Source organism: Microcaecilia unicolor, chromosome 3 (genome assembly GCF_901765095.1).
Source record: "Microcaecilia unicolor chromosome 3, aMicUni1.1, whole genome shotgun sequence".
NCBI classification, from domain to species: domain Eukaryota; kingdom Metazoa; phylum Chordata; class Amphibia; order Gymnophiona; family Siphonopidae; genus Microcaecilia; species Microcaecilia unicolor.
The window spans coordinates 165067505-165355862 of NC_044033.1; the positions used below are offsets into that span (position 1 = coordinate 165067505).

General features: G+C 42.3%; 1 protein-coding gene across 1 annotated transcript; it reads left to right on the plus strand.

The window, feature by feature from the left end:
* Positions 1-32826: 32826 nt before the first annotated feature.
* Positions 32827-199638, plus strand: TMEM200A (transmembrane protein 200A). Its single transcript, XM_030196532.1, has 2 exons — positions 32827-33749; positions 197399-199638. Exon 2 carries the CDS (start codon positions 197415-197417, stop codon positions 198882-198884), a length of 1470 nt encoding a protein of 489 aa, XP_030052392.1. The 5' UTR covers positions 32827-33749; positions 197399-197414; the 3' UTR covers positions 198885-199638.
* The last annotated feature ends 88720 nt before the right edge of the window (positions 199639-288358 follow it).

Sequence of the window (288358 nt, forward strand, 5' to 3'; positions counted from 1 at the left end):
TGTGTTTTACCTTTTCAGCTTTCCCTACCCCTTCTAGCCCCCAAACCGAGACACCACTACTCCTTCCTCTATCTCCCTTGCCATTCACTATCCCCAAGTTCATATTTCATTCCCTTACCTGTTTGTTGTCTCTGTCTCTTTGTCCTGTGTGCTGCTGCAGCATGTTTGTGAAGACTGTCGTTTGCTGCTTAGCGTGTGAGTGGCTAGAGGGTGTGGCAGGAGTGTTTGTAGTGGGTCAGATAGTGCTTGCAGTGTGGCTCTGCTGTGTGTGACCGCATTGTTTGGTGGTGGTGGGAGAGTGAGTGTCATCTTCTGTTTGTTGCTGCTGTGTTTCACCAGGTTGGTAGGGAAAGGTGAGTACTGCTGGCACTGCATTGCACCTGTAGTGTGGGGAAATGGAGGCACTAAATGCACAGGTGGCTTACATGTTGGAGGAAGAGGGGAGGTACCACAGGAGGTACTCATGCCCCAGAGTTTTCAGGCCCCATAGCAGTTTCCTAGACCTCACTGACCTGCAGTGTCTCACTAGGTACCGGTTTGATAGGGCTGCCATTCAGCACCTTTGTGAGCAGCTCCAACCCCTGCTGCAGCCCAGGACCCATAGGAACAACCCCATCCCTGTACACCTAAAGATCACTACTTCTCTATCTTTTCTGGCCACTGGGAGTTTCCAGTCTGTCCTATCTGTGAACACAGGTCTCACCCAGGCTTCCATTTCTTTTTTATTTTTAACAAAGGGCTTTATTGAAAGAATCCACATAATACAGTAGAAATCATTCACAACTTATAAAGATCCATATCCTTCAATTAGCTAGCTTACACAAAAAACAAATTCCCTGAAGGGACTATCATACTATAGCAATAATATCCCTTGTATTTTGTAATTTATATACCTAGGTTTTTATCCCCCAACACATAGAACACCCCCTCCCTCACCCCTCAACTCTCCCTCTCCCCTTCCCACCCTCTCTCCCTGTACATACAGGGAAGTCTTCATCCAAACATTTATGCCATGGACCTTAGTACAGGAGCCCAAATCTGTTCCCATTTGGCCAAAGTTTTCTGTTCTTTAGCTATTAACCTTCCAGGCTTCCATTTCTAACTGCCTCACCCAGTTCCTTGATGCCTTCCTTATTCACACCTCTGAGTACATCACCTTCCCCCCCCCCCCCCCCACCCCCCCAGGCCCTGCAGAACAACATGGCTGACTTCTATGCTGTAGCTCGCTTCCTCTCGGTCATAGGCCCCCGGGCACGAGAGGCCACTTATAGGAACAGGAAAGCATTCCACTCACTCAATATGCAAGTTGTGTGTGACGCCCAGGGGGAGATTCTAGACGTATGTGCCCGATACCGAGGTTCCACCCATGACGCCTATATATTGCAGCACTCAGGAATCTTCTGCAGGTTTGACCGAGGGGAGATCACTGGCGGATGACTCCTAGGTAAGTGCAGCATGGATCTGCCCAAACTATACCTCCTCCACCAGGCAACCCTCAGCACTGTCTCCCTCCAGCTCACTCCACAACCCACTATTCCCCCCCCCACACCTCCAAAAAGTACCCACTCCAAACAATACACACTCATCTTTCTCATCCTCTTTCTCCCCAAAGGTGACAGAGGCTACCCACAGCGGAGTTGGCTCATGACCCCCATAGTGCACCCACAAACAGGGTCAGAGGAGAACTACAACAGTAGACATCAGACCACACGTGACATCATCGAGCGCACCTTTGGACAACTTAAGAACAGGTTCCGATGTCTGGATGGTTGTGGAGGGGAGCTCCTGTACAGTCCTCAAAATGTGGCAAAGATATTCCTGGCCTGCTACATGCTACATAATTTGGCAATGCGCAGAGGACAGGCCCTGCCAGAAGAGCCAGAGCAACCACAGCAACAGGCCCCAGATGAAGAGGATAAGGAGAACCCTCCACCTCCAGCCCACAGAGCAGAGCAGAGTGCACACCAGCTGGGGGTCAGAGCCAGGCAAAGACTCATCGAGAAGTTTTGTGTGAGAGTAAGTTGACATTTATTGTTATCACATACTACTTACACACCACCACCCCCCTCCCACCACCATCACCCGCTTTCTGCATATTCCCCTCCCTCCAAACCTCACACTCCTTCCTCCCACATCCCAACACCCCCCCACCCCCCAGCATGTCCCATCACTTTCCATGCCCCCTCCCCTGGCCCCATCCCTTCCTACCCCTCCCACCATGTTCCTTTGCAGCTGGTGTTGCAGGGGAACGCTGTTGAGAATCCTCCTCTGATGAGCTCCCACTGTCCTCCTCTGTGTCCACAAGGCAGCCTGCTGCCTCAGCTGCCCTGTGGAAGTCTGGCCACCTTGCGGTCTGTGGCTTGCCCTGCAACCTGGGTACAGGACCCAGAAGGGGAGCTGGTGTGGTGGCTGATGGACCAGTGGCTGGGGGGCTGAGGATCTTAAGCTCCTCTTCTTTGCAGGTAGTTGCTGTGTAGTGGTGGAAGTAGACGCCATTTGTTGCTGCATCAGGGCTGTACTATGTGCTTTCAGGTCACGGCGTAGGCCCTCGCTGTGCTCCAGCTGTTGGAGCTGCTGTACTGCTTCCTGTTGCACCTGTAGTGCTTCCCTTTGCAGCTCCAATTTCTGGTGCCGGTAATCTTCCAGGTGCACATTGTGGCCAAGCAATTGTGTGGCGAGGCGCAGTAGCTGCCTCCTATGGCTGGATGGCCTCTGCTGAGGATGGCATCTTCTTCCTCTGTGCCACCATCGGCAAAGGCTGCGGGTGGTGGAGGGAGAGCCTCTGCTGTGGGTGGTGGAGGGAGAGCCTCTGCTGCGGGTGGGGGAGAGCCGGCGCTGCTACTGCTGTGTCCTGTGGTTCTACCCCATGTGACTGGTCCTGCATGCTTTCTTGTGCAGGCACACCTCCAGGCCCACTGGTTTGTTGCTGTGTGCTGTTCAGTGTCCATTAAATCAGGGATCAACTGTGTTTATCATAAGTACATAAGTAATCCCACACTGGGAAAAGACCAAGGATCCATCGAGCCCAGCATCCTGTCCACGACAGCAGCCAATCCAGGCCAAGGGCACCTGGCAAGCTTCCCAAACGTACAAACATTCTATACAAGTTATTTCCGGGTACCAGTCCTGGGTATCAGTCCGAATATCACTGATACCTAGATATACCAGTGGCTACTTTATACCCAGATATTCATCGCCAGTAACTGGGTACAACCCAAAGCTAATATCCAGGCATAAAAAAAACGTCCAAAGACAGGCCTGGTATTCACGTAGCCAAATATGGCCGCCAAACTTGCGCTGAAAATCGGCGGATAGCAGTTATATCATGCAATATAACCATCTATTTGCTAACCACTAACTGCGAATTTTCATCGGGTCATGGCCAGCCATGTCCTGCTGAAAATTTGCAGATAGCCGGTTATGGTGCATTTAACCAGCTGGTCAGTTAAATGATTTTGAATATTGGGGGGACTTGTTTTAACACAGGATTTAGGACTTCTCACATGCTAAATCCAAATTTAAAGTGACACTTTTTTAGAGCTTTTTTTTTTTAATTTGCAGATCATGTGCTAATGTTCTCATTAGCATGCACGCATCTGTAATCCGGAATCAACTCTGTGTAAGCCAGTTAAAGTAGGCTATTCATAACCCGCTAGCTGGTTAATACTTCCATGCCCACTTTCTACCCTTCATACACCCCTTCCCCAAAACATTTTTGTAATCTGTAATGGCTGGGTTAGTGTGCACAAACAAGCAAAATACCGGAATATGCTTTCATGTATTTCTGAAGTAGCTTGTTTGCATGCACTGATCACATGTTAAGGGCTGAATGCCCTTTAGTGAAAGGGCCCCTAAAAGCTGCTAAAAATGAAAGTCTCAAAAAGGAGAAAATCTTAAAAAAAAACAAAACATATGTGTGAATGTTATACCCTTAGTAGTGTGTCTCTCTTTGATTCTAGTCCAATGTTTATGGAATAAAATGTCAGTCAGTAAGAACCCATCCCTGGCTATAATTAGGTGCCAGATTGAAATGGATTGTGTGCTAATTTGGCTTCAAAAAGCTCACTTCTACTATTGGTAACATCAGCTTTATGCTTGAAGCAATGAAGTAATGATCAGTCCATGTGAGAGAAAATGAAGCCCTGGTACATCATATTAATTGAGACTCCATCCCCTTAAAATTAATCCAGTTGAATTTAATACCCAGTGGACACAATTATGTTAACAATGACGCAGGCCTTAACATTGGCAAAAACTGTTTTCGCACCACCACCCCAGTTATAGATCTTCAGTCATATTTTTTTTGTTACATTTGTACCCCGCACTTTCCCACTCATAGCAGGTTCAATGCGGCTTACATATTATATACAGGTACTTATTTGTACCTGGGGCAATGGAGGGTTAAGTGACTTGCCCAGTCACAGGGAGCTAGCTGCCTGTGCCTGCAGTGGGAATTGAACCCAGTTCCCCAGGACCAAAGTCCACCATACTAACCACCCTGTTTCTTTTGGTAATATATTAGTTATCAGCATGTTCAGTTTGCTCAGCTGCCGCGAATCATCCATTGACATTTTGGATTATGACACTGGTGGGACAGTAGTGATTGTTCTCCTTTCAACCCACCAATGTGGTAAAATACAGGTAAGGCGACAAGGCATCCAGGGATTGGTGTGATTCCTTTTCTAAACAAAATAAAAAATAGCATAACAGTTTATTCATTTTTCCTTCAGTTATTTTACAAAATGAAACACAATGAAGTAGCAAATGTTAACAACACTTCCTACTTCATTACAACAAAGGTGCATCCTTAATAACTGCATCCCAGTCCCGTGCTTATTTTTCTCATGTATTAAAGCATAACCCAAGCCAGTTTCCCATTTTCAAAAATGTGATCTTCAGAAACTTTATGAACATCTGTTATGTTTTTATAAAGTACAAAATCAACCTGCTGTCTTCACCCCCCACCTAAACTTCATTTCTTCAGTAACATGGACAGACTGAGTGGTCCTTATCTACTGCCAACTTCTATATTTAAATGTAACATGAGCGTGGCCAAGACTTTGTTTCAGGGAATAGAAGATTTTGAGGTCTGTCATAATGCATGAACCGAGCTGGGCAGGAGGCCTTCATAAACATACAACCAGACCAAGGGGAAATGACACAAACTCTTTTACTAAACCATTACCGAAGCCTGTTATCCCACAGGTACAGTGAACAACAAGTATCGGCTTTTACTCCAGAGTCAATTGTGCAGGTTGTAAACTACTGGCTTTAACTCCACAGTATGTACACATATACATCTTTCCTTGCCAGGTTCTACCACATGGGTCTGCCTCCCACCAGACCTCAGCAGTATCCTTATGTAGCTTAAAAGTCAAGGTTGGCCTACCTTGCATCACTTTCTGGTAGTTTACTTACCAAGCAGTGGAGATCCTCACTCCAGGTCAGCTTCTCTCCTCCCAGGGCCTCCCTGGTGGAATCTCTATATTGAGGCCTCCATGAACTGTTCTGGCTCAGGGAATTTAATGCCCTGCTGGCCTGAACCCAACTCCTCTGACTCAGGCTGCGCCTCAGCAGACCAATGAAACCTACTGTAAGGCGGCCGAACTGCATCAACAGTGAGGGAATGCTCTTCCCCATACCATCCACTCCCTCACAAGTTCCTTTTACTAAGCTGCGGTAAAATGTGGCCTTAGTGCACTTTTGCGTGGGTTTTTCCTGTAAACTATGACCTGTTTTATCAAAGCTGTAAAACTGGCATTTTTCTACCTTTTGTATTAATGGCCATGCACTAATGTTGCTATTAGTGCTTGGCCATTGGAAAAAAAATAGTACATGTGCACTTATCGCCACCCATTTTGTAGGTGGTAAGAGATCATGTGCTATTACTGCCCTAACCAGTTACTGCGTGGTAATGTAGCTGCACCCTTTCAAAAAAAAAGTTAAAAATATTTTTATCACATGGTTGGTTAGCATGCACACATTTGGCACATCTTACAGTACGTCTCTTTAAGCTGCATTAGGTGTGCACACTGGTTCTTAAACCTGTCCTGGGGGACCACCAGCCAGAAGGATATTCGGGATATCCCTAATGAATATGTATCTACCACCAATTTTGTTGACTTTCCTCTATGCTAATTTTTATAGAAATAATATTTATTTATTTATTTGCTGCATTTGTACCCCACATTTTCCCACCTATTTGCAGGCTCAATGTGGCTTACATTATGTTGCAAAGACATCAAAGTTAACAGAGTAAGAAGTTCGGCATAATGTTACAGATTAATGTATAAGAATTCAGGTAAATAGGGTCAGTAGAATGATAATACAGAACATATAATTGAGAGCAGGTTAAGATATAATGATCAATGATGATAATATGATTAAAATAATCGAATTAGAGGGATCAATCTTAGTTGGTTCTGGTATAGATTGGAATCAAGTCATTAAGGAGGATTCTTTTTGTAAGTCTCTTCGAACAGGTGCGTCTTCAGTAACTTCCAGAAGGTTGTCAAGTCGTGTGCTGTTTTTAATAGCATTCGGTAGTTTATTCCATGATTGTGTACAGAGGTATGTGACGGTAGATGCGTGTATTGTTTTGTATTTAAGTCTTCTGCAATTGGGGACGTGGAGGTTTAGGAAGGTACGTGATGAACTTTTGGTATTTCATGCTGGTAAGTCAATTAGATCTGACATGTATGATGGGGCCTCTTTACTCTATTTACTTTACTCTATTTCTTATTAGTCGCCAATATTCCCATGAACAGTTCAATGCGACTTACATCAAGAAATGAAGTACATAATTATACATGTATTTAAAATTATATGTAAATGGTGCTCAGTACATACCCTTATTACTACTCAGGGACAATCAAGGTTCAAAATATATAGAAAATATGCACTTATCTTGATCAGATGCTCTGCTGGTGTATCTTGAATTTCAATGTTGTCCCGGATAAAACATCTTCACTCTTATGTTATATTGAAACACCCTTATGTTATATTGAAATCTTCCAGTATTGAGTTGAGAATGCTGTAATCCACAAAAAGGTCTCAAACTAAAACAAGTAATAAATCATTGTAGTTCATCCTGGGATACAAAAAACTCCAACACATGGTATGAATTCTTTTTCAAAACCTTCCAGGATATCCCTTGTTGTTTTTTTCAACTGAAAAAATTGTACATCTCATAAATGCACTGGAATGGATCTCCACAAATCAGCTCCAACTCGTACAGAATCTGAATCATTAGTAAAAACACTTGATTACTGTAACACTTCTCCTCCTTTTCCTTGGTCTCTAAATGGGCCATGTATCATGGGTCACTTCATCAGGAGACCAAATTGCAAAAATCAAAAATACATCAAGTCCTCATCCTTCCCAACCGTTTCAAAAAGCTACAATTTATAAAACACATATGAACTGCTAAATCCAGATGGGAGTTGGGATCTCTCAGAACATGGTGCCTTCCTTCAGAAAGATGCTAACACATGCGCGGTAGAGAAATCCCCTTTGATCACAATTCTCATGGGCGGAGATTTACATCACCCGTCAACAGGACACTCCAATCCATCTCTTTGTTTAATTCATTACGGGTCACTGTATCCCATGAATATATAAATCTCTGCTCTTTAAAGAAATCATCTTTTCTGAATATCTCCTCCCTTTTTAGACTCTACTTATGTTAAAACCCAAAACGGAGATCATCCAGCTGATGACCCTTCTACAGCCAATTTTCAACTAGCGATGTATCCATGCATGTCATGTATTCAAGGATAGTGAGCCCTTGGACCATGTGTGTCTCTAGTGTTAGCACATACTAATTTTTAGTGTGTGCTAAAAAGATAGTGTGCCTAAAGCGTGGCTTAGTAAATAGGGCCCTAGATTCCTTCCACCAAAGAAAGTTACAACAAGGTAAATAAATAAAAATTCTAGCTCCTAACTCTTATAGATGTCATTCTAAATAAACAGCAATGTTTTTAATGCTCTTCTAAAAGCATAGTATAGTGATAATCTCCTAATAGTTAAAGGTAAATTATTCTACAGTTTTACACCCTGATACAAAAAAGAAGATTCCAGTATTGATTTTGTTAAAACACCCTTAAAAGTAGGATAGTTCAGATTCAAATTGTGCTCTGACCTTGCCAATGCAAAGGAAGAAGGAAAGTCTAAATAATCAATCAACTTATCCGAGCGCTCGCCATACAATAATTTATACACCATTCCAATAATTTGAAACTGTATTCTTAAATTGACTGGAAGTCAGTGCAATTCCTTTAGTAGATATGACACCCTATCAAATTTTCTCAAACCATATATCAGCCTTGTGGCCATGTTCTACAAAAACTGTAGCCTATATAAAAACTTTTTATTACAACCCCCAAACAGTGAGTTGCAGTAATCAAGATACGGAAGCAAAATTGCAGCTCTAAAGCTGTTAGAATGGAACTTAGAGCGAATAGCTGCCTCAGTACAAGACAATTCTTGGTGTAGTCCTTGTGCTGCATAAGGTGTATTATTATTCATTGTTTGGTTTGGAGAGCTAGCGAATTAAGAAACATCCAGAGCGAAGACTCCTTCTCCACCACCACCACCGCCAACTCCAGGCTCCGCTCATTCTGCCTCGCCTCACCCTATGCTTGGAACAACCTTCCTGAGCCCTTACGCCAAGCCCCCTCCCTGCCCGTCTTCAAGTCTTTGCTTAAAGTCCACCTCTTCAATGCTGCATTCGGCACCTAACCCTTGATCTAGACTGCCCCAATTTGACTGCCCCTATCGGACCGACCGTTCACTTATCTATTAGATTGTAAGCTCTTTAAGCAGGGACTGTCTGTCTTTGTTAAATTGTACAGCGCTGCGTAACCCTAGTAGCGCTCTAGAAATGTTAAGTAGTAGTAGTAGGCAGGCCTTTGTGGCCGAAACACGGCTCGTGTCAAATCATTGGATGTTTTAATAAGAGCCACTGGATGCTTTAATAAACTTTTTATACTTTGGACATAATCTAGCTTCCATTTTCTTGTCATCTTCGCTGTGTTTGGTGTATCTGTGTGAGTGTGAGGGTTTCTGTTCTGTTTTTTGTCGACTTCAAAGTGCAGGTAGAACACGCACGTACAAGCATAGATTATATGTGGATATTCGATAGATACTGGCATGAAAAATTTCATTAGATCTAGGGCTGATATAAATGTCTGTACCTGCCATTTATGTTAGTATTTTATAAAGACAAGTAGACTCCTACTTTTTTTTTTTTTTTTAAATCAAACAGGCTTCAGATAGGCACCTTATATCACTTACAAAATTACCCTCACTGTAGACAGTCGAGTGCAATAATAGACACATTTAGAAATGCCAGATATTTTCCATGATAATATATTTGCTACATTTCTTGAGTTTTCTTGCTAATAATTCATAGAATTGAACTGTGTGACTTACATAAGCATTGCAAATAACTGTGCTGAACAGAGTGTCCACACATATTTTGCACTCGCCAGTATTTACTGGATAAGCTAAAAACAGAAGTTCACTAATGGAAAGATGTCATGGAAACATGCAACTGCTTCACTGCCCATGAAGTTAAAAATCCTGCTGCTTCTTCAGTCTGATCTAGAGCACTGAAAAACAGGAGACACAAATCTTAATTGCAGAATGCAAGCTGTAATCGGTACAGTCATAAGCCAGACAAACATCAGTTTTATGTACTTTAATACAGTACCATGAATATTTTTACAAAAATTACGTTTACATCAGAAATTGGTGATTTTCAACCCTTTTCATCTTGTGGCACACTTACAAGGTGCAAAAATTATCAAGGCACACCACTGGAATCTAACCCATACCCGCCCAGCCCTGTTAAAATCCATTCCATTCCCACCCGTCCCAAAAAATAATCTCCTCCATCCCCACTCATATCTGCAACCTTCAAAAGTAGTTCTTTCATTTAATTAAGCTACTGAAATATATTAGAGCACCTGGGAAACTGGAACATGATGGACTATAACAGATTCTCTTATTTGATTATACTGACCCAGTTTCATTCTGCATTACCTCTCTAAGTGTGTTCAGATGAAGGATCTACCCGGTTTACTTCTCGTGGCATGGTTCTTAATCCCAAGAAGATGGTGGAAAGCTAGATCACTGGCTAACACTATAGTCCAACCTCAGATCTCTTGCTTTTCGGAACTATCAAACCGTTGAATTCCTTCCACTATTTAGGTGTTCTAACCCTGCTTTTTCACTTAGAGAGCTTTGTTCTGTTCATAAGTATTTCACTCACAATTCTTTTCATACTCTTATTCTTTCACTTCTCACGTCAAAGCTCGACTATTGTAACATCATCCTCACTGGTGCAATGCAGGCGGTTACAAAGAAACAGAAATCTCAGCAGAATACAGCCATCAGAGTCCTTTGCCATGCAAGTATGATCAGGTCTCTCCCCTCCTTCAATACCACCTTTGGTTCCCGGTTGCTTTTCGGGTTCAGTACAAGGTTCTTCTGCTTGCCTTTAAAGCCTTCCGCATTGGGCTTCCACCCTATCTTGTCTACCTTACCATACTCTACTCCCCCACCCACACTCTGCGCTCTCATAACGATCATCGCATGGTTTTGCCAGGTCCTTGCTTGGCAATTCATGAAAGAACTAGAACTTTCTCGACCCTATGTTATAGAATAATCTCCCTGCTGACATTTGCATCAAGCTCTCCCTTCCCAGGTTTAAAACAGTTACTAAGACTTGACTTTTTCGGCAGACCTTCAGTGATTATCAACCCACCGAGTCCCTTCACTATTCTTCTCTCTCTCTTCCTTCTTGCAATCTACCTCCTCTTAGGTTTTTATCTCCTCACCCCCTCCACTAAGTGTAACATGCTCACAGTCTGTTGTTGCTCTTTTGCTTTCCTGTCCCAATATTGTAGTTTCTTTCTGGCTCTTTTATTTAGTCTGTGAATTGCTTAGATCTGAGTTCAGTCATAACAATATAGCAAATATAAATAAATAAAGGCACAGACACCACATGCTAGTATAATCCTTCACCTCAGTTGCAGATGCAGAACATGACTCTCACCTGATACAAAACAGAAAAGCACAAAAAAACATGCAAACAAAAACTGAAAGCAGAGATACTAGACTCTCCAGCTTATTTTCGAAAGAGAAAAACGCCTATAGTGCGACCTAAATCGGGAGATAGACGTTTGTCTCGCAAAGGCGCCCAAAATCGGTATAATCGAAAGCTGATTTTGGGCGTTTCCAACTGCACTCCGTCGCGGAAACAAATAAAGTTGACGGGGGCGTGTCGGAGGTGTGGTGGAGGCAGAACTGGGGCGTGGTTATCAGCCGAGGAAAGATGGGCATCTTTAGCTGATAATCGGAAAAAAAAGGCGTTTTTGCCGCGATTTTGGGTCACTTTTTTGGGACCCTATTTTTTCACGAACAAGTCCCCAAAAAGTGCTCCAACTGCCCAGATGACCACTGGAGGGAATCGGGGATGACCTCCCCGGACTCCCCCAGTGGTCACTAACCCCCTCCCACCAAAAAAACCCCACTTTAAAAACTTTTTTTCCAGCCTGTATGCCAGCCTCAAATGCCGTACCCACCTCCATGACAGTAGAATGTGTTCGATCCTGTCACAGCCTTTCCCTGGGTCAGACGTGGCTCTCGGGTGCAGTACAGGGTCACATCAGCATTGCATTGTGGTGGGTGTAGGGTATTGGGCTCCGTGATTTCATTAGCTTGTGTTACAGTCTCACGATGTTGGTAGTTGGTAGGCTCTTCTCCCATGGTGCTTTTCCCCCTGCCTACTGGGTCAGAGTGTGCCCTGTTGTGTTCCTGTTGTAGTCCATGCGGTAGTGGCCATTTTTGTAAGCCAGTTTTAGTTCCCTTTCCTGTGTTAGCCACGTTACAGAACTTAGTTCTTACCTTGAATGTGGCTGAAAGAGGGCATTGTACAGCATTCTGCCAGCTCTGACCTACTGCTCATCTCAGTACCAGGGAGACTCGTTGACAGTGGGGCACAACCTCTGATCTGCAGTTAACTGTGAGTAAACGCGGTTATTCCAATAAAGGACGTTTTCGGAGAGATTAGTCTACAGGTGTCAACTGGTGTGCCAATGTTATATAGCAGCAACCAGTCCTAGAGGCCTGCGTGTATGCAGGTCCCTGGAGCACTTTTAGTGGGTACCGCAGTGCACTTCAGCCAGGTGGCCCAAGGCCCATCCCCCCCACCTGTAACACTTGTACTGGTAAATGGGAGGCCTCCAAAACCCACTGTACCCACATGTAGGTGCCCCCTTCACCCCTAAGAGCTATGGTAGTGTTGTACATTTGTGGGTAGTGGGTTTTGGGGGAGAGGGGTTGGGAGCTTAGCACCCGTGGTAAGGGAACTATGCATGTGGGAGCTTTTTCTGAAGTCCACCGCACTGACCTAGGGTGCCCAGTTGGTGTCCTGGCATATCAGGGGGGCCAGTGTACTACCAATCTTGGCCCCTCCCACGACCAAATGGCTCGGATTAGGACGTTTTTGAGCTGGGCGTTTTTAGTTTCCATTATCGCTAAAAAAAACCGCCCAGCTCAAAAACGTCCATTTTTTCGAAAATACGGTTCGGCCCGCCCCTTCACGGACCCATTCTCGGAGATAAACGCCCATGGAGATAGGCGTTTCCGTTCGATTATGCCCCTCTCTGTATGTCATGCAGCACCAGAGAAATAGAAAGAAATGCATGTCCTCCTGTATAGGACAAAATTAAGTTGACAGATGTAAATTCTCAAAACCAACATAATTCATAAGTACATAAGTACATAAGTAATGCCATACTGGGAAAAGACCAAGGGTCCATCGAGCCCAGCATCCTGTCCACGACAGCAGCCAATCCAGGCCAAGGGCACCTGGCAAGCTTCCCAAACGTACAAACATTCTATACATGTTATTCCTGGAATTTTGGATTTTTCCAAGTCCGTTTAGTAGCGGTTTATGGACTTGTCCTTTAGGAAACCGTCCAACCCCTTTTTAAACTCTGCTAAGCTAACCGCCTTCACCACTTTCTCCGGCAACGAATTCCAGAGTTTAATTACACGTTGGGTGAAGAAAAATTTTCTCCGATTTGTTTTAAATTTACTACACTGTAGTTTCATCGCATGCGCCCTAGTCCTAGTATTTTTGGAAAGCGTGAACAGACGCTTCACATCCACCTGTTCCACTCCACTCATTATTTTATATACCTCTATCATGTCTCCCCTCAGCCGTCTCTTCTCCAAGCTGTATAGCCCTAGCCTCCTTAGTCTTTCTTCATAGGGAAGTCGTCCCATCCCTGCTATCATTTTAGTCGCCCTTCGCTGCACCTTTTCCAATTCTACTATATCTTTCTTGAGATGCGGCGACCAGAATTGAACACAATACTCAAGGTGCGGTCGCACAATGGAGCGATACAACTGCATTATAACATCCTCACACCTGTTTTCCATACCTTTCCTAATAATACCCAACATTCTATTTGCTTTCTTAGCCGCAGCAGCACACTGAGCAGAAGGTTTCAGTGTGTTATCGACGACGACACCCAGATCCCTTTCTTGGTCCGTAACTCCTAACGTGGAACCTTGCATGACGTAGCTATAATTCGGGTTCTTTTTTCCCACATGCATCACCTTGCACTTGCTCACATTAAACATCATCTGCCATTTAGCCGCCCAGTCTCCCAGTCTCGTAAGGTCCTCTTGTAATTTTTCACAATCCTGTCGCGATTTAACGAATTTGAATAACTTTGTGTCATCAGCAAATTTAATTACCTCGCTAGTTACTCCCATCTCTAAATCATTTATAAATATATTAAAAAGCAGCGGTCCTAGCACAGACCCCTGAGGAACCCCACTAACTACCCTTCTCCATTGTGAATACTGCCCATTTAACCCCACTCTCTGTTTCCTATCCTTCAACCAGTTTTTAATCCACAATAGGACATTTCCTCCTATCCCATGACCCTCCAATTTCCTCTGTAGCCTTTCATGAGGTACCTTGTCAAACTAAACTGAAAATAAAGTCATTTTCCTACCTTTGTAGTCTGGTGATTTTATTATTGCAATCATCTCCTTTCCATTTTCTATTTCTTCTCTCACCTCCTGCGCTATGTCTGTTTGGCACTGATCTTTCACATTCAGCTTTCTTCAATTTCTCTGCCTCCTTCACAAATCTATCTTGTTTTCCCTCTCTCTTCCCTTCATGTGCAGCCTGTCTCCCCTCTTCTCTTCCCTATATGTGCAACATTTTTATTTCCTCATCCTCTTCACCCTCCTTCCCTTCAGGTGTAGCATGTCTTCCCTCTTCCCTTCCCTTCATGTGCAGCCTGTGATTCCCCTCTTCCCTTCCCTTTCCTTTATATGCAGCCCATCATCCCTTCCCTTCATGTGCAGCATGTCTCCCTTCTTCCCTTCCCTATATGTGCAACATTTTTATTCCCTTATCCTCTTCACCCTCGTTCCTTCCTGCAGGTCCAATATCTTTTCCTACCTTCCTCCTCCTACCCCTCAGGCTTCTCTCTCCTCTCTGCCACAATTCTACAAACTTTGTGGTTGCTGACAGCTATTAGAACAGGCTCTCCTCTGGCCATCCGGAAGCTTTCCCTCTGCTGCGTCTCTCCCACATGGCAAAAGAAAGTTGCATCAGAAGGAAGAACCCCAGGGCTGACTAGAGGAAGGCCTGTTTAAATAGCTGCTGGCAACCACAACGTTTGCAGAATTGCAGCAGAGAGGACAGAGACCCAAGTGCTGAGAGGAGGAAGATAGTGAAGTGTGCTGATTCTGTTGCCGATCCCAAGAGGGGAGCAGCTGTGGCATACCAATGTACTGTGGCACACTGGTTAAAAAACACTGTCATACATGTTTATATGAAGTTGCCATAACCTTGTTAGTGCACTTGCAGTCTTGTTATCAACTTTCATTTTGCCATGCCTAGGTTGCTCTCTTCTGCTGCTCTAGTTTTCTATGTGCTGTTTCATAGCAGTGTACTATAGTTTTGAATCTTCACCCAATAAAATATGGTAATTGTCTACAACTTGTACCAGAATCTTCTGGTTCTCCGGTTGCCTATAAGTTTTGCATAATTAATGCTCAATTAATCCACTATAAATGAAAGACATCAAAGTGGAGTATACAAAAAATGAGAATTAAAATCCATTAATATACTGGAGTTAAAAACAACATCTGACCGATATTCAAAGGCATTTAATAACTGGATAAGTGCTGGCCAGTGGAATATTCAGTGGCACTCACCACTTCAGCTCTATCTGGACAATGCTGGGGCGGTCCATGGATGGAGCTTGGGTGAAGCCAGAGGTTATCCAATTAGTGGCAATGTTCAGAACATTAACCAAATAGCCATGGGCGTAGTTTGACTGTTTCATTTGGGAGAGCAAAGGATGGGGCGGGGCATATTAGCATATTCATTTGTATATATATATGCAAATGAATATGCTAATATGGAGGAGGGAAGGGAGAAAGAGCTGGCTTTTGGGGGAATAACCATAATGAATATGTATGAGGTATCTCATACATATTCATTATGGTTATTCCAAAAAAAAGCCAGCTCTTTCTCCCTTCCTTCCTCCTTACTCAGCACTCCCTCTTCCTCTCTAGTAGTATTTCCCCACCCCCTTTCCCATCCCATACCATGCCAGTGTTGACCTTAGAAATGCATAGGCTCTATATGTAGATCCTTCAAGGGGTAGTGTGTCATGATTTAGGTTCCACCTCATGTGGAACCTCATGTTTTGGTGCCACCTCAGTAAGGCCAACACACAATCTCTCCACTGCAAAACGCTATACACAAACTTGCGCAAAAACACACTCATCACCATACCAAATCATAAGAGCACTAATTCCAAGAACAGGACGAGCTACAACCTTATGCGTGGAAAGGCTGCACTGTAATTACACCAGGCTCTAAAACACCAATACAGGTCTGGAAATGAGAAGAGATAAAATAAGACTGTGAAAGGAATCATGACTAAAATATGGTCTGATAGCACAAAGTTGTCTAAGGATAATGAATTGATTCCACCAGTGTAATAGAGGAGCCTAAAAATGCAAGAGGCTGGGCTGGAGTAGTGGGACGTTCTGTGATCCAACTAGCTACACATGCAGTGGGAGCAGCCATTTTACAAATATACGCATTGAAATATTGATCAGCAGAAACATGGCAACTTGCATGCATGGTGCTCATTATCAACAGAGCAGGCTACAATCCTTTTTTCCATTTGGATGGGGAAATAGGTAATGGGGAGAAAGGGGGAGAACTCTCTTAATCCCTCCTATAAATGGCTGGTCCTAAGAAGCATTTTATATAAACCTACAAATGGGAGGGAGAAGCTGTAAATCTCAATGTTGAAATACTGGATCATACACGTGTATATTTTTTCACCCGTACAAACCGCACCAAAACCGTGCCCCCAGCATGTCCCCTTCTCATTCATTTTAAATTCAGCTTTTACAATGCCAGTATTTACATGTGAAAATCACAAATGGGGCTTCTAAGATAAAAGCCTAAATAGCTAGCCTTGAAAGCACTAAAACAGAAAAAACGGTGCTGTAGTATTTTGAGCACTGTGGAGATGACACCATGGTGCATTTTGTGGCATTTTTAGGAACATTCTGTTCTTCTAAAGCTATCTATTCCAACCTCTTCAGCACAAAACATTTTTCCACAGTTGCCTAACATCTGCTGGTGAGGTCAGAGCTAATGTTACATGACTCACTGCTGAGCTCGGCCAGAGCCAGCTTGGACTAGCACCTGTGAATCTGAACGTTCCTGCGTAAAGTTGTCTCATCTGTGCCCTCTGCAAGTACTTCAAAAGCACACACAGCAGGCATCATAACTATTTGGAATGCTCTATCACAAGTTAACTGCTCAACCGTTATTGTTGCTTTGCAGCCATTCCCCTGAATTTGGCGAACGAAACTGTGCCAGAACAGACAAAGAGTGCACATGAATGAGGTCTGTAAGATCCCAGAAGTATGGATAATGCCATATGTTACTTCATAACCAATACAGATCAATCAGATTCAATACGCATGGGTTAATTTGTACCTGTCTGACAAATATGTCTTTTCTCTGTACTACAATGGACCTAAGGACAAGATGAAAAAAGAATTTGAAAATAAGTGACTTGAAAGCAAATTTCTGTTCATGCCCACAAGCTAAGTTTCTGTGCTCATAATCTGTATGCTTGAAAAACAGCCCAGTATACAGAGATGCAGCAGACATTTGACAGTGCAGTCATTGTCAAGGAGTTTTTCTTTGTGATTCAAACCCTAACCAACAAGTGATCTAAAGAATCTGGTAAAATTCAGCTTGACCACCTTCCAAAGTCTGTCATTAAAGAAAGATAATCTTCTCTGTATGTCACCGATAATTCTCACTGAAATTAAAAACAGATGGAAGGAACAGATGTGCAAAGCCAGGCAATCAACAGATTCCATAGATGAAGATCCACACTGGATATATTTTTATTTGGGATTAGGCTTGTAAAATATAAGTCAAAATGAATTATGGATATATTTCCTACCGAGTCACAAGATGTGCAATTGTTGGGGGGGAGGGGAACGGAGTGGAATCTCTCTTTGATTGTTAGTTATTTCTCAATAAAGTACATACTGACAGGTTGCCTTAGTGCATTTATTTTCTTAGAAGTCCTTTTACTAAGCTGTGCTGAAAAGTGGCCTGCTCTATCGGTAGCGTGGGGCTTTCCCGCGAGCTGAGGCCACTTTTAGCATGACTGTAAAATACTGCAATTTCTATTTCCCCATTGATGGCCATGTGCTAATTTCCAAATTAGTGCATGCCCAGTAGCACTTGAGCCCACTACCACCGGTTTACTAGGCGGTAAGGGCTCACGTGCTAACCCCAGGCTAATCAGGCAGCATGCGATGATTTACCTCTGCTACCTGATTAGTGCAGGGCATGCCTGCTCTTCACCTCCAAACATGCCTCCCCATGCTAAAAAGTAAAACCTATTGTTTATTTATTTATTTTATTTATTAGGATTTATTTACCGCCTTTTTGAAGGAATTCACTCAAGGTGGTGTACAGTAAGAATAGATCAAACATGAACAATAGGCAGTTACAGCAGTAAAAATGTTCAACTAACAAAACAAAGTATGGCATGGTATACTACTTACAATGTCAACACAATACGTAATAGAACATTATAATTGGTAGTGAAGGGTAAAGCAAAGATGTAACATATAGATAGGTAAGAAAGTAGGAAGAGTTAGAAAGTAAGGTGACTGATATGAAGAAAGTTGCATATCAGTTCAGAGAGATGGTTAAATATTATCTCAGCTAGGGTAGGAGTGGATAAACATGTCCTGCTGCAGTATGTGCAGCGTGTGTGTGTGTGTGTGTGTGTGTGGCTAACAACTTAATTACTTCTTCCATTAAAGGCCTGGTTGAAGAGCCAAGCCTTCATCTGCTTCCTGAAGTAGAGATAGTCTTGTGTTAAAGTGGAGCCTATCAGGCAATGCATTCCAGAGTGTGGGGGCTACTCCGGAGAAGGCTCACTTGCGGGTATCACATCATGTAATGTCTTTTGGAGAGGTTGTGGTTAGTGAAAATCCTTGGGAGGACCTAAGTGTCCTTGGCGGTGTGTGGAGGATCATCCTATTTAGTACATGAGTAGTGAGTGCCGATCCCAGAGTTACTGCGGGACACCTGATTACGTCCCATAGTACTGCCTTTTAGCGCATGGTAAGTACGTATTGGTGCTTACCGCTGCTTAGTAAAAGGGCCCTTTAATCATATTGGGGGCAAGTCAATAAAGGCTGCTAAAAGTTAGGCACTCATAATCTAAATGCTAACCCCTGGATTCTATATAACGTGACCTAAGTTGCGCATGCAAATCCAGTCATATTCTGCATTTGTGCACGCAACTTAATTACTTAACACGTCAATCAGTGCCGATAATTGACACTTAACAAGCAATTATTGACACTAATTGGCTTTAATTAGAATTTAGGCACAGAAAAGTCTAAGCATATTCTGTAACACGATGCACGTAAATTTTAAGTCACACAGTTGAAAAGGGGGTGTGGCCACAGGCGTGGAATGGGCGGGCCATGGGCATTTCTAAAATCTATGCACATTGCCCGCATGTAATTTAAGCACTGGCATTTACACCAAGTTTTACTTGGCATAATTGCCCACGACTAAATTTAGATATGTGGATGGCTGCTGGGTGTATTCCAGTGGTTCCCAAACCTAGTCCTGGAGGCACCCCTGCCAGTCAGGTTTTCAGGATATCCACAATGAATATTCATGAGAGAGATTTAAATGCAGTGAAGACAGGGCATGCAAATCTCTCATGAATATTCATTGTGGATATCCTGAAAACCTGACTGGCAGGGGTGCCTCCAGGACCAGGTTTGGGAACCACTGGTGTATTCTATAAATGCACAGAAATTTAGGCATACTTTATAGCAAACAGCTAGGCGTATTTTGTTTTGGCACTAATTTTTTTTAGGTGTGATATGCAGAATCTAGTACTAAGCAAATTTGTGCAACTAATGCATTATAGAATGCTAGCGTGAGGGCAACATGACATTTCCCATGCTCTTCCAAATGAATGCACATCCCTAGTGTGAGCCCTGTATTCACATTCTTATTTTTGTTTCTCACTTCCACATTCTCTTCAGCTTTCCCATGAACCTAATACTTTGTTTGACTCTTGCATAAAACTGTTTCATATCATGTTAGAAAGACAAAAGCTAAATCAGACTTAAACTAACATTCATTTCTCATAAGGCACATTCTGCACTATAAATTTATGCACTATAAATTCTGAAGTATAATCTTTTTTTTCAATTTGTCTGGAAGTCTTTAAACAATTGGATGATATACTCAAGCTGTAAAATATTTTTCTACAACATATGTAGGAGAATGTTGGCAGTTTTGTGCTTAGTTCTGTGCCTATTTTTAAGTAAAGAGCTTGAGTACATAGACACTGCACTTTCCAAAAGAAAATTGAAGGCAGTATTGATTGGGATTTATAAAATATTATAAAAAGCACTAAGGAAATTATTTTGCAGTTATAATCATATATCTACAAGTTCATTCTCTCCAATTGGAAGCTTCTTCTTTTTTTTTTTATTTGACTGGAACACTTCTCCAATTACTGAACAGCCTGTGAGACCAAGCGGCTCATTTTCGAAAGAGAAAACGTCCAAAAAGTATCGTAAAGCACAAGTTGGATGGATTTCTTCTCAAAACATTTAAATCGGTATTTTCGAAATCTGTTTTGCAGATGTCTATCTATGCATTTTATCTGCAGTGTGTCCAAATTACAAGGGGGTGTGTCAGGGGCGTCTTGAAAGCGGGATTAAGGCATTGTGGATTAAAAACTGGTTAAAAGACATAAAACAGAGAGTAGGGTTAAATGGTCAGTTTTCTCAATGGAGAAGGGTAGATAGTAGGGTTCCACGTGGCTCTGTGCTGGGACCACTGCTTTTGAACATATTTATAAATGATCTAGAGATGGGAGGTAATTAAATTTGCTGATGACACAAAGTTATTCAAAGCTGTTTAAATTGCAAAAGGATTGTGAAAAATTACAAGAGGACCTTACAGGACTAGGAGACTGGACGTCCAAATGGCAAATGACGTTTAATGTGAGCAAGTGCAAAGTGATGCATGTGGGAAAGAGGAACCTGAACTACAGCTACATGATGCAAGGTTCCATAGGAGTCACCAACCAGGAAAGGGATCTAGGTGTCATCATTGATGATACGTTGAAATCCTATGCTTAGTGTGCAGCGTTGGCTAGAACAGAAAATAGAATGTTAGGTATTATTAGGAAAGGAAAACAAAAATGAGGATGTTATAATGCATTTGTATCACTCCATGGTGCGACCGCACCTCAAATACTGTGTGCAATTCTGGTCACCGCATCTCAAAAAAGATATAGTGGAATTAGAAAAGTTACAGAGAAGGGCGATGAAAATGATAAAGGGGATGTGATGACTTCCCTATGAGGAAAGGCTACTTTTCAGCTTTGAGAAAAGACAGCTGAGGAGAGATAAAAGCTAAAAGCCCACCTTTTTGATGCTGCTTTTAACTCCTAACCCTTATTCACTTGTTCAGAACCCTTATTTTATCATCCTCACTTTAATATTCCCTTACCTCTTGTTTGTCTTGTTTGTCTGTCCTAACTAGATTATAAGCTCTGTGGAGCAGGGACTGTCTCTTCGTGTTTAAGTGTACAGTGCTGCGTACATCTAGTAGCGCTATAAAAATGATAAGTAGTAGTATAAAATAATGAGTGGAGTGGAATGGGTAGACGTGAATCACTTGCTTTCTCTTTCCAAAAATACTAGGACTAGGGAGCATGCAATAAAGCTGCAACATAGTAAATTTAGGAAAGGGAATGGGACTTGATATACTACCTTTCTGTTGTTATAATCAAAGCAGTTTACATATTATACGCAGTTACTTAGGATCAAAGTCTGCTGCACCAACCACTAGGCTCTACTCTTCCACAACAAACAAATAGGAGAAAATATTTCTACACTCAGTGTATAATTTAAGTCTGGACTTCGTTGCTGCGGCATTGCCCAATTACCACTGGGTAAACACCGGCGCTACAAAAATAAAAATATTTTTGTAGTGCTGGAAATGGTGTGCACTGGGGGTGGGAACTGCACTTCCTGTTTAGCGAGCAGGGAAGCCCACGTTGGGCTTACCACCACTTAGTAAAAGACCCCCCCCCCCCCCCCCCAGCGAGTGGAGGAGTGGCCTAGTGGTTAGGGTGGTGGACTTTGGTCCTGAGGAACTGAGTTCGATTCCCACTTCAGGCAAAGGCAGCTCCTTGTGACTCTGGGCAAGTCACTTAACTCTCCATTGCCCCATGTAAGCCACATTGAGCCTGCCATGAGTGGGAAAGCGTGGGGTACAAATGTAACAAAAATAAATAAACAAAAAAAAAAACCAAGAAAAAGGAATATAAAAAATATATAATTAAAAGAAATAAACAAGTGAATGGAGCATAGCCATAACATAATAGAACCCAGTTTAACTATCTTCACCTGAAGAAATTAGGCAAAAATCATACTTTCTATTTACCTTTAAGAAACAAATCTAAGTAGCTAGGATCCAAAGAAATATATCTGTTATCCTTATATAAGACTAGGCATTTAATAAAATTTTTGAAAATGATTGTCAATCATGTGAGTGTGTTTGTGAGTCATTAATTCAGCAGAGCTAAAAAGGTTTTCAACAACTACACTAACAGAAATGGATTATTCACTCTGATAAAAAGTTCCTTCAAATTAGGCCAGGTTTATTTATTTATTTAAAAATGTTATATACCGTGCAATCCAAATGTTTTCAGCGGTTTACAGATTTACATACATAAAATCCAAATACATTTATCACACCACCATAATATTAAAACTAACAAAAACATAATTACAAATAAACAACATAAAATCTACATAAAACCTTGGCTTCAATCACATTACTCAGCCTGATCTCTTCTTCCTTTTCAAATCATGTTTTCATCCAACCCATATGCTTGTATAAAGAGATAGGTCTTCAGCTCTCTTTTGAACAGTTTGATGGACATGAGGATTGCCTGGTGACTTGCCTGCCTGGTGCGAAGGTGGTGGACCTCATGTGCCACCTAGATAGGATTTTAGATAGTGCTGGGGAGGAACCGGATGTCTTAATACATGTGGGTACCAATGACATAGGTAAATGTGGGAGGGAGGTTCTGTAAGCCAAATTTAGGCTCCTAGGTAGAAAGCTGAAATCCAGTTCCTCCAGGGTAGCATTTTCAGGAATGCTCCCCATTCCACACACAGGGCCCAAGAGACAGTCAGAGTTCCGGAGTCTAAATGCATGGATGAGATTATGGTGCAGGGAGGAAGGTTTTAGATTTGTTAGGAACTGGGCAACATTCTGGGGAAGGGGGAGCCTTAATCTAAGTGTGAGGTGATGAGAGTGTGGATAAGGGTTTTGGTAGTGAGCTCAGAAAGAAATGACAGGTTTTAGCAGTCTATTGGATATGTGCAGAGAAAGAGAGAGAGAGGAGTCAAAGATGACCCCAAAGTTACGAGCTGATGAGACAAGGAGGATGAGAGTGTTATCCACAGAGACAGAGAAAGAGGGACGAGGAGAGGTAGGTTTAGGGGGAAAGATAAGAAGCTCAGTCATGGTCATGTTTAGGTTCAGATGGCAGTGAGACATCCAGGCAGCAATGTCACACAGGCAGGCTGAGACTTGGACCTGGATTCCTGCTGAAAATTCTGGTGCAGAGAGGTAAATCTGGGAGTCATCAGAGGAGGAGTGGCCTAGTGGTTAGGGTGGTGGACTTTGGTCCTGGGGAACTGAGAAACTGAGTTCGATTCCCACTTCAGGCACAGGCAGCTCCTTGTGACTCTGGGCAAGTCAATTAACCCTCCATTGCCTCATGTAAGCCGCATTGAGCCTGCCATGAGTGGGAAAGCGCGGGGTACAAATGTAACAAAAATAAATAAAAAATAAAATAAAGATGACACCGAAAACCATAGAGGGAGATCAGAGCACCAAGGGAAAAAGTACAGATGTACGATAAGAAATAAAAAATAGAGGGAACCCCCCCCCCCCCCAAAAGGTACTGAATTAAATCTGGGTTTATTGTGTGGCACAATCCACACGTTAAGTCTGCATTCTAGTGCACTTAGGTAAAAGGACACCTTAGGGTGCAGCTCTAAAGGAGGGGCATACATATGGGCATGTCACAGACGTGTCACTGAACTGTGCATGTACCTTATAGAATGCTGTCAGCTGAGTGCATTAAATGGTGCACTTAGATGCATCCACTTATTTCAGCTAGTGGGCTCTTCTGATTTTTGACGCAACAGTGTGGCTTTCTGCTACTATTCTAAAGCAGATTAGATGTTCCCTTAAGCCATTATAGAGTTGCGCTAAGCATTCTTCATTGAGGTGTCAATTTATTGAAGTGCCAGCATTCAGAATACATTAGGCCCACAAGGTTTTCTTCTCTTGCAAAATCTAAAACATGCACTTTCCAGCAAACCAATACTAACAAGGTCTGTTCACTCACCAGCAAATGCAACTTCAGCTATCAACACTTCCTCAGCTGCAAAAGAAAAAGCCCATTTATTTACTTATCTATTTATTTATTCATATCTCAAACATCATAATGCATGTTTTTGAAAGGAGCCCAAAGCATGGTGTATGTAAAATAAGCAATACAGAGATCAACGAGGGCAACTTAGCTCCTCTCAAGCTCAGTTATGTATGGCAAAAACACAGGAACGTGTCACAATGTTAGCAATTATCTGAAATGATTATTGAAACAATTACTCTTTTTTCTTCACGATAGCAAGTAGTAGCCACTGGTCATCAATCTGGAAGAAGGTAAGGTCACAGGTAATGCTTACAGTTATTCATTTCTAGCAATAACGATACTCTTTTTAATGGATTAGTTTTTGACAGTAAATATGTTGGATTAATTCACCATTTAGAGTTTTCTTTAAGCGTATGTGGTTTGCTTGAACGTATTGTGAAGCACAGGTTGATAAATCTGATCCCTTTATTATAGTGCACTTCAAATAATGGTAAATAATTACACTAAACTGCTTCAGAAATCTCTCCATGGCATCAGTCTAGTCTGATCATTTCCATCGCCAGTCTTCAGTCTCATAGCAACAGAATCTTTTTCAGGGAGCACACTTTGTCACTACAACCTGCTTTCTTATATTAATCCTTAAATCATGTGATGGGATGTTAAAAAGTAATGTGTTTTTTTAATGAATTGACATTCTTATGGAATTACTGCTTATCCTAGAAATAAGCAGTGGATTTTCCCCAAGTCATTCTAATAATGGCTTATGTACTTTTCTTTTATGAAGCTATCCAAACCTTTTTTAAACCCCGCTAAGATAACTGTTTTTACCACATTGTCTGGCAACAAATTCCAGAGTTTAACTACATGTTGAGTGAAGAAATATTTTCTCCGATTCATTTTAAATGTACTACTTTGTAGCTTCATTGCATGCTCTCTAGTCCTAGTAGTTTTGGAAAGAGTAAACAAGCGATTTACATCTACCCATTTATTTATTTATTTATTTATTGCATTTCTATCCCACATTTTCCCACCTCTTTGCAGGTTCAATGTGGCTTACAATACATCATGGAGAGTGGAAATGAGAAGAGGGTAAACATTTAGTATTACAAAAAGATTTTGGGTTGAATGGTAAAGGAATAGATGATTTTGCTGAAACAGAAGGCATTATTAACATTTCTAGATATATATTCCATTCCACTCATTATTTTATAGACCTCTATCATATCTCCCCTCATTCGTCTCTTCTCTAAGGTGAAGAGTCCTAGCTGCTTTAGCCTTTCCTTTATCATTTTCGTCGCCCTTCTCTGTACCTTTTCTAATTAAACTATATCATTTTTGAGATGCGATGACCAGAATTGCACACAATATTCGAAGTGCGGTCGCACCATGGAGCGATACAAAGGCATTATAACATCCTCATTTTTGTTTTCCATTCCTTTCCCAATAATACCTAATATTCTATTTGCTTTCTTAGCCGCTGCAGCACACTGAGCAGAGGGTTTCAACCTATCATCAATGAAAACACCTTTCCTGGGTGGTGACTCCTAATGTGGAACCCTGCATTACATAGCTACAGTGGGGGAAATAAGTATTTGATCCCTTGCTGATTTTGTAAGTTTGCCCACTGACAAAGACATGAGCAGCCCATAATTGAAGGGTAGGTTATTGGTAACAGTGAGAGATAGCACATCACAAATTAAATCCGGAAAATCACATTGTGGAAAGTATATGAATTTATTTGCATTCTGCAGAGGGAAATAAGTATTTAATCCCTCTGGCAAACAAGACCTAATACTTGGTGGCAAAACCCTTGTTGGCAAGCACAGCGGTCAGACGTCTTCTGTAGTTGATGATGAGGTTTGCACACATGTCAGGAGGAATTTTGGTCCACTCCTCTTTGCAGATCATCTCTAAATCATTAAGAGTTCTGGGCTGTCGCTTGGCAACTCGCAGCTTCAGCTCCCTCCATAAGTTTTCAATGGGATTAAGGTCTGGTGACTGGCTAGGCCACTCCATGACCCTAATGTGCTTCTTCCTGAGCCACTCCTTTGTTGCCTTGGCTGTATGTTTTGGGTCATTGTCGTGCTGGAAGACCCAGCCACGACCCATTTTTAAGGCCCTGGCGGAGGGAAGGAGGTTGTCACTCAGAATTGTACGGTACATGGCCCCATCCATTCTCCCATTGATGCGGTGAAGTAGTCCTGTGCCCTTAGCAGAGAAACACCCCCAAAACATAACATTTCCACCTCCATGCTTGACAGTGGGGACGGTGTTCTTTGGGTCATAGGCAGCATTTCTCTTCCTCCAAACACGGCGAGTTGAGTTCATGCCAAAGAGCTCAATTTTTGTCTCATCTGACCACAGCACCTTCTCCCAATCACTCTCGGCATCATCCAGGTGTTCACTGGCAAACTTCAGACGGGCCGTCACATGTGCCTTCCGGAGCAGGGGGACCTTGCGGGCACTGCAGAATTGCAATCCGTTATGTCGTAATGTGTTACCAATGGTTTTCGTGGTGACAGTGGTCCCAGCTGCCTTGAGATCATTGACAAGTTCCCCCCTTGTAGTTGTAGGCTGATTTCTAACCTTCCTCATGATCAAGGATACCCCACGAGGTGAGATTTTGCGTGGAGCCCCAGATCTTTGTCGATTGACAGTCATTTTGTACTTCTTCCATTTTCTTACTATGGCACCAACAGTTGTCTCCTTCTCGCCCAGCGTCTTACTGATGGTTTTGTAGCCCATTCCAGCCTTGTGCAGGTGTATGATCTTGTCCCTGACATCCTTAGACAGCTCCTTGCTCTTGGCCATTTTGTAGAGGTTAGAGTCTGACTGATTCACTGAGTCTGTGGACAGGTGTCTTTCATACAGGTGACCATTGCCGACAGCTGTCTGTCATGCAGGTAACGAGTTGATTTGGAGCATCTACCTGGTCTGTAGGGGCCAGATCTCTTACTGGTTGGTGGGGGATCAAATACTTATTTCCCTCTGCAGAATGCAAATAAATTCATATACTTTCCACAATGTGATTTTCCGGATTTAATTTGTGATGTGCTATCTCTCACTGTTACCAATAACCTACCCTTCAATTATGGGCTGCTCATGTCTTTGTCAGTGGGCAAACTTACAAAATCAGCAAGGGATCAAATACTTATTTCCCCCACTGTATAGTTCAGGTTCCTCTTTCTCACATGCATCACTTTGCAGTTGCTCACATTAAACGTAATCTGTCACTTGGATGCCCAGTCTCCCAGTCTTGTAAGGCCCTCTTGTAATTTTTCACAATCCTCTTGCGATTTAACAACTTTGAATAACTTTGTGTAGTCAGCAAATTTAATTACCTCACTAGTTACTCCCGTCTCTAGTTCATATATAAATATGTTAAAAAGCAGTGGTCCAGGCACAGGCCCTTGGGGAACCCCACTATCAAACCTTCTCCATTGAGAATAATGACCATTTAACCCTACCCTCTGTTTTCTATCTTTTAACCAGTTTTTAATCCACAATAGGACAGTACCTCCTAATCCACGACTCTCCCCTCTGGAGTCTTTCATGAGGCACTTTGTCAAATGCCTTTTGAAAATCCAGAGCCCTGATGAAGTTATCCAGGTAACTTTAAGCAGTGATTTTTTTTACTTAACCAATTAACTTTAACCAGATAATGGTTAATATCAGCTTGTCTTCTTTGTGCGGAGTGTGGACTCTTGCTTGTTTTTCCTAATATCAACATGATGCAAATCTCCCTCATGAATATTCATTGTGGGTATCCTGAAAATCTGACTGACTGGGGTGCCTCCAGGACCAGGTTTGGGAGCCACTGCTCTAGTCCATTAGTGGATCAGATTCAAAAACCTTGTATATATTGGGATTTTATTTATTTATTCAGATTTATTAATCACCTTTACGAAGAGATTCACCAAAGGCAGTGTACTTCAGTGCTGATGATGTCCATTTTTTTTCCATTCCTACGCAGAATTCATTTCAGGAATTGTTGAATCACTTAAATGAATGTCTGCAGGTCTTGGGGAAATGGTCAACACTAATAAATTAAAATTAAGCACTGAACCCCCCCCCCCCCCGATTTCCCTGTGAATTTTATAAAAGTCACTAAAAAGTGTGTGCACAAATTTTGATGCGTGCCCAATTTTTCGTGTGATGTAATTGAATAACGAGCTAAATAGTGCCACATAAGCAATTATTGGCACTAATTAGATTTTATTAAAATATACGCATGTAAATTTAGGCATGGGATCCATGCCTAAATTTTACGCATGCGTTCAAAAAGGTGGAGCAGAAATGGGAGTGTCCTGGGTGTGTAGATGTAAAATAAGGGGGATATACACCTAGTTTAGCCGCAAAGATTTACGCCACATTTCATTTGTTGCAAATGGACTTTAGTCGTGAATCCCAGGCATCAGTGCAATTCTATAAACTGTGCCTAATTTTGGGGCCCTTTTACTAAGCTGCACTAAAAGAGGGCCTGCGCTAGCATCAGTGCATGCTTTTGACGCAACAAGTAAAAGATTGTTGTTTTTTTTCTAAGGAAATTACCATGTGGTAAGTGAACCACTTGCCACACAGCCATTTTGGGGGGAAGCACTTACCACCACCCATTGAGGTAAGGGCTCCTGTACTAACCCAGTGCTGTCTGATTACCCCCGGATAAGCCCCAGCACTACAAAGATAGAAAATATTTTTGTAGCACCGGAAATGGCGCCTGCTTGGAGAACTACCACCAGGCTCCTGCAATAGCAGTTCCGGATTGGCATGCGGTAAACCCATTTCCACGTGCCAACCCTTTAGTAAAAGGGACCCTTTAAGTATGGTTTACAGAATAACACGTTTTTGTCACTAATTTTTTGGTGTCACACAGTGGCGTTCCTAGCCTGGATGGCACCCGGGGTGGATCGCCGATGCGGGGCCCCTGCGAAATGACACCTCCCCCCCAGCGAAATGACACCCCCCCGGGTGCAAGCCGCTGAGGGGGTGGCGCGGCGAGCGCCTATCGGCTCCGAGTTCGCTAACTTCGCTCGTTCGCTGCAGCTCCCTCTGCCCCGGAACAGGAAGTAACCTGTTCCGGGGCAGAGGGAGCTGCAGCGAACGAGCGAAGTTAGCGAACTCAGAGCCGACAGGCGCGCGCCGCAGCACCCCCCAGCGCCGTGCACCCGGGGCTGACCGCCCCCACCGCCCCCCCCTTGGTACGCCACTGGTGCCACAACATTTAGTCCTTTGTGGGTAGGAAGCTCACCCTTTCCTAAGTTAATAGATATCTTGGGCCATGAGTTTTGCTTGTGTCAGGAAGTTCATAGTCTTGGGGTAATTTTAGAGTCGTAAATTGATGCTTGAGGCTCAAGTAGGAAATGTTCAAAAAAAGGGCATGGCACAGACTATGACTGGTCAGGCAGTTAAGTTTTTTTTACTGACAGTGTTAAGCCATCTGGATTGCTCTAGTGCAATTTATCTAGGGATCCCAATGAAGTTGTTAAATAGACTTCAAGATGATCACCTATGGCACTACAGGGACAGGGTGATTGCAGGCTTTACACATGGAGAAAACTTTATAAAATTAATTCCCTATATGATGCCTGCAACTTAATTGACTAAAGAGCCAATCAGTGCCAATAATTGGGTGATAAGTAATTATTGGCACTAATTAGAACTTACATGTGCATCTTGTTATGTGTAGTCTATAAAGAGGCGCGTGTAAATTCCAACATGTGGATCCTAAAAGGGGGCACAGCCATGGGAGGAGCATGGGTGGGTTGAGGGTGTGCCTAAATTTTATGCGCATGGTTATAGAATAACAGGGATACACACGTCTAAATAAATACTTTAGGCATGGGCATTTACACCAGGTTTTTATTGGTGTAAATGGCCACGCCTAAATGGAGTCATGGTGCATGCATATAAGGTGCATGCACTACCAAGGCCTGAAGCTCACTGACTCTATGAACTGAAGTAACAGCCACCAAGAAAACGACCTTCCAGGTCAAGTAGTGTGCGCACCTTATATCAAGTTCCATCACAACAGAGTAGTCCTCCGCACGCACCCTAAGTTCCTGCCAAAGGTGGTGTCGGAGTTCCATCTGAACCAGTCAATTGTCTTGCCAGCTTTCTTTCCCCGTCCTCATACCCGCCCTAGCGAAAGCAGTTTGCATACCTTGGACTGCAAGAGAGCGTTGGCCTTTTACGTACTTCAGATGGCAGTAATTCAGTAGCTCAAAAGGAGCTTTCATCAGCTGGGTGAGAATGACGTTGAGATCCCATGACACTGGTGGAGGTTTGACAGGGGGCTTTGACAAAAGCAAACCTCTAATGAAGCGAACAACTAAAGGCTGTCCAGAAATGGGCTTACCCTCTACACGGTGATGATAAGCACTAATCGCACTAAGGTGAACTCTTACGGAGTTGATCTTGAGACCAGACTCTGACAAGTGTAGAAGGTATTCAAGCAGAGTCTATGTAGGACAAGAAAGAGGATCTAAGGCCTTGCTGTCACACCAGACGGCAAACCTCCTCCATTTGAAAGAGTAACACCTTTTCGTGGAATCTTTCCGGGAAGCAAGCAAGACTCGGGAGACACATCAGAAGAAAAGTACCTGGGATCCTCCTCTTCCTCCCACAAACGCACATCTTCAGTATCAGACAAGACATCCTTCAGAGCAGTCCAAAACTGAGCCTGCCTCGACACCGAGGAACGACGTCCTCGATGGTGGTGCCGAGAAGTTGACGTCTGCCTGGACTCCGGTGAAGCTTCCTCCACCTGCAGCAGACGGTATGGAAGGCGCAAGCACCCCCGACACCGAAGCAGACTGGTGCAGCAATCCTTCCAGAAGTTTTGGATGCAGGGCCCCGATGAGCTTGTCGAGAGCCGCCGTCGGACAAGGCTGCGGGGTCGGTAAAGGAGCCGGTTGCAGAATCTGTCAAGGCTCGGGAGTAGGTACCGAGCTGCCAGGAGACCGACGCATCGGCACCTCCTGAATAGAGGGGGAGTGATCCTCTTGGAGCCGATGCTTCTCAGTTGCCGAATCCCTCGACGCCCTGGAGCTCCCGGCACTGTGTGTTGAAGGAGAATGATGACGGTACTTCTTTGCCGTCGCTCAACGACTGTCATCGAGACTCCTCGGTACTGATGAGGAGGACGTGGAATCCTCACGCCTCCTCAGGGCCAGGTCAGACGAAGGTCGGTCCCGGGGTCCTGCATAACTGGAGGCCTCGAGGCAGGTGGAGACCCACTCGATGCCTCGCTGCTCCCAGCGCGAGTTGGTCTCTCAGCAGCCATTACCTCTCTCCCCGACGTTGATGCTCCTTTCGATGTTGGCGCTGACGCCGCTGACCTCGGTACCGATGTCGATGCCGAAGGACCGGACCGAGCCCCAAAAAGCTTCTCTCGTTGGGCTTCTTAAGACGCTTGGGTCCGTTTCTTCATACGAAGACACAGACTAAAAGCGGCTGGGCTATGGTCGGGCCCAAGGCACTGGATACACTAGGCGTGGGTATCGGTACCTGATATGGTTTGGTTGCACTGAGTACAATGTTTGAAGTCGCTGGGTGTCTTCGATGACATGGACGATTGTGTCTGTTAAAAGAAAAAAGGGCACAAAAAGAAGTGAACAAGCCGGCCGCGTCGAAAACAAAGGAAACTTTAAAAGGGTAAAAATAAAGAAAACTACGGGAAGTTTTTTTTTTAACTGTAAAATTTCTAAGAAACAGAAAAGAAAATAAAATAAGGCAAAATCCACAAAACGAATAAGACTCTTTCCCAGGCCTGAGAGGAGTGGAGCAAAAAACTCGACCGCACCTCAACACGGAGAAAAAATAACTGAGGAATGCGTTCACGCGACGGGCGGGAAATTGGTCCGCGTATGTGCGGTGCACGCATGCCAGAAGACTCTAGCAAGACTTTTTTTTATATTTTGCTTGCAAAATGCCGATTTGCAGACATCGACCCACAGGTGAGAACAAGCAGCCTGCTTGTCCTCAGAGAATTAAATGTATGGGAAGCCCGCCACAGGGCGGAGAACTCCGCCCTCCAAAACCGATTAGCCAATCACTTTCCACGACCTCCTATGACATCACCCCTGATGTGTTCAGTGCGCCAACCTTTTGCAGATTTATCCAATCTGGGCTATGGAGGGCGGAGCCCCGTTCAGAACATTGAGCATGGCAGCTGCTAGGCGCCATGTATGTCTGTTCTCCTGGACCTTAATAGTATCTCCTAGGAATAAGAAATGGCTTGGAGTTGGGGGGTGACAAGTTACAGATGGAACACGGACAGGATAACAGCAGCTAATCATCCTGTATTCGCTTTCCAGCTTCCTCTGCTTTTGACTGCTTTCTGTTCATTCACACAGTAATAACGGGAAGAGATTAATTCACAACTAGCTGTCACCGCTCAGACACAAAGCAGAAGCTCTAGCTTTCTGCTTTTCATGAGGTAGTTTAGGGAAAGAAATACAAATACTATTGCAGATGAAGAAAAGTAGCTGAAAACTGTGACATTTGTATTCCCAGTGAGAATAAGCAATACTATAAAGAGGATTTTCCCTGTCACTTCCTCCCCAGCTTTATCTCTGTCTTTCTTTCCCATTCCCTGTCGGCGAGCTGCCTGCTGTGCGAGTCTCCTTCTCGCACTATCCCCCCCCCCTTCCCGTGGCTCCTCCCCTCGCCTGGTGCTCTGCTCGAGCTTCTCTCCGGCTGCACCGATCTGTAAATCAGAGGAACAGAGGGAGTGAGGGAAGCAGTGCTAGCAATCAGCGATCGAACAAGGACAACAGCCCGCCTGCATCATCCCAGTCACAGAGGCAAGGTGATTCCTTCGAGATAGCTGGCTGCTTGAGAAATGTACAATTGCTCCGAGTTGCAGAGGTCTTGGAAACATGGGATGTCTCTGCGCTCTAACTCGAGGAAACTTTCCAGGAGCAAAGCCTAGACAGTAAAAAGTTGCTGTTTACTTTTTCTGGAACCTCTTGTTCTTCTCCCTGTACCCGGAGATCAACGGACAGCTTTTATTCCTTCTCTTAGCTTTGCTGTCTGATCCAGAGCTCCTGAAAGCGGGGAGGCTGGTAGCTATTCTCTGGGCTCACATGGGTCTCGTCGATGTTCCCAAAGCCTGGGGCGACTCAGCTCAGCTCAGTTAGCTCGCAGGGACCGGCTAGCAGCCTGCAACGAGGAGCTTCGGACTCTGCCTGGGCAAAAGGTACAAAACGGATAGTGGGATCCTCCCGGATTCGATTTAAAAACGTTTACATGTGGACATTTTTACATATATCTTCCAAAATAAATGTTTTAGAAGAAGACAGCTGATGCAGTTAAACGCTGAGGATTATTCTCCCGGGATCCTCCTATTTCCTTACCAATCTTGTCCTCCTTAAAAGTTGCGATCATCCGGCGACGGTAACATTACTGCCTGGTGCTGGGGCTTCCCCTAGCCCCCCAAAGCTGCCTGTCGAGCTGCGGAAGTTCAGAGCCGGGGGAGGGAGCCCAGCGCTCCAGCCTGCCGAGCACTTGCTGAATGCAGTCCGGGAAGAAAGCAGAAGTGCCGGACCCCCGCAATCCCACCCAGGGGAGCCTAGATCCGAGACTCCGAGCCGAGAGGAGACGGAGATGACCGCAACCCGAGAGGGCCTCTGCTGTCACCCTGCATAGGTGAGACTAGCCCATTTCTAGTTTCTCCTGGCCTTTGAAACTTCACACTTTGCTCAGATGTTAACACGTATTTACCTATTTGCTTTCAATTGTGTTAGATGAGAAGCCCACCTTTTTTTGTTTTTAGTAACGAGGGTGTAGCCCAACTCCTGTGTCCAGAACTGGAAACTAAATCATATTTATTACGGGGTGAAATGTACATGACAAAGTCAGTGAAGGAGGTTATTAGATACTTTTAAAAGGTGTTTCCTCGGTTTGGGAAATGTAATTTAAAAAATAATTGGGTTGCCACGGGATTTTATAAAAATCTTCTCCATTTTGCTAGGCGACTTTGGGAATGAGATGTTTGGGGGTGACAAGTGACGGGTGGACCATGGACAGGGGCAGCATCATCTGATCATCCTGTATTCGCTTTCCTGCTTCCTTTGTTTTGACTGCTTTCTGTTCATTCACACAGTAATAACAGGAAGAGATTAATTCACAACCAGCTGTCACCGATCAGACACAAAGCGGAGGCTCTATCTTTCTGCTTTTCATGAGCTAGTTAGAGAGAGAAATACAGATACCCATCTTAAAAAAAAAAAAAAAAAGCAAAATAACAAAAGAATGGGAAAAAGATGAGCATGTGAAATAGCAGAACACTGATTTAGACACAGTTATCTCTGATTGACTAGAAGCTTAAGAGTATTTTTAAAAATTTTTATTTTACTTGCAGTGACTGAAACCCTGTGTATTGGTAGGAAGAGGAAAACAGTTGAAATACTTGTATGTTAATTTGTTCTTTTGGAGATTGGCTGCTATCGCAAATATAAAGATTGAATTAAAATTTCACACAATAGTTTATACTGTCAGTTTCAGCTGTATGCAAATAGTAAGGGATGAGATTACTGAAAATAGCAATAGCTATTTTCACTAAATTAGATTATACAGTCTCATATATATATCACCATTTTTTTCTTCTCACAAGAGGAAAAACACTTGGAAAACTTACAGACGGTTCTCTGTTTTGTCCTTAATGCTGTTAAGCCCGTGAAAATGTGATTATGTTTTGTGATTTCTATGAGTTATTTGCTGTGTATTAGATTCCACAGCATGGGACTTTAAAATACCTTTTTCTTTTTTGTATACTTTGCTTAAATGGTCTAGGTAGGAGAAAAAGAGACACTGCATGAACCTGTCCGAGTAAAATTAATACGAGACAGCAGGGTGATTAAAGATTACAGTCAACATAATGCTGTGATCCCAAGATGCTGTTTCCCTGAGCTTCTTGTCACTATGACATCCGTCAAGTGGTTAGATTTATTTCTGAAATGCTAGATTTGTCTTTGCCAATGAAATAAACGTCGAGCCCTTTGAATAACTTGTCAAAGTGGTTGTGCTACAGCCTGATATTGGGGGTCAGCTGTAACAGCCCGGAGTGTTGTATGTTAAGGAGCTTAATCCAAAACAGAGGGCAATTTTCCAGGAGGACTTCTTCTGACCTTTTTTCACATTGGTAGTGGATTTCTGGGATGCTTGCTTTGCCTGTTGTTTTTCTTATTGATTTCCTATAGCATCTGCCTCAGTGAGTTTTCTTTCATGTCCGTTCTGATAGCCCAAAGATGATTCACTGTCGGCTTTCTGAAGAACCTGATTTGTATGGATTTTTTTTTTTTTGTTGTTGTTAGGAAAATGCTACTGAAGTCCTGCCACAGATCAGAGCTTAAATCTACTTTGTGGAAGTTGGAGAAAGGAAATAACACAGGCAAGAAGGTCTGTTGTTTAAAGAAACTGCGTAGCTATGTGGTAGATTGCACTTGTTGCGTAACTGATAACTGGGAACCAAATACATTTATTTCAGGATTCATTCAGCTTGTCACATCCTGAAAAGGGAAGGCAAATGAATAATCAGCTGCTGGAATCAGTTGAAACACTATTACAAGAGAGAAAATAGAATCTGCCATTACCTTAAAGTATTACGTCCAAATAGCTGATGGTGAATTTTGCATTCTTTTTGCTACTTCTTTGTTTGTAGGATTTGGGTAATAGGTTTGTGTGGTGGAGCTTGCAGTCACGGAGGCCCATTTTAGATCCGTCATGGAGAGGGGAAATGAGATGTCCAGGTTGGGACAGGCTCAGTTCCTCCTGTATTTTCGAAAAGGCTCTGCCAAAGGTAGAGCCTTTTGTAAAATAGGAATAATGCAGGGTTTCTCAACCCAGTTCTGGGACACACATATTCAGGTCATGAATATGAATGAGATAAATTTGCATGTGCTACCTCCATTGTATGCAAATGTGTCTTATCAGTGTGTGTGTCTTTGAAAACTTGACTGGCTAGGTGTGTCCTGAAGACTGGGTTGAGAATCGCCGGTGTAAGAACATGCAGGAGTGTGTGTGTGTGTTTCTCAGCACATCCACCATGAGCTCTGATTTTATTAAAAGCTCCTGAAAACAAGAACATCCCAAGCTCCTCTTTGGATATTGATGCAGCCAGGAACACTATTATCACACTGACAGGACAATACTGAAACTTTCTCAGTTTTTTTTTTTAAATTTGTATTTTGTGCTATCCACTTTGAACCTATTGATGGGAGTTGGCGGGTTGCAAGTACAATTGCCATTTCTCTATCATGCAGGGAGAGTGTTGCAATCAAAAATTGAGCATATGCACCTTTAGGACACTGATAAGTACATAAGCAATGCCACACTGGGAAAAGACCAAGGGTCCATCGAGCCCAGCATCCTGTCCACGACAGCGGCCAATCCAGGCCAAGGGCACCTGGCGAGCTTCCCAAACGTACAACCATTCTATACATGTTATTCCTGGAATTGTGGATTTTTCCCAAGTCCATTTAGTAGTGGTTTATGGACTTGTTCTTTAGGAAACCGTCTAACCCCTTTTTAAACTCTGCTAAGCTAACTGCCTTCACCACGCTCTCTGGCAACGAATTTCAGAGTTTAATTATGCGTTGGGTGAAGAAACATTTTCTCCGATTTGTTTTAAATTTACTACACTGTAGTTTCATCGCATGCCCCCTACCTAGTCCTAGTATTTTTGGAAAGCATGAACAGACGCTTCACATCCACCTGTTCCACTCCACTCATTATTTTATATACCTCTATCATGTCTCCCCTCAGCCGTCTCTTCTCCAAGCTGAAAAGTCCTAGCTTCCTTAGTCTTTCTTCATAGGGAAGTCGTCCCATCCCCGCTATCATTTTAGTCGCCCTTTGCTGCACCTTTTCCAATTCTACTATATCTTTCTTGAGATGCGACGACCAGAATTGAACACAATACTCAAGGTGCACTCGCTTTTCAGACTGATATAGATGTGTATAAAACTCATAAAAGCGGTTCAAAATATGAGCTTGTTGGGTTGAAATGTGTCCAGTAGCATCCTTAATAGGTTGAATTCATTCTCTACACTTCCTCCCTTTTAGGTATCTGGCAAGCACTTTTCCTGCCTTATTGTTATACACGTAGTAGGAGGTTTGTTGAACATGACGTTACTTTCCTGCAATTGCACTTGTATCACCATTATATTGAAATTTGAGCCACATTAGCTTTTGAAGGGTATTAGGACTCCAGTTCTGTTGGAGGGCCCTCTTTAAGGATCGAATTTCAAGCTCCATAACTCTCATTTCCTTTTGTCTCTGCTTGTTTCTATGAACACTATACACTATCATGTCACCACGGATGGCCACCTTAAATCATCCCAATGAACCATCTTAGATACAGGTGCCATTTGGTTCAGAGAAAAGTATACCCTACGTTTCGTTTGAACATAAGCTGAAAATGCAGGGTCCTATTGCAGACCGTTGTTGAACTGCCATGGAGGGCAGGGCCCAATCTGCGCTACCTCTGTCATATTAAGAGATGCCCCACCATGATCTGATATTTTAGAGGTCAGGAAAAAAAATCGATTGTAGTAAAAGATTGATGGACAGGAGATTGAAATGTAAAGTCCTGACCCTTGGGATTCAGTATTCTCCACGGGTCAACGAGCCCTAATGGCTCCAGGAAGGTATGGATATTCTGAGGTTAGGAAGAGGCCTGATATTTGGGTATGTGGTATAACAACTGGTCCAGAACTTGGTTAAAATCTCCTGCTATGATCGGAGAGTTATGGGATACCTCCGACACAATGGTAGCTAACGACAGAAAAAATACGGACGCATTGCTATTAGCATATATATTGATTATTGTGAAATCTGTACCATTCAGTATAAAAGTAATTGCTCTACCATTCAGTGTAAAAGTAATCAAAAACTATCTCCCATGTGTATCACAACGAGAGTGAAAAATCTGGATATTAGCTGTTTTTTATTAATTAGGACTTTTCTTATGGTCTGCCAAAGCAAAAAAAAAAAAAAAAAGCATTGAGTAGCCCAGCCAGTTTGCAACTTAGAGTAGAGGTGTGGGCCCACCCAGCAGCGGTGCAACCTTGACAGTGCCAAAACGAAGGCTCCTGTAGTCCTGCATATCGCTCCCTCCTTTGACAAGCGTCTCTCTCTCTCTCTCTCTCTCTCTCTTGAAAGAGTCGCAGCAATTCCCGCATGCTGCCTGTGGCTGACTGAGAGCCTTTCCTCTGCCACATCCTACCCCCTCTGATGCAACATCCTGTTTCTGCTTGGGTGAAACGTGACTGAGGAGAGGCTCCAGGTCAGTGGCAGATAACATGTGGGAATTATTGCCACTGCCAGCAACCCTTTCAAGGAAGAGATGCTTGTCAAGGTAGGCTGGGGAAAGATCCAGAGAAGTGCTGGACCACAGGAGGGAGGAAGGGAAGAGAGAGGGACAATTGTTGGACTTGGGGTGGGGGACAGAAGGAGAGATTCTGTACAGGGCAGGCAGTGGGGCGAGCGAGGGAGAATTGTTGGACATGGGGGTAGAGGGGAGGAAGAGAGAGATGCGGCACAGGGGTGGAGAGGGGCAAGAAAGAGAGAAATGTTGCATAAGGGGGTGGAGGGGAGGGATGGAGAGATGCTGCATGGAGGAGGGGAGAGGAGCAAGAGAGGGAAAATGTTGGACATAGGAGTGGAGAGGAGGGAGAAAGAAAGATGCTGCATACAGGGGGAAGAAAGGAAGAAATGTTAGACATGGGCAACACGATCTGTAAATTGCATTGGTTTCCATTACAGGCACAAATTACTTTTAAGTTAACTTGTTTGATATTCAAACCATTTGATGGTACTTGTCCAGAATATTTAATAGGTTTGTTCTCATTCCCTTTTCACCCTAATACTTCAAGAGCAGGGTCATCTGAGTTAATTTTCTTTCCTTCTTTCTCTGGAATACAGTATAAGAGATTTTTGGAGAAATTCTTTATCAGACAATTCAGATTCGGTGTGCTGTTCTGCCTTCAATGAAAAAGTTATCTTCTTATTTGAACTTTTGAAAGGAGTTAACAACATATTTATTTAGGAAACATCTATTAGGATAAATCTCTGGTTTCTTTCTGTTGTATTATATTGTTGTATTTTGCAATTCACTTTAAACCTTGTTTTGGAGTTGGCGGAATATAAATACCATACCATCAAGGCCACTGAGAGGAGGAGTGTTGGATTATTTGTAGTAAATAATTAGCAGATTTTAGTACACACAGCTTCAGCTTTAGAAATGTTAATTTCTTTCTTCATCTCTCTCTCATTCACCCCAGAATAATTCACTGCTGAGTCACTTTAAAGTTGAAGTAACAAAACATCTGTTTACTCACAGTTTGTAGTTAGATTATAATCAGACAGGCTTATATATACATATTACTATACATTTGTATTATCAGCTCCTTCCATGTGCTTAGATGGTAATGGATGCTCACACCACCATAGATCCTCTCAGGTTAGGAGAGATCATGAGCTCCATGTGCTCCATGTGCTGCATCTACCCCCCACAGGAAGTTGCATAGCTGTGTGACCTCTCTAAGTAATTCACATCAGAGGTCACAGAGTAATCACAGAGAAATAATAGGTGACAGGCAATGCATGTAAAATACAATTACATTCCAACAAACCCCTTCTCATGCATAACTGTCATGCAATTATTTATTCATACAAAGTCCAAGCTTTATACGCAGATTCACAAAATGTTCTCTGGGTAACGGTTTGGTCATGATGTCAGCTGTCATCTCACTGGTGTGACAATAGTGTAGACTGATGACCCCTTCTTTCGCCAACTCTCGCACGTTGTGGTATTTCGTTGCGATGTGCTTGGTGCGTGACTGAACCTTGTCATTCTGTGACAGTCGGATGCAGCTCTGATTATTTTCCGTTATCTGGATTGGTCTCTGTTCAGCTATTCCAAAATCCAGCATAAGTTTTTCAATCCACATCAGTTCTCTGCACGCTTCCGATACGGCCACATATTCAGCTTCTGTAGAAGACAAACTCACAATACTTTGTTTATGACTGGCCCATGAAATTTGTACATTTCCATACATAAACACATATCCACTTGTGGATTTATAATCAGAATGATCCCCTGCCCAATCTGAATCACAGTAACATATTAGTTTTGGATTACTATTGGCTGAAATCTTTAATTTACAATCAATGGTACCCTTTAAATACCTTACCATCCTTTTAACTGCAGTCCAATCTGATTTGGTAGGTGAGCTGACCCTTCTGCTCAAAATTCCTACTGCATTTGCTATATCAGCCCTGTATGTGGTAGCTAGATATAAAAGCTTACCTATGGCTGATCTATATTGGATGTTATCTGGTAAAGGTTCTCTTACTGTTTCATCCTTCAGAAAATCAGTGATCATGGGAGTGCTTACAACTTGGGCATCTTGCATACCTAAACTTTCAATAAGCTCATTTATTTTCTGCTTCTGGCTTAGAAGATAAGAACCATCATTTTGTTTCTCAATTTCTATACCAAGATAGTATGACACATTACCAAGTTCTTTTATCTCAACATTGAGGTTTAAATATTTTACAATGTCCTTGTACTCTTGCTCACTTTCGCTTGCAATGAGCAGATCATCAACAAAAGCTAAAATGTATGCATATTGTCCATTTGTGCACCTAGTGTACAAGCATTTATCTGCTTCACCTTGCTTAAATCCTAAATTTGTCAATATTTCATGCAATTTTTCATTCCAACATTTTGCACTTTGCTTTAATCCATAAAGACCTTTGTTTAATTTACACACTAGCTGTCTTTGTTTTGTATTTATGAAACCTGTTGGCTGTTCCATGTACAAGTCTTCAGTTATATCTCCGTGAAGAAACGCTGTTTTCACATCAATGTGGTTTACTTGCATGCCTTTTGAGACTGCAATGCTCAGAAGTGTTCTGATTGTCGTGTGTTTCACTACAGGTGCAAACACTTCATCAAAATCTTCTCCATATTTTTGAAGATATCCCTTTGCCACTAATCTGGCTTTATACCTTTCCACTTTTCCTTGTGCATTCCTTTTTAACTTGAATACCCATTTGCATCCTATAGCTTTCTTGCCAGGAGGTAATTTTGTAAGAATCCAAGTATTATTTTTATCCAATGCATCAATTTCTTCTTGTGCAGCTTTATGCCATTCAGCAGCTTCTTCTGCTGGCATTTTCTCAATCTCATCCCATGTTAAGGGCTCTTGAGCTTCTGCTGACTTTGTTAGGTAAGACAGTCTTGGGGGTGGAACACCTTTGTTTTCCCTGGATGAGCGTCTGACAACAGGTTGGTCTGACCTTTCTGCATCCTCTAAATCTGAGAGTTCTTCTCCAATTGATTCCCCTTCTCCAACTGTACTGTCTTCTTCAATGATCCTTTCTGTGTCTGCTTCCTCTGCCTGTTCCTCGTTAGATACAGGTGAGTTGCTTTCAGACATCTGCCTTGGTATGGCATTTATATACACTGGCATGTCTATTATGGTTCTAGTTTCATATTCTGGATGATAAGGCTCATCTGGGATAATCCAGCCTTTATCAACCCTTTTGTTTTCATCAAAATATGTAACATGTCTTATGCCAACAATGCCAGTTTTCAGATTCAAAATTCTATATCCTTTGTGTCCTGGAGCATAGCCAACTAAAATGCCCCTTTCTGTTGTGGAATCCAGCTTATGCCTTCTTTGCTTTGGTATATGAGCATATGCTGTACTTCCAAATGTTCTTATGTGTGACAGGTTTGGCTTCCTACCATGCCATGTCTCATGTGGTGTGCGCTCAGCGCCTTTAGTTGGCATTCTGTTTTGTAGGTACACTGCTGTGAGAATGGCTTCCCCCCATAGTCTTTTAGGGAGATTGCTATCTGACAGCATACATCTGGTCATTTCCACAAGTGACCTAAATTTTCTCTCTGCAACAGAATTTTGCTCTGGTGTATAAGCTACTGTTGTGATATGCTGAATGCCTTCTTGTTCTAGAAATGTGCGCATGCTTTGTGAAGTGAACTCACCACCATTGTCGGTCTGAAGAACCTTTGGTTTTCTTTCAAATTTATTGCTCACCATGGCTACGTATTTCTTCAGCATGTCTGTGACTTGACTTTTTTCTTTCAGCAAATAGGCCACACAATATCTAGAGAAATCATCCAAGAATATTAGCACAAATCTGTTATTTCCCAATGATGGGATATTAAACGGTCCACATAAGTCACTGTGTATTAAGTCCAGTACTTTATTACTCCTATTTCCTGTGTATGCAGGAAATGAGGGTCTCACACCTTTTGAGTAACACAGTCTATGCATTTCTCCATTTTACCAGCATCTGCACTTATCTGAATGCCGGTGGCCAGTTGCTTACTGCAAAGATCCTGGATCACCTTAGAATCACGATGTCCAGGCGGCGGTGCCAGATTTCCAGACTACATTTACCATCATTCTTCCTTACTTGCGCCATATGTGAGGCTTCACCTGAAATGCTCAGTTTATAAACATCATTATGCATAAAAGCTTCAGCATACACTTCATCATTTTTAGAGATTGTGCACTTACTGTTTTCAAAATGAATCACAAATCCCTTCTTATCTAATGTAGATACACTAAGCATATTGCAAACTGCTTGGGGAATATACAAGACATCACTTACAGGAATTTCTTTAACTTCATTAGACACTTTGCATTTTAAGAATCCAATACCTTTTGCTTGGATCTTAGCAGTCCCTGCGTTTGCAGTTTTAAGAATACCTTCCTCTGGACACATTTCCTGAAAGAAATCCTTACAATTGGTTAAATGGCATGTGCTCCCCGAATCCAAAATCCAAGTACTTTCATTTGAATTATTATTTACCATAGTCAAAGATTTTTCTGCCATTAGAAAGCCCTTGTGTTTATCTTTGTCCTTCATACATTTCCTGGTTTGAAAATTCTTTAGTTCCATTGGCTTAGGTGAGCTAGAGGGAGTGTTTTGTGTTTCCTTACACCATTTAGATACATGTCCCTCCTTTCCACATGAGTAGCAAATCAGCTTGCCCTTGGGTGGAGTTTTCCCATAGCTCCGCCTTCCTCTGTTCTTTGCCAAGAAATTTGTTTCATTTCTCTCTGACTGACTTTGAGAACACATCTCCTCAGAATCATTTATTATGCATTCCTGCCTTAGTTTTGATGTTGCCTGTTCAAAAGATTGCCCTTCAATGGCCTCATTTACAGACCTAAAAACATCAAACTTCTTTGATAGTGAGGTAAAAAGAAATGCTCTTTTCAATGCATCACACATGGGAATTCCAGAAAGTTCTAACTTTTGAAATGAAGACATAAGATGCATAATGTGATCATTACATTTACTTTTATCCCTTAATTTGGTTTCATTCAACTCTGCCAGCCAAATTGGTTGCTGCTTTGCATATGTAGTTGCATACATAGTTCTCAGTTTATGTAAAATGTCCTTTGGTGTATCTTTTCCCTCCACTAATATGGCTTGTTTCTCTGAGAGAGCTTCCAAAAGCATGCACTTCACATAATAGTTTGCATTGTCCCATTCAGCCATATTTTCAGCTGTTCTGTCTTGGTCTAAGCATATATTTAATCTTTTTGCTCGAAGGAGACATATGAATCTTAGTTCCCACTGCCGATAATTAAACTCAGTTAATTTAGGCACCTTGAGAGAATAGAAAAATGGTGAATTTCTTCCCTCAGCCATTTTCTTAGCCTTCTGTCTGCTGTGTGGGGGGAGAGAGAGACAGACTGAATCTTTCCTTTAAAACTTAAGAGAAAAATGTGGCCTTTTTTTCTGCCTGGTAATATTTCTCTTCTTTTTCAATTCCTGAGCCCTGGGCCCGTAACCCTTTTTGTTGGATTATTTGTAGTAAATAATTAGCAGATTTTAGTACACACAGCTTCAGCTTTAGAAATGTTAATTTCTTTCTTCATCTCTCTCTCATTCACCCCAGAATAATTCACTGCTGAGTCACTTTAAAGTTGAAGTAACAAAACATCTGTTTACTCACAGTTTGTAGTTAGATTATAATCAGACAGGCTTATATATACATATTACTATACATTTGTATTATCAGCTCCTTCCATGTGCTTAGATGGTAATGGATGCTCACACCACCATAGATCCTCTCAGGTTAGGAGAGATCATGAGCTCCATGTGCTCCATGTGCTGCATCTACCCCCCACAGGAAGTTGCATAGCTGTGTGACCTCTCTAAGTAATTCACATCAGAGGTCACAGAGTAATCACAGAGAAATAATAGGTGACAGGCAATGCATGTAAAATACAATTACATTCCAACAAGGAGGAGGAGGGAGGGGGGGGGGGCAAAATTCCCCGGGCTTGGGCCTCCAAAGGGGGCCCAATGCCGGGGTCTCTCTCTTCCTCCTGCTCCTGACGGGACCCGGGTGATCGCATCCTGACAGGTAGAGGAGAGAGAAAACTCCGGCGCCGGGCCCCCTTTGGAGGCTGGGGAGGCCCCGGAAGAGCAGATACTGCAGGTCTTCCTCCAGCACTGCTCTTCACTCTGCCCATTGCTTGCTAAGCGGCTGCTTTTCCTCTCAGGCGCGCATGCCCTGAGAGAAAATCGGTCTCGGAAGCAGGCAATCTGCAGAGTGAAGAGCAGCACTGGAGGAAGACCTCTTCTGCTGGCGGGACCTCGGGATCCCTGCAAGCCAAGGTATTTCAATTGCAGTTGTGACAGCGATCCAGGGAGGGTGCGTCAGAGGCGACGATCGTGGTGGTGGGGGGGGGGGGGGGTGGCAGCAGATGACAATTTTGGGGGAGGGGGAGGTGGTCCTGCCCCAGGCCGGTTCAGTCTCTCAGTGGTCCTGCATACCATATCATATATCATGGGAGTGGGGGGAAGAGGGATATGAGATGGCGAAATATTGGACATGGCGGTGGAAGAGAGGGAAAGAGAGATGCTGCATGGGGGGGGGGGGGGGGGGGGGAAGAGATGTTGAGCCCAGGGCACAAGGGAGGGAGAGAGAGATGTGGTGGAAAATGGGAGAGAGGATGAAATGTTGGACATGGGGGTGAAGAAGAGGGAGAGAGAGCGAGAGAGAGATTCACAGGAGGGTAGGTAAAGGAGAAAGAGGGAGATGAGTTCAGGGGCAGAAGGGAGTGACGGAAGAGAGAGGGAGACATGCTGGACAATGGGAGTGAGGGAAGAGAGAATGAGAAATGTTGGACCACGGGGGAGGGAACAGGAGGGAAGAGAGAAGGGGCAGGGAGATGTCATGCTACAAGGGTGGGAAGGGGAGAAAGAGGTATCAGACAGTGTGAATGGTGGAACTATGTTGAAGATGCCAGGAGGGGGAGGTAAGGAAATGACTGAGAGGAGGATAATGATTACAGGGGTTAGAAATATAGTAATGGGGAGTAGATTAAAGATGAAGGAGAATGGAAGGCTGAGGAAGGAGTGAAATGGGGAATGGGAGAGCTAGTAGGTGAGAGAAGGAGATGGAAATTTGATAGCTGAAAAGTAAAAAAGAGGAGAAGGGTGAGAAAGATGGTGAAATTTGAATGGACAGAGAGGCAGAAAAGAAAAAAAGAGCTGAAAAGGAACAATCAGTATCTTAGAAGCAGGTGTAGTGAGGTTATGGAACAAGACAGGAGAAAAAACAAATGAATAGCAGCCACTTGAAGGAGAATTAGCAGAAGACAGATCAGAAAACAGAAAAAAGAAACTGGAACCAACATAATGGAAAAAATAAAATGTCAACACAAAAGATAGAAAAAAAGCATTTTATTTTGAATGTTTTAAATGGACTATGTTAGCTTTGGGAAATATGCATAACAGATGTCTTTGTATTGTGTTTAATTGAAAAGGAAATGCATTTTGTTTTTTATTTCTCTAGTGTTGTAGTACATGCCAAGTTTAACTTCTTTGGGGTTCCCAGTTCAATTTTCTCTACATATTTGTATTTCTAGTAATATACATAGAGACATATTTTCAAAGCACTTAGACTTACAACGTTTTATAGTAGCCCATGGAACTTTTAAGTCTAAGTGTTTTGAAAATGAGCCCCATAGTAATATAGTAGATGATGGCAGATGAAGACCTGTATGGTCCATCCAGTCTGCCCAACAAGATAAACTCTTAGCATAGGATATGGTGTGATACTACATATGTATATTTGATCTTGATTTGTCTTTACCATTTTCAGGGCACGGACTGTAGAAGTCTGCCCAGCACTGGCCTTGTTCTCCAACTTCTGAAGTTGTCTTCAAAGCCCCACTTCAGTCCATCCAAATCTGTCTAGCTAGCTTGTTCTGTGTTTGATGAAGGTCTGTCAGTGTGGTAGTAGAAGCAAGTGGGGAGATCAGAGGAGAGGGGATCCAGGGAGGGGGGGGGGCTCCTTTATTTTCTGATCTGAGCCTCAGCATGTCTAACACTAGCCCTGACCCTTGTTGTAGCTGCTGGGGATCCCCAAGCATCACCAGCTGAGGACCTCCTCCAAAGATGGGCAGAACTCCCTTCTACCAAGCTCTGCAGTCTATGAGCCACTGACAACTAAGCATGTGTGGTGTGCCATCATCAGTGGCTCTGGGATGTTGCTGCTGCCTTCCAAACTTGGTAAAAGAGAGTTCTGGCTGCCTTCGGAGGAAGTCTTCAGTGAACAGAGCTTGAGGTTCCTCAGCTAAAGTATTTATATTTTGAGGTGGGGTTAGGGCAGGACCAGGCAAAACTTTGGGCTCAGGCCCACAAAATTGTCTGTCTTGCTGTGCCAGTGCTTGAGAGAATCTGAGATAGATGGGTATCTTGTAGTTTACAAATTTTTGCCTTTGATTTGTTTCAAAAAGTTCAACACCACCTTTCGTTTGATAGGGTGGTTAAGACCATTAACATTCCACGAGTATAAATTTGCTCATTTTAGATAAAATTTGAATTTGCAAGTAGACAGATACCACAGTGGAACTGGTGCCAAACAGAAAACAGCAATCTGTATTGCTTGAGAGTTCCCACGTCTGTGTCCCCACCCCACCCCAACCCAACCGTACCCTATGTATAATGACTGCAAGCAAAAAAAATAATAAAAATCAGCTAAACTGTGCCCACTAATTCTAGGGCACCTATCTACAAAGGGGGCATTAATGTGGGAGGGGTATAGACAGGTCAAGTGTGTGCCCAGGATTACCACCCACAGTTTATAGAATCCATTCATTTACACATGTATCTGCCACATTTAGGTGCCCACATATGTAGCAACCCACATATGTAGCTGGAGTAAGTGTGATCCCTCAAATGTGCACGTATAACTGTGGACTTAGTCACTATTCTATAATGGCAATTCCCTGTGTAATTATCAATATAGAATTAGCACTGAGCACTCAGTTTCTGGGTGTCTACATTTGGGTACCCTGTACAGAATCTACCCTGTGTTGGGCAGTAGGAGTGGAGACCCTGAATGGATCGGGGTGGACCTGGGATTTATCCCCAGAGAATGCTGGGAGCAATATGCAGATGGGCTGCAAGACTCTTTAGCACCTGGTAGGTAGTAACTTCTGCTGTTTCCTTATATTTTCCATTTTCTGGAAGGTATTGCCCTCAGGAATCAACTTCATTCTATATTATGGTAATCTGAGCTCTGCTTCCCTTCGTTCAACTGAATACAAGCACAGCTGATGTCATAGGCTATCTGAGCAGAACATTAATGAGGTTAGTGATTACACAGAAGTAAATGCTCCGAGTTCTATCAACAGAAAGAAAAGCTGCATTGATAATCAAGCCTAGGCATATCTGTATCCAGGATATGCACGGCTGGCAAGCAAATGAAAACAAACCAGATGGATATCTGAGGGTGGAAAATTTTAAGTATACAGTTATAAGATTTTTTTTTTCTTAAAATGATTCAGAGGACTAGAATTAGCAGAACTGCTGGATGTCGCTTCATTATTTTAAGCTTAACATGATATTTGATTGAATTCAGTAAATGAGAAATGCAGCATTCATCCTGCTCTCAGACAGTGACATTTGGGTGGTGTGAAAACTGGTGACTAAAACCAAATCCAGTTTGGGATGGCACCATGATTTTGTTTTATATTTTCATCACCTTTAGTAAAACTCAAATAGTGAACCAATGTCTCAGCTAGGAAACATTGGGACAATATGGAGATCATTTTAGAAACATCTGAACTTGTAAATGGCAACATTGGCACATCTGACTGTTTAAATGTACAAATAATTTTAGAAAGTTGCGATTTGTACATGTATATCCCTTGGGGCACAGAGATTTACAGGGATGGGGCTTCGGCTCGGTAAGGGTGTGCCTCAAAAATACATGTGCACTTGAATGGGAAACCATATCTATTAAAAAAGAATCCCTATTGGCCCCTTCCCCAGCTCCCATCTGGCATTTAAATGAAGGGGCAGATGCAAAAACTGATGGCATCTCTCTATTCCCAACTCTCCAAATCCCTCCTCTGACATCAGCATCCAACCCCCATTCCCTTGACAAGCGCCGTAACCCCACCCCCCAAACACACACACACCACCACCACCCCCTCCCAGCTCTTACCTTGGATTTCTTTGGTTTCTGTGAGGGGCAGAAACAATCCCCCAAATGCTTTTGCCCCATCAGCACCTTGGTTCAAAATTATACCTATAGCCCCCTAGTATTAGTCGTGTGGTACTAGTTCTAGGGGTCAAGCTTCCAGCCTTTATTTTGAACCCAGGTGCTGATGGAGCAGAGGCATCTGGGGATCACTGATTTTGGAAAGCTTCTGTAGGAGAAAGGTTACATGAACTTTAGAACTGAAATCGCAGAGACTTAAATATTCACCATCCTCAGTTTTCTACTTTACTAGTTGGGTGTACAAATGTAGTGAAAACATTCAAGCACGCCATTCTGTGTGTGGTGTGGAGGGGGGGTGTTACAGTGGTCATATCATGGAGCCCTACTGCCTATCATGTGGAACAGATTTAACAGCTTTTCAAAATGTATTATTTTGCACGTTGAATGGGGACACCATCACTGTGATTATTCTGCTTAGAGTTCCTCGTTTATAAACAACCCTTGCATTGTTCAGCAAATAGCTAGTCTGTTGCATTCAGGTAGTTTGAACCACACTGGAAAAGATATCCAACATCTTCAAGGCTCAGTAAATGGGCCTCATTCAAAAGTGCATAACCTAGGCACTCAACATGTATATACATTTGGAACCATTGCTCCCCTCCCCCTCACCACTTGCAGATCAGCCTATCCCTCCCTGTTTTCCAAAGAAAGTCACACATTACAGACAGCTTAATTTGAAAGGAAATGTCTATTTATATGAGCATGGATGTCTACACATGAATTGGTTTTGAATGTGGCAAAAACAGAAGTTATGATTGTGGGTAAGGAGGAATTGTTTGACTGACTCATTACTGTATGCTTGGGAGATATATGTGTACCATTACAGAAGGAGATGAAATTGTTAGGGATAACTCTTTATTTTATTTATAGAGTTCAACAATTAAATCCAAGCAATTTCACTTGTACAGAAAAGTGTTACAAAAAGAAATCATTACTTCTTATAAAGAACATTCTTAAAGGAAATAAAATGAACACTCAAGTCCACAATATAAGGATCCAAGACTTAATGAGAGGAAAGATAAGAAAACTTTAAAGGCAATAATATACCCCAGCTACATGAGCTAGATACTAATTATTTGAAGAGCTCAAGTCAGTCTCCTGAAACTCTTAGTTGCTAAAAAGACTGACAGGTGAGAAGGTTCAAAGAAAACGTATTTAACAGCATTATCTCTCTATATAAAACGCACCTCCAACGTTCTGTGAGGCAAAGTTACCCAGCATTCCAAGTAAAGTTGTCATGGTCCAGATCAGTTTTCCACCATGAGTGCTTGCTCTGCCTTCGCGTCACAACGTGATAACGTTCAGGGCGCGGCAAAGACACTCAACGAATCCCCAGTTCCACCGCCCTCCGACGCTCCACCCCCCGCCAGACGCACACCGACAAACAGCGACCTACACAGACCCTCCACCCCACCCCCACGCAGGGGGAGGAGTGCCGTCCGAACAGCTGATCCGCCGCGATAACCACGGAGAGTAAGTCCAGCAACAAGGGGAGGGGGATGGTAAGGAAAGTGCCTTGCTAGCGCCCATTTCATTGGCCTCAGAAACGGGCCTTTCTTACTATTATCTAATAATACATTTACATGGATACCTTAAAAAGAAAGTTCCACCTATTTGAAGAACACCAGGTTTGAATAATAGAAACTGCTTACGCCTACGTTGAGTGTCTCTTGGTACATATTAGGAATAACTCTTGATAGTAAACCGACAATGAGAGCAAAGGTTGCGAATGTAACACAAGTGGCATTTAAACATTTGCACATGTTGTAGCGATTGAAACCTATGATTTCTCTACACAATTTTTTTTGTCTTGTTCAAAGTTTGGTCTTGGCGCATTTTGACTACTGTAATGCTTTGTACATCGGTATGTCGTCTTTGAGTATTAGGGCATTCATTGCAAGTGGTCCAAAATGCAGCAGTAAGAACAATAATGGGTGTGGCAAAGTTTTCCCATGTAACGCCAGTGCTTAAAAAATTACACTGGCTGCCTTTCCTCAAAGGATTCAATTCAAAGTACTGACAGTTATACATCAGGTACTGTTTACTGCTGCTCCACTATATTTGAAAGATATGTTGACTGTTTACCATCCAAGACGCGAATTGTTCTCAGAGCCTGCTATCAGACGTTCAACAAACATAGTAATTCATCTTCGGTATGCAGAAACATGAGCTACGGCTTTTGTTCCCGCAGGGATAACACTATGGAGTGCGTTGCCAGGTCGGCTTCAGAACTGTAGTAGTGTACTGTAGTTTAAGAAATTGTTGAAGACGAAATTGTTTGTCTCGGCTTTTTTTTTTTTTTTTTAAATTATGAAGTTTGAACTGTTATTATGGTTTGATTTGTTTGTAGTCTTTGTGATACGAATAGTGTGTATGTTTGTTTCTAGTTATAGGTGGTATAGAAATGTTTAAAATAAATAAATGTTCAAGTCAAACTAATATGATATCATAAGAACCAAATCAAATGATAAGAAGCATTCCGCAACAATGTGAACATTGTTATTAAAGATATTTGAATTCAAGATTATAGACCTAACTTTCTGGATGGCTGTCCACACTCCGGGCCCATAACTTTTCTGAGGATCTGATACCACGAATGGGTTCTACCTGTTAAAGTGGTACCTCTATCCCAACACCCAAGCCCATTGGGGCCTGTCCTTCACTATAGAAAATGTATACTTAGGTAGTTTACACCTTCAAAATCATCAGGCATCCTGTGGAGTCACCACGTTGATATAGTGGGAACAGGGCCAGCCTTAAGCTTCTCACTGATGTCTGTTTTACAAAAGGTCTGCTCTCTCTGACTTCAAAACCTGGCTACACTTCTGGGAGGGCCTGCCAAACTTGTCTACACTACAAGCTATAAGAATGGCCCTGGCCGGGAATCCTTCCCTCTTGGCTCAGCTGTTGAAGCAGTGCCACCTGGATCTACACAGACAAAAGAATAGAAACAGAGAAAAATGAAGGCAGATAAAGACCACATGACCTATCCAGTATGCCCATCCATGCCCTCTACAATCCCTTTCTCTCTTAGAGATCCTATATATTTGACCCAAGATTGCTTGAATTCAGATAGTCTTTGTCTACGCCACGTCCACTAGGAGGCCATTCCACGAATTCACTACCCTGTCTGTGAAGAAGTATTTCCTTAGGTTACTCCTATTTCTATCCCCTTCCACCTTCAACCTATGACCTTCATTCTAGAGCTTCTTTTCAATTGAAAGAGACTCACCTCCTGTGCATTTTTGCCTTGAAGTTATTTACATATTGAGATACGTAAGTATTGCCATACTGGGACAGACCAAAGGTCCATCAAGCCCAGTATCCGGTTTCCAACAGTGGCCAAGCCAGGTCACAAATACCTGGCAAGATCCCAAAAAAGGTACAAAACATTTTATCCTGCTTATCCCAGAAATAGTGGACTTTCCCCAAGTCCAATTTAATAATGGTCTATAGACTTTTCCTTTAGGAAGCCATCCAAACCTTTTTAAAACTCTGCTAAGCTAATCGCCTTCACCACATTTTCTGGCAACGAATTCCAGAGTTGAAGTACACTTTGAGTGAAGAAAACTTGTTTTAAATTTACTACTTTGTAGCTTCATCACATGTCCCCTAGTTCTAGTATTTTTGGAAAGTGTAAACAGATGCTTCACATCTACCCGTTCAACTCCACTCATTATTTTATAGACCTCTATCGTATCTCCCCTCAGCTGTCTTTTCTCTAAGCTGAAGAGCCCCAGCCGCTTTAGCTTTTCCTCATAGTGAAGCCGTCCCATCCCCTTTATCATTTTTGTTGCCCTTCTCTGCACTTTTCTAATTCCACTATATCTTTTTTGAGATGCGGCAACCAAAATTGAACACAATATTTGAGGTGCGGTTGCACCATGGAGATGTTTAAGTCTGTCCCCATATGCTGTATGATAAAGAGTACTAACCATTATTGTAGCTGCCCTCTGTACTGATTTCAATCTCTTTATATCTTTTTGAAGGTGCGGTCACTAAATTAGGTCTTACAAGAGATTTATACAAAGGCATTATCACCTCCTTTTTCCTGCTGGCCATTCCTCATACTGTGCACTCAAGCATCCTTCAAGCTTTCATCATCGCTTTTTCTATTTGTTTGGACACCTTTTAAAGCATCAGATGTGATCACACCCAAGTCTCGCGCCTCTTTTTTGCACAAAAGTACTTCACCCCCTAAACTGTACTATTTCCTCGGGTTTTTGCAGCCCAAATTCATGACCCTACATCTTTTTGCATTAAATCTTAGCTGCCAATTTCTTACCATTCTGGTCCCTCTTCATGTTATCCACACCATCAGAGGTATCTACCCTGTTGCAGATTTTGGTATCATTCACAAAGAGACAAACCTTACTAAACAGCCCTTCAGCAATATCATTTACAAAAATGTTAAGAAGAACCGTCCCAAGAATCCTGAGAGTGAGCTCATTTACCACCACCCTCTGCCATCTTCCACTCAACTAGTTTCTAACCCAGTCAGTCACATGTAAATTACAAGCATATGCATAGGCGCCCGGTATAAGAGGCTTGGGGAGGCTAAGCCTCCCCAGCCACAAGCCCCAAGCGTCTCTCTCATTCCCCCAGCCCCGCCCCCCCCCCCGATACACCGTTTACCCCTCGCACTCCCTCCAATGTGATTTAGATCGCCCATCCGGTAGCGGCACTCCAACCTTATTACAGCTTGCTTCGGGGCTTCGTTCTCGGCCTGACGCCATGACGTGCCCTGCCTCCTCTGACCAGCCTTCCTGCTTCCGCGAGGGCTGGACGTATCATAAGGAAGGCACATCAGAGGAGGAGGGGCACGTCATGGCGTCAGGCCGAGAAGCCCTGAAGTAAGCTGTAATAAGATTGGCGAGTCGCTACTGGCTACCTGCCGTCTGAGAAACAAGAGTGGTGTTTTTTTCTATCATGTAAGTTTCCTAGCTTGGAGACAGTTTTTCTATTCGTGCTGGGACAAACTGTAGTGCTACTTCTCCGCTCTCGTGGTTGCTTACTGAGGGGTGGTGGTGGTAGGGAGCTTTGGTTCGCACGCCACGGTGGAAAATAAACTTGTGCCGGGCTTTGACGTTCTCCTGCTAGCTGTCCATCTGTGTTCTTCCCGCATGTGCGTGCTCCTCAAGCATCCGCTGCTGACAGAGGAATGGCAGCATGAATTTTATAGTGATCAGACGAGTTCTGTTGCTGTTAGTTATTTGTTGCTTTGGATTAAAATCCTTTTTTTTTTTTTTTTACTTGACCTGTGTCCTCCCGAAAGCTTACTAATTAATTTTATCAGGACATTTTTCAGCTCTGTTCTCTTTTATGGAGTCTTTTGAAGAAGACTACAAAGTCCTGATTTGTTAAAGCTTCCCATAGATTTTCTTTGTCTAAAAATGTTCTAGAAAGAATCAGGAGTTTGCATACAACAAGGGGATCATAATACTACAATTCTCATGTAGAGCCACAAAACACCCTTTTAGGGTGGATAGTATGCCTCTATGTTACTATCCACCCTAAAAGGGTGTTTTGTGGCTCTACATGAGAATTGTGGTATTATGATCCCTTGTTTCATATTGTTGACGGTCTGCATTTTCCGTATGGTGGTATATTGGTGTATTAGGTCTGCCCAGTGTAATATTTATGGTACAGTAAGGTTCTGAGTGTGTTTGTTGCACAAAGTTGTGCATAGTGTTTTGCAGTGGAGCGATTGTGGTTAGTATATGCTTTGAGCAACCACTTTATTCTTTGACATATGATACATATCTAATATCTAAATTTAATAAAAGCTATTGTGATTATTTTATTTTTACTTATTTTATTTTCTGTGTGTTGTCAGACAATTATGGATGTAAACCCCACCCCTGGCCCCACCCCTAACCCCACCCCCTTTAGCCTCCCCAAACAGTCGGGCCACCGACCGCCTATGAGCATATGGCAATGTTTTGACATCTGCTGCTGGTATGTTAACAAAAAACAAGGAATACTGTTTGCCATTTTGTCCATCCATCCCAACAGCTGCAACCACTAAGTAATAGACTAGTGGGCAGGGAGGAAGGGACGCGTCATATGCCACCAAGAAACATTGTTCTCTTCTAGGTTTCTTTTCCCTTGGCTCTGCCTCGTCCGCATGATTTGCCCAATGTCCTCTCTGATCCCACCCCTCCTTATTCTTTTGTTGTTCCCTCCTTCCGTCTATACCTCCTCACTGGTCTTGACTGGGTTGTGCTTACCAGGGCTCAGTCAGTTAACTATATTTTTAACAAACTACTTTTTACAGTTTGGCATTAATCTCTGGCCCTGTGGAGGCTGCTATTCTAGCCTGTTTGTGTGATTGTGGACATTATGTTCATGGAGTTTGATTGTTTCACCATGACTGAAAATGGAAAGCCACTATTGTTACAAGCAGTCAGGATCAGTGGAATACCTTTTTGCTTGTGACGGGGTGGGGGGCCAAACAAAGCAATTTCTGGCTCACTAATTGCTGATGTTGAGTTGGGCAAAATGTTGTTCGGGTCATAGAACTAGCTTCTGATCTATAAATAGTGAAAATGGAAGATGCATTGCATGTGTTTGGAAACGTGTAGCTGTGCTTTTCTGGCAGCCTGCAAAGTTCATTGTAGTGTGGAAGCCTGTTAAATATTTCAGGGAGTTTTCTTAGTCTGTGCAGACTAATGACATGGAATAGAGCCAAAACAGTTGGAACCATATTTGACATTTATTTTAAAAATATTTCCCTAAAAGGTGTTAACATAACAGCAACTCTTAATTCCATGTAATGAACCGCAGAAGAAATTGATGGCGTGCGAATTGTATCCCACTGATTTATATTCATCTTAAGTAATACAGCAACAGAGCAATTTTCATTTAATATACATGCTTGGAAGAGCTCTAAGTAAATTGTGAAGTTTTCCCAGTTGTTGATAGCCCCTTTACTATGAAAGTGGTTCTTGTAACTGAAGCACCATTTGGAGTCTTGTTGTACCATGACACATTTTCGAGTAGCTGATCATACTAGTGATATTCCTGGATTCTTTCTCCACAGATGGATAGGAGCCAGCTGGTAAAAGTGCCAGTGTGCGATGAGAATGAGCACATGTGCTCTGCTATTAATACTTGCATGTAAACAGTGTTACTAAGCCTGCCTTTCCATATTAATGCCAGTGCATATAACTGCAGTGAAGGGCTCCCCAGAGGGCAGATGTGAGAGGCAGGGTTTCATAGTGAAGAAAACACCCTTCTCAATATTGCTCAGGCATCTTCAAGCACATAATATGTTCAGCACACTATCTGTAAAATCACTCTTGCATCATATTATGGTCTCGGAGTGCAATTCCTGAGGGTTCAGGGAAAGAGATCTTGGATGCTTCAGTAGCTGGCTTTCTGTTTGATCCAAACTAGATTGGCAAGCATCTCTGCTCCTGTGTTTGATGCTTAAAAGAAGACTACAGAGATCTAAATAATAAAAACTTTATTTTTAACCCGCTATATCTAATACAATATATGCGGGGAACAAAAAACATACATAATAAAATCTGAATCAACAAACAATAAGTAATAGCAAAGCAAAATCATATTTGATTACTGATTAATACAAAGTTATCCAAAATATAAAACAGAGCAGAGCTGTAATGATCCATATAGCTTTCTTATGGAAGCATGCTTGGGTATAAGAGAGCTTGTTATTACAATAATTCTCTCTGGCAATGGGTGTTCCCTATATATATTGCACACACAACTTTTGCAAGTGAGTAGGGATTCCTCATCTCTCTCCCATCCCATGCTGTTTGAAAATCCCACAACCATGAGCTGTTTCTACCATAATGAAGACATAGCTTGAGTGGAGGAGTAATCTAATGGTTAGAGCAAGAGGCTAAGCACAAGGGGAGCCTGGGCTCAAAACAGGGCTGCCGAGAGACAGAGCTGGGGCAGGGCCGCCCCGCCCTGCTCCCCCGCACTCGGGCCTCTGCTCCTGCCCCTTTACCTTCCCATATTTTCTCTTCTCGTCTCTCGCTCTGTCACCCTCAAGGCTCCTGTGTGCCAGAACCTGGGATATCACGTTAACACAGTCACCTAGGTCCCAACACACAGGAACAAGAGAGAGACAGACCCTGGTGTGGAGCCCGGGGAATCTTACCCCCCCCCCCTTTCTCTCGGCTGCCCTGGTTCAAATCCCACTGTTGCTACTTCTGATATTGAGCAAGTAAGTTAACCCTCCATTGCCTTAGATACAAACTTATGGCTCAATATTCAGCCCATGGCAGTAAACAGCTGGCAAGCCAAATGCACCGTGGGCTGTACTAATCCCAGATAATCAATTCTGGGGCACAAGTGGCATTGAATATTCAGGTATGACTGTTTACCCGGAAGTAAATGGGCACCAGCTGATATTCAGACCAGCATCCATTTAACTTGCTGCATAATGTTAGGACAGCAGTGTTACCCTACCTCTGCCTCCAGGTCTTCCACAAACTAGCTGGTTTTGGCATAGGTGGTGAGAGGATATTCGGTGGCACTATGTGGTGAAGTGCCACTGAATAGCTCTGGATAGCCCTGCACATGCAATTTAAGTGCTTTGAATATTTACTTCATAGATTATAAGCCTTCTGGGGATAGAGAAATATCTAAATGTAACTCACCTTGATGCTATTGAAAAGTTGTGAGCTAACATCCAAGTGTTGCTATCAGGGTTCTTAACTCCATCTTTTTTGTCCCAGTGTCTCTCTCTTCCTTTCATTGCCACTCTTCTGTAGCTTTTCTCACATCTTTTCTGTCCCCCAACTATCCGTCTACTCCCTCACATCTTTTCTCTCCCCCCAACTATCCGTCTACTCCATTTTCATTTCTTATACCCCCACATCATTTCTTTGTTGTCATTTCTTCTATCTCCTCCTAGTCCTCCATCTCTATCTCATCCTTGAAATACCCACTTTCTCATCCATCTACATTTCTACCCACTGTCTCCACCAGTTCTCTATTTCTGCCTTCCCCAAGCATTTTCCCACTCCATTCCCCCCCTTCTTCCAAGTATGTGTCTCTTTCTCTTTCAGGTTCAGTTTATTTGGCGTTTCCTGTACCACCTTTCACAACAAATTCGCATCAGAATGGTTTATAGTCATGTATTATAAAGTGGGGGAAAGATAGACTTAAAATACAGACCAAAAAAAAAAAATCACACAGCAGGCAAAAACAGACGTTTTTTTTTAGTTGGTGGTCCCATACAGAGGGAAACCAACAAGGTGGAGGGGAGTGGGAAACGGAGAGGTTGCTGCTCTGCCGTATTCCCAGCCCTTCATATGTGAGTAGGAAGATTCTGTTTGCAGGTATACTGACATTTCATAGGGTAGGGCCTACAAAAGACGAAAGCTTGACTGTCGGGTTGTTTCCAGATATGCACAAGCAACTGGTGGGAGGAGCCAAAGATTTTCATGCTGGGAGTATGTAGGGTGTATTGACATGAAATAATGCAAGTGTTTGCTAGATATAAGGACACCTTTAATAAAATGCTTTCTGGGGTAAGTAGCAGGATTTTGAAGTGAATTTGAAGGTTGACAGGCAGCCTTTGGTCATCAGTAGCATTATATGGACACATTTTTTTGGCACAATGAAGCAATTTTACTGTTGTATTCTGGACATTTTGGAGGTATTTGAGGATAGAAAATTTGGGTGCACAGTATATACTATTACAGTAGTCTGGTTAGCTGTGAATGAATGAATAAATTAGTATGCTTAATGCCTGTTGATCCAGCATGGACCAAATAGAACAAAGTTATCACAAAGCAAGGAAGCATGATTGAGCTATAGTAGACGTGTTTTTCAAAAAATAGCTCTCTATTCTTGAATTTGTCTCCTTCCTTTCTTCACTCCTATCTCATCAGTTCTTCCATGCTTCCTTCAGTTTAGATGAATGGCAGGGGCCCATTGCACTGCTACTGACTGCTGTGTAGCCCCTGGGTTGGTATCGCAAGCAAATTCAGCTCATAGGTTGGCATTTCCTGCCTGCTGATCTCATGATGTGGGATGGGCACCACTCTGAGATAGGCACCCTCCACTCCCCTTCTGCGTTCTGCACATCAAGGTGTGCAGCAGGCACTTACTTTAGAAGTCAAGACCATTGCTTATGCTAGGTAGGAGCCTTGTTCATACCACCGTAGTTATGGCTTCGTTTTAACCAATAAGATTAGCTGTGACTCATAGAAATGAAGGTCAGCTCAATACTCCTTAGCAAAAACTCCATCACAGTTTACCTATTTGCTAATAGATAGATAAGTCGGTCTATCTATCTATCTATCATTTGCAGTGTTAGCATAATTTGCCACCAATTTCATACAACCCCAGTCTCCTTGATATTTGGGGAAATCCCAGGGTGTTTCCCCCTGCCTCCCACCTCCCAGTTCCTTTCCTGGATGGCAGAAGGGCTTCCATCTCACAGCAACAAAATAGCTGATGAAAGAGAGTGTCTGAGAGCTCTAATGACTGTATGCTAGCAATGACCCCATCCTATCATCTCCCTTTCCTGCACAGCGTCCCCTATAATCTGAAGCTTGTGGGGAGAAGAAGCTGTGCTTCCTTATTCTATCACCCCTGTTGCAATTAAACGGTTGCCTGATGCCTGCCAGCCCCTCAGTTTCAATCTTCTCCTCAATAGCTGTTCTTACCTCCTGCAGGAGTACTAGCCCACAGTTTTCTACCTGCTCACAGTGCCAACACAGACTGAGGCAGACAGCCCTCAGATGGAATGAATTTCTGGTGCTTATCTTCTGGGTCTTGGGTGTGTGGCCAGTGGAGGAAAACTAGTGGAGGAGTCGAGGAGTGGCCTAGTGGTTTAGAGCACCAGTCTTGCAATCCAGAAGGGCTGGTCAAATCCCACTGCTGCTCCTTGTGATCTTGGGCAAGTCACTTAATCCTCCATTGCCTCAGGTACAAACTTAGATTGTGAGCCCTCCTGGGACAGAGAAATATCCAGTGTACCTGAATGTAACTCATCTTGAGCTACTACTGAAAAAGTGTGAGCAAAATCTAAATACATAAAATAAATATGTGGTCATGCATGTCTTCACCTTTGGGAGAATGGTGCTGGCAATGTCTGGAATACACTCTTTATATGGAGTGGTAATGTGTAACATCTGTGGGTTTTTTTGTTATCGTGGTCACTGGGATTTGAGTTTTTTAAGGAATATCCCGCTTCATTAGGAACTATGGGTATAAACTATTTGCAGACTAAAGCATTAGCATTAGCATCTATTTCAGAACAAGTATAGCTTGTTTCAGAATGTTTTATTGTGCATATGCTTTTTTTCAAGGGAGATGTAGGCAGTGGGTCACAGACAGCCATGACTCAGTCTACCACCTACTCTCTATTCCTGTGAGTAACCTTTGAATCACAAGCAATGTTTGAACATTTTCTTCTGGATTTACTCACCAAGGGCAAAATGCACTGGCCACAGATTCCTACTGCCCCTCTCAGATAATGTTTTGGTGACCCGGCTTTGCTAGATGACCTTTGCAATGCTTCTCTAGAGTCAGGAGTGGTCCCAGAGGACTAGACAAGAGCAGATATTGTACCACTCTACAAAAGGAGAAGTAAGGAAGGGGGGGGGGGGGACCGACACACTCGAGCTCTAGTCTTGGATGAACTTGTGGAAGTGAGCTTCATGGGGATCCCCAATATCTGTCATTTTATTCCATATTCCATGCACTTGTTTTTTTTCTAAATTCACACTTTGTTGGTGTCATCCCATCGACAGAACAAATTGGAGGCTGCATTTGCAGTGAGTTCAGCTAGTAAAAGACCTAAATCTGATCCAACAACATCTCTCTGTAAACAAGGAGAAGATAAAGATGGTGATGGCTCCTCCTCTGAAATAGTGGCGAGGCTTCAGGAAATCCTTGTGCTACTCAGTGATAACATATCACCTATTAAAGAATTAAAAAGAGAGATGTTACAATTCAACTCTAAATTTGCTCACTTTGAAAACTGCATCTCTGAAGCAGAGTCAAGAATCAGCTTAATCAAAGATAACATAGCTGCGAATCGTAAGTTACAAAAGTCTGTGTCTGCCTTACAATCAGCGTTTGAAAACTCTAGTAATAGAAGGAGATGCAACAATTGGAGACTTGTAGGCATACTGGAAGGGTCCAAAAACAAGAACATTCTGGGGTTCATGGAGAAATTTATACCACCCCTGTATTTCATTTGAGAGGCCTTTTGAACTAAAGAGGGCCCACTGGGATCCCTCAAATCGCTCAGCATCGTGAAAGTTCCTGCAACCTATCGCATGCAAAGTATTTTGATTCCCCCAAGTTGCTAAGAAAATGGAGGTGGTGAAATCTAAAAAAACAATTAATTTGAAATGGGAATAAGATCGCCGTAACTGGAGACTTTGCAAAACCTACTATTGATAAGTTCAAATTCTTTTTGGTCTTGCGGCCCATACTCGGATTTCTTAATGCTAAATTTGGCTTTTTTTCATCAGCCACGATAAAGTTGCATACAGTAATTCTACCAAATCATTCACTGACCCTGCACACTTGGAAAAATCCTTAGATGAACAAGAATCCGTGGGGATGACATCGGGCTAATCTTATTTTTCTTATGTTGCCTAGATTGATGATATTGAATGTTTAAAGGGCCTTGCCTTACTTTCCTGCTATCCTTGCCCTCGACCCACATTCTTTTTGCTCAGCTTAGGGTAGGAGGTGGCATTTGTTTATAGCTCACCTCAATGTTCATGTTTTGTTTTTGTATTATGTTCTGTTATTATGGCAGGAACTTACAATCTGTTCTATCTATGCTTACAACAGTTGCAGGTTTATCTTTGGTGCCATTGTCTCTTTGAGTTTCCTAATGCACTCTGTTCCTATTACTTCTATTTTACTGTGAATTCATATGGGTAAAAATATAACTGTCTTATCGCTGAACGTTAAGGGAGTATCTCATCCAATTAAAAGAAAAAAAAAACCTTCTTCTGTACTTTAAGAAGTTTCACCCTGATGTAGTCTCCATGCAAGAAACACACCTATCATCTGTGGGGGAGCTAAGAAATTAAAACAAGATTGGGTATCTGTTTTTTCTCACCTGCTTTGGGGAAAAGAAATGGTGTAGCAATTCTGTTCACTAAATCCCTTCAGTGCTCTGTAATTTCACATATTTTTGATACTGAGGACCGTTGGGTCCTGGTCAATGTACAAATTGCATAGAAAAGATTTGCCATACTTAATGTTTATCCATCCAATTTAGATGACCTTACTTTCCTTTCATCTTTATCATCCCAGCTAGCTGTAATATCTGCAGATTATATAATCTGTGGCGGAGATATGAACATGCCCTTGGATATAATTATGGACAGGAAATCTACTGTGAAAGCCAAACCACTTAAAGCCAATGCAGAATTATGTCATTTACTCCAAACATGGAATCTTATTGATGGTGTGGCGGATCACTCATCCAACAGATGTGGACTTCATATTTCATTCATTACCTAATGACTCGTTCTCCAGGCTGGCCTGTCTCTTTTTATTTAAATCTTTATTCCCTAATATTATAAACGCCTCCGTAGAACCTATTCACATACATACCTCCTTAGACGTAGATCTTCCCAATCCTGTATACAAAGGATGGAGATTCAATCCTTCCACTTATTGGATGAGGATTTTTGCAAATATGTTCTTAACTGGTCTAAAGAGTGTTTTGCCAATAATGAATCTTCTGATGTCTCCTTTGATGTTGTTTGGGATGATTATAAGGCATACTTGAGAGGTGAAATACTCAAGTTTAATGCATACAAAAATAAAGTGAGAAGAGAGGAACTTGAAAAATTGGAAAGTAAGATTAAAAAACTTGAACTTGAGTATCTCGCCAAACCCAACTCCTCATTACTTCAATTCAGAAATTAAAATTTCAGTTTAATCAGATGTTCAGCAAAGCTGCTAGTGTTGTCATGTTTTTACAACAATCTATTTACTATGCTGGCTCTAACAAGGCTGGAAAAATCCTTGCCAATTCTTTAAGGCTAAGAGGAAGCAACATACATATCAGCTATACAAAAGGAGAAAGATACTACTATTCCCCAAAAAGAGGAAATTCTTAAATATTTTGTGGAATTTTACTCTGATATATAGATCTCAGAAAGCTCCTTCAGACCTACAGATCACTGAATTTTTCAACATGCTACCTAAACCACATTTGGAGCAACATGACATGACCAAACTGAATGCTCCATCTCTATTTTGGAAATTTCATCATGTGATTTCATCTCTAAAATCTGGTAAAGCACCCAGTGGTGATGGCTTTACGACAGAATTCTATAAACATTTTTCATCATTTATGTCTCTTAAACTTAAATTATATGTAACGTCCCTGATCTGGGCATTTCTGGGTTCGGGATCTGACCCAGTTGGAGCCTGTTTAAGGTAGTTTCCATCAGACCCTTACTGTCTTGACGTTCGGTGCCTCCATCTGGGTAAAGAAGCATTAGCAGGTGGGATCACCCTCTTCTCCTCCAGGAAATCCAAAGAACAAGTCGAGCTGACTCTGGGGGGATTGAACTGGCTCTTAATTTGGCAGGTGTGAAAGATAATTATACTCTCTCAAGTCCAATAATCACTCTGGAGTTAATAGTTTATGCAAACTCAAATTGTTTATTCTTCAACTCTGAAAAATCAGAAATATGAAGCAGGATCAACTCTCCAACATTGAAGGCAAGTCTCTTAAAACAACATTCCTTCTGGTATTCCCCCAAGGAAACTCCTGTACTCTCCTTCCTTGTATTTATATACAGAGGTTTTCAGCAGGACTATTTACACTTTTTACAGACTCCTGTCCATACCTATCCCAGACAATAGCGTCCCAAAGGCTGTGCTCCTCTCACTTTTACAGGTCTAGACCCTCCGTGGCCTGACCTCCCTCCAGGATGACCTTTACGTTGGCTCACCCTGGTCCTGGGATGGGCACTCTCTGGCTCCGATCCCACACTCCTGGGCTGGGTCTCTCCTGTGCTCACCTGTAGCTCTCCTCTGTCACAGTTGTTGCTTTGCCTTGCCGCAACTCCTCTTTACAGCCAATGGTTTACTTCTCTCAAATGGGGTTCCCCTTAATCCTCCAGGTCAGTGACAGGGGACCATCATGCAACCAAAGACACCTCCCCCTTAAAAGGCAAGCACTCCTCTTTCTCTCTTTCCAACCTCCTCCCCCTGTCACTCTTCAGTCTCAGGGCACTATCTCTCTGCATTTTATTTCATAACTACTCCCCTTGGGCTGGGCTTCCTCCCACCCAGGGACCTCCTAGTCACTCCCCCCAGTGACTCTTAACAGGGATTTACTCTCCTTGTAATCCCAATCTAACATGGGATTACATATATAATCATTTATTCTGCTTCCCACTTGCAGAAGCTAATATAATTCTAGAAAAAATGGGTAGGGATCCATTAGTGGCAAAAAAACTACAGACCAATCTCATTATTCAAATATGATTGTAAAATCTATGCTAAAGTATTAGCAGAATGTCTACTTGAGATCATTGGTTCAGTTGTACATCCCTCCCAATCAGGGTTCATTAAAGGTCGATTAGCTTCAGATAATACCAGAATTTGTTCACATTATAAATAATGCACAAATTATGAATGATCATGCATGTGTTACTTCATTAGACACTGAGAAGGCGTTTGACTTCATTGAATGGAAATGTTTATTTTCTGAGCTTGAACGGCTTACTTTTGGTGATTCTTTTAGATTTTATACTCTCATCCCACAGCGTGCTTGTTTATTAATGACACCCTAACTCAGCACTTTTCATTATCTCGTGGTATGAGAGAAGGTTGTCCCCCTTCCCACTTCCATTTGTAGTGGCCCTTGAACTTTTGTTAATTGCTATTCGCTCCTCCCCCACTGTACAAGGCAACATTATTGCCAATACACAAGTAAAACTATCTGCATATGTAGATGATGTACTATTGCACTTAACTTTTCCTACAATTTCTGTACCCCATGTGTTCTAAATCATTGAACATTTTGGCTCATTATCTGGCTATACCATAAATTGGACAAAAACAGAAATTTTCCCTTTAAATGTTCACTGTACGCAAGAAAATTGTTTCTTTTCCATTATGCTGGTGTAAACAGGGTATCAAATAGTTAGGTCTCATTTTTAAATGTACATTGCAAGAAAACAAGCAGGAAAATATGTCTAGGGCAGTGGTTCCAAACCTGGTCCTGGAGGCACCTCAGCCAGTCAGGTTTTCAGGATACCCACAATTAATATTCACGTGAGATCTGCATGCACTACCTCCACTGCATGCAAATCTCTCATGAATATCATTGTGGGTATCCTGAAAACCTGACTGGCTGGGGTGCCTCCAGGATCAGGTTGGGAACCACTGGTCTAGGGTGTTTGTTCTTCTTAAATCTTCCTATCAAAATGGAATCCTGTCCATCTCTCCTGGTGGGGTAAGGTGGATTCCAATAAAAATGATGTTATCCCACTGGTATTATATTTGCTAAGTATGTCTCTCTAGAATTTCCTAAAGGAGTCTTTTACAAAGCCGAGCTAGCGTTTTTAGCTCATGGGAAAAATCAGCTGGCAGGTAAACGCTGAGATGGCCATAGGCGTATCTCAGCGTTTACCCCAAGCTAAAAACCGCTAGTGCGACTTTGTAAAATACCCCTAAATCTTATTTTTTCTGACAATTGAGAATCTATCCACCAATTTCTTCAGGAATAATAAACCTTCACGCATCACCCTTAAAAAAAAAAAAAAAACTGAAAGCAAGTAAATTCAAGGGAGCTGTTTTAAATTCCTTGATTTTGAATTTTACAATCAAGCATTTCTATTGAGAGCTGCCTCATGGTAGATGATTGATATTCCAAATAATAACTCCCCTGTTTGGCTATCATTTGAACAACAGCTATCTCATTCACTTCTTTTACGTTTTAGAATGGGTACCTCCTCATTCTAGAGTTGTGGAGATTCTGATATTATATGTGATACACTTTTGACCATTAGATGCCTAGATATATTACAAAAACATCCATTTTACACACCCATATGAAATATCCCATTCATCAAGATAAACAATACTCCAATTGTATGATGTACTTGGATCAATATGGGTATACGTAACTTGTCTGATAGAATGGAAGGTAGTCATTTTTCAACACACATTGTAAGTAGTATACTATGCTATACTTTCAGGCTCATTTTCGAAAGAGAAGGACGCTGATCTTTTGACAGAAATCGGAAGATGGGCGTCCTTCTCCCAGGGTCATCCAAATCGGTATAATCGAAAGCCGATTTTGGACGGCCCCAACTGCTTTCCTTTGCAGGGACGACCAAAGTTCAAGGGGGCGTATCGGAGGCGTAGCGAAGGCGGGACTTGGGCGTGCTTAAAACATGGATGTCCTCGACCCATAATGGAAAAAAAGGGCGTCCCTGATGAACACGTGGACAACTTTACCTGGTCCTGTTTTTCTTACGACCTAAGGCACGAAATGGTGGCTGAAATGACTAGATGACACTACAGAGAATCGGGGATGACCTCCCCTTACTCCCCCAGTAGTCACCCCCTCCCACTCTCAAAAAATATCTTTAAAAATATTTTTTGCCGAAGATCCAAGATGGCTGTGCCCTGCTAGGACGCCTTAGACCTCGCTCCTTACGATGCCTAAACGCCAAGGAAAACCATGGGCAGAGCTTCCCCACACTTATCCCCGTTACCTGGTCCTTTGGATCGTTTCATGAGGCCATGGGCACTTATACAAGAAGGCAGAATGCCTCCGATTTGGGAACGCCGACGAACGGGAGATATTGGCTTCCCCCGGACTGGAAACAACTTTAAGCCCCGCTGCACGCACGCCTCCTCCTCAACCGCTTGGCGCTAGTTCCTTCCTCTTTGACCCGATGGGGGTCTCCCTCGGAAGGAGTAGGGGACTCGGAAGAACTTCGGGGAGAAGCGTCTCTACCATCGGGGGAAGGAATGGAGGGCAGTTTGCCCATATCGCCGCCACGTATTGAGGAGAAAGAAACTGAGGCTCGAAGTGCAGCAGATCTACAGTCTTCAGCAAGGTTTGAACTTCCTAAAGAGTTAGTGGCCAAGCCAAAGAATGTGACTTTAGATACTTTGTGGGATTTAATGTCTAATATGGGACAATGTTTTCTTAAGCAAACTGAAGAGTTTCTACCAAGAGTAAAGAGTATTGAAATTGACTTGAAAAAAAAGGAGGAAGACTTTAAAGTTTTAAATGAAAAAATGGAAAAAAATTGATCAAAGGGTTATGAAGATGGAAAAGCTACAAACTACGATGGTAAAGATCTAACTAATCTCAGGCGGAAAACAGAGGTTTTTGACAATTATACTAAAAATCATAACCTGAGATTTGTTAACTTTCCTAGGATTCAAAATGTTCTTCCTCTTGAGATGTTGAAGCGCTACTTCCGTGAAAATTTGAATGTTCAGGAAAAGGATTTTCCACCCTTTTCCCAAGTCTATTATGTCCCAGAAAAGAACTTGAATCAAGAGACTGAAAAACCTATTGATGTTTCTCTTTTGTTTGAGACTTCTGACTCTGAACTGGCGACGGCTGCTACTTTGGTAGCGACCGTCACCTTACTACCTGATAAGAATTGGATTTTCCGTCTTTTTTTTCCGTAATAAGGAGAACCCTTTTTTGGGTCTCAAAATATTGTTATTTCCTGATGTCTCCAAGGAGACACATCGACGGAGGAAACAATTTTTACTCCTTAAGCCAGAAATTCTGCACTTGGGGGGGTACCTTCTTTTTAAGGTACCCCTGCAAGTGCATAGTAAGGCTGGGGGGAGAAGAAATATGTATTTGCTGAACCTGAACATCTATCAGCACTAGTAGCCTCAGAATGGAGAAGCTTTAAAGAATAATGTATAATTTCTTAGCAGAGAAGGATTTACCTAAAAACTTTTTTTCCTTTAGTATATTCTCCCCTAGATTACCTGAAATCTTGGATCTCCAATTATGGACTTGAGTGTCTTATCATTTTGAAAGTGTATAGACTCATGTGCTCTTTTGAGTATATTTTCCTTTTGTATTAGTTCCTAGTTATATGGCACTTTCCTATGCAAGATGTTTCTTGTAAATATTGTTAAATGAATAAATAATAAATTTAAAAAAATATTTTTTGCCAGCCTCAGATGTCATACTCAGCTCCATCACATCAATATGCAGATCCCTGGAGCAGTTTTAGTGGATGCCGTGCATTTCAGGCAGGCGGACCCAGGCCCATCCCCCTCCCTACCTGTTACGTTTGTGGAGGAAACAGTGAGCCCTCCAAAACCCACCACAAACCCACTGTACCCACATCTAGGTGCCCCCCTTCACCCATAAGGGCTATGGTAGTGGTGTACAGTAGTGGGTTTTAGGGGGGGGGGTTGGGGAGCTCAGCAGACAAGGTAAGGGAGCTATGTTCCTGGGAGCAATTTATGAAGTCCACTGCAGTGCCCCCTAGGGTGCCAGGTTGGTGTTCTGGCATGTCAGGGTGACCAGTGCACTACAAATGTTGGTTCCTCCCATGACCAAAGGGCTTGCATTTGGTCATTTCTGAGATGGGCGTCCTTGGTTTCCATTATCACCGAAAATCAGAAACGGCCAAGTCTAGGGATGACCATCTCTAAGGACGACCTAAATTTCAAGATTTGGGCGTCCCTGTCCATATTTCGAAACGAAAGATGGACGTCCATCTTGTTTTGATAATACGGGTTTCCCCGCCCCTCCATCAGGATGTTTTGCGAGGGCGTCGTCAACAAAACTTGGGCGTCCCTTTCGATTATGCCCCTCTTCGTATTGTTATTTGAATATTTTTACTGCTGTAATTGTCTATGCTTATGTTTTGATTTATTCTTACTGTACACTGCCTTGAGTGAATTCCGTCAAAAACATGGTTAATGAATCCTAATAAATAAATAATAAACACATTTCAAACTAAATTTTCACTCCCAAACTCTGGGTTGGGATCTTATTCTAAGGAAAGGGATGTTACCAGTGGTGTGCTGCAAGGTTTAGTTCTTGGCCGGTTCTTTTAACATTTTTGTAAGCGATATTGCTAAAGGGCTATTGGGTAGGTTTGCCTCTTTGCAGATGATACCAAAATCTGCAATGGGGTAGACACCCATGATGGTGTGGATGACATGAGGAAAAACTTAGCGAAGCTAGAGAAATGGTCTGGAATTTGGCAGCTAAGATTTAGTTCAACAAAATGCAGGGTCATGCATTTGGCTACAAAAAGCTGAGGGAACAGTACAGTTTAGGGAGTGAAGAACTTTTTGAGCATGAAAGAGGAGCAGGACTTGGGTATAATCATATGTGATAATCTTAAGGTAGCCAAACAGGTAGAAAAGGTAATGACAAAAGCTAGAAGGATGCTTCAGTTTGTAGAAACAGGAATGGCCTGTAGGGAAAAGGAGGTGATGATTGCCTTCTATAAGACTCTGGTGAGACCTCATTTAGAATATTGTGTAGAATTCTGGAGACCGCACCTTCAAAAAGATATAAACGGATGGAATTGGTCCAGAGGGCAGCTACTAAAATGGTCAGTGGTCTTCGTCATAAAGTGTATGGGGACAGACTTAAAGATCTCAATAAGTATATGTGATCCCCCCCCCCCCCCCCCAAAAAAAAAAAAAATTCCCATGGCCTGAAGGGTGGGAGGAAGGATTATCAGGGTGGTCAGTAAAGAGGACAGATCTGGTATTGACAGCCTAGTGAGAGAATCAGAGAAAAGCCCAGCCCATGGGGGCAGGACAAAGGAATTAATAAAAGGGATTATGTGGAGAAAATTCTGGTGTTTGGTATCCCACCCTCGCTAAGACCTGTAGCACTGAGGGGGAAGTCCTGGGCACTAAGGCAGGAGAAGTTTGCAAGTGTGATGTGTGGAGGCCTCTGCGCAAGGCAGAAGATGCCTGCAGTAGATTTCCTGACCTGGGAACATAGGAGAAGTGTTTGAGGATAACCACCTCAGGTAGGAGAAGTGGGAGTGAGAGTGCCTCGCTTCTGGCAGGACTTACATTGTATGAGTGAATGGACCCTGTTCCGGGATGGAACAGAGAGTAACTGAGATAATGAAGTGAAAATGATTAAGGATAGAAGGGAGCCAGTGAGGAGATTACCATGTGCTGATAACTGGCAGCAAATAGAGGAGATTGATAAGCGCCTTGTTGTGGTTGCAAATAGAAGATATGTAAAATAGAACTGAACTGTGATTTGAATTCCCTGACATCATTGGAGAACTTGTTTTGCACTGTGCTGACCACCTAAAAGACCCTGACCTGTAACAGACCAAGTTGATAAGTTTATGAACTGTTTTTTCAAGTTGCTGTTAGTAAAACAAGGTGAAGTTTCCTGCAACTGGGACTGCTGACTTGTCTTGGTGTGCGTGAGAGCGACAGGGTGCTCAGGGAAAGAGTATCTTTAGCCTACCAGATTAAGTCCGGCCCTGCCTGCACCTAGCTCAAGTGATCCTGCCAATGGGAGCTGTGTTGTGTGGCAGAGAAGGATTGATTCATACGTGTGCCCCCGGGACCCTGGGTGAAGGTGGAGTGGAACCCTGGGGTGGAGCTGAGTTGGAGGTGTGTGTGCCCCAAGGGGTTACATGTACTTTGGAAGAAAGGTGGAAGGGGGGGATATGATACAGACATTTAAATACCTATGTGGCATAATGCACAGGAGGCGAGTCTCAATGAAAGAAGTTCTGGAACGAAGAGGCATAGGATGAAAGTGAAAGGGGATAGACTCAGAAGTAACCTGAGGAATTACTTCTTCTCGGAAAGGGTGGTGAAGTGGTGGAGATGAAAATAGTATCAGAATTCAAGAAAGCTTGGGACAAGTACATAGGATCTCTAAGGGAGTGATAGGGAGAGTAAATGGCATGGATGAGCAGACTGGGTAGGCCATATGGTCTTTATCTGCCTACATTTTACTATGTTTCTATGAGCTTTACAGCAGCTACAGAGATAATGTAAATGCTCGCATTTAGATGTACATATGTTCTCTGTAACGTGTGCTAGTATTCTGTATAGAAAAGTGGGTGCTTCCTTTTCTTTATAGAATAGGCTTGAAATGGGTCCCATAACCAGCATGTATAGTAGGTGCTCTGTTAAAGAATTAGCTCTATAAGTCTGCCAGTTGTAAGGGGTTGGAGAAGAGCCTGCCTAAAGGGGGGCTGAGGCAGAGGCCTGAGGGAGATGTGTTCTTAAGGAAGAGAAAGTTTCACTCACAGATTCATGATAAACATAAGATTCACCCCCTAGTGGCCAAGAGGCCGGTCAGACTACTGACTAAGGGTAGGAACTACCATCCCCAGAAGCCATCAGTTCCTATGTAAGACTCTCAGGAATTGGAGGGCGGGGAATATGATCGGGAAATGGTCTCTGATCAGGGAGAGGAGAAGCAGCTGGGGGAACCCGTGGGGAGGAGGCTATGGAATGGGATAAAATGGAGGCAGTTGAGGAGCTGGGGGAGTAGGGTTACCATATGGCTCCAGAAAAGGAGGACGGATTGAGCCAGTTGGGTTTTACTTCCATTGCTTTCAATGGAAGTAATTGAGCCAGCCGGGTTTTACTTCCATTGCTTGGAAAGCAATGGAAGTAAAACCCGGCTGGCTCAATCCGTCCTCCTTTTTCTGGAGCCATATGGTAACCCTATGGGGGAGGAGAGTATGGAGGTTTCAGCATTAGCATGGGCTCAAGGGGTAAGGTGAAAGGTTTCCTCGCTGCTACATTACCTCAACTATTTAGGATTGGGGAGGAGAAGCTGGTGCAGTTTGGAAGGAGCCTGTGGAGGAGGCTAGCCCAGCAAACTACTCAGGGGCAGAAGTTAGTGCTATGAAAAGGTGAACTATGATGATGAAATGTAATGAAGCTATGTTGATGAAGTGAACTGAAACCATGTTGATGAAATGAAATGATTGTGAAGAGCTGAAGGAGCTGACAAACTATTGGAGCGTATAAATTAGTGTCAGCAGAAGCTGAACAGTAGTTAAGTCTTCCTGAGGAAAGGAGCTTGAGCTGTGTTGGTAAAATGGAACAATTGTGAGAAGTAAAAATGATGAACTATGTGATCAAAGATTATGTAAATAAAAGCTCCTAACTTATAAGAGTATTGGAGTTGCTGCACATTTTTGTGAACGCTACCATTAAGACATCTTTAGTACCTACTTGAGAGGAGCGGCGGAAAGGGAGTGTGCTGAACGAGGACAAGGCTGTGGTTTGAGTATCCTGACCTAGAGTGAAAATGTGGAAGCTAAACCGGATCAGCCCTGGCCGGTTGGTGGAAGAGGGACCAGCCAACACAGTACATACATTTTCAGTAGCATATATGGAGAATACTGCAAAAATTCCCTCTTAAGTGCTCTGACACTAGCACAATAGCATCACAGTGGAGCATAAGCATTTCAAATAGCTATTTGCATAGCAGTTATATTGAACCACTATCCAGATAGCTAAGAAGTTTAGTTTAGGGCTGAAAGCAAGCTGTCCTTACTGAAACCACCCAGATTGTGGCTGAATATTGCTGCTATATTTATAGCTGCTGGCTGTCAGCCGTCTGTACACTTATTCAGTACTGGTGCTTAATATATGTAGTTTTGTAAATGTCCCATCCACTTTTTTAAAAGATCCGCTGGCTGCCACGGCTCAGCAAAAGTTATTAGTGGATTGCACATACATATCCACAGAGAGGGTGATCTCACAAGCCCTCTTTCTTTCATCTTCAAATTTCTTTATTAGTCACAATAGAGCAGATCACAAACCATTACAACGTCGGCTATACAGATTCCCATCTTTGCTGATATTATTCTTAAAATTCTGTTATTCTTCTCTTACGCTTTTATATTTACAATATAACCACATTGATTCCACCACTGATTTCATTGTTAGAGGAGCAGTATTTTTATTTTACTTTTTTTTTACAATTCATTTTAGGGTAGACATTTCCCTTTGACAGTACTGTAACTAGTGCATTTTTTTTTCTAGCAAAAAAGGTGCAGATACTCAAATGCTAGGCCACCCTTCAGGGGTGTGGTGATCATTGAGGGAACTACTCCACAATAGCCAGGACCCTGCAACCAGTCACAGAATCTATGACTAGGCAGAATTTTAAGTTTAATGTGCCCCAAACCCATCTCCTGTTAGGGTTGGCACTTTGAGATAAGTGTCTGGGTAAGTCACTTTTTTAGAAATATGGCCACTCCTTTTTTTTTTTTTATTGCCAGAGGATGTGGTAACAGTGGCTAGAGTATCTGGGTTTAAAAAAGGTTTGGACAAGTTCCTGGAGGAAAAGTCCATAGTCAGACATGAGGATGCCACTGCTTGCCCTGGGATTGGTATCATGGAATGTTGCTACTAATTTGGGTTTCTGCCAGGTACTTGTGACCTGGATTGAACACTGTTGGAAGCTGGATACTGGGCTAGATGGGCCATTGGTCTGACCCAGTATGGTTATTCTTATGTTCTTATTCACAGTTACAGTTATTTATTTCATTTATAGCCCGCTAAACCAGCAAGCAGTTCTTAGCAGATAAATTCAAGATACTAGATTAAAGATCTAGGATATAACACAAAAATTATATACTTCATCAACACTACAAATGTTTTAGCTAACCCAGAATATGTACGGAACAGAGTTGTTTTCAAGGCTTTAAAATAAAAATATTAATACTAGAGGCCGATTTTAGTTTGGTTGGAAGAATAGACCACCAGCTAGCTGCTCATTATGAAAATAAAGATGTAAACATTTTTTTTTTAGATATGACTCCTCTAGGACTTGGAAACAATATCGCCATTCAGTTCCTAGCATTATAAAATTGGCCAACTGCCGAAGCATAAACTATTGTGTAGCATTTATCCGTTAGCTTAACAGAATCTCTGTGGCTGAGACATGTGTCTTGGAAGAATTCTACCTCTGCTTGTTCTTTTTTGAGATATGTTAACATTTTCTCTTTTTTTTTTTTTTTTAATGGAGTTGTTCAGCCCTTTCACACTGAAAAACATAAATTATGTGGGACGGTCATTTGTGCAGGTTTTAAGTACAGGCATAGAACCAGGATATTGTGTTGAACCAAACAGCTTGCATGTATGCTGTTCTGCAAGCCAGCATTCACAAATGCATATTGTATGTCTGTGTCAGCTAAATAATTACAGTACTAAGACTATCGCATGATACTGCTGCTAGGGGTCATGGCAGCCATTTTGAGGCCATACCCCTGACAGGTAGGAGTGAATGGACATTGCTTCTGCCTGTATGCCCCCTAGACTGCCAGAGAGCTTCAAGGTAGGCCTGAGGGGGAACTATAAGTGTGTGTGAGGAGGTGGGGGCTTGGCATAGAATTTACTTTGCGGATAAGAGGGGGGAATTGGACCAGGAAGGAAGGGGATCAGAAGGGCTGATGCACCTCTTTCCAGTTATGTGGGTCCCACATAACTGTCTTATGCAGGTCCCATCTGAATATTGCTGGGACATACATAAGCTCCTGTGGCCAGCCCAGTAGGAAGTAGCCTTGGATATTTGGTGCTAGGCCTGGACATGGCATTGAATATCTGGGATTAATTCTGCTTGTGGCAGTAAGCGTTTAAAAAAAATGCTGACTGCCATGAGCTGAATATTGACCTGTAGATATACATTTACCACAGAACATTTATACCCAGGGCTAAATTTAAAGGTAGACCAAAGATGGCAGTGCTTTTTCTACAAGTTTTGCATTTACACAGTTTTTATACATAATTTTCCCGCACAAAAAATGGTAGGAAATAAAAGCGTTCTTCAAAACACTGTGTACCCTTTGCAATTTACAATTCTTTGCAACCCAATAAGCAAATATTAGAGTAAAGGATCTGATTCTATACTGTTGAATCTGTAGCTTTTGCTCTCTTAATTTGCTTTTGTATTTTAGGCTATTGACATCAATAATGAAGCTGCACAACTCAATTGCATGTAAAAACATTCAGGGCCAGATGCACAAAGACAGCTGTTAAATATGGCTTGGCTGCTGTGGGAGGGCTTACGAGTCGCAAACAGCGATCGATGTACAAAGGGGATGGCATGCAAATGAGGTGCACGGATCCCCCTGTGTGCATTAGTCATTGTTTGCGACTCAAAACTGTCATATGCATTTGACACTAGACCACCATATTGTTTTTTTTTTAGTTGCATGGGGGGCCTCTAGAGGTGGTCCACTGGACTTCCTCTTGAGTCCCCCTCCACCATGCAACTCAAAAACTCTGTGGTGGTCTACTGACCTCCTCCCTTCCCCTTCCAGAAAATCCTTGGTGGTCTAGTGGATCCCGCCAACCCCTCCTCCCTTGGTCCCAAAAATTCCTGGTGGTCCAGTGGGCCCCCCTCTCAAGCTCCCCCCATGCTAAACAACTCCATGGAGGTCTAGTGACCCCACTTCTCTCCCCACTCTACCCCATACCATACCTTAAAGCATTGGAGGCAGGAGGACAGGAGCAATACCTACTTCCTCCTGCCCTTCTCAAAATGGCACCGCCCAGCCCCCTGACCAGTGCATCCTGGGCTAAGCACCAGTGTTATCCCAGCATGAATCAGTTAGATTCTGCACAGAAATGTTGAATTCTGCATGACTGGGGGATTTGCGCAAATTCTGTGCTCCGCAGTCGTGCAGAATTCTGGCAAGAGTATCATTTATAAGCACTATAGCAACTTAAAAACTTACAGTTTCTTCTGTCAAATAGGACACCATTTGTGAGGTTAATTGCATTATTTGCATTAACTCAATTTGCGGTTGAATCATAATAGGCTTACAAGCAACATATTATAACATGTATTTATGCACATAGGTACCCGGTATAAGAGGCTTGCGGAGGCTTACAAGCCCCTGACTCTCACTGGGCCATTCCAAGTTCATGCAGGCTGTTTAGCTGTCCCTTAGTCCAGTACCTCTTTCTCCCTCCATCCTGGTTCTAGCATCTACCCTTCTCCCTCCCTCCCCATGGTCCCTCTCACTTTTCCCCCTCGCACCAGTAGCAGCCCAAATTCTTTACTATGGTGGGACCCCTAAAATATTTTTTCATACACTGAAGAACCCTCAATTTAGGTAAACATATATATATGTTCATGCAAACAGATTCTACAATCTAATTTCTTGAGGAACCCCTGCAGAGAGTTTGGGAATCCCTAGGGTTCCATGCATATTCCTTTCCTCAACTGATCCGTGTATTATCTGCAAGTATTTTCTGACCTTTCTTTTCTGCATGTCAGACAGTTCATGCACAAACAGAAATATTGGTAATTCCAATACTTTTTCTTCAAGAAAAGTTACAACTCCCAGTTCAATTCCTTTTGTAACAACAGGAAACAATACTTATAAACAGATATACCCTGATTTCTAATCATTTACATATTATTGACTTTTCTAAGGATTTTATTTTTCTTACTGAATTATCTTTTTACATCACAAGCTGCTGTATGTACTATTGATGTTAATTGCTTATACAATGTTCACCATGCTATGGAAAACTTTCATAGTATCTAGTTTGACCACATTGATAATCGTTATTGCTGTATTTGTACTTCTTGGCCGTTGTGTAATACCTTGCATTAGGAGTTTAGTGCAACAATTAATTGAAATTGCTTTAAGTAACAAAGAACCTATAGGACATGAATGTGTTCTATATGAAAGACTACTAACGCAGAAATTTAAAATGTTGAAGATAATGCTTAAATTTTTTGTGATCTCTTTTTCCGCATTATTGTCCTCCTCTATGATTATTTAGATGGGGAGGCATTGTAAGTAACATAAGGCCCGGGGAAAGTTAAAGAGGGGCAATGCATATATATAGTTCACTATAACAAACCTCCTTGTCCTGTTACCCATAGCCCAATACCTGCAAAAAAAAAAAAGAGTTTTGACATTGTGACTCACACCTACAATCTCCCTAAGCTCAACATGTATTTGAAAAGGAACTCATTGCTCCCCTCTGAAATAGATGGGACTATAGGAGGGGTTCAACACAAGTGAAGCCCTTACTCTTGAAGGCCTTCAAGGGGGGAGATGTAGACTTATGAGCACAGTCATGCACAATGGAAAGGGTCAAAAGGCCAGAGATTGATAAGCCTACATGACTCTGGAATTTATGATCTATTATGATACCCTTACGGGCAAACAGACTTGGGAAAGAAACTAGTATAAACAATAGGAGGAATGTGGTTTCAAATGTTAAGGAAAGCAGATGGTGAGAACCAGATAATAATCTATGAGAAGGATAATTTGCAGAAAAAGTCATGTAAATCATTGTCTGAAACAAACGATATAAGCAGCCAGATCAGAACAGTATTTTAGAGACACAGTCACAGTGAACATCTTTTTATGTAACTGTACTGATCTCATGAGAACTAGTAATTGTATACCAGCCATCCCCCAAATTGTGGATGGCTGGTACATGCTAATTTGGGAAGGGGTAGTAAATAAATTACTTTTCTCATAAGCGGTAGCCTCGGTCTTTTATCTCTACAAATTGTGGGTAACTGGTATATGTAGATTTGGAGAGGTGATAAAAAGACCTAAACATTTACACTGAATTAATTCAAACATTGCACAGAGCAGAGCAGGGCTTTTTTTTGAGGGGGTACTTAGGGGTACTGAGTACCAGCACCTTTTCCATTGTCTGCTAAAATTGACCCACGGACCCCAAGTTTTAATGAAAGAGCACAGGCTCTACACACCAATTCTGCCTTGTCATAGATTCTGTGACTGGTTGCAGGGGGCCTGGCTATTGTGGGGTGGGGTCCCTCAGTGATCATCCCACCCCTGAAGAGTGACCTAGCGTATGAGTACTGGCACCTTTTTTGCTAGAAACAACGCACTGGAGCAGAACAAACAGACTTCCATCTGGCTTCTCTTGCAGGATCAACTGACTGTCTGGATATTCTCAGTTTGCAGTGTTTCAAGTCTTAAAGAGACCAACCCAGTTTGTGGTCCTGCATAATCATAGAGCCCCTTATTAAGGTGGGTTACAACTGCACCACGTCAAAACTGTTCAAACTGACATAGATTTATTTTGCCTTAAATTTAACACAGTCCCCAATTGAGGCCTTTTATGGAGTTGCCCAAGGCAACAGAAATGCCTTCACATTCTGTCAAGACAGACAGCAAATGGACATAACAGAGAATCGTATTTTATTCATTTTCAGAATATTCACTCCTTCAGCCTCTCCAGTTCTCACTATTTGTCCTGCCAAGTTTCGATTATATAACACCAACAACTTTGGAAAAGCAGAACAGAGAAAGGGGAAAATGTGAGTTTTCAAGTGGCTTGAATCCCTGACCTGAGGCTATAATCTCTTGCATGAAATCCAAATCTACTTTTCTTTTAAAATGTACCAGAAGAATTCCCAAACTCTCCAGTCAACTCTTGTGACCCATAATTCAATAGCTGGAATGTAAATTCAAACTTTCAAGGACAATTTGTCAGTGCTATGTTTATAGGTATCTCTTTATGCATGTACTACTGTACAGCACACGGTGACGGAATTCTCAAGGGTACGGTTAAGTCGAGGACGGTAACCATGCAGAATATTGATTTTTCAAAACTAGGCATGTTTTGCCTGGAAAGAATATCCTCAGAAAAAGCAGATATTAATCTCTGCAAGTATTTTTCCCAGAGCTATAATCAAAGCAAACCCCACTGCTGAAAGCAAAGAGGCTGTTTGTGCCAGTGCGGAGACTTTCATTTTTGCCATCTTGGAGACCACAGTTTCCGTGCAGTAGACTTCTCAGCTGGCTCCTCTTAAGTGGATCAGGCTGTGATGTTGGATCGTAGATACTGGTTTCACACATGCCTCTAATGTGTTGCTAAGTGAACATTCACTCTGGGTTTACTGCTGCTTGCATTTATCCTCAGAGACATTGACATGTACAGTAAATTCACGTTAATCCCTCAATAACTGACTCCAGCAGTGGAGGAGGCTACACTCTTTCAGCAGTTATTTTTAGAATGGATAATAATGCACTAAACCTTAATATACAAAGCCACTGGGGGGGGGGGGGGGGTAATTTTATAACTAGATGCAGGCATAAATAATATACACATACATTTCTATGGGCAGATTTGGCCAGATTTTTAAAGCAACAGTATAATGTAGGAACATGTGGGATTTTCCATAAACAATGTGCTTAGAAAAACCTTTCAGGCAGCACCAATGTTGTTATTCTTTCGGAAGTGTGATGACATCACTACGAGAGCTCTGGTGTCTCAAATACTGGCTCTTCCATAGGAGGGTAAGTTAGTGGCACATTTGATGTATTATGTAGTATACTTTGTATTGTTATTTGAATATTTTTACTGCTGAAGTTGTCTATTGCGCATGTTTAATTTATTCTTACCGTACACTGCCTTGAGTGAATTCCTTCAAAAAGGCAGTAAGTAAATCCTAATAAATAATAAAATGCTAGGTCCTAATAAGAGGAAATATTGGTCCTATTGGTAGAAATACTAAAAATAGGAGAATAAGATCTGGAGGGAACCTTTTACAAATCTGTACTACCTATTAGCGGCATGCTGAATGCAAAGAAGCCCATTCTATTCCCATGAGCTTCTTGTCATTCAGTGTGCGGCTTTGCAAAAGGAGCCCGTAACTTGGAGAGCTCAGGTTTAAACGTTGTCTGTTGGGTCTAGCTTCCCACTGTGTAAGGGAGCGCCCTTCAGCTATATGCTCTGAAGGTATAGAAACAGCCATCATGAAAACTGTACTTGCTAAACCAGCAAACAGAATAAAACTACAGAGTCTCTGAGCTATACTGTGTGAAGAAGCATCACCCAGAGCCTCTGCCCAGTAAATAGTACTGTGGAACTGGGAACCCACATCACCCTGCTTTAAGATTCAAGGAGGAAGGGGGAAGCTGTGTCCTTTATTTATCTGTTACATCAGGGCATTCCGAGAATGTTTCTGCATTAATGGAATCCTCAGTACCACCATAAGGCTAGGGGAGAATAAGTCACATCTGGCAGCAAACTAGAGAGGAGATATGACAGGGGTCTATAAAAATACTTAGTAGTGGTGTAGAATGAGAAAACGTAAATCGATTTTTTTTTACTCTTTCAAAAAGTATAAAGATTAGGGGGATACTCAGTTAAGTTTCATGGTAAGTCAGTACAGTTTTGATTATCCAACCTTTGCTAATCTGACCGTCCGGCATATCCGACAGACCACTCCGGTGATGTTATCATCAGCTCCAAGTTGTTTGTCTAAAGAAAACCTTTTTGGTAAGAGAATTTTTGAAAATCAGGAACTCTGTGCCTTTGTTTATGCATTATTTGAGGGGTTGCCGTTGTTTTCCATAATATCCGACTTTTCACTTATCCGACAATGGGTTGGTCCCATTTAGGTCGGATAATCAAGACTATACTGTAATACTGTACTTTTAAAATGAACATTAGGAATTTTTTTTTTATTCAATGAATAGTTAAGCTCTTGAACTCATTGACAGAGGATGTATTAACAGCAGTTAGTGTATCTGGGCTTAAAAAGGTTTGAACAAGTTGATGGAGGAAAAGTCCATAGTCTACTATTGAGTTAGACATAGAGAAAACAATAGCTTGTCCCTGGGATCAGTAGCATGAATCTTGCTACTATTTGGGATTCTGTAAGGTACTTGTGACCTAGATTGGCCACCGCTGGAAGCAGAATACTGGACTAGATGGACCATTGGTCTGACCCAGTATGGCTATTCGTATGTTCTTTGTACAAGATGTCAGCTTTGAATAGATACCTAATCTGCTATCTCCTAAGGAATATCAGGGACCAAACAGTTCTCTGCCGTATGTTTATTGAGACCACTGTGTTATAAATAGCCACCAGATAACCTGAGAACCTATACAAAAAGAACTTACAAAATCAAATTGATGAAACAAGTCTTAATTAATTTATTGTTTAAAAAAATACATTCTTGCAAGAATGGGTGTCTCTGAAAGCAAGCAGGCACACCCCTCCTTAATGTTTACAGGCTATATATTCTTTCTTTTTGGTTACATTAGATATCTGCCCCTAAGTTTCTCATTGGATATTGATCACATTTACCCCTCCCAATACATCAGTGCTGATTATCATATGACAATCCCTTCTGAAAATTTTCCATCGACCGAGCCTGAGCCTCTATCCATTGTTAGTCCTTCTGCTCGGTTTGCATTTTCTTATCTTTAAACCTTTATGTGAGAGCTCTGCATTAGCAGTTTCACACATGGCATGCTTCACCTTCCCCCCAACTCCCCCTTTCTTCTATTCCCTTGTCTCATGCCTGACTAAATTTTTATTTCAGCTCTAAAGCCTGGCCTTGAAACTTTCATACATCTCTTTCAGCAGTTTGGGCTTAATTCTCCCTCCTTCTCTCTCCTCCTGTCTCAGTAGTTCTTATCAATTTGTACACGTCTCTTTAAAATAACACAGTTTCTTTTGTTAGTAATTTAGAAAGCCATAATGTGGTGATCTCTGTTAGAAAGGGCCTACACGAATTTAGTTATACTTTTATCCCCAAAGAGTTTGTTTCTACGAGGGCATAAGCTATATATTCTATCTTTGCAATTATGTTAAGTGAAAAAGCAATATATTTTCACATTTCTCACACACAGCAACTGTAAGGTTGTTCTATGTCAGGTATGTCAAATTCGTGACTAATGATGGGCCGCTACAGCAGCCGTGCATTCATCTATGAGCCACACTAACATATTCATATTCTCCCTGTTCTCCCCATTACAGTTACTTAGGAGGCAAATTTACCTTTTAACCCCTTTGAATATTGACCCCATAATATTGCAGCTTGATATTAATATGTGTATTGTATTCTAGGCCTGCTTTTGTGTTTGGCCCTGTATTTATTTTATTCCCTTCTCTCTATTATATTATTGTAAACACTTGGATATCCTGGTATATCAATTCAAGTTGAAAGTTGAAGTTGAGTTCAAAGCTTATTAGCGTTCCTTAAAAAAATGTAGGTCACGCAAAATCAATTTAATCTCTTAGGGGCCCTTTTATAAGCTGCCGTAGGGTTAATGGATGGGTAGCATGTGCCAAATCAATTCCACTGCCAGACTCGCGCGGGCGCCTGGCGATAATTTCAAAAGTGGCACTCTCTGTGTACCGCAGTAGAAAATAGAACCTGTGGTAGAAAATATTTTACTGTGGGGGCATTCCCAGTGGTAATCAGCTGCGTGGCCACATTAGCTCTTACTGCTAAGTCAATGGGTGGTGGTAAGTGCTCAGACAGAAATAGCTGCATGCTACTTTTAATTTTAGTGACAGCCATTTTCTATCTGTCCTACCCTTATCCTTATTGGTCCTGTCTGTCTGTCCTGATTTAGATTGTAAGGCTCTTTGAGTAGGGACTGTCTTTTCTTCATGGTCAATTGTGAAGCGCTGCGTATGACTGGTAGCGCTATAGAAATGATTTATAGTAGTAGTAGCCATTAAAAAAAAGCCCTTTTTCCCAGTCATGTTTAAAAAATGACCCAGTGCACGCCAAATTCACGCGGTCCAGACTACCACAGGCCACTTTTTACCACAGGTTAATAAAAAGTCCCCTTAGTTAATACATTACAACTGATTAAAGTTCTAGTGCATGTTCAAAATTTTATTTAAAAATTGCCTGCTTTACAGAACCGTTCCAATTAATCACAGGTCAGCAACTCTGCTGCAAACCATATGGATCACCTACTGGGATTTCACAATGTATCCAATATCAGGGTTACTAGTTGGACCTAGAGGAGCTGCTATTGCATTAGGGAGGAAGGGTGGGGACTTCAGCTGGGGCCTGGAGGGATTTCTTATTGTGCAGAGAAATGGGAGGCGTCCCCTTATACCACCCAACCGTAGCACTTTGGTCTGATGACTATAAGAGATTGTGATCTGCCCAGTGGGCACATTGTACAAGGCCCAGGACCAATACTCCCTTTTGCTGTGTGCATGCTATGTAATGCATTAGCTAGATAAATCAGCTACAAGTTCTAATTTGAGTGTCACAATAACAAATGATTGGACATGCTGTTTAGTGACGTCTTTGTCACTGAAAGTTGTTATAGATTCTTTTATATATTAATCTGTCTAGTTTGTGAGTGTTTTTAATAGAGACTAACAGGCCTCAGCAAGCACTACCAATGAGTAACTGTGTTTTTCCCACATGGCCCGCTTTCAGTCTTTACTAACTTATGCCAATGAGGCCCCACATCCTTCCACAGACTGCCTTTGGTAGGTGTTAGTCTAATTTAAAAGGGAAACTGGCAATAACACAGCCTCCAAAAATCAGATGACTGTTTCTATGCCTTCGGACTGTAAACATAGTAACATAGTAGATGATGGCAGATAAAGACTTGTACTGTCCATCCAGTCTGCCCAACAAGATAAACTCATTACATATGGTATGTGATACTTCACATGTATACCTGATCTTAATTTGTCTTTGCTCTTTTCAGGGCATAGACCGTAGAAGTCTGCCCAGCACTGTCCTTGTTCTAAAGTTACCGTCAAAGCCCCTGAAAATGTCCTTGTAGTTTCTTCAACAGGAACGAAAAGTCTGTCGTTGAATAATTTGTGTAGCAGAATAGCAGGTATATGTGGAGGGGGTATTTTCTGATATGATGTGTGCACCTTTGGACGTTTTGCTAAAAATGTCCACAATTCAAATGGGGAAAATAGCCATTTTCAAAACAGAAAAATGTCTTATCTTTTTTTTTTTTTTTTTCAAAAGTGGCTATTTACTAGATGTTTTTGTGCTCTGTGCATTTATCTTTTTGGTCCATTTTTGGAAAAAAAAATGTTCAAGTGAAAAAATGCACAAAATCAAGCCATTGGGATGTAGGAGGAGCCAGCATTCTTAGTAGACTAGCCACACAGACATCCAGGAGAGCAATGGGACATCCTAGGGGGCACTGCTGTGGACTTCAAACGAATGCTTCCATGTACACACTTCACTGTTGCTGCCTTATCTTGTCTGCTGAGCTTTGGAGGGCTCACAGTTTCCATCACAAGATATGAATTGATTTTTTAAGATCCAAGGTTTGAGCTATTTCGTGCTCTATCAATAATGTTTCAAGCCCATTCAGCAGTTCCTGGGTTTGGAGAATCTGCATTCCTCCACTTGCAACCATTACTGGAAGAGTGAAACATTATGCAGAGCTCTGGAAACATTCAGAAAGATGGCAGATAAGTTTTTCAAAGTTCTATTTACCTTCAAGACACAAATCAATGCTGTTCTTAAAGCCTCCATTTTCGCTGTTCACAGAATTTGCTGTGTTCGCCCTTTCTTTTTCCTTCCTTCTCTTCGCTCAGTGCTGCTCAGTCTAGTTATCACAAACAAAAAATCCCAGAGTCACTGGTCTGTGCCAGAGCCGGTGGTGGGAGGCAGGGATAGTGCTGGGCAGACTTATACGGTCTGTGCCAGAGCCGGTGGTGGGAGCTGGGGCTGGTGGTTGGGAGGCAGGGATAGTGCTGAGCAGACTTATACGGTCTGTGCCAGAGCCGGTGGTGGGAGGCAGGGATAGTGCTGGGCAGACTTATACGGTCTGTGTCCTGAAGAGCACAGGTACAAATCAAAGTAGGGTATACACAAAAAGTAGCACATATGAGTTGTCTTGTTGGGCAGACTGGATGGACCGTGCAGGTCTTTTTCTGCCGTCATCTACTATGTTACTACGTTACTGGTAAGAATGCCAACTATACTTTCAAAAATCAGGACAATTGCTACTCTTCTTTTAACACCGTGTTAAGTGCTATTAGTGACACTATTAGCACTTAACACGGTGTTTAAAAGAAGAGTAGCCTTATGAATGAAGTGCTATACCACCGGGCAACAGTCATTACTAATTGCCAAAGATAGTGGATATTTCTGAGGGTACTCTTCCAAAAAAATACCTTTGAAAGTAAAAAAAGAAACAAGACTTGGTAGCAGTTGTCCTGGTTTTTGAAAGTACAGTCTAGTTATCACACATATTTTTTTTTGTTACATTTGTACCCCGCGCTTTCTCACTCATGGCAGGCTCAATGCGGCTTACATGAGGCAATAGAGGGTTAAATGACTTGCCCAGAGTCACAAGGAGCTGCCTGTGCCTGAAGTGGGAATCGAACTCAGTTCCTCAGTTCCCCAGGACCAAAGTCCACCACCCTAACCACTAGGCCACTCCTGCACATATTGGTTATTGTAATTGTCTTTATGCAGGTCTTCCTCTCTCCTCCCTTAAGAGTCTCCAATTAGTGCAATCCATTGTAGTCTGTTTACGTCACCACTCTAAACCTTTTGGTCATGTTACCCCTCTCCGCACAAATTCAGTATTCACTTTGCATCCTCGTTGTTAAAGCTTGCCTCCCCTCAGCACCTATATATCTCGCCTTTTTATCCCCCATGCTCCCTTCCTGTACTTCTGGGTCACTCTGGTTACCGCCTCCATCTGTCATTTGCCTCGACATCACCTGTTCCACGGCTATATCTATACCAGACTTTGACTCTGGAACTCACTCCCTGTACACCTCCAACAAGAAACCTTCCTATGCAAAGTTCAAAGCTCTGAAAACCCACCTTTTTGAAATTTCATATCCTGCTGATCATTAATCATGGTTTTTTTTCTTTTCCTCTTTCTCTCCTCTCCGCAGCTTAATTGTATTGTAAACCGTATAGAAGCCAGCTTTGGCCTTTTGCGGTATATCAAGAATTTGTAATTAAAATAATGCATGACTAAAAATTGTCTGCAGCTCATCAAACGAGTCAGTTGCATCAACATCACGTATTCATCATTGGAAAGCACTTTCAGTACTTCACACTTTTGTTGAAGGCTTTCAGGTGCATTCTCTTGGAGTTTTAGATTGTTGTACACCAGGAGCATAGCCAGACAACAGATTTTGGGTGGGCTTAGCAAGAAGTGGGTGGGCACCAAGTGTTCTCCCCCCCCAACCCCCCCCCCCCCCCCCGCACCACTACCAAAAAAAAAAATCTCAGCTGGCGAGAAACGCTTCTTTCCACCTTGACAGTCTGCAGCAGGCAGTATCAAGGAGAGTAGCGTTTATCATTACCATCAGGGGGCGGTCTTCAGCTGGGTGGAGCTGGGGATCCCCACCAGCTACCACTAAATGTGTGCTACTGTTGGGTGGGCCCAGGCCCACCTGTGGCTACGCCACTATTGTACACTTTATCAAACATGCTGCAATGCTATCTGAGCTCCAAGAATCTTTCACTGATTCATCAAGAATTAAGAAAACAAACTGTGTAGTGTTGTTTAGGCTATTTAATAAGGACCTCCCATGCCTCTTAATCATGTGTGTCTTTTTACAGTGAGAACTTGGCTCAGCTGGTAAATTGGCAGCAATATGGAGTTCCTTTCCCAGCTTCTGTGCAGTTTCTTGAACATTTTCAAATTTGTCATCAAATTGGTAATTTTTGAGGCGTGTGTGCGCAGCCTGCAGTTTTATTACTACTACATAAATGTCAATCTCAGTCCTCTGGAGTGTCTTGCTTGTTAGATTTGTTTCCAATAGTCTATCATGCCACAACACTAAACCACTCATAGATTCAAAATTGCAGGTGATCGTGATTCCTATTCCTTCTGAAGTTGTTTTGACCTGAGTGGTTATTGTCACAGCATCATCTTCCATAACTGCAATCATGGAAATCTTCCACTTTCCCAATTAGAGCAAGGATCTGAGTGTGAGTGCTGTTAACGGGTGTGCTTGGCCTTTTTAGAGCATTTCTTCAGTGCAGAGGCTCAGAATCGGCCTTCTGTTAATTGCTTTCATTTATGATTCCATTTAATCTCTAGTTTGTTCAGCTCTAGAATGCTCTGTAATGACGTGGAGTCTTATCATGGTTTGCCACTGTTCTAGACAGGTTCCTCCAGTCTTTTAGTGCAAAAGAACTTAATGCACTATGATGGTTTCAGCTTGGAAAGGTTTGCAGCAAAAGCAGTATGCAGCATCTTGACTGACTACATGAGCCATTGTCTTTCCACTTTCTCACCATTCAGTTTTTCATACCAATAAGAGTTGGTATTCAAAGCAATTTAACTGGCCAGAAACAGCTCCTGGCTGGTTAAATCACCTTTGGGGCTAACTGCTAATTTTCAGTGGCACATAACCAGTTAATGCAGCTTGAAATAACCGGTTAGTGCTGAACTCAAAACCGGCTATTTTGGAAGCGTTCCAGGGGCGGAGTCGGCACTTGGCTGGTTAACTGCCGATATTCAGCACTTAACTGTCCTGGTTAACCGCATAAATAGGACTTCATAAAAGTCAGTCCTATCTTTATGTTGTAGCCCATAGCTGGTTAAGTGCTGAATATCACGCTTAACCGGCTATGCATTAGCTGACTCTGCAAATCCGGAAATTCAATGCTGAAGCCTGAACGTGGCCAGGCATTGAATTTCCGGGCATAACACCAGTGGCAGTCAACAAAACGCGGATCAGGCTAAATATCGGGCCTGTAATGAATACAATGTAAGCTGCTGCAGCATACAGAATGTTTTGGCAACTTCCTTCAATGATTTTCAACTGTTTCTGGCCGATTAAATCGTTTTGAATATCAGCCAGATTATTGTCAGCAACATGTGTCCTAGTATTCACAGAGATTTCTATATACATGAGCCTTCTATCCATTGATTTTCAGCAAGTCAAAAGCTGTTGCAGCCACAGTGTGCTGCAGAGTCTGAGTATTGACCTGATGGTGTTTTGCAGAATCTGGAGAGTATCGGGATGTTTTATAATAAGGGATCTAGAAGATCTGTACCTCTTATTTAAGGTGCAATTAGTGAAATCCAGAGGATTTGAATGATCTGGTTTTTATCTATTTCCCATAATGGGCTTGATGACTTCACCATGCCACCTTCTGCCAACCACAGAAGGACTCAATGACTCCTCCTTACCACCTTCTAGTCCCCACAAAAGCACAATGTATCCTTTACCTCTCCCCCCTGAATCCTTTTCACATCAGCTTCCCCAATCTTTATTGCTCAATCCCCCTGTCCTGCTATTTTATTTTTAATGTATTTTCTTATATACTGCCTGCAAGCCCAAAAGTTACTTTAATGGTGTACAGTCAGATACAGTAGGTGTTTTTTCTCTTCCTGGAGGACTCGCAATCTAAGTTTGTATGTGAGGTAATGGAGAGTTAAGTGGCTTGCCTAAGATCACAAGGAGCCACAGTGGGGTTTGAGCAAGGTTCCCCTGGTTCTTAGCCCACAGCTCTAACCATTAGACTGCTCTTTGCACTCTCCTCTCTCTGCACCAACCTGTCTGAGCATGGGAAGCAAACAGCACAGGGCAAGGCAAGGGTTGAGAAGAGAGGGAGGGGAGTGTTGGGTGAAGGGAGAACCAACACACACATATATCTATCTATATCTATATATCAAAATTTTCTTTCTCTCTCTCTCTCTCTGGTGCTTGAAGGAATAAAAGAAAATTAACGAGAGAGGCAGTACTCATTGTTCCAGAAGGGTCTGGTACTTGGAGACTCTAGAAAACTGGGTAGTGGGGAAATGAAATCTGTGCTCTGTAGCCCGGTAATCTTTTTATTGTTAACACTGTCATGTTCATGCTGAAGGAGCTACAACAGTCCTGGAGATGTGAGGAAAGTAAAGAGAGAAAGATGCCTGGGTCAGGGCAGAGGGGGAAGATGCTGGACCTTAGGGGAAGAGGGGAGACTTAGAGATCTTGGACCACAGGGAGAGTGGAGAAAGGTGGAAATGCTGGACCAAGGGTAGGGAGGAAGAGGATAAGGAGATGCTGAACCACAAAAAGGGGGTGGGAAAGGGGAGAGAGGCGAAGATGCTGAAACATGGGGAGGGAAGGGGAGAATGAGGGAGGTAATGGACCTTAGGAAGAGGGAAGGGGAGATGCTGGACAAGGGGGGATTGAATATAGACATGGGGAATGAATAAGGAAATAGGGATGATGCTGGGCATGGGAAATAAATAAGGAGATGGGGTGATGTTGGACATAGATGAGGGAATAATGAGACACCAGAGAGATGCTAGACAAAGGAGGATAGGGAACTAATGGAATGCTGGACATGACAGCAAAACAGGAAGAGAAGGGGATGATAGACATGAGAGAAATATGCTGGGCACAGATGCTGAATATAGGTGAGGGAATAGAGAGGCAGAGGGGGATGATGGACATGGTGGAGGGAATAGGAAAACAGAGAAGGGATTCAGGACATAAAATAGAAAGACAAGGGAGATGCTGAACGTGAGGGGGGATAGGGAAACAAGGGATGCTGGATAGGGGGTGGAGAGAGAGAGGGTAGATAATGGATAGGGAGGAGGGAGAATGAGGTTAGATTTAGTGAAAGACTAGGGAATGTGGATGGGGAAGGAAAGGGTGATAGGGAATGGGAGAGCTGGGTTGAGAGAGAAAACTGTAGGTAGATGTAAAAAAAGAGGGAAATTAAGAAATTGTTGATGAGGATAGCATCTGGATAGCAAAGCAGAAAAATAAGTGTAAGAATGCTGAAAGGAAAAGATAAATGTTTAAGATGGATGCAGGGGAGAAAGTGAAGAGAGGAGGTGAGAGAAGTGTTAAATGGACAGGAGACCCTAGAAATAGAGTTCAGAGAAGATGGACAGAAGAAAGCAATAAGGGCCTGGGACCAACACAACTAGAAAAATAGGCAGACTACAAAAGTAAAAAAAGTAATTTTGTTTTCAAATTTTTTTAATTCGAATGTCGGTTTTTGCAGTGTACATTTATCTTTAAATTTTGCACTGTACAGGGGGAAAATATTTCTATTTTTATGATGTCATACAGTATGTAGAGCCTGGCTTTGAGGGGTTTCAATTTAATTTTAATTTTTAATTTAGTGTAACAGTTTATGTGGTGAGGGTCTGTCTTGTGTTCTGCATGTGTGTCTGAAGCTGGGAATTGTGTTAACATGGAGCCTCTGTGTAGGGATCTATAGTAATTTGGCTTTTTCAGTTTTCCCAATAGGTGTACTGATGTTCTGGCTCACAGCAATATTTAAGGTGCTGTCTTTTTCCTGTGTAGGGTCCTTATTATGTAAGTTTTGGAAGTGTAGAGTCCTTGTTATGTGAGTTTTTGAAATTAGTACTAGAGTGGTAGATTTGCTTTCAGTTTTGAGTGACTTTTTTGTAAAGAGTTTTGTATTACTTCACAATATGCCTGGTACTGAGAGGGTTTATGCTGCTGTTACTGAGATGACACTAGAACCAGACCTTTTTTCTTTGTATGGTAAGTTTTTTTTCATGGGGAAATGCCCTACCTCAGCTGTAGACACATTGTTGGGGGAGAGGCTAGGGGGTTATGTGGATGCAGAATATGTGTTTGGACTTAATACTGTATGACAGAGCTGTGGTATGCAGACCTGACTCAACTGCTGGACAGGGGTCCTCTCTGCCTTCTACAGGTATACGGCCTACTAAAGCAAGGTCTGGTGCTCATGGAGGATCCGTGCTCTTTTGGTTTTACGGCTTGACCTTTGAAAGGGCTCGGTTGAGACAAAAAGGTTATTCTGATTTGGTCATTGCTTCCTTGCTTGAGGCTTGGAAATGCTCTACATCCATGGCGAATGCAAGAGTGTGGAGGAATTTGAGGGCTGGTGTTCTGAGTGCGGACTTTCTCCCTTCTCTGCTGAGATTGCACACATCCCAGCGTTTTTCCAGGCAGATCTTCAGAAAGGATTGGCGTTGGGTTCTCTAAATGTTCAGGTTGTGGCATTGGCCTGTTTCAGGGGCTGACTACAGAAGACATCCTTTGTGGACTCACCTGGATATCGTTCGATTCTTGCAGGAAGCGGGATGCTTGCAGCCTCCCTTTCATACACTTTGTCCAGAGTAGAACCTTAATTTAGTCCTTCAGGCTCTTCAGAAGCTTCCTTTTGAGCCACTCTGGAAGGTCTTCTTGAAAGATCTTATGCTAAAGACAGCGTTTTTGATGGCTGTTGCAACAAAATGTAGGATTTTGTAGCTTCAGGCTCTCTCTAGTCAGGATCCCTTTCTTCACTTTTTTGGATGTGGGAGTCTCAACTCAGTTTTCAGTTCTCTATCTCCACATGATGGTTGATGGACCCAGCTATCCCCACAGGTTCTGGAATAGTGGGAAGGACTAATGGAAATAAAATTATCAGGTAAGGCCTAATTTCTCCATATGCATGTAACATTGTAGAGGAGATAGTTTATAATTGCCTATGTGTGGTGAATGGTATGCCAGTACTTTTCAGGTATGAAGGCTTTACCAGAATTTCAAAGCACTTAAATCATTTTGAAAATTAACCCAGGAATGCCACCTGTGCACATTGACACCTACTAACTTGTGTAGACCTTGTTACGAAGTAAAATATGGGTGTGCAAGCACTATGTATGTAAGTTTATCTGTGCATAGGCTGGGCAGTTTTGTAAAAGGCCATTTCCATGGGTAAAGAACTGTTCTACTTGCAGAAGTGATTTGAAAGTGATCTTTTTGGAAGTATATTCTAGAGACTTGCTGTTATCCTGTCTGAATTATACTGTTTAATTAACAAGTAAAACTATATAAACCACCAGATGATTCACCAGAGATTCGCTCTGTGTGCCTCGGTAAATAAAGAACACACACATAATTTAATTAATTAGAAAGAGAAATTCCTTCTTTGGATTGTAGATAGTTTACCTCAAACCAGATTGCTCCTTCTTAGCTTGTAAGATATTCAAGGCAAATTTACAAATACTTAGGGGCCCATGAAAAAAAAAAAAAAACAGTTTAGCAAAGCTTTGCAAACCAGTATAGGAGGCTGACAGTAAAAAATAAAAAAAATGCTAGAATAGCATTGTTACATTGGTTCTCATGCACAGAAGCCTGAAAATGTATTGGTTAAGTAAGAGGAGCCTGGGTCTGACAAATAAACCATGTTATTTGATCAATCTTTCACATGCTAATGTTCCCTCTAGGCCACTTTGGTCTTCTCTCCAGGCATTACTAGCTTTACCTACCCAGTGTAACCAGCAAAGGGCTTTTGCCTTTTTGGGCCCAAAGTTGTAGAATTTGCTGCCTTTTGTTGCTTGATAAAATCAGAGTTATCAGAATGTTTAGAAAAAAATGTTTTGTGTATCAATTTGAACTCAGTCACAAAGCAAACTATACTGCACATTCATAATGTCAAAGTATATGGGAAAGATCATAAAGAATAGTTTACAAATAAAGGGGGAGGGGAAAGGAAGGCCTCCAAAAGTATGAGATGCTATATAACAATTATCAAATTACATGAAATATAGGCAGGCTATTCCTCTCCTAACTAATAAAGCCCGGTTCAAGTAAATGTGAGTTTCAGGTCTAACTCGTAGTATCAGAAAAAAATATGCAGCTGATTTGGCTCAAAGAAATGATAAGGTACATTATTCAAATTAATAACACATTTACACAGTTATCGGAACTGAAATCTAGCACCGAGGGCAACAACCTCCTGTCACATAATCAAAAACTTTTTTCCTTGGTCCCTGTGTCCATTGAGAGACATCTGGAAAACTTTGAATTCCAGCCCCCCTAAAGGAAATCCCAGAGGATTTAAAATACAGTTGAAGTAAAGCTTCTTTATTTTCCAAGAATACAAATGAAATAACTGAAGTTGATCTGTGAGAAACCTCATCTTGTGAGGTCTCTAACATTCCTGTTAAGTCAAATTAGAAGAATCTTCTTGGGAAACTTGTGATGGACAGAACTGACTAAGACAAATGCAGAGGTACCAAAGGTGGCCCATCTGGAGATTTACCACTGTATAAGTTAAAGAGCCTGCTGGATCGTGCTCTTTGAAGATTTTTTATGCCATTTACTTCTCCCTTCATCTCAGTGCTTGAGCGGGGACTGGTTCACACACTGACAAGAACAGAGACATTTAGTTTAAAAGCCCAGGCTCCCTAACCTGCGCCTCCACCCCACCCCACCATAGTCCGTGGTGGCCCAGTGAGCCCTGTATATTCATCATCAAATGCTAGACTCCTGATGCAGGCCATACAACTGAAACATGACCTGTGTCGAGTCTATTTGAAGATATCATCTAGTTTGGAATAATTTAATAAAGATCTGATGGTCACCACTGGTTGTTGTGGTGTTTTTTAGTCTCCACTGTTTTTCATAACTTGCACTGCTGTGTGGTTCATTGTTTTTCTGTTTCTATCTTCTCTCAATTCGTGAGGGATTTCAGACTATAAGCCTAATTTTACATAGAACATTGAGATGGGACTTGAGACATGCAGGGGTCAGGATGTCTACAATTCCTTGAATATTTTACAAAAGGCTCTGCCAAATGCAGAGCTTTTTATAAAATACCACAATGATATGGAGGAGTGTCCAGCAGAAGCAACAGTTTAAAAAAGCTGCACGTGGAGAGAGTGTCCTGTTTTTTCAAATATCCATGTTTGCAGCCCTTTAAAATTGATGCTTCTCACATCATTGAGCTTCCCCCATCCCCAAACCCACCTAATTACATCAGTAACATTCCCCTGAACCCTCCTCCCACACTCCCTGACAAGGGAAGGTTCCCCCTCCTAAATGATGAGGACCTCAACTCAACCCTTCCCCAGCTCTTACTGAACACTTCCTAGTGTCTAGAGTTGGGGGAACACAGAAGGGATTTCCGGTCTCTTCTGGCCTCTTAGCATCATAGTAATATAGTAAATGTCAGGTGAGAGAGACCCACACTGTCCATCCATTCTGCCCAACAAGGTGGCTAGAGTTGAATCTCTGTCTCTCTCTGCCAATACTGGGGCACAAACTGTACAAGTCTGCCTGGCACTAGTCCCACTTCCAAACTACTGGAGTTGTTGTTGAAGCCCACTGCAGCCTTGATCCTGATCTGTTTTTGCCATTTACATGACCAGATCGTATGTTCTGCTATGGATTTACAGCCTGTTTCACTAACACAGACTACTCAGTAATTACTGTGGATTCTTTTGGATTCGTATTAGGTAAATGAGACTTTTATTAGACGTGCTAAAATTACAATGATTAAGATATATATATATATATATATATATATATATATATATATATATATACACACACACAATGATTAGCTATATAACTGAAAATAAACAATAGCTATAATCATTCTATCTATAATTAAAGAAAGCCTATCTATAAACAATCATTATATTATTGGTCCCTACATCTAAGCAATGCTAGGAGTTCCTAGACCAGGAAAAGAAGCAATAAAACAGTCATCACTGGTCCTTACATCATCCAGGCTCTTATCATCAGCTGGGGGGGCCCTGTTCACAGCGAAAGCCAGGAACTTCTTTGACCAGGAGTCTGGTTCTACGCAGTGCGTCCACCTATAGATGGACTTCCCACTTCACTGCCAGAGGCCCCCCTTTTTTATTAGGTTTAGAACTCATGTTCAGAGTTAAGGAAAATTACAGAATGCTTGAGAGTTTCTCTGTTTAGGTAAACAAGCCATACTACGGGAATGTAGTCACATGTTTCCTAGTCCAGGTGGCCAGTCTGAAGTCGAAAACAGGCCCCATCTTTCCCTTCACATAACAAATTAATTAGAGTTGTGTCTTATCTTCTACATTCCAACTTATTTTCATACAATCAAAGTTAAACAATCATTTTTAAACAGAATTACTTCTAATCACAAATACAGACCCCAAGTGCACTGGTCGGTCAAGACAGAGTTGAAAAACAATCTTTAAAATTCACTTCCACTACACCATAGAAGTCTGTCCAGCATTGGTCTTATTTACCAACCTCTGAAGCTTCTGTCAAAAGTCACTCCAGTTATGAGGTCATTTATGTTTTGCTGTAATTGGATTCCATCCTTTTTCTATGCAGTGTTCCTCTGTTCTATCTCATGCATTCTTGAATTTCAGCACTGTTTTTGTTGTCACACCATTCCAGGCATCCACCACCCTTTCTGTTAAAAAATATATTTCATATCATTACTCCTAACAGGCTTATTTTCGAAAGAGAAGGGCGCCCATTTTTTGACACAAATTGGGAGATGGGCGCCCTTCTCCCAGGGTCGCCCAAATCGGCATTATCGTAAGCAGATTTTGGGCGTCTCCAACTGCTTTCCATCACGGGGATGACCAAAGTTCCCGGGGGCGTGTCGGAAGCATAGCAAAGGCGGGACTGGGGCGTGCTTAACACATTGGGGTCTTTGGCCGATAATGGAAAAAAGAAGGGGTCCCTGACAAGCACTTGGCCGACTTTATTTGGTCCATTGTTTCTTGCGATGAAGCCTCAAAATGTTGCCCGAACTGACCAGATGACCACCGGAGGGAATCGGGGATGACCTCCCCTTACTCTCCCAGTGGTCACTAACCCCCTCTCACCCTCAGAAAAAGAACTTTAAAAATATTTTGTGCCAGCCTCAAATGTCATACTCAGCTCCCTGACAGCAGTATACAGGTCCCTGGACCTCCTCAGGAAAACTTGAGCGCCCTGTTCGATTATGCCCCTCTATGTCTCCCACCCTGCAACCTCAACTCATGATGTCTAGTTCTACTGGTTACTCGTCTCTGAAAAAGATGTTTGCATATTAATAACTTTTAGATATTTAAACATCTATATTATACCCCTCGCCCCCAAACCCTTTAGGGCATACATATTGAGGTCTTCAATTCTCTTCTCATTATGTCTTTTGGCACAAGCCCCACATCATTTTTGTTGCCATCCTCTGAACCACCTCAACTATTTTGATGTCCTTAGTGATATACAGCCTCCAAAACTGAACACAGTACTCCAAATGGGGTCTCACCAATGACTTAAGTACCAAAGCATTAACACTTCCTTTCTTCTACTGGTTGTGCCTCTCTCTGTGCAGCCTAGCATCCTTCTGGCTACAGCCACTGCCTTGTCACATTGTTTTGCTGCCTTTAGATCCTCTGACACTATCACCCCCAAGATCCCTCTCCTGGTCTTTTCTTATCAGCTGCTCACCCCTTAGCACAGTGGTTCCCAAACCTGGTCCTGGAGGCACCCCTGCCGGTCAGGTTTTCAGTATATCCACAATGAATACTCATGAGTTAGATTTGCATGCAGTGGAGGCAGTGCATGCAAATCTCTCTCATGAATATTCATTGTGGGTATCCTGAAAACCTGACTGGCTGGGGTGCCTTGAGGACCATGGGAACCACTGCCCTAGCAAATACACTCTTTTGGGTTTCTACTCCCCATGTGCAGTACTCTACACTTCTTTGCATTCAGTTTTAACTGCCAAACTTTAGACCATTCTAATCTTTTTAGATCACTTCTCATTCTGTCCATTTCCTTTGGTGTGTCCACTCTGTTGCAAATCCTGTCATCCGTGAACACAAATCAGAAGTATTTTAATATGTCCGTCTTTTCCGCCTCACCCTCCACATATCAGTTCTTAGCAGCTTTCAGTCTCACAATTCCATTTCTAGCCTCCTTCTTTCCCCATTATACCTGAATAAAGTCTTGTCAACTTTCTTTGTCTCTAGCCATGTGTTTTCTGCCTTCACTTTTGCCAGCCATATTTCTCTCTTCACTTCTTTGAGTTTTATACGGTATTCTTTCTAAGTTCTTCTGTGTTCTTCTATACTTCATAAATGCCATCTGTTTTGTCTTCATTTCTTCAGACACTCTGTTTGGTGAACCATGTAGGTTTCTTTTTCTTCTTGCTTTTGTTTACTTTCCTTATATAAAGATCCGTTGCCATTTTATTGCTCCGTTCAGCTTGGACCACTGATTTTCCACTTCTCTTATATCCTCTCATCCTGCTAGCTCTTTTCTCAGGTAATCCCTCATTTTACTAAAGTCAGCCTGGCCAATATCGAAAGCAATTTAAGTGGGTACATAAGTAATGCCACACTGGGAAAAGACCAAGGGTCCATCGAGCCCAGCATCCTGTCCATGACAGTGGCCAATCCAGGCCAAGGGCACCTGGCAAGCAAGAGGTAGGAGCCTCTTCTGCCTGCTTAAATCACTTACCACTACCTAACCCCTGATATTCAACGGTACTAAAGCAGGGATGGCGGTAGGAAGGAGCTGGTGTTATGCAGGTGCCAGAAATATTCAGTGACAGAGCCCACATAGCTAAGTGGGTTAATTTAGGACAGGTCAAAAGCTATGCATAAACGTCAGCCTTATCTTTATGTAGTGCCCCATAGTTGGTTAAGTGCTGAATACCATATTTAACCAGCTATAATGTAGCTTCTCCAGAAACCCTGAAATTCAATTCCGTCGCCCAGACATGGCCGCTGGCTGAATATCGGGCCCTATGCAAATTTAATGTTCTTAAATGCTGCCTATTATGGTATCATTCATATTCTGATTACATTTATCATACATATATGATATGATTGTTATATAGTGCTGTTAAATGTTTTCATTTCTGATACTATTTCATGTTAGTCCTATCTCTAGTTTGCCATCTCCAAGTTTAGTTCATTGATTGAGTTCATGCTAGTTTATACTGTTAACAAAAATTGTAAGTTTTAAGTCAAGTTGTACCTGTATACAGCCTTGGGTGAATCTCTTCATAAAGGTGGTTAATAAATCCTAATAAATACATGAATAGATAAATAAATAGCCTCTCTTTGACTAAGCTGCATTAAACGTTTGCAATTGCCATACATTAATGGCCAAAAAGAATACACAGTAACCTCAGAGCCTCTGCATTATTTTTTGGGGCCATGCCCAGCATCTTCCCATAGAGTTGACTAGAAATGATGGGGTAAATTCAAGAAAGTGCACCAAAAATTAAGCACAAAAAATATAGAACTGTTAATTCTACAACAGCAATTGTCAGTGAAATTTTAGATTCTATTCTCACGTTTGAAAAACCAGGTTGGTGCCCTGATTAAAAAATTTCTTTAAAACTAAGACAATTACATGCAATTAGGTCTTCTTTACGGAAGGAAGATTTTAGAATTTTAGCACAAGCCACTCTTCTTCCCCAGTTAGATTACTGTAACTCCTTGTATTCTAGATTACTGTAACTAGCTCATGTACAACTAATGCAGAACATGGCAGCCAGATTGATTTCTGGTTTGGGTTTGTATTATCAGCATCTCACCTATATTGAAAGATTTACATTGGTTACCTATTGCACATTTAAAATGATATGTTTAATTTTTAAAGTGCTTTTTGGATTAAATGCAGAAGGGTTGGTGGATTTGTTAGAGATTCCGTCCTCTGAGAGAAATCTAGAGAAATCTTTGTTATCATCGGACTTGAACATTAGGTTACCCTTCCATGAAAAAGATCAGATTCAAATCTATTCTTGAAAAATTGTTCTCTTTTCAAGGGGCTCATCAATGGAATACGTTACCTATGTTCTTGAAAACACACACACACACACATATATATATATATATATATATATATATATATATATATTTTAGGAAGATGCTGAAGACCTTTCTGTTTGAAGGTTAATTATGCTTTTGGTTTTGTAAAAAATGTTTTTCTTTGTAATACTTTTGAGATTTCTCTTATGTAAATCGCTGTGAATCCAGTTTAGGAAAACGGTCGGTATATAAAAATCAGATAGACTAGAATAAAATAGAGAGTAAGTTCATATGTGTATGCCTAATTGTAGGTGTGAGCACTTACGCCATGTCCAAGGTTGGTGTAAATAGTCACACCTCAAGCTGGTAGTTGCACGCATAAGTGATAGTATTCTATAACTTACACACACAACTGCAAGACGTGCCTCGACCCACCCATGTGCCAGCCCCCTTTGTAGTTGTGCACAATAGCATTTAGGCGCTATCCCTGGATCCTATATAACATGCCTAGAGATCTGTGCAGAAATCCATGTGGATTCTATAATAATGCATGTAACTTATTTGGCTTAACAAGCTAATCAGCGTTGCTAACTGCACTTAAGCTATAATGAGCACTAATTGGCAATAGTTAGAATTTATGCATACAACTCACTAAGCGTATTCTGTATTGAACTGCGCCTAAATTTTCATGCACGCAGTTCAAAAGGGACGTGGTTATTGGGAGGGAAATGGGCATTTCGTGGGCATTCCAAAATTTACACACATTCTTATAGAATATGACCATCTGCGTCTAGATCTACACACTAGGATTTACGCCATATTTTCATGGGTGTAAATGGACTCGCGCAGTGGCGTACCAAGGGGGGCGGTGGGAGCGGTCCGCCCTGGGTGCACGCCGCTGGGGGGGGGGGGGGGCCACGTGCCTGCCGGCTTCGCTCGTTCTGTGCTCCCTCTGCCCCGGAACAGGTTACTTCTGTTCCGGGGCAGAGGGAGCATGGAACGAACGAAGCCAACAGGCGCGCGGCACCCCCCCCCCCCCAGCAGGTACAAATGCACACGGGGGGGGGGGTGTCCTTTCACCGGGGGATCGCCCTGCAACCCGTGGGGGGTGTCCTTTCGCTGGGGGGGGGGGATCGCGCTGCACCCCTTTTGCCACCCTAGGAACGGCACTGGACTCACGTAGTTTCAGGTGCTGGGATATCGACTAAGCGTATTCTATATACTGTGCCTAAATCTAGGGGCCACTTATAGAATAGTCTTAGTTGAAAATGTTTTCCATGTGGATTTTTTAGGCACCATATATTGAATCCCCCCCTATGTTTATAGAATAGCGTCTAAGTGCAAATATACATGTAGCTAAAAATTAGTGCCAATTACACTAACTTCTACATTAAGGTGGCAGATGTATAACTTGGCGCCTCCAGTAAGGTGTGCCAATTCTATATTGGCATAAACCCCCAAATGAGCATGCCAAAATATAGGCACAACCATTACACCAGCTCTATGGCAGGTGTGAATAGGTGCATCGAAGTGCGCCATGCACAAAGCGGAATTTATAGCATTCTATAAGTGCAACAAACAGGAGAACCCAGTATAATAGAACACAACATTCGCTCTAAATTTTATCTTAAAAACATGAGGAAAAGACCTCAAATACCCAAGCGCTCGCTAATTTTCAGCATCTTTCACTGGGGTGTTGTGTTTTTTATCATCGGTCAGGAAAACCTCATGTATGTGTTTATCTTTATTTTATTTAAACATCTGGTATTAATTTTAAGTATTTTTATATTTGGAGAAAAGTTTTCATTACTTTTTTCTTTATGTACCATTTTTCAAACAAATACTTTTCAGCGTATATTCTTTTTTTTTTTTTAACTTTAAATGAAAAAGTTGAGCATTTAACTGACACCTGACGGTGGCCCTTCCCATTTCACTTTTTAAGGCTTCTTCAGGGGTTGTGCTTCAATTGCAAAATACCAACCAGCGGTTGTATTTTTCTCATGCAAAAACTTGTAACGCGTGAGTGTTATGGACTTCACATTCATATAGGAAAATCATTTACTTTATAGAAAATTCCCTTATTGGAGTGCTAGAAAACCAGCTTATATGATTAATCATTGTTGAAAATTACTCATGATTATGCTTAAGATCAGACTGCTTTCACGATTTTAATATGAAATCAAAGATGGCTCCTGCATTTTCACAAAAACACCAATGATACTCTGTCATTAATCTTTAAAACAATTGGTTTCCAGGTCAAAGAATGAAACATACCCCCATAACTTTCTCTCTCTGTTGATCTTTAAATTTAAACAAATCTTCCACATTTTATCTTTAAAAAATGCTTTCTATTCAATGTTGTTAATTCACAAACCTAATCCACACCACTAACACTACCCTTGACTCATTCCCTCCCCCCACATCTCTTCCTCTTGTCTTAATCTACACAATTGTGTTATTTCTGTGATACTTTGTACCATACATTGTAAACTGCACTGAACCTGCTATCGAGCGGGAAAGAGCGGGGTATAAATGCTACAAATAAATAAATAAATAAATATAAACCTCTGAGTTCTTCTGATTTAAGGCAGTGTATCCATCTTGTTCACAGTGTAACAACTTCTTGGCTCTGTGTCCTCCTGGAATACAAACTTTCACCAATTCAGTAATAAAAAGCGCAACTGATTGAAATCCATGTTTAAATTGTTGACAGTGATTGACCAAAAGCACTTCCACTCGTTTCCTCTTCAAACTGCTCCGGTGTTCATTCAGTCTGACCCTAAACCTTCTAGTCATCTTACCTATATATAATTTATTGCATGGACACTTTATACAATAGACGGCATACTCACTATTACAAATGCTGAATTCTCACAAATGATAAATCTTGCCATCCATTGGCTTCTCAAAAGAGTTCAACTGTAGAGTTATATCACAGTTCTTACATCTACTTTGTAATGTCTTTTGATTTATTTCCATCAGTCTGCCTTACAGGTGGTAAATAAGATGGACTCTAACCAGCTTATAATCGAAAGTGATCGCCGGCCATCTTCCGACACAAATCAGGAGATGGCCGGCGATTTTTTAAAAGCGGCGAAATCGGTATAATCGAAAGCGGCATTTTTGACTGCATCGCCGCTTTCCCGTCGCTTCGCCGGTGAAAGTTCAAGGGGGCGTATCGGTAGATTAGCGAAGGCGGGCATGAGCGTGGCTACCAGATGGCCGGCTTTCGCCGATAATGGAAAAAAAAGAAGCAGCGTTAAGCAGTATTTCGCCGGCTTTACTTGGTCCTTTTATTTTCACGACCAAGCCTCAAAAAGGTGCCCCAACTGACCAGATGACCACTGGAGGGAATGGGGGATGACCTCCCCATACTCCCCCAGTGGTCACCAATCCCCTTCCAAACTAAAAAAATAAAACTAAAAACCTTTTTTGCCAGCCTGTATGCCAGCCTCAAATGCCGTACCCACCTCCATGACAGCAGAATGTGTTGTATCCTCTGACAGGCTTTCCCTAGTTGCGATGTGGCTCTCTGGTGAGTGTGACACCTTTTCTGTTAGGTGCCCTGCAGAGTCACATTAGCAATGCATTGTGGTGGGTGTAGGGTACTGGGCTCTACTCCCATGGTGCTTTTCCCCTCCTGCTAACTGGGTCAGAGTGTGCCCTGTTTTGTTTCCTGTTGTAGTCCATGCGGTAGTGGCCATTTTTGTAAGCCACATTTAGATCCCTTTCCTGTGTTACCCACGTTAGAGAACGTAGTTCTTACCTTGCATAGTGCTGTAAGAGGGCCTTGTACACCATTGTGCCAGCTCTGACCTACTGCTAATCTTAGTACCAGGGGACTCTTTGCCAGTGGGGCACAACCTCTGATCTGCAGTTAACTGTGAGTAAACGTGCTTATTTCAAGTAAGGACTTTTTCAGAGAGATTAGTCTTCAGGTGTGAACTGGTATGCCAAAGTTATACAGCAGCAATAAGTCCTAGAGGCTGTATGCAGGTCCTGGAACAATTTTAGTGGGTGCAGTATATTGTGGGTAGTGGGTTTGGGGGGGGGGGGGTTGGGGGGCTCAGCTCCCAAAGTAAGGGAGCTTTGCACGTGGGAGCTTTTCTGAAGTCCAGCGCAGTGACCCCTAGGGTGGCTGGTTGGTGTCCTGGCATGTCAGGGGGGCCAGTTCACTAAAAATGCTGGGTCTTCCCACGGCCAAATGCCTTGAATTTGGCAGGGGTTTGAGATGGCCGACATAACTTTCCATTATTGCTGAAAAACAAACCCGGCCATCTCAAGCCCGGCGAACTCCACGGCATTTGGCCGGGCTAAACCGTATTATCGACGGGCTAAACCGTATTATCGAAAAAAAGAGGTGACCAGCCATCTTTTTCGATAATACGGTTCCGACCAGCTGTAGCGCCGCCGCCAACATAGATCACCGGCGATCTATTTGGCCGGCGATGTTCGATTATGCCCCTCCACTACTCTTAAAAAAAAATTTTTTTTAAATATTTTGCTCACACCTTTTTCAGTAGTAGCTCAAGGTGACTTACATTCAGGCACACTGGATATTCCTCTGTCCTAGGAGGGCTCACAATCTAAGTTTGTACCTGAGGCAATGGAGGGTTAAGTGACTTGCCCAAGATCACAAGGAGCAGTGGTGGGATTTGAACTGGCCACCTCTGGATTGCAAGACCGGTGCTCTAACCACTAGACCACTCCTTTTCCTGCAAAAAGGCCATATGTATTTTTGCTTCTGAGAAAACTTCGTGTGACTGTATGATGTTTTCAGTGGGTTGTTTTTTTTTACTATATTGGTGACTGCTGAACTCAAAGTAGTGTATTTAGTCACAAATGTAAATATTTCTTCTTCTGTTTTCATTTCTGCAGATCGCGTCAATAACCAGTCTCTGTAATTGTATTTTGCCCTATGATATTCTTTTTTCAATGTTCTTTTTTTTTTTATATCTCCATTCAAGTAATTTCTGAAACATCTCTTTTAACTATAAGTTATAATCTTTAGGATCACTACATATCCTTCAATATGCCAATTTTGGGCTGATGATGCATGTAAGTGGCTTATAAGCATTGGAGCCAAGTTATAAAATTGCCTCCTAACTGCTTAACACACCTTAGTAAAAGGGGACCTAAATATCAGCTGCTGAGTTGTGTTTGTAAAGTATTAAATAATATCAGTCCTTTATATCTTACAGTGAAGTGAAGTTGTTAGATGTCTGCTGGACATCATTTTTGTCTCAAGAGAATTAGCTAGTAATACTCTCTATAAAAATAGTTTGGACAGATCTTTTGAAGTGTAGATTGTTCTCAGGACTTTGGAACAGCTCTCCTGGGGCACAGAGACAGTCTATGGATTACATGCTATTTAGAAATGTAAAATGTAGGATTTTTACAGGGGTTGAAGTATTGTGAATGTATATGATGAGGATGAGAATGATGATGCTTAACTGGAATTGGAATTTTATGAGTAGTGGTTAGTTATTTTATGCTTTTATTTGTTTTATTTTCTTATGTTATGTTTTGTTGCCTTAATGCCATACATTTCGGATGATATTGTGTTCAACATTGTTTTCTCTAAGGCCCCTTCCTCAGAGTGAAGCTTTCTCTAAGGGGCCCTTTTACTAAGCGGCGGTAAGCCCAACGCGGGCTTACCGCTTGGCAATCCAGAACTACCGCTGGCCTAATGCATGTTTGTGACGCAAATGAAACAGGCGGTAGCAACTTTTCCCTTGGAGTGTGTATGTTTGAGAGAGATAGAGTGTGTGTGTGTGTGAGTGAAAGGTTCTGTAGTATGAAGTCATGTTGCCGAGTGGAGCTCTTCCTTTGAGTTGTCTGTGGCTCAAAGTTTTGACCAGTGGAGCTGAAGGACCTTAGCATTTGCTTCTTTTTATCCAAGTAGGAGCAGGCAGCAGAGAAATCTTCCAAGTGCAGTCAGATACTCGGGAGTGATGTCCAGGGCACAGAGCACAATAGGAATATTTGGCTTTGGTTGTGCTCCGGGTCATAAGGGTCTGGCAACTGTGGTACCACAGTACGATCCGGAATTGTTTCAGTGGTTGGAGGCAGGAGCTTTGGAAGGGGTTAGCAATCTGGATCTTTGCCGCCATGCTCCGGTTCTCGAACAGATGGCACCCTGAACTCACCGGTGCGTCGGCTTTGTTGTCGACACCACTGTCGCTGCTCCGGTCGTCCTGGCACGATGTGGCGCTGGGCGAGCCTTCGGCAACTCCGTTCAGCCTGTCCTCGAGCACGGTCGCGTTTTTCTACTGTCCTCCGTCCGAGGCGAGCACGTAGGATCCGGGCCCTCGCTGTCCATCATCCCTCTGGATCGATGGATGAGTTGCGAAGTGGCAGAGCTGGCGTACGCCTGGGGACACTCGTCCGTAGGTCCCGGGAAGGGGGAGGCATGGCCGGCGGCCGTTAATCTGGGTGTGGGCCATGCTGCCTCTTCTCTTGTGCCTGTGTCATCATCGTCGTCCCTGCCCACTGCTGCCTGTTCTCTTGCGTCTGTGTCATCATCGTCGTCCCCGCCCACCGTGGTCGTGATGGTCTCCACCGGGGTAGTTTGCACCTCGATCTCGTGGAATCTGTGTCCCTCCCTTCCAGAGAGTGTGCGGCAGGGCCCCCCGTCTCCTTCCGTTGTTCGTTCGCGTTGTGGTTTACGTCACTTTTTGGTGGGCGATGCGATTTGTTCAGTGTATTTGCTCCACCCTCAGCGTCATCACGTTTGACGCAAGGGCGGGGCAGACACACTGCGATCTAGAAACCACAACTTTGGAAAGAAATTTCTGAGACTTCATTTAGAACGTTGGGGTTGCGAATTATGTCCAGATAGGGCATGGCTGAGGGCGGGTCTATGAGTGAGAGTGAGTGGTGCATCAGTGACAGTGAGTGGTGCTGCTGTGTTTCCCTGGCACAGACTGAGCTTCAGAATCTTGGAGGTGAGAATTATTTATATAGATGTGGGATTGCGGATAATGGATCAGCATGAGGGGGGAGGGGGCACATTTTGTAAAAGAGAAAGGGGAGGGGGGTTGGAGAGCTAGTTTGGGTACATAACTGGCCCATTGCAATTGTTTCCAGAGAACAACCACTTTTGAAGGGTTGTTACCTTTCCGTGAATAATGAAGCTTGTCAAGTGTAATACAAGCTGTTATTCATTTTGCAAAATAACAAGCTACTTTGCATGCTTTTGTATACTAACAGCTCATTACAATTTAACGTGCATTGCTATAAAAAATTGTATTAAATTGCATTATTGCCAGTGGCAAATAAAGCAAGTTATTGTCATAACACAATAATAAATAGTCCCCTTAGATTGTAAGCCCTCTGGGACAGAGAAATCCATATTGTACCTGCAGTGTGAATTGCGAGTTTTAGTTCGGAAAGACAAGTAATCGCATCCAAAAATTAAAAAATGGAACTGTGAAGAAGCCTAACATCCTAAATAAAGAGGATTGATTTGGGACCTTTGAGTAGCATGGGGGCCTCTCTGCATTCTTTCCAAGCAAAGAATATAGACACTTCTATTCACTCAGGGACCTTTTTACTAAAGGGTTGCTTCGCGGCAACCCGGAACTACCACCGGCCCAACATGGCTGCTGTTGGTAGTTCCGTCGCCAGCGTGCGCCATTTCTGGTATTGCTGGATTTTAAATATATATATCCTGCAGGGGGTTACCTGGCGGTAATCGCTGCCCAGTTACCACCGGTGTAGCACTGGAGCCCTTACCGCCACCTCAGTGGGTGGTGGTAAGTACCTCTCTCTGCCCCCGCATAGCCAGGCAGTAAGTGCAAGCTTACTGTATGGCTGTGTGTTTTTTTTGGGCTTTTTATCTGCTGCGGTAAAAAGGGCCCTGTTGTGTGGCAAAAACGGCTGCTGCCGCTACCGCAGGGCCCTTTTACCGCAGCTTGGTAACAGGACTCTCAATGCTGTGAATAGCTTTTGGCTACACAGTTTTCTTATTTCTGATTAGGAATGAGTTGATCCCTTATTCTTTCAATAAAAAAAAAAAAGGTCAAGTTGGTAATACTAAGCAGCTAAGAACATAGTCTGCCTGGCTGAATATTTCAGCACCATTTAAAACTGTATACGAGTCCTTGTAGATAGATCAGCTCATCTGTGGATGGCAATAAAATGTGCTAGGTATTGCTCAAATTTCTCTCAAGGGCGCTTTATAATTTCTAAACAGGCATCCACAGCAGTCCCTGAAATAAATGAAAAACAATTACACATTGTTTTAATTTTCTGCTGTCTTCTAGCAGAGAGATAAAGAGGTTCATTGTCAAAGCACATAGACTTACAAAGTTACATAGGTTACTTAGGGGTCCTTTTACTAAGCTGTGGGGGAAAAAAAGCCCTGCAGGAGTGGCAGGGGCCCTTGATTCTGCCCCCCCAAGGCCCTTTTTACCGCAGTGGGTAAAATGTCCCCCGTCAAAAATGGCTATGTGGTAAGATAACTCTTACCATGTGGCCATGCGGCGGGTAGCACTTACCGCCATGCTACAAAAAACCCCCATTTTCCTTTCGAACTACAACTACTGCTGGCGGCCGCGTTGGGCTAGTGGTAGTTCCAGGATAGCCTGCGGTAAGCCCGTGTTGGGCTAACGACCGCTTTGTAAGTCTGTGTGCTTTGAAAATGAGCACCAAAGAGTCTAATGAATGAGTAAATGCGTGGCAGAACAGTGTATTAGTTCTCATTTGCTAGAACATTCCGATGTGGGAATTTTAATTATTTCAAACACCTGTTTTGTTGTTGTTGTTGTTTTTTTTTTTTTAACTCTGTTCTCATTTAAACTCAGGGGTAACATAAGCTTTTGGGAGCAATCCACAAATATGAACAGTACCCTGTCTTTATGATCTCCCATGCATCTGAAGAGAAATTGCCTCATTACACATTTCTGAAAAGAGATGTGGGCAAAGTTATCAAACTCACAGCTGTGTATGAAAATTACTTCTGCACCTTGGAGGTGAAAATGGGATAAAAGAATGGAATGGAAGTGGTGAAAGATAGGATACATGGTATTAAGTAGTGCTTTGAAATAAATGGAAACCATAACGTTGTAACATACATTTTATTTACTTTTTAAGATGCATGGACTCTTTGTAGAGAACAAAGAAATAATCAGTGACAGGGTTGTCTTGGGCTTTTGCTGATGAACAGTGGGAACTGATGGGATGCTGGTTTGTGCCTCAAGAGACTGTCCGTGCCAAGAGAGATATATGGCTTATATTGATCCTTCTGTTATACATTTTCTGTTTTGTATTTCTAAATGTCTAGGGCACTACCTTGAAATTGCAACCTGATACAGACTCTGACTAGTTGGAGATCTGCACATTTCTCAATAAATTCTAAGCATGTGGAGGTAAATTTGTAAAGGGATCCAACCAGCCGACAATGCAGCGAGGCAGCTAGATCAAAAGGTTTGAAAACTGGCCCATGTAGAACTGCAGACTATAGCCATCTAATTGTACTAGATGAATATATAGAGCTACTATACATGAAGGCGTTTGCAGAGGTTTAACTTGGGGGAGAACAGTGTGTGAGTGCATTGAATATATAAATATACGTGCCTAGTCTCCTTACCTACCCCCATTCAGAGATATTTTCATTATTAATTCATGCATGGCACATCACAGCCACTGCTTATTCCATTGTTTTTATTAAAGAATTTACTATACTACCTGGCTTTTCAGGTCACAGCGGTTTATTTGTTACATTTGTATCCCACATTTTCCCACCTTTTTGCAGGTTCAATGTGGCTTACATTATGCCGTAATGGCGATCACCATTTCTGGAATGAGAAATACAAACTAGTATTACAGGTTTACAATTTAAGGGCCCTGTTTACAAAGATGCATTAGTGTTTTTAGCGCACCTACACTTAACATGCCCACTAACTATGTAGGCGCTTATAGGGATATTGTAGGAACGTATATGGTTAACACGCATACATAGTTAATGCATGTTAAAAATTTTAACGTGCCTATAATGCTGCTTAGTAAACAGGGCCCTAAATTACCCCAAACCCCCCCCCCCCCCCCAAAAAAACACAATAAACTGAACTACAATAAAATAGGAAGAATTCAAGCTCAACAGTCACAAAAACAAACAAAATTTAAATACAAAATACCAAAAAGAAATGCAGATAAATGCAGCCCCAGCATCTTCAACCCCCCCCCCCCCCACTCCCTCAAAAGCTTTGATTTAAAAAAAAATATAGGATCGATATTCAAAGCAATTTAAGCAGCCAGGAGAGGCTCCCAGCTGCTTAAAGTGCTTGTCTGGGGCTAACCGGGGATATTGAGTGGCACTGAATATCCCCTCTGACCGCCCATGCTGAAACTGGCTAGTTTGTGGGTGGTGTGAAGGCGGAGCCTGAGTGGGGATATTCAGCGGCACTGAACCAGAGAGTGCCACTGAATATCCCTACAGACCATTTAAACAAAAAGTAGGCAGGTCAGGGGCAGCTCAAACGCTGTCCTAAATAAAGCCATTTAGCTATGCAGGTGCTGGCACTGAATATTGCTAGCACTCGCATAACTTACAAAAGTAAATCCCAGAACCCCCCCCTGCCTTCCCTCCTGTCTCCTTCTCTCCCCTTCCCCCAGCCCTCACCAATAAGAAGCACCCTGCCCCTCCCAGATTTCCAGGTAGCCCCTCCACCCGCAACCCAGCAGGACCTACCTGTATTCCTGGTTATCCAGCAGTGGTCATTGGGGTTATGAGTGCAGCTCCCTCGCTCCTGCCCCTTGGGTTGCCATTCCAAAATGGCTGCTGTGACCTCTCGCATGAAGTACCATGAGCTGCCCCGAGAGGCTGTGGTAGCCATTTTGGATTTGCTCCAAAAGGGGCAGGGGCAAGGGGGCTGTGCTTCTGCTCCTAATGACCACTGCTGGGCCACCAGGGATACAGGTTGGCCATGGGAGAGGGGCTCCAGGGAACTTAAAAAAAAAATGATGTAGCCAGTTCGATATTCAGCTAGGCTGCATAACTCTTATGCGGGCCCTGGCTGAATATTGGCCAGACCCGCATAATTTCCGGCATCCAGCCCACCCAAAATTATCCCCCGATATTCAGTGCTGGTGGCCGGATATGGCCCAGCACTGAATATCGGAGAATAGTTTAGCTGGCCGCAATCAGTGTTCAAAAAAACATTGACTGCCCTGCTGGCTGAATATCGAGGAGTGTCTCTTTTTCATGGGTGGCAGTCTTTTCTATTTCATCAAGTTTGCCATGACCTTTGTAATCTTTCCTTTTAATCGACTTGCAAGTGAGCTGCATCACCATTTTGTCCATTGTTCTCAGTCATCACATCTTCATTGTTTTCCATATCAACTGGTAATAAAACAATGTTTACATCTTCTGCATCCTTAGGTGAATTCCACTGAGGTCTGTCTTTGGGAGTAACAAATGTGCCTTTCCATTCTTTAAAGTTCTACAGCAATGAAGAAATTGGTACTTGAGATAAATTGTTGTTGATTCATCAGCCATCGTTCACTGATTTCTGAGTTCGGAAATTTGTTTTTCCAGATTTCATAAATTCACTTTTGAAAACTTTTGGTGTTAGGGTATGATTCAAAGTAACATTTCATAATTGTACGATTTTCTTTGTCCATTTTTGTCAGTTCTTCCAGTCGTTTTGCAGCTGGCTGCCCTGGTTGCCTATCACACACAGCTGAGACCAATAACCCATTTGTCAAATGATGCCTAGGAACCATAGCATCAGATGCAGCCCTTGTTGCCCCGAGTGACGACCAATCCAGTATGGATTTCTTTTGCTTTGCATTCACCACTGAGAATCAGTTGTGTTTGGACCACTGTTAGTCTGGCTTGGAAGACCCTCCTGGTAACCACAGTATCACCAGTATAGTTCTTGGTGTCATTGAGGTACACAAACCCCCTCATTGTGTCAAGTCAGTGAGGCTGTAAAATTAAAAATAATAATAACGCCTTACCTATTGTAGAGCTTCTAAGGCCCCTGTTTACTAAGCCGCGCTGTAGGTGTGCCAGCATTTTTAGCGTGCGCTAAAAATTAGTGCACACTAACACTAGAGACACCCATATATTCCTATGGGTGTCTCTAGCATTAGCGCATGCTAAAAATGCTAGCACATCTAAGTAAACAGGGCCCTAAGTGAGTTACAATAAAAACAGTCATAAAATACAAAACGAGGCATATACCCCCAGATTCTATATAGCAAAACCGAAATTGTGTGCGCAAATCCAGTCGTATTATGGATTTACATGCACAATTTAATTACTTAAGCCAATCAGTGCTGATAATTGCCACTTAACAAGCAATTATTGATACTAATTGGAATTAATTAGAATTTATGTGCACAACTCACTAGGCATATTCTGTAAAGTGATGCGCGTAAATTGTAATGCGTGCTGCAGAAAAGGTGGCATGGAATGGGCAGACCCTGGACATTGTGAAAAATTACACACACAATTATAGAATATACCTGCTCCGTGCCTAACGTAGGTGCCGGTATTTACACCAAGTTTTACTTGACTTAAATAGATGCGCCTAGAGTTAGGCGCAAGCATGGCTTATAGGCATATTCTATAAAGGGTGTATTGTATAAATGGTGCCTAAATCTAGGTGTGGTTTAAAGAATACACCTAAACAGAAATATTTTTGGCTACAATTTTTCAGGTGCCATATATAGAATCTAGTCCATAATAAAGACAAAACCTTATAAACCCATTGGAAAACCACATATTCTAAGAGCCCGATATTCAGCCAGCAGTGATCAGTTTTTTTGCTGATTGCCACCGGTATTATATCTGGAAATGCAATGCTGGGTCATGTCTGAGCTCAGACGTTGAATTTCTGATATTGCATAGCCGGCTCACACATAGCCAGTTAAAGTGAATTAAAGTGAGTTAAAACTAAAGATTGTAGTAGTAGTTTGAAGATATTAGATGAGAAAAGGATCTGATTCATTTCAATTTCCATAGGGATTTGAAGGATTTATTGACCACTTAGGATACCTGAAGGGGCTTAATCGAAAGGAAACGTCTATCTCCATGGGCGTTTATCTCCGAGAACGGGTCCGTGAAGGGGCGGACCGAACCGTATCTTCGAAAAACATGGACGTTTATCTTTTTTTGAGCTGGGTGTTTTTGTTTTTCAGTGATAATGGAAACCAAAAGCGCCCAGCTCAAAAACTAATAACTCCAAGACATTTATTCATGGGAGGGGCCAGGAGTCGTAGTGCACTGGTCCCCCTCACATGCCAGGACACCAACCGGGCACCCTAGGGGGCACTTTTACAAAAAAAAAAAGGTAAAACAGCTCCCAGGTGCATAGCACCCTTCCCTTGGGTGTTGAGCCCCCCAAATCCCCCTCAAAACCCACTGCCCACAAGTCTACACCATTACTATAGCCCTAAGGGGTGAAGGGGGGCACCTACATGTGGGTACAGTGGGTTTGGGGGGCGGTTTGGAGGGCTCCCATTTACCAGCACAAGTGTAACAGGTGGGGGGGGGGGGATAGACCTGGGTCCACCTGCCTGAAGTCCACTGCACCCCCCTAATAACTGCTCCAGTGACCTGCATACTGCTGCCAGGGAGGTGGGTATGACATTTGAGGGTGAAAATAAAAAGTTGTGAAACGGCATATTTTGTGGTGGGAGGGGGTTTGTGACCACTGGGGGAGTCAGGGGAGGTCATCCCCGATTCCCTCCAGTGGTCATCTGGTCATTTAGGGCACTTTTTGGGGCCTTATTCGTGGAAAAACAGGGTCCAGGAAAAGTGCCCTAAATTCTCGCAAAAAACGCATATTTTTTTTCCATTATCGGCGAAAGGCACCCATCTCTGATTGGCCGATAACCACGCCCCAGTTCCGCCTTCACCACGCCTTCGACACGCCCCCATTAACTTTGTCCGCATCCGCGACGGAGTGTAGTTGAAAACGTCCAAATTCGGCTTTCGATTATACCGCTTTATTCGTTTTTGTGAGATAAACGTCTATCTCCCGATTTGGGTCACAATATAGGCGTTTTTCTATTTCGATTATAAGCAGGCTGGTGTTCCAATGTAAGATACCTATCTATGATTACACCCAATTTTTTTTAGAGTATTTTCTAGAGGGTAGAAAGTATTGCCTATAGTAAAACTATTGTACGTTATGATCAAAAAGGGTTAGTTATTGTTTAAATTCAGAAGACCTAGTTTGATCTTACTGAGAATTTCCTGAAAACCATTTTTGAAGGGGATGCAGACTGTGACATAATTTGCATAAATGAAAGAGTGAAACCCTGCATTTTCTAATCTGCCACCCAAAGGTGCCATCATTACCTTGAATAAGATAGGAGATACAGGCAAACCCTGTGGCACACCGCACTCGGGGACCATGAGGTTGAAAGGGAGCCTGACATTCACACCTGATATGATCTTAACTTTAAGAAACCCTGGAGCCATGCTAGACTACCAGGTTTAATAGTAGATCATAATCTACTATGTCAAAGGTGATGGACATGTCGAATAGCATCATTAATATTTTACAGCCTAGAATGATTTCTTTCCTAAAATTGGATATTAAGGTTAAGGCCGTTTCAGTACTATAACAAGGTCTGAAAGCTGATTGGGATTTGTGCAGAAGGGAGGAGGAGGAGAGATAATCCAATAGAAGCAACTGGTCTATAATTTGTAACATCACTTATTGAAGCTGATGTGCTCTTTGGTATGGGAGTTAATATTATGGAACCTTTCTATTTTGGGAAAAGACCATGAGTTAACAAACGATATATGTGTCTGAATTAGTCTTATTGCTTCTGCTTTATATATTACTAGTAAAAAAGGCCCGTTTCTGTTTTAAAGGAAACGGGCGCTAGCAAGGTTTTCCTCGGAGTGTGTATGTTTGAGAGAGTGTGTGTGAGTGACTGTGTGAGAGAGAGTGAATGTGCGAGTGTGTGTGACAGAGAGAGAGTGAGACTGGGTGCGAGTGTGTGTGTGAGAATGAGAGTATGTGCCAGGGTCCCCCCTCTCTCCCAGTTCCAGGGTCGTCCCCCCCGGTCTGTCTCCTATTTGCAGGGGTGTCCCCCCCTCCCTCCCAGTTGCAGGGTCCCCCCTCCCTCCTTCCCTCCCAGTTGCAGGGTCTGTGTGTCTCCCCCCTCCTTTTGTCCTCCACGTTTTAAGGCACTGTCTATCCAGTGGAAACAGCTTTAAAAATGACAATGAGAAGCAGCAGCTGCTAGGTTTCCTTTTTTTTTTTTTTTGAGTGTATACGAATGACAGCTGCGTAGGGGAGTGGAATCAGAGATTAACCAATGGGCTTCCTTGCTTACCATAGACTTGCATTGTTCACTTCCACTGCTGTCTATTGAACGTTCTGCAGCATGTCATAGGTTTGCTTGCTTTGCTTAGAGTGAACGGGGATGACGTCCGCGCTGTATTCGGACCCGCTGCTCTTTCCCTCCCCCTCCTCCGACTCGCCACTACTAGACCCCGACCCCCACCCTGAGCCCTCACCTGCCTCCTCCACATTGGACAGTCACCGGAGGCGCTCGCTCCCCGTCTCAGCGCCCTCCCTCTTCGTCCTCTCCGACAGTCCGAATCCGGACTTTGAGAGGAGAGGGAGGTGGCAGCGTTTTTTTGGGGCGTTTCGTCCTCTCCGACAGTCCAAATCCGGACTTGGAGAGGGAGGGCGGCGGTGGTTTTTTGAGGGCGGTTACTGTGCACGGGTGGTTCTGGAGGTTGGCAGCCAGTCTCTAGTGATTCCTAGGCACGGGTCGCTGTTTGCTGCTGGCTGGGTCGCGGTGCGTTGCTTGGCGTCGGGCTGGTGACGTCAGTTTTATCTACTCCATGAAGCAGACCACCTTCAGCGGAAGCCATGGTTCCAGGCAGCCTCAGAACGTTGGAGGTGAGAATTATTATATAGGATTGGGTCTCAGAATTGTTTATTTTATGCTCCTTTTTGTAAAAGAAAAGATAGGTTTCAATTATACCAGAGCATCATAGAAAGAATTTGTAATTCTTCACAACTTTTTCTCAATATTGTATATTGGGAACAATTTTCACTAAACCATCGAACTGAAAAGTGTGCAGTTACATTTGAACTTGTGTATCTAATATCTTTTCAAAGAAAATTCAGTAATACGCACAGGTACAAAAGTTTGTTGTCCCTGCTATATCAGTTGTCAGTTCTTTGCAGCTGGTACAGAATTCAGCAATAAGATTAATTACTGGCTGGCCTGTTAGGAAACACATTACTGCATTATTAATTGGACTGCATTGGCGACCGGTGGCCTAACGTGTACAATTTAAATTGTTTTGCCCGATATTCAAAAGTGCTTATCTAGGTAGCAGCACCTGCTGCCTGGACAAGCGTTGCTGACTGGGGATATCCACTGATTTTCAGCAGACTGGCCCAGCAGTATCTGGATAATGCTGGGCTGGTCCGGGAATGGAGCAAGACATTATCTAGATAACGACAGAAATTCAGTGCTATTATCCAGATAATTATTCAGATAGCAGCCGGCACTGGATATCTGGGACTATAGTTAAACACCGTGGCTGAGGTTTAATAGAAACACTAACTGTGGAGTTTAAATATTAACTTGATTAGATTTAGGGGTCCTTTTACTAAGCCCCGCTCCTCTTTCATGCACAAATATGCTTCACTCTCTAAACTGTATTGCTCCCTCAGGTTTTGGTAGCACAAATGCACGACCCTGCATTTTTTAACATTAGATCTTAGCTGCCAAATTCTTCAAGCTTCGCTACGTCCCTCCTCATTGTTTCCACACCATCAGGGGTATCTACCCTATTGCAAATTTTGGTATCATCCAGAAAGAGGCAAACCTTAAGAGACAGCCCTTCGGCAATAATCACTTTAAAAAAAATGTTTAAAAGAATTGGACTGTGAATCAAATCTTGTGGCACACCACTGATAACTCCCATTTCCTCAGATTGAGCTCCATGTACCACTACCCTAAAAGGCCAGCCATCATAGTTGAGTGGCTCTGGATATATCCAGAAATACAAACAACCTAGCACACAAAACACCATTTCTTCCTTTTTAAAGTAATGGTGTAATAGTGAAATGTTGTCCTCATCCTGAAAACACAAGAAGCATTACTCTGGTAGAAATATTACCTTGTAAGTCTGCTAAAATATCAGTAAGACAACAAAGCCAGAGCATCAATGTCCTGTTGTCCCCTACTAGTCCTGTTTTATGAGATGGAATAGAATAGCAATTAGAAAGAATAGACTCAGGAGCTGGTACAGACAAAAATCTCATTTAAATACTTCCCAAACAGAAACTCTAGTGCCAGTAAATGAGCTGAAGAAACATTTAAGAAGCACAAGTTTCTAACTCTATGATGATTCTACATCATCTCCAGCTTATAGTGAATGTTACCGAATCCTTCAAGGTAGACTGATGGTGATCTGGGCCCCCAGGCAAATAAGGGTCATGGGCCCCTAACCACCTATCAAAAGTAGATAGAGGTTAGAGCACAGTGGGCCCCCTACAGTTGTGGGCCCTTGGACACTGCCCTATTATTCCAAAGGTCAGCCCGCCCTTGGAATCCTTAATAGCCAACACTGAGTTTGCCTGTATTGAGGAAATCTGTGTTTCTAAAGTTGATAGCATTTTAACAGTAATTGAAATGTTCTTTTCAGTGTTAGTAAATTTACACATAGTCTCAGAGGTAAATAAAGCCATCTGGGAAACTGATGTCTTAAGCATCCCTTCCATACAATTAATAACCAACCACAAATATTTCAAATTTATATCCTGAGAAGGATCGTTTACAGCAGGCTGTTGTATTTCCCCAGTTGGTGATGCTACTTTAGGAAGAGGAGCAAAAGTCACTGAGATATTGACCAACTTCAGGCCTCCTCCTTCTCTTCTGTCGGAGGTAGATGTAACTAACAACCCCTTCATTAGAACTTCTTGCCATTGAACCCAAGGAAGGGTGAGGGAGGAGTCCATTTTAAGGAGCTTAAGGAAGTTCCACTCAGAGGCATACTCTGCACCTTCACAGGTTGTATAGGGCCACCAGATGTTATATGCCTGTATCTAGGGCCACTAATAGTGACACTAATAGATTCTACTTTGCATTTACATTTACCTGTCTGAAAAGGTCACCAAAGGTTACTTCAGGTTTCAGCATACTCTGTTCATAGTCTGGTGGTGCTCCAAGAAGCTCCTAAGGGGCAGGGTGTGTGGAGGAGTAGCCTAGTGGTTAGTGCAGCAGGCTTTGATCCTGGGGAACTGGATTCAATTCTCACTGCAGCTCCTTGTGACTGTGGGCAAGTCACTTAACCCTCCATTGCCCCAGGTTCAAAATAAGTACCTTTATATATGTAAACCGCTTTGAATGTAGTTGCAAAATACCACAGAAAGGCAGTATATCAAGTCCCATTTCCCTTTCCCTTTGGGCACATGCCTGTAGCTGTGCATCAGGAGCTGTGCAGTGCAAAGCAGCCGATCTTTTGTAGGAAGAAAGGTTTCCAGATGATGTCAGGGCCAGCTCTGGGTGTTCACCTCTTTCCTGCTGGTCGGAGCCATTTCTGGGAACACCAAACTCTCATGGTAACTCCATTCTTCTACAGGCCTCACAAAGCAGCTGATTTTGTTGTTGTTGTTGTTAAGGAAAAGAGCCCCCAAGAATTCCAAACCTGCATAGTAACTCCATTCCTCATAACAGTTGCTAATTGATAAAACTTGAATATTTCTCACAATATGCTCTCTAGAGGTTGAGAAAACTTTGAGTGAATTGATCCACTATTGTAAATCACTACCTACCACTATTTATCACTAGGGTCCTCGATCATTTGAAACAATAAATATCATATGAAAATTAATCCAATCTTACATTTTTTTCAAAAGATCTTCACAACAATTAAAGACACAGCTAGGGTTTAAGTTTACAACAGCACACAGTAGGCATGGTGTTCAGTGTATGGAGCACATTGATTAGATACTGTATTATGTAGTGAAGGTCTTCTAGATGTTAAAAGATGTTGTTGGTTTCTATTTAACTTAAAATAGATGTTACTTTAGCAAATAAGTTTTCCAATGCTAATTCCATTTCACTTGATTGAATTTCTTATTCAGCTGTAATCTCTGCTTTATGTGTACATGTTAAATGCTGAAAAGAACATCTGAGGAAAATTCTGAATTGGTGTAGCAATCAGCCTGGCAATCAGTGATCCTAGAATTCAAAATCTTGAAAATGAAATGTGATTACTTCATTCAGCATAACCAATGCCCCTGATTGCTGGGAAGCAAAAGAGAAAGAATGCTGAGTAATACAAAATTGTATTATTTTATTTAATTTGTTACTTATTACAAGCTTCAGGCCATGTGCCTATGTGTCTTTATAAAATACTAGTGTAAGCTACTACTACTACTTGACATTTCTAAAGCGCTACTAGGGTTACGCAGCGCTGTACAATTTAACATAGAAGGACAGTCCCTGCTCAAAGGAGCTTACAATCTACAGAAGCTGCAGAAATCATGCCTACCTTGGAGGCACAGACACACCTGCTTTTAAGCAGTTGCAATTGTCTGTATCTAGATAATTCAAGAATGCACATAAATTAGTGCATTTTATAAATTATGTGCATATTTCTGAACTTTGCCCACACACCATCAAAACCCCACCCTTATGTATGTCTGTCAGCAAAGTATGGACCATCATATCATCGGATGTACTGTTATATTGGTTAGTATTTTAAAAGACACCATTCAGGCACAGATGTGGTTCTACTGGACTGAGAATGATCCTGTTGGGATGATCTGGTCTTTCTGGATTTTTGGGTCCTTCCAGAGACATTTGCCAGTGGGAAGGCCTTGATTCTTACTGGAAGGCAAGTGGGATGGAATCAAACCTCAACTTCCTTGTTTGAATACTCATAGAAGGGTATAAAATTGGATTCAATACCCGGGCCCCATTAGAACTTGCATTTCTTAGTGTCAGCTCCACTGTTCTGAACCAATGGGTTTTAGCCCTTCCTACTGTAGATCCCCTATGGGTGAGGTTTACAGCAGATAGTTAAGGGTTGTGATCACGGTGAAAAGGCCCCGCACTCAACACTCACCAATCGGGGAAATACAGAGAAAAGTAGGGAAATCCTGTATTCTGTATTTTGTATAGGGTGCAACTCAGTATTTTTATAAATGTATTTCCCTTAATGTTAATTCAAATTTTCAAAGTGATGACAATGTTGCACCTTAATAGTGAAATTAAAATAATTTATTATGCAAGACGTTTTTTTAAGATTCAATAAACAAGTGTAATAGATCCAATAAACAGCTGTATCAATGTACATTAATGACATGTGACAATTCTTTTCTTTATACTCTTAGAAATTATATGTCAGCAAACAATCAATACATTTTACATATCAGTTTTCCTCAACTAAACCAATCAGATAAATATCAGTTTTTAAACTTAACTAGTGTATACTGCAATAGAATGTACTGTTTAATATATGTCCTTTATTAAGAGTTGATTCTTTATTTTAGTGATGCCCAAAAGGATACTTTAATTGCAGTTTTCCTCTTCTTCCTTCTTTCTTCTTTTCTCTCTTTTAAACGTTGGGTACCATTTAATTCTCAGTTGTGATGATCCCTGGCCAGGGAGCAGGAACCAGGAACTGAAGAATGCCTACTACACTAAGCTAATAAAAAAAATCAAGAACAAAAACCCTAAACCCTAACTAAAGTACCTAGCATCTGCCACATTCACCTAAATATTTTCCCTAGCTAGCTATCCCAATTAAATAAACAAATAATTATTTTTCCCTATTCTATACCCTCCCACAAAATGTTGGAATTTTTAATCCCCTAATGTACAAAGATTCTTTAATTCTGTGTTTGGTGTCACAACTTCCACAACCACCAGTATTCTTCAAGAACCTCCTTGTTACACAGAAGGAAAAGAAACCTTCAGACGGTTTCACAGACCCATTCAATAATGAAACTCAGATTTAAAGTTTTACATCTGAGCTGCCATAGTCAATCTCTCCAAAGAATGTACTTTTAAAGTTCAGAGTAGCTCTTTACAGAACTGGCCTCAGAGCCGCACTGCTTTTTTTTCCAGCACTTCCAAACTTTACTCCCTTAGGAAACAGATGATGCTGAAATGATTTACCATCCCAAAACTAGTCAAACAGACATCAATCATCTCCTACCAGCCCTTAAATACACGTCGGGCTTCCAAAATTAAATGCCAGACATCCAAACCACTCTTTCTAAGCACAACCAAAGTATTTTAAGCTTACAATTCAATTTATATTTCAATTTCCAGTGACAACCAGTTGCTGCTCACTGTCACACATGTCTGCTTAGCACTACAATCACCACCCAACTGCCAGCCTGAGCTGTTTTTTTTTTTCCCTGAGAGTTCAACCAGCACAAGCCCAACATTCCAAATTCCCCCCAGGGCACAATTACAGCATTTTAAAACAAAATAAACATTTTTCAAACATATACAAACAGGCAACATGTCTAATTGATGTAAACTTTGGTACCTTTCACCCCTGAAGCCTGAAAACCCTCGTTATTTCCTCTGGCACGCGACTCCAGCCACTCCGTCACGAGCCAGCTTCAGCTCCAGCCACCTCCCCTGCACCCGACGCTCCTCAGTGCGTGCAGCACTTACACCAACGCGGGCCGTTTTAAAAAAATAATAAAACATTGGGAGAGTGCACCGGTAAGCCCCTTTTAAAAGGGACACAAATCATTTTATTTTTTAATACCCCATTTACACTACCAGCAGGTAGAGGTAGAGAAAACTGAATTCTGCCAGTGACATCACCAGCATAAGTAGAGGTGCTCCCTGGAACAATCCAGTATTTTTCTCTACCTTCAGCAAGTGGTAGGACAAAAAGGGGGCGCAGATGTGCCATCCCCTTCAGAAATTGAGCTACCTTTCTATTCAAAGCCAGAGAAATTCTATTCCCCTAACCCCAAAATCTGGACAACGCAATCACCTGGACTCTCAGGGAGCTCAAGGCCAGCCACTGTTTCAGTCCTTTCTGCAGAAAACACAAACATTGGGAACCTGAGCTCTCCAGAGAGATAGGGACTATTCCCTGCACCAAGATTCAAACAGACGCTAGACATAAGCCAGGGATGTAGAGGACTTCAAACGAAGCAGGGTAGAAAATACTTTGGGAGAAACCCCACACTTCTCTAATCATCGCCTCTCAATGGCCATACTGTAAGCAAAAAAAGATCAGGATCCTCCTTAACTGGCCTTTGCTGGAGCAGACACCGACCCCTGGGTAGCAAATGCGGATTCTCCACCAGCAGACACTGGAGATCCGCATACCAAGGTATGTGAGGCCAGTCTGATGTCACCAGCAAGACCAAATGAGGATGATGCACAATCCTGTGCAACAAGCAACCAATGAAAGACCATGGAAGATTTGTTGGGAGGGGGGGTCCACTACTGGTGAAGGCTGTACCAGAACATCTATCCTGTGTGAGGCTGGGTCCCTCCAGTGACTGAAAAGTGCTTCACCTTCGCATTGGCTCTTGACACCATCAAGTTTAATTGAGGATGTCCCCAACTGCCCACAAGGAGCTTGAAGGCCTAAAGCCCCAGAATCCAGGAGAGAGCGACTGAGAAAGTCCGCCTGCACATTGTCTTTGCCTGCAATTTGGACCACTGAGAGAGCTTGCAGATGTATCTTTGCCCACTGCCAGAGACTCTCTGCCTCTAGGCCACTGCCAGACTCCTGGTTCCGCCCTGCTTGTTGATGTATGCCACCGCCATTGCATTGTCTGACTGCACACTCACCACTTTTCCTTCCAAGAGTGGCTGAAACTCCTGCAGAACCAGATGGACCGCCTGGGTCTTCTGGTGGTTAAAGGACCACCAAGGAATCTCGTATCTGTGGTGACCAGCTGAGGAGGATCCAAAGGGACCCGTTTCGAAACATTTACCAGACTGTCCCACCAGGCTAGACTGATCCTCACCCTGAGCGTGAGTGGGAGAGAATGATGGAAGTCCTGAGAGGGCAGCGCCCACTAGGGCAACAGGGCTTGCTGTAGGGGACACATGTGAGCCCTCTCCCGTGGCACCACCCCCAGAGTGGCAGCCATGGAGCCCAAGAGCTGCATGTTGGCTCTGGAGATCGCACATCCAGTGCAATTGCACCCAGAGCTTCTCTGCCTGCTTTTCCAGAGAAAAAACCATCCCTGTGGCAGTGTCAAAGTGGATAGTGATACTGCGGGGACTGAGACAGGGCCAAATGGCACTGTCAGAATTCAGTTTTCTCTACCTCCACCTGCTAGTAGGAAGGCGTAACACCCATTGGTTCAGAACAGTTGCTGACTAAAGAAAATACATTTATCAGGTAAGACATAATTTATCCTTAATGATTACAAGTTACCGCTGAAACTTAACTGCAGCTTCCAAGATGTAATTTTTTTAAATTCAGTATGTGCCAACTAACATTAATTAATCATATTACTCAGCTTATTTAAATAATTGTAGCATTAGGCAGTATAAGTGTGCATTAATGCAAGATAAAATACTAGAGTGCATTAAATAACACAAGTACTAACATATTAACATGCTTTAGTTATTCTGTTAGCAATAATTCACCCTCGTTCATGGCCTCTTTTATATAGAAATATTGATACATGGAAAATGATTGCAAATAAAGATTGTGTGACCTATTCAGTCTGCCCATTAATACTAACTACAAAGCTCTACAATCCTTTCCTCTCCCTCAGAGATCCTTTGTTCTTGCCCTATGTTTTTTTTTTTAATTTCAGATATCGTCCTCATTTCTACAGTCTCCACTGGGAAGCTGTTCCAAGCATCTACCACTCTTTCTGATATGTAATCTTTTCTCACCCAGGTCTTATAATGGTTAAATTAATTACAATATAAAAAGATGCTGTTGGGGATCTAGGTTGGGACCAAAATTCATTGGGGTTCATTATCAAAAGCTATCCACACTCCTCTGGCACAGTAATTCAGTCCAGGCCAGAATTTGGTTCCTAAATCAACTTTTTATACTTAAAGTAAAAGGGATAATATTCAGCCTGAGTTGGTAAATGGCTTGTAAACCACTTCCAGCCACAGGCTGAACTAACCCCAGGGCATGCACAGCTCGTGGAATTGAATATCTTGGTATTTGCGCTGACCTGGAAGTTAACCGGCCACCAGCCGATATTCAGACTAGTGCCCGGTTAACTCAATGCATAAAGTTAGGACAGCCTTTTTGCTGTCTTAACTTTATGCACTCAGGGTCCCTTTTACTAAAGGGTTGGTACGCAGCAATAGGTTTGCCGCACGCCAATCTGGAGCTACCATCCACTCCCAGTACCTCTGTTCTGAATGAATGAAAGAAATGAAAATTTACGAGAGGAACACAATCTGAATGCCGGGCATTTGTACACAGGGTAGATAGGACACTTTTTTTAAAAAATGAAGGACGTGAAAGTATTACATCATGGGGGAGGGGTGAGGAGGAAAGCGGTGGGGTATCCGGATACTGGGCGTTAGGGCCACGGGGGTACATAGACTTTTGAAAGCCTTAAGGAACCCAAAGTGTGGGAAGGAGGAGGAAAAGGAGGAGAGGGCATGGGGTGAGGGGCATTAGGAACAGGGGAGGGGGCCCTGTCACACACTCTCATTCTCACACACACGCTGTCACACAGACAGTCTCACTCTGTCACACATCCGCACATTCACTCTGGCTCTCTCTCTCAAACATACACACTCCCAGGAAAACCTTGCTAGCGCTCGTTTCATTCGTTCCAGAAATGGGCCTTTTTTACTAGTGAAAACATATTGGGCTGGAGTCATTCCTCTATAGATGACTGACATATTTGCTCTGAAAATTGTCTCCTACTGCTGTAATCTAAAAGGCAGAAGTTGTAAGGCCCACACAGGGGCTTATGGAGAAAATATCAAACTCTGGGTTTGCATATATTCTGTTTGACAAATTTTATGTGCATAAAGAATACGTGGAGAGGCATATGACGTCTAAATCTGATTTTGGACGTTTTACACAAAACATCCAAATTAAACAGGAAAGAAGGTAATTTTCAAAAAAGAAAAACATCTATCTTTTCTTTTCGAAAATACTATGGACGTTTTTTTTTGGTCCATTTTGGGGGAAAAAAAACCCATCCAAGTCCAAAATGTACAAAATCAAGCCATTGGGATGTAGGAGGAGCCAGCATTTTTAGTAGACTGGTCCCCCCTGACATTCCAGGACAGCAATGGGGCACCCTAGGGGGCACTGCAATGGACTTCATAAAATGCTCTGAGGTACACATTTGACCATTGCTCCCTTACTTTGTCTGCTGAGCCACCCAAAACCCACTACCCCCAACTGTACACCACTACCATAGCCCTTATGGGTGAAAGGGGCACCTATATGTGGGTACAGTGGGTTTCTAGTGAGTTTTGGAGGGCTCGCAGTTTCCTCCACAACTGCAACAGGTAGGGAGAGGTAGGAGGCTAGGTCTACCTGTCTGCAGTGAACTGCACCCTCTACTAGACTACTCCAGGGACCTGCATGCTATTCTGATGGACCTGAGTATAACATCTGAGGCTGGCACAGAGGTGGCAATAATTTTTTTCATCACATTTTGGGGGGTGTGGGAGGGGGTTAGTGTCCACTGGGGGAATAAGGAGAAGCCATTCCTGATTCCCTCCAGTGGTCATCTGGTCATTTAGGGCACCTTTTTGTTCCTTATTCGTAATAAAAACAGGTCTAGCTCAAAATGTCTTACGTTTTAGTCCTGGACGTTTTTGTTTTGTTCCATTATGGCTGAAAAACGTCTAATTGTTAGGAACACTCAAGTCCCGCCCTGAACACATCCTTGAAACGCCCCCTTGAGATTTGGACATACTTCTGACGGACTTCATAGAAAAACGTCTAAAAATAGGTTTCAAAAATACTGATTTGGACGTTTTTGTGTGAAAAATGTCCAAACACAGACTTATGTTACCTTTTAGACGTTTTTCTCTTTTGAAAATGAGCCTGGCAATCAATCAACTTTATGTGCATAAAACCTCTGAATTAACACAAATAGATTTGCATGCATGTTATAATCAAATTTTACATGCATTATTTTCTGAAACAGCCAAAAAATATTTCTACAACAATCAGCCAAAATGCACCCCCCCCCCCCCCAAAATGATTGAAAACCAAACCAATTTTATGTGCTTTTCCCCAGTAACAAGAACTATACTGCAACTGGTTTGAATCAGATTTTCAACAACCCCTGACAAGCCCTTATCAAAAGCCATATCCTGCTAATTCCCTGTCAAGGGATTCTCACCAGCTCCACTCAATGTGATACTCTTTATCTTTAAAGAATGAACCTTCAAGAAACCTTTCATCATAATCAGCATATTAGTCATTTTCTCTGTATTGGATATTTGAATTAGTGTGTTCATCTGGTTATTTAGGGAAGTAAACTGAGCATATAATATTGAAAAGCCATCAAGCACTTTAAGCATATCTATGTAATCTTTTCTTGCCCAGATGAGCATTAACTGGGTTACTTTCAGTATAATTTGTCAAGTTTGTAGGGAGGCCAGGGCAAGGACCAGCTTTCACTGGGAGACCACTGGCACAAACAATTCACGCACCCTGCACTTCTTTTAGTCCAGGCCAGACGTTTATTCTGAACCAAACGGTTTTACTTAAGCTTGGATTTCTTCAGGCAAAAAGGGACAGTGATTAATAGCAACTATATACTGGAAGAGGTTGAAAAATAGTTTTCAACACTTACAGGCTCTAGTAGGTTTCCTTATGGACACTCTCTGTGCTATAAGTCCCTGGAAAGGTCCTTTACTGCTTTGTTTTCTCTAAGGCCCCTTCCTCAGAGTGAAGCTTTCTCTAAGGGGCCCTTTTACTAAGCGGCAGTAAGCCCAACGCGGGCTTACCGCTTGGCAATCCAGAACTACCGCTGGCCTAATGCATGCTCCAGCGGTAGTTCCACCCCCCCCCCCCCCAAGTGCGTAGCATTTTCAGCGCTAGTGAAAATATTTGAAAAATATTTCTGCAGGGGGTTACCCGGCGGTAATCGTTGCCCGGATACTTAAGGGTTAGCGTGGCAGCCCTTATCTGCATGGCCACATGATAAGAGCAGTCTTACCACATGGCCATGTCTTTTTCTTGGCCTTTTATCCACTGCAGTAAAAAGGGCCTCAACATGCAACAAAAAAGGCCTTCACCGGTAGCACAGGGCCCTTTTTACCACAGCTTAGTAAAAGGGCCCCATGTCTCTTATCAAATTCTTCAGGGCTTTCTTTGCCTTGTTGTACAAAGTCCTTAGTAGGTGGTTTCTTTTCCAGTGGGACAAAATCTTTGTGAATCATCAGGGACTCCCCTCTGGTCTCTGCTGTACAATGCCCTCTTTCAGCAACATTCAAGGTCAGAACTAAGTGCTGTAACGTGGCTAACCCATGAAAGGGATCTAAAAATGTCCACTACCTGTTTCTTGAAGCTTGCTCTTTCAGCACCTCTCTCGCTTTCTCCTTGAAGGGCTATGGTGGTGGGCTGGTTCCCCATTACAGCTATCACTTGTGGCTAATGCAGCAGCTTACTAGGTGCTCTTACTGCTACCCACTTCTTCTCTTTTCAGGTGCAGTAGTTGTATTAGCCAGAAAGGCTGGTCCCCTTAAAGTAAGGGTGCAATGGCCTGGGAAGCAGAAGCCAAAGACCAGGAAACTCCCCTTGGGTTAGGTATTTGGATTAGGTATTTGTATCACAACAGTTTCCTTCCAAGATTTGTCTCCTACCATTGCCAATCACTGGCAGGAAAGCCAACCTATCGTTCCAGAACTGTTAGGGTAAGCAAGAGGTCAAAGCTTCAATATCCTGGCAGAACCACTAGAACTTGTAAGTCTGTGCTTTGAAAATATGCCTCGGGTCATATTTCTTAGAAGATGTAAGTATTAAATGAAAATATATTCAATGAAATTTGAGGCTGGCAGGGACCATAGGTCTAAAAGTAGGTATTTATGCACAGTAAAATACACGTGAGGATTTTAAAATGAAATCCTTGTATGCCAGTGATTTCCAAACCTGGTCCTGGAAGCACCCCAGCCAGCCAGGTTTTCAGGATATCGACGACAAATATTCATGTAAGAGATTTGTATGCAGTGGAGGCAGTGCATGCAAATCTTTCTCATGGATATTCATTATGGATATCTTGAAAACCTGACTGGCTGGTGTGCCTCCAGGACCAGGTTTGGGAATCACTGATGTGTGCACTTTCTTGAATTTTAAATTTTAGATTTATGTACTTCTCTTTCTCAAACCTGTGATCAGGTTTCTTCAAACAGGTATACAAGTTATTTTTGTAACAGCTAGAGTTACTGATGTCCAGTTGGTGAAAAACTTCACATTAAAGAAAATTAGCATGCATTAACATGTTAGTGCATGGTAGTAACTCTAGCTGGGGCAACAGAAGGTGAAGTAGCTTTGATGTCCTAAGGAACTTTAGCTAGAGAAGCAGGATTTGAACTCTGGTTTCCCCGGATCTCGGCCTTCTGCTCTAAACACTAGGCTATTCCTCTACTCCCTTCCTTACCATCTCCTAAGTACACCCCCAGGCTTGTCTCTTTTCAATCATGGCAGCATATTTTAAGCACTGAAGTGATGACTCCAGCCTGAAGGATTTGGCTGGGCTTTAGTTCCTTTGCAGATTATGTTTCTTGAGGTCTCCACGGTTGAGTCTGCGTTTCACATTTGCTATGGTGCCACTGGAAATTAACTTCAGAACACAAAGACCCTCCAAGATGGATGAAGGCAGTTCATTTTGACATTTAGAGTGAAGTTGAAGCCAATTTCAAAATGACTTTTAGCTGGAGAAAATCAATAGTACAAAGGAAGAAGACAGTTTTGTCAAGAGACTAGTGCGTGGCACAGTTTAATACTCTTTAATCTGGAAGAAAAGGCTCAGGCCTGAAAGCACTGAGGCCTCTGTATTTCATGTTGATAATTTTTCTTTCTGAATTGTTTTTTTTTTTTAATGAGTTCAGATGGTAAACCAGTTTACACTAGTCACAGCTACATTTGACAAATATTTAATTTTGAAATAGAACATCTTCAGCATGAGCTGAAAAACCTAAGCAAATGTGGGGGGGGGGGGGCAGCATGGTGGCGGCCCTAGAAAAGCACCATCAACTGCTAGACTTTGTATGGAGGAGGGCTTCTGCTGGCGGGGTTTGGGAACCCCTACCAGCCAAAGCAGCAGAGGGTGCCTCAATTTTGAGGGACCCGAATCCAAGTTGGGGGTGCAGGCTATGCCATGGCTACACCATTGCATGAATATCTGACAATATTTATATGGCAGAATGCCTTTTTGTTTTGTTTTTTACCAGTATTGAACTATTAAAATATCCATACATTTTCTTACCAATGTTTGAAAATGACACTTGCATTCTTACGTTCACAGTAGCAAAAACATTCTGCCATATGCTTGGAGAATTTGGCAAAAATTGAGTGATACATAGAGATCATCAAATCTCCTATTCCCATGTTTCTTAGAATTGGTAGAAAAATACGCTTAAGAATTTTGAGGCTGTCTCTTAAATACAACAAGTTTATTTTATAGACCCTTGTTTTTCTGCTTTAGGAAATGCAAGATGTGGTGGAGTTTCTAGAGATAAGGCAGATATACTGGACTGAAAGAAAGTTAAAGTTAACATGGAGAGGCATAATCAAACGCGAACGCCCATCTCCATGGGCGTCTATGTCCGAGAACGGGTATGTGAAGGGGTGGGACAGACCGTATTTTCAAAACAAATGGGCATCCATCTTCCGTTTCGAAAATACGGTTTGTACGGACCAAAATGCCATGGATTTAGTCGTTTCCGAGCTGGGCATTTGTTTGTTTTAGCGATAATGGAAACTAAAAACGCCCAGCTCAAAAACGTCCCAGTCCAAGCTATTTGGTCGTGGGAGGGGCCAGGATTCGTAGTACACTCGCCCCCCTGACATGCCAGGACACCAACTGGACACCCTAGAGGTCAGTGCAGTGGACTTCAGACAACGCTCCCACATGCATAGGTCCCTTACCACGGGTGCTGAGCCCCCAACCCCCCTCCCCCAAAACCCACTACCCACAAATGTACAACACTACCGTAGCTCTTAGGGGTGAAGGGGGCACCTACGTGTGGGTACAGTGGATTTTGGAGGCCTCCCATTTACCAGCACAAGTGTTACAGGTAGGGAGGATGGGCCTGGGTCTGCCTGCCTGAAGTGCACTGCGGTACCCACTAAAAGTGCTCCAGGGACCTGCATGTATAACCTTGGCTCACCAGTTGACACCTGAAGACTAATGTCTCAGAAAACGTCCTTTATTGGAATAAACACGTTTACTCACAGTTAACTGCAGATCAGAGGTTGTGCCCCATTGACAAAGAGTCTCCCTGATACTGAGATTAGCAGTAGGTCAGAGCTGACAGAATGCTGTACAATGCCCTCTTTCAGCAACATTCAAGGTAAGAACTAAGTGCTGTAACGTGGCTAACCCATGAAAGGGATCTAAAAATGTCCACTACCTCATGGACTACCGGAAACAAAACAGGGCACACTTTGACCCAGTAAGCAGAGGGAAAAGCACCATGGGAGTAGAGCCTACCAATTACCAACGTCGTGAGCATGTAACACAAGCTAGTGGAATCACGGAGCCCAATACCCTACACCCACCACAATGCATTGCTGATGTGACTCTGCAGTGCGCATAACAGAAAAGGTGTCACACTCACCCGAGAGCCACATCACAACCAGGGAAAGGCTGTCAGAGGATAGAACACATTCTGCTGTCATGGAGGTGGGTACAGCATTTGAGGCTGGCATACAGGCTGGAAAAAAAGTTTGTAAAGTGGGTTTTTTTTTATGGGAGGGGGTTAGTGACCACTGGAGGAGTCAGGGGAGGTGATCCCCAATTCCCTCCGGTGGTCATCTGGTCAGTTGGGGCACTTTTTTGGGACTTGGCCTGAAAAAAAGGGTCCAAATAAAGCGGACCAAATTCTCATCAAAAACGCCCTTCTTGTTTCGATTATCAGCTAAAGACGCCCATCTCTCCTCGGCCGATAACCATGCCCCAGTCCCGCCTTCACCACGCCTCCGCCACGCCCCCGTCAACTTTGTTCATTCCTGTGACGGAGTGCAGTTGAAGATGACAAAAATCGCCTTTCGATTATACTGATTTGTTCGCCCACGGGAGAAAGACGAGCATCTCCCGATTTGGGTCGAAATATGGGCGTATTTCTCTTTCGAAAATAAGCTGGATGGTTTCTCAGATCTTAGGAGTATGGACCAGGAGAAGAACAGTCTAGCACTGATAATGGAAAAATGGCAGTAGAGGTATCAAATACAGGGGACTTTTTCTAGTGCTCAGTTATGACATTTTGACACTTTTGGATTGGGGGAGGGGCACTGATGTCGTAGCATCACTGATATATTTCGGATTAAAATATCTAACATGGTGCACATATATTGGCAAAAAATATGTTGGCACAAATAGGCTTGACATACCATATCTAACAGATGTGGATGCAATTGGCAGCAAACGCATTATCAGTAAAATGTTTATGTTTTTCAGGTAGCATTATGAACACCATCTTTAAAAACACTAATTGTGCTTATGTTTTCATGAAAAAAAAAAATGAGATCCCAGAAGACTTCAGTAATAGCGAGATTGTGCTTAGCAACACTGTATACTGTTTTCAAGTAACATCTTAATGAAAGCAGTCTAGGAATCAGAAATGAAAGAATAATTTCATATCAGCATGGACTGGGAACAGCTATGGAATCAAATGAAAAAAAAAAACGTTCCTGTCAACATTTGTTTTCATCTTAGACTTTGTTTAGCATATGTAGGGACTCAGTACAGAACCAAAATCCATGGTGTGTGAATTACCTGATCCATATTCAGTAACTACACAAGAAAAACATGCTTTAGTACTGCAACGGGTAGTTGGTAGGTGGCTGTCTATAGGGTACCCAGAGTCTGTATAAACCACCTACAGAAAGAGCATTTCTAGGGATGGAACCAGAGCTGGGATCAGGACTGCCCAGAGGGCCTTAAGCAGCTATCTACTCTCTCTTTCCTGTATTGCATTCTCTCAATAAGTCAGACAATTCCAAGGCTGTTCTAAACAAACTGTTTACTGAAATAAGTTCCCTGGAAAGCAATAGCAGTACGGTAGAGGCAACAAGTTAGTAGTAAGTTGCAAATTTATATAAAATGTCTCCGGTGCTTTATTTATCTAACTTCCAATTCCAGAGGGAGTTCAAATTTCCTCTCTTTAAACCTACTGCTAGTGGTAACGGAGAGTCAGTACAATTCAGTATAAGTTCTACTTACAGCTCTGGTTACAGCTGCAAATGAAGCTCTGTGTAGTTCTGTGAGAGGTCGCAGTAGCCATTTTCAGACAGCAGTCGCAAGGGGCAGGAGTGAGGAGGCTTCGCTCCTGCCCCCCATCGATCCCACTAGGACCACTAAGGCTATCAGGTAGGCACAGGGGGAATTACCTAGACAGGGGGGTGGGGTTGGGGGCGATGTTCATGGAGGAGGATGGGGGGGGGTCTGCATGACAGGGCCCTGGGGGGAGGTAGAGGAAAGGAGGGGGGATATTTCCAGAGCTCAAAGAGAGATCAGGGTGCTCCTTTTAAGGAAAAATAGTTGTGCGTGTGCCAGCCGATATTCTGTGCCGGCAACCGCATAGCTAAATGGGTGGTGCTGGTGCGGGTACTGGTACTGAATACTGCCAGCACCCCCTTTACCCCAACACCGCCCTCGTACCACCTCCGACCTTCCCACTTTTTAGGGAGGCAATCAGAGGCAATATTCAGTGGCACTGGCCAGTTTAGTGCTGCTGAATATCAGGGTTAGGCAGCAACAGGTGATTTAAGTGGGCAGGAGCCTCTCCTGCCTACTTAAATTGCTTTGACTATTGGGGGGGATTGTTTTAGTAGATGCTCTGGAAATCTATGCAGTCACCCACACTGCAAGGTTCCAGTGGCTCTACATTATTTTTTTCCAACCAGTCTGAAACCTGGATGAAAAAGCAGAGAAGTTGGGCATTGGGCTAGCAACCCAACCTCGCTACAGCACAGGAAAAGTGAAGGTCAAAGAAAGTCAACACACTGATGATTGCTCATCCTTGGTTATGATGAGGTTGAATGAAAACTGAAAGGAAGTTCAATTCTCGATGACAAGCATGATTCTCAGTGCAAAATCAGCAACACAAGTTAGCACTTGGAAAGTGCAAGCATTATACCAAAGTGGAAATCTATCTCAATTGCTTAATCAATTTCACAACTATTAGCTGGACATCTTAAGAATCGGTGAAATAAGTTGGACTGGAAGTGGTAAAATGTTCAGTGAAACAAGCCTTTTTTTTTTTTTTTTTACAGGACATGATATTCAACATATACGTGGCGTTGGTCTAATTCTAAACAGATTAAAAACAAAGGCATTGATTGGCTAGAAACCTGTAAATGAATTCGTTACTGTGTGATTTCAATTGAGACATGCCAAAAACCACTCTCATACAAGTTTATGTGCCAACTGAAAATGCAAATGAAGCTGTGAAGTACATATTCTATGAACAATGCACAGGATATTCTTAACACCATCCCTAGACATGGTATCATAATAATCCGTGGAGATATAAATGCACAAATTGACAACAATAGACAGGTTTTAAAACATATAATTGGCCCATATGGAACAGGATGGAAAACAAATGACAGTGGTGAATGGCTACTACTATTTTATAGCATTAACAGCTTATGCAGATGGACACACCAACAATGAGATTGACTATATTTTTATTAATAAGTAATGAAGATCAGCATTGCTAGATATTTAGATCAACAAGGAAAACAAACAGAAATGCCCCCCTGACAGCAAACCACAAAAAAGTATCCACAATAGAAAAAGCAGGGGGCTGACCAAATGTATATCCAAACAGTGGGTTTATTAAAACAATGAAAATAGACTTGACACAGTGCTGCATTTTGGTACCTATAGCGCCTGCCTCAGGAGTCAAGTTTCTCTCAGCCAGTGGTGGTAATAAAGCAAGGCTGAGACGTCAAAGGTAACAGCACCTATAACAGATGTAATGATGCAACAAAAATCGTCAAAGCAAAAAGTAGTATGTCACAGCAGACATAGTACTGTTTGCTCTGACAACTACTGTTGCTGATATTGGTTCAAATTATTTATTGAGGGCAGTGTTGAAGCTTGAGACATAAGTACATAAGTAGTGCCATACTGGGAAAGACCAAAGGTCCATCTAGCCCAGTATCCTGTCACCGACAGTGGCCAATCCAGGTCAAGGGCACCTGGCACGCTCCCCAAACGTAAAAACATTCCAGACAAGTTATACCTAAAAATGAGGAATTTTTCCAGTCCATTTAATAGCGGTCTATGGACTTGTCCTTTAGGAATCTATCTAACCCCTTTTTAAACTCCGTCAAGCTAACCGCCCGTACCACGTTCTCCGGCAATGAATTCCAGAGTCTAATTACACGTTGGGTGAAGAAAAATTTTCTCCGATTCGTTTTAAATTTACCACACTGTAGCTTCAACTCATGCCCTCTAGTCCTAGTATTTTTGGATAGCGTGAACAGTCGCTTCACATCCACCCGATCCATTCCACTCATTATTTTATACACTTCTATCATATCTCCCCTCAGCCGTCTCTTCTCCAAGCTGAAAAGCCCTAGCCTTCTCAGCCTCTCTTCATAGGAAAGTCGTCCCATCCCCACTATCATTTTCGTCGCCCTTCGCTGTACCTTTTCCAATTCTACTATATCTTTTTTGAGATACGGAGACCAGTACTGAACACAATACTCCAGGTGCGGTCGCACCATGGAGCGATACAACGGCATTATAACATCCGCACACCTGGACTCCATACCCTTCTTAATAACACCCAACATTCTATTCGCTTTCCTAGCCGCAGCAGCACACTGAGCAGAAGGTTTCAGCGTATCATCGACGACGACACCCAGATCCCTTTCTTGATCCGTAACTCCTAACGCGGAACCTTGCAAGACGTAGCTATAATTCGGGTTCCTCTTACCCACATGCATCACTTTGCACTTGTCAACATTGAACTTCATCTGCCACTTGCACGCCCATTCTCCCAGTCTCGCAAGGTCCTCCTGTAATCGTTCACATTCCTCCTGCGACTTGACGACCCTGAATAATTTTGTGTCATCGGCGAATTTAATTACCTCACTAGTTATTCCCATCTCTAGGTCATTTATAAATACATTAAAAAGCAACGGACCCAGCACAGACCCCTGCGGGACCCCACTAACTACCCTCCTCCACTGAGAATACTGGCCACGCAATCCTACTCTCTGCTTCCTATCTTTCAACCAGTTCTTAATCCATAATAATACCCTACCTCCGATTCCATGACTCTGCAATTTCTTCAGGAGTCTTTCGTGCGGCACTTTGTCAAACGCCTTCTGAAAATCCAGATATACAATATCAACCGGCTCCCCATTGTCCACATGTTTGCTTACCCCCTCAAAAAAATGCATTAGATTGGTGAGGCAAGACTTCCCTTCACTAAATCCGTGCTGACTTTGTCTCATCAGTCCATGTTTTTGTATATGCTCTGCAATTTTATTCTTAATAATAGCCTCCACCATCTTGCCCGGCACCGACGTCAGACTCACCGGTCTATAATTTCCCGGATCTCCTCTGGAACCTTTCTTAAAAATCGGAGTAACATTGGCTACCCTCCAGTCTTCCGGTATTACACTCGATTTTAGGGACAGATTGCATATTTCTAACAGTAGCTCCGCAAGTTCATTTTTTAGTTCTATTAATACTCTGGGATGAATACCATCAGGTCCCGGTGATTTACTACTCTTCAGCTTGCTGAACTGACCCATTACATCCTCCAAGGTTACAGAGAATTTGTTTAGTTTCTCCGACTCCCCCGCTTCAAATATTCTTTCCGGCACCGGTGTCCCCCCCAAATCCTCCTCGGTGAAGACCGAAGCAAAGAATTCATTTAATTTCTCCGCTACGGCTTTGTCCTCCTTGATCGCCCCTTTAACACCATTTTCGTCCAGCGGCCCAACCGACTCTTTGGCCGGTTTCCTGCTTTTAATGTATCTAAAAAAGTTTTTACTATGTATTTTGCTTCCAACGCTAATTTCTTCTCAAAGTCCTTTTTTGCCCTCCTTATCTCCGCTTTGCATTTGGCTTGGCATTCCTTATGATCTATCCTGTTACTTTCAGTTGGTTCTCTTCTCCACTTTCTGAAGGATTGTTTTTTGGCTCTAATGATTTCCTTTATCTTACTGTTTAGCCACGCCGGCTGACGTTTAGTCTTTTTTCCCTTTTTTCTAATACGTGGAATATATTTGTCCTGAACCTCCAGGATGGTGTTTTTAAACAGCATCCACGCCTGATGCAAGTTTTTTACTCTGCGAGCTGCTCCTTTCAGTCTTTTTTTCACCATTTTTCTCATTTTGTCGTAATCACCCTTTCTATAGTTAAACGCTAGCGTACTTGATTTCCTAGTTTCACTTCCTTCAATGCCAATATCAAAACCGATCATATTATGATCACTGTTATCAAGCGGCCCTCGTATCGTTACCCCCTGCACTAGATCATGAGCACCACTAAGGACTAAGTCTAGTATTTTTCCTTCTCTTGTCGGCTCCTGAACTAGCTGTTCCATGAAGCTGTCCTTGATTTCATCAAGAAATCTTATGTCCCTTGCGTGTACAGATGTTACATTACCCCAGTCTATATGCGGGTAATTGAAATCCCCCATTATTATTGTGTTGCCCAGTTTGTTTGCGTCCCTGATTTCCTTTAACATTTCCGCATCCGTCTGTTCGTCCTGGCCAGGCGGACGGTAGTACACTCCTATCACTATCCTTTTCCCCTTTGCACATGGAATTTCAATCCACAGTGATTCCAAGGAGTGTTTTGCTTCCTGCAGAATTTTCAATCTATTTGATTCAAGGCTCTCGTTAATATACAATGCTACCCCTCCACCAATCCGATTCACCCTATCACTACGATATAATTTGTACCCCGGTATGACAGTGTCCCACTGGTTATCCTCCTTCCACCAGGTCTCAGAGATGCCTATTATATCTAATTTTTCATTTAGTGCAATATATTCTAACTCCCCCATCTTATTTCTTAGGCTCCTGGCATTCGCATATAGACATTTCAAACTATGTTTGTTGTTCCTAAGTACATCATGCTTAGTACTTGACAGTATTAATTGGCAATCTTTTGTCTGATTTTTATTGTTATTTAAAGATACCCGATCTACTACAATCTCTTTTGCAACCTCACTATCAGGATACTCTATCTTCCCTGTTATGGTGATATCTTTGAAAGATACCTTATCCCGAACCATGCTCTTTTGAGCGACTGTCGGCCTTCCCCCCATTTCTAGTTTAAAAGCTGCTCTATCTCCTTCTTAAACGCCGATGCCAGCAGCCTGGTCCCACTCTGGTTAAGATGGAGCCCATCCTTTCGGAATAGGCTCCCCCTTCCCCAGAATGTTGCCCAGTTCCTAACAAATCTAAAGCCCTCCTCCCTGCACCATCGTCTCATCCACGCATTGAGACTCTGGAGCTCTGCCTGTCTCTTGGGCCCTGCGCGTGGCACAGGTAGCATTTCAGAAAATGCTACCCTGGAGGATCTGGATTTCAGCTTTCTACCTAAGAGCCTAAATTTTGCTTCCAGAACCTCTCTCCCACATTTTCCTATGTCATTGGTACCCACATGTACCAAGACAGCGGACTCCTCCCCAGCACTATCTAGAATCCTATCTAGGTGACACGTGAGGTCCGCCACCTTCGCACCAGGCAGGCAAGTCACCAGGCGATCCTCACGTCCACCAGCCACCCAGCTATCTATATGCCTAATGATTGAATCACCAAGTACAACAGCTGTCCTAACCTTTCCCTCCCGGGCAACATTTGGAGATATATCCTCGGTGCGAAAGGATAATACATCCCCTGGTGGGCAGGTCCTGGCTACAGGAGTACTTCCTACTTCACCAGGGTGATGCTCTCCTTCTAGGAGACCTCCCTCCTCCAAGGTAGCACAGGGGCTACCTGACTGGAGGTGGGACTTCTCTACAACATCCCTGTAGGTCTCCTCTATGTACCTCTCTGTCTCCCTCAGCTCCATCAAGTCTGCTACTCTAGCCTCAAGGGAACGGACACGTTCTCTGAGAGCTAGGAGCTCTTTGCATCGGGCACACACATATGACACCTCACCAATTGGGAGATAATCATACATGTGACACTCAATGCAAAAGACTGGATAGCACCCCTCTCGCTGCTGGACTGCTGACTCCATCTTAGTGTTTTTTGAGTTTTTCCGTAATTTAAAACTTGCTAAAGTATTAAGGATATCAGCCTATCACTAACTTACAGTTCCTCCTTTAAACCCCAATCTTCAAGTTCCGAAAGCACAAGCAAAATTTGTTCACTTACCAGAGAAATATCCTCTTCTCCCAGAACTTATTAGAAGGAAAGCTTTCGGCGCGCGGCACCTTGAGCAGAGGCCCCGAGTGGATCGGAACGGACCTGGGAGTCACTCTGACGATGAAAGATGAAAGTGTTGCCTCAGAGGATTGACTGAAACTCAATAACAATCCTCAGCAACTGAAACATCCTAGTGATAGTGAAAAACTGTGGATGAATTTTAAACAAGTGGTAAAAGAAAGTGCAAAACAGAGACCTGGAAGAAAATGAGGGACACAGAGAAAATGCTGGATTCAAGAAGGAATACGAATGCTGGTTGATGAAAGAAAGTTAGCAAAGATTCAACGTGATCAGGAAAAATTACCTAAAGTTAAAATAAATTGGCAAATATCTGACTATTGAGCTTTAGATTGTAAAGTCAAAAGAAGCTGTTATCAAAGAAGAATAAGACACACATTGGGTAGAACATTTTAAGACAACATGTCAACAAACCCTAACCACTACCTTCACATGGATGAAAGAAGAAGAAGAAGAAGAAGCAATGAAGGCAATAAAGACAGTTAAGTTTAACAAAGCTGCAGGTCAAGACCAGATCCTAGTAGAGCTGATGAAACATGATGGTAGTGAAATTGTAAAAGCATTGACTAAACTCCTGAATTTTGGCTGGCATGATGAATGCACCTCAGATGAATGGAGACAAGGAGTGATTGTCAAATTACCAAAAAAGGGAATTACCACCGATTGTAGTACCTGGCTAGGCTTTACACTTTTATCCATTCCTGGAAAGGTTCTATACTCTGTTCATTGGTTATGACATGCCGTTGATGAATGCTTATACAAAGAGCAAGCTGGTTTCCGTAGAGAGAGAGAGAGAGATATGCATTGAACAAATTTACACACTGTGAAAACTTTATTGAATAAGGCATTGAATTCCAATGACGGCTGTCAATCAGTTTTATCCATGTAAAGCAAGCCTTTGGTAGTATACACAGGGGGTCTTTATGAAATATTTCTAGATCCTGTGGTGTTCCTCAACACTACAACAAAATCTTCAAGAACATCATTCTTGCTGTTGTGTCAAAATAGAGACATTAAATCAATTTGACGTCATTACTGCTGTTTGACATTATTGTATACTTTTGCCCTTGCTATTTCTTTTAGCAATTGATTTTGTCCTGCCAAAAACAATAAATCCAACAAATAGTGGTATTCAGTGAACCGGTCTAATGTGACTTCCCAACCTAGATTTTGCTAATAAATAAATAAGCAAATACAATACAATATGTGCACCTATAGAAACACACATACAGACATACATATAACTATACAGATGTATGCCCACACAGAGTAAATTGGAGACAAAAGGGAATCTGAATCCTGCTGGCACATGCTTAAAATTTATAATTAGTTTACCTCAAGAAAACTCAAAAGCAGATGCTAAAACAGGAAAGAGACCTCTAAGCAGCAGTCATTGAGCCATCATGAATAGACTCTACAGGAAAGTTATATTTTGCTTGAATAAAGGATTGAAGGAATATTCTTTGTGTTTGCATGCTTTAAATTCTCATGCTGTTAACTATGGTGAATGCTGCCTCATAGCACATAATCTTCAAAATCTATGCTGCATTTTGTGTATGGGGCACCAGGCCAGAAAATTAAATTGTTGTGCAAGCTGAAGCCATGTGTGTTAGACCATCAGGCTCATTTTCGAAAGAGAAGGACGCCCATCTTTCGACACAAATCAGAAGATGGGGCGTCGTTCTCACAGGGTCGCCCAAATCAGTATAATCGAAAGCCGATTTTGGGCGTCCCCAACTGCTTTCCATCGCAGTGATGACCAAAATTCACGGGGGCGTGTCAGAGACGTAGCGAAGGCGAGACTTGGGCGTGCCTAACACATGGACATCCTCAACCCATAATGGGAAAAAAAGGGCATCCCTGGCGAGCACTTGGGTGACTTTACTTGGTCCATTTTTTGTTATGACCAAACCTCAAAAAGGTGCCCGAACTGACCAGATGACCACCGGAGGGAATCAGGGATGACCTCTCCTTACTCCCCCAGTGGTCACCAACCCCCTCCCACCCTAATAAAACTTTTTAAATATTTTTTGCTAGCCTCAAATGTCATACCCAGCTCCATGACAGCAGTATGCAGGTCCCTGGAGCAGTTTTAGTGGGTGCAGTGCGCTTCAGGCAGGCGGACCTAGGCCCACCCCCTCCCTACCTGTTACATTTGTGGAGGAAACAGCGAGCCCTCCAAAACCCACTGTACCCACATCTAGGTGCCCCTCTTCACCCATAAGGGCTATGGTAGTGGTGTACAGTTGTGGGTAGTGGGTTGGGGGACTCAGCAGACAAGGTAAGGGAGCTATGTTCCTGGGAGCATTTTATGAAGTCCACAGCAGTGCCCCCTAGGGTGCCTGGTTGGTGTCCTGGCATGTCAGGGGGACCAGTGCACTACGAATGCGCCTCCCACGACCAAAGGGATTGCATTTGGTCATTTCTGAGATGGGCGTCCTTGGTTTCCATTATCGCCGAAAATCAGAAACGACCAAGTCTAGGAACAACCATCTCTAAGGATGACCTAAATCTCATGATTTGGGCGGCCCCGACCGTATTATCGAAATGAAAGATGGACGTCCATCTTGTTTCGATAATACCCCTCCATCGGGACGTTTTGCGAGGACGTCTTCAGCAAAACTTGGGCGTCCTTTTCAATTATGTCCCCTCCACTTGACACTTGGTAGGTGAGAAAATCATCTGGGTTTGCAGATTCATAACATAGGCATGGCTTACTAATTTTGCACAGGAGTACACATAAAAGTGTCAGCAAACTGCTTGTTTCAGCCACAGAATTAAAATAATGATTGGGCCCAATCCTTTGATATTTAAAATTAGGTCACAGATTGCCTTTAGAAGCTTGACTGCTTAATTAGTCCTTATATATGGAATTTAGGACAATATGGTACTTATTCGTGTAAGACACTCACAAAAGATGAATGAAATATGGATGTGTAAAAAATATGTTGAAACGGTGGAAAAGACCTCTGAAGATGCCTGTGGACATAAACAAATTTGTATGATTGTCACAACAGGCTTCCATTCAGTCATAGGTCAAAAACCTCCAGCAAATGCAATTGTGCTAAATATGTCAATATATAATTTTTTCAAAGACTTCAGCAATTTTTATAGTCCATAAATGATATGTTCAAAAGCACTTGGATTTTCAAAATCTCGGCGGGGTTCCCTTTTTACTTGAAAGCTTCATCAGGGAATTATGTGCTCAGAACTGTATCTGTAAAGATAAAAAAAGATTAGAAAATGCACTGAAGAAAAAGAAAATGTCAAAAAATAAATGGAAAAACATCTCAGATTATTTAGTTTCACAATGACTTCATTCTTAGGCTGTCAAAGCAGTTATAGATAGTGCCTTGCTATATCAAGAACGCCGACGTCTTTACATCCAATCACAAAGCAATATGTTAGAATGGGGGTGGAGCAAATAAATGACAGGTAACCAATTAGAGAAAAACAGTCCATTCAATAGAAGAATTTAAACTGGGGGATTCAAGGGATCGCAATTTATGGATCCAATTTTGCTCGATGTAATAGCTTTCTACCTCGATCCCCTCCATGGATTGGTTTGTATACAAGATCAATCATCCAACAATGAAACTGATCAAAAGTATGATGAAAAGATGTGCAATGCATTGTACATTTTTGGGATCTTACCGGGTATTTGTGACCTGGATTGGCCACTGTTGGAAACAGGATGCTGGGCTCAATGGACCTTGGTCTTTCCCAGTATGGCAATACTTATGTACTTATGCACTACCAGAGGAGCCTGTTATTCATTTGCTCTGGCCCCATTCTGACGCATTGTTTTGTGATTGGCTCTAAATATATTGGTGTCCTTGATATAGTGAGGCACCATCTTTAACTGTTTTCTGGAGAGAAGGGATTTCCATTCAAGGTCAAGTATAAATTCCATTCTTCAAAAGTACTCAGGAAAATATATGGGGTGCTCCAACTAACTTTTCTGGAAGCTTGTGCAAAACAAATACTGCTTTGAGGTAGTCTTTCTGTGCTGAGGTTGTATTGCATTAGATACAAACTGTAGAGAGACGCATCTCACACTTTCTTTATCAGTGTCTGTGACCCCTTTTAATATATGTCAATCCTTTGGAGGTCAGGGATTTTCCGGTGATTGGGCAATCCTATTCCTTTTTGAGTAAAACTTCACAGTCTCGCTACTCTACTCTTCCACTAAGGAAATCTTTCCTCACAGTACCTTGTCTTGTATTTAAGATGCTGGAGTGGAACCATATGGGACTAGATTCTATATATAGCACCAAACACAGTGCCAAACAAATAAGCACTAAGCACTATTCTATAAACAGCGCTCCGAGTTGGGCGTCATTTATAAATTAGCACCTAGGGCCCAGAGCCACACCTACCTTTTAGGCGCAAGGATTTACACCAGCTGAACGAAATCCTTGCACTTAAATTAGGAGCGGATCAGGCGTATTCTGTAGCAGTGCGTACAAATTCTGGAAACGCCCCTGACCCGCTCATGCCCCTACCATAGCCATAACCCCTTTTCAGATCCAGGCACTAGAATTTACGCATTCCCCCTATACTCATCCCATCCTTCTCTTCTCTATCTCCCCTTTATTTTATCCCTCCTTACCCCTTTACTCCCAAATTATACTATCCTATCCTGTCTACCCTCTCTTATACTAATCATACACTATCAAGTTCAACTTATAATGTTTTGAAATTTCTATTATATGACTTTGTATTTCAAATTACTATGTAAGCCGCATTGAGCCTGCATTGTGTGGGAAAGCGCGGGGTACAAATGTAATAATAATAATAATTAGCATTGATTGATTATTAGCAGCCAGTTATTGGTGCTAATCAGTTCATTATTCAATTAAATTGCACATGAAAATTGAAATTTGTGCACGCAATTTAAAGTACCATTTATAGAATCCAGGGGATGATTTTTAATTCAAAAGATTATTAACATTATTAGTCACTCTATGTAATATAAAATCTTTTAATTGACTGGTGGCCCCTTTTCATTTAACCAATCTTTATTTAGTTGTGTTACCGACATTTCAAAATAGTGGTCATTTGTGTAATAATGATGGCTGATGGTTATTTATAATATCAAAGAATAGTAGGTGAAACCAGATCTTCCTAAGTCACCTGAGGAGTACAGATAGTTTGGTCCTCGGTCCTTGGGGGCCAAAACGGTGAATGGTCCTCTGTTAGGAATGTTTTGAGAATATATTGGCTGCCAGTACTTCTGTGCACCATGGTTCGGCAAGCACCAATTTCAAAGTATCATCTCTGTGTGCTGTATTTATTTATTTATTACATTTGGATCCCACATTTTCCCACCTATTTGCAGGCTCAGTGTGGCTTACATAGTACCGTAAAGGTGATCGCCAATTCGTGAATGAAAAGATACAAAGTGATGTTGTGGAAGAATGAAGTTTATGTGTAACAGTACCATTAGAGAATCATAGGGAGGAAGAGTTAGGTTATGTCCAGTATGAGCTTGGGTTTCGTTGTGTAGCAGGGTTCAGGCATTTAAGTTGGATCGGTAGCGTATGCCTTTTTGAACAGGTAAGATTTTAGTGATTTCCGGAAGTTTAGGTGATCATACGTTGTTTTCACGGCATTTGGTAAGGCGTTCCATAGTTGTGTGCTTATGTAGGAAAAGCTGGATGCATAAGTTGATTTGTATTTGAGTCCTTTGCAGCTTGGGTAGTGGAGGTTTAGGTATGTTCGTGTTGATCTTGTGTTTCTGGTTGGTAGGTCTATGAGGTCTGTCATGTATCCCAGGGCATTGCCGTAGATGATTTTATGAACCAGGGTACAGATTTTGAACGCAATACGTTCTTCGATTGGGAGCCAGTGCAGTTTTTCTCAGAGGGGTTTGGCACTTTCAAATCGCGTTTTTCCTAATATAAGCCTGGCTGCAGTGTTTTGAGCTGTTTGAAGTTTCTTTATGATTTATTCTTTGCAAACCGCATAGATTCCATTGCAGTAGTCTACATGACTTAGTTCCATTGATTGTATCAAGTTGCGGAATATTTCCCTCAGGAAGAATGGTTTCACGCGTTTTGAGTTTCCATATTGAGTGGAACATTTTCTTTGTTGTAGATTTCACTTGACTCTCTAGCGTAAGGTTACGGTCGATTGTAACGCCAAGAATTTTCAGGCTGTCTGAGATAGGGAGGGTGTAATCTAGGGTGTTTATGTTAGTGGGTTTGTTCATATTGTATTGGGATGAGAGGATAAGACAATGTGTTTTTTCTGTGTTTAGTTTTAGTTGAAATGCATTCGCCCATGATTGCATTTGAATTGATAGTCATCAATCCTTTGGGCAGATATCGGTCAATATGTATTCTTGATGACCTCTGTCTAAGCTCAACATCAAGGAATATCAACAATTCCTCATTACTGATGCATCCCCATCATCTGTTGTAGCTTCGGGATTTCTCAGAACTGATATCTCCAATGCTAGTGATCCTGGATTGGATTTAGAAGAAATGAAGAGCCTCTCTCTTTTCTCTTCTGTGCCAAAAGCCTCCTTTTTTGTTGGCCAAAGGCACAGATGACAATTAGTGGTTCTTGATCAGCAGGGGGAAGTTTGTGTAGGAAGGCATGAATAATGCCTGAGGATTTCTTCTGAGCTATGTGGCCAAGATATATGCACAAGTTGCCAAACATCAAAGAGGTGGCAGCAGGCTTTCATGAAAAATAAAAGTTAAGATGGACTGGAAAAGAGGAGTAGGAGACAGAGGAAAAAAATAATATGGCACAAACTATTTTAAATGAGAAAAAATGCTTATTCAGACTGCAGTGGGAAGACATTCATCTGATTTCATTGAAAAACTAAGATTGAAGAGGTCCTACACGATGACATATGAAAGGTTGTATATAGTGCCTGATTCTGTAAATGGCACTAAAAAATGGATGCTGAAAATATTGGCACTAAACGCCATGGAGTGCAGGAGCGGCCTAGTGGTTAGAGCACCGGTCTTGAAATCCAGAGGTGGCCAAATCCCACTGCTGCTCCTTGTGATCTTGGGCAAGTCACTTAACCCTCCATTGCCTCAGGTACAAACTTAGATTGTGAGCCCTCATGGGAAAGAGAAATATCCAGTATACCTGAATGTAACTCACCTTGAGCTACTACTGAAAAAGGTGTGAGCAAAATCTGAATAAATAAAGGGTGCATGCCCTTTATAGAATAGTGCTTAGTGTCAATTCCCACACCTTGACTTTGGGCACCAAACTTATGCATGCTGAAACTTGGTATAAATGCTGGCATCTTAGTTTGGTGTGCTGACCCAGTATTCCATAATTATGCACATAACCTTTTGGAATGTTCCTGACACCTATGCCCCTCCCATGGCCACACCCCCTTTTGAGATACATACTATGGGACTTGGGTGTCCTGCCTTATTGAATAGCATGCAGCCAGATGTGTACACAAATTTTAATGAGTGTCAATTAAGATCAATAATTGGTTGTTAGCATCCAATTGTTGATGGTTTAGAGCTTATTCAATTAATTTGCGTGTGCATCACGGCGCATGCTCAAATTTGGGCACAATATATAGAATCCAGGGGATAGAGTGAGTTGGTCAGAAGCTTCAAAAACATGACTTCCGAAACTGGGGGTTAGGATTGCAAATGGGTTGTGAAGCCCATATTTGGGATCATGACCTGAGCGGGTCCGCCATAAAGACACCATTGGCCCAGGCCTCTGGAGAGTCATGTGCTTTCTGTGGCCATGCAAATTGGATCATAGCGACAAAAAAATTGATAAGCACTGTTCTAGAAGTACAGCTAAACTACAGAAGCTTTTTCCGGCTTGAGCTTCATCAAATGATGTCAGCCAAATGTGAGGATTTGCTATCCTGCTTATTCTCTAAGAAGTAAATGTACCCTTCAGTGCCTCTAGTACAAATTTAGGTTACAAGCCTTCTTGGAACAAGGAAAAAGATACTGTATGTGCATGTAACTCACTTCCAGCTAGCTAAAAATATTGATCTAAAAAATAAATTGTATTTAATGACTCATGTCAAACTATTATTACATATAATAAAAGCCTGTGGGAGCTCTAGTCCTAGAAGAAACAACTTAAGCATCTCAAATGGTACAATTAGAAGCAAACAGATTAATACAGGAGTTTTGTTATACTTTTTTTTTTAATTTGTAGAAGTCTTTATTAGGTTCTGAGAGACATTACAAAGGCAAATAAGTCCCATCCATCAACATAGACACATACAACGCAGATGTAAAACCATGCGATTTCAAACGAAGAGCAGAAACAAATGAACAATGTATTAGTCTTTCAAAATTAGAGAGTTAGCTTACAAAAAAACTCCTAAGATTTGTAACAAGATTTTACATGATACCTCCCCCCCCCAAAGAATAGAAAAAAGAATGAAGAAAAAAACCCCTCCCCCCCCCCCCCCCCCCCCCCCCCACACACACACACACTTTCCAGCTACAGATTTTCAACATGAATAATGTGACACAAAGGGATCCCAAATAGCTTCCCACCTGGACAGAGTTTTGTGACGAATGGCCCTAAGCCACTCCATTTCACAAATGTACCACAGCTTATTTAACCATTTTACCAAAGAAGGAACCTGAGGAGACTTCCAGTGAGCGGCCAGAGTGACCATAGCATGGCGAACCAATAAGGACTGGGATGTAGTAAGGCCAGGTGGGTTTTTTTTTAGGAAAAAGAAAAAATTCAGGTGACCACTTTATAGGCTTAGAGAGCCAACTCTGGAGTCTGTGTTGAATTGCTTTCCAGAAAGCTCGAGCCTTAACGCATGACCACCAGAGATGACCCATAGTACCCTTCTGCCCACACTCCCTCCAACACAAAGAGGATACCTTCAGAAACGTGATGAAGGCGTGCTGAAGTCAAATACCACCTGTAGTTTTGTTATACTATATGAGTATACTGCTTTTAAGCTATTTATCAAAAGAAGGAAAACTTATTTAAAAAGACTTTTCAAAAACGTTCACAAAAGTTGTTTTTCACATATTTGTAGAATACGGACATTTTTCCCAGCATCTTTTAGGGATGTGTATTTTTGTTTTGTTCCATTTTAGAATGTGTTTTGTTGTTTAGTCCACAATAAATAATGGGTGTACAATGAAAAAACAATGCAGTAATATGAAAGAATGCATGTTAATTTGTGTTAGCACATTCTTTTATGTTATTGCATACTAAGGAGCCCTTTTACTAAGCCACGTAAGCTTCTACGTGCGCCAAAATAGAGTTACTGCATAGCTACCATGTGTCCCTTGCGGTAATTTCATTTTTGGCGCGCGTCTGCTATGCGAGCTCGAAAAATATTTTTTATTTTATGACTGCCTGGTTACCGCGTGAGATTTTACTGCTAGGTCAATGGCTGGCGGTAGGGGCTGAGACCCCAAATGGTCATGCGGCAATTTTGATTTTGCCGCACATCCATTTTCAGCAAAATTTTTAAAAATGCCTTTTTTACAGGCATGCTGAAAAATGGATTGGCGTGCGCCCAAAACCCATGCGTTTTTTTAGCGCACCTTAGTAAAAGGACCCCTAAGAGAAACTGTCAGAGCAAACACAAAACAAAAACTGTAGTGAATGTTTTACCCTACACAATCCCTTTATCTTTGCGAAAATGTAAAGATCTGATTTGGTAAGAGGTATCTCCAGCTGTGTGCCAGTACAGCAACCCTTTGAAAAATCAGACCCAAATTACCCATTAGTAATATAGATTATGGAAGATTGGTATTCACAAGCAAAAGTCATATAGTCGTATTATTCACAAAATAATTTTTTTAAACAAAAAATCTTTCTATATAATTTATTTTTTGCTCATGATGTTTTTTGATTTCACATTTACTCACTTTTTCCAACTCACTGCAACACTCCCAATATAATAAGGTGAAACTGAGTGGCCCAGTTGAGTAAATAACAGCTGATTCAGAAAGAAGGGGAAAACAGCCTGTTGAAAGCTAGGTTGCTTTGATATTATCCAGTACTACTACTACTACTTGACATTTCTAAAGCGCTACTAGGGTTACGCAGCGCTGTACAATTTAACATAGAAGGACAGTCCCTGCTCAAAGGAGCTTACAATCTAAAGCTTGATTCCAAGCATAGGGTGAGGTGAGGCAGAATGAGCGGAGCCTGGAGTTGGCGGTGGTGGAGAAGGGTACTGAGAGGAGGGATTTGTCCTGTGAGCGGAGGTTACGGCGGGAACGTAAGGGGAAATGAGGGTAGAGAGGTAATGAGGGGCTGCAGACTGAGTGCATTTGTAGGTAAGAAGGAGAAGCTTGAACTGTATTATCCAGTATCAGTTTTGCTGCATTAGAACATTTAAAAGGAAAACAAATTTGGATTAAGAGAAGAGGTTTTAGTAAAACTACTACAGTGTTTAAAAATAAAAAAGGAGGAGGGGTATTTTGGACTAGTGATGTTGCATTAAGTTTGCAAAAATTTGCTATAAGCAACAATTTGTAACAAAAAAAATCATCTGAAAATCATCTGAAGTTCTTTTCCTCCTTGAATAATAAATTTAGAACCTTGAAAACAAGTATTAAAATATAAGACTTATTTGATTGATTTATGACATAAGGAATTACATGTTAATCTAAATTATTGAGAACCATTGACTGTTTTTCCATCTCTCTTGTGATATAGGGTCATGTTTGATAGAATACAGGCTTCACCATATAGGGCTAGATTCTATATATCACACCTACAAAATCGGTGGCAAAAAAATGCTACGCGTATTCTATAAAACGCACCTAAATTTAGGCATGGTTTATAGAATACACATAAATCTAGGTGTAGTTTATAGAATATGCTCAGAACCCGTTTTCTGCCACTATTTACACAAATGAAGACCTGGTGTAAACGCTGACACCAAAATTAAGCACAGAGTAGGCATATTCTGTAGCACTGTGTAATTTCAAAGAATGCCCACGATCTGCCCATGCCCCTCCCATGACCACACCCACCCCCTCTTCAGATCCACATCTTAGAATTTACGTGCATCACTTTATAGAATTTGTGTAGACAATTGTGTGTGTAAATTCTAATTAGACAATTAGTGTCAATAATTGCTTAAGTTCAATTATCGGTGCTGATTGGCTTGTTTAAATTGTGCTCACAAATCCAGAATATGGCCACATTTGCACGTGCAATTTAAATCACATTTTATAGAAACCGGGGGTTAACTCAAATCCTTTGGCAATCATGTCCCTTAAAATTGGTCTTCTATGAATTGAGTAGGCGTTTATTTTTTCTACAGATCTTGACTCGAGCTTAAAATCCACATCATGGATAGCAGCCTAAGGCAACTGAGGAATACAATTTATTTGCTGCTATTCCTATGTGGGGGAGGGGATTTTTAAGATTATATTTGGTTCCTGATTATATGATTTCTCTTGTCTGTAGACCAATGGCAAGTCAGTTCTACTTAGGAATACATTAACATTGTCTTTTCCTAGTCCTAAAAGGGTAGCTTCAAAGAAAATCTTTTCTTGTCTGTTTGCATATCAAGCAGCCAGTTTATGGTCTTCCTTTTTCCATGAGTTAATATATAGGTCTAGTATTGACACCTTGGAAAAGAGGTTAAAGACAATGTTATTTTGCAAACATGTTTTAAGGAAATAATATGTTAAATGGCTTCATATGATTGATAATTAGGTTTATTTGATGCTCATTTTCCTAGGGGTTTAAGATGAAGTTAACCTTCGGGCGAAGCAATTTCTATCTTACTTTTGGATTATTACATGACATCCTAGATTTCTTTTGATCTAGTCTCTTAATTTGTAATCCACTATGAACTAAAGTATAGACCCTCTAGTGTTACAGAAAATAAAAGGGAAACTGTGATATCTCTGTGAACTCTATAGACTCACAGCAATACAAGCAAATGGCAGCAGATGAGCAAATATGGGACTGGCTCTTGTCCCTGATGTAGTGGAAGTGTTGAGATGAGCACTAGAAGTAAATTTGTGAGGCTGATGATCACAGCAACATACCCTGGAAAAATGATTTAGGTTCATTCCTGAAAAGAAATGTGTAAAACAAGCCCATCTGATTCCATTACCCCGAGGGGCATTTCCATACCAACTGAGGAAAAGCTTGTTGCTAGAAATAAAGCAGAAGTACTAGTGCCAAGCAATATTCTCTACTACAGATGGAGACACAGAAGATCATCAAGTGCCAAGAAGTAATCACAAAACAGGAAAATGTGGCAATAAGCTGCAGAGAGAGTCCTAATGATCATGTGTGGCGCCAGCTTGAATAAGAACGTCCAAGCTTGCCTCAGTACGGTGCCTGTATATATTACACTAGAAGGAAGATCTTTTTGACACAACAGAAGAGCAGTAACAGCTGATTTGAGAGGTTGCCCTTAGCATAAGATTGCAGTTTTTCTTGTAATGATATTCATATGCACAAAATAATTCATTTGGAAACAGTGACCTGAGACAGATTTTATAGGGTGTTGCTGAAAGAGGATTGGTTTTCCAGAGTTGCGGAAAATAACAGAAAACGACCATCAAATTCCTGTCAAGAAATTCTTCACTGCTTCTTAGAACAACAACCAGCTTGATAATTTGAGCAAGTACAAAATGATACACGTAAGGAAGAGCAAGCCAAACTATAGCTACATGATACAGGAGTCACCGTCTGGGATGATATATTGAAAATCTCTACTCAGAGTGTAGAGGCGGCCAAGAAAGAAAATAGAATGTTAGGAATTATTAGAAAAGGAACGAAGAATAAAACAGAGAACATCATAATGCCTCTATATCGCTCTATGGTGCAACCACACCTTGAATATTGTGCACAATTCTGGTCACCAATTCGCAAAAAAGAAATAGGTAAAGTAGAAAAGGTATAGAGAAGGGCTACCAAAATAATAAAATGGATGGAACAACTCCTCTATGAGGAAAGCTTAAAGAGCTTAGGGCTCTTCAGCTTGGAGAAGAGATGGGGGAGGTATGATAGAGGTCTATAAAATTGTGAATGGAGTGGAACAGGTAGACGTGAATTGCTTGTTTACTCTTTCCAAAAGAATAAGGACTAGAATGCAATGAAGTTACAAAATAGTGCATTTAAAACAAATTGGAGAAAATTATTTCTTCACTCGATGTTGGTAATCTAGAAAGTTTCCCCTACTTGCAGTGAATAGCACTTTACAGATGTCCCTAGAGTTAACCTTTTTTAGCCAGTTGAAAGTGTTGAAAGAACTGAAGTCTATAAAAGTACATTTTGGTAAAACTTATCAGAATATAATTGAAAAGATGCTTACATGAATATGCATTAATGGGAACAAAAATTCTGGCAACAGAAAAAAAGTGCAGATGATTCATTTTAGTAATTTTGCATAAGATGACACCATATCTTAGCAACAATATTAATGTGAGGTTAAAATGAATGATAAGTTATAAGCAGAGGCAGAAGATGGAATGAGAAGGTTTCTGATACACAAGGGACAAACCTGAAACTGGATATTCCATGACGGTCGCCGGATACAGCCCTGCATTGAATATCCAGGGTCAGCCCTGGAGGCAGCAGCTAACTGTGCTGCCTGTCACCAGCTGAATATCGGGAGAATAAACTTTTGTGTGTATACCACCTTGATGCTCATAGCAATAGTGCAGTATATCTAATCCACTAATAAAATAATATTCGGGTTACAGCAGTCACCCAGAAACTGACTGTGTACTGGGGAGGAGTGGCCTAGTGGTTAGGGTGGTGGACTCTGGTCCTGGGGAACTGAGTTTGATTCCCACCTCAGGCACAGGCAGCTCCTTGTGACTCTGGGCAAGTCACGTAACCCTCCATTGCCCCAGGTACAAATAAGTACCTGTATACAATATGTAAGCCGCATTGAGCCTGCCATGAGTGGGAAAGTGCGGGGTACAAATGTAACAAAAATAAATAAATGATATTCAGACCGATGGGTGGTTAGCTTGGTGGATAACTGGATTTGCAAGTGCGAGCGGTCACCAAGCGGATGTTCTACGCAATGTGGAGACTGCGGCGCATTAGGTTTTGTCTCACCAGAGAGCTCTTCCGCACACTCGTTCACTGGTTAGTTCTCTCTCACCTTGACTACTGCAGCGGGATTTACGCGGGCTGCCAGGAGCAACTACTGCGAAAGTTTCAGACTGCCCAGAACACTGCTGCAAGACTCATCCTGGGCAAATCGCGCATGGTTCCCGCGCAACCTCTACATCTCAATCTACACTGGCTCCCAGTAAGAGAGTGAATCGCTTTCAAGCTCTGCACCTTAATGCATAAAATTATTTACGGTCTAGCTGCGGAATACATGATTCCTTTAATAGACATCCCTCCTAGAAATGCCATCAACATAGCCCGCACCTATCTCCAACTTCATTATCCGTCTTGCCGGGGTGTCAAATACAAGCTTCTTTTTGCCTCTACTTTTCACTACTCCAGCCCGAAGACTTGGAATGCTTTACCTCTGAACCTAAAATCTCAATCTGATCATCACCTTTTCAAGAAGATGTTGAAAACGTTCTTTTTTGAAAAAACTTACTCCATTAGTAATTCTGCTGTTTAGTCACCCTAATTGTTGTTAGTGTTCTCTCCTTATTCTGCTGTAAAATTCATGTGTTGTACTTCTCTACTTTTGTAATTCATGTAAGCCACATTGTGCCTGCATTTGTGGGAAAATGTGGGGTATAAATGAACCATAAATAAATAAATAAATAATAATAAATTTATCTGCTTACTTAACCAATTGGTGGACTGAATATCGCCACTAACCGGTTAATGGATCCTCAGGAGCTTAGCCTAGAATGGGTGGCAGAGCTGGTGGTTGGGAGGCGGGGCTAGTGCTGGGCAGACATATACGGTCTGTGCTGGGGTTGGTGGTTGGGAGGCGGGACTAGTGCTGGGCAGACTTATACGGTCTATGCCGGGGCTGGTGGTTGCGTGGTGGGGATAGTGCTAGGCAGACTTATACGGTCTGTGCCAGAGCCGGTGGTGGGAGGCAGGGATAGTGCTGGGCAGACTTATATGGTCTGTGCCAGAGCTGGTGGTTGGGAGGCGGGACTAGTGCTGGGCAGACTTATACGGTCTGTGCCAGAGCTGGTGGTGGGAGGCAGGGATAGTGCTGGGCAGACTTATAGGGTCTGTGCCAGAGCTGGTGGTTGGGAGGCGGGGTTGGTGGTTGGGAGGCGGGGATAGGGCTGGCCAGACTTATACGGTCTGTGCACTGAAGAGGACAGTACAAATAAAAAAGTAGCACATATGAATTTATCTTCTTGGGCAGACTGGATGGACCGTGCAGGTCTTTTTCTGCCGTCATCTACTATGTTACTATGTAAGTGCCTCTCCTGCCCAGTTAAATCTTTTTGAATATTGACTCCTGTGCTTTCAGCTCAGGAATTCATTGCCAGAAGACCAGAAGCTGTTAGAATAACTGAGTGACAAAGCATTTTTAACAGGTTCCTGAGGAAAAACACATAAGTCATTACTAGCTTCCTTTTGGGATCCTGTAGCTTGGATATAGTTGGACTTTTGATCTGCCCCAGTATGGTAAATCATATGTTCCTAAGTTCCAAGACCAAAAAGCCACCACCTCTCCCTGCACTGCTGCATTCAAAATACATTTCCCCTCATGTAGTGATGCATTTATCCTCTTGCTCTCTTTCATAAAATGTCCTTTCTCAACTCCTGGCACAGTGAACACACACCTTGTTGTTTACATTCAAGAACTAAACAGATCAGGCCTTTTGTTAAGACATTATTTGTGGGTGACCGAATTCGTCTTAAGCATTTCTGTCATACTGGCATTAAACAAGTGCTTAACAGGCTTACTCATCCACAACACTGATGCAGACTTTTATTTGGAGCTTGGCATGAGATTGTGAATAGAGAAAGGAGGCCACCTGCTCAGTAGAGAAAGTCCAGATTCTCTCGCAGTGCTTTTAAAAGGCTATTCCTGATTCTTATTTCTCGTATCATGAATAAGCCACAATTCATACAGAAAATTGGATATAGATAAGCAATATAGAGGCAAATTTTCAAAGCACTTAGACTTACAAAGTTCCATAGGAACCTATGGAAATTTGTAAGTCTAAGTGCTTTGAAAATGTGCCTCAAAGTATTTACATAGCTTTTTGAGAAATGGAAGCCTGGTTTATTATTACCAAGAAATAAAGTCATGCTATATCTTTTACACTGAATTAACCAAAACAACCACAAAGAAATATTTCTCATGTGGTGAAAACATCAGTAAATACCAAATTTTCTTCAAAAACATCTAATTATCTGGAATATGAGCACCTATATTTATAACAGTTAAAAGCCCTAAGTATAAACAGAAAGGCATCACCTCCTTATGCTAATTTCCAGGCCAGGAAAGGGGAAGGAGGAGTTCACAGTGGCAGGCCAAAGCCCAAGAGGAAGAAGAATATAAGAACATGAGTCACCCTACTGTGTCAGACCAAGGTTCCACATAGGCCAGTAACCTGTATCCAACAGTGGCTAATTTCAGGTCACAAATACCTGGCAGAGTCCCAAAAAGTAGCAAATTCCATGCTACTTAACCTCAGAGGTAAGCAGTGGCTTTCCTCAGGTCTGCCTAAAGAGTTTATGGACTTTTCCTCCTGGAACTTATCCAAACCTTTTATAAACCCAGCAACATTAACTGCTTTTACCACTTGCTCTGGCAATAAGTTCCAGAGCTTACCTATATGATGAATGAAAAAGTATTTTCTCCTATTTGTTTTAAATGTGCCACTATATACTTCATTGATTGTCCCCTAGTCTTTGTACTTTTTGAAAGAGTAAACAATCGATTTGTGGAAAATCCAGGAAAAGGCAAGGTTTTCATGTGTTATGCCATCAGATATAAAGCAAAAAAATTAAGGTGCCCTTTTGCTAAGCTGCGGCAAGCAATAACGCATGCTTACTGCAGGGTAAAGACATTACTAAGGGGCATGCTCAGTTGGCCACGGTAGTTTACAGATCGGCGCACACTTCCCCAGCACTAACAAATACTTTTCATTTTTTTAGATCTGAAGGCGTGTTTGGGAATGGAGAGTAGGCAAACCCAGCGCTAATCAGTTAGTGCAGGTAAATTAGTGAGCACCAACCAAATAGCGTGCGATTAGCGCGGGAGCCCATACCACCTAGAAAATAAGTGTCGGTAATAGGGGCGTAGCCAGACTTCGGCGGGAGGAGGGTCCAGAGCCCGAGGTGAGGGGGCACATTTTAGCCCCCCTGGTACCACAGACCCCCCCATTTTAAACCCCCCCCCCACCATTTTTGACCACCCCCCCCAGCGCCAACCCTTTCGACCCCCCCTCTTCCTGTCACCGCCAACCCTCCCCCGCTGCCAGGTACCTTTGCTGGCAGAGGTCCCCAACCCCCGCCAGCCAAAGTCCTCTTCTCCAGCGCAGCCGCGTTGCTGATCTGCAAGGGCAGGCTTCTGTGTCAGACTCACAGAAACAGAAGCGTGCCCTTGCAGATCAGCAATGTGGCCGCGCCGGATAAGAGGACTTCGGCTGGCGGGGGTTGGGGACCCCCGCCAGCAAAGGTACCCGATGGCGGCAGGGGAGGGTGGGAGGGGGGTCGAAGGGGTTGGAGGTGGGGGGCCAGGGCCAAATCTATAGGGACCCATGCCGCTGTTGCCCCACATAGCTACGCCCCTGGTCGGTAAGTGCTCATGTGCTAATGGGGAAATTAGCGGGTAGCTATTAATAGGAGAAATAGGAAATGCGGCCATTTCACAGCCATGCTAAAAGTGGCCTCAGCACGCAGGAAAGCCCCGTGCCACTGATATCGCAGGCCATTTTTGTTAGCATAACTTAGTAAAAGGGCTCCTAAATTGCTAGAAGAAAAATGTGATAAACTGGGGTTGTGCATTTGGGATACGGAAACCCAGTGAAACAAGACGTGATGAGTCATGCACCCTTTTTAGTAATGCCACCAGCAGACAAAAATGAGCTCCTTGGCCAGCCCCCAAAACAGAAAACTACACCTCAGTGTAAAACACTGTTTGCAAAAATGGGTCTCAATTATGTTTTTGTTCACTTCTCGGTGAACTTCAAAGTAGTCTGGAAAGGGGGAAAATTGCTTTCTAGTCTTCAGCATTCGATCTGATTAATCATGATCATCTCTTACATCATCTTTCCTGTCTTTGTATTACGGGTACAGTTCTTTGTAGTACGGGTTTACTTCTTTTCTTGGGCACCCCAATCCTCTTCAGTTTCTGTTTCCTTCCCTTTAACATGTGGGGTTCCTCAGGGGTCGGTGTTGTCACCTGTTCTTTTTAATACATCAGTCCCCTGGCTTTACTTATTCAGTTCTTGGGGATCAGTTCATTCTCATATGCCGATGATTTTCTTCTAGTTCATTATACCAATTTTTCTTGCGACCAAGCCATGAAAAGGTGCCCGAACTGACCAGATGACCACCGGAGGGAATCGGGGATGACCTCCACTTACTCCCCCAGTGGTCACCAACCCCCTCCCACCCTAAAAAAAAAAACTTAGTTTTTTTTTTTTTGCCAGCCTCAAATGTCATACCCAGCTCCTTGACAGCAGTATGCAGGTCCCTGGAGCAGTTTTAGTGGGTGCAGTGCACTTCATCCAGGTGGACCCAGGCCCATCCCCCCCCCCCCCCCCACTTGTTGCACTTGTGGTAGTAAATGTGAGCTCTCCAAAACCCACCCGAAACCCACTGTTCCGACATCTAGGTGTCCCCCTTCACCCCGTAGGGCTATGGTAGTGGTGTACAGTTGTGGGGAGTGGGTTTTGGGGGCTCAGCACCAAGGTAACGGAGCTATGCACCTGGGAGCAATTTGTGAAGTCCACTGCAGTGCCCCCTAGAGTGCCCGGTTGGTGTCCTGGCATGTCAGGGGGACCAGTGCACTACAAATTCTGGCTCCTTCCACGACCAAAGGGCTTGTATTTGGTCGTTTTTGAGATGGGTGTCCTCGGTTTCCATTATGGCCGAAAACCGGGGACGACCATCTCTAAGGTCAACCATCTCAACATTTAGGTCGACCATCTCTAAGGTCGACCTAAATGTTGAGATTTGGGCATCCCTGACCGTATTATCGAAACGAAAGATGGACACTCATCTTGTTTCAATAATACGGGTTTCCCTGCCCCTTCGCAGGGCCGTCCTGCAAGGACGCCCTCGTGAAAACTTGGGTGCCCCGTTCAATTATGCCCCTCCATATGAACTAGGATATTGGCACTTCCATATTAAACATGTTCTGAGTTATGTATGTTTGAAGGTGACAATTCAATTGTCTATGAGCAAGTTCTTCCAGGAAAGGTCTTTTTAAAGACCAACTTCATTGATCATTACACCACGTGCTTTTAAACATCTGCATCAACTGTGCTCCGTTGACTGAGACCAACCCCATCGACCACCTTACTACATGTTTCTAAACATTTATATCAGCTGTTCTCCGTTGAATCAGCTGTTCTCCATCGACTGAGACTCCTGATGCAGGCCTAACGGCCGAAACACAACGTTTGTGTCGAGTCTTTTTTCATCAGTAAACAACTGTTTTAAAAATCTGTCCCTCCAGTCTTTGGTTTTCCATGGTCAAACATCCCACTTTCTCCCATACCTGTATTCTCTCGTGGGGCGTTCGAGTTCTCCGCTTGTGGCGGATTATCTGGAAAATGTAAAAAGTTATCATATTTCTGCAGGAGACTCGCCTCTCTCCAGTGAGTCTCTTAAACTCAAATGAGATTCAGTTGCAGAATGTCTATACTCATCAGCGGTGGGTAAAAATGGGGAGTAGTATACTATTTGCAATATCTCACCATCATTGTTGATATCCTGAAAACCTAACTGTCTGGATGTGCCTTGAACTGGTTTGAGAAGCACTGGAGTTTTGACATAATGCATCTTGGTGAATAAACCTGTTAGATTGTAAACACTCTGCGGATAGGGAAATACTGTACCAAAATGTAATTTGCCTTGAGCTACCAATGAAAAGTTGTGAATTAAATCCAGCAAAGTCAACTATTACTTCACAGGGGAAGTCATCATGTGGTAAAAAGATTCCTCAGTGGATAAAAACAGATGTTCTAGACAATAAACCAGTTATTATAGTGAAAAGCAGATAGGCAGCATACTTTAATTCACTTCTTTCTGGCAGGCCAATTAAAGAAGCAAAAATAGGAGCAATTTATAATAGTATTATAGCCAAGTAATGTAAAAGGTTAGGGGAAATGCTCAGGGCTTAATTTAATTCCAGGCAGCATGCATCTGCTATGACTTCTTCATGGTTCTGACACAGTTTAATGGGGTGGGCAGGAGAGGAGAGCTGGAAGGGAACCTGTCTATTCTGAGACTGTGAATGCTGCTTGTTTCATGCAAAATAAAGAATTCAGTGTAAGAAAGTAACGTAGTAAGTGACGGCAGATGAAGACCTGAATGGTCCATCCGGTCTGCCCAACAGTCACATTCATTCTCAATTCAAGATTAAATCAACAATGAACGTGATATTGTATACTTGACCATGTTCTTTGTTTGCGGTTTCTGAGACATAGACCATAGTGCTATTAATTGCCTGGCACATGGGGTAGACAGGAGTGGAGGAGTAACCTAGTGATTAGTACAGCAGCTTGAGAACTAGTGGAACTGAGATTGGTTCTCACTGCAGCTCCTTGTGACTCTGGGCAAGTTACTTAACCCTCTATTACCCCAGGTACAAAATAAGTATCTGTATATAATATGTAAGCTGCTTTATTGTAACTACAGAAAGGCCAAATATCCAATCCCATCCATCCCTTTCCCTTTTATCAGTTCATATATTAAAGTCAGTATTCAACTATGCAGTTAACATATAATTTGCAATGTCTAAATTAGATAACATCAAATTATACATTATATATTTAGTGGTGGTGGTATCTCACCATGTACGTTTAACTTCAAATGTCCAAATTAGACATTTAAGTCATGCCTGCTATTTTTCATCCCACTTAAATATTTAATGTAGCTGTTTAGCAGCTGAATGACTGCTACTGGAAAAAATGAGTCCAGATATTTTTTATTTATTTTAGTTACATTTGTACCCTGCGCTTTCCCACTCATGGCAGGCTCAATGTGGCTTACATTGGGCAATGGAGGGTTAAGTGACTTGCCCAGAGTCACAAGGAGCTGCCTGTGCCTGAAGTGGGAATTGAACTCAGTTCCTCAGGACCAAAGTCCACCACCCTAACCACTAGGCCACTCCTCCACTCTATGCTGAATATCCAGGTACAGCCAATATTCGGTGCCATCCCCAGATTGCTAATTGGGCATAGTTAGGACTGCATTATATGCCCAGATAACCTGAGTTTGTCCCAACTCAGCTCTCCAGACCACCCCTGGACTGCCCTGGCATATAGTGCCACAATAGGTAGTGCTAAAATTCAGTGGTACTATCTGGTTAACAGCCACTGAATCAGTGGTTCCCACTGCATGCATGCAGTGCATGCAAATCTCTCATGAATATTTGTGGGTATCCTGAAAACCTGACTGGCTGGGGTACCTCTAGGACCAGGTTTGGGAACCACTGCACTGAATATTCGTGATTATAAGTACATAATTATTGCCATACTGGGACAGACCGAAGTTCCATCAAGCCCAGCAATCTGTTTCCAACAGTGGCCAATCCAGGTCACAAGTACCTGGCAAGATCCCAAAACAGTACAATACATTTTATGCTGCTTGTTCTAGAAATAAGCAGTGGATTTTCCCCGAGTCCATTTTAATAATGGTCTATGGACTTTTCCTTTAGGAAGCCATCCAAACCTTTTTTTAAACCCTGCTAATGTAACCGCTTTTACTACATTCTATGGCAGTCAGAAGCCTCTCCTGCACATTTAAATCATTTTGAATATCAGACCCTATAAAGGCAGTTCTAAAAATAAGGCACTTGCGTTTACATTCCCCTTGTATGCATAAATGTATAGACTGCAAGCACATGCATAAGTGCCAGCAGGGCACCTAAGTTCTACTCTGAAGTGGACAGTTGCACAGGGTTACATTTCACCCATACCCACTAAGATCTATTCCATCCCCACTGATCCCTGCAATTAATCTCCTCTAACCCCATCTATACACAGAGGAATCAAAACTATTACTCGCTCACAGCCTTCTATTTCCTCCTGACCCCAGCTGCCTCCCTTGGTTTTTTGGTTGTTATTCACTATTCAGCCAATGAGTATTCCAAGCCTCAGTCTGGTGTCCTGGCTTCCTCTCTGGGCATTCCAAGCCTCATTCTGGCATTGCCAGAGATTTTGACTACACTTCCATTGGAATCCCACAGTAACTTTTTCTATCCCTACAAGAATCCCACAGGTTCCACAGGATTCCTGTGATCCCCATTCCCATGCTGCTCTCCACTCTGCAAGGGTGCACATGCTGGCAGGCCAAAACAAAAGAACATAAAAACACACTCCATAAAACAGCTGCAGAACAAACAAAATGAGTGAAAGTGGCCGAGAAAAACAAATCTGTTCCAGAATGGGTTGAGTTAGAATGTTATTGATGCACTCCTAGTCCCAAATAGAGTTGTATAAGCTTTATAAAGACACATACACTTCATGGGTGGACCCTTTTAGATGGACCCATTGCACAGCTTATGGTTATTTATTTATTTGTTACATTTGTATCCCACATTTTCCCACCTATTTGCAGGCTCAATGTGGCTTACGTAATACCGTAAAGGCGATTGCCAAGTCCGGTATGGAAACAAATACAGTTTGATGTTAGGTCGGGCAGGTTGGTGTATTCAGGTACATAGGGATCAAGGGTAGGAAGGAATATATAGTGTCCAGTACAGTCTAAGGTTTTGCTGTGTTGCAGAGTTGATGCATCTAATTTATGTCGGTGGGGAATACTTTTCTGAATAAGTAGGTCTTTAATGATCTCCTGAAGTTTAGATGGTCGTAGCTTGTTTTCACAGACTTTGGCAGTGTTTGTAGACTCCCACATCTAAGTGTGCTGCATTGCCATCTGGTTATATGCATGTTCACGGTGACTTAATCTTGTGGCTCACCAATGTGAGTTTCATTTAGGGACCCTGTTACTAAGGCGCGTAGGCACCTACGCATGTCCAACGCGCGTCAACTTGGAACTACCTCCCGGCTACCACGTGCGCTGGGTGGTAATTCCATTTTTTACGTGCATCCGATACACGCAGCAGAAAATATTTTTTATTTTCTACCGCGTGGCAATAACCAGGCAGTAATCGGCAGTGTACGCGTGCTGACGATTACCTCCCAGTTAACACATGAGACCTCTTACCGCTAAGTCAATGGGTGGCGGTAAGGTTTCAGGCCCAAAATGGACGCCCGCCAATTTTTATTTTGCCGCACATCCATTTTGGGCCAAAAAAAGGCCTTTTTTTTTTTGCAGGTGCGCTGAAAAATGGACCTGCGTGCGTCCAATACACACGCCTACTACAGTGCAGGCCATTTTTCAGCACACCTTAGTGAAAGGATCCCTTACTGCTTTATAGGACCCCTGACGAAGGCCTGCATGCCGAAAACGGCCTGTGACGGGTATGCCTGTATGTGGATCTGATGAACTTGTTTTTACTGTCACATCTGAAAAACGAAAACTGGATATTGCTTGTATGAAGATTGGATGAACTTGCTTTGAAAACTTTGGATAATGTCTGTATGCAGTTCTGATGGATATGCTTGTAACTGCTGAAAAATAACCACCTACATTTAAGTACACCAAATGCCAGCTCACTTTAGTATTCTATAAGGACATTTAAATGCCTCGGTGTTCTTATAAGAGGCTCACTGCCTACACAAATATGGTGCCCAATATTGGTGACCCATTATAGAATTGCTTCCTATATGTCTAAATGGTGCTGCATTTGGAATGTCATCATCTGCACCCCCTTTAACGGATAGTTTTGGCTGTATAGTGATTTATACATCCAGAATTATTGGTTCAAGTTGTCCAGACTTTTAAGGAAAAGTATTTATGTAGTTAGCGCAAAAGGATTGCATAAATTCTTTTGAATATTTACTAAGGGGCATTGCACACCTAATGCATACTTAGCACACAGTAACAGGTTGTCACTTATGAAACCATGCGTTATTCAGAATTTTTCTCTGAGGGGCATGGCATGGGTAGAGAGGGGGCATGGAAGCGTTAACCAGTTAGTGTTTTATACTAAATATGAGACAGTAAATGGTCCTGCACTAACATCTTGCAGGTCCCGTGTGCCAATGGTTACATTAGTATATAACCTGCAATAGAAAGTAGAAGAACTATGCCTTCCTGTTTTGCGCAGATGGAAAAACATCCAGGGAACCACTCCTCGGTGTGCCAAGGGGCTCCCAATAGGCCTGGCATGCCCCTATTAGTCTTGTGATGTAGGAAGAAACAGTTGCTGGAGTCTCAAGTGGAGCTGGAGTCTCAGTGGAGCTTTTCCTGTTGACTGTGAAGCCTAAACCTGTTTCACTAGTCACTATGGTAGATCAGTGGAGTAGCTACAGGTGGGCCTGGGTGGGCCAGGGCCCATCCACTTAGGGTTCAGGCCCACCCAACAGTAGTACACATTTAGTGGCAGCTGGTAGGGATCCCAAACTCTGTCAGCTGAAGACTTCCCCCTGATGGTAACAAAAATGCTCATGCTGTTTTCAACGTATGCCTGCTGCAGACTGCCATGGTGGAAAAAAGCGCTTTCTCACCAGCTGAGATATTTTTTTGTGGTGGTGTGGGGGGGGGGGGGGGGATAACATTTGGTGCCCACCCACTTCTTGCCTAGGCCCACCCAAAATCTGTTGTCTGGCTACGCTCCTGTGGTAGATGTTTCTCCAGGACTGAGTCCATGATTAAGTCTCAAGTGCATCAGCTCTGTAACTTTACCCAAGAGACTGGGCAGAAATCTGAGGAGATTGGTAAACAGTTTGTTGATTGATAAGAGGTTCCAGAATTTGGATCCTCAGATTGTTACTCTTCAGGCAGCTGGGGCATCGGCGATTAAAGATGGTCTCTCTATGCATTTTGGTATAGGGAGACTTGAACATTTCCTGTGCTCCAGCAACCTGAGATTTATGAGTTTGCTTCAGACTAGGGTTTTGTCTTCAGATATTTTGCTAAGACAATATTTTAAAGAGGTGTTGAAGCTATTTTATTTAGAGGAAATTATGATTTCTCAGAGTTATGTTCCCGAACACTCTCGAGCTGTGAATTTGACTGAAGGTGACATGGATACCCTAGTGCAGTCAAGTTTAGACTTGACTGTTTTTCTGGAGAATTCAAATGATGTAATTAATACTCGAGCCACTCTTTTTGTTACATTCACATCAGAGAAGCAAAAAGATTTGGTATTAAAAGCTTACTTGAAGAAATAAGAATGCTCTCTTTTGTGGTAAAAAAAAAATCCAGATCTTCCCTGATATGGCTCGTTCCACACAGCTAAGAAATAAGCAATTTCTACCTTTAAAAGCTCAGGTTCATGCTTTGGGGGCTACTTTCTTTTTGAGGTACCCCTATAAATGTTTGGTTAGCTGTGAAGGAAAACAATTGTTTGTTTGTTTGTTTTTTTTTGGGGGGGGGGGGGTTTAAGCCACTCAGAGAATTTTCTTCATGGTTAAGAGTAGTTTCTTTATATTAGTAAGATAGGGTGACTATGGGGATTTAGTCTTTAACAATGGAGCTCCTCTATAGTTTAGAAGGCTGGATTCAGTTATATTCTATTTTAATTTAAATAATTAACAATAAAAAAATAAATAGGTACATAGCCCACATTGTTAATTAGTTTGCTCTGTTTTTCTTCTTGTTGATTTGTAAAAAATCTTGAAATTCCCAATAAAACAAAAAAGTAGAGGAAATGCTCTCAAAAGGTGCCACATTAAACCTGGGCTTAGTGTGCAGTAAAATCTTGCATTACAACACGTTAACCAGATTTTAGCACGCTCTAGTAAAACAGCCCCTTAGCTAATTATGGGGCCCTTTTACCAAGCTGCATAAGTACATAAGTATTGCCACACTGGGACAGACCAAAGGTCCATCAAGCCCAGTATCCTGTTTCCAACAGTGGCCAACCCATGTCACAAATACCTGGCAGGATCCCAGAAAAGCTCAATACATTTTATGATGCTTATCCCATACATAAGCAGTGGATTTTCCCAAGTCAATTTAATAATGGTCTATGGACTTTTCCTTTAGGAAGCCACCTAGACCCTTTTTAAACCCCGCTAAGCTAACCGCCTTTACCACATTCTCTGGCAACGAATTCCAGAGTTTAATTACACGTTGAGTGAAGAAACATTTTCTTTGATTCGTATTAAATTTACTACTTTGTAGCTTCATCACATGCCCCCTAGTCTTAGTATTTTTGGAAAGAATAAACAAACAATTCACGTCTACCCGTCCACTCCACTCATTATTTTATGGACCTCTATCATATCTTCCCTCAGTCGTCTCTTCTCCAAGCTGAACAGCCCTAGACACTTCAGCCTTTCTTCATAGGGAAGTCATCCCATCCCCTTTATCATTTTCGTCGCCCTTCTCTGTACCTTTTCTAATTCCACTATATCTCTTTTGAGATGCGGAGAACAGAATTGAACACAATATTTGAGGTGCGGTCGCACCATGGAGCGATACAAAGGCATTATAGCGTCCTCACTTTTGTTTTCCATTTCTTTTACTAAGCCACGGTAGCGTTTTTAGCATGTGCTGGATTGGCCAAAAGACAAAGGAAACGTTCTACTCAACCCTATACCTAAGGACTCAAAGAAAAATACAAGTGACTTAACCAGCTATCGCCCAGTAGCATCTATCCCTCTGGTAACCAAATTAATGGAAAGCATGGTGACCAAGCAACTCACCAATTACTTAAACAAATTCTCAATTCTTCACGAATCCCAATCAGGATTTCGGTCTAATCACAGCACCAAAACAGTTCTTACTACTCTTCTAACTAAATTTAAACAAACAATTGCAACAGGAAACAACATACTTCTATTACAATTCGACATGGTTAGCCATAAAATATTACTAAACATCTTGAATACTTCGGAGTTGGTGGGAACGTGCTTAACTGGTTCAGAGGATTCCTAACCACAAGAGCATACCAGGTGACATCCAATTCGAAAACATCAGCTTCATGGATACCTGAATGCGGTGTGATACCTGAATGCGGTGTGCCCCAAGGATCCCCACTCTCGCCGACCATCTTGAACCTAATGATGACACCCCTGGCTAAATCACTATCCAATCAAGGCCTCAACCCCTACATATACGCAGATGACGTCACAATCTACATCCCATTCAAACATGACTTAAACGAAATCACTGATGTCATCAACCATAGCTTCCAAATCATGCACTCTTGGGCAGATGCATTTCAATTAAAACTTAACGCAGAAAAAACGCAATGTCTCATACTCACATCTCAATATAACACAAATAAATTCACCACCCTAACCACACCAAACTTCTCCCTCCCCGTGACAGACACCCTGAAAATTCTTGGAGTTACCTTCAATCGAAATCTCACACTTGAAAACCATGTGAAAAATACAACAAAGAAGATGTTCCACTCCATGTGGAAACTAAAAAGAGTAAAACCTTTCTTCCCAAGAAACATTTTTCGGAACCTGGTACAGTCAATGGTGCTAAGTCATCTAGACTACTGTAATGCACTATATGTTGGCTGCAAAGAGCAACTCATCAAGAAACTTCAAACAGCCCAAAACACAGCTGCCAGACTCATATTTGGCAAAACAAAATACGAAAGTGCCAAACCCCTAAGAGAGAAGTTACACTGGCTTCCACTTAAAGAACGTATCACGTTGAAGGTCTGTACACTGGTTCACAAAATCATTCACGGGGATGCTCCAGCTTACATGATGGACCTTATTGACTTGCCACCCAGAAATGCTAAAAGATCAGCACGTACATTCCTAAATCTTCACTTCCCCAGTTGTAAAGGACTAAAATACAAACTAACACATACATCTAGCTTCTCTTACATGAGTACGCAACTGTGGAATGCACTGCCAAGGGACCAGAAAAAAATTTACAATCTAAACAACTTTCGTAAATCACTGAAGACTTATCTAATCAACAAGGCATACCACAATGACCCAAAATAGGAATTGTAATTCATCACCAATTACATAAAATCCAGAATGTTTTTTTCCCTATGCTTACTGTGTAGTTCTTCTAGTTCATCTATACTACATGTACTATACCAAGTGCATCTTACTATGAAACGACGTTCTATTATTTCTATCTGCCTAATTTACCAGGTCATCAATGTCCTTAGATAGCACCAATTGCTTCTTTTACTCTGTAAGATGATCCACCATGTTATCCACATATCTATTATGTCACCTATGCCTCTCTATGTAATCTATTGTACCTTGTTCACTCTGTAATGGAAAATGCCATGAAGGAACATTGTAAGCCACATTGAGCCTGCAAAAAGGTGGGAATATGTGGGATACAAATGCAGCAAATAAATAAATTAATGCACGCTAAACGCTAGAGCCACTCATAGGAATATATGGGTGTCTCTAGTGGTTAGCAGATACTTATTTTTAGCGTGCGCCAAAAAACACTACCACAGCTTAGTAAAAGGCCCAGAGAGGTGGTTACTAAATCCCAATAAATATATATATTTCTGGCACTTAAAATCACCTCAAAAATCCAAAATTTGAATATTGGAGTTTGGTTCCTTAATTGGCACCCACCTGATGTACAGTTTTTAAAAATCTGCAATTTGCATGTTTAAATGCCAGCACTCACACATATAGAACCCCGAGTGATGCTGCTCTGTTTTTTAATATATGTGTGTGTGTATTTTAATAAAGTAGCTGTTTCAATTGTACGTGCCACCGAATACATATATTTTTTTCCTTCCCTGCGGTCATCTCAAGAGTTGTTTGTTGAAGCTCCCTTCGCTCCAAGTTGTGAAATTAACCTCTACAAGAAACAGAACTTTTTGTTTTATTGGACCTCATTTATGGAACTCTTTACCAGTAGAAGTGAGCAGTTCAATTAGCTACCTTGGATTAAAAAAAAATAAAACTAAAAACATGGACTTTGAGAATGCCTTTGCTGGATTACAGACATATTAGAGTCAATTTTAGACTGGAATGACTGTTGATTATTTCATTTGAGTCTGATGCAATAACTATTGTTGATTTTGTTTGATTTGAACACCTATTGTATTGATTTATGTTGTATTGTAATCCGCTGTCATGTACTGTGATGGTTCCCACTGGCTCCTGCCATGTCTGGACACTGGCCATTCCTGCTGCGCTCTGGCATTGGCATCTCCCGCCTTGCAGTACGTTCACTTCCTACACTGGCGGCTCCTTCCAAAAGGCATGGTTTCCACCACGTTCATTCTCTGGTGGCCTCTGCCACATGGCTAACCCTCATAAGACTAGGAATGCTTCTCCAGCCCGTGCCCCCGGATGCAGAGTGTCTCGGGGTGGGGCTTTGATGTCATATGCCTCCTTTCCCCTTCCCACACCGCAAACAGGGCCTCAGTATCAGGTCCTGTATGCTGTGGGTCTGCCTGTGTGCTTCCTGTTTTGCCCTTCATCTGACTTCTGCCTGGACACCGATTCTCCCTGGATTGCTACCTGACCTAACTTCTGCCTGGACACCGATGCTGTTTTGCTGCCTGACCTGACTTCTGCCTGGACACCAGCGCGCTCCCTGGATTGCTGCCCTGCCCTCATCACAGACCTTGAGACTTTCTCAGCCCTTTCTCTTCTCGATGGCTCCAATCTTTGTCTGAAGATTCCTAGTCCTGCTGGTCACCTGCACCTGAGGGCTCAACCCGAGGAGACTGTGGTTGATCCAGGTGAACAAACCTGGAGCTTGTCAGCTGTTGGCCACCTCTTTTGGTGACCACACTAGGGCTCACTCCAACTTCAAAGAGTGATGCTGTGACAATCGCTTTAAAACTTAATTTGTACCAAGCGGGTATATTAAGTAATCTAATGAAATCAGTATTTTAGAAATGGCTCCCATTTCAGTTACTCTTTTGTAAAACACACTACAAATTGTGAATATCCTGATGTAGGTGTCCCAGTTTCCACCTCGATAACCTATAAAAATTGGGCTTAAAAAGACAAGTCTATAAATTCGTTCCCACTGGTAGGCGCCAGATACCCACGTATGCTACATCATACTAGCACATATGAGGCTAAGAGGTGGCACTAAATGGTACTTATCCTCATATGTGCCAGCCACAAATCTATAGCATACGCGCATATTCACTTAAGCATGCATTTGAAAAGGGGCGTGCCCTTACAGAATACTGCTAGGCACCATGATTGTTGGCACTCATTTAATGCTTCCCCACTGAGTGCCTCTTATTGACTTGCCCTTACAGTATTTTAGAGAAAAGAAAGTGTTATTTTATTGACTTTTTTCCTTTATTGCAAAATATAAAAAGAACTTATCAGCTTAGGGATAAGGAAAATGATTGCCTGTGCACTGAAGAGTATTTGAGTTCATTCCCTTAAGATGCTGGTTACTATGGCTACTCTAAATTCTCTGTACTGTTACATCAGATTTATAGGGGTTGCGAAAACTGTCAAGAAGCCCAAAACTTGAGAAGTAGTGACAGTGACTTCTCATTTCCTATTTTCTCTGCTTTCAGGAGTGTCCCCACCTAAACTTATGTGTTGTGAAATGCTGTCTGTACTAAAGTACATGCTAAAGAAATCATGATAATAACACTTATTATCAAGTAAGAGGATCCATTACTTTTTATGAAAAGTCTATTACCCCTACAGGCTTACATAAATGCATTGACATATATAAAGTGCTCTAATAGTCAAAAGCTTTTATTAGTGTTTTAAATTCTGTCATTAAAGAACATTCTTGACAGTACCACAACAAGACCTTATCCATGTTGATCTGTAAAAGGAAGACCTGGATACTTTCTTTCCTGTTAATTATGTTAAGTCCTTGTAGCCACTCTGCACCCTTCACCGCTGCAAGGAAAACATCCATTTGTAAACAAAATGCTACCAACTCATTATTCTGACTGAGAGAAGCAACACGTCAACTATTCATAAATTCATAATTTACACTCATTATTAAATCTAAAATGTATCTGTCTTACAGCAGTTCAATTAAGTTTTTATTTTTAATAACAATGAGGCCTGTGTGTGCATTTGTAGTAGTAAAACTCACTGTTTTATGAATATGCAAGGCCTGTACCATGCTTAGCAAATGATTTGATTTTTTTTTTTTCGAAAAGGGAAACAGAAGAGGCATTGCCAGGATCTTGAGGTTACGTGATAATGAACGCCACTGATCTGAATTATTTTGCTCTGCAAATGTTACTTTAAGAAATCAATATTTGACCTCATTTATTCTACTGTCACCACTGAGCTGAATTCATTTTAGAAGAAACCCAGAACTCTTAGAAAGGTCAGCATAAAGCTCGAAGAATGAAAATCAGATGCTTACTAGCTTAAGGCTCTTTTGTTTGCCTGTATTTGACTTTAATTTTTTTGTAGCATGTACATGCCGTGATTTTCTCATGTTCTGATTTAGTTTATTAGGGGCATCCATCTCTTCAGATACAGTGAAGCCCGTTCATGAAAAATAGATAATAGAAATAAAGCAAAGAAAAGAAGATGATACTTTTTTATTGGACAAATTTAATACATTTTTTGATTAGCTTTTGAAGGTAACACCTTCTTCTTCAGATCAGAAATGAAAATGATGATATGTATCAGAATATATATGTGAAACATAAAAGCATTCCAATAACAGGAGGAGAGAAAAAGGGAGATAGATGGATGGGTGATCAGAGGTTGCAAAGCTGTTTAATTTTATGGTTATAGTGTGATAGGAAACCCAGATTTTTGCTTGGTGGGTGTCAAAATATTTCATTGTTTTAACTTCAAAGGCTTTACATTCCTGGATGGTTTTGAAATTTCCTTTAGTATTCTTACCATAAAGTCATTCATGCAGTTCAGTGCTCTGGTCTGACAAAATACTGTCCTACAGTGGTGTCACCCTGGTTAGCATTCTGCTGTTTAGTGTGGTACCAATGTAAATTGAGTCTAGTCTGAATGCATTTGATTGGTTTCTCCAAAATAACATCCTTTACGTAGCTTCCCAATATTCCAGAACCTGTGGGATAGTTATGTCCATCAATTAGCAGATGGAGATAGAGAACTGAAAACTGAACTGAGACATATCTCTCTTGTCATCCAGTCCAGTTCCTCAGTATTTTCTATCTCCAGCAGGTGTATGGATACACTTTTCAGCCTCTGGTTCTGAGTAATTTGCTTCTGGTCCATTTGGTCAGCTGGACCCCAGTTGAGATATGCGAGTGGCTTGAGTCTGCAGAGTCATATCTAAAGGTCTTTAGATCCCTTCTCTCCCTTCACCTGTCTCCTGTTTCATGTGCAGCTCCTTTTCTAGCACAACTCCCGTGGAGGCAATTAAGCAGTATTCCAGCTGTGGGACTCGCTGGCTGGTGTCAGAATGTTGTGGTGCATGCAAGCCGGGAATCCCATCGGACGTGGTGGAAACAGTTAGCAAGAACACATCTTCGAATTTTGCATAGCATCCGAATATGCCAGGGTCTTCGGTTCTCCAGCAAGGCTGGTGCACAATTTGATGCAGGAGAGCACGGGAACGGGAGCCATTTTGTTGGGGCAGTGAGGAGCAGCCTCTGTCTGATCACACATGGTGCACACCACCATTTTACAGCCTCATGGCCCGACGAAGCATTCAGCTGCATCGGGATCTTTGTTGTTTATATTGCTCTTACCAGGCCTACTGACTGAAGCAGGGACAGTCAGGAAAGTGCTTCAGTTTCTCACCCTGCTCCCCCTCCAGCTCCTAAGAGATCTCATTTAGACCTTCAGGAGCAGGCACATGTGGCTATCTCTGCTTCTCCCTCCTTATCTGATGTGGCTTCGGTCTGTTCAGAGAAGCCATCATTGAAGTAGCTGTTAGAGGAAGGAGAGCTCCCTCTGAGGAAGAGGATGATCCAAAAGTACTGAGGTTGTTTCATAAAGAAGAGCTAAATACTCTTATTTCTGAGGCACTGATGGTGCTTTCCATTGAGGAGTCTTCTAAGGCCTTCCTGATGGATCCAGACATTCAGGACATGATTACAGCAGAATGGGTCTCATTGGACACTTGGCTGATAGTGGGAAGAGCCACGACTCACCTCTATCCTTTGGTTCTGGAGGAGAAAGATACCTTTCAGCTTCCCAGGATGGACTCCCTTGTTATTGGTAATGACTAAGAAGACCACCTTGCTGGTGGACAGGGGCATTTCCCTAAAAGACCTACAAGATAAGAAGCTAGAAAGGTCACTGAAACAAGCCTTTGAAGTGGACTCTTTGGGCTTCAAGCAACAGTATGCAGCTCATATGTAGCAAAAGCATGCCTGAAGTGTCATCAGCAGTCTGCAACACAAGACGGGCACCATAATGCCCAGCTGGAAGTGGAGCTGGCCTACTTGGCAGATGTTATTTATGACATGTTAGGAGCTACAGGCCATAGTATATCTTTGGCTGTCATGCACATTAGCAACTCTGGTTGCAACATTGAGCAGCAGATGCAGCATCAAAGCCACATCTAGTTAAACTGCCTTTTTGGAGCAAGTGGCTATTTGGAGAGTTCAGTAACTCGGTGAAAGAACTGGGGAAAATTAAGACATAATGGTTACTGGAGGATAAGCTGAAAGCCTCTGGCCGTCCATCTTCAGGGGCCTCTTGATTTTGAGACAACAAACGGTAGCAGCCTAGTCATCAGCAATATGGTCAGAAGTCCTGCTTTCAGGCATGTCAATCTTCCTTTTATGTGGGCAGGAAGTCCTCCCCTCAGTCAGCTAGAACGCCCAATGGCTCCCAAACTTCACAACAATGCAAGGCTGGTCCATTCTTCTCTTCCTCCAGTGGGAGGAGGTCTTCAGAGGTTTTGGGAGGAGTGGGCCAAAATCAAGTCGGACCCAGTGGGTTCTGGATATTCTTACAGAAGGTTACAAGTTGGAGTTTTCCCGCTCAGTCACTCCTCTCTTCTTTCAGTCTCCTTGTTGAAATGAATCAAGGGGGTCAAGGTTCAGGCCACCGTAGATTTCTTCCTGGCACAGTGGGCCATTGTTCCAGTTCACCGGGCCAAACAGGGACAAGGCAAATGCTCATCTACTTCATTGTCCCAAAGAAGGAAGGCGCCTTTCGGTCAGTCTTAATCTCAAAGGTCTAAACAGCTGCCTTTGAGTGTCGTGCTTTTGCATGGAAATACTAAGAGCGGTCATAGCCTCAGTTCAAACAGGAGAATTTCTCACCACCCTCTATCTCAAGGAGTTGTACCTGCATATATTCATATGGCCACTGCATCAGCGGTTTCTATGTTTTGCAGTGCTGGGCCATCCAGTACAGAGCTTTGCCATTTTGTCTCGCCATGCAACCTAGAACATTTGCCAAGGTTATAGTGGTGGTGGAGGCCTTCCTTCATCATCAGGGAATCAGAGTCCACCCATATCTCGACGATTGGCTTATTCGTGCATCATTCTATTTGAACAGCATGGTACTGACAAAGTTATTCACCTTCTGCAGCTGAGTTGAGTGATCAATTTCGAGAAGAGGGGACTAACTCCATTGTAGATGCTGAAGTATCTGGGGGTTCTATTCAACACAGCAAAGGAGAGGATCTTCCTCACAGAATGCAGGAGGTTGAAGCTGGTTCAATGGATTTGTCTTCTCCTCAGTTAAGGCAGGTCCAGGTTGTGGGGTCAATGACGGCAGCGATGAAAGTGGTGCCATGGGCAAGAACACATATGTGGCCATTACAGGAGTCTCTTCTTAGCCGCTGGTCTCTGGTATCACAGAAGTATGACCTTCATCTTTCTTGGATACTGGTTGCCATACAGAGTATGCAGTGGTGGTTGTTACCTAGGAATTTGATTGTCTGAGCTCCCTTTCTGATCTCACAATGAGAAATTACAGTGGACAACTAACAAGTCGGGTTGGGGAGCTCATTAAAATTTCCATCTTGCACAAGGCACCTAAATGGAATAGGAGTCTCAGTGGGTGATAATGCCTTACACAACTTTGCTCCCTTTCTGATGGGGGCCTCGGTCCAAGTTTTCTCCAACAATGCGAAGGTAGTGGCTTATATCAACAAGCAAGTTGGGTCCCGCAGTTGTCCGACAGTGATGGAGGCGGCCACTCTTATGAATTGGGCGGAGAAAACTTTTCTCTGCTTGTCGGCAGCTCACATCACAGGGTCCTTGAATGTGGAGGTGGACTTTCTCAGCAGGCACTCCTTGGACCCAGGAGAATGGGAACAATCCAGCCATAGGTTTTAGCTGATAGTGAGCCAATGGGGTTATTTGTTTCTGGATTTGATGGCGATGAAAATGAATGCCAAAATGCCCAAGTTCTTCAGCCATTGGAAAGAACTGGGCTTGATAAGGATCAATGCCCTACTGCAGCCCTGGCCTGAGACATATATACTGTTTGTCTCCTTTCCTTGGCTCATGGTAAGCCGTTTGTTGAAAAGGATTGCATTGAACCAGAATCAAGTCTCGTAGCCCTGGATTGACTGTGGAGGCCATGGTACGTAGACTTGATTCAACTTCTGGATGGGCATCCTCTCCGTCTTCCGCAGGTATCTGGCCTACTGAAGTAGAAACCAGTGCTCATGGAGGATGTGTGCCCCTTGGTCTTATGAAAGGACTCAGTTGAGACAAAAGGTAATTCTTTTCAGTCATTGCTTCCTTGATTCAGGCTCAGAAACTTTCTAATCCATTGCTTATGTGAGATTGTGGAGGATGTTTGAGGGTTGGTGTTTTCTGCATGGACTTTCTCCCATCTCTGCTCAGATTGTGTACATCCTAGTGTTTCTCCAGGCAGGTCTTCAAAAAAGATTGACATTGGGTTCTCTAAAAGTTCAGGTTGCGGCTTTGGCCTATTTGGGACCAACTACTGAAGACATCTCTTGTGGCTCACACGGATATCATTCAATTTTTGCAGGGAATGGGCCTCTTGCAACCTCCCTTTCGTACTCGGTGCCCATAGTGGAACTTTAATTTAGTCCTTAGAGCTCTTCAGAAGCCCCCTTTTGAGCCACTCCAGAAGGCCTCCTTGAAAGATTTCACACTAGAGATAGCATTCTTAGTGGCTATTACGTTAGCATATAGGGGTTCAGAGCTTCAGGATCTGTTGTCAGGATCCCTTTCTTTTTCTTTTTTGAGGCAGGGGTCTCCCTGAACACGGTTCCTACCTTTCTTCTGAAAGTGGTAGCATTTCATCTCAACCAATCTGTGGAGCTTCTGACCTTATGCAGAGAGGACGAGAAGGCTCAGTATTTTTCCTTGAAGCGTAACGTCCTCATTAGATACCTGGAAGCTATGAATGAATTTCACAAATCAGACAGACTGTGCTTTTTGGTAAACAGAGGCTTGGCCTCATGGCTTCCAAGCCTGCAATTGCTAGATGGTTGAAGGAGACTATCACCTCAGCTTATTTGCTTATGAGGAAGCAGGCTCTTCAGATCTTGTAGACTTATTCAACAAGGTGTACAGTGACATCCTGGGCTGAGACTACTTTTACTGTCTCCGGTGGATATTTGCAAGGCGGCAATGTGGTCAATGCTATACCTTTACCAAGCACCACAGGGTGGACATTGTGGCATACTTGGAGTTTTGGGACTTTGGTCCTCAGGGCTGCAGCACCAGGATCCCACCCATTCTAGGGATTGCTTTTACATATCCCACAGGTTCTGGAATAGTTGGAAGCAATGTAATGGAAGGAGAAATTAGGTCTTACCCTTTCCATTAGTCCTTCCCACTATTCCAGAGGCCCACCCAAGGTTTCTGAGATGTTTAGTTGGTGTAAAGTAATGGGTGAAATAACGACTGTCACCTTGCATGGTGCTTCCTGCATATCTCTTGTTCTCCACAAGTTGTCCAGAGATGAGAGAACTCCACATATGTTTGCTTGTCTGGTTAGTGTTAGGTTAGCGAGATGCAGTGGCGTAGGAAGGGGGGCGGTCCGCCCCGTGTGCACGCCACTGGGGGGTGTCGGCTCCGCGCTGGTGCACTGCCCTCTCTGCCCCGGAACAGGTTACTTCCTGTTCCGGGACAGAGAGAGCAGTGAATCAGCGCAGAGCCGACACACCCCAGCAACGTACAGTCGGGGCGGATCGGCCCTCCCGCCCGTCCCTCGCCACAGGTATGCGCTCCGGGGGGGGGGTGCGCTCCGGGGAGGGTGCGTAGCGGCGACCCGCCCCGGGTGTCAGCTCCCCTCGCTACGGCTCTGGCGAGATGTTTAAGGTTGTTGTGTTTATTCTGAGTTTATCCTTACTGCTTGTCTACATAAATACTGAGGAGCTGGACTGGATGCCAAGAGAGATATGTCTCAGCTCAGTTTTCTATCTCCACCTACTGGTTGATGGACACATGTGTCCCACAGGTTCTAGAACAGTGGGAAGGACTAATTGAAAGGAAATTATCAGGTATGATTTCTCTATCATATTCTTTTCTTTGTTTTATTTCTATTTATTACCTTAAAATGGACTAATAAGGCTACCACACCATTTTACTCATGAAAAGTAGAGTATTTAACATAAAAAATGAGCCATTCTCAGCACACCTGTGGTAGAATATTTCCTCAGTGTTATTGGCAGCCAGTGTACATATTTGTTTTCTATATGATTCCACATATAGACTATTTACTAGTGCTTAGTTCAGGATAGCAACATTATTGCATGTTACCTACCAGAAACCTTATTGTATAAAATAGGCTTTGCAACAGATAACATGCAATAGTTCCATTACTGCAAGCTATGCATAACATTGACATTCACACATCATCCAGTCCTCATCTTACAATCTATTAATTTATAAATAATAATACCATGACTCATCATTGGAATTAAATTTTGTCCACAGCTTTATTAACCATATATAAATATATAACTAATTCTATAGCTTAACCTTTACCCAATGCATTAAATTCTTCCATACCAATGTTAGTATTCAAAGAGCAGTTTAACAGTTCAGAGCCATTCGGTAACGAAAGTGGCTCTCTGACTTGTCCAAAATTACCCCCTTTATTCTATGTGACTCACGGTGCCGTCAAGCCACATCTCACTTGTGGCGGTTCCGCCCACAAGTTACTTTTTCCATCAAAATATCTTTTAACCATTATCCACGTAACTGCATCTGATGCCTCTTTATCCCCACATATCCGGCTGACTTAAAAGCTGCTACCGACCTCCCATTCCCCACCCAAACTCACATACCCACCATAACCATCCCACAAAAATCATTATACAATAAACCCACAGCATGTCACCAACTATCCATTGTAATTAAAGACAAACCACATAACACAGGGCAGGTTGGGAAGGGCACAAAATCCTAACCCCTCATCCACAACCATTCCTATGACAACCACCAATCCTCACTTCCCCTTATCATCTAATCACCCTTCCTCTCCTGTTATTACGCTACCCACACTTCAACATTAACCCTCTTAACTCCTTTCATACCATTCTATATTTTCCCTACCCTCACCTCTATTAACTATTTATCTCCCTTCCTTCTGGCTCAGTCAATGTTATTGCCCCAACAGTCTAAACTGTAGAGTCTCCTTAATAAATAAGGCTATAATTTTCTAGGGAGAAAAGTGTGATTTATATTGATTTTTCTTTATTTTAGAATCCAAATGAATTTGCTAGTTCATCAATTTAAAGAAAGTCATTGCCTTTCAGTCTCTGGGTATTTGGACATGTTAATTTAACATGAGGTTCCTGGGGCTACTGTAAACTCTGAGGTTGATATTCAAAGCAATTTAACTGATCAGAAATGGCACTTAACTGGTTACTGTCGCTGAATATGACCGGTTAGTGCCCAATGCAAAACAGAATATTTTGGGGGCTTTCTGGGGCAGACATGGGTAGTAACAAAGTACTTGTATCTCGTTACAGTACACAAGTAGAATTCTCAATACTTTTACTTGTAACAAGTTACTTTTTTTTTTTTGCCATACTTGTTACTTGTAACTCATTACAGTTAATCTGTACTTTTGTACTTTAGTAATGAAGTACAACTTTGGAGAGTATTTTTTAAAGTATTTTCAATCCCTCTTCTTCTCTACAGACTTCTTTAATAATCAGAGTGGTAATCAGTAAGTCCACAATTCACTAGCTCCAAGCAGCCTGTAAGGAATTTTGAATTGTATTGCTCATCATAGGAAAGGCTATTGAATATGATGCCGTAAGCTGGATCTAGTGCATTGTGGACCTTACTGATTAACCTCTGAATTGGAACCCTAGATTTACACTATTTTGTCAACCCCTGATGCAGACAGACTAAGCTATGTTGGGCCATCTTGAGTGATCCTACCTTTTGAGGTCACAATAAAGCTTCAATCCTTGTATTCTTCTTAGTTGTTGTCATTCCCGCTACATTCAGCTGCCTTTTAACTACCTGGGACCCACAGCTTTGGAACTCTCTTCCAGACTATGTTTCTACTCAACCCTTTTTCAAAAAATGTAAAACACACCTCAAGACCTGGCTCTTCCAGCAGTCTTTTGGCTGAGGATCCTTTTGTTCCATTTTCCTTGCTTTCTCCTCTCCTTTTGCCCTTCATCCCTTTTCCTCTCTGCTGATGTTGATATATCTCTTTCCACCTCTGACTTTTGTTTCTTATATAGACTGTCAACTGCCTGGTGGAACTGGGCAGAATTCAGTAAATGGCATCAAGGTAGACGCCATGAAGATCTGCGCTCAACTAGTATTTTGCAAAGGGCACACAGCCATTACAGAAAACTAGATTAGTGAAGATCTCATGCCTAACTCTGGGGATGGCACTTATGGCTGCTAAAAACTGATATAAATTCTGGTGCCCAACTAATGGCAGTTGTGCACACAAATGACATTCTGTAACACTGTGAATCCTGGAAATTCCCCTGACCTTCCCATGCCCCTCCCACGGCCATGCTCCCTTTTGAGTTGCATGCTATAAAATTTAGCCATGTGTGTTATTGAAAAACATGCAGGGCAGATCCACGTGTAAATCCTAATGATTGCAGGTTACTATTAATTATTGTTAATGCTTGTTAACTGATTAGTATATGCGCAGATCTGGGATCTGTGGCCAGATTTGCATTCCCAAATTTGGGAGACATATAGAATCTGGCAGACTGTGTGTATTTAGGCAACTGTAAATAAAATAAATTAAATGACAAAAACCATGCATTATTTTACTATGATGCAAAAATTGTAAATACAGGCATATTTATGAAGGAATCTAAGGGGGCCTATTCAGTAAAGTGCAGTGAGATTTTGCAGTTACTGTATATGTTACAGAACTTTACCTACAGTAACTGCAACACCAACACAGACTAAAATGAAAAGATGTCTAGGTATTAAATCAAAAATATGTGAGGATAGGACCAGTACTCACCACTAGGTATAGTAAGATAATGACGTGCAAAGTAACTGTTTTAACATGCTGGAAAAAACATGTCATTATTTAGCTGACCTGGAGGCATATTTTCAAAGCACTTAGCCTCCCAAAGTTCCATAGAAACCTATGGAACTTAGCCTCCCAAAGTGCTTTGAAAATAAGCCTGCTTGTCCCCTAACCCTCTGGATATATACTGATAAACACACAACTGACTTTTTTTTATTTTTTTTTTTAAGGATTTATTTACAAGGATAGAATATAGACAAGAATGTGACAAAAGATTAGAATAAATGTTTTTCAAATGCTAAAATGAGCACTAGTCAGGTATCAGTTGGAATAAAAGCACACTCCCTATGGCAAAATACCACATGTTTGGCTCTCAATAAGATGGTGATCACAGATCTTGATTTATATAGCCTGCATAAGTGAAGTAAGTCTCTTCCTTTTTGAGGATGCCTTGTCACAGATGGTGCTCATGCTTGACCTTCAGCTGTTGCTAGAGATCTGATGCTCTGAAGTGTTCTGATGATAATCAAATGAAGTCTGACATGAAGTTGTAGAAGTCGATAGTGGATAGGTTATCTCATGCCACAGCAGATGCCCTTTTATATCACTTTCATATCAGCAATTTCTCTGTTGGTTTGATAACATTAGAGAAGGTGATTGGCTCATGCTCATTTGTTATGGCTTAACACACTACATGAATGTCTTTTGACGTCACTCTGGAGGATTTTCCCTGAATTCTGGGCTGTAGGCAGGATGGGGTCGATATCACATGGCTCACATTCCTTCTTGCTTGCATCAGCCAGATTCCTATCTCAACAGGTTCGTTCTTTCAGAAAGGCATGCCCAGGCAAAAGTCTCTTTATTTCAGTATAAAACACTGTATATTCTGAGAGCTGTATAAGATGCACCATAGATCTAGTATAATCAAGCTCTGTAATACACTGGTTATATTGTGGCAGGGGCATTTACCCCTACAAAGAGAAAGCAAAAAAAAAAAAAAAAATTACACACACACACACACTTACACATATATAATAAAGAGGTTCCTCAGAATATAATGTACTAGGCTGTGCAGTTTGGTTTGCTATTCGCTAAAACATTTACAAATTCTATCAAATATTATAGAAAAAATGTACAAGAATTAGAATTAATTGTATTTTAATTACTCACCCACCATCACAGCATCAGACATCAGTTGTAAAGTTATAACAAAACTTACAAACTCTACAGTAACATCAGTACCTCTGGTAATTATAAGTAATTAGACTAATTAAATGAAGAAGGAAGAAAAGTTTGTTCCTCATATAAAGGTCACAGAACAGAGAGAAAGTAGAATGAATGAAAGAAAGATTCATAGCTATAGAGAATTAGATTCTACGAAGGGGGGAAAGTAAAACTTCTTTGGGAAAAACAATAACCAAGTAAATTGTACCCCATTTTCAATCTTTGTTTATCACAAAATTGATATAATTTTAACTCTTTTTGTGAGTGAAAGAGATGGGATCTGCACTGAAGTGTTATGTGTATGTGTGTGTCTGTGATGTGTGAAAGAGATGGCACTGGGATGGGGCATATTGTACATTTGCATGAGTGTGCTTATGCGTGACTAAAAGAGACGGAATCTATATTTGGGTTTGTGTGTGTATATGCAGGTATATATGTGTATGAGAGAGAAAGAGAAAAGAGGAGCTTTCTTTTCCTAGAAACATTTCTCACATTGTGGTGAAAGCACTGCAAGTCAGTTGCTCCTCATACTGAAACCACTGTTTTTCCTTTATTTCTCTCCCCCACACACACACTTACTGCAAAGTTTATGCTATTCAAACTCTTTCAGTAATAATTGCTTTTTCTGGTCTACAGAAGTGAGATTCATTGATTATTTGCTCTCTTGCACAAAACAATAAGAAACTGGCTACAAAGATTAGATTGTAAATATTATCAAGTGTATCCTGTGTAGGAGGGGATAATATTTTTGCAGCAATGAAGGATGACTAATTCATATCTATCTCCTTATTGAAATTATCTTATTCTTTCTTAATTATGAAACAGCAGTCACATGCTATAATATAAATATTCTCTTGAAAAAGTTTTCTTAAAATAATGCTGATTACTCTCTATCTTTAGAAGTGAAATATTTTCAGTAAATCAGGTCTTCCCAAACTTGTCTTGGGGAAAATAGATTTGCAGGATAACCACAATGAATATGCATGAGTTAAAATCGCATGCCTTGAAAGACTCCATACATACATGGAGGGCAATTTTATAAGAGGTTGGCCTAGGTAAGAAGTGCATGTAGATGCCTGTTTTGGGTCTATTTTCTAAAGATCACATCAGCATCCATGAGTCTTTATAAAGAAGTAAAAAAAAAAGTGGAGCACCTCTATCAGATGTCAAAACTAACAGCTATGCGAAGAGGGTCCATGCTAGTCTTTAACACAATTTGGACACTTTATGAACAATATAAGGAACAGCAGCACTCACCACCGGGATAGGAAGGGAGGGAAACTACAGTCGGGGATAGGCATAGATTGATGTAAGAAGCAAGATGTCAATGTGTAGTTGAATATCTGTCAAGATGTATCTGTGAAACTTTAATAAAAAAAATAAAAAAAAAAAAAAGAAATTAAAAAAAACACAAGACCTGCATAAATCATTCTATTTATTTTTTATTTCATATATTCATATTCTGCCTAGACACTAGGGGGCTCATTTTCGAAAATAAAACAAAAAAAAGTCCAAATAACGTCATAGGTGGCAGAAGCACGTTTTTCTCACAAAAACATCCAAGTTGCAATTTCCAACACCCTGATTTTAGAAGTTTTGCTCCACAGTTCGTCCAAAGTTTTGAGGGTGCATGTTGGGTGGGGCATGTTTTGGGTAGGACATGGCATCACCAAAAAAGGTATTTTTTTCTGCAATAATAGAACAAAATGAAAATTAAGAAGTTTTTTGATAGACCTGTTTTAATCATGATTACGTGACAAAACGGTGTCCTAAATGACCACTGAAGGGATTAAGGCATAACCCCCTTACTCGCTCAGTAGTCACTGACCCACTCCCACCCCCTAAAGCTGTGAAGGAAACAGTACATACCAGCCTCTACGACAGCTTCAGATGTTATGGCCAGGCCTATTAGAGCAGCAAGCAGGTTCCTGGAGTAGCCTAGTGATCGGTGCAGTGGACTGCAGAGAAGGAGACTCTGGCCCATATCCCACTTTAACTGGTACACCAGTGGTGGAAAGTGTGAGTCCTCCAAAACCTACCAAAAACCTACTGTACCTACATATAGGTGATACTTGAAGGCATAAGGGCTATTGTAGTGGTGAACAGTTGGGTTGGGTGCAGTAGGTTTTTTGTGGGTTTTGAAAGGCTCACCATACAATTATGGGGGTGGGGGTAATGGTGAGATGTGTTTCTGGGACCTTTTATGTGAAGTTCACTGCAGTGCCTCCTAGGGTGCCCCACTGCTCTGCTGGGATGTCTGTGTGTCCAGTCTAGTAAGAATGGTTCCCCCAATACATCCCAATGGCTTGCTTTTGTGTGTTTTCCCTTGGATTTTTTTTTTTTTGAAAGTGGTCCTAAAAGATAGATGCATGAGCACAAAAATGTCTTGCAAATGGCCATTTTCAAAACAAAGAGTTGGATGTTTTTCTGGTTTGAAAATGGCCATGTTTGCTACTGGATTTTTGGACATTTTTTGCAAACCATACTAAATCGGATTTAGACATCATATTGAAAATGTCGCTTCATGTGGATTACAATAGAAACATCCATAAAAACTTCCACATCAACAACAACAAAACACAATTCAATACCACACACCCAAATACATTTACAACTGCTTAGGAGTATGTGTAAAAATACACACGTGGAGGGGCATAATTGAAAGGGACGCCCAAGTTTTCCTGAGGACGTCCTCGCAGGACGTCCCAGCGAAGGGATGGGAAACCCGTATTATCGAAACAAGATGGGCGTCCATCTTTCGGTTTGATAATACGGTTGGGGACACCCAAATCTTGACATTTAGGTCATCCCTAGAGATGGTTGTCCTTAGACTTGGTCGTTTCTGATTTTCGGTGATAATGGAAACTAAGGACGCTCATCTCAGAAACGACCAAATGCAAGCCCTTTGGTCATGGGAGGAGCCAGCATTCGTAGTGTACTGGTCCCCCTGACATGCCAGGACACCAACCGGGCACCGTAGGGGGCACTGCAGTGGACTTCAGAAAAAGTTCTCAGGTACATAGCTCCCTTACCTTGTGTGCTGAGCCCCCCAAACCCTCTACCCACAACTGTACACCACTACCATAGCCCTTACGTAGTGGTGAATGGGGGGCACCCATTTACCACCACAAATGTTGGTGGATGGGCCTGGGTCCGCCTGCCTGAAGTGCACTGCACCTACTAAAACTGCTCCAGGGACCTACGTACTGCTGCGATGGACCTGAGTATGACATTTGAGGCTGGCACAAAAGATTTTTAAAGGTGTTTTTTTGAGGGTGGGAGGGGATTAGTGACCACTGGGCAAGTAAGGGGAGGTGATCCCCATTCGCTCCAGTGGTCATCTGGTCAGTTCGGGCACCCATTTTGTGCCTTGGTCGTAAGAAAAACTGTACCAGGTAAAGTCGTCCAAATGCTCGTCAGGGGCGCTCTTTTTTTCCCCATTATGGGTCGAGGATGCCCAAGTCCCGCCTTCACTATGCCTCCGACATGCCCCTGGGAACTTTGGTCATCCCCACGAGGGAAAGCAGTTGGGGGCGCCCAAAATCTGCTTTCGATTATACCGATTTGGGCGACCCTGTGAGAAGGACGTCCATCTTCCCATTTGTGTCGAAAGATGGCTGTCCTTCTTTTTCGAAAATAAGTTTGCAACTGCATATGGCTCCACTCTGAATATGCCTACATGCAGGTTACGTAGAAGCAGGCACCTTCTTGTCACCCGATATACATGTACTTGCATGTACTATAGGGTAATTTCAGAAATCCCTCTTTCCACTCAATACTCAGATTTGTCTGCAATTCATCTGAAAATCAATAGGATTGATATTTTTATTGGATAAATCTGGGAATTAGCTGCCTAGAATTTGAGGGGTGAAAATGTCACCCATTCAGGGAGAAATTATCAAAATGGGCTACCATTAACACTTGTTATTTTACTGTTAACGTCAGTTATTAGCAACTAAGGGGCCCTTTTACTAAACCGCATTAAGCACTTAGGGCTCCTTTTACTAAGCTGTGGGGAAAAAAGTGGCCTTAACATGCTGTTATGAACCTTTCCTGTGTGCTAAGGCCATTTTTAGTACAGCGGGAAAATTAATGACCATGCACTAATGCAGCCATTAACAAAAATTAGCATGTGAGCAGTTACCAACACCTATTTTGTAGGTGGTAAGGGGCTCTTCCTCAGCAACCACTAACTTCTCCTTTTCCTAAGGGATCCCTCGGGCCTCTTCCCTGCTTTCTTAAATTCTGACACAGTCCTGGTCTCCACGACCTCCACCAGAAAGCCATTCCATGCTTCCACCACCCTTTCCACAAAAGAGTATTTCCTTAGATTTCTCCTAAGGCTATTTCCTCTTATCTTCATCCTATGCCCTCTCATTCCATCTTGTATCGGATGTGTATATTGTTTGATGCTCAGTTTATTGTTCATATTTGTATACTGGCTAACAGTTTAGCCATTTGTGTTTTGTTTCATTGATAAAATCAAATAAAAAATATTGGAACTAAAAAAAATATATAGGTCCTTTTACTAAGGTGCGTTGTGGATTTTGGGTGTGCGCCAAACCATTTTTCAGCGCGCCTGTAAAAAAGGCCTTTTTAAAATTTTTGCCAAAAATGAACGTGCGGCAAAAACAAAATTGCCGAGTGTCCATTTTGGGTCTGTGACCTTACTGCCAGCTATTGACCTAGCAGTAAAGTCTCACGTGGTAACCTGGTGGTAATGACCTATGCGCATCAGAAGCCACTTGGTGCGCGTCTGATACGCGTGTCCGAAAATAAAAAATATTTTTCGGCTGCGCGTATTGGATGCATGCCAAAAATGAAATTACCACAAGAGCCCCATGGTAACCGGGCGGTAAGTCCATTTTGGTGCGTGTTGGGTGCGCATAGATGCTTATGTGGCTTAGTAAAAGGGCCCCTAACTGCCTAGGTATTAGCTTCTTAACTTTAGGTGTTTTTTTTTCCAGCTGCAATCTAGCTAGCTATGTTACAGTAAAAAAAATAAATAAAACATTATATCTTTATCTATACATATATATATTAAGATAGCAGTTAGGGTCTCCTGGACTGACTGAAAATTTACCCCATTGAACTTTCTCTCTGTTGGTGTAAGCTAGAAGCAAAAAAGGCACAGAGATATTTGTAAGAGATGTACATTTTAAAATGTAGTAAAGAAAAGTTGCTTCTCTCCTTGAGCCTTATTCATAAAAATTCTTCCTTATGGAAAAAGAAAATCTTTACTTAATAAGGTGTTATTTGTTTTGCTGGCTGGTAACTCCCGATTGCCTTAATAATAACCTGTACTTATTGGAATATTTGCAGCACTATTAAAAAAGAAACTTTACTTCAGGAAAAAAGTGCTTTGTTTGAGACACTTTAGTTTAATAATAGAGCAAAAAGTTCCACAACTCATTTTGGATTATTTTTGCTTGCACTGTGGTCTCCCCCAACCTCCATTCCTGAATCTGCAGGAAATCGCATCCATTAGAACTTTACATGCCAGTTTCTAGGCAAATTTTGGACTACCTATGCCCACAACTTAAATCAGACCTTTAGAATCATGTCATGATGTAACAGAAAGAACAAGAGACAGAAATCTCTACACTGTCATGAGCTGATCAGAAATTTGAAAAACAGGGAATGAGTGCTTGAGGCAGTGAGGAAGGTTCCTTTGTTCACCTATCAATTGAGTTTGACACTTGAATGTTGCTTGGAGAGGACACTGCCCTTACATTTAATAGCCCCTATATTTCACACACAAACACCTGATGCTTGACTGTAATACAGGGACAAGATTAACCCCCCTCTTTATAAAGCCAACACAGCCCATTCACTTTGGGCTGTGTCGGCATTGCTGCGCGGAAGCCCCTATCACGGCTTTCTAAACAGGGGGGTAAGTGAGACAAGTATTGTGTTCAATTCTGGTTGCAGCACCTCAATAAAGGTAGAATGGAATTAAAAAAGGTTAAAAGAAGAGTGACCAAAATGATAGAGGGGATGTAACTGCTCCCATGTGAGGAAAGGCTAAACAGATTAGGACTGTTCAGCTTGGAAAAGAGATGGCTGAGGGGAGATATTATTGAGGTCTTCCAAATCTTGAGTGGTGTAGAATGAGTAAAAGTGAATCGATTTTTCTCTCTTTTAAAAAGTACGAAGACCAGGGGACACTCAATGAAATTGCATTGAAATACTTTTAAAACAAATAGGAGGACATATTTTTTTCACTCAAAGAACAGTTAAGCTCTGGAACTTGTTGTCGGAGGATGTGGTAATGGTGGTTAGCGTATCTGTGTTTAATAAATGGTTTGGACAACTTCCTGGATGAATAGTCTATAGTCTGCTGTTGAGATAGACATGGGGAAGACACTGCTTGCTCTGGGATTGGTAGCATGGAATGGTGCTACTAATTGGGTTTCAGCCAGGTACTTGTGCCCTGGATTGGCCGCCGCTGAAAGCAGGATACTAGCTAGATGGACCATTAGTCTGACCTAGTATGGCTATTCTTATGTTTTTAAGCAACAACCAGTTAAGGGATTTCTATGTCATAAAACCTCTCATATCAAAGAGAAAACCAACACCTAGCAGACATGGCTGCGCATAAGGTTACAAGAAATAGATGAAACCATGAATTCCAAAAGAGTGGTTCCTTAGCAACAAGAGACTTGACTTTCCCCCACCCTTCCTATTTGTTTTTAGTTCAGTTCAAGTTTATTTAAAAAAAAAACTAGTGGCAAAATGCTATCCTTCAAAGAAAATAGAGTACTATTTTCTTTGAAGGATAGTATTTTGCCACTGTCCAAAATATTTGAAAACTCTTCTTAAGCTTGGGTTTTATTTACATTTTACCATGTATGTTTATTTTTGCTATATCAGGGCTTCCCAAACTACCCCTTAGCTAGTTGCCTTTGAGGCCCTTGTACTAAGCTACAGTAAAAGGGGCCCTGCACTAGTGGCGGCAGCCATTTTTGTCATGCACCAGGGCCCCTTTTATTTATTTATTTATGCACATTTATACCCCACTTTTTTCCACATGTATGCAGACTCAAAGTGGCTTACAATGTACTGATAAGACTATTGCCAGACCAGTGGTATACAATTACAATTACTTGAAAGAGGAGAGAAGGAAAAGGGTAAGAGAGACTAAAAAGTTCAATGGACATGTTATTAGGAAGGACTGTAGGTAATATGTGGAATTTCTGAAGTTGGCTTTCCGAGATAGGCTGGTCTTAGGTTGATTCCAGATGCTGAGATGGTTCAGAGTGGCTTGAACAGCTATCGGCAAGGCAATCCATGATGGGGAGCAGTTGTAATACCCATCCAGACCAGGAGAAATAAGCATGGCACGATTAGAACCGATTGAGGCAGGAACAGATGTGAAGAGATGGGTGAAAATAGGCAAAAATGAAATGGCCGTTCAGCAAGTTTGCACTTGCCACATGGCCATTTTTGGGGGAGCACCTCCTGCTGCTCATTAATGTGGCGGTAAAGGATCCCGTGCTAACATCACAGTAACCGGGCAGCACATGACGCCTGATTACCGCCAGGTAACCCTCTGCAGAAATATGTTTTCAATATTTCCGCTAGCGCCGGAAATGTCGCGCGCTGGGGGCGGAACTACTGCCAGCACCCGCGTTGGGCCAGCGCTAGTTCTGCGTTGCCATGCAGCAACCCTTTATGTGCTGTTCACAATGATTTTGCACAACCTAAGGGGTCCTTTTACTAATGCGCACTAACAGATTTAATGTGCGCTAATGATTATCATGCGCTAAATAATACGATACACATTATAGCCCTATGGGTGTCTTACAATTTAGTGTGTGCTAAATCTATTAGTGTGCCTTAGTAAAAGGACCCCTAAATTTGCATGTACTGGGTTTCCAATATGAATGAATTTATCACGTTCATATTCATCTCTGATATCCTAAAAATCCATCTAACTGTGGGGTCCCAAGATCAAGTTTGGGATGCCCTCTGCAAAGTTATCTGTCCAGGATAACTGCAAATGTGCATTTTCTTTAAAAAAAATGTTTAAAAACCAGTGACAGGAAAAAAAAACATTCATGGCAACATACAGTACTAGGTTAAAAGATTAACAGAAAAATACCAGTCAGCCCATCCAGTCTTGTCTCCCCAGCAGGGCTCTGTGTAGGGCAAATTTTACTGGTTTGTTGCAGTTTATTTGGTCTCTTTACTCAGTGCTCTTTTTACTAAGACGCAGTAGTGATACCTGTGCGGAAAATAGGCGAAGCCTGTAGGAATTGAATGCACTTAGTCGCATTTGTGATGCAGGAAATCACTACTGCAACTTAGTAAAAGGAGCCTTTAGTTTTGGGTTTGGGTTTTTTTTTGTTTGTTTGTTTCACACATTTGTTTTAATAAAAAACAAATCTAACATTGGTTAAAATATTTCAGAATGCACTAATTGACAGGGAGGAGCATTTTTGATAAGTCATCCAAGTCTGAATTGGGATGTTTTTTTCTCATTACATCCCCCCCCCCCCCCCCCCCCAAAAAAAAACAAAAAAGTCTCTCTAAGAGTTATTTTCAAACAGGAAAAACGTCTGGGTTTCCTTTTTGAAAATGGCTGAAAGATTGATGTTTTTGTACAGAAGATATCTAAAAAAGAAGAGCCATTTTCTAAAATGACACTTCCAACTTACGAACACCAAAAAAACAGGCACAAGAACGTATGTCTGGCATTATTTTGGGAGAAATGGCTACACAGACGTCCCTGCAGAAGAGCAGCCTAGTGGTCAGTGCAGTGGACTTTAAACAATGGCACCCAGGTATAGTTCCCACCATAATTCCTTTATTTTATTTATTATAGCATTTATAGACTGCACTATCATACAATTCAAGGCAGTTTCCAAAGGAACATACATAATAAAAAAAAAATTTAACAACTAACATAAAAAACACAAATGAATAAATAACATAAAGTAAAATAAACATACAGCAGTTAAAGATAATAAATCACAAATCCAAAAATGTTCACTAAATAGCAAATATTTTGTATTTGGGCCCTTTAGTAACAGAAAACTTATTGTACCTAACTATACACCATAATAATTGCCTTCTACACTGCAGGTGTCTCCTTTATGTAGGTACAGTAGGTAATTTGATGCTTTTGGAGGACTCATGATTTTCATCACAAATGTACTAGGTAGAGTGGAATCTGGATCCCCTTGTTCACAGGGCCATTGCACTGACCACTAGACTCAGTGGTGTGCTGGAGCTGGCTTCCACCAGCTCACAAGAGATGGTTGTTAAGTTTTTACAGATTTTGCGAGCCAGTTGTTGTTAAATGTAGGGCGCCCTCCCGCTCCCTGTTTGCCTCTCCTCCCCCGAGCCACATGTTCCCGGCACATACCTGGCTGAAGCCACCCTGGTGGTCTAGTGGAGTCTTCGAGGCAGGAAAGATCCCCAGTCTTTCCTGCCCGCTGCCGATGCTACCCCCTTCTTGCCACATCACTCTTTAAAAATGGTTTCCGAGACCTCCAGCGGCAGCCTCGCGAGTCTTCCGCTGAAGTCTTGAAAAGCAGCAGTTGTAAGTCTCGGCAGCCATTTTAAAGAAGATGCAGCAGCAAGAGGGTCATTGCTGGCAGCAGGCACGAAAGACTGAGGATCTTTCCTGCCCCAAAGATTCCACTAGATCACCAGGGAGGCTTCAGGTATGTGCCGGAAGGGCATCCTACGGCTCGGGGGACCAGGGGAGCGGGAGGTCTGGAATAGGTAGGTCTTTATGTTTAGTTTTTATTTAATCTCACTTATATTAAGTGTACTTCTACCCTTATCTTACTCTGTATTGCTCACTAGAAGCTGTAGTCCCATCCCCGGAGACTTATCAGCCTCATTGGGATTACTTCTCTCTATATGCGACTATATATTCGTCCCAGAGTTGTATTTTATTTATTTATTTACTTATTGCATTTGTATCCCACGTTTTCCCACCTCTTTGCAGGCTCAATGTGGCTTACATATATCATGGATACTGGAAATAGAAAAGGATATACATTTGGTTTTACAGAAGGATTTTGGGTTACATGGTCATGAAGTACAAGATAGTGGCATTACAGAAGACATTATCAGACATTAGAAATACAAGATAGTGGTGTAGCAAAGACATTGTAAGACATTAGACGCGTTACGACGTTTCTGGGTGTATTTGGAGATTTTACATGTTTTGTTCTTTGTGGTATATCTTTTCAAAGAGATGAGTCTTTAGTAGTTTACGGAAGTTGGCCAGTTCATAGGTCACTTTAAAATAGCGTGGTAATGCGTTCCAGAGTTACATGCTCATGTAGGAGAAGGTGGAGGCGTGTATTAATTTATATTTCAGACCTTTGCAGTTGGGGAAATGAAGATTAAGGAATGTTCGAGAAGATTTTTTTGCATTCCTGGGTGGCAGGTCTATTAGGTCTGACATGTAGGCTGGGGCAGCTCCATGGATAATTTTATGAACGAGGGTACATACTTTGAACGTGATTCGTTCTTTGAGTGGGAGCCAGTGCAGTTTCTCTCGTAGGGGCTTCGCACTTTCATATTTTGGTTTTCCGAATATTAGTCTGGCCGCCGTGTTCTGGGCTGTCTGGAGTTTTTTGAGTATTTGTTCTTTACAGCCGGCGTAGAGTGAGTTGCAGTAGTCCAGATGACTGAGTACCAGTGATTGTACCAAATTGCAGAAGACGGTCCTTGGAGAAAATGGTCTTACTCTTTTTATTTTCCACATTGAGTGAAACATCTTTTTGGTTATGTTTTTCGCATGATTCTCAAGTGTTAGATGCCGATCAATGGTGACTCCAAGTATTTTTAGGGTATCCGAAATTGGTAGATTTAGTTTTGGTGTGTTGATGGTGGTAAATTTGTCCTTGTTGTGTTGCGAGGTGAGTACTAGGCATTGGGTTTTTTCTGCATTTAGTTTCTCTTTTCCGGAACCTTATCAGCTTCCTTGCACCTACTACTACTCTATTTTCCATTCTGTATATATTCCCGGAGTTGGTACTCTCCTCTCCAGAACCTGTAAGCCACATTAAGCCTACTGCTATGCGGAAAATGTGGGATAAAAATGTAATAAATATTTTCAAGCATGCTGGCTTGTGCACAGGGATGTACACAGAGGAAGTATAATAATGGAATAACTTTTCATAGATAGAGTAGTATCTTGTTATAAATTGTAATCAGTGTGTCATTTGAAGGGGCTGGTTATAGGGACACCCTAGCACGTGTTATATTCATGCAGAGATTTGTTTTTTCACCTGGTAAAGGGCCACTAAAATAGACACCATGTTATGAGAATCAGGTGCTCAACATTCAGAGTTTCTATTTATTTACTTATTTATGGTATTTATTCCACATTAAACATGAATTAGATTGGAACCTGGGAGCATTTAAAATCTTTTTTTTTTCCTTTGTACCTACAGAAAGAAAAAAAAAACTTGGGAACTTGCTCTTTTTGCTTTGTGGAATGCAGTGGTATATTATAAAAATGCACGTGCCTTTTTTTTATTATTACTATTTCACAGAGAAGGTATTGATTAATGAAGGAAGAGTCTAAATGTGCCCACATTGTCCAGTTCAGCACACTATTAGCAGCCAAGTTCATACAAAGTTAATTATGAACATGGCATTTGATTTGGGCTATAAAGATTTGTTCTTTAATGGGGGGGGGGGGTTATGATTTAATGGGAGCTCTGACATGAGGGGGAAAGGAGAGAGACAGTAATGCATTGCCCCCCCCACCTGCGCCCCCTCCCCCCCCAAAAAAAAAAATTTTTGCAGGGTGGGGAGAGGGCCTACTGTTAAAAATTTGCTAGCACACCACTGACTAGACTACTCCTGGGACCTGCTTGCTGCTCTGTTAGGTATGCCCATAGTACCTAATGCTATCCTACAGCCTGCTATCCCCTTTCAATTTTACTTCTTGTGGGGGTTGGAGGGGGACAGCCTCCAGTGGGGGATTAAGGAAGGGTTGAGCCTTAGTCCTTGCAGTGGTCAACTGGTCAGTCAGAGCACCTTTTTGTAACTTAGATGTATTGAAACATCTAGATAAAAATGTCTTTTTCTTGTCTTGGACTTTTCCTGTTCCTTTCTTGGTGAAAGATGTCCAACTGTGGGCCTGCCCTAGTCTCGCCCAAAATATTCATGAGAGAGATTTGCATGCAGCTGAGACAACGCATGCAAATCTCTCTCATGAATATTCATTGTGGCAATCCTGAAAACTGGGCCTCCAGGACCAGATGTGGGAACCATTATCTTAGAGTGTAACTGCAAGGGGGTGTACATATGAGTAGGGCATGGGTGTATCTACCATTTATGTGCAACTCAAGTTGATATCCCAGTCTACTTGAATTCATGTCTTACTAAGCCGTGGTAGACTCTACGTGCATGCAGCGTACGCCCAAATGAGACTACCGCCAGGCCAGTGCGCCTTCTTGGCGGTAATTTCAGATTTGGCGCACACCCATAACACGTGAATGAATTATTTATTTATTTCCTCCTACGCATGCTGGTTGCAGCAGTAATCAGCACTTGGTGTGTGCTGACCGGTCACCACGCGTGTAGCGCATGAGCCTTTATTGTAGATCAGTGGGTGGCCTTAAGGGCTTAGGCCGATTTTGGGCATGCGCTGGTTTCATTTTTACCGCAGGCCCTTTTCCCATCCCATTAAAAAAAAAACATTTTTTTTTGAAGATGCAGTAAAAACTGGCCCGGCACATGCCTATACTACCGCAGTGCACTTTTTACCGCAGCTTAGTAAAAGGGCCTCAGAGTGATTTATTTATTTATTTATTTAACATATTTATACCCCACATTTTCCCACTAGTTGCAGGCTCAATGTGGCTTACACAATACTATAAGGCATATTACAATTCATTACAATACAATTAAACAGTGTAATAGTAGGATAGAATCATATAGGTAATATATGAAACAACAAGGTAAATAAGAATAATAGAAGGTCAGATAGTGTCCATGAATTTTGATGTAATCAAAAGAAGTGGATTAGGTTACATCTGGAGGGTAAGCCTTCTTGAACAGGGTAGTCTTTATTTACTAATAAAGAGTGTTAAATTTCAGATTGGTTGTTAGAAATTAGGCGTTATTTTATTCTAAGGCAATTTTCGGTAAGGTTTCTATATTACAATTGGGTATTTTGGATTGTCTATACTCTGTTAGATATTACTTAGGACCCTGTTTACTAAGGCGCGCTAACATTTTTAGTGTGTGCTAATGCTAGACACACACATTTATTCCTATGGGTGTCTGTAGTGTTAGTGTGCGCTAATTTTTAGCACGTGCTAAAAATGTTAGCACGCCTACAGCGTGGCTTATTAAACAAGGCCCTTAATGTGCTTCGTGATCCACTTCATTCCTCCTCTTTGTATTTTGTCTGTTTACTTAATAAAAATAATGAAATTTCAAGTAAAATGAAAACAAACGTAGGGACATTTCTTCAGACTTATCGTGTGCATTTTTTAATAGAAAAGCACTCAGCACACACAAGTTTAGTGTTCCACCGTAAACAATGGAATATAATTTTTTTTAATAAATAATTTCTGGTGCCCAGTTACAGAATTACCCCCTGAGTGTCTTCAGCCATCTAATGAGGACAGATCTGCTTCACTTTAATCATTAAGGAGCACTTTTAACAAACTTCGGTAAACACAAACACATGCTTACCATAGCTTAAAATGGTGCACTGAGGCATCCCATGGTAACTTGCAAATGTGTGTATATTTCCCATGCACTAAAAAATATTTTAAAATTTTTACTGAGGGACATGTCTGGGGGCAGAGAGTGAGCATTTCTCTGCTAATCAGCGAGGTCCTCTTTTACAAAGCTGCACTACCGATTCTCAGTGCAGAAAATGAGAGGAAGCCCATTCAATTCCTATGGGCTTCCTCTCATTTACCGCGCGGGAATCGCTAGTGCGGCTTTGTAAAAGAAATCTTGACTGCCCCAACTTGACATTTCGTCCTTTAGATTGTAAGCTCCTTCGAGCAGGGACTGTCCTTCTTTGTTAAACTGTACAGCGCTGCGTAACCCTAGTAGCGCTCTAGAAATGTTAAGTAGTAGTAGTAGTATTTGCTTGCTTTATTATTATTGTCTATTAGATTGTAAGCTCTTTGAGCAGGGACTGTCTTTCTTCTATGTTTGTGCAGCGCTGCGTATGCTTTGTAGCGCTATATAAATGCTAAATAGTAGTAGTAGTAGTGCATTGGCCTTGCCATGCGCTAACTGATAAGCTCAGGATTGGCAAGCGAGCTCTTACCACCTACAAAAGAGGTAGCATAAGGGTTCACACACTCATTTTTATTAATGTCTGCATGCTAATGGCAACATTAGTGCATGGCCATTAAATTGGAGAATAGCAAATTGGCCATTTTCCGGCTGCTGTTGAAAATGGCCTTAGCACACGGAAAAGACCCACTAATGACACGCTAAGGCCACTTTAAGCCGTAGCTTTGTAAAAGGACACCTAAGAAATGGGAAGAACCATGAGTTGCTTTGATACGTTCTTCTTCTGTTGTTCCAGCAAAAGCTACAGCACATCAAATGAAACAACCTTGATTATGTCCTTTTCCTTGTTGCAGCAAGGAAGAGAGCAAATTACCTGCTAGATCTACAGACTAATAAAAAAAAAAAATCCCTTACAAAGCATCTGGAAATATGTTCCTGCAATTTAAGTGAAGCAAGCAAAAATTGACAGAAATGCATGAGCTATCTAAACTGTGAACTATTTAAATTGAAAAATTACAGATGGGTAGGAAACATGATGATGCAAAAGGCTGCTCGGTAGTTTCTTAAACAAAGGACATCTGCTGTACATTCTGAAAAAAGCCCCAGCCAATCATGTTTTCCTTTTTTTTTTTTTCAGTTTAGTGGTTGTAAATCAATGATTACCAGGGCAAACAGATTTATTTCCTTCTTACACATCCCAAGATTTCCTATGTATTAATCATGGCACAAAAGAGCTTTCTAAGGGGCCATTTTACTAAGCTGCATTAAGCAGCAAGCATGCTTTCTACCATCCTCTAGACATCAGCACAGACTTGTCTAAATTTGCACATTAAAACAGCCAACACATTAAAAATCCCGCACTAGCTTCTTAAAGACAGTGAGAGCAGAAACCAGGCATGACTTGTGTCGAGGTCGTGGTTTATTAAAAAATGTAGAGAGATGTGCTAGCCGTGTTAGTCCACTTCCAAAGCTAATCAATAGAAATAGAATAAAATAAAACATAGAAAAGAAAATAAGATGATTCCTTTTTTTTATTGGACTAACAATACATTTTTTGATTAGCTTTAGAAGGTAGCCCTTCTTCGTCAGATCAGAAATAAGCAAATGTTGATAGATGACAGTATATATAAGTGATAAGTATCAAGCTAATAACACTGTATATTATTTCTCATATATAGTCCTTCTTATAATAGACCTCAGAGGTATTGTTGATGTAAACCTCTGAGGTCTATTATAAGAAGGACTATATATGAGAAATAATATACAGTGTTATTAGCTTGATACTGATTAGTGAATCGTGAGAGTGCTGTATATATAAATATCAGAGTGGACAACTTTTGACAGTATATATAAGTGAAACATCAAAGCATTTCAGTGACAGTAACAGGGTGAGGGGTGGGGTGGGTTAGGTGAGAGACAAGGAGGGCCAAGTGGATGAGGGAAAGGGAGATATGGATGGTGATAAGAGGGTTACAAGGCAGTAGAATTTCTATGGTTTATAATGGGCTAGAAAACCCAGATCTTTAAGTCCTGTCTGGTGGGTGTCAAAATATTTAATCATTCTGAATTCAAAGATCTTACATTCCTGTGTTGTTTTAAAATTCCCTTTTATCATTGGTACAGTGTTCTGGTTTTGTAAAGTGCTGTCCCACAGAGATGGTATCCAAAACATTTCACAGGACCCCACAGTCATTCACAAAGGAAAAATATTCAACATAAAGGAATCCTTCACATGCTGATCTTCCAATGTGGTATATATCATTCAGTGTAAGAAATGTGATGTGGAGGGGCATAATTGAAAGGGATGTCCTCGTTTTGATTTGGACGCCCTCGCAGAACATCCCAATCCAGGGGCGGGGAAACCCGTATTTTTTGAAACAAGATGGACGTCCATCTTTTGTTTCGATAATACGGTCAGGGACGTCCAAATCCTTAAATTTGGTCCTCCCTAGATTTGGTCGTCCCTAGACTTGGTTGTTTCTGATTTTCGGTGATAATGGAAACCAAGGATGTCCATCTCAGAAACAACCAAATGCAAGCCATTTGGTCATTGGAGGACCCAGCATTTCTAGTGCACTGGTCCCTTTGACATACCAGGAAACCAACCCCTCCTCTCCCTTCCCCTCCATCCACCCATGTCCAGCAACCCTCCTCTCCCCTTCCCTCCATCCACCCATGTCCAGCAACCCTCCTCTCCCCTTCCCTCCATCCACCCATGTCCAGCAACCCTCCTCTCCCCTGCCCTCTCCTCTCCCCTTCTTCCACCATGTGCAGCAACCCTCCTCTCCTCTCCCGTCTGCTCTCGTTTCCTTCCTGCCCCCCCCCCCGCCGTACCTTTAAATATTATACTTTTGCTGGAGTCGCGGGCAGCGCCTGCATTGAAGGCATCAGCAGGCTCATCGCAGTTCCAGCAGCCTTCCCTCACAATTCGGATGATGGCTCCGCCCTCTTCTGACGTATTTCCTGTTTCTACGAGGGCGGAGCCATCATCCGACTTGCGAGGGAAGGCTGCTGGAACCGCGATGAGCCTGCTGATGCCTTCAATGCAGGTGCTGCCCGCGACTCTAGCAAAAGTATAATATTTAAAGGTACGGGGGGCGGCGGCGGCGGGCTAGCCTCTTATACGGGGCGCCTATGCCTTCTCCCATACCTCTTCCAGCTGGGCTAGTTTTTCCTAATTCCTCCTCCTCTTCCTAGATTCTAGGAGGCACCAAAACTCTAGCCCCCAAGCTTTATGGGAGTTGTAGTCCTACTACTGTGACTCAGGGAGCCATAGCTCCCTCCTGTGGCCTCTGGGTGACAAGGTGCCCCCTTTTGTAGCCTGACAGAACTTCAGCCTGTTATAATATGCATGACAGTTACTGTACATACAAGTAATGGTATCATCTTACTTTCTTTTCTATGTTTTGTTTTATTTCTATTTATTACCATTAAAAGTAGACTAACATGGCTACCACATCACTGTACATAGCAGTGTATGCAGATGTATCCTATGAATATTTGGTGTGCATATCCTGAAATCCTGACTGGCCCAAGATTGTTCTAACTTATCTTCCTTCAGTTTAGACCCTCACCTTTTGAGGAAGCTTAGAACTTTCCTCTCCTTCTGAAAATACTAGTTGGTTTTGAACCTCAGTTCTATCTGAAGGGAGGCTGATGAGGTTGCATTGATATCCAAATAGGTTGCAGTGTTGGTAACCCTGTTTGTGCCCCCCTCCCTCTTATGTGCAGCAGAACAGTGAAGCGCTGCACAGCTGTGACATACTACTTTTGACTCCTGATGCAGGTGTTTGTCGAAACACGGACCGCGGGTGGTCCCTGAATAAATGTTGCTTCCTTCTCTGATTGACTACACCTAGTTGTTCTATCTATAGCCCACTTCACTGTTCTCCTACACTCCTAGTTTGTGGTATTGTTTCCCTCCAGACTGTTTTGTTTCCCCCTCCCTCTTATACTTTATGTTGTAGGTAGGGTTTTCCAAATTTTAGGAGTAAGGAGAAACAGGAATTTGACTTTTTTGCTTTTAAATGTTTGAGAGTCATTGGCAGGTGAAATGTATGGAAAAGAAATTGGGCACATGGGGCACTGAATAAGTTAGTTAATTTATATTCAGTTTATTATGTTACTACTACTACTACTTGACATTTCTAAAGCGCTACTAGGGTTACGCAGCGCTGTACAATTTAACTTAGAAGGACAGTCCCTGCTCAAAGGAGCTTACAATCTAAAGGACAAATGTACAGTCAGTCAAATAGGGGCAGTCTAGATTTCCTGAAAGGTATAAAGGTTAGGTGCCGAAAGCAACATTGAAGAGGTGGGCTTTGAGCAAAGATTTGAAGATGGGTAGGGAGGGGGCTTGGTGTATGGGCTCAGGAAGTTTATTCCAAGCATAGGGTGAGGCGAGGCAGAATGAGCGGAGCCTGGAGTTGGCGGTGGTGGAGAAGGGTACTGAGAGGAGGGATTTGTCCTGTGAGCGGAGGTTACGGGCGGGAATGTAAGGGGAAATGAGGGTAGAGAGGTAATGAGGGGCTGCAGACTGAGTGCATTTGTAGGTAAGAAGGAAAAGCTTGAACTGTATTATGTTATTATGAGATTCCGGTATGGGATAATTCTATAAAGAGGGTGGCAACATTTAGATGCCAAGAATGTGCATGAATGCCCAGAATACCAGCATATATGTGTGCTAATCAGGGGTGTACTGGTAAATTTTTGACAATGGGCTCTCTCTCCGAGCGTAGCCAGCCCTGCAATTTGTGCGAGGGCTAGGGGTGGACTGGCGGGAGCAGCGCATGCCTCTCTCTCTCCCAACACACTCACGCGGACATGCTAGGCATACCTTTGCTTGCAGGAATGCAGAACCCCGCCAGCCAATAAATGAACTGCTACCACTCCCTGCTCCTTGTTTCTGGCTCTGAGCAGCATGCTGGGTCTTCTCTCACATGCACAAGAAGTCCCAGCCTGCTGCTCAGAGCTGGAAACAAGGAGCGGGGAGCAGCAGCAGTCTATTTACTTGGCTGGCAGGGCTTAGCATCCCCACCAGCAAAGTAAAAGAGAACTTAGGAGGGGGCCTAAGCTTGTATTTTAGGAACCAGCTGTTAAAGTAGCCATGTGGGGGGGTGGGGGCTACTTAACAAATGGCTTGTGAGAGCCTGCTCCAGCACACCACTGGCACTAATGCTGACTGAGAGCTATTTATAAGCTGGAGTCAAAATGTGCATAATGTGAAGGTGGGTATAGACTGGGTGGAGTATAAGCAGGGAACACAGTTATGTGCATGAATTATAGAATGCTATATTTGTACATTTTATAGCCACCTAGGTGCATATCTTTACCAGGTCTATATTGTGAGTAAATTTATATGCACATATTTATACTGTAAGGAAAAACAGGCGCCTAGTTTTCTTCAGAGCATAGGCTCAAGCTAGCTATAATTAGGCCCCCCTTTAGAGAATTGCCTTCTTAGTTTTCAGTTGTATGTACAACCAAGGCTATCACTGAGAAAGGGTTGTTGTAAATAAATTGAATTTCTACAGCTGTGCTTAATTGTTTTTATAAAATGACTTCTATATTTTTCAAACTTCTAACATGTGTAATCTCGTTGTTTCCTTTCCAGGGTAGAATACAGAACTATGATAGCAACTGGTGGTGTAATAACAGGACTGGCAGCCTTAAAGAGGCAAGACTCCGCCAGATCTCAGCATCATTTATCTCGCTCCACATCACCGCCTCCTGAAGAGAAAAAACCTGTCAGGCGTCGGCCGAGGGCTGATGTAGTCATTGTCAGAGGAAAAATTCGACTCTATTCCCCATCTGGCTTCTTCCTTATTCTGGGAGTACTGATCTCAGTAGCTGGAATTGCAATGGCTATCCTTGGGTATTGGCCACAGAAGGATGTTTTGCTAGGTCCAGATGTTAGTATGTCAAACAATAAAACTCAAATCCTGAGAGAAGGTGGCATAATGGCCCGCTTCTTTGAACAGCATTTACATTCAGAAAAGATGAAAATGTTAGGACCTTTCACCATGGGAATAGGGATATTTATCTTTATTTGTGCTAATGCCATACTTCATGAAAACCGAGACAAAGAGACCAAAGTCATTCACATGAGAGACATATATTCTACTGTAATAGATATCCATACTCTGCGAATCAAAGAGCAGAAACATCTGAATGGTGCCTATGCTGGCTTCTTTGGAGAAACAGAAGTGAGGCATAATGAGAACCACTGTGCTTCTAATTTGGCTGCAAATACAATTGCTTCCTTTTCAGGCTTTGGTAATAATTTTAAAAGATGTAGGTCCATGGAGGATGAAGAGAGTGGCTTGACGGAAAGAAAATTTACTAGTCTCCTACCACCTCTGCTGACTGAGCGTTCTGGCTCCGTCTTTGGCCTCCACTCCTACCCCAGCAGACTAATGGATGACAGGAATAGTAGTTCCAAAAAATGTGAAACCAAATCAATCGTCTCTTCCTCCATTAATGCATTCACACTCCCAGTAATTAAACTTAACAACTGTGTGATTGATGAACCAGACATAGATAGCATCACCGAGGACTCTGAAATCAATAGGAGTCAGCCTAGAAATGCATCAATGGATTCCCTACCTTCTCCTTCAACAGATGTCAGTGAATCGTACAAACCTGGCGGTGCAATGCTGCTAAGGAGTTCTTCTATTATGGAGCCTCTCTCCAGTGAATTCAAATCTTCTATGGCTCTCGAGTCAAGCACTGGACAATTGTTATCACCTGGTGCTGCCAGAAAACAGTTTGGATCTAATACATCTTTGCATATCCTCGCTTCACATTCCAAATCCTTAGACTTGGATCGGGGTCCTTCCACTCTCACAGTGCATGCCGAACAAAGAAAACATCCAAGCTGGCCAAGACTGGACCGCAGCAACAGCAAGGGTTATATGAAATTAGAGAACAAAGAGGACCCTATGGATAGGCTAATTGTTCCTCAGTCCTCAGCCAAAAAGGATTATACCAATAAAGAGAAGCTACTCATGATTTCAAGATCTCATAATAACTTGAGTTTTGAACACGATGAGTTTTTGAGTAACAATCTGAAACGAGGAACTTCTGAAACCAGATTTTAATGGAACAAAATGTATTTTACAAGGTGTTATTTTTATAAACATTTTGACCAGTAGTTTGCTCCCTCATTTGTTGATTGGTGCATGTTTATTAACCAAATGGTTATATCATAACAAAGATGGTTTTTGTGAGTGGAGCTGTTCACCTCTTGCTTTTAGAGTTATACAACTGTAATACCAGACTATCATTACACAAAATATGTGTTTTCACGCAAAATCACATTACAATTTTCTCTTTATCGAATTCATTCTAGAACCGGCACCAAATCCTACATGTGCTTTATTCCTCCATCATTACCTTTGTAAAACACGGGGCTTCCAGTTTCTAATAGGAAGCAAGCAGGTATAACTGGAATCACCAAATCCCAAGTTCATTATTAGCTAGGTATTATAGTTAATTCCTACAGAGAATAATGTCAGTCCTAGGCTACTTTGTTGATGAAATCATTCACACAAGAATCTTAATGCCATACCCGTAAATTCTTTGTTGTTGCTGAACCTGAAATCCAATGTTGTGAATTCTTTAGTATGCTGACTGTCATCATCTATATCTACCATTCTGCAAAATGTTTTTCGCCAGGATGTATGCAGCCCGTGTCATGTTAATGGAAACCAGTATAATGCCATACAGCTCTATCACTACCATTGATATTTGCTAATCTGAAATATTTGTAAAAGTCAGAACATGTGCAGCTTTCTGGAAGTGTAGTAGAGTACCCTCGTTTAAATATCACACGTTCTAGATGAAACATTTTGGCTTGGGTAAATTATATGAAACACTTAAAATCAAGCTGATGATATACCCCCCCCCCCCCTCCCAAATATTCAGCCACTGCCAGGCTGAGAGGTGACTGCTTGATATCAGCAATCAGAACGAATATTCAATGCAGGGCTGTGTCCAGCAAAAGGTGTTGAATATCCGGTTTCATTTTTGACCACGGCAACCTAACTGGTAAAGCCTATATCCCGCACTAACCTGTTAAGTGCTTATGGTTATAGATAAGCCTGCTATTTATACGGCCTATTTTAACTGCTAAATATAGCCGGTTTGGTGCTGAATATCCATACTTAACCAGCTGTGTCGCATGATATAGCCGGTTAACTGCTATCCACTAACCTCGAATTCTCAGCGGAGATAAGCAATTATCTTACACTGAATATCTGCATTTAGGCACTAAAACGCTATTTAACCGGCTAAGAGACATTCCTGGCCGGTTAAAGAGTTTTGAATATTGGCCAGATATTGCATTTCATGCAGATTAAACAACCCCCTCCCCCCCCCCCAAATGTGCTCTGCACATATATGTGCATCCCAGCTGTACACATGGTCACCTCGAAGCTCTTCAGTGCTTGAACAGCACAGATCAGCCTTGGTGGTAGGGAGATAATTTCCATGGGATAAACTGAAGCATTGGCAATTAGGATTAGATTCAGTAAATGGCGCCCAAATTTGGGCGCTGAAAAAAAACGAGTGCTGATTGCTAATCTATAAATGGTGCTCTGAGTTGGGTGCCATTTAGAGAAAAGCGCTTAGTGCCAGGATCTGTGCCCAGTTTTGGGTGCGAGGATTTGCACAAACTGAACCCTGCTGTAAATCTTCGTGCCTAAATTAGTCGCAGATCCCCCAGATTCTATCATAATGCAGCATAGTTAGTGAACACCCCGACCTGATCATGCCCCTCCCATGGCATATGCCCTTTTTTCAGTTATGTACTAAAAAATTCTGTGTGCATCTTTTTAGAATTCTGCCTAGCAAGATGTGCATATAAATTCAAATTATTGCCAATTAGTGCCAATAATTGATTAACGCCCCATTATTGGTGCTAGCTGACTTGTTATTCAATTAAATTGTGCACACAAATTAAGCGTGCATCCAAATTTGCCTGCACAGTTTTGATCACCACTCATAGAACTTGGGTTTTAATGTGGCATGCCAAAGATCAAGAGCATACTGGTGCAGGTGCTAGCTTTGAAAAGCAGGAGTTCATCCCTCGACTGTGGATCATCCAGTAACTCCAAGATGGGGACCACACACAACATCAGTGTAATGTATTAGACACCCCAGTGCTCACTTTTCCTTTGCAATTTAATTGGCTAGCACGTGATAGCTCACAGCAGATTCAATCACTTCTTGAGTGTACCTTTGTTGACATGATGTTGCTATAAAAATATGACTATTGTTCAAGGTGTGTGGCTCCCTGGATAAGAGTATTTTTGTACATTCAGCCATAGAACAACAGGAAAATAAGGTACAGAATATTTTCTTTTTTTCCCCAACAATACCATTAGGTGATGCATTCAGGGGCCTGTTTACTAAGCTGTATTAGGAGGTGTTTTGAGGCTGTCGATATGTGTTAACAGTTCAACTTCACGTTATCAGTGAGCACACAGTGTTAACGATTAGTGAGTGCTAACTAACATGTTAAACACCTAACATGGAAATTCCTATTAGGGGGATGGGATGGAATTGGAATTGGATGGGGGGAGGGGAATTATTATTACAGCACTTTAAGGGGGCAATTCTGTTACGTGGGCACCAACATTTAGGTGCCAAATATGCACGTAAATGACTAGAACACAGGCATGTTTATATGCTCTACCTGTCAATAATCCAGTCACTCTGTAACTGTGCTGTCCAAGGAGCAGGGAAGGGACGTGGGGCAACCAACCCAGGCAGAACACCAAAAGCTGAGTAGATAACATCTGTATTGCCAATGATTAGCTATAAAAGACTCAACACAGTTCTGTGTTTCGGCAAATGGTATGCCTGCCTCAGGAGTCAATGTATCTGTGTCAATTGTGAATATATTTTCAGTTGTGCAATCTTGTAGCTGGAAAGCTACCTTTGCTAAATCGTCCAGTGACACCTCAAAAAGAACATCAGTTTAAAGCGCAGGAAACCTGTGAGCATAGTTTGAAGGTGGGGGTTCACATGGGCGAAGTTTGGGCGGAGCATAGATGAGGATCACACTTAACGGTTTATGCACGTATCCCCGGATTCTATATATGGCGACTAAAGTTGCATTCACAAATCAGCACGCATAGCTGATTTGCAAATGCAACTTAATAGTTTAATAAGCACATAGTTTAATTGCACATACTGCAGCAGGACATGTTTATCCACTCCTACCCTAGCTGAGGTAATATTTAACAATCTCTCTGACCTTATGTGCAACTTTTTTTAACTTATTTTCTAACTCCTCTTACTCTTACCTATCTATATGTTCCATATTTGCTTATACCCTACGCTGTCTATTAAAATATTCTATTACATATTGTGTTGACATTGTAAGTAGTATCCTATGACATAGTTTGTATTGTTATTTGAATATTTTTGCTGCTGTAATTGTCTATTGATCATTTTTGATTTATTTTTACTGTACACCACCTTGAGTGAATTCCTTCAAAAAGGTGGTAAATAAACCGTAATAAATAATAAATTAACCAGTGCCAATAATTGGCCACTAACAAGCCATTATCAACACTAATTGGCACCAATGAGAATTTACGCACGCAACCGTCTGTGTATTCTGCAAATTGGTGCAGGTATATTACACAGGGGCGTAGCCAAACTTCGACGGGAGGGAGGTCCAGAGCCCAAGGTGAGGGGGCACATTTTAGCCCTCCCCAGTGCCACTGACCCCCCCCCCCCCCCCCGCTGCTGCTGCCAACTTTCACCCCCCCCCCCCACACTGCAACCCTCTCGACCCCCCCTTCCGGCCGCCAACCCTCTCCCGCCACGTACCTTTGCAAAGGTACGTGGCGGGAGAGGGTTGGCGGCAGGAAGGGGGGTCGAGAGGGTCGCGGCAGGGGGGTCCAGGGCCCCGTGGCCCCATAGTAGCTACGCCTCTGCTCTTACAGACTATGCTTGATCTGCACCTAAATAAGACATGGGCATTTACACCAAGTTTTAGCTGGCCTAAATGGCTGCAAATAATTTTAGTCGCACGGACAGGCACTATGCATATTATATAAACTGCACCTAACTTTAGGTGAGGCTGATAGAATAGCGCTAAGCATGGGATTTTTTGGTGCTAATTTTCTTTGGCGCCATATATAGAATCTGGCCCATAATGTATAGAATACTATAAGTTACACCTATATGTCTTGAAACTAGCAGTGGGCATGTGCACCAGCGTGCTCGCACCTAACCACATCAACATGTTTAAACCCAGTTAAGCTAATATTCTATAAAGGAAAGTAGGCACCTATTTTCCTTACACAATAGGTTCCAGTACTGGGATGAGTGCTGAGACCGGTGCTATTTAACATATTTATAAATGATCTGGAAATCGGAACGACAAGTGAGGTGATTACATTTGCAGATGACACAAAACTATTCAAGTTTGTTAAAACGCATGCAGATTGTGAAAAATTGCAGGAAAACCTTAGGAAATTGGAAGACTGGGCATCCAAATGACAGATGAAATTTAATGTGGACAAATGCAAGGTGATGCACATTGGAAAGAATAATCTGAATCATAGTTGCCTGATGCTAGCGTCCACCTTGGGGGTCAGCACCCAAGAAAAAGATCTAGGTGTTGTAGACAATACACTGAAATCTTCTGCTCCATATGCAACGGAGGCCAAAAAAGCAAATGGGATGCTAGGATTTATTAGGAAAGGGATGGCGAATAAAACTGAAAATGCTATAATGCTTCTATCGCTCCATGGTGTGACTTCACCTTGAGTATTGCGTTCAATTCTGGTCAGGGTATCTCAACAAAAAAAATAGCAGAATTAGGAAAAGGTTCAAAGAAGAGCGACCAAAATTATAAAGGGGATGAAACACCATATGAGGAAAGGTTAAAGAGGTTAGGGCTCTTCAGCTTGGAAAACAGACTGATGAGGAAAGACATGATTGAGGTCTATAAAATCCTGAGTGGTGTAGAACGAGTAGAAGTGAATCGATTTTTTTACTCATTCCAAAAGTACAAAGACTAGGGGACTCTCAAGGAAGTTACATGGAAATACTTTTAAAACAAATAGGAAATATATTTTCACTCATATAGTTAAGCTCTGGAACTCGTTGCTGGAGGATGTAGTAACAGCGATTAGTGTATCTTGGTTTAAAAAAGCTTTGGACAAGTTCCTTGAGGAAAAGTCCATAGTCTGTTATTGAGATGGATATGGGGAAGCCACTGTGTGCCCTAGGATTGGTAGCATGGAATATTGCTACCATGTGAGTTTCTGCTCGGTACTTGTGACCTGCATTGGCCACTGTTGGAAACAGAATACTGGGCTAGATGGACCATTGGTCTGACCCAGTATGGCTTGTCTTATGTTCACATAGGTGCTCTCAGTGCCTAATTATAGGTGCCCCTTTCTCGAGTTGACTTCCACCTGCTAAGGCAGCAAATGATGCACTGCAGAGAGCTACACTCTAGAGGTATCGATGACTGCATTCCATGTCATTGATGGTGCTGTTGAGGTGCAGAAGCAACCATTGTTCCACATTAATTCCCTGACTGCCTTCCCAAAAGTGCTGGAAGCACCCTCAACAGTTAACACAGAGAATTTGTATGTATGTGCCTTACATTTAAAACACATTGGGGTCAATATTCAAAATGATTTAACCGGTAAGATTGCCTGTTCAGGTCTATCCGCTAATTCAGTGACACCTAACCAGTTAGTGCTGCTGAAAAGAACCAGTTAGCACCATATTGAAAACCAGCTACGGTGGGGGCATTCTGATATTCAGCACTTAACCAGCCAGGTTAACCACATAAATATGACCGCATAAAAGTCAGTCCTGGCTTTATGTGGTAACCCATAGCTGGTTAAGTGCTGATTATTATACTTTACCGGCTATGCGTTCGCCAGCTCCAGAAACCCAGAAATTCAATGCAGGTGCTCCGACATGGCCTGGCATTGAATTTCCAGTTTTAACACCAGCATCGATCAGCAAAATGCTAATCACTGCCAGCTGAATATCAGACCTGTAGAGTTTATTTAGAAGATGTCTTTGTAATTTCTGCATGAAAATTGGGCATTTACACATGTAAAAACTGATTTCAGAAGACCACTATTTACATGTGGAAATCCACACTATTTAGACATTTCAAAGGGGCGTGGTTTGGAAGGGACTTGTGTGGGGCTAAAATTTACACATCTATTCCCCTTTTCACAAAGGGAATACAAATATGGTGTAGAAGGAAATGTTCCACGGTAGCTTTTACATCTACTCAATAGCATGGATAGATTTTAAAAATGACTCATTTTGGCCAGGGTTTTCCCAACAGGATTAAGGAAGTTGCTCTCCTTGATCCCATGTAGTTTTCGTCCACATCTGAAATGATTCAAATTGTGGGTCCACTGCTTAATGGGTGGCACTGAACAGGTGTAGCTTTGTAAAACCGGACAACTACATGTCCTGAAATAGCCACTTCCACGTGTGATGAAACATCTGTGTGTGAAAGCTACTGGATCTGTGCCATTTTCTGATGTGTGTATTTGTAAAATGGCTGCAGCCACCACACCTGCCAGCAAATGCATTTGTGCTCCATCAAACAGATCCGATTCTAAAATACTACCAGAACTGAGCACGTCCCGGCCTTGACTTATCAAATCCAAACTTCATATTCTATGGAAAATGCTGCTTCACAGGTGCCAAATCGTAGTGCAAGTTAGTAAACAGGCCCTCAGCACCTAACAATACCCATCTAACTGTCGGATAACTCCTGCTCCAAAAGAAACATATCCTGAGTGTCCAAGTCTGTTTTAGAGGAGTGTGGTAGCCGTGTTAGTCCACTCTTAAGGTTATCAATAGAAATCAAACAAAATAAAACATGGAAAAGAAATTAAGATGATACCTTTTTTATTGGACATAACTTAATACATTTCTTGATTAGCTTTCGAAGGTCGCCCTTCTTCCTCAGATCGGAAATAAGCAAATGTGCTAGCTGACGGTGTATATAAGTGAAAACATTCAAGCATTACTATGACAGTCTGACAGGGTGGGAGGATGGGGGTGGGTAGGAGGTATGCATGGGGACTGTTTTGAAATTGCAGCGCCCTTGGTGCATGTAAAAGGAAGTAATATCAGCAAGGAACTGTATAAGAACTATACTCAGGCAGCATAGATACATGGTTTAAATTGTTCTAGAAAGCTAGTAGTATGCCATGAGGCTTATTTTCAAAGCACTTAGCCTCCCAAAGTTCCATAGAAACATATGGAACTTAGCCTCCCAAAGTGCTTTGAAAATATGCCTCCATGTGACTTATGTCTAGGTGTTACGTAGTTGCAGCAGCTGATTTTCTTGAAATACTTAAACAGATACGTCTGTATGCTATCAGGTTTTATTTTGCATTTTATTGACTTCTAATTGATTTTCCTCAGTAGGTGTATGTTATGGTCATGCCAACCAAGAGGACAATTTTTAAAGGTACTTCCTCATATACAACAAAGTTTTATGTGACAAGATGGAGGTTTCGAACATTGCCCACTACAGTTATGTGCAGTCAATGCTTACATAATTGCATTAAACAAAACACAGAATAAGAAGAAATCCCCACAACAGCAAACCAAGCAACAGAAACAACAGAGAGGCAAAAAAGGAAAAAAATGGTTGGTGCCAGTAAATCTGTATTATACTTCCAGAAGACTCGACACGGCCGTGTTTCAGCTATGATGCCTGCATCAGGGAGTCTCTGAAGCCTTAAAGAAATGAAAGTCCAATCTAGCATGAATGATTATGTGGGCAAGAAATGACCCAAGGATCTTTGCTCACACAGCTCAATCGCAGGTAATATCACAGAAGGTCTATGCGCAAACTCTGAAACTGCAATCACAGTACTCTTCTTCCAACTATTCCCCCCCCCCCCCTTTTTTTTTCCCTTCTCCTCTGTTTTTGTTACATAATTGTACTCACATACTGGGGAAGTATTCCAGTGAGAAGTGATGAGGTACAGAGTACACTTATACACACGGGGTCCAATATTCAGATTGCGGGAGAAAGCCAGGCTAACTCCTGCAGTCGGCAATCAACCTGAATATTCAATGCTGAGCCATTTCCAGTGGCTGGCATCGAATATCCAGGTGGTTTTTTTGGGCTGGTTTAAATTTAACCAGACAAGCCAATATTCAGCGCTGGCAGGTTAAGTTTAAACCAACCAAAGGTATACCTGCTGTTTTGATGGCCTAATTTGGCTGCCAAACTGGGGGGGTCCTTTTTACTAAGGTGCGCTGAAAAATGTCCTGCGCTAGTGTAAGCACGTTTTGGATGTGCGCAGATCCATTTTTCAATGCACCTGTAAAAAAAGGCCTTTTTTTGGAGGGGCTGAAAATGGATGCGTGGCAAAATGAAAATTGGCAGGCGTCCATTTTGGGCCTGAGACTTTTACTGCCACTCATTATTATTATTATTAGCATTTGTGTAGCGCTACCAGACGCACGCAGCGCTAAAAAGGCCTTTTTTTTTGAAAGGCTGAAAATGGATGCGTGGCAAAATGAAAATTGGCAGGCGTCCATTTTGGGCCTGAGACTTTTACTGCCACTCATTATTATTATTAGCATTTGTATAGCGCTACCAGACGCACGCAGCGCTGAACACATGACACAAAGAGACAGTCCATGCTCAAAAGGGCTTACAATCTAAGTAATACAGACAAGCAAGACAGTTACGGGTGAGGGAAGTAATGGGTGAGAAGGAAGGAAGGGACAATTGAGTAGTGGCTAGGAGCTAAAAGCAGCAGTGAAAAGGTGGGTTTTCAGCATAGATTTGAAAACAGGTAGAGATGGAGCTAAACGTATTCACTTAGCGGTAAGGTCTCATGTGTTAACTGGGTGGTAATCAGCGCACGTGTAATGCTGATTACCGCCCAGTTAGCGCCATGCATCAGAAAATAAAATATATTTTCTGAAGTGCGTAGTGGATGCGTGTAAAAAATGAAATTACCGCCTGGGCCAAGCGGTATCTGGGAGGTAGTTCTGCATTGGCATGCTTTTGGCACACATAGGCGCCTATGCGGCTTAGTAAAAGGGCCCCTGAGGTGGCGATTCACTGAATATTAGCGGATAGGCGGTTCTATCACATGATATAATCGGTTATCTGCTAAGTGCTAACTGGTAATATTCAGTGGGCGATAACAGGCGATCTCCCACTGAATATTTGGATAGCCAGTTAAGTGCCATTTAACCGACCAGGAGCTGTTCCTTGCTGGTTAACTGGTTTTAAATAATGGGGGGGGGGGGGGGGGGGGGGGGGAGGGGATAGTTCTGAATTCCAAAAGTATGTGTGTAAGTATACATGAAAACTGTACCCCCACAAAGTAGGGAAAGAAAGTACTCAAGGTTTGGTCTGATATTCAGCAGAAGGTTTATCGACCCCTGAGGAAGGCATTCGTGCCAAAACACGGACCATGTAGGGTCCTAATAAAACCTTGCTGGGAGCTCTTACTCCTGTGTTTTTTGGCTGGTCACTTGGACTTGGTTCTCTTCCACCTCCTGTTCGGTGTGCCCCCACAAAGTAGGTCATTTGGATTGAGCTTATGTCTTTTCAGGAGCAGCTACATTCAGGTATAGCAAAGATTTCTCTAGCCCCCATAGGGCATATAATCAAAGGGGTCCTTATACTAAGTTATGCTAGTGAATGGGCTTAGCACATCCTAACATGGAACTTCCCCCCCATGCTAAGCTCATTTTTAGTGCAGTCAAGAAAATAAGCATTTTCCCCATTTGTCGAATATCTGGCCGTGCACTAATGTTAGAATTAGCACATGGCCCTGAAAAAAAATTAACACAGCAGCAGTTAGCACCTCCTATTTAGGAAGTGCTAAGGGCTCCTGTCTTAAGTTGGCATTATTCAGTTAGCATGTGCTATGAGCTTAGTAGCCTCCCTGTTTACAAAGCCGCGCAGCAATGCCGACACAACCCATTCAAAGTGAACGGGCTGTGTTGGCATTACCGCACCAGCAACCGCTAGCTTGGCTTTATAAACAGAGATCTAGCTGAATAGCTCTTCTAGGCCCATTCTCCGCCCCTGACATGCGTTCTCCAACCGCCCAATTTGCGCATGCAATTTAATTGACTAGCTAATTAGCATCACTGATTGGCTTTTTAACAAGCAATTATTGGCACTAATTAGATTTTGTTGGGACTTGGATACGTGCCCAATTTGGATGTGTGCATTTGCATCACATTTCAGTTAGTGCAAATGGCTGTGCCTAAAGTTAGGCCCAACTCTCAGGCATAAGCGCTATTTATAAATTGTGCCTAAATTTAAGCGCGGCTTATAGAATAGCACCTTTTTCAGTGCCATATAATGAATTCACCCCTTAGTGTGCACAAATAGCTTACTAGCACAAAATGCTTTTTAGCATGTCCTGCCTTAGGTCTTTTTTTCTCCTAATTTCCCAGCTAATTAATGTAACTCAATCAATTTTATAATGCACAAGAAGTTCTTCCTTTTTCTTCATAATTATTTATTTATTTTATTCCAAAACTGTAGAAAATCACTTTCAAGATTGCGTGTACAAAAAAAGTCATCCCATAAAAAGACAAACTCCATTGCACTTGACTTGTTGTTTTCACTGTTAAATTAACTTTTGGCACTTTTCTTTTTAGATATGCAAGACACGGACACCACCACCTACATGCGGCAGGTTTTGCAAATGCTGCTTCAGGGTGTGTTCCTGCAAAACTTGATTTCCTCGAGCGGCACATAATGTGTGAATGTCCGCTTCATCCTGATTTTCTTGAAATACGTGGAGGGGCATAATCGAATGGGAACGACCATCTCTAAGAGCGCCCATCTCTAAGGACGTCCCGGCGAAGGGGCAGGGAAACTCATATTATCAAACAAGATGGGCGTCCATCTTTCGTTTCGATAATAGTCGGGGACACCCAAATCTCAACATTTAGGTCAACCTTAGAGATGGTTGACCTTAGACGTGGTCATCCCCGGTTTTCGGTGATAATGGAAACCGAGGACGCCCACTCAGAAACGACCAAATCCAAGCCATTTGGTCATGGGAGAAACCAGCATTTGTAGTGCACTGGTCCCCCTGATATGCCAGGACACTAACCGGGCACCCTAGGGGGCACTGCAGTGAACTTCAGAAATTGCTCCCAGGTGTATAGCTCCCTTACCTTGGGTGGTGAGCGCCCCACCCCACCCCCCAAAAAACCCCCACTCCCCACAACTGTACAACACTACTATAGCCCTAAGGGCTGAAGGAGGGCACCTACATGTGGGTACAGTGGGTTTCGGGTGGGTTTTGAAGGGCTCCCATTTACCCAATAATACCAAATAGGGAAACTATTATATGTAGAACAAAGTACATTTTTTTTTAAAAAAGAACGATCTATTGTAACCTGTACTCACTGTTATTAAATAATTTTACATTTTCTTCATATTTCTTAATTTAATACTTTATGTAACAAAACATACATTATCACCCAATTCACACACGTATACACTACCCCAGTGTTACAAACATTGTTGAGACTTCCTATTCCAATAACAAATCATACTCATATATAACACATTGAACATTAATGAACATTAAGGAAGTGTATATATGTTTTATGTAGGATGAAGGGTGCGGTTCTCCTGAAGAAGCTACGTGCGAAATGCGGTCTCGCATAGAGAACCGAGAGAACTTAAAGAACTGACTGGGAGAATATGTTGTTTTAGAAGGAGCTATATTAGCTTGAGATTGCTGGGATTTCTTATTGCCGAAGATTAGAAGATGGAAGATTGCGTCTAAAGGTTTTTTGATGGCGTAACATTCTCTGCTGCTATCCTTTGAACAGTATACTCATTGGTTTCATTTGTTATAACATTCAAGGACATAATTGACTAATGGAAGGACTTTGAAACAGTAAAAGTCAATATGGAATGAACATTGAGTAATATATCATTAATGTTCAATGTGTTATATATGAGTATGATTTGTTATTGGAATAGGAAGTCTCAACAATGTTTGTAACACTGGGGTAGTGTATACGTGTGTGAAGTGGGTGATAATGTATGTTTTGTTACATAAAGTATTAAATTAAGAAATATGAAGAAAATGTAAAATTATTTAATAACAGTGAGTACAGGTTACAATAGATCGTTCTCCCATTTACCACCACAAGTGTAACAAGTAGGGGGATGGGCCTGGGTCTGCCTGCCTGAAGTGCACTGCACCCACTGAAACTGCTCCACAGACCTGCTTACTGCTGTCAGGGAGCTGGGTATGACATTTGAGGCTGGATAGAGGCTGAAAAAAATATTTTTTTAAGTTTTTTTTTTTAGGGTGGGAGGGGGTTGGTGACCACTGAGGGAGCAAGGCGAGGTCATCCCTGATTCCCTTCAGTGGTCATCTGGTCAGTTCGGGCACCTTTTTGAGGCTTGGTCGTGAAAAAAAATGGACCAAGTAAAGTTGGCCAAGTGCTCGTCAGGGATGCCCTTCTTTTTTCCATTATCAGCCGAGGACGCCCATCTGTTAAACGTGCCCTAGTCCCGCCTTTGCTACATCTCCGACATGCCCCCGGGAACTTTGGTCATCCCCGCAACAGAAAGCAGTTGAAGGCGCCCAAAATCGGCTTTCAATTATGCCGATTTGGGTGACCCTGAGAGAAGGATGCCCATCTCCCAATTTGTGTCGGAAGATGGGCGCCCTTCTTTTTCAACAATAAGCCTGTTAATCAAACAGATATGTTTGTAACCTGTCAGCTTTTTATTTTGCATTTCATTGACTTCTAATTGATCCCCTTCAGCAGGTGTGCGTTATCAGGATGAAGCGGACATTGAAGCATTATGGGACCCTTTTCCTAAGCTGCAGTAGGCTCTACATGCATGCAGTGTGCACCCAAAAGAGGCTATTGCCAGGCCAGCGTGCCCTCCTGCTGCTAAATTCAGGTTTGGTGTGGACGCATAATGCGTGGATGAATTATTTATTTATTTCCTCCTATGTGCGCCGATTCCGGTGATAATTGGGAGCGCTGCGTACGCCTTGTAGCGCTATAGAAATGCTAAATAGTAGTAGTAGTAGTAGACTTGGCATGCATCAACCAGTCAGTGCACATATAGCATGTGCGCCTTTACCGCTAGATCAGTGGGTGTTGTTAAGGGCTCAGACCAGTTTTGGGCACACGCTGCTTTCATTTTTACCACAGGTCCTTTTCTCGTCCCATTTTAAAAAAAAGCCATTTTTTTGTAGATGCAGTAAAAACTGGCCCAGTATGTGCCTAATATATGTGCCTACACTACTGCAGGCCACTTTTTACCACGGCTTAATAAAAGGGCCCCTAAGTGCACTCCCAGAAACATCTGACCTGTGGCACACCACCTTGGGTGAATCTTCATAAAGACGATCAAGAAGTGTAAATAAATAACTAACTCTCTCAAAATTGCATTTTTTCTAGATGTGAAACATATAATTCACATTATACACAGAGACCTTTTATTTTGTTTCAAAAAATAGCAAGTGTATTAAGAACACAAACCAGAAGTTATTAAAAGCTTCATAGCAAAATATTTAGCCAACTTTGATACAATATATAGGCTCAAGTATCTAAGAGGGTAATACTATACTTTAATTCACCGAGCAGAGAATGCTCCTTATACAAACATCACTGTGCTGGAACAAGAAACAGAGAACAAATAAAATCCGAGTACAAAGTTGTATTTTTGCTCTTTGTGAATAAGCTGATTGCTCAAAAATCAGATCACAGTGTGTTTAATTCTTCTGGGGAGGCGGGAGGAGAAGAGCACAAAATTAATACCTGAGTATATAGGGAACAACTTTCAAAAAATATACAAAAAAGCGTAGTCTGTGGGTCTCTTTTTACTCACAGAATTTACATCAATTTTCAAAGGAAAAAAATTTGCCTTTCAAAACAGAGTGGAAAAAGTACAAGCACAAATTTGTGTCTGGAGCAGAGGAGGAGCCTAATGGTTAGAGAAGTGGACTGAGAACCAGGGAAGTCCAATTCAAATTCCACTTACACTCCCCTACACTCCCCCTTATGGTCTTGGGCAAGTCACATAACCCTTCATTTCCTCAGAAACAAACTTAGGGGTCCTTTTACTAAGCTGCATTAAGTGCATGCTTAGAGGGTCTTTTACTAAGGTGTGCTAGTGTTTTTAGCTTGCACAAAAAAATCGGAGCTCAACACTGAGACGCCCATAGGAGTATATTAGGCATCTCCAGCTGATTTTTAACACAACCTAAAAATGCTAGGGCACCTTAGTAAAAATACCCCTTAATGCTGAAAAAAAGACCTAAATCCAATAAAAGGTCAACAAGCTGAAATGTTAGCGGGGACACTTAAAAACTCCTAATTTCCCAGCTAGTTAATGTAACTCAAACTATTTTATAATGCACAAGAACTTCCTCTTTTCTTCATAATTATTTATTTTTTTATTCCAAAACTGTAGAAAATCACATCTAATTTTTCATATACAAAAGGAGTCGCCCCATAAAAAGACAAACTCCACTGCTCTTGGGGGGCCCTTTTATTAAGGCGTGGCCAAAAGTGCCCTGCGTTGGTGTAGGCGCATGTTTTGGATGCATGCTGGTCTCATTTGCCTGAGTGTGCCTGGAAAAAAAAAGAGGATTTTTTTTTTAATGTGCTGGAAAATGGATGTGCGGCAAAATGAAAACCAGAGCGCATCCATTTTTGGCCTGAGACCTTAATACCGCCCATTGATTTAGTGGTAAGGTCTCACGCACTAACTGGGCGGTAAGCGTGCAGTGTGCGCCAACTGCTGATTACCGCTGGGTAAGTAAGGGCCCTGTGGTAGAAGAAAATAGAAAATATATTCTACTGCGTGTTTTGGGCGCATGCCAAAATTGGAATTACTGGCTGGGGCACGCAGTAGCCGTGGGGTAGTGCCAATTTGACGCATGTCACCTGTGCGCCTTAGTAAAAGGGCCCCTTGACTTGTTGTTTTCACTGTTAAATTAACTTTTGGCACTTATCTTTTCAGATATGCAAGACATGGACGCCACCACCTACATGCAGCATATCTCGCAAATGCTGCTTCAGGGTATGGTCTTGCAAAACTTGATTTCCTTGAGCTGCACTTAGGGGCCCTTTTATTAAGCCGTGGTAAAAAGTGGCCTGCAGTAGTGTAGGCACATATATTAGGCACATACTGGGCCAGTTTTTACTTCATCTACAAAAAAATGGCTTTTTTTTAAAATGGGACGAGAAAAGGACCTGTGGTAAAAATGAAAGCAGCGTGTGCCCAAAACTGGTCTGAGCCCTTAACAACACCCACTGATCTAGCGGTAAAGGCGCACATGCCCTCGTGGAAACCGGAAGTTACATCAGACAAGGGCGGGACACAGGGAGGGAAGGCCAGAAGAGAGGAGATCTGAGACTGCTGCTTCGAATGCAGGGGGCCCGGAGCCGTGAAGGCAGGCAAGTGAGACCGGGGACTGCAGCGGCGGGGGGAGCGACAGAGGGCGGCAGCGGTGTGGGGAGGAACGGGGGACGGCGAGGGGGTGGAGGCATGGTGCCCTTGCCCCCAGTCTGGCCTAGTCTCTCAGTGGCCCTGGTTTTTAGCTTGTGCACAAAATTAACGCGCACTGTGTAGGCACCCATAGGAATATTGTGGGCGCCTACACAGCACGCGCTAAAAGCACTATTGCGCCTCTAGCACGGCTTAGTAAATGGGGCCCTAAATTTTCAAGCAGCCGTCAAAGGTAACTCAAGGAAGCTGCAATAATATGAAAACTTGGTGATGTTCAAAGACACACACACACAGTATGACCGATTAATAATGTTTTCTTTTAGAATTTTAGATATATATTTCTTTTTGTTTTATGATTTATTGCTTCTTAAACTCTTTGGGCCTGAAATTCAAAAGCAAATATATGGATAATGGCTGCCACTGTCAGCACTCAAGTAAAAGACGTAGGTGTTATTATAGACAATATGCTGAAATCTTCTGCCCAGTGTTTCCGGCAGCAGCCAAAAAAGCTAACAGGATGCTAGGAATTGTTAGGAAAGGGATGCAAAATAAGATCAAAAATATTATGATGTCTCTGCATTGCTCCATGGTGTGAGCTCACCTTGAGTATTGGCATTGAATTCTGGTCACCGTATCTCAAAAAAGATATAGCAGAATTAGAGAAAGTTCAAAGAGTGACCAGAATGATAAAGGGGATGGAACTCCTCCCATATGAGGAAAGGCTGAAGAGGTTAGGGATCCTAGCTTGGGAAAAGAAATGGTTGAATGGGGGGGGGGGGGGATATGATTGAGGTCCTGAGTAGTGTAGAATGAGTAAAAGTGAATCAATTTAGTACAAAGACCAGGGGACACACAATGAAACTGCATGAAAATACTTTTAAATCAAGTAGGAGGAAATATTTTTCCACTTAAAGAAAGTTAAGCTCTGGAACTCGCTAACAGAGGATGTGGTAACAGCATATAGCAAATCTGGGTTTAAAAAAGGTTTGGACAAGTTCCTGGAGGAAAAGTCCATAGTCTGTTACTGAGATGAGCATGGGAAAGCCACTGTTTGCCCTGGGATTGGTAGCATGAAATGTTGCTACTAATTGGGTTTCTGTCAGGTACTTGTGACCTGGATTAGCCACTATTAGAAGCAGGATACTGGGCTAGATGGACCATTGGTCTGACTACTACTATAAATCATTTCTATAGCGCTACCAGTCATACGTAGCACTTCACAATATTCTTATGTTCATATGTTATCATTACTGACCTGGTCTGTACTATCCAAATAGTACCGGGTTGAAGTATGAACAGAGCAGAAAGTTATCCAGAGAGTAGCAAAATACTCAAACCGCTATCCAGATAGCTGTTACACTTACCCCTCTAGCCAGACATTCTGCAGTAGGTCAGCCTACAGAAAACAGCACTGAATAATCTTGTTTAATTTATTGTTGTGGCTAGCATTTCAAAAAAAAAATCACTGACCTCAGCGGCTGAATATTGACTATTTATAATAATATATATGAAATCTTTTAATCAGTACACAACGAAGGTCCATATGCACACAATGAGATGACTTGACATGGCTGTGTTTCAGCAACTAAAGCAGCATGAGGAGTCACAAATTCTACAAATAGAAGATACATACATAACAATGACAGTACAGAATTTTAAATACACTAAAATAATAGCAATGTCAAAAAACTAAATAAATTCATAAAATGATAATGTACAAAAGAACTATAATAAATAATGTATAAATTCTAAAAATGACAAAAGCCTTATTCATGAGTTCTAAACCAATTATACAAACATATACTATATGGATAAAGGTGGCACAATCTTTATCCAGATAGTGCTATATTTTCATTTTGTTGTTAAGTCCACTGTACAGAAAAGAGCAAGGACAACAAAAGAGCAGATCACACAGATGTAATCCAAAAACATTCAATTTATTCTTTTGTGCTCCATGCTGGTTATTGTGGACTGCTTGCTTACTTGTTTCCTTGGGCCAAAAAAAGAGCAAGAATAGAAATAGATGATATTAATGTGCAAAATGTAAGATTTTATTTATGCAAGAGGCATTTAATATATATGTTGTGGAACAGAACCAACCTGCACTGCACAATATTTAAGGAAATACACTCAGAAAGTTCAGAAGCATTAGATTCTTTTTCTTAGGTGCGGAGCAAGTTTATTTACAGATATGTGCAAGCAATACATGAATTATAGTACTTGGCCTTAGGATCTTATGCAAGGAGAATGTGCATCAAGATAAATATTGGTTAACATCCTGGATTATTAATTATACAGGATCAATATGAACTCACTCTGATTAGGGTCCAGATGTATTCTTTCTTCTTTCTGTTGCTGGTCAGGGTGGTGAGGGAGGATCTTAAGCCTGCAGAGGGGAGCTTGACGTTGGTCCTTTTGCTAACAGAGAAGGTTTTCTACTTGCTGAGTGGATGAGTTGGAACATGAAGAGGGTCTTATCTTGTTTGCAGGTGAAGAGAGTCCACAGAAAAAGAGAGAAGTGAAGCCTGCTTATATTTGTCTTCTTGGGCTGTAAGAACTGAGATCACTTTGTGCACAGTAATCCAATCACAATGCAGGAAAAGCTGTAACTAAGATTTTTTTTTTCTGGTTTTTAAGATGAAAGCATGAGAGTTTGGAGGAAAAAGTCAGTTAAGCTGGTCATATATCTTGGCAGCTAGGATCTTGAATATTGTCTGGAGACAGGTATATCCAGGCCGCTGAGAGGAGGGGCGGGGGGGGGGGGGGGGACAAATTCCCCGGGTCTCCAAGGGGTCCTGTCATGAGCAGGAGAGAGAAAAATCCAGTGCCAGGTCCACCTTGGAGGCTGAGGAGGACCCGGAGGAGCAGACAACGCACGTCTTCCTCCAGCGCTACTCTTCTGCCCATTGGTTGCTGAGAGGCTGCTTTTCCTCTCAGGTGCGCATGCTCAGTTTTGAAACCGAGCATGCCCTGAGAGAAAAAGCAGGCCACAGGGGCAGGAAGTCGGCAGAGTAAAGAGTCAGTGCTGGAGGACGACATCTTCTGCTGGCGGGGCCTCGGAATCCCTGCCAGCCAAGGTATTTCAATCCTGTTGCAGCAGTGGCAGCGATTTTGTGGGGGGGGGGGGGGCAGTAGCAGCCAATGATTGTGGGGGGGGGGGGGGGGGGTGCCCTGCCCTGGGCCTGGCAGCAGCAGCCCTTCCCTGAGCCTGACAGCAGAGGCCCTGCCCTGGTCCTGGCGGCAGTGACCCTTCCCCATGTCTGGTGGCGGCAGCCCTGCCCTGGGCCCGGTTCAGTCTCTCGGCGGCCCTGAACATATCCAGTACTTGAAGAGCAGTGGCATTTGACTCTTCTGTATTAGCCCTGACTTCTTTTGTTAGGCAGTGGTTGACCACTTAACATACCTTTTGTCCAAAGTAGTTTCATCATGAAGTGAAAGAGGGATGTTATCTGCTTTATCAGAGCTCAGTTGAACTGAACAGTTCCAGCCGGCAACAATTTTCATAATAATTTCTAGATCCAGCAAAATTAATAATCCAGTAAATTCATCACATCACTGTACAAAAATAAAGAGAAGGAATAATATTCAACCAATATAGAAAAGTCCTTGAAATAACCTAATAAAAGGTGCAAAGCCCCCTATTCCTGCAATCCTGGCCACTCATACAGTAAGCTGGACATACCAGACAGAATAAATATTACCCTTTGGTTATCAAAGAAATTCACTACTGATAATTATAAAATATATACTAATGGACATTAGCATGCGCTTAGTGCGACGTGGCCCATAGTTATAAAATAGGACATGCAGCAGTTGGAATGCATTAATTCTGTTAGCACGCTCTAAGCTTTAGTAAAAAAAAAAGCCCATTAGTACCTGGAAATCTCACAACCCATAAATATAGAAAGCAAAACAAAAATGTAGCACCTAAAAAAAATTCTCAACTTGTTATAATAAACATTACGTTTTATTTAATTACACATCTCCCCTATTGATTGGAAAGAGCCTATTCTCCCCAACTCTTTTCTTCTTTTTTTTGCACCTAAAAAAATAACATTATACATTGTAGGCAGGATTTATGTGTTTACTGAGAGGCCCTAGATATATCAGGAAGTACAGATATACAAGCATTCAGAAAACAAATATTCCTATAATGTAAGAACATTTTATGTAACACTCTCGTGAGCAGCTCTGGGTTTGGGGCTCTTTGGACAAGCTCCATTGGTCCCCTAAGTATGTGTGGCATCTGGTGCATCCACCTGGAGCAAAAAAGTGTTAGCAGGTGAAATTTCCCTCCCTTCTCTCCAGGAAAATTCAAACCTGTATCACTATGAGTTTAGCTCTCTTTGGATTTCAGTCCTTTGTTATCTGTGATTTACAATGACAGTTTTTTCAGTTCAGAGGCATCTCTCTCCCCCCCCCCCCCCAGCTGATACTGAAAACAATTTAAGCGCTTAAATAACCTGTGGCCATCTACCCCCCCCTCCCCCAATATTCAGAAGCATTAACCTGCAGGTCGTGGCAGACATTTACAGAGTACACTATAATTGTACTATTCATGAGGTGTGGACATGCTAGTATCCTAGAACAAAATCGCAAAATAATCCGCTGTCTAAGAAATGACTTATAAACTGTATACAAAACAGTATATCTCTTGCAGGAAAAAAGGCCTCAAAGAGCTCGTAGATACTGATAAATCTATCGGAGCTGAAACAGATCACAAGGATCTTGCCTTCATCATTGGCCAAAAAAAACCTTTAGACAGTATAGTGCTTCCTGCAGTATTGGTAGTATCTGTAATCACTTATATTTTATTTTCGCTTGCTAAATAGCACTGTCAGGTACCAACACTTATCTTATAAAGGTGGTATTCTTGGACCGCGTTGCCCAAACAGGTGCTGTGCTTTGCTGTCTTCACCTTCTGTGCCCCTGAGCCTTGCAGAGATAACGTGTTGTTACGAGGTGCTCAGTATATCATGAGCAGCCAGATTGGTTTCTCCTCTTCAAGTTGGATTAAAAGAGATTCTGATTCATGTAGCTAGGGGATGGATATTCTGCGCAGTTTGTATCCCGAATCAAGACTTCTACCCATCCACCCTGTCTTCCTGGTCTTGGTTGATGTTGAATGTTGAAACCTGTTGGGCATTGTTCAGCCAGTGATAAACTCCCACTTTCATCTAGCCAGGTTTCACTTATTCCTAGGATGTCATGATGCTGTTCATGTATGGCATCATGGATCACCGAGGATTTCTTTGCAGCTGATCTGGCATTCACCAGTCCTATAGTTCCCAAGGGTGGTCTGGGGGTGGGGGTAGCTTTGGTGTGGCAATGAGGTGATCTTTTAAGTACTGTTATGTAGGTGTTTGACCTCTTGCACTTTTGCCTTCTTTTTGGTTGGTGGGGATTATGGTTTCCTCTCCCACACACCACTGGGATGTTCAAAGTCTTATGGTCTGTGGGACCAAGGCACATTTTTTTTGTGTCAGAAGCTAGTTAGGCAAAATTTCACTGGGTGGCACTGCAGTCTACCCTATGGGGTTATTGTATAACTAGCACTTATTATACCTCATTTCATAAATCTTCAAAGTGGTTTACAATTCAAAAATAATCTTGGCAGAAAAGGACTCCATGCATAAAACAGAAAAAATTAGAACAGACAAAACACAAGTAAGCACATACACATACAAAGGTACTTATTACATGCAGTCATACTCATTCACAACATGTTATTACACCTCAATGGACTCCTTAACAAGGAAAGGCCAGAGGAAACAAATGGGTCTTAAGTTGAGTTTGGAACTTTTTATAAGAAAGCTTAGCTTGCAGGCTGAATGTCTATTGATTTCATCAATACAGGGCCAGAAAACAAAAAGACACTCTGCCTTGTGCACTTCAAATATACCCCTGCAACTACCAGAAGAACCCAGTGATGACTATGTATCGGATGAAGAGCCCTCGCTGGCTTAACAGAAATAACAACTGAAAGCAAATAAACCAGGGTACCAATACAAAGCTCTTTCTAAATCAAAACCAAACACTTAAACCTAATCCTATACAACACCAAAAGCCAGTGAAGCTGGAGGATCAGAGGGAATAAACAAAATTGAATAGGGAAGTCAAATGCATTAGAATGAAAAAGAAATACACAGTAATGGGAAAAAAGTCATAGCAATCATTATGGTGTCTAGCCAAGAAAAATGTAAAATAAATTTAACTGCACCAGCAATTTGCCTGTAGGCAGCACTGAATCTCTCTGTATTGCTGTCATTACAGTCAATTTAAAACTATAGACTTTCAGCAAACAAACTTACTCTTGGCCATTTGAGATTGCTGCCAGCCTGGAGCAGTTTCTTAAATGAGATATTAGGTTCACTTGTGTATATGGAGAACCAGTGCATGGGATTATTTTAGGTCATTCAGTCTTTGCTGCCAGCGATGGGCTGTATACATAGACATAGAACCACCTCAGGTGAAAGAATTGAAATTAAAAAAGGCAACCCAGGACTGGTAAAGGTTTCAATGGTGTTCAATCCTTGTTGTTCTGGGATCTTTCTCAGGATCAATGATTAACCCTGTGAATGCTTCCTCTGGCTTTTCCTTGTTAAGGAGTCCATTGAGGTGTAATTACATGTTGTGAATGAGTATGAGTGCATGTAATAAATACCTTTATATGTGTATGTGCTTACAGGTGTCAGGGAAGAATGAAACTTTATTTAACGTGGAGGGGCATTTTCGATATGATGTCTAAGTCCGACTTTGGATGTTATGCAAAAAATGTCCAAAATCTGAATAGGAAAAGGTCATTTTCAAAAAAGAAAAATATCTACGGGTTTGCTAAGTATATTCTTCTTTGCAAGTCTATCTCTTTCTTGTGATATGTTATTGTAGCTTTGTTAAATTTTACATATTTTCCAAAATTTTGTATTTGTAAATTGTGAGTATAATAGGTGTTTTGAAAAATCGTATTCTCCCCCCCCCCCCCCCCCCCTTTTACAAAGCCATGTGATAATGCCGGCATAGCCCATTCACTTTGAATGGGCTGTGTCGACATTACTGCACTGGCAGCTACTAGCGCGGATTTGTAAAAGGGGGGATTGTGTTTGTTGCCTAAAAAGTTTTAAAGTTGACCACTTTTTACAAATTAGAAAAATGTTTGTCTGGCATTGTATGAATTCCTCTCTAGTTTTTTCAATTATAATTGTATCAAATATCCAACTTTATTATATATTACTTAGAGTAGAATGCATACCTTAACCCCATTCATTTATATCCATTCATACTTCATGCTGAACAGTATAACATATCACTGTATTTTACATATCACTACTTGCGTTTCTTGGGAACAACATTGCAAAAGTTTAATAATGTTGTTTCTTGTTCAGATGATCCACATAGAGCAATCACACCCTTAGGTTTCTTAATCACAGTTCTGCAGCAATCCACCAACACATCAGCTCGTCAAGCCACTTCATATCTCTGGTATTCTTGCAAGACAGCACGCAAATATGCTGTTCAAGCCCAGTAGTCATCTCTTCTTGGTATGAGTCCTTATCACCGATGACCATGTATCTCTATGAGAGCTGCGGTGAAGCACACACCACTTTGAATTGATAATCACGCTGTTCCCATCATCACATAAAACGCAAGAATGTGTTTCCACAACCACAGAAAGTGATATCATAACATCATCTCAGCATTCTTCCTCAATCCTCTTGCCGCATATTGTTTCAAAAAGCCTTAAATAGCTTTGTTGTTCCCCAATACAGGACCATATTTTAAATTCTTCATCAGGAGGAACAACTTTATCCTTTAATGAATCATAAACATGCATTGAACACTCTTTAAATTTTACCAAATCAAATATCAAAAACTCTTCATAATCGCGATCTTAAAACAGGTTGCTTACCGGGGGAAACCGTGTCCAAATTCTGCCCCCTACACTCCGGTACACTGACCGGACTCCTTCCAGGAGACCTCTCTCCTCCGAAGTAGCACAGGGGCTACCTGACTGGAGGTGGGACCTCTCTACAACATCCCTGTGTGGCCAGTCTGCTAAGAATGCTGGCTCCTTCTACATCCCAATGGCTTGATTTTGTGCATTATTCACTTGAGCATACAGAGCAAAAAAACATCTAGGAAGTGGCAATTTAAAAGAAAAAAAAAAGACAGTTTTGAAAATGGCTATATTCCCCACTTGAATTTTGGACGTTTTTGAACAAATTGTCCAAAGTCAGACTTAGACGTTATATCGAAAATGCCCCTCATCAACTATCAACCCTGTCATTTATAGGATGTTATGTTTTATTGATTTTTTTTACAATTTTTTCATTATTTTTGGGGTGTTGTCATCAGTAGTGCACTCTATTGCTAAACTGGGGGCCTCCGCGCTAGCGGCTCCCAGTGCGGTAATACCAACAAAACCCATTCACTTTGAATGGTCTCTGTCAGCTTTGCCGTGTGGGAACCGCTAGTGCGGCTTGATAAGAGGCCCTGTGTGCCCTACTGCTTAATAGCATGCGGTACTTTTCCATAGTGTGCATTGTTGAGCAGTAGGCATGTTGTTTCAGGTATTTTCCAGTCATTTCAAGTGATTGTATATCCTTAATACTTAGTGATAAGGATTTGCCTAAGTGCTTCCATTTACCAGTGCCGAGCTGCAAAGCATCAATAGTGCATGGTCTGATAGCAACATTTTCCAGCTCTAAAAAAAAAAACATGTATACAGTCAACCACACTTCATGCAAGCTTGGTAAACCAAGAAGAAGCTGTAATATGGAGGAAAGCCTGAGAAAGACAACATGTTTATCCATGTCTACCCTAGCTAAGATAATGTTCAAGCAACTTTCTTTAAATTAGACCCTTATTTTCTTCCTCTATCTTATCTGTCTATATGTTCCGTCTTTGCTTACACCCTATGAAAACGTTTTACTGTGTTGACGTAATGTAGTATATTATGCCATACTTTGTATTGTTGTTTGAATATTTTTACTGCTGTAATTGTCTATTGTTTATGTTTGACTTATTCTTGCTGTACATTGCCTTGAGTGAATTCCTTTAAAAAGGCGGTAAATAAATCCTAATATATAAATAAATGTTAGAGGGAGAACAGTTTTTACCCTTAGAAAGTTTTGTATGAAGAGTTAGCGCCTGTTAACTGCACTCATTTATTCTAATTTAAGTCAACTATTTCTATTCCACCTGTACTGGCAAGTTCCAAGCAGATTACAACAAACTACAAAAAACAAACAGCTCTTATCAAATAGTTGCTGGGTCTGTCTCTTCTCACCACAGGAAACAGTACACCCAAAATGTCCCTACCTTTACCAGAAGAATTTTACAGCAAGCGAGTTCCATGTATAAGCCACTGTTTTAGATGCAGAATAGACTTTGAAAATTATCTTCATAGGCATGAAGTTAGTACAATAAAAAGACATTCCTTTCAACTCATTTGTTGACCTTTATTTCTCCCCAGGCATGAATCTGATTTTACATGTCTGCCCTGAGGAAAAATGTACTTTCAGTAGGAGATAATCTTCCTGTTTAAATAGCCTCCTGTGCAGGTAGGCGGAAACTGGCATTTTATTTACAGTCACGTACATGCTTATCCCACAAAGGCAAGTAATGCATGGGGCCAAACGGAAATCTTCTATTGTCACAGATAGTCCAGGTGAGCTTGATTGTATATGAATAATAAGCTGAATCGTTTTTTTTTATTCCACAGCACTGGTGGTCTTCTGACTTGGCTACATTATGATTAGTTGCCATGGCAGCCAAGCAATTTCCCTCCTGGTAAATGCAAACAAGGTGTCCTGAGGGAGTTGCAAAAAAAATATGTATGTATTGAAAGCAAACATGTAAATAAATCTTGAGGCTGACTGCTGAACAAAATGCCTACCTGAATTAATTAATATTCAACTGTATAAATTTCACAACCGATTATCTCAGTGTCTGAGTCATTAAAAGTGGGATATGCTGGGCCCTTTTAATAAGCCGCGTAAGCATCTTTGCGTGCCCAACGTGCGCCAAAATGGAATTAACACACGGCTACCGTGTGGTGCTTGTGGTAATTTCATTTTTGGAGTGCATCTGCTACGCGCGCCTGAAAAGTATTTTTTATTTTCTGGCGTGAGTCAGCTACATGCGCCAAGTGGCATTTGGCGTGCGTAGGTCATTACCGCCTGGTTACTGCGTGAGACTTTACCTCTAGTTCAATGGCTGGCGGTAAGGTGTCAGACCCAAAATGGACGAGTAGAAATTTTGCCACACGTCCATTTTCTGCAAAAATATAAAAAGGGCATTTTTTTTTTTTTGCAAGTGTGCTGAAAAATGATTCTGCGCATGGCCAAAACACACGTCTACACTACTGCAGGCCATTTTTCAGCGCACCTTAGTAAAAGGACCCTTAAGTTTTTTAACTTTAAATATTTTGAAAATGATAAATATCACTTAGCTGAATAATTATTTTCAAATGGGAAGCAGTGCTGGGGACATGAGCAACTTAATCTAGAAGTGTTGAAAGGGGGGAGCGCCTTGAAACAGCCACTGGCGAGCCTTGAAACAGCCACTGGCGAAACACATGTCGGCACACTTCCCCTTTTGAAGTAATTGTTCAGCTAAGTGATATTTGTCATTTTCAAAATATTTAAAGTTAAAAAACGTTTAAAATATAAAAAATAATGCTAAAGTTTTCAAGATGGTGATAGTAACATCTATGGTACTGATGAAGAAGTAGATGCAGAGAAAATCCTTTTGGGAAAAAAACACTGTGGGATTTGCATCGCTTGCTTTACAAAATGAGTGGGCTATATGGAATCTTTTTTGAAATCACATGGTTATTTGATTCCTACTCTTGTATTAAATATATTATTTGTGCCAGTATTTGTGATTATTCTAGAAGTAAACATCTTAAAAAAAAAAAAGATAGCTCCTTCAATGTTGATAGACAAATGTGGTCATTGCTCAGCATGTGATAATTTGCTTGAAATTGATGCTTTTATTCACATTGGGTTCCTTTTACTAAGGTGCACTGAAAAATGGCTTGCAGAAGTGTAGGCTCGAGTTTTGGGCATGCACCAATCCATTTTTCAGCGCACCTGTAAAAAGCCCTTTTTAAAATTTTTGCCGAAAATGGACATGTGGCAAAATCAAAATTGCCTCGCGTCCATTTTGGGTCTCAGACCTTACCACCAGCCGTTGACCTAGCGGTAAAGTCTCACACAGTAACCAGGTGGTAATGACCTTCACGCGCCAAATGCTGCTTTGGGCACGTAGGTGACGCTCATCAGAAAAAGAAAAATATTTTTTGAGCGCATGCAGCAGACGCGCCAAAAATGAAATTACTGCAAGGGCCACGTGGTAGCCATGCGGTAAGTCCACTTTGGTACACGTTGGGCGCACATAGACACTTATGCAGCTTAGTAAAAGGGCCCCATTGTTACTAAGAAAACTTACAAGTTGAAGCATTTTTCAAGTAGCAATACAGCAGGAAACATCTATGTTAAAATTTGCTTCTGCTTCTTACTTTATGTAGGGGAGACTAAGAAATCACTGCAGGTTAGAATGCTGGAACTAAACCCCCTTAGACCAGCAGGACTTAAGACCCTGTTTACTGAAGTGTGCACACACTAACTGTGTACATGCCCATAGGAATATTGTGGGTGCCTACACAATTAGCGTGTGCTAATGGTTAGCAAGCGCTAAAAACACTAACGCGCCTCTAGTGCGGCTTAGTAAACAGGGCCCTTAATCAGTATATTGATCTGCAAGTTTTATTATTTTTTTATTTATTGCATTTGTACCCCACATTTTCCCACCTATTTGCAGACTCAATGTGGCTTACATAGTACCGTGGGGCGTTAGCTGTGGGATTTGGGCACACATTGTCTACCTAGACAGACTGATGTTGTTACAGTCACATTAGAGAATCAAGAGAAGAGTTATATACTGTTCATTGCAAATTTTGGTTTTGTTTTGTTGCTGAGTTCAGGCACTTAAGTTGGATCAGTAGGGTATGCCTTCTTGAACAGATCGGTCTTTAGTGATTTCCGGAAGTTGAGGTGGTCCTGCGTTGTCTTTATGGCTTTCAGTAATGCGTTCCATAGTTGCGTGCTTAGATAGGAGAAGCTGGATCCGTAAATTGATTTGTACTTGAGTCCCTTGCAGCTAGGGTGGTGAAGATTTAGGTATGTTCGTGATGTTCTAATTGTGTTTCTGGTTGGTAGGTCTATGAGATCAGTTATATAACCCAGGGCTTCGCCATAGATAATCTTGTGGACCAGGGTGCAGATTTTGAATACGTTCTTTGATTGGGAGCCAGTGCAGTTTTTCTCGTGCTATCCTTTTATCTATTGACGGTCTTGCGTAATTATACTTTCCATGACACATTCTTTGCCATTTGTGTGTATTATTAATTTATTCTAAAACATTCTTATATAATCATTTCGCCAAGTAAATTAGCGTTATTTGTCAGCTATTACCAGAATGATGTTTACTGTGTAATTTTATTTTTATTCCTTGACACTTTGTAATTTGTTTTTGTCATTTGCGTGCATTACCAATTTGTTTTAAAATGCTGTTACATAGACAGCTGACTAAAGTGTAAATTAGGGAGTTTTGGTAATCACCATTAGGCTGATGTTTACTGTTAAACAATTGTTTGTTCCAAACGTTGACCTCTACATCAAGATATGCGCATTTTAATTATGTTTTAATATTAGATTTTTGGCTATATATATTTCTTTTCTGTATCAAATGGCACTCCCCCCAATTGTTTATCATTGTTACCATGGTAACTCAAGACTCATGTTTGTTTTTAGAGATATAGGGTCCCTCTACTAAGCTGCAGTAAGCATGGTCACATACTTGCTACAGCTCAAAATGGCTTACCGTGGGACACACTCGGGCATACTGCAGTAATTTCCAAATCTATGTGTGGTAACCACCAGGGACGTAGCTAGGTGGGGGCATGGGCCCCCACAGATTTAGTCCTGGCCCCTTCTACCTTTGCTGGCGGGGGTCCCCAACCCCCACCAGCCTTAGTCTTCTTCAGTGCTGGTCTCCGGCTCATTCGCTGATCTGTGCTGCGGCGGCGGCAGGGGGGGTGTCAAAAGTGGCGGGGGAGAGTCAGCAGTGGGGGGAGGTGGCAGCTGGGGGAGGTGGGCTAAAATGTGCACCCCCACCTTGGGCTCTGGACCCCCCTCCCGCCAAGGTCTGACTATGCCCCTGGTAACCACATACAAAAAAACAATATTTTGAAGTTTTTCTTGGGGGGGGGGGGGGAGGAGATTGGGTGTCCCTGTGTTAATCAGCTCAGCTACGTTACTGTGCACTAAGGGTTACAAAAGGGTTGCCATGTGGCATGCTGGTCTTCCAGTCCAGCTCCATGCTGCAAACTGGAACCAAGTTCCCATCACAGGTGTCCCTTGACAAAAATTCTAGGTAGACATTTTCACTGCTGGCCCCAGGTAGGGGGCCACATGTACTGGTGTTGGCCACAATTCCCCTACTCTAAGCATTTCCTTGTCTGTTCCTGACAGCTTGCAACAGGAGACCAGCTTCATAACCCCCCCCCCCTTCCTCATCAGTGCGTGTACACTGCCGATTACAACCGGGTAAGCGCCACATGGTAGAACATTTCTACCGCTTGTTTTGGACATGCGTCAAAAATGGAATTACTGCCTGGGGTATGCAGTAGCTAGGTGGTAGGTCCAATTTGATGCGCATTGCACGTACCTTAGTAAAAGGGCCCCTAAATTGACTAATGAGCCTATTAGTACCAATAATTGGATGCTAATTGGCACCAATTTGAATTTGCATGCACTTCTTGGTATGCATTATTCTACAACAATGTATGCCCAAATCTCACAGCATGCAACCCAAAAGGGGGCGTGGCCATGGGAGGTGCATGGGTGAGTCAGGGGCATTCCTAAAATTTGCACACAGTGTTATTGAATACCAGGAATGTGTGCCTGAATTGGTGCCAGGAATTACACCTGGTTTCAGCAAGAGTAAGTCCCGATGCCCAAATTTGGATACCGAAATCGGCACTCAATGTTATTCTATAATGGGCATTCATCTTTGAGTGCTGAATTATAGAATTGCTGTTCCTGTGCTTTCTTAGGACAGGCTTGATTAGAAGGGAGTTTAATTTACTTCTTAGCTGATGACTCCTGGGACACTGGAGATGGAGATCTGGTTTAGGTCATTGAGAAGGCACCAGTAGAGAGAAATCTCTGGATGGAATATCAGCTTCTTGGGAAGCTGAGGTAGATACTGACAGTATCTTTTTCCTAGCTCTAGTGGAGTGGAGGAGTAGCCTAGTGGTTAGTGCAGTGGACTTTGATCCTAGGGAACTGAGTTCAATTCCCACTGCAGCTCCTTGTGACTCTGGGCAAGCCACTTAACCCTCCATTGCCCCTGGTACAAAATAAGTACCTGAATACATGTAAACCGCTTTGAATGTAGTTGCAAAAACCTCAGAAAGGTGGTATATCAAGTCCCGTTTCCCTTTCCCTAGGTGTAGTAGATTGGGATTGCTGGTGTGATGCTGGATGTGAGGTTGCATGCAAATCTCTCTCATGAATATTCATTGTGGATATCCTGAAAATCTTTTTATTATTATATTTATTAGTTTAAATTTTTTCCAAGTATACATCTTGAATAATGCAATACAGGAGTAAGAAACAATAAAACATATAGTTTGATTTAAGTAAAGCTTTTTCCTTCTTTAGACCACAAAAAGAAGAGTATTTGTGGGGGAGGATATAAATTTCAGGAGAGAAAATTAAATGTGAAAAGAAAAAAATTAAACTTAATCAATTTAACATAGCACTACCGCCTGGCATAATATTATACAATCTCTTATCATTAGACAGTAAACTATTAATTATTTTAATGTTTTCTTTTGATTTATGAAGGCATTCAATTGTTCCGGTTGAAAAAAAGACATATTTTAGACCTTGATGTTTTACCACACATTTACATGGATAGTTCAAATAAAAGAAAGTGCCTAGATCCAAAGTGTCTTTTCTTAATGCCAAAAAAGATTTCCTTCTTTCCTGTGTTTGTCTAGTGACATCGGGATACATCCATACTTTTTTCCCGTAAAACAGGGATTGTGAATTTTTAAAGAACATACTTTTCACTGCTTCCATGTCTTGTTCAAAAACAAACATAATAACCAAAGTTTGCCTTTCAGTATCCTCCGTTATTGAAGATTCCAATATCTCCGTTAGATTTAGAATATTTTCTTTTAGATCTTTTTGTATAGGTAATGACTCCGGAAATTCTCCTTCTTGATTCTTTTTCATTGGAATATAATATATCTGATTTATTAGGGGAATATGACCTGAAGAATAATGCAAAATTTCCACCAAATATTTTTTCTAGTTTAATTTCTTTTATTGATTTTTGATACAGATACAATCAAGAGCTCACAACATAACAACAAGTAACATTTTACAAAGCAAGGCAATACCGGAGCTCACATGTAAGAAGCAGCAATCTACATCCAGAATCAAATTAAGTGAAAACAAGAGAGAGGGAGGAAAGAGGAAAAGAAGAGGGAAAGGGGAGGGGGGCTGGAGGATACAAATCAAAGTATAAAGCATGCATATGCCAAAAAATACATCATATTTAGTACTTATCTTTGTACTGTATCAAAATAAGAGATGAGTGGTAGCCATTTTTCCCTATATGAAGCAAAACGAGAAGATTTCTTTGCAAGGTGTGATTCGAATTTGTAAATTTGGAGTACTAAGTTCCACCATTCCTGGTAGGTAGCCTGATGTAAAGACTTCCAATGGGAGAAGATTACCTTCAATGCTAAAGAAACCAGGATGCTAACAAGAGCCCATTCACTAGGAGTCAGCAGACTCTTGTAATACTGATCCCTGAGAATCACAAATCGATAAGTGAATGAGCCAGGAAGGTGAAAAATGTCTACCAGCTGTGACCGGATTTCCAGCCAATACTTATGAAGGCACACACAATCAAAGGTAAGATGCTTTATAGTACCCACTTGAGACTGGCAAGACCAGCATATACTAGAGTTAGAGGAATTGATAACATGCAACTTATATGGCGTCCAAAGAGATCTATGCATAAAGAAATACATATACATTATAGTATTAGAAGAGAGAGAGAGCACAGGAAGAGGGACTTCCAAAGCTGTTCCCACTGCTTATCAGACATAGGTTGGTGTATGTCTTCCTCCCAGTATCTACATAAACCAGTACATTTAGTGCGGGAGTTGCTAAGAAGGTACTTGTAAATGTGGGAAGCAGCGTGACCAATGTGCTGAAGCTTCAGATTAAAATCAATAAGCCCTGGAGTTTGGGCCAGGAACCGGGCATGTACCGTGTTTCCCCGAAAATAAGACACTGTCTTATATTAATTTTTGCCCCCCAAAATGCGCTAGGTCTTATTTTCAGGGGCTGTCTTATTTTTCAGGGAAACATAGGGGTTGGATCGCCCGCCCTCCATCGCTCCCGGAACTAACCTTAAATGCCTCCTTTCACCTTTGCAGCAAGCAGCAGCAGGGCAGGCCACTCCTTCTTCCGTGTCCCGCCCTCGCCTGATGGCGCGAGGGCGGGGCACGGAAGGAAGGAGAAGTCTGCCCTGCTGCTGCTTGCTGCGAAGGTGAAAGGAGGCGTTTAAGGTTAGTTCAGGGAGTGACGGAGGGTGGGTGGAGGGGGGGGGGGGTGCTGGCGACCTCGGGTGGGGGTGGCCCGGGGGTGGCCTTGTCCAGCTCTCGGCGGCCCTGCTTTCAAACAAAAATTTGCTAGGTCTTACTTTCAGGGGAGGCTTTATATCTACCAATTCAGGAAAACCTCTACTAGGTCTTATTTTCGGGGGATGTCTTACTTTCAGGGAAACAGGGTAATTTATCTTTGGATTTCTTTTTTTACCATGGAGCTAATCTGAAGCCATTGGTAAAATTGGGTGTCAAATTCTGACTGCATCTCTGAGAAGGTTTTCCATGTCTGCCTACTCGTATGGATCATATCTTTTAAGGCCCAAATATCTATGTACTGCCACTGAGACCACGAAACTTGTTTATTACCAATTTTAAAGTTAGGATTATGCCATATATCAAAAGGAGTATATTCCAGACATTTAGGAAAATTTAGAAGTCGTAAATTCAGTCTACGGTTATAATTTTCTATTTGCTCCAATCTTCTGTGAAGTATGGTATTATCTTTTATCGTCGCAACTGAAAAATCTTGAAGCTTTTTTACGTCAGTTTTTATTTCCAACATCTGAGTTGAAGATTCGGTTTTAAATGTTTCAAGCGATTTTGATAATGAATTAACCGTTGTCACTAGTGTAGAAATTTCTTGCATAGAATTAGTTAGTTTAGTGTCTAAGCTTATGAGGGCTTGCCAAATTCGCTCCAAAGTAACCGGCTCCATAAAGATCTAACTATAGCCTGGGAATCTAAGAGTCCCAGGCCTCCGCTTGCATTTCCCCCAACAGTGCCTCTTACCTGAGGCCTTTCTTCTCCAACTTCCGGGTTCGAAGACCTCAACCGCGACGGGGAAGCTGCGGGTGGAAGCGGTGGATTGATTTCTGGGGGTGAAAGAGTGACATCTAGCCCCTAGATGAAGGATTCTCCTCCTAAGTCAGCAGGGTTGCTCCCGGATTTAAGCCAGGCGTCTTCACTGCGAACTCTCAATACTCGACTGGGAAGGCAACGAGGTTCTGACCGTCGAGGCTCCGGTTTTAGCCAAGCCTTTTCTTTTAGTATGCGGCATATTCATTGCAAGAAAAAACACTATTTTTCCCAAGTTGAGAAGAGAGGCTCTCAAGCATGTGAGGTACGTGCTGCCATCTTAACTCGGCCCCCCCCCCCCCCCGATATCTGACAGTCTAAGGTGCCTCCAGGACCAGGTTTGGGAACCACTGCCATATGGTGTATCCAGTTTGCCCATCCATGTCATCTATTCTCCCTTCCTCTCCCTTAGAGATCCTACATACTTGTCCCAAGCTTTCATAAATCAGATATTGTTTTCATCTTCACCACTTCCACCGGGAGGCTGTTCCATGAATTCACCACCCTTTCTGTGAAGAAGTATTTCCTCAGGTTACTGCTGAGTCTATCAATTTCACCTTCATCCTATGCCCCCTAGTTCCAGAGTTTCCTTTCGATTGAGATTTGCCTCCTGTGCATTTATGCCGCATAGGTATTTATTTATTTATTGCATTTGTATCCCACATTTTCCCACCTATTTGCAGGCTAAATGTGGCTTACAGAGTCTTGTTATGGTTTTGTCATTCTAGGATATTAGATATGATTAGTGTCTCCATCATATCTCCCCTCTCCCGCCTTTCTTCCAAAGTATACATATTGAGATCTTTCAGTCTGTCCCCATATGCTTTATGATGAAAACCCAGCATTGTACACAATATTCTAAACGAGGTCTCACCAGAGCCGTATACAGTGGCACCATGAGCTCCTTTTTCCTACTTGCCATTCTTCTCCCTATCCACCCCCTGTAAGCCTAAGAAGTGCCAGTCCTAAATGTCCCAAACCCTGCTCCCATTTTTGTAAAGTTAACTTTGGCCATATAACAATTTATACGTCCAATATTGTTTATTCAGCTCCCAGGAATTTTTTTTGTAAACACTTGTGGTCCGCACTGACACCCACAGCACAGCTGCTTTTTAATATTGACTCCATATTGTATGTGCGTATTATTCTTATCTTTCAGTCTGAAAGAAAAAATATTACACTAAGTTCTTATTTAACATTCTAGACTAGTTTATCTTGTCTACAGCTGTGTCATGATTTTTATTAATGTGAGAACACTCAGATAAACACATCACGTGTATTACAGTTTGGGAACTTAAGTAACCATTGTGTCACTTTTTAGCTTCATTTCTTAAAGATTTGCAGGGAAAACTTTGTGTTCTGCACTATGTTCTGTTCATGGTTTGCTGAAAAGAACAACACTTTAACAAGAAACATTTTCCAAAAAAGATGTATTATTTTAATGAAACGTATAAACAGTTTATCTTTAGTTACAGAGCACAAGTTCTGACAAATCAAATCCCACATGTGTTTCTTCCTTAGAAACACCTCAAGTCTTGTGCTCTAGGTGTGATTCATGAATCAAAGTGCTTCGCAACCCACACAGTTACTTCATAATGTGTCATGTGTGTGGGAATGATTTGGTTTGCATGAGAGGTGTAACTGCTGATGGAGTCAACCAGTCAACCAGCAAAGATCATTTGTCTGCCCCGTCTTTCCCTATATCCACTACAATAACGAAGTATTAAGGCATCCCTGCTTGCCACATTATTCTTTGGACCACTACCTGCACCTCTCACCCCTTTCTTCCTCTCTGACCCACCACCATACCGTGAGAAGGTTTACACTGAAGTTTAAAATAGAGTGGGGGGGGGGGGATAAAAATAACTTCAAAGGGAAAACTTTATGTGATACTATGATCAATGCAGGTGAATGTTTGCACTTTCTCAATGTTTCAAAATATAGTTGCATTGTATTGTTTGTTCAATAAAAATGATTTTCACATTAAATAAAGTAGTGATCCATAAGAATATGGCCTTAACAGCAATAATGAGTGTCAAATTTATGACGGCAGACATGAAAGGAAAAGAGAGAGTAAGGCAAAACTATAAGGACCAAAGAAAGGAAAAGAGACTAATGGTGTTACTATATTTGTTTCAGGTCACCCCAGACCTCCAACAATAGAGCCCATATGGAACCTGCAGTAACTCTAATAGGATCATGAGGGATATGAGGAATTGTGAAAGCACAAAGACAAGGGCAGATTGTTCCATAAGTGGATGACAATGAAGATTGTTCCATAAGTGGATGACAATGACTCCAAAAGCAGAATTCATAAGTTAGTCAAATCTAACTTCAGTGTGAGAAGAGATGCTAAGGAGATTGTGCTGAGTTGATCTTTGGGTGCCAAATGAACCCATCCCCCTCCTCCCAACACCTCGCTACATCCTCTAGCTTTGCTGGATTTTGCTACTTAGTCTTACATGGTTCTTAGTATCAGAACTCAAAGGTTGGTAATCCTTGTATCGATCTGCTTTCCGTTGCGGGGACGACCAAAGTTCACAGGGGCATGTCGGAGGCGTAGCGAAGGCGGGACTTGGGCGTGCCTAACACATGGGCATCCTCCACCCATAATGGAAAAAAAGGGCGTCCCTCACGAGCACTTGGACGACTTTACCTGGTCCTGTTTTTCTTACAACCAAGGCACAAAAAGGTGCCCAAACTGACCAGATGACCACAGGAGAGAATCGGGGATCACCTTCTCTTACTCCCCCAGTGGTCACTAATTCCCCCCACCCTCAAAAACATCTTTAAAAATATTTTGTGCCAGCCTCTACGCCAGCCTCAAATGTCATACTCAGGTCCATGACAGCAGTATGCAGGTCCCTGGAGCAGTTTTAGTGGGTGCAGGGCTACCTTCGAAAGCTAATCAAAAAATGTATTAAGTTATCTCCAATAAAAAAGGTATCATCTTATTTTCTTTTCCGTGTTTTATTTTGTTCTATTTCTACTGAGATTATTATATAACCAAATTTAAGCAGGATTTGGGATGTTTAAACTTTTGGGTTTTTGGGTTTAAACTTTTAGGGGGGTGTTTACTAAAGCTTTCCTCAAGTTATCTGCAGCAGGGCCCATAGGAATAAAATGAGCCCTGCTGCAGATAACTTGAGCTAAGTTTTAGTAAACATCCCCCTTACAGAGAACAGCAAAATTCAGCTGCTGTCTGTATAAGTTCTGCATTCAAGTCTGGAGTACCTTTAAGTGACATTTTCATCATTCATACTTAAATCCACAGAGCCACTGTAAATCCACATAAATTTAAATGGATAACTTTTGCATTTACCCTTCTGTTTACAAAGCTGCGCAGCAATGCTGACCCAGCCCATTCAAAGTAAATGGGCTGTGTCGGCATTAGAGCACAGGACAACTACTAAGCTCTATAATCCCTTCATCTCCCTTAGAGATCCTCTGTGTCTATCCCATGCTTTCTTGGATTTAAATACAGTCCTCGTCTCTACCACCTCCATTGGGAAGTCCATTCCATACATTCACTACCCATTCTATTAAGAATCATTTCCTTAAATAACTCCTGTGTATTCCCTTTCTTCTTCTTCCTATGACCCCCATTGTAGAGCTTCATTTCAATTGAAAGATGCCCAACTCCTGTGCATTTATGACACAGAGGTAGTGCACAGCATGGGATTAGCATGGCTTAGTAAACGGGGGGGGGGGGGGGGGGGGAGGTTAAAATTATGTATCAGGCATCCCACTGATTGTTGACTATTGGGCTCATTTTCAAAACAGAAAAACATCTAAAAAGTAGCATAAAGCAGCATTTGGACATTTTTCATTTTTGTTACATTTGTACCCCGCACTTTTCCCACTCATGGCAGGCTCAATGCGGCAGGCAATGGAGGGTTAAGTGACTTGCCCAGAGTCACAAGGAGCTGCCTGTGCGGGGAATCGAGCTCAGTTCCTCAGGACCAAAGTCCACCACCCTAACCACTAGGCCACTCCTCCCTCACAAAAACTTCCAATCAATATTTTCAAAACCTATTTTTAGATGTTTTTCTTTGATGTCCATCGGAAGTGCGTCCAAATCTCAAGGGGGAATATCAGGGGCTTGTTCAGAGCAGGACTTGGGACGTTCCTGAGACTTAGATGACTTTCAGCCATAATGGAACAAAATAAAAACGTCCAAGTCTAAAACTAAGACGTTTTGAGCTAGACCTGTTTTTATAATGAATAAGGCACAAAAAGGTGCCCTAAATAACCAGCTGACGACTGGAGGGAATCAGAGATGACCTCCCCTTATTCCCCCAGTGGTCACTAACCTCCTCCCACCCTCCAAAAATGTGATGAAAAACATTACTTGCCAGTCTCAGATGTTATACTCAGGTCAATTAGAACAGCATGCAGGTCCCTGGAGTAGTCTAGGGGTGGGTGCAGTGCAGTGCAGACAGATGAACCCAGACTTCTACCTCCCCCTACCTTTTACACTTGTGGAGGAAACTGTGAGCCCTCCAAAACTCACCAGAAACCCACTGTACCCACATATAGGTGCACCCTTCACCCGTAAGGGCTATGGTAGTGGTGTACAGTTGAGGGTAGTGGGTTTTGGGGGGCTCAGCAGACAAGGTAAGGGAGCAATGGTGAGATGTGTACCTGGGGGCAATTTATTAAATCCACTGCAATGCCCCCTAGGGTGCCCTATTGCTTTCCTGGGAAGTCAGGGGGACCAGTCTACTAAAAATGCTGGCTCCTCCTACATCCCAATAGCTTGATTTTGTGCATTTTGCACTTGGCTGTTTTTGGTTTTTTTTCGAAAATGGACCAAAAAATAAAACATCCAAATCACAAAACCTTCTATTTTCGAAAACAAAAGATAGACGTTTTTATTTTTTGAAAATGACCTTGTTTGCTATTCAGATTTTGGACGTTTTTCTGCAAAATGTCCAAAGTCAGACTTAGACGTCATATTGAAAATGCCCCTCCACGTGATCTGTTTTTCTACTGATCTAATTAGAACTAATGAAGGTTATGTAGAAGATATGAATAAGTAGGAAATGTGCACAGAGCAACAATTCTAAAAACTGCTGTGTCAACATAATAATATCATAGAAATCTTTCTTTTTAGTGCTGCTGCATTCTAGTGAAAGATTCATGTTAATGATATCAGAATTTATTCCCTCGTGTTTTGTTCACAATATTACGATAATGCTAAAGAAAAAGGTCATCTTGATTAAAGAAGAGATCTGCCTGGTGCTATGTGGGATGAAAGGCAAAGTGTGTGATGTCTCATCATTATCATTGTGCAGAGAAATAGAAATAGTGATTCTTTCTTCTCCTTGACACATTTCTGAAGCATGTCATCTGACAGAGCATGTACAATAGGGTGAATTTTAATAACTTCCTGCAGCTATAATTTGTTGTTCAGTTACATTGCAGCTCACAGAAGATGATAGATCCTGCTGCCACTGGAAGGAAGCTCAATTTGGAAATTCAAATACTTCTAGAACTGTAGCAGAAATCAGCCAGTGTTGAAAATGTTTATTTAAGGTACATTCTTGTAAATATAAATCTTTATATTTCTCTGTATTTTCAAACTATTTTATTTCCCTCAGTGGAAATGGTATTGCATCTGTAGGCCACTCTAAGAATCACTCTCCAAAAAAATTTGTGCCAATTGGAGTGGCCTAGTGGTTAGAGCACTGGCCTTGCAATCCAGAGGTGGCCAGTTCAAATCCCACTGCTGCTCCTTGTGATCTTGGGCAAGTCACTTAACCCTCCATTGCCTCAGGTACAAACTTAGAAAGTGAGCCCTCCTGGGACAAAGAAATAGCCAGTGTACTTGAATGTAACTCACCTTGAGCTACTACTGAAAAAGGTGTGAGCAAAATCTAAATAAAATAAATGGAATGTTGGAGATTCTAGATGGAATGTTGCTTATATTTGAGATTATACATGGAATGTTAATGTTGCTATTCCACTAGCAACATTCCATGTACAAGCCTGCCCTTGCATATCAGCAACACAGCTGCGCAGGCTTCTGTTTCTGTGAGTCTGACGTCCTGCACATAAGTGCAGGACGTCAGACTCACAGAAACAGAAGCCTGCGCGGCAAGGGCAGGCTTCTAGATGGAATGTTGCTAGTGGAAGAGTAGCCCAGCCTAGTGGTTAGTGCAGTGCAACTTGGAATGTTGCTACTATTGGAGATGCTACATGGAATGTTGCTACTGGAGGAGTGGCCTAGTGGTTAGAGCACTGGTCTTGCAATCCAGAGGTGGCCAGTTCAAATCCCACTGCTGCTCCTTGTGATCTTGGGCAAGTCACTTAACCCTCCATTGCCTCAGGTACAAACTTAGAACGTGAGCCCTCCTGGGACAAAGAAATATCCAGTGTACCTGAATATAACTCACCTTGAGCTACTACTGAAAAAGGTGTAAGCAACATCTAAATAAATAAAAATGCTACTTCTCCCTCTTTATGAAGCAGACATTTCCTTCTTTTTCCACTATCTTCTCAAGCATATTGCTGTTGGTGTTGGTGGTAATTCTTCTTTCTTTCACAAAATCTTCACCCTAGGTTTATTTATTTGTGTTTTAAGCTTTCTGACAGAACCCTTAATTGATAACTCTCAGTACTGCAATTTTCCTAGGGCTTACGAAGAGAGAAAAGAAGCACATAAAACATTTATACCAACCCTGGTCCCTTACCCGGTTTTAGATCTTGGGCTTATGGAACCAATACCATCTGATGTGTTATTGATAGATGTCTGGAAGTCAGTTATGAAAGTAGAGACTATGTTGAAGAATTCGATCTCTCAGCTTTGTGATTATTCTGACTAACCTTCTCAAAAGTTTCAGGAATTAGACTCTGGACTGTATGAATGTCATAAGCACTTGGGGAGTTTGGAGCATAAAGTGGCAATGCTACAGGCAACATCCTCCACAGGCATTAAGGATAGCTTGGTCTTACACAATAATCCCTTGATTTTATAAAGGTCACCAAAAATTGCAAATTTAAGTGTGTTCCCGATTTGTGTGCACAATGTAATTGAATAACAAGCAAACTAGTGCCAATAATTGGCTTTTTTACAATTGGCACTAAGTAGATTTAATTGGGACCAACGTGTGTAAATTTAGGTGCGGGATCCACACCTAAAATTTACGCATGATCCAAAAAAGGGGGTGTATGGATTTGGGACGGTCATGGGCATTTTCAGGTGGAACAGGGGCGTGGCTTTGAGTTACAAGTGTAACTACAGAATATTGGTGCTTTGCATATAAATTTAAGCATGGGCATTTGCATCATGTTTTCATTGGTGCAAAAGGCCATGCCTAAATTTACATGTGACTTTCTGTTTAAGCATGTATTCTATAAACTGCATTGAACTATAGGCGCAGCTTATAAAATACTGTTTAAGGCGGGTTTTTTGCGTCAATTGTTTTAAGCACAATTTATAGAATTTGCCTTAAGTGTGAGTCTTTGTAAAATTTAAGTTCAGGAATCTAAGGATATCAAAATTTTCACCTGAGATCTTGTTTCATAAATATTTGAAGGAAGTGTTGCTGTTAACTGTTGCTAGTTCTTTAGCGTTCTCATTATTTAACTCAGAAAATTTTTCAGAAACCTGAAGGAATGGCTATGGATGTTCTAGAAAATGATAGCAACTTTGGCCTTATTAACCTCCCTTACCCCATTTTACAAAGCTGCGCTAGCAGCTTCCAGTGTGGTAATGCCAACACAGCCCGTTCAAAGTGAATGGGCTGTGTCGGTATCGCTGCGCAGCTTTGTAAAAAAAATGGGGGGGGGGGGATAAATTCTTAATAACTTTCTCAAGATGATTCCCAACGCTGTACCACTCTACTGGTGACATTTATTAGTGAAAGTGATACATTTTTAGTTTTGTGTGCCTATTTTAAGAATAAAATGCTTTATATTATGGTTAGAAACATAGGAAGTCTTTTATTTATTATTTGTTACATTTGTACCCCGCACTTTCTCACTCATAGCTGGTTCAATGCGGCTTACATAGTAGTAGGATTACAAAGTAAAGTGTAGAGAGTACAGGCTGAACTTAGCAGAGTAAAGGAGATGCAGAGTAATGGAGATGTGTAGGTAGTTAATAATATGAGAAGGGGTAATGTGGTAGGAGGGGGTGCTAGTTTTAGGCTAGATAGAGATAATCAGGGGATAGGGTCAGGGTAAGCATAGTGAAAATTGGAGGAGACGTGGTCTGAGTCATTGCTGTTGTTGCAGGATCAGGTAATGAATAGATGGATTCGTAGAGTTACAAAGGCATTCTAGCATTTTTAGCACGCACTAATGTTTACTGCACGCTAAATGCTAGAGATGCCTATAGGACTATATGGGCATCTCTAGTGTTTAGCGCATGCTTATTTTTAGCGTACACTAAAAACGCTAGTGTGCCTTTGTAAAAGGACCCCTTAGAGTCTTCCCTGATATGGCAAGGTCCACACAGTTAAAGCATAACCCCCCTGTTTACTAAGCCACGCGGCAATGCCGACACAACCATAACATCTGAAGCTATCATAGAGGCCTATATATACCATTTCTTTCACATTTTTGAGGGGTAGGAGGGGGTCAGCGATTACTGGAGGAATAAGGGGGAAGGATCATGCCTTAATCTCCCCAGTTGTCATTTTGTCATCATTGAAATAGGTCTAGACCAAAATGTTAAACTTTTGTTCTATTATGGCAGAAAAACGTCCAACTTTTGGGAATGCCAAATCCTGCCCCCAAAATGCCCCCTACACACCCCATTGTGATTTGGATGCACTGCAGATGAACTGCGTAGAAAAACATCTTTAAAATGTGTTTCAAAAATAGCAATTTGGACGTTTGGACCGGAAAAACATCCATCTGCCATTTTGTACCGCTTTTTGGTTGTTTTTCTGTTTTGACAATGAGCCCCAACTGGCTATCTGTGAATATTCGGTGGAGATAACTGGTTATTCGTGGTCAGTGCATAGCTGCTGTTATCTGCAAATATTCAGCACATTGGTGGCCAGGTCAGGCCGTCCAAATAGCAGGCCTTTCTTTGGCAGCTATAAACTTAACTGGCTAGTGCTGAATATTGACATGGCCGGTTAAGTTTAAACTGGCCAAAAATATACCAGATATTCAATGCCAGTCACTGGAAATGGCCCAGCATTGAATATCTGGACTCACCGCTGATCACAGGCACAAGCCGGGCTGCCTCCTGTAGTTTTAATATCGGTTCCAATGTGCACAGTGCGGCACACGTTTAGTAGGACTATAGAAATAATAAATTATTAGTAGTGGTAGTACATACACTCATATATTCAAGCATTCCAGGTGTCCTTTTACTAAGGTGCGCAGAAAAGTGGTCTACGCTGGTGTAGGCACGCGTATTGGACACATGCAGGCTCATTTTTCAGCGCACCTGCAAAAATAGGCCTTTTTTGGAGGCCGAAAATGGATGTGTGGCAAAATGAAAATTTGTGCATGTCCATTTTGGGCCTGAGACCTTACCGTCACCCATTGACCTAGTGGTAAGGTCTCACGTGTTAACCGGGTGGTAATCGTCAGCACACATACAATGCCGATTACTGCCTGGTTAGTGCCGCATGCTGTAAATTTTCTGGCATGCATAGCGGGTGCGCCTAACAAATGAACTTACCGCCCGGACCACGCGGTAGCCGGGTGTGGTAGTTCTGATTTGGCGCACGTTGGACACGTGTAGGCGTCTACATGGCTTAGTAAAAGGGCCCCTAAATATTTACTTGTATAACTGGCATATAAATGTTAAGAATTACTCCCAGAGCACACAGGTAATCTATATTTTGTTAGACTTCAATTCAACATGCAGAGAAAAACCACAAAAAAAAAAAAAAACAGATTTCAGTGAAGAAAGTTTTATTAATTGACCACCTTGGAACATACTTATTAACAAGAAGGGAATAATAAAATTTCACAGCAAATAGCTGCTGGATTTCATTTCTGCTGAAAGATTATCATGATCTGTGAAAGCAGTGGTTGATGACTTTCCATCCATTTTTAAAATTTGCTATTTGGGAACAAGCGTCATGTAAGCAGCTCAGAAATACTCAGTTCTTATAAAATGTGCTTCACATATTAATTTATCTATTTCAGTTTTCCTCTTGAAGTCTCTGATCCAGAACTTATGAAAAGTACTGTGTAACTTTTAAATATCTTATTAGAAGTTTTGAAGGACTTTTCCCTTGAGGTTCGATAACTGTGCCATCATCACGGTTTTCAAGTTCATATAAAAGTTATCTCAATTCACCAGGGGATTTATTACATTCTGGGAGTAACTTTATAGAGCATTGTACCAAGGGCTGTGAGAGCAGTACAGCCGCACAAACAGCTGAATGCTCACAGCCCCCCTTTTCCTCTCATTTTTGATGGTAAAGTGGGCAGTCAGGGGGTACCAGTGGGCAACTGTTGTGCAGGGCACAACTATAGCTTGGTAAGGTCCTGATGTGAAACATGTCACATGTGGAAAATGCCTATTTTAAATTGTGAAGATACCAGGGCTTGATATGTGCCGGAATGGAGCTCAACAGCATTCCAGCATTTCTTGAGGCATCGGAAATGATGTCACTACCTCCTAACACCCAGAAGCGGAGCCAGGTTGATGACGCTGGGGGAGCGAGAGCGGACTTCCGCCGGCGCTGGCGCACATTTTCAATGCAACACATTGAGAAAAAAATAGGCGCCGGAGCTGGCAGAACTCCATTTGGGGGAGCGGCCGCTCCCCTGGCACCCCCCTGGCTACGCCACTGCTAACACCCTCCCCCAGCAGTACAGCTTCTCTCCCTGCTGTTCCTTCTCCAGCCAGTGATGACATCGCCCCTTGTCATTTCTCACCCCTCTCTCCTTGTGTACCTTTACAAAACTGCCTTTCATTCCATAGGTCACCGGCAGTGAGCAGTGATTCACATGCACTGCTTGTGCCATCCTGAGACCTTCTCTCTGACACAACTTCCTGTTGCTGCATAGGCAGGAAGCATCAAAGATAAGGGTCTGAGGTAGGCACAAGCAGTGTGTGTGTATCACTGCTCCCTGCTGGCAACCTGTAGAAGAAAAGGCATCTTTGATAAGGTATGGGGTGGGGTGAGAGTGAAGGAGTATTGCCTTCGCTGGCCGAAGAAGGGTCAGGAGAGAGAAATGCTGGACCACTGGGGGATGGAGGAGAGAAGGAGAAATGCTGGACCAATGGTGGCTGTCTGGGTAGGTGTGGGGAAAAGGAGAAATCTGGCCCAATGGTGGATAGGGAAGGAGAAGGCGAAATGCTGGACCAATAGTGGTGGAAAGGGGGAAAAGGAGGTATGCTGGAAGAATGGGAGGGAGAAGGAGATGCTGGACCAATAGTGGTGGGGGGGGGGGGGGCAGGAGGAGAAGTATTGGACCAATGATAGGTGGAGGAGAAAGAGATATACAATGAGAACCTATAACCTCACTAAGTCACCTCACTCTCTCCTTCTTCTCTCCTCCCTTCCTAATCGCCACACATTACTAACTGTATCTGATATCCTGATATGACAATGTTATCAAATCTATGTAAGCCACATTGAGCCTGCAAATAGGTGGGGGAATGTGGGATACAAATGCAATAAATAATAATAATAATATATTGGAGCAATGAGGGGAGGGGGAAGATGTATTGGAACAATGGTGGTGCAGTGTTATAGAATAGGGTCATTTACGTGCCCAACTGCCATCAGATGGGCACCGGGATTTACACCAGGTTTCAGCAGCTGTAAGTCCTCGCACCCAAGTTGGGCGTGGAAATCCATCCTAAGCGCTGTTCTATAAAGGGCTTTCAGGGTTTCTTCCTGGCACCTAACTTTGAGCACCATTTATAGAACTTCCCCCATGGTTCCATCATGCTCAGCAAGATGAGTGAGAGAAGAATGGTGAGTATAGATGACAAAATGTGATAATGGAGAGTGGGTGACAGAAGGGAATAGGAGACTGTGGAAGGACTGAACAGAAATAGGAGCGCTAGGGACTGAGAGAACGAGACTGAAAGTTAGCAGATTAAAAGTGAAAAGAAGGAGAAGGAGGGTGAGAAAAGGGTGAAATTTGAGTGTACAGAAAAGCAGAAAAGAAAGGAAGGAAAGAGCAAAAAGGGAAATATAGACGTGAGGGAATGGAGGAATACAGGAGGAGTGAGGAGAAAGAACAAATAGCAACTGCTGGAGAAAGTTGTCAGAAGACAGACAGGAAAGCAGAAGAGAAAAACAGTGGGATCAACATGATTGGAAAATTAAAATTGCCAAACAGCAAAGGTAGAAAAATGTGTCTCCAGAAAAGGTAAGTTTTACTAAACCCAGTGATTTCTCAATGCCCTTTCCTTTCCTGTATGTGGAGATACAGACATATCTTTACTTGGTCTCTCTTGAGGCTTCTTTTTTACATCTTGCTTGACCGTTGGAGCTCAAGTTCTTTTCCAGCAGCTTTAGATCCTACTGCCTTGCACTTTTAAACAAATCAATAAGAGAAACTTTCTTCCTAACACCAGGAACAGCCGTAGCTGATGCACAGGGATTACAAGGTCTTTCTAGCTGAGAAAATAAATGTTAATTTTACAACCCTAAATAATTCTCCTATACTTTTCACTGGATACCCTAACTAAAGAAGGGCACTCTTCTTTGAACACTGCAGTCACACTGCCCACAGCAACTTGGTCTCTCCAAAAGGGTGCAAGCTCCTACACTGGTCACACTAGAAAACCATACATATCACAAAGCTGATTTACTTCAGGCCAACCCTTTAGGCCTTGAAGGCCAGTTTCCCTTGGGACATCTGGGGCTAGTGTACAGTCTGCGTATGTCTAGTAGTGCTATAGAAATAATAAGTAGTAGTAGTCCACTTAAATAAAACTGTTTCACACAGTCTCACAATCGTTTTTTCACCATTAGTGTTAATTATGAAACTGTCAAACAGCACACAGGTAATAAGTAATCAGTTTTTTTATTTTTCTAAAAAACAAAACAAAATCACACCTTTCATTTCTAGCTCACTTTACCTTCACTCAGTACTTAAGCCTTTGAGGGAAACCATTTCAAACACTTTTTGGCTTAAAAATCTATCACATAGTCAGAGATCTCTCACTCTTCAGTGTCGTCAGCCCCTCCCCCACTGTCAGGCAAGCTGTTGCTAAGGGTGTCACGCCGCTGCGGGTGCTCCAGAGAAGTGAGCCCTTGTGCTGCTACCAGAGACCGGCAACAGCAGGAGAACCACCCAAATTGGAAGCGAGGTCAAACACCAACAGACTGGTACCAGGTACAGTAGGCTCAAACAGGTTTGGCTGGATAGAACTCTGAAGCAGACTTGGCCTGGCTGGACTGGAACCAAATGCTGGAACAGACTTGGCTTGGCTGGACTGAAACCAAAAGCTGGAACAGACTTGGCATGTCTGGACTGGAACCAAAGGCTGAAACCAAATGCTGGAACAGACTTGGCTTGGCTGGACTGGACTGGAACCAAAAGCTGGAACGGACTTGGCTTGGCTGGACTGGAACCAAAAGCTGGAACAGACTTGGCTCGGCTGAACAGGATTTAGGATTTTCAGACAAGGCAGACGCAAGCAGGGTAGGGCAGAAGTAAGGACAAACAGGGTGATACAAACAGGAAGGGAACTAAAGCTGAAGACAGGGCAGAGACTCACAGAAAGGAACTGAAGCTAAAGACACGTAGGGCAGATACAAACAGTAAGGAACTGGAGCTAAAAACACGCAGGGCAGATACAACAGTTAGGAAGCTAGGACTGAAGACAAACAAGGCAGATAATAGTGTGGGGCTTTCGATCATCTGATTTGGCACCTATTTTCAGTCAAATAGAACCAAATTTTTCTGTTGAAAAATTGCTTAAAACCTATGGGGGTGTAATATTCAGCCTGCAGCATTCACTGGTTTATGGGCAGGATTAACCCCGGATATTCAATGCTGGGCCATGTCCGGGCTCTGGCATTTAATATCTGAGTAAACACGATCACTTGGAAGATAACCAGCACTGGCCAATATTCAAACTGATGCCTGGTTAGCTTGCTGGATAAAGTTAGGATAGTCCTAACTGTATCCACTTATTTAAGTGACTAGTGGATTAAGGGCCCTGCTTACAAAGACGTGCTAGCATTTTTAGCGCGTGCTAAAAATTAGTACACGCTAACCGTATAGATGTTCATAATATTCCTATGGGCATCTACATGGTTAGCACATGCTAATTTTTAGTTCACACTAAAAACGCTAACACGCCTTTGTAAAGAGGGCCCTTAATATCCTCGTTAACTGGTTATGTAGCAGCTGCACCCAAACTCCATCCACAGACACCCCTTGGTTAGTCAGTTTGTAAAGGGCTGTTTAGAGTTGATATTTAGCAGCACTACCCAGTTAAGTGCATTGAATATTGACGGTCAGCCACCTTAGCGGGGTTTAATCGGACAGGGCCCTGTGATCCTAAATTTAGGTCTGACATACATTTGACTAAATTTATGAGCCTTATTTAGATGCCCAGTGCTGAAAAGCAGGGCTAAGCTCCTAATGCTTCTTCCCTGCCCTAAATCTGCCCTATTGCCACTCACTTTTTAGGCTCCTAAGTTTAGGAGTTTGGTGAAATTTTCATCATAAGTTTAGGGCACTTAGTCCAACCAAATTTTCAAAGAAGCAAATTCAGGATCCTAAATCAGGAAGTTAGGAGCATAAATCCTTTGAATGTCAGCCTCATAGATTCTATTAAACAGAATGCATTTTGAATTAATGTCCTATTTTAATAATGAATATGTTATTGCACTTTAGAAAACAGGGCCAAAGTTGTTTCCTGCAAACACCATGCACTGCCTCATTTTTCTGCATGGAGGTGGCTTGTTTGAAGTTTTTAGATCATTAGTGAGTCAGAAAAGTATGATGTCTTTGAAATGTCTAGGTGATACTGGTATTAATCATCTCCAAGGTGATCTTGGTTGCCTTGGTAATAGGTTGTTTTCTCCTTGTAGCATTGACTGGGCTTCCGATAGCAATTTGGATGAGTATAGTTTTCCTTACAATCTATTGTATTGTAATAAATTAACTCTAGTTATTAAGCTAAATAATTGGTAATGTATCTCATTGCATCTACTGAGAAAAGAATGAACACAAAATAACCTTGTTGGTATAAACTTATGTTGTTGTTGTTTTTTTTCCAGGCTTAAGCATTTTAATTTTAACCACATTTCAGCATACAACATATGTAATAAAAGTGGCTTTAACTTATCTTATAATAAAGGCAAAGTTTAGTATTGTTTTCCTAATTATTTTATAAAATATTAATCGAATAATAATATATTTGGTAGGAAGATGAACATGAAAAGCAGTATGTGTTAGAGGTAGGCTGATAAACTGATAAGAAAAACAAAAATATTTTTTTAATTCCTGGGTCAGTTCAAGGAGAGAGGCTGATAAGGGCATGGTGGTGTGTCATATTTGTATGGAAAGACCTAATATCAATTTCATAACCTGCTTTTCAGGCCAGCGTTGAGTGGGGTGCTCTGGAGGATGACAAGGAGAAAGACCCAGACATGTAAAGGCTAATCTTGTAAAGCTTTTTCTGCATGCAGATTATCTTTTATACATGGAAATTAGTTCTTATCAAATTGCTTGGGGTTAATCACATTGGAAGATAATTTTATAGAGGTTAGATAGGGAAAGATCTGTGACTAAAAAAAAAAATGTCCACGTAGAAGTACACCTATGTTCTAAAAAGTGCACAAAAGAGGCTACAGAGTTTATGCACCTCCTGAAGTATGCACCATCTGCCAATAGTACACACATACATGTACACATGCACTTTATACACATGTACTTTATGAGACACTAGTAAAAAAGGCCCATTTTGGTAGGCAATGAAACGGGCGCTAGCAAGGTAATCCCCCACCCTCCCTCGCTGTCTCGCTCTGTCCCTTCCGAGACCCACGCCTCCCCTCCCTCCCTTCCAGTTCAAGGCCCCCTCATGCCCCTCCCACCGAGTTACAGACTCCCTCCGATTTCAACACCCCCCTCCACGTTACTGACCCCTGGACCCCCCCTGCCGCAACCCTCTCAACCCCCCCCTTTCCGCCAAAAACCCTCCCCCTCCGCCGTCACATACCAATGCTGACAGGGGGACCCCAACCCCCGACAACCGAAGTCCTCTTCTTGTCTGCGCCGGCGTTGCTTGCTGAATGGTCTGATCAAGTTTCTGTGCGTGCGTCTGATGTCAGACGCATGCACAGAAACTTGATCAGATCATTCAGCAAGCAACGCCGTGGCAGCCGAGAAGAGGACTTCAGCTGTCAGGGGTTGGGGTCCCCCATCAGCACATGTACGCAACGGAGTTGGCTCACACTGCTATGTTGTGATTGGGCACTGTCGCTGCTGGTGACGCACTCGGAAGTGGGAGACATCATCATTTCAGGAGATGGATACAGAAGCACGAATGCCTCAAGGCTTATGTCCACGCAGTCAGATTCAGAATGTTGGAGGTGCGTTTTATTATATAGGATGTGTGCTAACAGCATGTGCACAAACATTAGCAAAATGGTTCCATGGGCCAAGAGGCCCAATTTAATAGAATCTGACGCCTTCCTGTTGGCTTGACTGATAGTGGACTTCAAAGCTTGCCTATTCCCAGTACAGAGCCAATGGAGCAATACAGAGGCCACCACTAGGGCCTGGGCATGCCTTACTAGGCATTTTAATAGAAGCTCCTCATACGTCCATGAGATAAGTGCACATATGGGACTACATTCAGGAGCCACAGGGGAGTGATCATGAAGTGGGGGTGGGCATAGTGGGTAACCAGAAGGGACAGTGCTGCTCCAGGATGACACTCAACACCTACACAGGAAAGCTTGCCATACACTAACATAAGCCTATGGTGCATTTGAAATATAGCTTTAGGGCCTAAGGGAACATATTACACTCATAGCCATCTCAGAGTGGAGATTAATACACATGGCTGAAAATCAGGAAAATCCACTGCAGCTCCTTGTGATCCTGGGCAAGTCACTTAACCCTCCTGTGCACCAGGTAAAATAAAACAGACTGTGAGCCAGGCATGTAGCCAGACTTCGGATTTTGGGGTGTCCAGAGCCCAAAGTGTGTGGGGAGGCACAACATTTTGCCCTGCTCCCTGCCACTCTCTGTCTCCCTCCACAGCCCCACATACCCGAGCTGGCAGGGGTCCCCAAGCCCCTGCAGCAGAAGCCCTCCTCCATCTGAAGCATGGCAGTTAGCAGTGCTTTTCCTGGAATGCTGATAGGCTGGCCACTCCCCCTGCATATGCTCGTTTTTTGTGAAACTGAGCACTTGCGAGGAAGCCCCACCCCCCCAAGCATGCTCAATTTTTACACATGCACAGTTTCACAAAAAAAGAGCATGTGTACGGAGGAGTGGTTGATGTGTCAGCAGACCAGGAAAAGCATCACTAACTGCCAAGCCTCTCTAGCTTGCACAGAATAGAGCTTCCGCTGATAGGCCTTGGGGACCCCTGCCAGCCAAAGTGGCAGACATATGATTTGAGTCAAAATTTACCTGTATATAATAATATAATATGTCGACCACCTTGGTTGCCCACAGAAAGGTGGTATTTCAAATGCATGACCATACTCTCTATCTATCTATCTATCTATCTATCTCGAGGATTTGAAAAGAGAGACCAGTTTCCTGTGCCTGCATCCCTCAGCTTAGCTGGAGGAGATCTGACTTGAAACTGTATATTTCTTCCTATGTTAGGCCTATTACTAAGGGCTACCTACTGCTACTGAGGCCTGTACTTTGCTCACTTTGGTTCTCACAACTTGGCCTAACAAGTTAGCATCTTTGCAACATACAGTGCTTTTCTCAGGAGCTGAGATCATGCCTTTCTTATAAAGTGACCTTGGCAGTTGCTGACAGGCTGAGGACACAGTGAGCCTAACATGTCCAGAATGTTTCATTTGGGGAGATAGACAGAGAGAGGACACAAGGGTATTGTTCTATGTATTGGGTTATTGTGTTCTATGTATGTTTTGCACAGATAACTATGTTACTATGTCATAAGTTTTGCTTTCCCCTAAACAGGGGCATATCTGAGGTTCGGCGGTAGGGGGGGCAGGGGCTAGAGTGAGGGGGCACATTATAGCCCCCCCTACCGCCGTCAGCCCCCCTACCGCCGTCAACCCCCCCTACCGCAGTTAACACTCCCTCCCTCCCCTACCGCCGTCACCTACCCCGAGGTCCGCTTCCTCCGGCTTTTTAAAATATTGCTTCAGCTGGCGGGGGACCCCAACCCCCCGCCAGCCCAGCCGCGATCTTTAACTTTTTCATCCTCGTCGTGCAGCGCGCTGTGAAAGCTGCATGCATCTTTAGATCCAGTTGGATGGAGTCTGTCTGACATCGCAGCACGTTGTAACGTCAACTAGTAGCGCTCTAGAAATGTTAAGTAGTAGTAGTAGTAAAGTAACACAAAACAGAGGAGACAGGTCAGTTCAGAGAGGCCTGATGCATGCTGTGTCCATTCCTCCCTCTCCAGGTTTGTGTCATAGCCAAAACAGTACTTTGACTTGCACCCATGAGTCAGCTCCTATCACCACGCCTAGCTCTAAGCAACCAAGGTGGAAGTATGCTTCCGTCTCAGTCTGTCTAAAAGGACAATGCTAAGGCTGTTCACAACTACTAAAGGTGTCCTGATATCAAGTCAAACACCTTTCCTACACTCACAACACTTCTAGTCTCCCTTCTCTCTCTATGTACTACCACTTCTATCACAAATGCCATTTATGAAAGTTAGGCTTATCAGCAAATGTCACAGCATACACTGTCATACCACCTAGCTTTTTCCCCCCGATAGCAACCCTACCGTCACTCATTTCTCTGCAGCTACACTTTGTATAGTATAATATTAATGAATATGCTACTGGCACTGATCTGGAGTGGGAATTTTTAAAGGGGACACATGTACATAAGTACATAAGTAATGCCATACTGGGAAAAGACCAAGGGTCCATCGAGCCCAGCATCCTGTCCACGACAGCGGCCAATCCAGGCCAAGGGCACCTGGCAAGCTTCCCAAACGTACAAACATTCTATACATGTTATTCCTGGAATTTTGGAGTTTTCCAAGTCTGTTTAGTAGCGGTTTATGGACTTGTCCTTTAGGAAACCGTCCAACCCCTTTTTAAACTCTGCTAAGCTAACCGCCTTCACCACTTTCTCCGGCAACGAATTCCAGAGTTTAATTACACGTTGGGTAAAGAAAAATTTTCTCCGATTTGTTTTAAATTTACTACACTGTAGTTTCATCGCATGCCCCCTAGTCCTAGTATTTTTGGAAAGCGTGAACAGACGCTTCACATCCACCTGTTCCACTCCACTCATTATTTTATATACCTCTATCATGTCTCCCCTCAGCCATCTCTTCTCTAAGCTGAATAGCCCTAGCCTCCTTAGTCTTTCTTCATAGGGAAGTCGTCCCATCCCCGCTATCATTTTAGTCGCCCTTCGCTGCACCTTTTCCAATTCTACTATATCTTTCTTGAGATGCGGCGACCAGAATTGAACACAATACTCAAGGTGCGGTCGCACCATGGAGCGATACAACGGCATTATAACATCCTCACACCTGTTTTCCATACCTTTCCTGATAATACCCAACATTCTATTCGCTTTCTTAGCCGCAGCAGCACACTGAGCAGAAGGTTTCAGTGTGTTATCGACGACGACACCCAGATCCCTTTCTTGGTCCGTAACTCCTAACGTGGAACCTTGCATGACGTAGCTATAATTCGGGTTCTTTTTTCCCACATGCATCACCTTGCACTTGCTCACATTAAACATCATCTGCCATTTAGCCGCCCAGTCTCCCAGTCTCGTAAGGTCCTCTTGTAATTTTTCACAATCCTGTCGCGATTTAATAACTTTGTGTCATCAGCAAATTTAATTACCTCGCTAGTTACTCCCATCTCTAAATCATTTATAAATATATTAAAAAGCAGCGGTCCTAGCACGGACCCCTGAGGAACCCCACTAACTACCCTTCTCCATTGTGAATACTGCCCATTTAACCCCACTCTCTGTTTCCTATCCTTCAACCAGTTTTTAATCCACAATAGGACATTTCCTCCTATCCCATGACCCTCCAATTTCCTCTGTAGCCTTTCATGAGGTACCTTGTCAAACGCCTTTTGAAAATCCAGATACACAATATCAACCGACTCCCCTTTGTCCACATGTTTGTTTACTCCTTCAAAGAATTGAAGTAAATTGGTCAGGCAAGATTTCCCCATACAAAAGCCATGCTGACTTGGTCTCAGTAATCCATGTCCTCGGATGTGCTCTGTAATTTTGTTTTTGATAATAGCCTCTACCATTTTCCCCGGCACCGACGTCAGACTCACCGGTCTATAATTTCCCGGATCTCCCCTGGAGCCTTTTTTAAAAATGGGCGTTACATTGGCCACCCTCCAATCTTCCGGTACCACGCTCAATTTTAAGGATAAGTTGCATATCACTAGCAGTAGCTCCGCAAGCTCGTTTTTCAGTTCTATCAGTACTCTAGGATGAATACCATCCGGTCCAGGAGATTTGCTACTCTTCAGTTTGCCGAACTGCCCCATTACGTCCTCCAGGTTTACCGTGAAGTCAGTAAGTTTCTCCGACTCGTCCGCTTGAAATACCATTTCCGACACCGGTATCCCACCCAAATCTTCCTCGGTGAAGACCGAAGCAAAGAATTCATTCAGTCTCTCCGCTACGTCTTTGTCTTCCTTGATCGCCCCTTTTACCCCTCGGTCATCCAGCGGCCCAACCGATTCTTTTGCCGGCTTCCTGCTTTTAATATACCGAAAAAAAAATTTACTATGTTTTTTTGCCTCTAATGCTTTTTTTCATACTCCCTCTTGGCCTTCTTAATCTGCGCCTTGCATTTGCTTTGACACTCCTTATGCTGTTTCTTGTTATTTTCAGACGGTTACTTCTTCCATTTTCTGAAGGCGTTTCTTTTAGCCCTAATAGCTTCCTTCACCTCACTTTTCAACCAGGCCGGGTGTCTTTTGGACTTCCGTCTTTCTTTTCTAATTCGCTTAAAGATGGACAAGCGGATTGTGTTTTTATGGTTTATTAATTTATTGTTTTATCAACTGTTAATTGTTGATTTCTATATTTCTTATTCATCATGGTATTTGAAATATTTGTAATAGAAATGAATTTATTTTATTGAATGTATATCTATCATCTTTATTATATATTTATGATTAATGTACTTTTATATATTTACATGTAATTTTTGTTAATTAATAATGTTGGTGCTTGCCCATCTTTTAATTTTAGTGCTGGTTTTAATTTTTCCCTTTTTTCCTTTGGTTTCATCATTTTATTTCATTGAATTTTTGAATTTTGGGAGATTTTGAACTGCCCAGTGCCTCCTCTGTGAGCTGATATTACTTTTGTTTGCATTTCCATACCTTCTCTGTTCTGATGACATCATCTATACGCACAGTTTTGAGTATGCTTAAGTTGATGATTTCTTTGACTTTTAAGCTTATTTTACATTGTTAAGCATGTCCAGCTGTGTTTTTTTAAGGGTCTGGAGTGTTTTTAACCTTCTTTTAGAGGTTGGTTTTATTTTTAGGAAGTTTCTGAGTGAATTCTGTCCTGTAACAGGAAGTTAAATTCAGCCTCTTGGCACAGCTGCACTCTGTATTCTATTGAGAGAGGAGGAGACACTCTTTTTGTTTGACAATTCTGCTGCTAGCTTTATTTCATGCTTCCACATTTGCCTTTTGACATGGCTTCCTTATTTGATTTCTTACATTGATGTCCTTTTTTTTTTTACTGTTCTTAGTCTGAGCTGTTTTCTTTGCTGCTTTTGGTTTGGACTAATCTACTAATAATAACTATTAGGTGTTTGTGCCTTTTGGAGCCCTTTTAATGTTTTAATAATTGACATTTTAACTTACAAAATTGACTTTGAGTTTTATTTATATATCATTTGGATTTTAATGTTCAGATATTTATGATTTGATTAACATAACCTTTGTGCCTTGCTTTTTACCCTGTGCCTTTGAATTCATAAGTGTTGAGAGTTTGTGCTTTTTAATATTATTTATATATGTACTAAATCTTTGAATGATATTAGTTATTAGTATGTCATAGTATGTCAAAGACCTAAAGAAAAATTTAAATGACACAACCAACTACCTACCAGTAGCATCCATCCCCCTGATAGTAAAACTAATGGAAAGTATGGTAACCAAACAACTTATCAATTACCTTAACAAATTCACAATACTACATGAATCACAGTCAGGATTTTGATCAAACTATAGTACTGAAACAGTGCTAACCACCCTTCTAACCAAATTTAAACAATTATTTGCAACTGGAAACAATGTGTTGCTCCTACAATTTGATATGTTCAGCGCGTTCGACATGGTTAGCCACCAAATACTCTCGAACATCCTAGACTACTTCGGGATTGGAGGAAACATATTAAGATGGTTTAAAGGCTTCTTAACAGCAAGAACTTATCAAGTAACTTCAAACTCAAAAACATCAACACCTTGGAAACCTGTATGCGGAGTACCACAAGGATCACCGCTCTCACCAACCCTCTTTAACCTAATGATGACACTTTTAGCCAAATCGCTATCCAACCAAGGACTTAACCCGTACGTCTATGCAGAAGATGTCACGATATACATCCCATTCAAACAAGATGTAACTGAAATCACAAATGAAATCACACACAGCCTTCAAATAATGAACTCATGGGCGGACGCATTCTAGCTAAAGCTAAACGCAGAAAAAACACAATGTCTCATTCTGTCCTCAGAATACAACACAAATAAACCCGACACCATAAACACCCCAGATTACACCCTTCTAGTCTCAGACACCCTGAAAATTCTGGGAGTCACAATTGACCGAAATCTCACACTCGAAGATCATACGAAAAATACAGCAAAGAAAATGTTCTACTCAATGTGGAAACTTAAAAGGATCAAACCTTTCTTCCCAAGGGAAGTATTCCTTAGCCTAGTACAATCAATGGTGCTAAGCCATCTAGATTACTGCAATGCTATCTATGCCGGATGCAAAGAACAAATCATTAAAAAGCTTCAAACCGCTCAAAACACAGCAGCCAGACTCGTATTTGGGAAAGCGAAATACGAAAGCACCAAACCCCTAAGAGAAAAACTACACTGGCTCCCACTAAAAGAACGAATTGCGTTCAAAGTCTGCACCTTGGTCCACAAAATTATTCACGGAGAAGCCCCGATCTTTATGTCAGACCTTATAGACTTGCCTACTAGGAATGCAAAAAGATCAGCAGGCACATTCCTCAATCTCCATTTCCCTACTTGTAAAGGACTAAAATATAAATCCACATACGCAACCAGTTTATCATACATTTGCATGCAATTATGGAATACACTACTGAAGACCATAAAAACAATGCAAGACCTAACCATCTTCTGAAAACTATTGAAAACAGATCTGTTCAAGAAGGCATATCACAAACATCCATCTTAAACATTAAATAATAAGACCACACACGAACTAGACAAATTCAAAATTTTATCACTTGGCTGATCAACCTCTTTGATACTAATGAACAAATAACATCACTTCTATCCTTATGTCGAACATGGTCTCTCCTTAGTCGATGACCTAAAGTACGTTACAATCCAATGTATAAATCAGGAACCTTCATGCTATATCATAATGCATTCTTCTCTACCATATATGTATGCACATGGTATATAAATATATATATATACCATGATCTGTACCAAATATGCTATGATCCATGTATGTTACCATGTATGTATGCACATTAACGCATTACCATTTGTAATTCTGTTACCCGGAAATGGCATCCGCCACTACGACAAATGTAAGACACATTGAGCCTGCAAATTGGTGGGAAAATGTGGGATACAAATGCTACAAATAAATAAAAATAAATAAATAAATAAATAAAATCACTGAAAATGTATAATCTTGTCTTTAGTATGTATGTTAAATTTAATTTTGAAAAAATATTTTATTTTATGGTTTAGTCGTTTATTCATTTTTTTAAATGTATGATTTATATTTTTTGCCACACAGTTGATGTAACCTCTGGAGAGGTGAAACGTGGCCAAGTCAGGTTGTGTTTTAACGTGGCAGGAATAAAAGCCTTTTAGATTTTGAAGACATGTGAAAAAACAGTGGGTCCACAAAAGCAGTGTGTTCTGCTTTTGTGGACTCCCTGCTTTTTCTGCAGAACTTTGGCTTCCTCTTCTGGCTTTCCTTACAAACTGGTTTTGGGCAGAATTTGTTTTCCTCAAAAGTGTGTGAAGATGTGAGAGGTCAGGTCAGGTATCCGTTGTCCAGCTTTTGCAAACTATGCATGTCTGGCCTGTATCATTTTGTGCACCTTTTGCCAAAATAGGTAGTGCTAGAGGGCATCACTTATTAGTGAGAGGCCATTAGCAAGATTAGCAAGTGTTATGTTACTAATCCGTATTACATGTATGCACTAAAAGCCATATATGTATTATCCTGGATTGTACTTATGGAAATCACAGTATTGTAACACTATATAAGAGATAGCACCAGGCTTGTAGTTCAGAAAGAGAATCTAATTACTGAATTCCTGTCTCTTAGCACTGATATAATGAACACTTTCCTAAAATGCTATGAGAACTGGTCATTTAATTCTTTACCAGTGTTGGAGAATGGGAATCTGGAGACTGAAATGGACTGTTTTGAGTTACTCAGAGATACCAGTTGTTGGTGCCAGGTAAAAACATTTGTTTTTATTGTATGTGGTGCTGTGTGTGGCTGGGTTTTCTCTCTGGTTCCTTCAAATGCCTCTTGATCTCTCATTCTTTTCTTTCCTTCCCTTCTGTTAGTAGAAAGCCAATATAGCATTATAGAAACTTTTGAAGATGGTTTACTTAACTGAATAATTTGGCCAAATACTTCTGCTTGAACTTTTGTTACTTCTATCTCACAGCTGGGAATGTTTCTGTTTAAGTCCCAGTGTTTCACTCTCAGGGTTGGTTTCGGGGATACCCTTCTTTCCAGTTTGAAGGATCCTCGAGCCCCCTCTGGGTGATGCCCCTCTTTCCTGGTTGAGGGACTCCCAGGACTATCCCATCATCTTTTATACTACCTTCTTGCTGGGGTAAATTACTCTTGGCCCAACCAATTTGTTGATATCCATTGAAGGAGCCTTGCTTCATGCTGAGTTCATTTTCATGCAACCCATCTGCTTTTTTTCTTTTTCAACAACCCAGCCGGAAGCTTCCCCTCCTCCTCCAGCAACCACCAACAATGGGGGTAAAGCAATGGCCCTACCTGCTGCCAGCAGTAGGTAATGCTGCAGGAGCTTCAACCCCACCCCTATTAACAGCAGCAGACTCCGTCCTCTATTCTTTGTCCCCCTGCCATGTCTTCCTCTGCTCCTTTCCCCATAGATCCTCCCACTTTTTAATCAGAGGGAGAGGACAATAAGGGTCTAGAGGTTGTACTCCACTTGGATACTTTGCCTCTCCTTGATACTAGTCTGCTTCATATGCAGTCACTGCACCAGTCCCTCTCCTGGAACTGTAGGAGGAATTTCAGCTCTTCTCTCAAGGCTTAGTGGAGATGGAGAAGTGGCTGCAGTGCTTTATCAGATATGGAAGCAGATGGCTATCCTGGTGGGGAGGGGGGGTGTATATTCAAAGAGTAAAGGAGTGCATGGAGATGTCCCATGTTTTAGTTCAGATGCTCAATATCCTGATATTTATGCAATGAAGACTAGAATATGAGCATCTTTTCCGTTCCTCCTCAAACCTCTCCTCCTCTCCCTTGGTTCTTCACTCTTTTCCCCTTACTTTTTATCTTTACTTTCCTTCTCCGCCATCCGCAACCCCACTCCTACCTTCTGAAATAGTTGCTCTAATAAAGTGTTCACTTTCTGGCTTGCCTCTGGGACAGAAGTAACCTTCTGAAGGAGTAAATCTTTACTCCCCCAGGCAGAATTCCAGGCAAGAAAAACTGGCTACTAAATAAGTATTAGACATCATAAATGTTTATTCAAATTGTCAAAGAAGCCAATCAGTAATTATTGAAATAGTAACAAATAAACTCCCAATACAGTATAATATGTAGCAAATAAAAACAGAGTTTTCCCTGGGAGCTGTCAATATGTCCACCTGCTAGTGTAGACATATTGAGGCTCGCCATCCTCAGTTCTGTTTCCTCTTAAATACTTTTTTCTTTCTTTCTTCATTATCTTAATTATAATTACCCTTGCTACCTAATGAATATGCATCTTTCCAGAATATTCTGTTGCCTGTTATGATGAATGATATTCCATCAAATTCTATCATGTATTCCCTTGTTATATTGACAATTAGGACCTCTCATGCATATAAGCATACGTTTTCATTTGATATGGTTTGACCTATGTCCTTGGTATGCACAGGCTATAGTTTTACCAACACCCACTTACTTCTCCTTCTGATTGTTTATCTAGATACAGCAGGTGTCCTTAGTCATAGGAGTCTCTGGTTCTTAGCTGCTGACCAGCAACTTATCACAAGTTAGCACAGGCCAAAATGTCAAACTACAAATTTCTACAGCCTTAGAAAGTAGTTACCAAAAAAGAATTACACTGACAGTAAAGTCATCCTGGGTTAACCAGGAGATTTTACATGTACATTAGTAAAAGAGTTGAACATATATGAAAGTCAACATGACCAGAACAGTGGCATTATGTGCCAACTGACCAAAATCCAGAAGATTGTGCCACCAGAGCTATGTCAGCATCTCATCTAATAGAAACCACATGGTTGTCAGGACCAGACTTTCTTCTAAAACCTGACCATACATCTCCAGTGACAGAGAACTCCTTTATACATATAGATCCTGACTTTGATGCAGAGATCTATCCAGACATAACTGTTCTTCCTACTTGGGAGCACATTGTTTCTCTCGTTTCTCAAGTTGGGTAACACTCAGAAGAGTAATAGCACACCTTATTCATATTGCGTCTTCATCTTATCAATCAGCTGATAAAAAACCCAGCACTTGTCACCATTGGCACATCTGTACAAAGCCTCTCAGTAAATGAGATTATCCGAGCAGAGAATACCATCTTACGTTGCATACAACAAGAGGCGTATGTGGAAGAGTTCAAATGATTCAGTAGAGGCATAAACCTTCCAAAGAATAGCCCACTTCTAAAGCTGAAGCCCTTGTGACTCCTTAGGCAGGCACCTTCCGCACCGAAACACAGTACTGTGTTGAGTTTTAACAAGTTGATTGTCAATAAAAAGGACTATTTTAATTTTATTGTACATTTGTTTCTTACATCAAAGAAATAAGTTACCCTGTAAAATCGATCAGAAAGTTTCTGGATGAGAACATACAAAGTATTGAACAATGAGGATAATCATATGATGGAGTTTGAACACTGAGATTTGTATTTGGGGCAAGATCGATTGGACCATTTTTATGTGTGAGCGGTTTCAACTGATGAACTGTGCCCTCCTCTTTGACTGCATTTTCAAAGATTCAAGTGCATGTGAAAGGCATTTGAGATGTTCATAAATATCACTGGCAAGTTAAGTATTTGATATTTTGAAGTTTGAGGTGGGGCTATGCAAATAAGGTAGAACAAGTGGTGTGGCTATGCAAAAGGGGTGGGGCTTAGGCAGGGTCAAGATGTCATATTTGGTGATGTCATCCAAGGGAGTGGACATGGCTTAGGCATAGCTTGGGCTATGTCTGACAATCATCAAAGGGGCAGGGAATGGGCATGGCTTGGGTGTGTCCTCACTTCTGATTGGCTGAAAGCCTGGAAGTGGGCATGTTACCTAACAAAATAAATAAATTTTGACAAATGCAGGTGAGGTATACTACTTATGTAGGCCTAAATTTTAAATGGTTAGTGCTGGTGCAGTCACCGGCAAATATGTGTGTATTTGGTGCCACTAGTTATATGGATAAAGTGGCTAAAGATATGGATTAAAGTTAAGCTGAATTTAAACCGGTGACCACACTTGCTCATCTGTGACCTACTATGTCTGTGTGCATAACTATTTTTATATTTTTCATACTTCAAATAAAATGTTAGTTACATGTTCATATTAATAAGCATTATGGTAATTTTAATTATAGAATACTGGATGTTATTACTCCAATACATTTCAACTTCCTTTTATAAGCTTAGTATTAAATTATTTGCTCTGTCTGTATCTCACTCTCTCTATCTCTCTCTCTCTCTCTCTCTGTCATATTTTCAGCAAATTTCCTCATGCTGATTTTTTTTAGACCGCTCAATTGCAGCAAAATGCACTATTCAGAATGCCTCATTTAATGATAATCTCATGGTGATGCAGGTGCATAATGTCTAAAGATGTTTTCTTTTCTTGTTCTACTGAAATGAACTTCATCTTATCTCTTTTGTACATAAGATCATATGATAACTTTCCATTCTTAGTCTGAGAAATGGGCACCATTCATGCAAACAAAATCCTTTGACAGGAGAGAGGAACAAACGTTTTGACAATGCATTAAATCAAATGCACCTTAAGAACTACAAGGAAAGGGAAGTTGTCAGCCTGGTTCTGTTGGGAGATGTACTGATCCTCATTAAAATGTGTCAGTAAAGAAAATCATATTTTAAGAGTGTTAAAACAGTATGGGTAGATATTCAAATACATTTAAACAGGCTTGGAAGGCCCCTGCACATTACCTGTGCTAACCTAGGTAACCGCCAGCACTACAAAACTAGAAAATACTTTTGTAGCACCAGAAATGGCTTGTGCTGGGGGTGGGAACTACCGCCGGGCTAATGTGGTAGCCTGGCGGTAGTTCTGGATTGGCACGCAGCAAGCCTGTTGCCCCTAAGATAGGGGTCTAGCACTGAAAATCAGAGTTAGACGTCTTACTCCCTGACCATGGCCACTTTTTATGTTCCTAAATTAGTAGCCTAGTGAAAGTAGGTGACTAATTTTAGGTTCTCAATGGAAGGAATTTTTTATTTAGTAAGATCCAGGACTCTAAGAAGGTAATTCTATAACTGAGCTTCTCGTAGGAGCTTATTCTATAAAGGAACAAAAGCACTTACTTTCCTTTGTAGAATACTAACCTAACAGTGCAAATATATACCTCTAGATTAGGCGTGAGCATGTACACCAGCCATAGACCTGGCATAAATACATCTAAATGCCAGTGATATGCACCTAATTTATAGCATTCTGTGAGTTATGTATGTGCAACTCATGTCTAGAGACCACCTACATGTGCATCCATCTGTAAAATACACTGTATATAAGATATTCACAGAATAGTGCTTAGGCAGAATTTTGACATTTATGTACCTCTGTGCACACCTACAGTGGTGGAAATAAGTATTTGATCCCTTGCTGATTTTGTAAGTTTGCCCACTGACAAAGACATGAGCAGCCCATAATTGAAGGGTAGGTTATTGGTAACAGTGAGAGATAGCACATCACAAATTAAATCCGGAAAATCACATTGTGGAAAGTATATGAATTTATTTGCATTCTGCAGAGGGAAATAAGTATTTAATCCCTCTGGCAAACAAGACCTAATACTTGGTGGCAAAACCCTTGTTGGCAAGCACAGCGGTCAGATGTCTTCTGTAGTTGATGATGAGGTTTGCACACATGTCAGGAGGAATTTTGGTCCACTCCTCTTTGCAGATCATCTCTAAATCATTAAGAGTTCTGGGCTGTCGCTTGGCAACTCGCAGCTTCAGCTCCCTCCATAAGTTTTCAATGGGATTAAGGTCTGGTGACTGGCTAGGCCACTCCATGACCCTAATGTGCTTCTTCCTGAGCCACTCCTTTGTTGCCTTGGCTGTATGTTTTGGGTCATTGTCATGCTGGAAGACCCAGCCACGACCCATTTTTAAGGCCCTGGCGGAGGGAAGGAGGTTGTCACTCAGAATTGTACGGTACATGGCCCCATCCATTCTCCCATTGATGCGGTGAAGTAGTCCTGTGCCCTTAGCAGAGAAACACCCCCAAAACATAACATTTCCACCTCCATGCTTGACAGTGGGGACGGTGTTCTTTGGGTCATAGGCAGCATTTCTCTTCCTCCAAACACGGCGAGTTGAGTTCATGCCAAAGAGCTCAATTTTTGTCTCATCTGACCACAGCACCTTCTCCCAATCACACTCGGCATCATCCAGGTGTTCACTGGCAAACTTCAGACGGGCCGTCACATGTGCCTTCCGGAGCAGGGGGACCTTGCGGGCACTGCAGGATTGCAATCCGTTATGTCGTAATGTGTTACCAATGGTTTTCGTGGTGAAAGTGGTCCCAGCTGCCTTGAGATCATTGACAAATTCCCCCCTTGTAGTTGTAGGCTGATTTCTAACCTTCCTCATGATCAAGGATACCCCACGAGGTGAGATTTTGCGTGGAGCCCCAGATCTTTGTCGATTGACAGTCATTTTGTACTTCTTCCATTTTCTTACTATGGCACCAACAGTTGTCTCCTTCTCGCCCAGCATCTTACTGATGGTTTTGTAGCCCATTCCAGCCTTGTGCAGGTGTATGATCTTGTCCCTGACATCCTTAGACAGCTCCTTGCTCTTGGCCATTTTGTAGAGGTTAGAGTCTGACTGATTCACTGAGTCTGTGGACAGGTGTCTTTCATACAGGTGACCATTGCCGACAGCTGTCTGTCATGCAGGTAACGAGTTGATTTGGAGCATCTACCTGGTCTGTAGGGGCCAGATCTCTTACTGGTTGGTGGGGGATCAAATACTTATTTCCCTCTGCAGAATGCAAATAAATTCATATACTTTCCACAATGTGATTTTCCGGATTTAATTTGTGATGTGCTATCTCTCACTGTTACCAATAACCTACCCTTCAATTATGGGCTGCTCATGTCTTTGTCAGTGGGCAAACTTACAAAATCAGCAAGGGATCAAATACTTATTTCCACCACTGTACATGTGTATATGCCATTATTTTAATGAGTCCTACCAAATAACCATCAACCAGCTCTGTAATTAAGGAGGAGGCAGAAAATCCACAATGCCAACAAGCCCAGCTCCTATATATCTTTCTCAAAGGTTCACTTTAAAAGTACCTCTATAATTGACTTTTAAAGTGAACCTTCGAGAAAGATATATAGGAGCTGGGCTTGTTGGTATTATTATTTTAATAAGTTATGTGCGTTATCAGCACATAACTCTTTGTGTGAACTTTATAGAATTGCCTTCTAACTCCTTAAATTAGGCATGTGGATCTTTTGAGTATCGCTCATATAGTATCTAAAGCAGGGGTTCTCAACCCAGTCCTGGGGACATACCCAGCCAGTCAGGTTTTCAGGATACCCACAATGGGCCAAATTCCATAAATGACATCGTAAAACCATGCATTTAGCGCAATTCTATAAACTACACCTAAAATTAGGTGTAATTTATAGAAACACAGCAGCCAAATTGATATATGGTAAAACACGATTCAAAAGCGCTAAACCCCTCTGAGAAAAGCTGCATTGGCTACCAATCAAAGTACGGATCTTCTTCAAAATCTGCACTTTGATCCATAAATCATCTACGGCATAGTCCCAGAATACATGACAGACCTCATAGATCTACCAACTAGAAACAGATCCAGATCAGCGCGATCATACCTAAACCTACATTACCCCAACTGCAAAGGGCTAAAATACAAAACAACATTTGCATCTAGCTTCTCCTTCATGAGCGCACAACTATGGAATGGACTCCCGCATGCTGTGAGAACAATACATGACCATCTAAACTTCAGGAAATCATTAAAAAGTCACCACTTCAAAAAAGCCTATCCCTCTGATCCAACATAACTCTCCACACCCAGCAACACAACATAATCAAGGATCGTACTGGCCAACTTACTATCATCATTCCCCTCAACCCAATGATGCCTAAATCGCATCTACTTCATCTGATCACAACACAATCTTGTATTTGTTATCAACTGTAATGGCAAATGCCTTTATGGTTACTTGTAAGCCACATTGAGCCTACAAATAGTTGGGAAAATGTGGGGTATAAATGTAATAAATAAATAAATATGCTTAGCAGCCGTGCCACCTACAACCAGGCCTAAATGCCTGTGCAGATCGATTGTATTCCATAATGGTGTGCATAGTTTTTTGAAATGTCCACAACCCACCCATTCCACGTCCATGACCATGCCGCCTTTTTGGCTGCATACATTAGAATTTATGTGCACCACGTTATAGAATACGCCTAGAAAGTTGTGCGCATAAATTCTAATTAAAGCCAATTAGTGCTGCTAATTGGTTAAGTACCAATTATCAGTGATTGGCTTGTTAATCAATTAAGTTGTGCATGCAGTTTGGCCATGCGGTCAAATTAGAGCACACACCTTGGGGGAATTTGGGGGAATTAATATACATGAGATAGATTTGCATACAATGGAGGCAGTGCATGCAAACTTATCTCACACAAATTCATAGTGGGTATCCTGAAAACCTGACTGGCTAGGTCCTGAGGACTGGGTTGAGAACCCCTGATCTAAAGGAAACCCTGCCATGCTATCAGATTATTAAGAATTGAAGAAAGCAGGGATACCCATATGGCTGTGGCAAAAGAGAGAATCCCCCTGAAACAGAGAACATGAAAAAAATCCTACAAGTCTGGTGTTAAACCATTTTTGACAGCTTTGAACCGCAGTAATAAAGCGGTTTATAAATATTTGAATACAATTAGCAGTAATTGAGAATCGGTTCCTTAAAAAAAAAAAACAGGACAATTTCAGTGGGATGCTCTCCATTCATTTCCATTCAGCTGTCTCATATGCCTAAGTCAGTAAGCTCTGGAATTCATTACCAGAGAATGTGGTAAAAGTTAGCTTAGAAGGATTTAAAAAAGGTTTGGATGATTTCCTAAAAGAAAAGTCCATAAGCTATTATTAAGATGGACTTGGGAAAACCCACTACTTATTTCTAGGATAAGCAGCATAAAATCTGTTTTACTCTTTTGGTATATTGCCAGGTACTTATGATCTGGATTAGCCACAGGATACTGGACTTGATGGACCTTCGGTCTATCCCAGTATGGCAACACATGTTTTTATGTTTTAAGCTGAAAATTCATGGTTCTGGTTACATTTATTTGATACACCACCTTTTTATGTGAAAACAAAATGGTGTAAATTAAAAACCATCAACAATTAGAAAGGAGAGAGAAATAAAAAAAAAATCAAGTGAGACGAAATTTAATCAGTTTGTACAGCACATCTGATCGCCCAGTCCTCCGTATATGGTAGAATCAAAACACACACAAACCTCAGTGGCCTGTCTCTAATGTGTATGCAATAAATTGAAAAGCTGATGGAAACTGAACCAGCTCAAAAAATCCTGCCATGCTTTGATGTTCCTGCTGTTCCCACTCAGAGAAAATATGTTGAGTGGCTCTCCTAAGAAAAACAGAAACAGCAATGCAAAGAAAAGTGGCTGACTGCCTTGTGCCCACGGTGGCCCCGAGAATCATCTGGAAGCTTCCAATAGCCAAAAAGGTGAGGGCTGTGGTGACCTTCAGGTGCAGTGGCATGGTTGCAAGCTGGAGCAGGCCTCTAGCTAGTAGTATAGAGACAAAATAATCTCTTTGTCAAACCTAAACCTGCATATGCATTGCTTCTCAGACACATCTAGCAGCTGGCCCTAGGCCTGTCCTATGAAGAAGGTACTTCCCTCCACATATGCACTCATATACCATTTCTACATTCCTAAATAATTTTATATGGATTATTTATCCATATAAAGTTATATCTGCTATTTACCCATTTGGTTGATATTGACCCTTTATCAGTGTGTTTTTCTAGCAAAAAAGGTGCCGGTACTCAAATGCTAGGCCCTTCAGGGGTGGGGTGCTCACCCCACAACAGCCAGGCCCCCTGCAACCAGTTGCAAAATCTATGACAAGGCAGAATTGGTGTGTAGAGCCTGAGCTCTTTCATTAAAACTTTGGGTCCATGGGTCAATTTTAATTAACAATGAAAAGGTGCCGGTACTCAGTATCCCCAAGTACCCCCTCAAAAAAAGCCCTGCCCTTTATTGAGTTCAGTGGTTCAGTTTTATCCATATAAGAACTGAACAAAACATGCATTAGTGAGTAGTACATTCATCACCTGCTTACAAATGCATAACCCTCTTTGAATATCAGGACCATAAAATCTAACATTTCACGGTGAGGTTCAGGTTCTGTTTATTTGATATACAGCAAAAGTTTCAGAAAGAAATCTAAGCGGTTTACCAGATTTAAAACCCCCCACAAAATATAGGGAGTGGGGAAAGAGAGAAAAAACATGAAAAAATGACTATCACACCACATATGAGATGAAAGGCTAATGGGGGCAGGAAACAGTTGCAATTTGAACAAAGGTAAATATCCAAAAGGGAATGCACAGGTAGGTAACGTGGTTAGCTAACTCCGAAATGCACAACTGAGGTGCAAGTTGAAAGTGTGTGGATTAAGTAGTTAAAGAGCTAGTAGGAAATGCAAAAGAGAATTTCTGCATTATTTCCACCCATAGTTTTGTTATTAACCACCGTGGAATCTGTTTGCATTGATGGCACAGCAAAAACAGTCTACTTCTTTTCCTTTCAGCTTTCCTAAGTCCTCGTAACAATCATTCTTTTGTCTTGTCAGTGCCCAAACTTCCAATTAGTATAAAAGAAAATACTCAGTTAATAAAGTTTTCTGTTACACTGCACCCTTGGTATGATACTCCACTAAATTGTTTTATAACCTTTTATTGCCTCTAACAAGCTTTTATACTTTTATCTGACATTTTGCTAACAATATTTCATTTAATGCAAGCGTTTTAAAGCCTTTCTTGGTTATCTGATCTTATTCTAAAGAAATGTTTGAAAAATAAGAAACCCATTACCAATCTTTTCTTTATTGGCTGGATACCAAATGGCCTAAAAGGAAGCAACGCAATGCTTGACCTTTTCTGAGAACATAACCCTTCTTGAACGACATTGATTTTTATCTTCTTTTATGCCTCGGTATGCATGGAACTGCAGGGAGGCTTTGATGAGCAAAGATTCCATTAATCCATCATACTTGTTATTTTTGTATGGAACCTTTCAGGTATATCACAATGCATCCTTGAATACAGATAGCAGACTGATGTCTTTGTCCCAGTTATTAAATACCAGTGGCAGTGCTTAGATATCAGGATCATAATGCTGTTCTTGAGCTTAGTGAGATCAAGGCCATCTGGAACTATTAGTTCAGTAAGCTAATGCAATCAGTTAAAAAAGAGTGATTTCTGTTCTTCCAGACAAAAAAAAATCAATAAATGACATCAAGACTTTTGAGTAAACCTGACATTTGCTTTGAGCTGACAATAACCACAATAACAATATGAGGTATATATGAAATTATCCATTTGATCTCTTTCGGGTACAACAAAATGTAATGATTGAGAGCACTATCTCACTAAAATATCATTTTGGGGTCGTTGTACTAAGCCACGGTAAAAAGTGGCCTGTGGTAGTGTGGTTGCGTGTTTTTGGCGCGCACTGGGCCATTTTTTACCATGGTTAGGAAAAAAGGCTTTTTTCAATGGGGCAGTAAATGGCCATGTGCTAAAATTAATGATAGTGTGTGTCTATTTACTGCCAGAGCCCTTATTGCCACCCATTGACCTAGCGGTAAGGGCTCACGCACACTTGTGTGGTAATTATGCTGTGCACGCCAATGTGGGTGTGCTGCCGATTACCACTAGGAATCCCCCCTCCCCCACAGTAGAAAAGAGAAAATTACTTTCTACCACAGGAACCAGCGCATGCCAGCTTCGGAATTACCGCCGGGCGTCCATGCTCCCTTGGCAGGAATGCCGATTTGGCATGCACTACCTCCATGTTTACCCTACCATTACTTTGTAAAAGGACCTCTTGGTTAGGTATTGTTTCTATACACTGTTTTTAAAATACCATCATTGTCGGTTGCAAACTACTTCTTTATATCGTCTTTTATACAAATGAAATTAGAAAGGCAGTGGGAAACTCAATTAACGGGGGAGGGGAGCTGTGTACTAAAATGTGTTGATGTATGCATACATGTTGATTCACATTAAAACCACTCTTTCAGTGCATATTTGAAACGGAGAAAATTTTTAAAGTATTTATATGGGTAAAACAGCATTTTAATTAAAGAAATTGGTATACACGCCCTATGTATAAAACACATACCCCCTAAATCTATAAAAGTCACCAAAAATTGTATGCTCAAATTTTACGTGTGAAATTTAATTGAATAATGAGTTAATTAGTGCCAATAATTGGCATTTTAACAAGCAATTATTAGCACTAGATTTAATTGAGATTTACACACGATCTGAAAAAGGAGGCAAGGAAATGGGCGGGTCATGGGTGTAAAACGGGCATTCCTAAAATGTATGCGTTGTTATAGAATAACAGGGATCTTTGCCTAATTTAGGCACATTCATTTCCACTACATTTCAGTTAGTGGAAATGGACGTGCCTAAGGTTAGGTGCAATTCCCAGCCATAAGTGCTATTCTATAAATTGCGCCAAACTTTAAGTGTGGCTGTAGAATAGCACTTTTTTCGGAGCCAATATTTCTGGCGTCATACATAGAATCTAGCCCATACTGCGTAGACAATGTTGAAAAAGCTTATTTCAGGTGATATTAACCAATAAACTGTGGAAAGTGTTTTGAGAAATTTAAATGTAGACTAGGGAAAGGAAAGTCTAGACAAACAGAATTTGGGAGGGAGTTCCAGAAATAAAGTGCAGCAAGAAAAATGGTAATCATCACATATTAGAAGAGCCTGGAAAGCTAGTTGTTAGTATAAGTGGTCAGGAGTTAAGAAATTAGACTACCAAGAGCAACCCACAAGTACAGCAGATAGTGGAAACTGTGAGGGAGGCCCATAGCTTTCCATCTGCTCTGTTCTCGGCTTCAGTTTTAGCAGTAGCATTAGCCTTTAAGGAATTGAAGAAGTTCCATAAAAATATGAGAAGTGTTGAGGTATTAATGAACTGCTTTGATGTTCATTTACTACACTATGAAAGGCAGTGTAGTAAATGCCTCAATGAATATATAGCCCAGTAAATATTCAGCCAGCGGTGATGAACATTTTTCTAAATGTTTACCATTGACAGCTACGTTTGACTCGAATATTCAATGCTGGGCCATTTGTGAGTGCCAGCATTGAATGTCCAGGCCTAATTAGATAGGAGACAGCCACCAGTACTTATAAGGATCCCCACTGATATGTGGGTCCAGACTATCAGCCAGGACCTGTATACGAGTACCTAGTCAATACCCAAGCAGCTAGGAGGAGGACTGAGTGCACAACTTCATGCATGCCCACACTTTTTGCCTTCAGAGTCACTGTTGCCACTCAAGTCTCTGCTGCCTGATCACTTCCTCCCCTCCCCCCCCCCCCCCCAGTGGGTTATTTTACCCTATACTAAAAAACATTTTTTTTAAAAGAGGAAAATCTTCTTCCTCCCTGCCCCTCTCTGCTTCTAATGCTGCTGGTGCCTTGGTCATTGCCTACCTTGCTTGCCCAGGTTTTGCTGCTGCCCATCCTGCTCTTAGCCCCCCATATAGAAAAAAAAAGTGAGACACTTCCTCTTTCTCCCTTTCCCTTTCCCTTCTGCCACCTGTATCACTGAATGCCAGGCACTGCTGCTGACCGACCCACTGTCTGTTCCAGTGAGTATTGTTCATCCCATGTACTAAAACATACATTCAAAACAGGGGTAGCTAAATTCCAATATAGTTGTAACAAACACACACGTGTAGTACCTTCACAACTATGTATAATCTTCAAACATTTATTATGTATTGCAAAATATATTAAAATTTCATAACAGCAGAGGTATAAACCTAGTGTTACTTCTTCAAATACACATCAATCACTAAACTTCCTTAACAACACATTCACCCACACCCTATTACTCAGAATAGATCTGACTCTTAACCCAGAATGATGTCTCTAAGCCAGTTCAGTTGTTACTTTTACTGTTACTGAAGTAATAACTTTACCGATTTTTACTACTTTTACTCAGTTACATCTGATGCTTGTAGTTAAAAGTAAAAAGTAAAGGGGATAGGTCTGGTTAGAGGGATGTTGGGGAAAATGGGGGGGAGGGAGAAAAGGAGGTGTGGAAGAAGAAAAGGCGATACTACTTGATATCTGTTTAGCCGGGCACAGAGAGGAGGGCCTGCATGAATGTATACAATGTGTATGCTTTTATCTGTCAGAATGGGAACCGTGTAGTGTGTTATCACTTTGGTGGTTTGCCTTAATAAAAAAAGATTGAAACATAAAAGTAAAAAGTAAAAGTGGAAGCGTTTCCACAGTAAACCAAATGAAACAGCAAAACCAAGAACAAGATTTTGCTATTGCAACCTCATCATACAAACAGTGAATCATCTCATTTTTAATTTTGCTTTTCAGGGAACACAGCCTATGAGAACAGTGGAGTTGCCTGTGTTTGTTATCAATAGAAATCAAACAAAATAAAACATGGAAAAGAAAATAAGATGATACCTTTTTTATTGGACATAACTTAATACATTTCTTGATTAGCTTTCGAAGGTTGCCCTTCTTCTTCAGATCGGAAATAAGCAAATGTGCTAGCTGACAGTGTATATAAGTGAAAACATTCAAGCATTACTATGACAGTCTGACAGGGTGGGAGGATGGGGGTGGGTAGGAGGTATGCATGGGGACATCAAAGCATATCATTGATATTCTAACAGGATGGGTGTGGATAGGTGAGGGGTGGGATGGGGTGATCTGTCCAATAAAAAAGGTATCATCTTATTTTCTTTTCCATGTTTTATTTTGTTTGATTTCTATTGATAACCTTAAGAGTGGACTAACACGGCTACCACACTCCTGTGTTTGTTGAACTGGTTACTGGTCTACAGCCAAACAGAACAGTGATGAGTTGGGTCACTTTGAATTGTAGATGAAGTTGAAGCTTTTAGCAATTCTTGGTGAACAGACGTATGTCTCTACCATAATAGACTGCAGGTCACCCCATGGAAAATTTTACATTGGGGTCACTGTCCATTAGATTGATAGAGTCTATAGAGGAAATCTGTTTGTCTGGCCTTAAGACTGAAGGGTTCTCACACATCTGACGTTCTTGCATCAGTTCTCGAAGATATTCAGAGTTTGTCATTAGATGAAAAACTGTTAGAAGAACAACAAACAATGATTCCAACTTTATGAAAGTCTTCTTTATAATTGGACAGCATGACAATAATAATGAAGATGAAAATGAAGATGCAAGTGATGAATTAGTCAACACTACTTTAAAAGCAGATGATAACGACAATAATAATGATAAAGTATTATTTGCTATATGGACGTCAAGTGTTTCAGAGATTCCATTGATCAAAACCTGCAGACACAGTCAGAAGATATCTGTAATATTGCAGCCTGGCCTGATTTGAAGGATTTTTTTTTTTTTTATCAGACTGAAAAATCCACTTCCTGCCAGTGCAGTGTTTGAACACCTTTTTCTATGATGGTTTAATAATGACTCACAAGCGCAATTGCATGAGTGACAGTTATTTTCAAAAATTTAATATTACTAAAAGCAAATTGGACTGAGTTGTAGAGCAATAAATTTGTTGAGATAAAAACATTAACCATTGTTGCATCCATCGTAGTTGAACTTTTATTTTTTACTCTAAAAGTATTATATTAGGTAATAACTTTTTTTACTTTTACTTAAGTAAATTTTTATATGTGTTTTTCACTGTACTTTTACTTAAGTATTAAAATATACATTTATTTTTACTTTGAACAACACTGACAGCTGATGTAATTGCAGGCACATATATGTTTGGCATTCTGATGCCACTTAATGTTAGTATTTTATAAGGGAATCTGGATGCCTAGTGTCATTATAGAACATGTTCTCAGTGCATCTAAAAGGAGGTGTCCAGTTATAGCATTACCCTACTACTACTACTACTTCTTATCATTTTTATAGCGCTACCGGACGTACGCAGCGCTTCCCTGAGATCAACGCACAAATCCTCTCAAATTCAACTCAAAATGGGGTGTGGCTATAGGAGGGGTATAGGTGAGTCAGGGCAGGGCCACTGAGAGGGGGGCAGGAGGGCAAGATTCCCCAGGCCCAGCCTCCAAGGGGGCTCCAGCGCCGGGGTCTGTCTATCTCGTGCCCCTTTGTGCTAGGACCTGGTGATTGCGTTAACGCGATAACCCAGCCCCGGCACACAGGAGCAGGACAGCAACAGACCAAGGGAGGTGCAGATACCTGAAGGTAAGGGGGTGAGAGGCAGTGGTGCCCTGAGGGGGGTGGGGGCAGTGTCAGCCCGAGATGGGGGAGGGCAGTGGCTGCGGTGGCCCTGCCCTGGGCCTGGCTCTGTCTCTCAGCAGCCCTGGGTCAGGGACATTCCAAAGAATTACATACAGTGTTTTAGAATTTGGGGGCTGTGCACTCAAGTTGTGTGCCAGGATTTACATCACGTTTTATTTGGTGTAAGTCCTTGCACCCAAAGTTGGGCACTGGAATACATGCTAAGCGCTCAGCCCAGAGTACCCTTTATAGAATAGCACTGAACACAAATTTTTCCATCTACTTTTCTGTACCATTTCCTGAATCTGGCCCTTAGTCTTCATGCAGTTTATAGTGCCCTTTGCCCTGTATTGATGCTGTGGGGTCTTCAGAGCACTTTTGTTGTCTTGAAGTTGCTGCTGTCTCTGTGCCAGATGCCTGCCGGCAAGTTGTGTGTTTCAATAAACATGGAAAACCCCATGTAAAATTGCTTGCCCTATTGACTTTAATGGACCTGAATAAACGGTTTTCAGAATCCAGAAATGAGCTATAAGGCTAACTGATCAACATACAAACAGAAAACTTTTTCCAGTACACTGCCCTAGAAAATGGCATACACATGAACAATGGTGAACAAAAGAAAAGTAAAAGTTTTTTAAGAATCAAAGGAAATGGAAAGGATGTAGGATGCAGCTGAGACAGTGTGTTCTTACTCTTTTTGAGGGCATGTTTCGCTCAAACAATAGCACCTATTGGGAAAGCTTTATCCATCTGTCTGTCCATCTGTGCACAAAGACATAGACACACACACACACACACACACACAAACAAACAAAAACACACACATACGTACAAATGCACGCATGCACACATACACGCATATGCCTCATATAGCCCTTCTCACCCCAACAAGACTGGGTCTTTTCACACATACATGAGTTTTTGGAAATGGAGAAAGGGGAAACACACCATTTTGTGACAGTATAAGTGTGCACTTTTCAACTAGTTTTTTAAGTTAATGGTCGCTCTTCTCCCAGTGCTGGATTAGTAGGTTTACACATTAATTATTATCATTATGTCTAAGAGACTGATTAATTTATTTATTTTTGTTAAAGGAGTTTGGACAACTCTATTTCCTTTCTGCATGTTTTATATTGCTTGATTGCTTGGAATTTTTCAATAAATATCAAAGAATGGTCCAGAAATTGGCAACTAAGATTCAGTGCTAAAAAATGCAGGGAGAGGTACAGTATAGGGAGTGAAGTACTTCTGTGTACGAAAGAAGAGCGAGGCTTGAGGGTGATTGTGTCTGATGATCTCAAGGTAGCCAAAAAGGTAGAAAAGGCAATGGGCAAAACCAGAAGGATGCTCGGGTGCATAAGGAGAGGGATGGCCAGCAGGAAAAAAGAGGTGATAGTGTCCTTATATAAGTCTCTGATGAGGCTCCAATTCTGGAGATCGTACCTATGAAAAAATATAAACAGGATGAAGTCGGTCCAGAAGGCAGCTACAAAACTGGTCAGTGGTCTCTGTCTTAAAGCACAAGAAGAAGAATTCTGTAAATGGTGCCTAAAAAAAATCAGTTCTGAAAAAAAGCACATAGCATATTTTATAAACCACACCTAAAGTTAGCCACATTTTATAGAAAGCGAATGCTACATACCTGTAGAAGGTATTCTCCGAGGACAGCAGGCTGATTGTTCTCACTGATGGGTGACGTCCACGGCAGCCCCTCCAATCGGAATCTTCACTAGCAAAAGCCTTTGCTAGCCCTCGCGCACCGATGCGCACCGCGCATGCGCGGCCGTCTTCCCGCCCGAACCGGCTCGTGCCGGCCAGTCTCATATGTAGCAAGACAAAGAGAAGGGAAGACACAACTCCAAAGGGGAGGCGGGCGGGTTTGTGAGAACAATCAGCCTGCTGTCCTCGGAGAATACCTTCTACAGGTATGTAGCATTCGCTTTCTCCGAGGACTAGCAGGCTGCTTGTTCTCACTGATGGGGTATCCCTAGCCCCCAGGCTCACTCAAAACAACAACCATGGTCAATTGGGCCTCGCAACGGCGAGGACATAACTGAGATTGACCTAAAAAAATTTACCAACTAACTGAGAGTGCAGCCTGGAACAGAACAAACATGGGCCTAGGGGGGGGGAGTTGGATTCTAAACCCCAAACAGATTCTGAAGCACTGACTGCCCGAACCGACTGTCGCGTCGGGTATCCTGCTGCAGGCAGTAATGAGATGTGAATGTGTGGACAGATGACCACGTCGCAGCTTTGCAAATCTCTTCAATAGTGGCTGACTTCAAGTGGGCTACCGACGCTGCCATGGCTCTAACATTATGAGCCGTGACATGACCCTCAAGAGCCAGCCCAGCCTGGGCGTAAGTGAAGGAAATGCAATCTGCTAGCCAATTGGATATGGTGCGTTTTCCTACAGCCACTCCCCTCCTGTTGGGATCAAAAGAAACAAACAATTGGGCGGACTGTCTGTTGGGCTGTGTCCGCTCCAGATAGAAGGCCAATGCTCTCTTGCAGTCCAATGTGTGCAGCTGACGTTCAGCAGGGCAGGAATGAGGACGGGGAAAGAATGTTGGCAAGACAATTGACTGGTTCAGATGGAACTCCGACACAACCTTAGGCAAGAACTTAGGGTGAGTGCGGAGGACTACTCTGTTATGATGAAATTTGGTGTAAGGGGCCTGGGCTACCAGGGCCTGAAGCTCACTGACTGTACGAGCTGAAGTAACTGCCACCAAGAAAATGATCTTCCAGGTCAAGTACTTCAGATGGCAGGAATCCAGTGGCTCAAAAGGAGGTTTCATCAGCTGGGTGAGAACGACATTGAGATCCCATGACACTGTAGGAGGCTTGACAGGGGGCTTTGACAAAAGCAAACCTCTCATGAAGCGAACAACTAAAGGCTGTCCTGAGATCGGCTTACCTTCCACACGGTAATGGTATGCACTGATCACACTAAGGTGAACCCTTACAGAGTTGGTCTTGAGACCGGACTCAGACAAGTGCAGAAGGTATTCAAGCAGGGTCTGTGTAGGACAAGAACGAGGATCTAGGGCCTTGCTGTAGAGAGCTGCACGGCTTCCGTCCCCGTGGGAATCCCGCGAAACCCGCGGGATTCCCGCGGGGACGGAGGCAGTTCCTGCAGGGTTCCCGCGGGGATGGAAGCAGTTCTGCGGGGTTCCCGTGGGGACGGAGGCAGTTTCTGCGTGGTTCCCGCGGGGATGGAACCAGTTCTGTGGGCTTTCCATGGAAGTGTAAGCTTCACCTGCACCAGCCTCTCATCTACCGAATACCAATTTATTTGAGTGCTGTCTCCTCCTCCTCCTCCTCCTCCTCCTCTTCTTCCTTGCTTTAACAGCATAAATGTGTAAAGTCTTCCATTAAGGAGGTGGTAGAGTCACAAATGATGACGGAATTCAAAAAGGCATGCTAACCTTAAATGGCTGCATGTGTGCGGATATGTCAAGTGACACTTAGATGGCGACTCTGGCTGTGATGAACTAGAGCTGAGACCTGGCAGACTTGTATGGTCTGTGTCTCATACATGGCAATCTGGTGTAGGATGGGCTGGAAAGGGCTTAGACAGCAACTTCAGTGGCTGGAACATGAGGACAGTGCTGGACAGACTTTTATGGTCTGTGTCCCACAAATGAGAACATGAACAGGCTGGAGTGGGCTTCGATGGCAACTCCAGCAGTTGGAACATAAGGATGGGGCCAGATAGACTTCTGTGGTCTTTGTTCCAGAAACACGAAAGAAAGACCATAATCAAGCATATAATATCACACTCGTTGATTTAATGATGAATTGATCATGAGTGTGACTATTGGGCAGAGTGGATGGACCGTTCAGGTCTATTTGCTGTCACTTACTATGTTACTATTAATCCTCTTTGCTCCCAGGCTGGTGCACAGACCTCAGCTCTGACACAGGCACGAGAATCAGTTGTCACCTGACCTATTGGCGTATGCATGTGGTGACCTCTCAGCACACACTGCCAGTGAATCAGAGACAAATCTTACATGTGCGCACCAGAGTGTTCCAAGTTCCAACTTCCGTTCCTTCCTTGCCTACAGTGCTGTGGCTCAAATCCAGAGAGAGACTGAGGGAGCTGACTGGAACTTTCTTTTATGTACTATTACATTCTTACGGGGATGGGTGGGGATGGGTTAAATTCTTGCGGGGATGGGTGGGGACGGGTTGGGATGGGTTAAATTCTTACGGGGATGGGTGGGGATGGGTTAAATTCTTGCGGGGATGGGCGGGGACGGGTTAGATTCCAGCAGGGACGGGTGGGGATGGGTAAGATTTCTGTCCCCGTGCAACTCTCTACCTTGCTGTCACACCAGAAGGCAAACCTCCTCCATAAAAAGAAGTAACTCCTCTTAGTGGAATCTTTCCTGGAAGCAAGCAAGACGCGGGAGACACCCTCTGACAGACCCAAAGAGGCAAAGTCTACGCTCTCAACATCCAGGCCGTGAGAGCCAGGGACCGGAGGCTGAGATGCAGAAGCGCCCCTTTGTCCTGTGTGATGAGGGTCGGAAAACACTCCAATCTCCACGGTTCTTCGGAGGACAACTCCAGAAGAAGAGGGAACCAGATCTGACGCGGCCAAAAAGGAGCAATCAGAATCATGGTGCCTCGGTCTTGCTTGAGTTTCAACAAAGTCTTCCCCACCAGAGGTATGGGAGGATAAGCATACAGCAGAACCTCCCCCCAGTCCAGGAGGAAGGCATCCGATGCCAGTCTGCCGTGGGCCTGAAGCCTGGAACAGAACTGAGGGACTTTGTGGTTGGCTGGAGATGCGAAGAGATCTACCAAGGGGGTGCCCCACACCTGGAAGATCTGTCGCACTACACGGGAATTGAGCGACCACTCGTGAGGTTGCATAATCCTGCTCAACCTGTCGGCCAGACTGTTGTTTACGCCTGCCAGATATGTGGCTTGGAGCACCATGCCGTGACGGCGAGCCCAGAGCCACATGCTGACGGCTTCCTGACACAGGGGGGCGAGATCCGGTGCCCCCCTGCTTGTTGACGTAGTACATGGCAACCTGGTTGTCTGTCTGAATTTGGATAATTTGGTGGGACAGCCGATCTCTGAAAGCCTTCAGAGCGTTCCAGATCGCTCGTAACTCCAGAAGATTGATCTGTAGATCGCGTTCCTGGAGGGACCAGCTTCCTTGGGTGTGAAGCCCATCGACATGAGCTCCCCATCCCAGGAGAGACGCATCCGTGGTCAGCACTTTTTGTGGCTGAGGAATTTGGAAGGGACGTCCCAGAGTCAAATTGGACCAAATCGTCCACCAATACAGGGATTTGAGAAAACTCGTAGACAGGTGGATCACGTCTTCTAGACCCCCAGCAGCCTGAAACCACTGGGAAGCTAGGGTCCATTGAGCAGATCTCATGTGAAGGCGGGCCATGGGAGTCACATGAACTGTGGAGGCCATGTGGCCCAGCAATCTCAACATCTGCCGAGCTGTGATCTGCTGGGACGCTCGCACCCGCGAGACGAAGGTCAACAAGTTGTTGGCTCTCGCCTCTGGGAGATAGGCGTGAGCCGTCCGAGAATCCAGCAGAGCTCCTATGAATTCGAGTTTCTGCACTGGGAGAAGATGGGACTTTGGGTAATTTATCACAAACCCCAGTAGCTCCAGGAGGCGAATAGTCATCTGCATGGACTGCAGGGCTCCTGCCTCGGATGTGTTCTTCACCAGCCAATCGTCGAGATATGGGACCACATGGACCCCCAGTCTGCAAAGTGCCGCTGCTACTACAGCCAAGCACTTGGTGAACACTCTGGGCGCAGAGGCGAGCCCAAAGGGTAGCACACAGTACTGGAAGTGACGTGTGCCCAGCCGAAATCGCAGATACTGTCTGTGAGCTGGCAGCATCGGGATGTGCGTGTAGGCGTCCTTCAAGTCCAGAGAGCATAGCCAATCATTTTCCTGAATCATGGGGAGAAGGGTGCCCAGGGAAAGCATCCTGAACTTTTCTTTGACCAGATATTTGTTCAGGGCCCTTAGGTCTAGGATGGGATGCATCCCCCCTGTTTTCTTTTCCACAAGGAAGTACCTGGAATAGAATCCCAGCCCTTCTTGCCCGGATGGCACGGGCTTGACCGCATTGGCGCTGAGAAGGGCGGAGAGTTCCTCTGCAAGTACCTGCTTGTGCTGGAAGCTGTAAGACTGAGCTCCCGGAGGACAATTTGGAGGTTTTGAGGCCAAATTGAGAGTGTATCCTTGCTGGACTATTTGGAGAACCCACTGATCGGAGGTTATGAGAGGCCACCTTTGGTGAAAAGCTTTCAACCTCCCTCCGACTGGTAGGTCGCCCGGCACTGACACTTGGATGTTGGCTATGCTCTGCTGGAGCCAGCCAAAAGCCCGCCCCTTGCTTTTGCTGGGGAGCCGCGGGGCCTTGCTGAGTCGCACGCTGCTGACGAGAGCGAGCGCACTGGGGCTTAGCCTGGGCCGCAGGCTGTCGAGAAGGAGGATTGTACCTACGCTTGCCAGAAGAGTAGGGAACAGTCTTCCTTCCCCCGAAAAATCTTCTACCTGTAGAGGTAGAGGCTGAAGGCTGCCGTGGGAGAACTTGTCGAATGCGGTGTCCCGCTGGTGGAGCTGCTCTACCACCTGTTCGACCTTTTCTCCAAAAATATTATCCGCACGGCAAGGCGAGTCCGCAATCCGCTGCTGGAGTCTATTCTCCAGGTCGGAGGCACGCAGCCATGAGAGTCTGCGCATCACCACACCTTGAGCAGCAGCCCTGGATGCAACATCAAAGGTGTCATACACCCCTCTGGCCAGGAATTTCCTGCACGCCTTCAGCTGCCTGACCACCTCCTGAAAAGGCCTGGCTTGCTCAGGGGGGAGCTTGTCCACCAAGCCCGCCAACTGCCGCACATTGTTCCGCATGTGTATGCTCGTGTAGAGCTGGTAGGACTGGATCTTGGCCACGAGCATAGAAGAATGGTAGGCCTTCCTCCCAAAGGAGTCCAAGGTTCTAGAGTCCTTGCCCGGGGGCGCCGAAGCATGTTCTCTAGAACTCTTGGCCTTCTTTAGGGCCAAATCCACAACTCCAGAGTCATGAGGCAACTGGGTGCGCATCAGCTCTGGGTCCCCATGGATCCGGTACTGGGACTCGATCTTCTTGGGAATGTGGGGATTAGTTAGAGGCTTGGTCCAGTTCGCCAGCAATGTCTTTTTGAGGACATGGTGCATGGGTACTGTGGACGCTTCCTTAGGTGGAGAAGGATAGTCTAGGAGCTCAAACATTTCAGCCCTGGGCTCGTCCTCCACAACCACCGGGAAGGGGATGGCCGTAGACATCTCCCGGACAAAGGAAGTGAAAGACAGGCTCTCAGGAGGAGAAAGCTGCCTTTCAGGAGAGGGAGTGGGATCAGAAGGAAGACCCTCAGACTCCTCGTCAGAGAAATATCTGATGTCTCCTTCGTCTTCCCACGAGGCCTCACCATCGGTGTCAGACACAAGTTCACGGACCTGTGTCTGCAACCGTGCCCGACTCGACTCCGTGGAACCACGGCCACGGTGGGAGCGTCGAGAGGTAGACTCCCTCGCCCGCACCGGCGAAGCTCCCTCTGCTGACGTAGTCGGGGAGCCTTCCTGGGAGGCTACCGCAGTCGGTACCGCAAGCGGCACCGATGTCGGAGACCTCACCCCGGGCAAGGGGCCAGCTGGCGCCTCACTCGACGGTACCGGTGGCGCAAGCACCCCCGGTACCGGAGGGGAAGGGCGCAACAGCTCCCCCGGGATCTCTGGGAGAACGGCCCGGAGGCTCTCGTGCAGAGCGGCTGTAGAAAAAGACATGGAAGCCGATGCAGGAGTCGATGTCAGAACCTGTTCCGGGCGTGGAGGCTGTTCCGGGCTGTCCAAAGGGGAGCACATCGACACCTCTTGAACAGAGGGCGAGCGGTCCTCTCGGTGCCGATGCTTACTGGGTGCCGACTCCCTCGGCGACCCAGAGCTCTCGGTGCCGACACGGGAAGGGGACCAGTGACGATGCTTCTTCGATTTTTTGGAGCGAAGCACGTCACCGGAGCTTCCTGGCACCGACGAGGAGGACGTAGAATCCAGCTGTCTCTTCCTCGGGGCCGAGGCTGAAGAGGGTCGGTCTTGGGGGGGCTGTACCGCAGGAGCCCTCAGGGTAGGGGGAGACCCACCCGAAGGCTCACCGCCACCAGCAGGGGAATGGACAGCCCTCACCTGCACTCCAGACGAAGCACCACCGTCCGACGACATCAGCAGACGAGGAGGTCTCGATGCCACCGACACCGACGCAGCCTTCCGATGACGCCCCGATGCAGAGGGCCGATGCCTCGATGCACTCGATGCATTCGGTGGCGAGGATGAAGGTCTAGGCGCCGACGACGTCGATGCAGTCGATACTCCCAGTGCCGATGCCGACGAAGAGCCCGAGAACAAAATGTTCCACTGGGCTAACCTCGCTACCTGAGTCCGCTTTTGTAAAAGGGAACACAGACTACAGGCCTGAGGGCGGTGCCCAGCCCCCAGACACTGAAGACACGACGCGTGCCTGTCAGTGAGCGAGATTACCCGGGCGCACTGGGTGCACTTCTTGAAGCCACAGCTGGAAGACTTCGATGTCATGGGCGGAAAAATCGCGCCGGCGAGATCAAAACTCGAAATGGCGAAAATGGCACCACAAAAATAGGGAGAAGAAAAACTTCGACCAAGGCCTAAATAGGGCCTACCCCGACGACGAAAGAAAACTTACAGGGGCAAAAAACTCGAAGTACGGGGAGGGAGAAAACCAAGAGGCCTCCTCCCGACACCCTTTCTTCTTTTTTTTTTTTTTTAGAGAACAAGTCGAAAAACGACGCGCGAGGTCAACTTTTAGGGGCGCGAACGGCGAAACACGACCGTACCGAGCGCGGACAAAAGAAGACTGGCCGGCACGAGCCAGTTCGGGCGGGAAGACGGCCGCGCATGCGCGGTGCGCGAGGGCTAGCAAAGGCTTTTGCTAGTGAAGATTCCGATTGGAGGGGCTGCCGTGGACGTCACCTATCAGTGAGAACAAGCAGCCTGCTTGTCCTCGGAGAATAGCGCTTAAGCCCAGGGTCCGTGCTGCTTACATTTAGGCGTGGTCATTTATGCCAACGAAAATGTAGTTCAAATGCCTGCATCTGTATTTAGGCTCAGAGCCCCCTTATTCAAAAAATTATACATGTAATTAAAAGTCACGCCCACAATCTGCTGTGATCCACCCACGGCCCTCCTATTTCCGTGCCCCCTTTTCCGACTTGTGCCTAAATTTACATGTGTACATGTTAATTGAATGTAATTAGTTCTAATAATTTGCTTGTTAAAAAGCTAATTATTGGCACTTAGCTCGTTATTCAATTGTGTACACAAATTGGGTGCATACCCAAATTTGTGCGTGCATTTTTTACTGCTTTTTAAAGAATTAGGGAAATGGTGACAAACTTATAGATCTCAACATGTATTTCTGGAAGAAAGGCAGGAGAGAGAGGATATGATAGAAACATTTAAATATCTCCGTGGCAATAATGCACAGGAGGCGAGTCTATTGCAAATGAAAGAAAAGTTCAGAATGAGAGGGCATAGGATGAAGTTAAAAGGTTGTGGGCTCAGGAGTAATCTAAGGAAATACTTTTTTCACAGAAAGTGTGGTGGTGGAGACAAAAATTGTGTTTGAATTCAAGAAGTCATGGGACAAGGATGAGGGATCTCTTAGGAGATAGTGAGCGGTGTGGATGGGCAGACTGGATGGCTCATTTGGCCGTCATGTTTCACTGTTTCTAAACCAAAACAAAAAACAAACAAACTCGGCAACAGTAAATGCTGCCAGAGCAGAAAGGTATGTATTGTCATCAGTATAAGAATGTCTGGTTTGAAAACATTTGAAAACTATAATGTGCCTTAAAGCTTGAGGAACATTTTTTATGAAAGAAGTAAAAATTAGGGATATACAGCCATTTGAAGTAACATGGGAAATGTCATTTTAAACCCGAAATGACAGGAAAAAAATAAATTTGGGGTTTTCCCCTCTAATCAATAGTGAACATATGAGGGCTGATATTTGTCAGCATTCGTTGTCCAGTTATGGTCCCAGGTCCAGTTCGCAGTGGCAGTGGGCTCCCAAGAATACACAGTCCACATGGGTTTGGGTATATATAGAGAGTATATTGTATTTACATATATACAGGCTCAAAGCACTTAGTACAGGTAAATATTACAATGCTGTATCTGTGTGTGTGTGTTTAGATTGGAATCAATGAAAGAAAAGTAAGGATGGGGGTGTGCAGAGAAAGAAAGAGAAGCCCGCGCAGAGCCATGTGCTCTGCCTTATATACCTAACAAGAACAGAGAGGGATCAAATAACTTCTTTCTTCCCAGCCTTTGTTATCAGCTATTTCCTTTGCAACCTCCAGTTTAATCTCCTGATGTACGGAAGGTGAGCACTTTCACAGGTTTTAATCTTTGAAGTCCCTAGCTTTGGAGCCTATCTGTCTGGCTTTCATTGTTCTCAGAAAGCCCTGGTCCCAGATGCCCAGAGAGGACAAAGGTATGTTAAGTAGGGGTACTTAGGAAACAAAGGGCTAGCAGACAGCTGGGCAACATTTGGTCCATCTGCTATCCTCAGGGATTCCTGAGGGAGAGGGGAGTTATCAGAAGCTGGTTTCATATTATTCTAAGTATGTCCAGCAATCCTGACATCTCAGCAATCCTAACAATATTCAGCCCGTGGAAGGCAGCCTTCATAAGTGCCACAATCGGTGCTGACCCCAGATATTCAATGCCAGGCCATATCTGGTGACTGACATTGGATATCCAAGTTTATTTTGGCCACTAAAAAATTAACCGGCTAACTGGTTAACTTTTTTGCAGTCTAAGGTAGGCCTGCTATTTAAACAGCCTATTTTGACTGCTCAACATAGCCAGTTTGGCGCTGAATGTCTGTGGTTAGGTGCTTAAATGCTATTTAACCGTCCAGGAGCCAAAATCAAGGTGCGAGATCTAGAGCTCAGGGAGGTTTCCCCTTCCCCTCAAGCGGCTGGACATAAGTACATAAGTACATAAGTAGTGCCATACTGGGAAAGACCAAAGGTCCATCTAGCCCAGCATCCTGTCACCGACAGTGGCCAATCCAGGTCAAGGGCACCTGGCACGCTCCCCAAACGTAAAAACATTCCAGACAAGTTATACCTAAAAATGCGGAATTTTTCCAAGTCCATTTAATAGCGGTCTATGGACTTGTCCTTTAGGAATCTATCTAACCCCTTTTTAAACTCCGTCAAGCTAACCGCCCGTACCACGTTCTCCGGCAACGAATTCCAGAGTCTAATTACACGTTGGGTGAAAAAAAATTTTCTCTGATTCATTTTAAATTTACCACACTGTAGCTTCAACTCATGCCCTCTAGTCCTAGTATTTTTGGATAGCGTGAACAGTCGCTTCACATCCACCCGATCCATTCCACTCATTATTTTATACACTTCTATCATATCTCCCCTCAGCCGTCTCTTCTCCAAGCTGAAAAGCCCTAGCCTTCTCAGCCTCTCTTCATAGGAAAGTCGTCCCATCCCCACTATCATTTTCGTCGCCCTTTGCTGTACCTTTTCCAATTCTACTATATCTTTTTTGAGATACGGAGACCAGTACTGAACACAATACTCCAGGTGCGGTCGCACCATGGAGTGATACAACGGCATTATAACATCCGCACACCTGGACTCCATACCCTTCCTAATAACACCCAACATTCTATTCGCTTTCCTAGCCGCAGCAGCACACTGAGCAGAAGGTTTCAGCGTATCATCGACGACGACACCCAGATCCCTTTCTTGATCCGTAACTCCTAACACGGAACCTTGCAAGACGTAGCTATAATTCGGGTTCCTCTTACCCACATGCATCACTTTGCACTTGTCAACATTGAACTTCATCTGCCACTTGCACGCCCATTCTCCCAGTCTCGCAAGGTCCTCCTGTAATCGTTCACATTCCTCCTGCGACTTGACGACCCTGAATAATTTTGTGTCATCGGCGAATTTAATTACCTCACTAGTTATTCCCATCTCTAGGTCATTTATAAATACATTAAAAAGCAACGGACCCAGCACAGACCCCTGCGGGACCCCACTAACTACCCTCCTCCACTGAGAATACTGGCCACGCAATCCTACTCTCTGCTTCCTATCTTTCAACCAGTTCTTAATCCATAATAATACCCTACCTCCGATTCCATGACTCTGCAATTTCTTCAGGAGTCTTTCGTGCGGCACTTTGTCAAACGCCTTCTGAAAATCCAGATATACAATATCAACCGGCTCCCCATTGTCCACATGTTTGCTTACCCCCTCAAAAAAATGCATTAGATTGGTGAGGCAAGACTTCCCTTCACTAAATCCGTGCTGACTTTGTCTCATCCGTCCATGTTTTTGTATATGCTCTGCAATTTTATTCTTAATAATAGCCTCCACCATCTTGCCCGGCACCGACGTCAGACTCACCGGTCTATAATTTCCCGGATCTCCTCTGGAACCCTTCTTAAAAATCGGAGTAACATTGGCTACCCTCCAGTCTTCCGGTACTACACTCGATTTTAGGGACAGATTGCATATTTCTAACAGTAGCTCCGCAAATTCATTTTTTAGTTCTATTAATACTCTGGGATGAATACCATCAGGTCCCGGTGATTTACTACTCTTCAGCTTGCTGAACTGACCCATTACATCCTCCAAGGTTACAGAGAATTTGTTTAGTTTCTCCGACTCCCCCGCTTCAAATATTCTTTCCGGCACCGGTGTCCCCCCCAAATCCTCCTCGGTGAAGACCGAAGCAAAGAATTCATTTAATTTCTCCGCTACGGCTTTGTCCTCCTTGATCGCCCCTTTAACACCATTTTCGTCCAGCGGCCCAACCGACTCTTTGGCCGGTTTCCTGCTTTTAATGTATCTAAAAAAATTTTTACTATGTATTTTTGCTTCCAACGCTAATTTCTTCTCAAAGTCCTTTTTTGCCCTCCTTATCTCCGCTTTGCATTTGGCTTGGCATTCCTTATGATCTATCCTGTTACTTTCAGTTGGTTCTCTTCTCCACTTTCTGAAGGATTGTTTTTTGGCTCTAATGATTTCCTTTATCTTACTGTTTAGCCACGCCGGCTGACGTTTAGTCTTTTTTCCCTTTTTTCTAATACGTGGAATATATTTGTCCTGAACCTCCAGGATGGTGTTTTTAAACAGCATCCACGCCTGATGCAAGTTTTTTACTCTGCGAGCTGCTCCATTCAGTCTTTTTTTCACCATTTTTCTCATTTTGTCGTAATCACCTTTTCTATAGTTAAACGCTAGCGTACTTGATTTCCTAGTTTCACTTCCTTCAATGCCAATATCAAAACCGATCATATTATGATCACTGTTATCAAGCGGCCCTCGTATCGTTACCCCCTGCACTAGATCATGAGCACCACTAAGGAATAAGTCTAGTATTTTTCCTTCTCTTGTCGGCTCCTGAACTAGCTGTTCCATGAAGCTGTCCTTGATTTCATCAAGAAATCTTATGTCCCTTGCGTGTACAGATGTTACATTAACCCAGTCTATATGCGGGTAATTGAAATCCCCCATTATTATTGTGTTGCCCAGTTTGTTTGCGTCCCTGATTTCCTTTAACATTTCCGCATCCGTCTGTTCGTCCTGGCCAGGCGGACGGTAGTACACTCCTATCACTATCCTTTTCCCCTTTGCCATATAAAACTAAGACATGAAATGAAATACTTCACCCTTTTGTTTAATAAAGTGCACTGTTTATGAATAAGCATACCGATGAACAATAGGGTACATGATTGGACAAAAGTGTGCATTGTTGTGTAATGAAAAAGAAATGTAAAAACCCAAATAAAATGACATAGGAAATGAAATAAAATCAACATTTTTGGCCTGCATACTCCTGATAAAAAGAACATAAGTTGAGAATTCTCCATGAAATGTAGGATTGCTGGACAACAGTGTTGGTACGGTATTTCATTGGATTTGGAACTGATCAATGTGAAATAAGTAGAGATGTGAGCTTATTCCCACTTTATCATCTTATATGCCACCCATAGCCCCTCCATCCAGTCACTCACCATGTTTTTCACTCTTTAGCCCTCTATTAGCTCACTCACTTAGCTCCCCCATCTCTTACAGACCCTTGTCCACTCACTAATTCAGCCCACTACCATTCAACCCCCCCCCCCCCCAAAAAAAAAAAACAAAAAAAAAAACACATTGTTTTTCATTTGTTTGGAATTTTATATACTGCCTAACTCACAATTGCAAATCTGGGCAGATTAACAATAAAAATTATCATCTGGAAGCAGAAAAGAACTCCATTGTTAGATAGTGAAATACACAGACATGCAATTCACATAATGAGCCTCCATTATAACTCTCTCATTCATGCACTCAGGAACCTTCCAGTCATAGTCATCTCATCGATGCATTCACTCACTCAGTCCCCCTCCCCTACCCCCACCCATGATTCACAACTTTGTATAATGCTTAGAGAACACATTACTCAGCTTGTTATATTAGGGCTTTGGCAAACAAGGAGACAAGCATTGCAAAGTCTAATACTGTTTAAGTGCTGTTTATTATTGATATACTAAAAATGTATGTTCAGCAACAGAAAAATCTGTTACAGCAGACGGTGCATTCTATAATCAGCAAGAGAATTTCTCCGATTTCAAAACTTCTGAAAACAGTGGCAAGTTTTTTATTAAAGATGTGAGAAAACATGAAACCAGTCATTGTCCATGAAAAATATGATCAGTGTTGGTTTCTCGAATCCGACATTGAAGAACCAGATTTCTCTTTGCCAAAAATACTTTTGATCTGTTCTCAAATCTTCATGGTTCTCTCATCTGGTGACAGAGATGACAAGAAGAAGCATCATGGTTGGACCCCAAGCATGTCCAGCACCAATTATGTGTATCAGTTTTCGATTTGGTCTTGCCACACTGGGGGCTGAAACCACTGGGAGCTTTCTGGGGCATGTCAGGGAAGATAGCTACAGCAAAATCCAATGACTCGATGAATAAACAAAGAAGAAAATGATATCCTTACTGATATAGTCATGCCTAATGGGCCAATAAGCCATAGAAAATGAAAGGAAACATAAAGGTCAAGCAAATGCTAAGGAACAAGAAAGGATAAAACAGGAACTCTTTGTGCATGTAACACTCACAAAAACAGGCCACAAGGCTGTAATTTTGATGAGATGCAAACCACAACAAAGGAGTCACTGAATAGCTATCTTCACCGCTCCACAGAACAAAAAGAGAATGGCAAATGGTATACGAAATTTAATGTGGACAAATTCTAAAATGATGCACACTGGGAAGAATAATAGTTACCTGATTCTAGGGTCCACTTTAGGAGTCAGGATTCAAAAAAAGGATCTAAATGTCATTGTAGACAATATTGCTGTAATCTTCTGCCCAATGTGCGGCAGCAGCCAAAAAAGCAAAGAGGATGCTAGGAATTATTAGGAAAGGGATGGTAAATAAGACCAGTAATATTATAATGCCTCTGTATCGCTCCATGGTGCGACCTAACCTTGAGTATTTTGTTCAATTCTGGTCACCATATCTCAAAAAAGATATAGTGGAATTAGAAAAGGTTCAAAGAAGAGTGACCAAAATGATAAAGGGAACGAAACTCCTCCCATATGAGGAAAGGCTAAAGAGGTTAGGGCTCTTCAGCTTGAAAAGAGGTCTATAAAATCTCGAGTGGTGTAGAACGGGTAGAAGTGAATCGATTTTCACTCTTTCATAAAGGACAAAGACCAGGGGACACTCAATGAAATTACATGGAAATACTTTTAAGACAAATGAGGAAATATTTTTTCACTCAAAGAATAGTTAAGCTCTGGAACTCGCTGCCGGAGGATGTGGTAACAGCGGTTAGCTTATCTGGGTTTTAAAAAGTTTGAACAAGTTCCTGGAGGAAAAGTCCATAGTATGTTATTGAGATGGACGTGAAGGAAGCCACTGCTTGCCCTGGGATTGGTAGCATGGAATATTGCAACTAATTGGGTTTCTGCTAGGTACTTATGACATGGATTGGTACATACTGGGCTAGATGGACCATTGGTCTGACCCAGTATGGCTATTCTT

What these genes read in the sequence shown, in the direction of transcription:
- TMEM200A (XM_030196532.1), top strand. Translation starts at nt 197,415, where the DNA reads ATGATAGCAACTGGTGGTGTAATAACAGGACTGGCAGCCTTAAAGAGG.